The sequence below is a fragment of the Synchiropus splendidus genome, chromosome 1 (genome assembly GCF_027744825.2).
Source record: "Synchiropus splendidus isolate RoL2022-P1 chromosome 1, RoL_Sspl_1.0, whole genome shotgun sequence".
NCBI classification, from domain to species: Eukaryota; Metazoa; Chordata; class Actinopteri; order Syngnathiformes; family Callionymidae; genus Synchiropus; species Synchiropus splendidus.
In genome coordinates, this window is record NC_071334.1 from 28788165 (window position 1) to 29039391 (window position 251227).

Consider the following 251227-nt stretch of genomic DNA (forward strand, 5'->3'; position numbering starts at 1 on the left):
ATATACCTGCATGACAGCAATAAACAAACCCAGCAGGTTGAAGGAGTTTACATGTAATACACGGGAGATGCCAAACAAAAGTCAACAGCCTGTGGAGAGCCGCTGCCAGACAAAAGAGGGCCACGCGGATAAGGATTTTCAAAGTCACGAGCAATTATCGTCTGTCAGAAACACCACACATGAAGACAAGAAGTCCGTCGCTCATCATTATGTCTGTGGTGTGCTCCTATTATCTCATCGCCGCACCTGGGTCCTTCAGAGGTGGCAGGCAGCTGGGGTTACGCCACATCTCATGCATTCACCGCCTCCTGTTTCCAATGACTACAGAGCAGGGCTCATTCAACGGCCACAACCGTTCAGCTGACTGTAAATATTAACATCTTCAGCATTACAAAGAGCAGGGACAGCGTGTTGTGACCACAGAAACAACAACACATGCTCTTCAGAGAGGCCATTCACACATTTCCAGACGTATAAGTTGGGTGATCATGGTAAAAGAGAATATATCAGTTCCTCCTTCACAGGTTCTTGCAGCCCGTGTCTTGATAATAAAAGCAATCCTGAAGACCACAATGAACTCTTGATGTGTGATTGATCAGGAAATGGCGGCTTTCATATTGATCGCTGCTCTCCAGCAAGTACTTCATCACAATTGTAGTTTTTTTTCAAAGATTGCCCTGATGAGAAGCTATTCTCACAGCCAGTGGAGATCATGACAGCTGTACAGTAATGCACAGATACATAAGGAGCACTTGTGTAGAAGCGTGGAGACAAAAGGAGGCCAGATGCATGGAGATCAGTGACAGGGGGACATGTTGGACCAAGAATGTTGAAGAGGAAGGTGCCGAAAGATAAAGGGGAAGATGACCGACGTTATCCAGACACAAAGAGGTCAGATGCCATTAGGGAAGCTGATCGAGACAGGTTAAGATGGAGGAGGCTCACTTGGTGTAGCTCTCCTTTAAGGAAGATGAAGCATTTTTTTGTTCCTGGCTGAATGGATGTATTCCACCACAGCTCAGTCATGTAGCTGGGGCGTGGAAAAGATCACGTCCCATCCTGCTTCCTGCTGCAATTCAATTATATTGATTCATTTATCGCAAATAATGTGCATATGCGTATGCATATGTGCGATAAACAAGGTTTTCAACCTTTCGCAATGAGCCGGTGCTCCTTCCTGATTTGACGACGACATGGTACTGTACATGTCAGCCAGTCACATCAGTCATCAGTTTGACAAGAGCACAATACATTGCAATGGCAGCTATATTCAAGTTTTTATATCACCTTATTTAAACTAAAGCTCTTTTAATGCCTTGAAAATATTTGTATAAGAATTCCAATTTTATAACAATTTCAAGTCCATTAGTAGTGGAAACCCTGGCCACTATGTGGAGAAAAACCTCCCTGAACAAAAGCAAACAGATGCTTTTGTTTGCTTTTGTTCAGGGATTCCTCCATGTTTGTTGTTGTTGTTATCATCCTAGCTGCCACGTGTCTTGTGCATCAGTGTGATCAGTGGACCAGGAACTCCTGCACTTACAAAGGTTCCCTGTTGTCTGGAGAGCAAAGTGTTCAATTAAATTAAATTAAATCGATTAAATGCGATTAAATATTTACCCAAAAGCTAGCTAATAATTTCCCAGGAACTGTGTGGACGCACCATGTGCATATAGACTGTTGTGTCACTTGGCTTGTTCTATGCTCAGCTTTCTAAATCTGCCTTGTTTTCATTTTGGGATCCTTTTGACTTGACTTTTTTTGCCCTGTGCCTTTATGCAACATTTATGAAACTACTTTTGTTTCTCTTGTGTTCTTTTGTCCATAAGCTCCAACGGTGTGTGTGTTGGCCTGGTTGCTCCATATGGTCATTAATCTCTATTTCGACTATCGACAAACCCTACCTCAGTTAGTTGGGCACCTTTTTTAGCTGGACACTTGGCAGAAAAAGGAGAGAAGACCACTCCAGCAGCGAAAATGAAAACTGAGTGGCAAGACAGAAGATGGAAGACAGATGGATGAACCACATGCATAACCTCACATCAAAGCCAACAGGCTAAATCTGGATGTTTGGCACTGAGAATGATTTTGGTCCTATGATTTTATGATAGAAGATTTGCTACCTGTATACTAAATGCTACTAAATGCTAAACTTCAAGTTTCAATGCTTAACTATGCTAGTTGCTATGCACGGTTTTGCTTTGCCATATGCAACGCTGAATGCTAATGCTATGCCGACGTAAACGTAAATTCAATTGTTGTGTAGGTTTCCAACCTGATGTTGACTTCATGCTGACATTTACTTAGAATTGTCAGACAGGGTCAAAAGTGAAGGACCTTGTACAACAAGCGGAGGTCATGAGAGTTGTTGGGACAGTACGTTTAACAGCAACATGTTTTACCAGGTTTGCCAAATTTCATGCGGAAATGAATAATAGTGTTGTGTCTACAGCTTCTCAATGAACTGTGAGAAGAGTAGAGTATTGCATGTTCCTTACTAGTGACACCCATGATTGTTTCCAACTGTTTGCTGTTGGACAGCTTCAAATTTTATTTCATTCTCTGCCCACTCTCTCTCGAAATACTAAATATTCTCCTTCATTCACAAATCATCTGCTGCCAGAGAAAAGCATGGCTACGTCACAAAGCAAAACTGAAATGTCACAGAATTTTAATTTATGATGAACACTGTTTTTTTATCATCAACCTAAAGGCACAAAGTAAATCGAATCGAAGCATTTGAGATGAATATTCAGTTCAACAGAAGTTTTATTGATGATTGTGAGTTACAGGTTAAAGAAGTGTATATGAAAACCTATGTATGGTGAACCATTGTACACACTGAGCATGAAAGGTGTTGCTCAGAGCCTCCAACAAGGGACTGGATTCTGTTATGAAGACACAAGGAAGCATTCCACTCTCCAAAGACTAGAGTTCTTCATGGAAATGATCCTTATGGATTGACAGCACTTCTGCATTTCCAATCCTTTCTACAGGAGAGCAATTGCACAACAGAGCCAAGTCAAGAACTATTGCAGAAACACTCACTTATTTTTTCCATCAGAATGTTAATTGTTTGCTCTTGTGAATGAAAATGAAATGGATGAAAATGCTTGTTGTTAGAGCATGCCTGAGGTTAAAGATGCAATCCACTTCAGTCCTCAAATCATCTCTGTAATATTAACATAAACGCCTTGCACAGCAGCACCCGCCAAAGAAGGACATCTTGTACACAATGATGGCGGTTTTCTTCTTTCACTCCGCTATTCTGGCTTTTCAGAAAAAGGTTTGTGTGAACTTATTCAACATCACCTGGTCCTCCTTTGTCAAACGCTCCATTCACTCTGTGTGATGGAGGAGGAAAGTGTCAGCGGCAGTCAAAGGAAGGCACAACTAGTACTTGCCTTGACTTCATTCCTCTTGAATGGCCTTTGGATGGAAGCACATCAGCACGAGAAATGTCAAACTTCCGAACACGACTATTGCGTTGCCCTGCAGGGTCGCCGTTGCGAAGGGTATCTTTGATCATCGCCATCACCTGCTCCTTCTCTGTGGAGGACACAGAAAAGAAGGGAGGAAATGAAGTCAAACTGTTCTGTCTGCCACTGTTAAATGATGTGAACTGAACTTTAAGGCTTGTGACCTTGTGCTTCCTTTCCTTTTAATTCATACTGATTTTCATCTTATAACAGTCAGACAGAAATCATCATATCCAAATACTAACCCCGCTGAGTGACCTACATACCAGTCACCTTGTACTCTCTACTCTGAATGACACATATTACTGAGTGTCGAAAAGACGTTTCTGCCAAGCGTTTTTGCCAATTCGCCTAAAAAAAACACCTTTCCTGTTGTCCAGAGAAAATAAAAAGGTGGACAAACTTAGGCAGCACATTCATATCCATTTTTTTCTACCCTCGCAGGTTATCTTGATTCCAAGATCACTAACCAAAAAGTGACTTGCACATTATTGTACCTCTGGGGCCGGCGAGCAGGAGCCACTGCTGGACGGCTGAGAAAGAGTCAGTCTGCAGAATCTGACGCAGAAGCTCCAGCACCTGAAAGAAAAGCCAGGTAAACAACTCTGTCTGAGTCTGTTAAGCATTCATGAGCCACACTGCCTGGGGAAGGAGACTATATGGCCGGTATACAGAGACTCATATCACCGTGACTTCTGGATCCTGAAACTGCTGACGATATTCCACTGGCTGAGAGTGAGAGCGCCGCTGAGACACCCGAGTGGACGGAGGAATGATTCTTCCAGTTTGAGATGAATACTGGGTCTTCAGGCGGACTCCCTCTCCAGCAGGCTGGGTCTGGACCATTTTTCAAGCAGAAGTGGTTAATGCAGAAAAAAAAATCTCGATGCTTACTGTATGTAAATGAATAAATGAAGGTTATATGATGAGACAAGCCATCTCTTTGACTGGCAGACGTTTCCCCCGTCTGTCTTTTCTAGTGTCATAAGCTTGGTAAATAACTTCTCAATACAATGATTTAATTTGGTCAGAAAATCGGGAACAAGGTGGAACAACATTAAGGGATAGAAACCAAATTCCTTCATGTATGTTATGTGTAGGTGCATCCTCCACCTTCACATCCTCCTCTATCAGATCCACGAACCAATGGACTTCCTCTTCTGCTTACACGTGCTTACACGCCCTGCAGATACACTCTCATGGGCTCATGCTCTTAGCAGCACGGCACTTTTTAAATGAGGAATCCTCATGTAAGGTGCGTCGCCCCTTTGTTCATGAGAACAAAAAAAAGCATTCCGTTTTTTGCTTCCTTATCAACATGTCCAGCAGTGTCTCACCCGGGATCTTTGCATACCAGGAGATCATGTCAGCAAACCCTTGTCTCCAGACACTGAGTCCATTGATTTCCTCAGTTTAAGTGTAAGTAGATGAAAAGTCTTTTGACTGCACTATCTCTCACACAGTAACATGCACAATCAAAGCACATATATTTTTGGTCTTATTTGATGTGAAATAAGAAGAGGAATCATATACTGTACCTGGGTGTTGAGCTTCATATGTGCTACCTTTGCAGCAATTTCTTGAAGCTCACCTCTCCAGCCTGCAGAAAACAGAGCTGACAGAACAGCTGATCGAGAAAATAAAAGTTTATCTTGATTTAATTTGGTTTTTCACTTTGCAATATTACTGAACCTGATGTGTTTTGATGGCAGTGGTTAGCCGGTAAGCAGATCTCATTTGCTCTGCCGTGGTGCTGGCTTTTCAGCAGGGGGTGGGGAAATAAAGTCGAAGTGAGGTTCCAGTCGTCTCTCACCATGCAGACTGGCCTTCCATTTAAGCCTGCGACAGACCAGATTGGGGAGGTCAGCATCCATGCACTGGCTGAGCCTCTCTATTGGCTAGGTTAGAGGCCCGGATTACAAGTCTCACATCTGCCAAAGGGAGTGTAATTTTAATGAAAAGAGAACAGGCACATTTCAATTCAAGGGCGGTTTGGAAATGCCCATTTGGAGTCAAATGACTTCAATGGACAGCTATTCTTTTTCTCTATCGCCCATGTAGGGGATGGATGAGTTCTATTTCATTTTTAAAATTTCAAACAATGAGTCAGAGAAAAAGAAAAGTAAAGCTTGAGCACATTGATGAAGCACTTCATGTCCTGATGCCTGGGGCTCACTTTAATATGTAGGTCTGCACTATATAAAGAATAGATCTCTTTAAATTACAGATAACAGCATCAGATAATGCTAGGGTAACTGGTTCATCACGAGTCTGAAAACCCAAACATTTTCTATTCTCTGTTCTCGTTGTTCCAAACTGGTTTTGCAAACGAGGACTTTGTTCGAATTAAAGATTTAACACATTGCTGATATTTAGTTACTAACAATGTCAAAGTTTCACAGAGTATTTTGCATTAAAAAGGAAGAAGTGCCTTATTCAGCAACGCAAACTAGAAAGCAAAAACATTGTGGATAAAGCATTTGTTTTTAAAACAGAAAAGAATCAGAAGAGGACTGGCAGCAATGATATGATTTTACCTTGAATGTGCCTGACTCTATGAGGGTGAGGGTTGTGCCTGGAGAAGAACAAATAATGGCCGCCAAGCCGTGGAGTTCTGGGGTCAATACTGCACAACGCTGGTGAAATTAAACTTTGGATCTTTCTGCTGATGCTGCTCACTTCCGCCGTCCCACAAAAATTGGAAGTCGACCTCCGATCTGACATCTCTGTTTAAAGAAAAGTCGAACATATTCACTGAACTGCAGATGGGAACAGCAAACGAATACGTGCTGCAAGATCCTCCTGTACAAACAAATCATGTATAATAATACACAACACGAGCTTATAAACACCCACTGGTGAAAAAGCTTTACCCCTCTTGAAGCTGGAGCTGTTTTTGCTTCCCTCTTTGTCTTGTTGCTAAGAAACCAGATTCCGAAAAACACCATCTTGTTTACATATACAAGGCATGGTAACCATTGTTAAATGACAACCAATTGAAAAGTCACAGTGAGGGACGTGAATAAGAAATATTGAAAGCAGTGAAAGGGTTCAAAAGCACATTTCAGGAGGAGGGGAGACCAGAATCCCAAGAATGAAATTAATCAATTAATATTCAATAAATCCAGGTGAGGTAAGATTCCAATAAATCTTTATGGGACAATATGATTCAAGGCTATTTTCTGAATCTGAGACCTTAAAGCAATAATTCATTGCAAGATTAAGATTTTTCTTTTTATTGTTGTGATCAAGGAGAAGCTTAATAGGCTTTATTATTCATGTTTCATAAGCGCTAGGTTTGCTTCCAATTTTCCAGTCACTGCGAAAACTGTGGGTGCCTTAAGCTAGTTGACAGGATATGAAAATTCAACAATGCGACAATGTGTTTTTTGGAAAACAAGATATGTATTGAACACAAACTAACAGCAAATCATGTTCACATTAAAGTACAGGTGAACAAAGATACACTAAGTGTTTTGAAAGCATTTGACAAATGTAAACATAAATAATGTGTTCTCCTGCACTTTAATGTGAATATGCTTTGCTGTCTGTTTGACATAAAGCGTTGCAAAATGACATCGTCGCTGAATAGTGACATCTCCAAGATTGACACGCACACGCTACTTCTGAATGTTTTATTTACGTGTATGTATTTTATCCAAGACAGCTGTCTTTGCCTCATCAGTTGTCATCTGAAATGGCTGTTTACCGCGCCTCAAGAAAATTTCAGTAGCCCAGAAAATGATTTACAGACAGAAGCCTTTCTGGCACTGATGGCACAGCCCTCAGAGTACTATTCAGTCGGTTTGTACATTGAACAGGGTCACCAAGCAACTGAAGGCGTCTTCTTGACAACTAATTTTGTGTTTACAGACTGTAATTCGTACGAACCAAGGGCTGCTAAAAAACACAGTTTTAGTGCTCTCCATGGCCATAGATACTTGGACACATGGACACACAGTTCACAAGTGTCTTTCTGTTCACAAAGACGTTCATCTGTGGTGTTCAGGAGGCGGCTGTTGTTTTCTTGGATCTCAGGGCTCAGAAGGAGATCAGGAAACAGGTCTTTGGGGTTTGGCACCGCTTTACTTTCAATGTAACGGCAGAGGCGCCTGGTTGAACGAATCCCCAGTATGAGACCGACACCCTGGGCATCGGAAAGTGAATTTACTGTTCCAGCTGTGTTGTTCAGGTGCTGATGTCCAACCTTGCTCCATTAACTAAAGGCTCTTTTAAAAGCCAGTTCCATGATTGTGGCTCAATTTGTTATGCAACAAGATTGTTTTAAACCAAAACTCTTCTTCTAAAACCTATTTTTTCTCGACTTTTTCAATTATATCGTTCAGATTCCTAGTGTCATTCTATTTAACTAATGTTCCATTTCCACTCTCAGAAAAAAGAAAAAAAATATATAATAATAATATAATAAATATAATAATAACGCAGAGACAAATCTTGCAATTGTAATAAGTGCACTGCATAATACTTCGACTATAGCCATTGGCCGTGAACCAGGAGTCTCAGGACCTCAATGAGAGAAAAACCATGAACAATTCAATGCACTCTGAAGGTGCGCATCCCTTGTGGTGGAAGAAGGACGAATGGGCACGTTGCCCAGACACTCGAGGTTTGCCCCCCTCTGAAAACTTTTCGAGCCTACTTTCAGATTTGTGGGGGTCAGTCACACTCAGAAACATCCCAAATCGTACTCTGCCAGCTTCTCCCAACTTTCGCCATCGTGCTTGTCAGCGTTGTCGTCAACATCATTTTTATTTCAGTTAACAAAAATGTTTTACAATCCTAGTTTCCGCTTCATGTTTTCGTAACTGTGAAAACCTTGACAGTAGGTCTGGTTCGGGGTGGATGACCCCCTCCATGACCTCTCTCAGCTGGTTGGCAAAGTCTTTGCAGAGGGCTTTGTGGTTTGTGCAGAGAAGGGAGGCGTTAATACCCGCAACTTTTCCATTAGACATGTTTTCGAGTTCCCTGGTTAGGTGGCGCTCAAAGCGTTTGCAGGCTTCTGCAGAGATCTCAGTTCTTGATAAAACTTGACAGCTCTCTCCCGAATGAGGCAAAGTGTCCAGAGTCAGACTCTGGTCATGAACCGATTTTCATCTGTCCACTTTTTCTCTCCGGGCGAGAAGAAGGCAGTCAGCGCATCCATCTATGCAATGTCCTTAATGGAGTCCTGAACCTTAACTCCCCTGGTGTCCAGCAGCTTTTCTATTTCTAACCTATTACTTTTGATTTCCTGTAGTCTGAGATAAATGCTCTAGCTCCACGATCATGGTCCGGCCACTGTCTTGGACAGATAAAACCCCCCTTTCTATGGCTGAAAACAGTCCATAAATGCCTAGGAGCATCTCATAAACTTCGATCAGACACTGAAACTGAATTACATATACAATTTTCTGCTCTGCTCCACTCTAAATATGAAGGAGCTGTTGAAGTAGTGGCTGGTTTTGAGGCGCATTTTCGGGACAAAGCTGGGAATATCTTGGGAATTCTGGTTTCTAGGTTCTAAATTCCCAGCTGAGCTACACATTTTGGTGTTTGAACAGCTTCTAACTAATGAAAACTGTAGGAGGAGTAGGGATGCAACGTTTTATACGCTGAAGAACTCTTTCGCACAACCGTGTTGTCCAGGGGTGTTTTGCAAAAAAGATCTGTCCAGGGTGAAGAAAAATGTCATTAACTAAAAGCGGATTTATTCTGCTCTCTGCTCCTCTTGAAATTATGTTGGAATGGAATGGCTGCTGTATGTGCTGTAAAGTGGGACTGAAATTTATTCATAACTCCAAAACAGATGAATGTATTTGATTTTTGTGTTTTACTGTAGGTTCCCTTTATGTATTAATGAATGTTGGAAGGAGTTCCCCATTCATTTTGATTACTTCTCTGTCTCCGACTATAAACTATAGATCTATTGTGACCTGCGACTCTCTGCACTCTGGTCACCAGCGCAGGTCGTATGGCATAATACTATAGTGTCATGTTTATGTCAGCAAGCAGTTTTTAGGATGTATGAAGATGTTTTGCACATACATAAGTGAGAGTTCTTTGCACAGTCGCTCAACTTCTGGCACAGTGTTACATCTGTATCAAACAGGCAACCAATCACAGCCCCTAAGAGAGTTTGTTCCTGCTTGGACGCTACATTTGAGGAGTTAAAATGTCTTTCCACAGTATACTAAAAGTCATAAGCAACTTAAGTATGGCTATGTGACGTTCAGTGGTTGCTGCTGCTGCTGATCATTCAACATTTTTCACAATAAGTTGTGTGTTAGCGCGTGTGTGGTTGAACTTTTCGGTGCATTTGAAACAGTTTTCCCAGCTTCCTGGGTTGCCTTTTTGGCACAAATGTAACGCTGCCCCAGAAGTAGAGCAAGTGTAAGGAGAAAACCTGACGCAGTGCACACGTAGACGAGGTTGAGCGCTCGCAGATCATTGTTCAGGTGCACAAAAAGTGACGTTGAGACATGTTGAAAACACTCAAAACAATATGTTTACTGTTTTGAAGCTATGCCTATTTTGTAGAAGATGAAAATAAATGAAATAGTTGCCAGACATTTAATAGTCAGGTCCAGTAACCAGACATTGCTGTATGGTCTTTTCTGTTCAAATAGTTGGGGTGGTAATTTCATTTGATGCTTTTCAGAAAAAGCTATTGAGTGTTTTGGTTCACTTAAATCCGGTTTGAATGATGCGTTGATGAAAGTCATGCATTCACTGATGTCTTATTAAGTAACATGTTTATTGCAAGAATACTCTTGATCAGAGTGTTGTTGTTTACCTTTTGTTATATTTAGGTTCTCTGCACACAAAAATCTGGGCTTCCTCCAAGATTGTCTGTTGGTGCTTTGGCCGCACGGAGCACAAACTTGCAAACTAGTCTCAAAACACATGTAAAATTGTGCTAAAATCTAAATTGGGTTAGATTTCGTCTGTTTCCACTATCAGGTTGCTCACACAGCCTATAGAGTTTCCTGTGCTCATACACAGCACTACCGTTATTTGCTGCTCGAGCGTTACGATGCCATCTACAGGCCAGGCTTGTGTACCACATCGTTTTCCGCCATTTTCAGTTTTTGAGACTGTTGTGATTTGTTGTATCACTACGTTAACTTAGACCGGTTTTACTGTAAAATGTGGCTTGACTTTTTGATAATAATATTTTCATAAACATTGTGACATTTAGTGCTGTTAATTTATGTATTTAAATGAGTTTAATAGTGTGTTTTAGGTACAATTTTGAGGTTGGTTAACAGTAGAAAAAATATTATTAAAACAGTTCAAGTCAAAAATACCAGGTTAAGAAAACTAGAAATGTTGACCATTCTGTCCACAGGTTTGACACAGTTGGATGTGGCTGTATGACAATGGGAAGAGTCTCAACAACAATTTAAATCACTAAACCAACCAGCATTATGGTTGGTCCAGAGCACAGCGATGCATTCAGCGAAGCACTTTATTATTGTTGCTCAACATGTTTCGCTCTCTTCTGAGATCAGACTCTCCTCAGATGTGACTAATCATCCTGGCAGATCCTCCACACCCCAAACCTCATCTCTGCTGGAGACTATTGATCATAGCAGACATTCTGGAATAGTTTTGACTACGAGTTTTCAGCAAGAAGCAAACTTGAAACCATCTGTTTTTTGTTTGTTTTTTTTTTCATTGGAGATTTTGTATTAGATTCTGGGAAAACTCAAATGCATCATGAAGTATGTAGAATAGTCAAGGTTAGAAAAAATGTTTTCAGGATAGGAAGGAAAGTGGAAATTGAAAAGACCTCCAAACAGATTTAGTTTCCTGCAACTCTCCTCTAAATACAAATACATCTGTCGCAACACCATGCAGTACTGTTTTTAACTCCTCACTAGACAATAACAACCATGAACTTTCTGCCTCCTTTCTTCACCCCTGAACAACCAAGCTCATCTGTCCCAAGTCGTATCCGTGAGGAGGTTATCCTGCTTGCATGTGGAACATAGTCGCTCCATCTCTGGTATTCCTGGACCTCCAGTATCTATGCGTTGAGGCACAACTTGGCAATCATTTCATATGAGACTTTAAAGTTCAAATTAATGGTGGATTTCTAAGCGGGTTTATCCCGCCATCTCTAATGGAATTATAACCAAACACCTTTATGGCATTGGTGACAAGGAGCACTCTCCTTGGCTCCCAGTAGACACATGAGCACAGATGACTTCGGCAGATGAAGGAATAAACAGGGCGACTTAGTGCAAATGTTCTCTTCCACACAGACTGATGAGAGTATACAAAGACACATCTGAACTTCAGAAGCATAAGCCACTCATACAGACACACATGTTTCACATATTTCTTACTGAAAAAAAAAAGGCATTTTAAAATGCTTTTCAGTCTCATGTCAAAGCCCTTGTTATTGATTTGCCATGTCCACATACATGGAGAAACTGGGTCAGAAATTCAAAACTGTGGTCCGTTTTCAGCACGTTTACTTACATAGTACACAATTCTGAATGGGAAACTTCAATTTTTTTTGTGTTGATGTTTCTGCAACTTTACCAAAGTTGGCCTGATGGCAATATTCCAGACGCTATTGTGATGCAGAAACGTTTCTGTCTGACTTCGCTGACTGATGTGTGTGTGGAGAGGGAACGTGTGGGCCTCTTACGTGAACTGCTGCCCCTTTGACGTGACCTCGGGAAGCAGAAGAAGGAGATCAACATCAAGCCAAAGACGTTGTTTTGAACATCACTGTTGTCTCGATAAGGACCTGTGAACATTTGAATCCAGCAGTCGTGGTTTGGAAGACAACTTCAGGTGTGGGGAGAACCTGAAGTTTCAATGTCTCTTTGCGAGTCTGAGAGCGGATTAGCGGAGCGCTCTCGCACGCGAGCACGCACGCGGGCTGACTCAAAAGCGAGCGCAGCATCAGCATCATTCAGGGGAGCGCGGCGCCACATCCAGATGTTTCGTTGGGAAAAAGAGCCCGAGAACCGCTCCACTGGTGTCTCTGACTCCGGGATGGCTGCAGTTTCGGCCGCAGACTCGAGTCCGGGGTTCACTAAAATAACCCCCGAGATTCTGCAGGAGACGCTCCGACTGTTCAACCTGAGCCGCCAGGAGTTCATCAACATCTACAAGATCCAGCCGCTTGTCTACGTCCCCGAGCTGCCCTACAGCGCCAAGACCACTTTCGTCGTCATCTACGTGGTCATCTTCGTCCTGGCTCTGGCCGGCAACAGCCTGGTCGTCTACATCGTGGTGAAGAAGCGAGCCACCCAGACCCCCACGGATGTTTTCGTGTGTTCTCTGGCGGTCAGCGACTTGCTCATCACTTTCTTCTGCATCCCCTTCACTTTGCTGCAGAACATCTCGTCGGAGTGGGTCGGAGGTGAGTGACTTTTCCCATTAAAAAAAAAAAAGATTTTCAAAAAGGTTCAATGACATCGAGCGAGCAAACTTTAAAGTTAAATAAGAAGGACGAAACTGCAAGCGATTATCTATCTATCTATCTATCTATCTATCTATCTATCTATCTATCTATCTATCTATCTATCTATCTATCTATCTATCTATCTATCTATCTATCTATCTATCTATCTATATTGTGGTTGTGTCGGAGCTTCTCACTCAAGTGTGTCACAACACAAAAAAATCCCCCAAAACTACTTTCATGTATCTTACTTACTTCTGACACTTTCCTTTCTCAGTCTGCCGTTCCTGTTTGTTTCTGAGGCTCCTTGTGCGCTTACTGACAGACCACTAACTTGTGAGGCAAAATAAATCTGGAAGGCAGTAAAATAAGAAATAAAATTTTTCACACAATGACACAGTTGAGGTAAGAATACTGTCACACAAAATTCATGTTTGAGGGCTAGGTGCTGGATAGGATTTTTAAGAAGCACACAATTTAAAATGAATTACATTTGTTGATTTCCCCATGAAGAAATCGCTCAATGCTGCAGTCAGTTGTCTCAGAAACATCAATTCAGACAGATGAGGAGCCTCCGGGATCAACTAACAAAAATGTCTGACTCTTTCGATCAGCAATGCACATTATGTTGATCGCACCAAAGCTCCAGGCTTCGTGAAATATAGATCAAGCCAACTTAACGTCGAATTTGAAGAAAAAAAAAAAGATTTGTACAAGGTTTGTTAAATAAAAGATGTGTGTGAATGAGAGTTTATTACTGACGTCATTATTTTTTTGTTAGCATTACAATAGCATTAGGGGCCTCAATGGGTCCCTGACAGTTGGATCAAAGAACATTGAATTTGAATAGAATTTTGGGCAGCATTTAGCCCGCAGAGCTCACTTTGATCACCAGGTGTGGATTCACCTCTTTGGCAGTTTATTAAGATGTTGCTGCAATGGCAGCCTTGTCTTGTGTCACTTTTCTCCAGTGTACACAACAGGATGTTCGGTAGGTTCTGATGAAAAAATTGACCACGCTTTCGCGAGATGGAACTCTGATCTATTATCGTCAGTCAACTGAAATGGTGTGTCATGAAGCCTGAGCAGTCCATCGCTTATGTTAAGGTATTTTGTTCATCCATGTCACCAGTATCAACATAGCATCACATTTATTATTTATAAAAGCACAAGATGATGTCCATTCTTCTCCATCCAGCTACTCCCCTTATTGTTTACGTAGAGCGCAGCTGACCCACCTGCTTCAGGATGGTCACCCTCCTTCTCTTATACCTCTGGTTTGCTTTCCCGTCCGTGCACTTTGTACAGACGGCATGTCAAAACAAGCAAGTGGTATCAAGCTGTGTCCTTGGCGGAGGCGCAGATGTTCCCCCTGCACATTGCATTCAATGTGATGTAGTTGTACAGAAAAGGTGTGGAGTGCCCAGATAAGATGCTCAATGCCTGAATATGAGAATTGTGTCTTAACCTTTGATCTTAAATTTTGACTTACAAGGTTTTTATTAGCTGTGTGTTTCATAGCAATGACAGGTTCAACAAAAGCATGTGTGCCAATTAATGTTCATGAGCGTCAGCAGCCCTCGCCTGCTCACGCAGCTCCGTGTGGCTGTTAATCCTTTGCTCTATTTTTAGGGGTGTTTTTTTGCAAAATGGTCCCCTTCATCCAGACGACCGGGATTGTGACCGGAATCCTGACGATGACCTGCATCGCCATAGAAAGATACCAGGGCATCGTGTTCCCGCTAAGAACCAGAAGGCAGTATTCTTCAAGAAGAGCGTACAAGGTGCTAGGTAGCCATGCCTTTGTATCTCTCGATGAGAAGATTGTGGCTAGAAATAATGATTTTCATGAAGTATACAATGCAACTCTTTTTCACAGTCTCCGTGACAACTCATTGTCCCGCACACAAAACACTGGTGTGGTGATGCGATGCATTTGTTCTTGAGCTTTTCTCTTCTCAACACTGTTCCCAACAACCCCGTCCCTACATTGGACAACCTACCTTGCTCAATTCTGCCAAACACAGGTCATTTAATAACTTGCTGGAGACGTAGGAACGCCTACCTTTGTTTTTGCCCCTTTGAGAGTGTTTGAATGGCTTCACGGGATCTGGCAGTATTCTGTGCAGCTAAAGTGCATACTTGACCATTGGCTTGCAGTTATCTCCAGGTATTAAAAACCAACCAAATGATGCTATCAATAAGCTTTTGAAATCTCAGGTATTTGAGGAATTTTGACTAAATCAGTCGCTATATATATATATATATGGTATACAGCGCCTAACAAGGTCAGCGTTTCTTTTTTTTTATGGTTTCATGCAGCAGACTAGAATCTTCCTGAATGATGTAACTAAATCCATGATTTATTTTATGTGAATTGCTGCTCATTTTGTAGTTGCTTCAGGTTTTTACACCCATTTTTCTATAGTACGGAGCCGTGGAGGTAACACCCATGAGTTTTTTTTGGATGTAACATGCATGCATTTTTTTAAAATTCAAAATAAAAAAGATCTCATGATAATGTGTATCTCGTGATCACTGGATTTTGCGAATATGTCTCTCAGTCAGTTGTGAGAGGACAAGTGCCATGGACCGAGAGCGTTTGATCAGATTTTTTTTCTTTCAGGTATGACTTACACGGAGAGGCTGTGTAGCTTAGCTGTGTGTGGTATGATTAAGAATAGAAGGCACTTGATCAGAGTGCTGACAGCGCTGCGACTTTGCCGTCTGCAATATTCTTTTCACGTCTCCAGCAAAACGCCACCGGAGCCACTCAACCTCCATAACTGAGAAGGTGCTTGGCTAGTGAAGCAAAAGCACTCCAGATAACTTTTATCCCGAGATTCAAAAATAAATAAAGTCATGCCAAAAAATACACACATGTATGTCAATAGAGTTCACCCTGCATGTAAAATATTAAAGCAAGTGTCACCTGTATTTCATTTCATGACTTCACGCAGGATATGTTTGGATGGCCTCAGTCGTCGTCAGCTCGCCAATGCTGTTTGTGCAGCAGCTGCAGGTAAGCACCTCGCTACGCTCCAACATTTTCACTCACTTACAAGTCATTAAGGTTTTCAGAAAGTTGCGGCTCATCTGTACTGATGAAGGCGCAGAACCAAGCGTTTTCAAATATATTCAATCAAGTACCCAGGTGCAAATACAGTGAGTGAAAACTCCAGATCAGCACGGATGAAAGGCCAAGCCAACTCGCAACACGGACACAGGGCCCTTGCCTCCCTTTTCACGGGCAACGTCCACACATCTATGATCAGTCCGGGTCACTGAGGGACTGAAGTCGGACTCAGGTCTGACCCTACGCCCTCCGGCACCGGATGAAGTAGTATTTTATAAAATGTATGGATGTATGGAATGTAGTCAGTCTCTGAACATGACTTAAAATGTCGCAAATTTCACACAATGACAGTCACTGGGGGAAAAAAATAATCGATTCTCCATCAAATTTTCCGTGACAATATCTAATATTGATATTTCTGCCCAGAACCATTTTTCCCCACATTATGACGGCAGAAAGTTGGTGTGTATTATCCTTAAATAGTTGATGTTTTTTTCAGTCTACTTGTTTAGTGAGGTTTCCGTATGAGTCGTTCAGCGTAAATGATGCAGATGCCCTTTATAGCTGATTTTCCAGAGAGATATTTTGGTCCGTTATGTTTGGAGAAGGGTAAGGTTCCTTTTTATTTTTTCTACTTCATTTGCCAGTTGTAGTTCCACTTCATCGCTAAAGAAGGAGGTGTCATCTATAACTAGCAGTTGGATCAAGTACAGAAAAATCACACTTTTTTGTTTTATTGTCATAAAGGTCCATTCCGTGTTTTTGAAGCCAATTCCTTTTCACAAAGTATTTTTTTTTTAATCGATGTAGAAATCTGATGATTGTACAAAGAGATTTTAAGCTGCTTTCAAGATAAGAAGAAGCATTGACGCTGGTCGATAGAAGTTTGAGACACTGAGAAGATGATCAGAGTGATACTACAGCTCCTCCAGCTTATCACGTCGCCACCTGGACATTTCCCTGTCGAGGAGATCCGCATGTCTCCCACAGGGAGAAGCAAAGCCAGGACACGGTGGAACGAAATTTCTCACATTTTCATTTTCTGTCTAACATCCCTGGAATTACATTGACAATTTTGAATTTATTTTTTGAGGCAGTTTTGCTAGAAAGGTTGAATCGCACATCTTTGCTGCCGTGAAAGCAAGTTTCCAACTTGAGCTCCTGACCCAGTGTCAGGTGATCTAACCCGGTCCTGTTATTTCTTCAGGTGAAGTACGACTTTTTGTACGACCACAACCACGTGTGCTGCCTGGAGACTTGGCCCTCGGTCACCCACCGACAGGCCTACACCACCTTCATCATGGTGGTCCTTTTCCTGCTTCCCCTGGCTGCCATGCTGTTCCTCTACACGCGAATCGCCATTGAGCTGTGGATTCGAAAGAGAGTGGGCGACTCATCCGTCCTCAACACCATGAATCACCAGGAGATCAACAAGATATCCAAGTAAGTCTTGAAGTGAGCAGGCCAGCCATGAATTCAGTCGAAACCAGATTACTCTTCAGTATCGGTGGCTTCAGATTAGAGCTGGAGGGGGACAGAGGGCTTAAGGTGCTCAACGCTACAACCAGCAATACATGTTTGGGCCATATTGCCTTGTGGTTTGTATGTGTGTGCCCCTCAGGATCTGAGTCTGTTTTTGTGAAATCATACTTGTAGCAATGTACATTTCACCTTAGGATGTCCTGTGAGTTGGATCAGTAAAGGTTTATCTACCCATCATGGCAATCTAAAATGGAGTGTGTCGCTTCAATTTACTTCAGAGGGCAAGTGGAAGAGAGTGGAAGGGGGGCAGAAGCCATGCAACTTTGAACCACCGGGCACCTCATCTGACTCTCCCTGGGGGTAGAGAAGGGCTGATAAGGGGGTCCTCATTTTCTGCTTGAAAATGATGTGAGGCTTCATTGAAATGCTTGTTCGAATCCAAAGTCGCAAGAGCTGGTGGGAAGCCTCACCAGCCCAGGACTCCATTGGGAAATGCCTTGTCCTCCCCTGGAAAAATAGACTGACCATCCAGATCCTGCGATAGCTCAGCTCTGGCTTCTCTCTCATGTTTATAGAGTCGAAGGAAGCCTTTGGGCTCTGCTCTTTTCTTCACTTCACTGTCATTCTCACGCTCCCTCATTTGAGAAAAAGACTCAAGGATCAGCGGATTACGTTGGACCTGACAAGCCTAGTTGTGATGCCATCATAGGCCCCTTGACTGAGAAGGGTCGAGCTGTGGAACACAAGAACACACGAGGGGTTTTTCCTTGGGCACTTAGTTCTGCGAGTATGTTCTATGTAATTTCCCTTTAATGAGCGTTTGCCAGGGTAAACAAAGTGCTCATTGGATCAGAGATAAACTGGCACAATGTAATCTAGCCCTAACCCAAACCTAACCCTGGATGTTAGATGGATTTTGAAAGCCTGGATTAGGATCATACATTTTGAGAGGAACCGCAGCACAGTGGGAAAAAAATGGATTCTCCTTTAACTGAACGGTTATTTGTTTTTTTTATTTGTTTCCTTCTACAGGAAAAAGAAGCGTGCTGTGAAAATGATGATCACCATTGTTGTGCTTTTCACCATCTGCTGGGCACCGTTCCACACCGTGCACATGTTGTTTGAATACTGTAAGTTATGCTCACTCCTTCATACAGAGGTGAAGTGGCTCAGGCCATACTGAGATCTGAAATAGTATCCGCCTGCTCGATAGCGTTTTCCTGCTAGCTGGGGCTGGAGAACAGTGTGAAGTGAACCTGCCAAAAGAAAAATCTTTTAACCGTATCTCGATTTGTCCAGACGACCTGGAGAACAAATACGACGGCGTGACGTTCAACATGATCATTGCGGTGGTCCAGGCCATTGGCTTCTTCAACAGCTTCAACAATCCCATCGTCTATGCGTTCATGAACGAGAACTTCAAGAAGAGCTGCGTCTCAACTCTCGCCCTCTGCATCAGGAAGCCCGACCAGCAGGGCGGCGCTGTGGTGGCGCCCAAACTGAACGTGCAGTTCATCAAACCCCAATGCAGGGAGGCGTTTGTCGAGACAGACAAGCCGCTTGAGCCCAGACAACCGGAGCACGAAAGCCCTTTGAATTCTTTGGAGGGCCGCAGCTCTGCAGAGATCATTGGCGATCAAATCTCGACTATCCAGACGGAACTGGCTGCTAACAGCTCATCTCAGGTCAAGTGACTGGCATTCCAATTAAGGACTTGAAATAGCAGCACGGGGAGGGGATGGCCGCTCACGTGAATGCTCATGTATTTCACCTCAGCGGATGGTATAAAATAGAACCAAACTGAGCCGAGGACACAGATTTGTGAAATAAGTTTCCGCACCCAGGCAAAACGTCTTTTTCCATGGTCACCAGGCATCGTCATTCTTAATCTCCCGAGTGTTGTGTGGTTTATAAGATGTGTGTACATGTAAAAGTGTAAAAAGCGTCAAGTAGCCATTTGTGAAACAACTCTACTACCTCGTGTGATAAAGTTATTTCAGAATTTTCAATTCATATTTGCTCTCTGAATAGCTGCAGATCTGAGGGAAACAGAAAACACCAAATGACAAAGTGCTTTTCTGCCAAACTATGGGTGAACAACTCCATGCATGAGCAGCACCTTTATCAATGTCTTTTATGAGTTCTGGACTTGTATACTGCCGAACAGTGAAAACACATGAGCATGAATGATAAAGAAAAAGCACAATCACTTTCAAGCTTTTGCAACCGACCTTGAGGCAAAGAGCAGTTCAGTGTTCAGCCATATATTTTAAGAAAGCAACGCAGATGGATTATGCTCTTTTTGTGATCGCATTTTGTCAGTATCGAAAGCAGCAAAAACAACGCAGCTAGACTGTGATGTAAACAATGATGGGCACCGGTAAAATTGTTCGGGATCTGGAGGAATAAAGAAGACTTTGCCAGTGAACATTAAACAGCTACTTATAGCAGCTACATGTGCTTCTTTGACATTTGAGGCTCCATTCGAAAAGTTACAGAAAAGCGACGGAAACAATCAGTCATGAAGTTCTGTGTGGGTGAAGTTTTGTGTTTGTGTCTCTGGTTTTCTCCGGCGGTGTTTAACACTGGGCATCTCTTGATTCATGTTACCTGTGAATAGAACTGTAGCTTGGCCTTATTGATGGACAACGCAACTGTATGTCAGAATTTCTGAAAATACAGCATTTTAATGTAAGATGTATTTTATGATGTATTTATTTCATCAAGAGTCAGTTTTACTTTTTGATTCTTCATTTTTTGGGTCTGTGTTTGAGTGGCGGTAAATCTATTCTAGAGACATTTGACAAACCGTCCTGGTGTTCAGAATACTGAAGCAGGCTTTGGGAGATGTTGCAACTCATCTGAAACAGTTTACTTGCCTCTCCCTTTAAGACGGCCTCTTTCGTTCCACAACAAATGAATACTTTTGAAGAGGAGTTTTTCATTTCACAGGCTGCCGAATTACGTGCCGTGTCAATGTTTTTGATGTTAATGACTTCTCATCTGTTATGTAATATTTTGCCAAAATTTTGATTCATGTGACACTCAATGATTGATACACTGTTCAAAATGAGGCTGTTTGTGTCGGGGAGTAACTGGATTCAGTCGTACATGTTGCTTGTAATCTGCTGTTACTTTTGTCTCAGAGTCACAAAGAGCCGCCCTGCTGTTTTGCTTGATAATAAATATATTTTGCAAGGAATGAGTCTTAGGTGTGGGTGTGCAGTATGAGCTTGGACCATTCCAAGGAAGGGAGGACAAGTTTCCTCTCGCTGATAGTTCATGAAACTTAAATTCAATGGAGATTTTCTTCCATGAGTATGCCTTGCTTACCAGTTGAATGCCTCCAACATGGCAGCTCACGCTTTTGATGATAGGGCATGAAAGCCTGCTTTACTGCGTGTGAAAAAAATAGACCTTAAGTCCCTGTTAGGCATCATGAAAGAGACGTCTGAGCATGAATGGAATGTGAACAAGGTTTTAAGCCTTTATTTAATCTTCATTCGACTTAATATTAATTCAAGACGCCCCCAAGGACACTTGGAAAAATAACAATTTGACTACAATCTTCTGACACTTCTGGCAGCAGCTCCTTCGACGAGACAACAAATAAAGAAAATAATAAAATATCCTTTCATAGTAAATTCCACAATTCAAACAGAAATGATTCACTCTGATAATACAGTTGTAGCCTTGGCTGTGTTTTAAATAATTCACAGGGAACATCCAGCATGACAAGTACACTTTGGTTAGGAGCACTTTGAAGAGAGGAAATCTTTCTCTCCCTTGCGCTCCTGCTACGTAACCAGTGATGTGTGAAATTCAGCACTATCAAAGAGCAGCGGTCTTCTGATCGGAGAGGGATCCTTCTCTGCCTTGTGGAGGAGTTTAAACAGTCCAGTTCCCAGATTCATTGGAATTCCCATGATGATGCACTCGGACACTCCTGAGGCAGCAACACAAAAAAGCTTAGAAAAGTTTCAGATCAAACCGAGTCCAACGTTGATTTTACCGCAGACGGAGTCCTTTTGTCCAAAGTAGGCAGCATCGAAAAGGTGGTCTGCGGTTTTCTCAAAGGACGCCAACATGAGGACGCTCTCCTTCATTTTAGCTAAACCAAACCTGGTGATTCCGAGTATCTCGCCCTTGAAGAACAATCAGATATGAAACAATGCAAACAGCATATACGGTTGTGAGTTTAGGCGTCTGTCAAGCAGGCTGCCAATCAGAAGTCAGTCAGTAGGGCACACAAGCCAAACCGATGTGTGAAATAACAATGGTAATACCAGTAAAAGAAAAGTAATTCCATGGAGCAGGCATTTTTAGACATGTTTCAGATCCCATTACTGCAAAATGCTCATCTGCTGAACGGCTGTAATGTCTCAAATAGATTTACTGAATGGAGACGGATGTCATTGCCTCACTTTTCATTCAGACACGGCACCCGTCAAGAAATCCATCGCAGTAAGCGAGCAGTAGAGCAGCAGCTGACTGGGAAGAAAATTTCCCTCAGACTCTTCTAATCCGTCAAAAATGTTTGTATCTGAGCCCAACAGCAATATCACCCGGTGCAATGGGATTAGTCTATAGTTTTTTTGTTTTTAAAACAATTTCTATTTCCTGAAAGCCAATCAGATGTACACGTGACACATGGGAGCAGCGCCCACATGTCTGAGAAAGACAAAAAAAAAAAAAAATCATATTTCAAATGCCAATAATAACAACATTATATTTACACAGCACCTATCAGTTTGGGTGTTTAACAGTTCGGGTGCAATTGCTGAGGATCTCTTCAGATGGCTACTCCAAAGTCTAGAAGGAGAAGGACTTGTTACTCCTTATTTTGAGACTATTTAGGGACAAACAGCAGGAAGCCACTAGAGGATCTGAGGGTCATTGCTGTTTATAGCTCTGCTCATTTTCAGTTAGTCACTGCTAAATACACCGATTCTACTGGAAAGTGGGGTTGGGCGATATGGACAAAAAAAGTTACCACGATAAATGTCGTAATTTCGGCGATAACGATAATTATCACGATAAATCCATTTTCATTCGATTCCATGTGTTGTACACACTACAGTCTCTCTTGAAACTGTTTCATGATGAAAATTAGTTCCAGCATCATTATTTGTTTATGTCTAAGTATAATAGTTAACCATGCAAAATTCAATTTTTCATGTCTCTCGTAGAATCTGGTCGTTTTATTAAGGGGTTAAATTGAGCCGTCTGTCTGCCGTATCTCAATAAATGATCATTTAGTCATATATCGTATTCTCAAAATCATGACACAAAGTGTCAGTCCTTTCTCTTGTGTGATGAAAACCTTTTCACAATTCTCTCTCCTAAAATGGTTGTTTTTCTTTGACTTATTTAATGTTTCACTAATACTTTGACCGCTTTAGAACTTGTTGATGGTCCCTAACTGATGCAGAGTCGTCGTATTAGCACTGCCCGTGTGAGTGTATCCGCGGTCAGTCAATTGTGATCCGGGAGGCGGAAGAGGACGCCGCTGCCAATACCGGAGCGGATGTCCGTCCAATATCCAACTATATTCACCTGGCTGTTTAGCCGAGGCGCCAGCACAGCGGGAGACCTGCATGTGCTGATGTGAACCAAGGCAGACGACCGCATCAGATAACCTATGAAGACCACTCCATCTAATAAAATAGAGACTCAGAGTCGACCAGTGTCATTATCAAAGGTTCCCTCTATTCAAAATAAGTTTAAAACTACAGTGGAGCTGGATAGCGCGGTGCGGCGTTGCGGTCTTGTCATGTTCATGTGTGCATGTCCAATGTAGCGAGTGTGTCACACGTTTATTGAACTTATCGTGAGATGCAGGCGGTATATGGTGTACGCTAAATTATCGCCCATCCCTACTGGAAAGTCTGGTTTAAATCAATGAAATTTATGAAGAAAAGTTTATTAGGACAACAGATGATCAGTGTTCCTGCCTGCGCTGCAAGTGGTGGACATGATGAGAACCTTCACCCAGTTGTAGGTGTGCCTGACCTGATGTGGACTTTACCTTATAGGACATCAGATCAGCCAGAAGCATCACATGCCGCCTGTCGATGCTCATCCCGTGATTCACCATTGTGTACTGGATCTCGTTGATAATGGTCGACCTGGCGGCTTCAATACCCAACGTCTTCTCCACCTTGATATTTGAAGGCAAGCGAGATTTAAATCAATGACACAGACGAAAAATAATTAACACCTCATGTACCCAAGAAGACCATGACAGATTCTATGGATCGTGACAGTGCTGCCAGGTCAGTTCACGTGTGAGCTCTCGCTCAGCTTGGTGCCATGACTCATTAGATGGGGACGCAGCACACTGGAGGGATATACTGCCTCCCTAACCAGAGGTTTGGCAGGAACCCAGCATGAGCTTCACCACCTGAGGTAAGCTTCACATAACCAACAATCATCAGTATCAGCTGGACTTTCTCTTCCACTCTGCATGTTTGATTCTGCGGGAGCTGCTCATTTCCTCTGCTCAATTAATTCCACTTAATTGTCAACTTGAGATAGACAAAAAGACTTTTTTTTTAACCTTTTAAAGTCCACTTCTTACTTGCTCAACAGTACTTCAGATTCAGTCAAATTGAGGATTTTAAGCCCTGAATTATAGTGGAGTTGTAGAGTAATTCAAACAGACTGTGAGAATTATGTTGAAGGCAATTCACAGATCTAAACCAAAAAGACCCTGTTCAAAATAGGATCTCTTCACATCTGCTCCATTTGCAAGTCACTCACCTTGAACAAAAGACGTATGTTCGACACATAACGCATCATGGAAATGGACATGAACGTGACAGTATTTATTTATATTTTTCAAGGAAAGATCCCGAAAGAAACATAATGACTGCGGTCAAGTCGTGCATTTTGACCGGACCTGACAGAGGGCATTTGAGGGAGATTTACTTCTCATGATTGAAAACCATTCATTCAGTTCACCAATTCAGTGTTTCTCTCTCGTGTCTTTATTGGCTGCGTTGCATTCCGTTTTTAGGGTTTTTTTTAGCCCTCCGTATTGGGGGCAAAAAACCTGAAGAGTAACTAAGTATGCAATAATGTTGACGGATAAAAATGAGACTGAATACATTCTCACTGCTCCTCACAGAAGCGCGCACCGGAATTTTTTGGGGGAAAAGGAGTCAACGGTCAGAAGGATTCTTACTAAACACTTGTTTATCATTCCTTAGGTGTGATTTTGCTTTCGGTGACTAATCATAGTCTGCATTTCAAGTAAACCACAGCATTTTGGGTTGCATCTCTGTTTTTCTTCCTCTTTTTCAACCAAAGATGTCAGATGCAGACTGTAATTCCTGACTTGTCCCTTGCTCCAAAATGCTCCATTTCAGCCCCGATATATATGTATATAGATATTCATTCTGTTACCTAATAACTGCATTTTAAGTTTCTCCATTTTGCATCAACACACCTAAAAAACAGTACACAAGTGTGGCTTGGTAAATCAAAGAGAAGATAGAATAACGCATCTAAGTCAATATTTCAGCACATAATTGACAGGTTCAAGAAAGTGATGAAAAACAATATCAAAGCCATAACAAAAGAGCATTATTTCTTCATGCAAAATATCAGCTAAAATTAAGCAACTAACTTGCCAAACCATTTTTAGGGTAAAGATATGAGTGGCTATTGTGTTCACCGTACAACAACAACAGGAGGAGGATCAATACCGTACCTCGTATGTATTGTTGGACGTGGTGCGGCTTCCATTGACGCCGTGAGTTGCCATGACAGCTCTCATGTTGTCTCCCTCCACCAGCAGCTTGTACTTGTTCTTTCCACTCTGTTCATCAATGTGAATGACAGCTCGAGCAACTTCTGGGATTCCTTGGACGACCACCTACATGAATGACATGATATGGGAGGAGGTTTGTAATTAGCTACAACATGAATCAATTTATGGATCTCCTAGAAGATGAAACGCAAACACAGAGGCTGCTGATTTGTGTTTCATTCCAGTCAAAGAACGTTCGGAGAGAAAGTCTTTTGAAGGACCAGAATCCAATGAATTGGTAAGGATTTCTGGGAAGTGTGAAGCCTTGACTGTCATTTAAAACAAGGGAAATAAAAACCTCATCATGGATGTTTAAAGACATCAGATGGTATCATGTGACACGCCTAAGAATTGGTGCACTGAAACAGAAGGAGTGTGCTTCATCTGCTGTCAGATGTTTTCTGACTCATTGAAATGATAATATGGACTGAGGCCGGGCTGCCTTGGAAATATTGACATGGACTGGTTTCCAAGGAGGATTGGCTGCAATTTTAATGACACTTAGCTGCCAGTTCGGACTAAAGCTTCCTTCTGTGAGTGGGTGCGCTGGAACATCTCATTTGTAATTTTGCAGGTGATGTGATTCAACTTGCTTTGTTCGAGCCGTGATACCACACCATGATTGGATGACTTTGCATCCTCCTCAAGTGAAGTATGCACCTCTGGGTGAGAAGGTCCTTCACTACTCATTACTCATTACTCCTCAACATAAATCCAGCTGATGTGGTCCAGGAATCTTTCTAAGCTTTCAAAGCTTTCTAAGCACCTACCAGGTAGAACACAGCATGAACAGAACACGCAACTAAATGGAGAGAGGCTCTCGTGTCTTATTTTCAGCATATTTCCTGTAGCCTCATGCCTTCACAAACATATATGATGACCTGATCAGCAACTCTTTTTCACTTTTCTGTTTTTTTTTTCCCATTTAGGTAAATTGTGATTTTCACATGTGCATCATCATTGGTCTTTGCTTTCTGTTGATGTCATAAATGACACGACAGGGTTGACACAATAATAATAATAATAATAAACTGAATAATTACACACAAGATAAATAAAAAATCCCCTCAAACTACATCACTAATGTAGTTCTTCACATCACTGCTTTCACAAGAAACGAGATGAACAACAAATTCAGAATAATATTGTCCAACTCTGAATATTGGAATATCACCTTGGGAAGTTCCTCTTTTAGCGACTGCAGCACATAGTACATGGAGCTCTTGCTGTTCTCCCGAGGGGACACACACACCACTGCTTCACCGTGCACAGCAATGTCCCCCGGCTTCACTCTCAGTTTGGACATGCAAATGGAGTAGCGCACGGTTTCTGCGTTAACCTATAAAACAGACACACAGATGCAAAGCCGCCAAAGTTAGTATTCATACAAAGCCGGTGACAATTGAAATAATTTTAAAGTTATGATCAATGCTGCTGGAAAAAAAAAAAAAATACAGAAGCAAAGAAATGATTCAAGTGAATGCATTGAATCTCTGTTGAAATAAGTAACCAATCTGAATGAAAATGCTTCATGTAAACATATGTGCCAGAGTAAAACAATGTACCTTGATGTGAATGAAATTTTGCTCGAACAAAGAGGATTTCATCATAATTGCTATCGCTTTCCGTGTACACATGGGATCCGACCATCTCTCCGTGTTTGGACAGAGTCTTGTGACACTGAGCCACAGAATATGAAGAGTGAATTACTTCTGAACAAACACAATTCTCCCTCAGCAGTAAGTGCAACAGCAGAGAATCTATAACAGGCTACCAAAATGGCATGTTTCTAAGATTCATGAATCATAAATGTTAGAGTATTTTGTCATGAACAATATATAAATAGCAACAATGAGCGTTTTGCTAGTGAGGAGTTTGTTCTCTTCCCAGTGCTTCTTTTAGTTTCCTGGCGGGAAGGGGCTTCCAGCCATGTGTGTTTAAAAAACCCCCCACAAAGCTTCTATTATGTAAAATAATATAAACCTTGTCAATTCAGCTCACAAATGAGATAGATAAAAGACTACCTACCTCCAGGCGCAGAAGTCTGATTCTCTCCAGTGATAATTTCACAAGGATAAAGCAGTCATCCGGCAGAAAAACCTCTTCTATGTATTCAGAAATCTAAACACAAAAAAAAAGATGTTATGCACCGAGTTCTTGAGTGCTCTTGATGACTACCCTTCGATTTGAAGTTTCATTCAATGACAAGAAACTTCAGTGCAAACAGCAATACCTCGCCAAGTAGAGTTTTCTCAATCCTTCCTTTCACCAGTCTGGCAAAATCAGCATCATCTTCAATGTCCAGATGAGCAGTGATGATTGGCGTGCTATTTAACAAGAATTAAAAACAAATTGAAGCAAAACAGGCTTCAGTTGACGTATATTTTCCTGACAGAAAGCACAAAGTTGTCCGAATCAGGAGTCAAGGGTGTCCAGGGTGCAACCACATGACTGCTTTTTTTTTTTTTTTTTTTTTTACCGCTATAGCGATCACCCACATATTTTGAAATTTGAAACTAACATTCAAACATACTTATGTGTTCACATATTTAAGAAAAATAAAATTAAAAAGTATTGGCTGAATACTGAATAATACTGAAATATCATAAATAGTAATATCCGTCGTGGTTATGTGTGTGTAGTATTTTCTTAAAATGTTAATAGTAGAGAATATATTTTGATACATAGTAGAGAATATATTTACATAAGTGTTTGTTTTTTTTAACTTTTTTTTAATACTTCTGATTTTGCTTTTCAGATATTAAAAATAATTTTAAAAAACAACAACACCATTTCCCATTATATGAAGGCTGTAGATAGTTTGGTTGAATACTCATTGCAAACTGAAATTCTATTCACTTTAGGAGAGAGAATTTTGAAAAGATCTTTCATCACACTGCACTAGACAAAGGACTGATAATTAATATAATGATTTTGAGAATACAATATGAGTAAATGATCATATATTCACATTATCATTAATATTTATTCAATAGAATCTGGGAAATATGTCCAGACGGGTCTATAGTAAGAGAGTTTTAGTTAGTTTTTTCTTCACTAATACATTATAATATACATTTTGTCAAAGAAAGTTAATGTATAGTTGATTGAATGTTTTTTCAATAATAACAATAATAATAACAAGAATAAGAATAATAAGAAGAATGAGCAGAAGAAGAATTAAAAACAATTTCCCATGATATAACGGGATGATCATGTAAACAGAAGGCTCTAGATAGTTGAACACTCATTGCAAACTACAATTCAATTCTCACTCTACAACAATGTACAGAACCTAGAACCTATAACTGTATGCAGACTTTGGCTCACACATAGCATTGAAGCGTTGCCATGATGATGGTCGCAATCCACTTTTTCGTTCAACCTCATTTACATTTTACCCTTCAGCATTATTGTTCAATAATTTTCTGTGACCCCACGAAACAATGAATTGTCAGTGCCTTAATCCAAGGTAAAAGTGAACACAAAGATTCTTAAGAAATAAACACATTGGGTTTTTTTAATTTGTCCCATTACAAGTCATTTGCTCTATAATTCTCCAGAGATTTGTGGGGCTCTAAATTGATGAGAAAACAGACCTCACCTAATATTCTTTGAGGCGTTGATGATCTCCTTGATCCTGGGCACACCAAGAGTAATATTCATAGAGGCCACACCGGCAAAGTGGAAGGTTTTCAGAGTCATCTGGGTTCCAGGCTCACCGATACTCTGTGCACAAAGAGCACCAACAGCAGATCCAGGCTCCATCTGAGCTCTGAGCCGACAAAAGACAAAATGTCAAAAGTCGTAAGATTAGATGAGTCCACAGGCCTTATTCAACAAATAATAATTAAAGTAATTATACATCTTTCTCAAACTTAATTCTCTGGTGTAGGAATAAATAATATTGCTCTTACCTCATGTACTTGTCTTGGCAGGTTTCCAGAAACTTCTCCAGCTGAGTCGGGGTGATACGGTCAAGCTGGTACAGAACTTTAGGCTGTGTTCCAGAAACAAAATTCAAATTACTCCCACGACCACTTCTTAAGTATGGATAAATGCAAGAACACATCCCACTCCATCATGAAGCACTTTAAATACTAACTGTGCATGAACCAGGACGGAACAGTGAACAGATCTCTCTACCATTTTTGTTTTGAGTAGATCTAATGGGTGTTTACCTCACTTGTTCCGTTGTCGTTGATGCCATACTTGTCTCTTGTTTTTTTTATTCTCTCTGAGACACTCTTGATAAACTTTCTTATTTCCTGCAATTGGAGAAAGAAAAAAAGTCAATATTAAAAATGTCTTTTGGCATGCATTCCACACAACAAAGGCATGCACGTTAAATGACACAAATCAAACAAAGATATGCATCTGTGAAATTGCGGTTCATCCGTGGTGATACTGCCAAGTACATTATTGTTCCATAATTATACTCGGGATCAATGAAGTGAAGTTGTGCTTTGAGAAGAAGTCCTTTTTAAGGCACAGACTGGATGGATATTTTATTTAAAAAATAAATAGTAATCACTTGAGTCATTAAAGAGGGATGGCAGAGGCCCAAGGCACACAAACAGGACAACATGGGATAATTCTGACAAGCAAAGCAACCCATCATAACCCCCACAAACTCCACCAGGCTACGGGCTGGTTTGAAGTTTTCAGCAATCATACACAACATGTTTAATTTTCATCATTAAAACAAGACGATAATTGTGATGGTAGCATCACTGATACTTCGACTTTGACAGGAGACACCTGTTAGCTTGTGTTTTATGCTGTTTGTTGATAGGTGGTTATGCAGAAATATCTACTTTGTTGTTTGTGCAAGCTCACACAATATAACAGCACCCAGCATGCTAAGACACTGTACCTCCATGTATTTCTCTGAGCCTGTGTCTGTTAACTCCTGTGCCAAAAAGGGGGTGCAAGTTTATGTCGGACACAACATGCAGTGGCACACTTGCTCTAAATATCCTCCTAAAATCTAACTGACAAAAATGTATGACATTCATCAAATCATCCAGGTCCAACATTTTGAGAAATAAAGTCGGATCATTTCCTCCAAGTATCAGCTGTGATTAATGATGGACGACACTCCTCTATCTACATTTGTGACATTCTCCTCACGAGAATTAACCCTTCAGACATTGTTTTTATAAACAAAGGTTTTGCCATGCGACACTTCAATTTTGATTTTTAGCTGAACAGTGCTCCAAAATGTCTTGAGCCATGATGCACAAATCATCAACTGGACTTTAGATAAAATAATTTTATCTGACACACGTCATAAACATGGTATAGAAAAAGATCTGAGTTTTCTTCTTCATGAGAAAATGATGACCAAAAATTTAACGCAAGATTACTGTTCAGGTACAAAAGAAAACATTTTTTGTGTAAGTTTTACCATAAATGCAGGGCTTACCCCATGTATTTGGAGTCCTAAGAATTTGTAAAACGCATAGTAGTAAAACGTTCTGAAATGTAATCTGAGTGAAGAACAAAGTGATGTAAGATGATAAACAGACAATGCATTGAACACAACAGAAATCAATGAGTCACCTGGTCCTGGCTGGTTGAACACAATGACAAACTAACTTAATCTACCCAACACATACGTGGGTATTGAAAGATTACTGCATTATCCACTTCAGCTTCACCACATAAAACCACAACGTCCTCAGAAACGTCATGAGTCAGTCCCTTCCTACATGCAAGGTTTCTCCAGACAACAGCAGCTGTGTAGACCTATACATTGTAATAGGCATCTGCAACATTTGTGTTGTTAAAATATGAAATACTTCAGTAGTTCATTTAGAGATAGTTTGCTACACACTGTAAGTACAGTAAAGCAAAGACAAATAGGGAGGAAGAGACAGGTGGTTATATCTTCGGGGGATTGGGCTTCCATCTGTGCACAGACAGAAATGGAAATGCAGGTTGCAATAGAGTACTGCAAATTTTTCATCATTTTGCATTTCAACTTATCCTGTGAAATTATTTTCTGTCTTCTGACTGAATAAAAAAATCATTAGCAGCATTTCCATCACATACCATTTGTTTTTCTTTTTGTCACTTTGTATTCCTAATACAATAGTAAAGAAACTGTCAACCTACCCGACACGGCTTGGCTAAACCTGAATCTGAATTGAAATTATATTTAATGGCACATCGCCCAATTCTTTGAAAATATTTTTCAGCTGTGACAGTTGGACAGCAAAAGGCTGCCGAACGCTGCCATTACCTCCAGGAAGCTGTCTCTGCAGCACAAGAAGTCTGCTCTTTTCATGATGGCATCTGCAGTGAGCACCAACTCATTTTGACTGAGCGCAGGTTCATCTGGGCATGCATGCACTGCCTGCAGGGAAGGAAAGAATCCAAATACATGACATAGAAAACATGCTGTAAAGAATTCATACATAGACTGAAGTGTGTGGTCACACTGTTGCTGCAAGTTAGTCGTACGGACTAAAGATGATGATCAAAATTATTCGAGTTTCACACCTTAACTGCACCAGGCAGACATATTGAATAAGTCAATGGCCCCGATTGTTTTATCCACCTTCAGAAGTTGCTCCTCATTTGGAAACCTGGCAACAAGGTGTATTTACAGTTGTGGCTTGATAAATGCATTTAGCATTGAGAGCTCAAATTTGATATGAATACGACAGAAAAACCACATAATTCAAAATCCACACACAGCTGAACAAGATACCTGAATGCCACCGACGTGCCTTTTATATACCATATAGCGCTGTCTTAATAAAGCTTATTGGTGTCATAGAGGTGAGGGGCTCCAGCTGTGAGAGTCAAGCTGGCTCTAACTACGACATGGCGGTGGCAATGGTAAACAGACAAATAAAAAAGGGTTGCTTGAAATTGGGAGAACTTAAAAGTGGTTTGTGGTGGCACTCCATAGCTTCATTTGGTTGTAATGGATGGACCTATCGTGCACGACTTACATCTGCTCAGGTATTGGTGGCGGCGCCCTCTTCCACGTCCCTAGTTAGGGTTTACTCATCGCGGATCAGTAGTTTAGTTTTCAAAAAATGTCGCATAAATAGTCGTGAACATATTTTTTGACATTTTTTTTACGTTTCAGACTTTGCGCTTCAAATAATAATAAGACAGAAATTTCCTGATATATAATACGATGATCATGTAAACAAAAGGCTCTGGATAGTTTGGATGAACACTCATTGCAAACTGCAATTCTATTCTTGCTGTCCAACACTGTAATGCAGACTTTGGATCACATGTAGCACTGAAGCGTCGCCATGATGATAATCGGAACCGGTGCTTAATACTAAAGAGGAAATGTAAAACATGGGTCGGAAAGTCACCATCAAAATCATTTCTTTCAGCTTTTGTCAAACCGCTTCTGTTCGGTCACCAACCGACTGGGCAGCGAGCCGGTGCTGTCATCACTGAAGTGGAGGATTGTGCTGCTAGATTTTTCTCAGCGCTTTGAGAATGGTGGAGTGGGTTGCCAGAATTTCGTCAGCTGTCTCGCATTTCCCGAGTTCATTTTACCTCTTTTTATTCTATTATTTTATTCTATTCTATTAATTTTTGATTACATTGCACTGAAGATTAGAAGCAAAAATCATCTTGCAGGCTGCGTGCTGTTTGATCCGTCACACGCCATTATGTTCCCTTTTTTCCCCACTATTCGGCCAAATATATTTGGCCACCAAATGTTCGGTGCATCCCTAAACAGCAGGTTAGTCAACTCACCCGAATGTTGTCCAGGACTCTCTTAAACTCAAGTGGCTCATCCTTTCCTTCCATCACAGCTGGATCTAGGCCATCGCCCCCGTAAATAAACTGGATAATGTCCCCGGTGGAGCTTCGGACTGTGAGGTCATACTGGGAGCATAAATCCTCCAGCGACTTCACCAGACGCCTCTGATTGGACATAAACAGGAAGGAAAATTAAGTTCCAATCTCAAAATACATGTGCACAACCGAAACGCATTTGCCTTTAAATTGATGATCATCCACATCTTTAACTCTGTGGCAGAGCATTAATCACGTCCTACCTGCATGTAGCCAGTCTCTGCTGTTTTGACGGCGGTGTCGACCAGACCCTCACGTCCGGCCATTGTGTGGAAGAAAAACTCTGTGGGTGTCAGTCCAGAGTAGAAGCTGTCTGCCACAAAACCTTTGGCCGCTGGCAACTGAAGGTAATTTTGTAGGATCAGTTATATATATATATATACATATACACACACACACAAGAAAAAAATGACACCCAAGGTTATATGTTAATGATGCCTCGTAGAAGACGGTGCTTACTGTAAGTGAAAGGTAATGACAGCATTGAAAGTCATGAATTACACATTTCTTACTGAAGGCAGCGATGATCTATAGTGTGTGCTTTGGTAAAAAAAAAAATCTAAAAAGGATTCAAATAAGAAAAACTCATCAAGGCCATTTCCTTACTTTAGAATGCTTCTCAAAGTGCGGAAGGGAACGGTTCTCAAAACCATCAGGTACTCGAGATCCACTTATGGCCTGCTGTCCCACACAGGCAATCATTTGAGAGATATTAATGAAGGATCCTAAGTATAGAGGAGGACACAAAAGCTTTATACATGCAAAGGTTAATTAAAGAATCCATCCTGGCGGAGCACAATAAACAATGATGGCTACCATTATTAATTCCATGGGCTGAATGGGGACGCAATAACAAAGGAAGCTGGGTTTGGATGGAAATGACATGATCAGCTATTTCCATCCAAACCTCATGTGCCATTTAACCCCGGACAATTCAGCAATCAAGTAACCAAGATAATTAATCACAAACAATATTTTAGTGCAGAGCGCAAACGTATGTAGACATGACATTAATATAGACACAAATATATTTTTAAACATTTGACTGACCTTTTGATATAACAGACTAATCACAAAACATTGAACTCTGTGAGTCAAATGCTGAACATCAAAAATACATATCCTTCCCACGGGAGATTCATTCTGCATTGAAATACAGCATTTGTATTGACAACAGAACACTCATTGACCACACATTGTTGGCAAGATTAAATAACAACCAACCAAAAAAACTAAAGTGCAAAATCTACATATCTTTCCTCTATAGGGACCTCGTACGTTACCTTTGGAGCCACACAGAGCCATGATGAGAGGACTGTTGCTTTTGTCAAGCTCCCTCAGGCAAGCGCTGCCAGCTCGGTCTCTGATGACTGACAGCTCCCTAAGGATTAGAGCCTGGTGACACAACACAAGGGATGCAACGGTTTTTCTCACACTGCCTCCAACTTGTAAAACAAAACCAAACCAGATGAACACAAAAATGAACAACATTTCCACAGAGAACATTATGAGTTAACTTGATAAGACACTGATAAAAAAAGAACACTCAACAGCAAAAAATAAATCAATGGGCCAAAAAAGTGAAGTACCATCATTCAAAAGGAGTGTGGCAGAAAGAAAATCTTGAACATGATCGCCAATCACTTTACTCAGCACTTAAACACAAGGGTACGTTTAATAGCAGAAGTAGGAGAATTTCCATTCACACAATGCAGTGCAAAAGCAGTGTAATCAAAAGAAAGCCTTAACCACATTAACAGTTTAGCCCATTCTCTTGACAATAATGAGGTATACATTTATGCCACTTCACATTTCCACAAATATCTGCAGACCAATTATGAATATAATACTTCCGATTTTTCATTCAATCAATAGACAAGAGTTGGCCTTCAAATAAAACCGAGTGGTGACACGTGTGGCTGGACAAGTGTTTGTGATTTTCAGAGCGATGACATATCTTGTACGGTGGTCTGATGTCAGTGAGAAATCTGTAACACTACTCAACAGCGCTGTAAGCATCAAAGCAAAAAATAAATATGTATACTGTTACAACAAATACAAATAGTTCCCACACCCATTATGATTCCATAAACCGATATAGTTACAACTAGACTATACTAATACGTACTACTTCACATAAACCCAGACCCCCTCAACCCAGCATACGACCACAGCATTCTTACCTCGAGTGTCTCCTCTGCTGAACAACCTGGCTGTTGCTGAAGTTTTCCCGTCTGGAGGGCTTCAATGTACTCGTCACACTTCCTGTAGCCGTCATCCAGCAGGTCATGTTTGGCTTTTAACAGACCCTGGCCAGGTGTTACATCCCCAATGCCGATGGAAAAACCCCTGTTCGCTATTTAAAAAAACAAAAAAAAAAAACAAGAAGAAGCAAAAGACGCACGTCAAGCGCACATCTAAGCAAGAAAAATAGCTGCTTATCGCTACTAATATTAAGGATTTGAAATGTGCATCTTGTAGATAAGTGGCTTCATGGAAAATATTTCTTTTGATAAAGACAAATTTCCGTCTTTCCGATGTTAATTTAATGTCATTTTAGTCAATAATTAACTTTAAGAAAGACAAAATGTAACAATGCAATTATTACAGTCAAGTATATCTACCTGGTTCATTTGCTATAATCGTAACAGTCTCTTTGACCACTCATCAACATAGCTATGTTAAAACGTTGTCCAAAATGGTTTCATTATTGTGAGGAAAACTGCAAAAAAACAGCGACAAGCATACAAGGGAACAGTCATCGACAAATTTACAACTGATAATCAACAAATTTGTAGTGAAGTATTTTCTGTTTAAATTGAAACTCTACTAAAAAGCTACAAGTAGAAATGATAAGGATACCACACTCATAAAAATATTTTTTGCACTCATGGAAAGAAAACCAACTAAAATGACACCTACACAGGTACACTGGCGCCAATCTTGCTAGGCGTGACATGGCGTTGGCAGCTTCCAGCTGTCCCCAGTCTCTCAGCAGGATGTAGAAGATGTTGTTTTTGGAACCCGATCCCAAAGTGCTCTTATCCATGCTGCCACACATCAGCTCACTGTTGTGGATCACCACGACTGAGGAGGTGACGACAAATGTCAGTATAACTGCTGTAATAGAATCAAGCCCGAGGTGAATAAAAATGCCAACGGACTCCCAGGGACAAGGAAGATAATGTCAGGTGTGATTGAGGGGCTTCCTAGGGGGTTGTTGCTGGGACAGAAATTTAAAGGCACTTTTTTTAGCTCAGCAGGAGAAAACGCCAGAGAAGATCAACAGTTTTGGCAATGCAGAACAGTAAACCTACAACATGGATCTAGCACAGTTTTCAGTGGCCAAAGAATAAACCATTTGTGCGGCTCGAATATGAATGTTCTCAATAGAGGTTGCCCTGTTATCGCAGCAGACTAATACATTGCTTTTAATGTATTACAAAACAGATGCCAAGGACATAAGGGGGCCTCAAAAGGTTGATGTGAGCGTTTTGAGGGACAAAAATGTCAGATTTCCAGCAAACAATTTGTAAAGGGGACCACATACAGATGCGTCCTGGATCTGAACTTTGATGTCAGAATGTGAGCGTCTCTTCTGTGAAGCTGAGAATATTGTGATTGTCCCACATACTAAAACACCGATAAACTCCTTGAGGATGAATAAACGGAACCCTTTGGTGTCCACGACTAAAATGAGGACAAAGATATGAATTGACAATAACTCAGCAATAAAAACACATAATAGCACGTATCACCACGTGTCTGTTATGAGTCTGTTATATTTTTAATTAACCACAGGTTCATTTTAGCTGCTTTATCATCTTAAATGGTTCAGTGATAGTCATTAGTGATCAGTTGTAACCGCAAGTGAGTCACGTGCACAGTTCATTCCCCATGTTTGTAGTTCTTTGTAGTTATAAGCATTTTGAGTAAAGCAGCCATTCCGCCAACTTTAAATTTTATTTTAATAATTTAGATTTTGAGGTGAAGCTACTCTATTAATGTGTGATTTTTTTTTTAGATCAGGTGATACATTTTGTATCAGGTTCTCTAAATGCATGGTTTCCTGCTGTTTGGTGGAAAAATTACAATTACACTGGGTTCCCTGATGGCTCATGTCGGCCATACACACAATATTTTCCCACAACTGTATTCAAGTCACCTGATAAATGTCATCATAAAAATGATGGGTTGATATGATTATGATTATTTTTGTTAAAGCAAATGGGTGGATTCATAATTCACAATTCAGGTTTATTCTTGTCCATTGAAGTAGAAGGCCAAACACAATGAATCCATATTTACTTTGAGGTGAAGAAATTCGATTTTTCAACAGTTCTCGCTCTATTCTATACAGAATGAAGAAGGGCACAGTATGTTGCAAATACATCAAATGTCCAGCTTTAAAAAAAAAGGTCAGAGTGAAATCAATCTATTCTATTCACAGCTTGAATCCATTCTCCTCAGAAATGTTTCAAAGCACTTACATGAGTCATTGTGACAGAGGTCCTCTCCCTTTCCACAGTACTGTTTACCCTTGGTCCTCAGGTTGGCTTTGACAGGACATTGTTTGCTGGGCTTCAGTATCAGACTGAAGATCTGTTTACCTGTCCAAAGAGCCATGGGCTGAAAAGATGAGAAGGCAAACATTAGAAGGCAACCTGTCGAAACACTCATGAGAGAGCACTACCGTCATATACCTTCATTATGGCTGGTCGAGGGAGAGAGATTTTGACCTTTTCATCTTTGCCAACGAGAATTGAAGCAACTATCTGGCAGGTTTTGGACCTGTCAAAGAATGTGTCCTTCAAGGTCAGGAGGTAGCCCGCTAAAGGGAAGAATTCATCAACATTAAAATGAGCGATCAGTGATTCCAGCAACTTCTGGCTCCTCCAAGCATAAATGTTTAAAACACATCAAATACATTACGTGCACCTTGACACATTAGCGTCACATTGCACAAACATATGTGACATAAAGCAATAGACAATGAGCGACAAATGTACTGCATTATTTATACCAGTCATGGACAGGCACATTAGACACAAACATCCACGGTAAACCTAGATCTGTTCTGAACTTAGCAGAATTCCACCATAACTAATATGCTCGAGTGGTTAGGAGACAGGATGATGTACACATTTTTCACGTTTCTACTAATGTCTATCTCAGCCAATCACCCGTGACTATTACGCCCTCCCATAGAAGCTAGTTTTACAATAGTTCGGCACATCAAAACAACACTTCACTTACCAGTCAGGAAATCCTGAATAGCAGCTATCAGTGGTTCGCCATTTCGTGGAGTTACAAGATTTGCTTTGGTCTGAAAAATGACAGAACAACGTCAGGGGTCAATTAATAACAATCCCTATTGTGAGTAAATGCTCCAGCACACACCCCCATCAAAACCAAGGCTTCTGCTTTGGCTTCTTCGGTCTGAGGAAGGTGGAGATTCATTTCGTCGCCATCAAAGTCTGCGTTGTATGGGGTGCACACACATTCGTTGAACCGAAAGGTCCTGTGAGGTTTCACTCTGGCCTGGAAATGTTTTGAGAATCACATGTACTGAGACACATTGGAAATGTACTACTCCTAAAAACTGAAGTCACTTGCTGCTGGTTAGAGGAGAAACAAACGCACTTTGAAACTGTCTCTAGCTTTTGTAGATGAAAACGGCCAAACAAAAATAGAAACACGTTTACATCTAAACCACCTTTATTTTTTGCATTGAAGCACAACTTGGGAACTATAACTTAACAGCAGCGGGGCGGCCTGTTGGACGCTTAGCTTCCTTTAAAGGGAAATTAAATAACGCAGATTTGACAAGTATTGAACAAGCTGACAGCGCCCTCTGGTGCTCAAATGTTCTAGCACGTCTTATTCAGAATTGCATCTCAGAAAAAGTGGCACATGGTCGATAGTACACAGCAGAAACAAATATTAAACAACCATTTTGAGTATTCAATTTATTACCATAAAGCCAAAAATAAAGTCTATACAAATCTTGACAACCAGCAGAAAAAGTCTTCACATTTTATGTTATGTTTAGAAACTTATATTGTAAGAAAATACTACAATGCTTTATTTTTAAACTAGTGAAATGACTTATACGGGCCAAACTAGTCACGTGAGCATTCATAATTTTGTACGAACAAAAAAAAAATCTTGATTCAAATACTCATCTCTTTAACTATGAACTCAACTTACAACATGAGCCATGATGCTGAGTTTGTGCAGGGATGGCTGCCTGTTAAACAAGACGATATCGCCGTCGATCAGGTGTCGCTCCACCACGTCACCAAACCTCAACTCCTGAGCGATCTTCTCACGGTTTCCATATTTCAGAAATCTGACACAAGAAATTAGGATTTTGTAATGAGAATGCACAAACATAGTAAGCAAGGTCGTAAGCCCTCAGACTCACCTTTTCATTTGATTTTGACGATTCTGGATGAAGTTGGCTCCAGGGTGAACATCAGGACCGTTACGGACGAGTTTCCTCATCAGCTCAATATTGGCTTTGTTGACCTACACATTGTTCCGAAAAATACCTTGTTACAAATAAAACAAAACAGTATTCTTCTTACAGTGTAACCTACCCTCTCTGGATAGGTCAGGATTTTAGCAACATGAACGGGAACTGCCACCTCGTCAATCCTCAGATTTGGATCAGGAGAAATGACTGTTCGACCAGAGAAGTCCACTCTTTTACCAGAGAGATTCCCTCTGAATCGACCTGACAACAGGGGAATAAGGTAAAACACAGTGCAGCAGCTATGCTTGATGGAATCAAAGCTTGATGAATGAATCCAATATGAAAAAAAGGGAACTGCTTCCAATTTAGAATCAGTCGTGACCTATATGGAATTATTAAGACATGTAAATTTTAGTTTTGACGTTTTGACCCACATCACATCCATCAACAACAGATTTTTTTGACTCAATTTCCTTGAGATATATTTAATCTGCACTTTTACAAATGCAGACTCATTAATATTTGGCTATTTAAGTCCCTGTTGCATCTTTTTACACTTCTATTTTCTTTTAATTCAGTGCATGTATTCAGTGGTTTTTGACAATAAGAATCAATGGACTACATGCAAGCATACCTTGCTTTCCCTTCAGCCTCTGCACAAAGCCTCTGGTCCACTTCTTGGGGGCCATGTTAAGAGGGATTCCAGAAAGCTCACTGTTGATATACAGCGCACACTGAAGCTGCAGGAAGTCCCAGTCCTCCATGATCATCTGAGTCTTTGCACCAGTCATCCGGTGCTGAAAGATGAAGGATGAAATTGTGTCAGTTAAATGTAAACAATAACTGACTTAATTCAATCTCAATGACATTGAGGTGTTTCCAGCTGGAAAAAAGGTTTTGGGGGGGATTAAAAAGCAAGCACTGACCTTTTTTATGACGTCATTCAGGAATATTATCTCTGTCAGCTTCATGGTGAGGTCATCCTCATTGGTGCCCGATTTCAGGTCGCTGACCACAGATGGCCGAATACACAGAGGAGGCACCAACAGGCGAGTCAGGATGAGATCTGCCGGTTTACCAGCTTCTGGGTTCATCAGCAAGAGCGGAATGTCTTCTTGAGGAATTCTCTTGAAAAGGTTCAGCACAACTAGAGGGTTCAGGTTTTCCTGGAGATTAAATAAAATAGTCTCAATACCCATTTCGATTTTTGATTGAGTGGATATTAAATCGCAGTCTTGGCCAAAAGTTTTCCCATTTTCCATGTTTTTCATATTTCACCAAGAATGCTCTTAGACAAAAACACCCAGATCATTTCATACGTGAGCCACATGAAAAACAGTGAAGTACACAGCAGCATTGGAGTTTCAAGAGCTTTAAGACTTTTGGGAACTATGAGGTTCCTTTGCCAAATGAATGGGATGGTTTACCAACTATCACAATTTCTCTTAGGCTACTTTATACTTCTCATTTGCAAAATATAGTGTCTACCTAAATAGAAATTGTTGTGACTTTAAATACTTCATGGCTCCCCTTTTGCATTAAAATATGAGCTTCAAACAGTACACTGATAAACAAACATGTCTAACCTAACATCTGAATTTTAGCCACATGGAATACTGCACAGGATCAATTTGTATGTTTCAATGATTGTATTGTAATCAGCTAAAAATTAAAACATTATTATCATAACTTTTTAAAAGGCATTAAGCTGTTCATGAGAATGGAAAAAACATTGGCAAAAACGAATTGTAAGTACATGGTCTAAAACTTTAGTGAAAGAACATTAAAGAACAAAAATAATAAGAAGAAGAACATTATCAAGTTCACCTGCGCGCGTGACAGGAGAGGCTCCACCAATTTATTGTGCTCAACTGCGATATCAAAGGACTGCAGGAACTCCGACACAAAAGAATCCACAACCTTCTTGTTTGTTTTGTATTTCTCGTGAATGATCTTCAGCAGCCCACATTTTTTAACTGATCCTGAAAATAAAATAAAATCAGTGTTGATGAAAACATAGCAAAAAAACGAAAACTGGCAAAATTAACAACATCTTTTGCTTTTACCATTGAAAGCCGAACAATTCAGACAGATGGTTCTCTTGCGGCATTTATCAGAAATCTTCTTCTTCAACCCCCGTTTTTGAAGATAAGGCAGGTTTGGACGCTTCAGAATATCCATGAACTGTAGTTTGTCTTCTTTTGAAAGCATTATGCTTGAACATGTCTTGCAAATCATCTGAGGAAATGATCCAAAAGCATTTGTGTAACATAACTACTCGGCCATATGATTCAAAAATCTTTTGAAATCCAAAATTCGGAGTTGATCTTATGTATTTACCTGTAATATTCCTATGGTGGCTTTGAAATATCCGACATGAAAGCAGGGAAGCTCCAGATCCAAGTATCCATAATGTCCCAAACAATCAGCCAGATTCTTTCCACAGGTCAGGCATGGTCTGTCTTTCTCACTGGTTCCCTGCAAGACAAGAAGTTCATGAGTTTAAAAGATGTACCGACTACATAATACAACATACTACTCAATAGCATACCATGCGGTGGTCCAGGACACCATAGGGAAGCGGTGTACGTTTTGTATCTTGACTGTACAGATTTTTGCTGACCACTTGGATGTGAGCTTGCTGGCGCATCTGCTCAGCTGATTTCATCCCGAAACAGATGTGGCTACTACAAATGAAGAAATAACACATACGTAAAATGTAATGCACTTTCACTTTGTTCGCTGACAAAAACGGTCTGTTTTTTTTTTTTTACGACCAGTATAAGACGTAGTAATGTTGTTTCTGTCAACACAAATCATAAACTTAAGAGACTTCGCAAAGAGTGTTTCATAATGTTTACACCTGTATGTGGGTATAAGTGGTTTCTGTCAATTGCTATTGATTGAGTTAAAGTTGTCACCTGTCCACAATACGCAGCTTGTTTATTTCTATGGATGAACTGCATTCATTTTGCTACATAAGGTAATGACTCAGGTTAGTCAAGTGTTATTTTGTCTTATCTTTGACGCCATTAAACGACTGAGCTGTCAGCAGTGCACGGCATTTCAATCTGTCAATAGCAGTAGCCAACCGGCGAGCTAACCATAGCTAGCACACATTGCACCATGGTGTGATCATACTTACATTTTTTTAGCCACATCTGTTTCTCTGAACTGTTCCTTCACCATTTTTGCGGGCGATATTTATGCTTAAACATTCGCCACAACTAAACTATGACTGTGTCAACAATATATTGGCATTATTTTAACTTCGTTAAGTAGCTCCCATGTTGTAGCTTTGCTAGCACGACTCGTGTTGATAGGGAACACGTTTGTTGACGTTCAAAGACCGTCGGAAATTCTTCTCTGTGGCTCCTCCTATATGAATGTAACTCTTTACGCCCCGTAGAAAAGAAGAAAAAAAAAAAGGATTCCAGTACGGAATATTCGGTACTGTACTCGACACAATAGGTCGGTAATTTAAATATATAATTTAAATATATAATATATAATACATTATTAATGAAAAAAATGTGAAGTGTGTGTGTTTCCCAATGTTTAAAAAGGGAAATTGAATCGTAGCTGCCACTACATGTGAAAAAAAATTGAAACAAACAATTCATTACAATGAAGGCTTTATTAAAATAAGGTCTTGGAAGAGCAATACACCTGACAAAAATGTTGAATGCTCACACGACTAAGTTGAGTAATGATGCACACATTTTAACGTGGAGTTCAGCATAAAGCAAATCACACACTAATTTCAAACATGTTAGTAACATTAACATGTAGGCACGAAGAATTAAAAGAAAAAAAATAAATATGCACAAATCCTTAAATCAACATGAAAAACGCAATTGGTAGCACAAACAAATGCAGACTATGAGGCATCATACAAGTGCAATAGGTTACAGTACAGCCTTCCAACAAGATTTCTGAAGGCTCGGTTTTGGCATTTAATCTATAGTCAGCACACATGAACATAACTGAATACAAAATCTTAATCTCCGTTATATCAGGTCAAACAGCAACAAAATCTTCAGCTAGGTAACTTCAACATACATACTGCACTTGGATTTTCCATTTTCGATCAGAGAAATGGATTGTAGTGAAATCTCTGGCAGAGGTACTTGAGCGATCAGAAACATAGTAACATAACTTTAAACAAGTTTAAAAATATCCATACTCAACATTAGCAGTGTTCTTGAGGATTCATAAATCTTAGGAAGGAATATTAATGTTTTGGATTCAGTTAAAGGAGGGATGAAAATCAAGCCAACTGATTAAGAAGTGGCATGTAAAATCTTTAAAACCTTGAAACTTCTTCTGTATCTCCTTTCTGGGATCCCCGATTAAAGCACTTCAAACGAGGAATGAACATTTTTGCCAATTTTTCTTTGAGGCTCCTGAAAAATAAAGATGCGCACAGTAATCATGAAATCAAAAGTATCTCATCTAGAACTGTTGGTAACAATGTTGGCAACCTACAGGAGTATTATAAGTGCAATGACAAGTATATTAGCACCGTCATTCTGGAGACACACTGTGCTAGAAGGCCAGCAACACTGCAGCAAAGACGCAAATGGTGTTATAATCCATTTATTTGAATAGTGTTAAGATAATTTGCTGTTTGCTGCTTTTCAGACCATTTTCTTAGTGTGAAGCGTTGATGTTCAGTGCACTTGTGAGGCTCTTGTTAGAGGCATATTGCTTTTTATTTGAGAAACAGTCCTTGCCTAAAGTTTAAAGGCAGTGACGTGCGAGAGAAGAAAGCTGTTGATTATGTTTTTGTGTTGTGTTATAAAATGCCCTGTCGTGTGAACATGATAGTTTTCAGTCACATAAGAAGCCTTCAAACTCTTTAAGTGAAATTAAAAAATAAAGTTATTAAATGTGATCAGAAAGCACTTTGTTTTGTTAAAAACTGTATACACACTAAATTACTGCATTGCTACCTATTGACCTACTGAGTCTGCATGTTGATGTCATATCTAGCAAAGACAAAAAAAATGTTGCACTGTAAAATCAAGGAAACTGCAGATGCTGGTTGTGACTGCATCAAAGACGTGCCATTTTGGACCATGAAGCAGGTCAGGACACTGGAGGTGTAGAAAAGAGGACAGTGCAACTGGTCTAGAAAGTCAGTGGGGTGAGTGTCATCCTTTTAAAATGTATTCCAGCCCACAAACTGCTGAGGAAATATTAGTCCACATTTGCAAGTCAGAAGTGTTATTTATATTTCAAATTGGACACATCAACAGGGTCATAGCTCTTCAGGTATCTCAAATGAGGTTAGAGAACATGATGTTATTGACAGATCAGTCATTAAACAGGTTAAATAAAAGCAAGCTTTGAATTCTGGTAAGATAAATACTAGTTGCCAGGAGGTAACTACAGTTCTATGAGTACATGTGAAGTCCTCTAACAACTTTGCCATTGGTTTATCCCTCATAAGGCATCGCCTTTGCCCTGACAGATTCTTTATATGCTCTCCACCCAATTGGGGGAAGAGGTGGGCCCCTTAACAAGCCCTCCGCTACTGTGCATCATCAATTTTGAAACTATAATATAACAGGTGCCTAAATCTCATTGCAATTGCCTTTGTATAAAGGAGCTTCATTGATTTTCAAGTTAATGTTTGTTTCAGTTAAAACATTAGAGCTTTGTAGACACTAAATAATCCTTCTTGAAAATGTGGTTGGCTGGGGGCAATGTGTCCTATAAATAATGTAGATAAGACTGCAGCAAATAATGCCTATTTAAATTTGGTTTTCATTAAGGTGAGGTGTGTACTGTCAAACATATTTTTGGATCTATCGGTGCACTAGAGTAGACAACAAAATGGAACTGGAAACACATTAAAGTTGGCATTGAGGAATGGGATTCCATGTATTTCTGAGACCTGCATAATTGAATCATATTATATTACAGCACAGATAGCAAGGTGGAAGGAGCCCATTCACAAAGAATGAGGCAATAAGTGCCTTATTACCTCTCTTTGTTTGTTACTTCTGAAGACACTTCCATCGTTGAAACTGATTCTAGTTTTGTCTGTCTACACCCTTCCTATTGTTTCTAGTGATTATAACCACACTGTTATCTGAAGCGAATATATCGTCTTACACTGATTGCAACAGTGACTAGTGTTTGCTGGATTTCCCAGACTTCCCAGATTTGCCTGATTTAGCTGCTTTGGTTGCTTTGATGTCCATCTTGGTCTTCTGGATACGTGAGAAGATTTCTTTGAACAACGCCTTGTACTCTGGCGTGTTCTGTCCAAGCCGCTTGTCCACAGCTTCTACCTGCTTGCTGATGCTCTCAATGGCCTCTGGAGTGGAGGGTGACTGGGTCGGGCTAGGGGGAGGTGCAGGGGTGGGGCCTATAGCACAGTCTTTCATCGACGGGTCTCTGGAGACAGGTCGAGAAGTCTGGACCTCGGCGTGGCACAGGCTCTCCTCATGGCGCCGACATTTTCCCAACAATTCTTCGTATTTCTCTAGTAAAGCATGGTACTGCTCGTCCACCTCACGAAGGATGGACATGCCTCTTTTTCTGACACTATTGGCATGGAGAGCATAGCTACCCCTCCTGCGGCCAGCGGCATCCCGGGCAATTATGGCATTGAGTGCTGTGTCACTACAGCTCTTTCTCACAGGGTTTGAATCGGGAAGGGACTCTCCTCCCACACCTGCGCCACCTTCAGTCTGCTCTCTAACACCTCCACCTGTCTCAGTGACGTCCACCTCTAGGAAAGTGTCAGTCTCTGGAGTGTTGTTAAGCACAGTCTGGGTCAGAGCAACACCATCGTCCTCACTGCCCAGGAGGAAAGTTCGGGTACGGCGTAGCTGCTGAAGTTCTTGTAGTTCCACCTCCAACTCCCTCACCCTTGCCTGGCAGCTTTCAGCATCCTGAGCGAACAAAACAACACATAGAAGGAAGATCAAACTTTAGTGAGTCCAAATATGAAACCTGAGACACATTTGACTTAAAATTGACTGGCGTGAATTACAGTATACCTGTACTCGCGTCTGTAGCCGTGAGAACTCAGCGACTAGCATGTTGCACTCTTTCTCTACACATTCCCTCCGTCCACGTTCAGTCCTGATAGCAGCCCGCAGAGCGGACACTGCCTCCCTCAGGTGCCGATTCTCTTCTTCGAACGGTTGACGTTTGGCCTCTGTTGAGAAGCTCTCAGCTCGGCCAACCACAAACTCATCCTCGTAACTGATAAACACACAGGCTTAGATTAATAAACATTCAAAAGACTAGTAACAATTAGCTCAGTGTAGACCTTGGTGCGGTACAAAGTTCTCTCAAACAAGGAAAAGAGTGAATGGTCTTGCGGCGTTCCCGTTTTTCCCTCTTGACTCTGAGCTGTTCCAGAGAGCGAAGCTGCTCCACTTGTCCGGACAGAGACTCCACCTGGTTCTGCAGTGTGTCAATGGTTCCAGTTAACCTGCAGCACAGGGAATAGATACTATAAGGATCCAATAAAATGCTATAAAATATAACTTTCTGACCTTTCTATCTTCTGCTGTGAGGCTTTACTGTCCACCACCAGTGTGCGGTTGGTGTGTTCCAACTCTCTTGCCGTACCATCCAGTTGCTCGTAGACTTTAGCATGCTGCTCATTCATGTCGCGCAGGACCTCCAGCTGCTTTGACATGTACTGAGGATTAACACAGTCAAAGAAAGAGCCATTTAAGTACAATAAACAATATATACTACACAATTGTTGTAAATCATATCTGGTCAGCTGTCTTTCTTTTTGTCATTCATTCACACATGCATGAATAAAGTCATCTCAACTCATACATCTTAATCTGTATTTACCCAGCTGAGCCTTCCTTCCACTTACCTATCTAAGTTTAAATCCACATACTTTTACAATGCGGCATCCCTTAACTATAAGCAATCCGATGAGCGTAGATTCCTCTGAAATCTATTGTGTCCACTCAGCTTTAAAATATATCCACCCATACTCTAATTCATCTCACTCTTTCATTCAGCCACCTACTTACATAATACTTTGTCCATATTGTGTTCATCTGTTTTTTAGAGCTGGGATTTCAATCTGCTCACTTAAAAAATAATTAATAATAATGCAGATATAGTATGTATATATAGCATAACTTTGTTTCGCAGGGAACATTTTTCAGTTCACTAATTCCAGCTGCACCTCATTATACAATGTGATCATGCAATAAAAACAACCACGTTGAAGGAGAGTCCATGATGGACAGACAATTGAAGTTACAGTTATAGACGCTACTTTTTTCTTACGGTCTGAACCCTGCAGCTTATACAACGAAATGGCTAATAAATAGATTTTTACAGGCTACACAGAGTCATACTGCCAAAATATTGAGCTTTGTCACATCAAACCGATGAAATCACAGGCTTTTTATTGACCTTAAAGCGCTCAAAATGTGCTGTTTTCGCCTGCGTGTCTGCACCTCTGCCAACAGAGCCGATATCCGAGAGGACCAGAGATGAGAAGCAGCAGTTGAGATCGGCTGTGGTGTCGGAACTTCGCTTTAAGTTCATGCATTCATGATTTAAGATCAGAATGTTGCAGAGTTTGTTTCACGAGTCAGTCTCCATGCTGGACCCCGTTTTCAAAACTAGTTTAGAAGTGATCCTCATTTTTAAGCCTGGTGCACCACTGACCTTTCTACGGCGTAGACAGCACCACTGCACCTCTGGCTTACAGACCGGTGCGGCTCATGTATGAACAAGATCTTTTTTCTTTCTTAAATTAAGCGGGTGCGGCTAATATTCAGGTGCACTCTATAGTCCGTATTTTACAGTATTTGAGGAAAGAAGCACAAAAATGTTGCTCTGTGTACTGCATGCAGCAGAAAGTTCACAGTCATTCTCATATCAAATATTAAATTGTGATGAATTGATAAAAAAAACGAATTAATTAGATGTGACTTAATCTAACATCAATGTATATAACTATTCTATTGTTTCCTGTGTTCAAATATCAACTCATGAATCACACAGCTCTACCACTGATCGATCCTAAGTATCCCCCTTGCTCTTTACATCCAACTGTTTGTGTTATGCCATAGATGCATGTGAATTGAATAGCAGACCCCCACCTCAATTTCCTGCACTTGCTCTTCATTAGTGATGTACATCTGCTGCAGCGAGTCCTCTAGCTCCTTGTTCCTCTCCAGCAGTGTCTTTCCCAACTCTGCAGCCAGGTGGAGGTCTAAAAAAAGAGGTAGGAATTTAATGAAGTTGTTCTTGCAAAAAGAGCTGCAACAAATGACAAAGGATGGGAGAGACAGAGAGGAATTGTAGGTTTAAAAAAAGGAAATCATTTGTACTAAGGAGAAACTGGACACATTTTTATTACCAACTGCTAAAATTGATGGAGTAGAAGTCTATTTCAGGAGTAGAATGATCTCATTAGCTGAAGAAGAGAGAGTCATCCTGAACATCCGGCGACACATGACAAGGTGCCAGCGAATTCTTTAAAAACCACAGCTCCATTCTCAATTTGGCAGTTGGAGTATTCTATCGATTCTGCTTTCTTCATTCTTTTTTGATAAAATGCGTACAAGCCAACACAATTAATATGATTACATCTCAGATCTGTGCCCATCAACATCTTCTCCATCTTCTCCTTTCTCTCTTTCATTAGACTAATTGGAGAGCTATACCTGATGTTGCCTGGAGCTCCATCTGGGCTGATTTACACACTCCATGTACACACTCACTTTTCTGTTTACTTACCCGTTGATAGCAGTTTCTAAAGAATCTCTTTCACAATAAAAAAACAAAAAAACAAAACACAGACATTTTTCCATGACTAATATTACATAAGCAGATACCATTAAGTCAGCAACATGTCAGTAAATTTATGTTCATATATCATAAACATTGAAGATAGTTTTTTTTTTGTTCAAATGTAAACTATTTGATGACATAACTTATTCGTGTTACCCACAAACTTTTTCCTAATATTTTTAGCAAACAACCGCAGTGCTCAGTATGAACACTTCAGCTAATGTAGTTCAAATGCTAATTTAGCCTACTGTAGCCATCAGAGATTGTTCTTCATAAAGTAGAACATATAGGGGGAAAGAATATAAAATCAGCCGCTGAAAGACATAAAATAAAAACTATATTCAATCTTGAAGTATTTTTAAAGAGAGTATGAAAGCATAAGTGTATATGTTTAGAACTTAAAGAGCACATTCATCATATCATTTGTGATATAATATTCTTAATACAGGAGCAAAATATCTCAACAGTCCAAATGTCATATGTAATAGCAGTGTGATTAGCGGCACATAGTGCACTGCGACTGAATATTAACTTTATTTATGATGACATTTGAGAGACCACATTTCTTATTGTGACATTCTAACGCCAGGTGACAGTTTTCCATTATTTAGAGAATCGGGTTCTGTGTTCACTTGTAAAAATCTATCCAATCAAAATAAGAAATGCTATGTGCAAATAACAAATAAAGTTTTTTTTTTAATTGTCCAGTGTTGCTTAGACATCAACAACAGAGGAGGCCAGTGATGTTATAGTAGATGGGAGGAAGAGAGCTAATCAATACAGCTCCTTCCACACTAAACAACTTAAGAAGTCAATCCTTCCCACACACAGGCCTCGCCTCCTTCAGCCTGAAAACTGAGCCATACTGTTTGAAAGCATTGAGACAGGCATGTCAAAAGTAATCACATCTGGGATGAGGAATCGATTTTCTGTGTGCTTCCAATGACAGTGTCCATCCAGCTTCAGAAAAAACACAATTCCAGAAGCACTTTGCATGAACACATGCATACTTGACATTTTTTAGTGGTGACGGTTTCATCCACAAGCCCAACTACTCACTTGAGAGCTCATGGAATTTCTGGAAAACCAAGTATCCTTCTTTCCAATACCGAAGCAAAATGTACCAGGACTGAAGCAGAATACTACCCAGTGAATATTTTTTAAAAACTAAAAATTTCACCAAAAATACATGTATATTATAATACACTGTAGACTACATGAATATATATGAAACGTTCGCAACTGAAACAACTGCACAATTTAAAAAGGAAGTCCTGAAATGTATTGCATCTTGACAGTTTGAAATTTTAATCATCGTGTTGAGCACTGTCTCTTCAGCCGAGACTTGTAATATATCTAGAACTGTCACTCATGGTCATAGTTCGAAGAACACAAAGCTCTGGCATAACTATCATGTACAAGGGCACACGCACACACACACACACTTAGACACACACACACCTGCCATTTTGTCTTCCCATCACCAGGACCACTGATGTGCGATATTTGGCTTCATGCAAAAGGATGGGAAAACACCAGTGTGCCAGGATGTTAACATATGTGTGGGTGAGGTGCTGTGTATGCGTATCCACTCCATTAAAACCACTGCATCAGCAGCAGCTCAGCTCCAGCAATGTATCATTAGAATTGTTTGGCAAGCGATGGGCAGAGGAGGCGAGACAGGAAATGAGAGAGTGCTGCAGAGGACAACCAGGAGATTTCATATTTGATGAGTCACTTTTAGAGTTTTGATCCAGTGAAGTACATCTGAATCAGCATATATTAGGACAAGCAGAAAGCGTGCATGACATTTGATGACACCTTTATCCCATGGTTTATGAATAACTAGCTGATTTTGAAGCATATGAATGAATAGTTTAGCATGCTGACTAGAGACAGCTCTGTGAGCAGGGATCTAAACCAGAGAGGGGTCTTGATGCAAAACTATTCGTGATGGATGATGCATTTGTATCTAACCAAGAAGAGCCAGCTACAGAGTCCTGTCTTGCAGTAACTGCAAACTTAAATGTCACCTCTAGGTGCCAGTGTAATTTACATGAGTGCTGTCAAAGCACTAGATGAATCTTTGGGTTGTTGCGTTTTATTCTTTATCCGTTCTCTGATAACTCGTTGCACGGTGCTCAATGATATCTTTGGAGCATGTAAAGGCCTTGTTTGGCATGGTTTCAGAGCATTGTTGTGAGGGCATCATTTTACTCGATTAATATTTCCGTTAGCACATTAAATTTCTATATAAGAGCTGTGGCCGTTGCTGAGGCACCGGCCGGTGTTCTGGGAGGATGCTGCGTTGGGTGATGATGGTGTCTGGGTTCCTTACCCTGCTCGAGGTCCTGCTGGTCGTACCATGGCTCTTCCTCTTCGGTAACGAATTCGTCCATCCTCCCTGAGCTGAGCATGGGGCAACCCCGCTTTCAAGAGCCGTCAAACAGCAGCACAGTGTCAACAATGGAGCTCCAGGCCGGGCAGCTCCTTCAAGACAGCGAGCCGGAGCTGCGCCCACTGTTGTGGAGCTACGCGTTTCCTGTTTGCTTCCTCTCTCCTCTCAGCTCTCCCCCTCTTCGTCCCCCACCGTCCAGCACCGAGCCATCCCCAACACCCCGAGCCGCACCGATACGTGGCAGCGGTGTTGCAGCAGCAGCAGCAGCAGCAGCGGTCACTCGCTGATCAGCTGGCGGTGCCTTCACGGCCCGCTCGTAAACGCCATAATTACCCTGCTTTGTTTAATGAAGAAGAGGTGACGTCACCCACCAAGCACGCTCTCAGGCGATAGGCGTGTTTCAAAGCAGCCTTTGCATTGTCAGCCGTTAATTCCTAATGAATAAAGCCGGCACACTTTATTTCTAACGAGCATTTCACTGTTACAATGCTGCCATACCGATGCTTCCATTTGTTCAGCTCAAAGTAATTGTTTTTCTTCATAGGCCTTGGAGAGGAAAACGGTCAAATAATACAACGGCTGGCCTATCAGCATTGAATATATACTGCACTTTAAGCTTCTTTTTTAGCTGAAAATATAGATATCCTGCAGATACCACGTCCAGACAATATGTCATATTTAATCACGTTTTAGTCACTTTTGTTTTATGTGTGAGATGGTACAAACAACGCGATCATGAATTTATTTCTCTTAAATACACGTTGATGAATGCTCAAATATCGGTCACGATCGTGTCGTTCTCTTACATAAAACGATTCACAGCTACTTTCCATGCACACACACACAAAAAAAAAAATACGGTAATTTTAGGAACGCATTGTACAACTGAAGACAACTATGGGGTAAATATAATAATGTGGTCGTTTACGTCTGCTGCCCCCATGTGTTAAACATCTGTCATCACATCAACAAAGCTACATCACGTGTTTGTGAAGCGTATTATTTGGTGAGAAGTACAGGCTTGAATAAATATATTTGAACAGATTAACAGTTTTCTATATTTCGTAAGACTCTCTTTGAACGCTGCAATTAATCTTTAATTATCATTTAAAACAAGTCAAAACAGGGTTTTTTTTGCAACAGGGAGTAAGTTTCATTCGTTAGAAAGCTTGAATAATGTTTGAATAATCCTCATATTAAATGTCATAAAACTCATGTGAAGCCGTCTTTTGTAAAATGCTGGTGTCCTTTTTAACCAGGCGCAATTTTCTATTTCAACTTTAGAAACTCTAGTCTGGAACAACGCATGCATATTGAAGTGCTAAATGCTCCCGGCTGCAAATCTCTGTAACCCAATAAATGGAGGACATGATAATTCATTTCTGAAATTAGAATGGCAGAATTAGGTCATATAGGAATGAAAGGAAGTAAAAGAAGGTAAAATAACACTATTAGAGAAAGGTTAGTGTTATTGCTTTTTAAAATAGTATTTGCTTGTCCTTTTATTTGAGTGATTCTATGTTTGTCGATCCTTCTTTTCAACTTTTCAACACCAGAGAAAAACTCAGTTACTCAGTTAAGCAGATATTATTTTCAATCATCTTACTTCAGCTCTTCATGCAGAGATTGCTGGCTGGCGGATCACAGAGTCATTGTTCGATCTGTGAAATCACTGTTAGATTGAAAACAACCATTGCTTTCTGGATGGCTCACACAGGACTTCGAATTGATGCTTCATGCAGTAACTGGCATCAGATTTAATGCTTTAAACCATTTCCCCTGGTGACTGATTTTAAATGCTTTTTCCAATACCTTGTGATGCGCCACTGACCATGAAGTAAGTCTTTTAACAAAACTCTTAATGTAGCAAAATCTTTTTTAATGTCAGAACGAAACAGGTTCTCATTGTTCTCATTTATTGACGCCTTTCCCGTGGCATTGTTTTCTTCACCTATGATGACGGCGAGTCTCACAGGGGGAGATAAGGACAACTGTAGGAAAATGCAGCAGTGGAAAACAAAGCGCATGCTTCGGCGAAATGTGGGAGTCGGCAGTTGGCAGGACACCAGATGGATGCACACACCACAGACTGCTCCTTTTTGAAGGAGCTCCGTCTCCACGGTGACTGAAGACAAAAAAGGAGGCCCTGCCACAGCTGGTCTGTGGAAGCAGGGAAGGGGGGTGGATAAGGAGAAAACAGTGAATGTTCAAATGTACAGACATGGACTGGAGCGAGGGGGAGACGCTGTGAGAGAGCCTGTTTGGAAAGTCATGTAGGTTTGGAAAAGGGGGAGGGTGAAAGAAGAGGAGGGCAGAGCAAGGAGGTACACAAACTCCCTGAAAACTGGTGTTTGCTGAAGGAAAGAAGTAGTTGTTTGGGGACTGTTGTCAGCTCACAACATTGATTCTACACAAGGATTATTAATTATATTAAGACAAGCTTGGACTTCTCTTACAAGAGAACACAACATAAAAGGTGAGGGGGTGTGGAAACTGGCAGAAGAAGTCTGTGAAACATCGGGGGGGGATTTTATGTGAATCTGGACGCCATCAGGCAGAAGTCAGAACCGCTACTTTGCTGCAGTAAGTAACACTGTTTGTTTTCTTTTTAAGTCAAAGTCAGCTAAAACAGAGAACTGTTTGAAAGTAATCTGAAAAGCATCGGCGACTTCAGCGACTGAGTCACAGAAAGCTTGATAATCCAATGATAAGTGTTTTACAATTTATGCCAATTTGTCAGTCATTCTGAGACTGAAAAGTTTGCAGATCAAGGGCTACAAGAGGAAAGAGACGGAATACATTTCAATGCGTGTTTTGTTAAACTCAAAGCTAGCCATGAGGAACAAATTTAAATTCTTCAAATCGTTCCACAATTAACTATTTACATGCTTCTCGCCCACAACAGTTCTAGAAGTTGCATTTGAAGTTCATTTGTCCAAAGTGTGCTTTTATTCCTTTGACTTGCTTGGGTGTCTACATGACTGCCTTATTATAACGCCTCTCGACCAATCTGCTGTTTAACTGTGTAGTGTGAGCATTGAATGTCTGTGCAGTTGAGAGTCATCACCTCGCCCAGAGACTCCTGCTGATGACAGGCCAGTGTAGAAATACCAGGCCAGAAATAGCCTTCCCTGGCTTTATTATGGGTTAGTAGGCCAGTGTGTGGATTCACATACCCAGAGTGGCTTGAAAACACACATGAAGATAGTTCATTAGAATAATTTGTCAGTGCACTCCAGGAGTTTGCTTAGGAGGGATCTGCAATAATTGCATGGTTGGAGTCTTAAATTGCACGGCTGACTTCAGGGTGGGGCTGAAGATAAATATAACTTCCCCATGTTGCAACTGAACCTTTTTTTGCCTCTAAAATGTGTTTCACAGTGTAACGTCGTCTGACGTGGGAACATACAACAGATCTGCTGGCAGCATGGATGAGGAGGTGATGGATATTCTTCAGAAGGTGTGGACCAAATTGCAGGGTCTCCCTCAAGCAAATCCACTGGAACTTGGAGCTTTCTTTGTCCTCTTGCTCTTTGTCTGTAAGTTGAAGAATCTTCTGTTGGTAAGATATCCGAATCATGGCTAATGAATAACTCATTTTGCAACTCTCCTAAATCTAACTTAAAGGAAGATTTTATCAGCACAATAATGTTTACAATGTTATGTTTGTAGCATGTTTTTGAACCTCTTATTCTCAAGAATGTTCTTGACAATATCTATTGGGCTGTTGTAGTAAACAAATGTCTTCAAATGTCTAAACACATCTTCCTTTAAGTCACGTTTAGACAGATACAAAATGTGTGATTAATTTGCCATTAATCATGAGTTAACTCAGCTTTAATTGAGATTAAAATTTTAATCTAGTAACAGCCATAAAAAGCTAAAATACTGCACCCTGTGATGGATCACAGTGTACTAATGTGAGACATGAAAGCACCTCTAAGGGCAACGTTATCATTTATGTCTAATGTTGTCAAGGAAACAATAAGAATATCAGACATCATCAGTCGTTGGCGGAAATGCCCGCTTGCGCCACATTTGTGTAACCACGAAAATCATTTACTGACAGGGCACATGCTCAGGGAGTCGTGCGAATGTTTAAAAGCAGAAAAATATTTCCCATGAAATAATTTTGTCATTAGTTTTTGATTCAGAAAAATAAATTTAAAATAAATAAAAAAACATTTATCTAAAACTACATTCTGTCTGTCCATGAATCTGTGGTGAGCATATGTTTCTATTATCTCAATTCTAATGTTTTTATTTCTGTTCAAACTCCACGATCATTTGAAGACTTTTTTTATCTGTCTTTATTTGGTTTATCAGTTCACACTAGATAAAAAGAGGACATGATGACATGAAAGCGACCTACTAACACAAACGTGGGTACTTGCTGTGTTTTAAGAAAACCAAAAAATTCAGACAAAATATTCCAGCCTTTAGTATCAGAAGTTCAAAGAAAATGAGATGTAATTTTAAAAAATGTGAAAATGCTGACTTTTGAGTTGAAATACAGAAGCAGAAACATAATACAAAGCTGAAGCAAACTTGAAAAGATGGAGCATATTCTATTTAAAATAATTCAGACAAACACAAAGCTCCTTTGTCTTCAGTAATAACCCATTGGAATCTGCAGATGAACTCAGTCACAATCAGACAAAAGCTGCAAACTGCATGAAATGTAACCAAGGACCACTAATAAAATCTGGATTGGACTTTGAACATATCTGGTGTGGGCAACAGAAATTAAAGGAGTAAGTTAGTAAGTTATTGTGACTTCTAAAATCAGAATGAAGCACAGAGAATGATGTATGATATTTAAAACAATATTTCAGTCAATGCAAACTTTATTGTCAATCCGAAACAATTGTATTTACTGTTTACTGTGTCTACATGTTAATATACTGTACATCTTCTCTCATTTTTCTCTGTTTAGGTACATTCCTCTTTATGGTCGTGCTCTCTTGTGTCCACTGCTGCTGCTGCCGAAAGCAGAAGTACCAAGTCTCTAATCTGTCTACTGCCTGAGGACCATGGCACGGAAATCTCCACTGTCTCCCTCAGAACGTCGCATGGCTGGTCGTCGAAAACTGGGCCTTTCAAAGAGACTCATTGTTGATACTCACTAACGGGAGAAAGGCTGCTGTCAAACATATTCCCAGAACTGGAATTTCATTATGAAGTGGGGACCAGAACAACCAGAATTAAAATGTGTCTACATCCCTCTCATTATAAATCATTACAGACGAAAACAATGAAACTCTGTTCTCCTGGAGAACAAACAACTTCATGTTGGTTGAGTAGTCATGGGTGATATCACAGCTGTTGTCTTTGCTTTTTTTTAAGGAAATATGAAGGGAAAAACAGCATGAAGTATGAAGTATCATTTGTAGAACTTTTACTTTTCAAGATATTAGCTTATTTTAACTTGCTGAGCATCGACTATTTTTGTACCTTTTTCATCTCAAAATATGATAATTACTGAACGTTGAAGTATTTTTGCACCTTGTTAATAAGATGGAACATTTTTCAAGAACTTGTATTGTTGATATAAAAATTATAAAAATATCTGTATTCTTCTTTTCTTCTTTTTAATGTCTCTCAGTAGAGTGATGTATGAACACTCTTCCTTGGAAAGAGCATAGAACCATACACACATTTTATCAGCTTTATCTTTTGCCTGCAGCTGTCATTATTTTGGGTAAATATTAACCAGAGCTGCTGTGTACTTTGCCCATCCCCCAACAACCCAGTCGTCTCATATCACAAGCTACAGTTGGTTTCTGAAGTGCGATTTCAGACTTGAAATGAATGGATCAGCCCACGTGAGGACCAAAGTGGTTGCTTTTCTCATTTGTCAGAACCCAGGCTACACAGCTGCACTGTTTAAAAGCACCGAGCTGCGGGAGGATTTACCAGCTGGCCATGGCTATTGAGAGGTGAGTTTCTGACAAAAGCTTCGGCAGTCAGCGATTTTCTGTTGCACTCGGTCATATTTTTTTTTAACAATAGATGTCCCAAACATGTCAATCTCTTGAATGTGCGGTGGGGTTGGTTTGGAACTTTATTGAATTGGTTTATGTATCAATTTGCTTTAAAAGGCACTTTCATTTTATCTTAAAGTATGTGCATCAAACTTTACAAGAGAACTTTGATAAATATATCTTTCAAATTCGTTTTGCCAATTCTTTTAAATTGAAATGTACTACTTTTAACGATTAATATTGATTACTTTTATAATAACCAAAATGAAGGAAAAAATAGAATATATGTGAAATGCACATAAATTAACCCGATATTATTGACTTTTTTTCTGTTCATGTGAGCATTTTGTGAAGGATATACTTTGATCTTACTGTCTGGTGTTTTTCAAACCCCAATGAAATAAATGCCACTTGAGTGTTCATGTACAGTATTGTGTTAGTCTTCATTTTTATAATCTAAAAGTTTATTCTCAACTATATGTACAAGCTTTTTTTTTTTTTTTAATGTGACACTTACAGAGCAGCCTTGGTGTCATTGTCCATCTATGTTCAGTTTATCAGAGCAGCGTGAGCCTGGTGGGACCCCAGAAGACTGGATGGAATGGTTTCTGCATCGCCTGCATCAGGAGCCGTGGGCCCTTGGTGGAGTGGTGGTCATCGGAGCTTTTGTGTTGGGAACTTTGTCTCTGGTGGTCTTCGCTCTATTGTACGGCTGCTGCTGCAGTCCTAAGGAAAGAAGACGAGAGATGAAGCAAAGGATGACCAAGGCTGGTGTTATTTAGATTCTCAAACTTGTCACTTGAGTACATGCTTATGTATATATATATGAAGAAATTGTTTTTTTTTGTTGTGCTAAATGTGACAATCACTTGTTGCTATGAATTATAATAGTTCTAAAACTGCAATACTTTCTCTTTTTCATTTCTGCCTTCACTCATTTGTCATTTTGAGCCAGAAATCATTGCATTGTTGCCAATTGTTACCATTTGTTACCAATGGTTATTGTTGTCGGTAATGTCTTGTAAAAGATATAAAAGGCATTATTTACTGTAAAATGAATTAAATGTCTATTTCTAAAATGGCTACAGAATCAACATACATTCCATCAATAAAGATTCTTACATAAATATGAAACAACAACGACAACACAGGAGAATAACAAGTGAAAAGCGAATAGTTTTCTTCAAAATAAAATGTGAAAGAACAACTACATCTCCCAGAGGCGCGAGTTTTACCTCGGAACTTCTCAATGACGCCATTTCCTCCGCGACGCGTGTTTGTAGTTGCGACACAACGAAGATGGCGGGCAGCAAAAAGAGTGCCCTGCTTTCGTCTTTAGCCGACTATGGAAACGATTCGGAACCCGATTCCGACTCGGAACCGGAGGAGACAGGTAATCTGTACCGTAAATATTGCCGGAAATATTTTAATATTTACGCCAAATGAACAAAATGAATAATTCCCCCCGGTGCTTTCACTAAAACTTGCAGTTTCTGCTAAAGTTAGCATGTAGCTACTTGTATCCAGGTTGATAAATGAAGGTCGTCAATTCCAGCGAAGTTAGTTATATCTGTATTTCGTCACGAATAAGGTTAAAGTATATCTTGTAAATGATAACATTAACATTCATGAGCACGTGCAATATATATTTATTTACATATCAACTATGTTTTCATGTGTCAATGTAGTGGTGGACACAATATGCTGTGTAGGAGTGCATGCAATGCGTTTTGACTCATGATCATTAAAGAATTTAAATGATGTCCCAAAAGCGTTTACATTTTCTGAATAGTCATTTTGTATTGCAAGATCAGGGATGAAAAGCCCTATTTTATTGTCAATTCCGAAAGTAGAGACAGAAAGTTATCGTAACGTAAAATGTTGGTTTAAAATATTTCATTTATATTATATATTCACTGTATACACTGTGTATTCACATATAATCGTACTGACTAGCTTTTCTGGATATGCTTTTTCACCAGAAGGTCAAGTTGGCGGTCTTGTCCACGACTATGGCGAGGAAGAGCTTAACAGAACGGCAGAGGTTGAAGACAAGGTCTCTGAAGACAGCATTGAGAGCAACTCGGTCAGTATATATATATTTTTTTTAAATCAGCAGAGAAGTTTATTTTATTTTTATTGGAGTTGTGCTTAGTTGTTTATTTCAATAAGAAAGTGCTGCTGGTATGTGGTATTGACTCAGATTTTTTTTTTACTGCAGCAACATCCTGGTCATTTTTACATATTTTGATCAACCATAGAACCATCACCATTGCTCAGGTCCTTGTATGTATAACACACCAGTAGTACCCAAAGGGTTTTTTTTTGAAGGTGGAGCAAGTAGGCCTAATGGGCAACATTTTAGAAACTGGTTAAACAAAAGCACCTTCAGCACCTTTTCTCGGCACTCCTATCTGGTTCCCAGCCTGGATTCCTCACCCTTCAGCCCAGCAGTTTTAACCCCCTGCATTTTTTGTTTTCATAGGAGATGGACGAGACTGACGAGGGCAGGGACGAAGATGAAGTTGAGGTATTTGGAAGCATCCACCCAATGCTCTGGGATGGAAGTGGAAGCAATCTTGATAACCATTGATAATGTATCAAACTATTTAAAACGTCCAAGTTAAAAAGTTGGTTGGAATTTGTCTGGCGCTATGAGAACCGTGTTCACTAGATGGTGCTGTTGATCTTTGTACTCCCAAGATCAGTTAGTCCGGGGGAGAGAATCAGTGAATCAACGTTGCTCTATTATTACTCAAGATTAAGACCCTAATATTGATGGTCAATGTTCTATTCATTTTTGTGAGCTTGATAAAAAGCTAGAAATGTGCTCATGCTTTACTATACGAGTATCACACACGAGGCAGCTGGACCCTGGTTGATCTGCACAGCTCTACTACAACAGAGATACCCTTTCAACAATTTGCTCTGGGATCTTATTTTCATTTTTTGATATGACAAGGCCCATTTACACTATGTGTTTACACACCAATCTTGTAACTCTTGAAGTCAGCTGCAGTTTCTGGCTGTAAAATGTACCTGTTTGGCAGATGGTGATAGTTATAGTGGATTGTTGTGAATAGGCACAGGTTGATTCATGCAGTTTCACTGGGTTGTTTCATTAGGACTAGGATTTAAATTTAAACAATATTTTAGCAAATAAAATATATTACCAAATTTGTATCCATTGTATTATCCAGCCCAATACACATCATTGGGGTATCTTCGGTGACCCATAATGTTTTCATGTTCAAATTTTATGGAGAAATAATGACTAGGTGTGAGATTTGATGAAAAACACTGAAACATGGGTGATTTGTTTTAAGATTTACTTCAAAGAATTCTGAGCAATATCAGAAATGTCAATTTCTTTTACAAGTGGAAGTCTCTGATGAAAATTTCATTTGCTTCCTTTGTGTTTTGGTTTACTAAAATGTCATCGCTAGTATTTGTGACATACACCTCAAACTGACAAATATTTTCCTGAAAACTTCACTTTTCTTAAACCGGTTTTCAATTGTCTCTGAACTATGCTCCTTCACTTCTATGTGGTCTGGCTGAAACACATGCCAACAAGATGGCAAGGTGCTGTGGCCTCAAGCCACATTTCAGTTTGCTTTTCATGGGTTTCTAATTCTAAGTCTTCAAATCTGCCTTCCTGGACAATTCTTTTCTTCTGGTTGTGCGGTTGCTTGGTGACGAAGTGATGCCTGTGAATAACAACATTGTCCTTTTGTGCTAATCGTGTGTTTATGCCCACCATGCTGGCACACAAAGCTGCATATTTTCTACACTGCCAGGACAAAGAATTAACTGAAATCTGCTCAGTGGCACGATTGGTCTACTTTTTTTGAGTTGACCAATTTGGTGTATGTCAACTGGACTTGATTTTTAGAGTTTGGAAACTGTTGGGATCAGGGCCAGCTTGTTCTCACATGGAGTTTATTTGCCAAAACCATGCTTTGTCTCTACCTCCACGTTGTTTCTTGTCATCAGTGGAGAACTAAATTCCCCATGTTTCTCCTTTCCCCGTCCCTCTCTACTCTTCTCTTTTTCAGATCCCTGAAGCAGAAACAAAGGATCCAAATGAACTTGTTGGTGAGTAGTAGTAGTAGTAGTAGTAGTAGTAGTAGCACCATCATTTCTCTGAGTCTAACTTTTCATGCATGTCTTTTAAATTATATGTTGAAATAATTTCTCGAATGCACTGATGCGACTTTTATCGCCCCGATACGTGGGTTTTGGGTATCTACCGAAACCAGTGTGAAAGTATGTAAATGTAATGTATGAAAACACTGGTCATGCTTTGGTTAAAAGGCTAAAATGACCTAATAGGAATTATACATTTGATATACATTTTATTTAAACAAAGTGTTAACCAAATTGCCAGTTGGCTTCCCAGATCGTCCTTTTTTCACCAATACCCGATCCTGCTTTAAGAGACTGCATCGCATTGTATCTGTACATTAATTAAAATTACATTTTAATAGTTAATAAAGCTGCAGCCAGACTGTACAACTTCATGCTCAATTCAGATTTTTTTGCCAGGTCATTCACGTTTCCTATAAAACTTGTATGTGTCTCAAGTGTGAACTCTTAGCGCCCCAAAAGTGTCCCGATTACATAGCGACGTAGCAAGTGTGCTCAGTGTTATCAGTAAATAAACACTGCCAGTGATGAACCGTATCTGGCAATTTTTCATGCACAACACATTTGTTTTGAAGGCGAAGAAACTTGACGCCGCAGACAGCCAAGTGAAAGGGATTGTATGCGTGGTAGATGGGTCAGACAGTCCAAATAAACTTTATTTGTACCATTCAGAGAGTGCACTGCACATCCAGTAGAGAATCTGTATTAAACAGTCTGATCCCACAGTGCTGGTGATTAAAAAAGTCCCCTCGTCGCGCTTCAAGCTGCATGATAATACGCCGTTTCGAAGAAGAACGCAAGTTTAGGAGCATTCTGGCTAAACTGGATAAAATCACAAAGCCTTCATAGCTTTGATATTCATTACTTCTGAGATACCGGTGTTTTTTTCATGTTTAATCATTAAAAGGAAGTTTCAATCAATAATGAAAAGATTCATCACAAGGCACCAAGCAACACACCCTTTGCCGTAGCAGCACGCTCTTTGCTCATTAACACTGTTTAGCTGTTGGGGTTCTAAAAGCCTGTGCTTGTCCAGTGAGTCATAAGGGATTGCTTCAAGGTGCAAATGTCTATCAAGGGGAACAGGAAATGAGTGTTGCAGGGAGTGGTATACATCATCTATGTTTTCACATTTGGTGCATGTGATTCCCAATGTCCTTGATGTTTGCTGAAATTACGAAATGCCACACCTTGGCCAGTACCTCGGCCAATTTAAGGTTGGACCGTTGAAACAGCGGCAGATGGCGTGTAGAGAGATCGTTCTAACTGGCAGGTGTGTTTTGATTGGTGACCTGTGGCCATTTGTGTTCTGGAGGAAGTGGAACTTTTTTTATTAATCTATAGTTGCTTTTATTGAAATGTCTTCCTGGGGCACAATCACGTTTATTAATTGTATTTCTTATTGGGTGTTTCATTGGCCAAGTTCTTATTTCTTAACTGTTATGTATTTTTGCTTACTTTTACAAAAGTAGTTTTTGTACAGTTAACACTCCATGCCACTACTGTAGCCAGCAGAGTGAAGCTGATGATGATCATGGCCATGAGTGTTTTGTTGTGTCTCGGTGATTCAGTTCCATATATTTGCTGCGGCTTTTCTCTTTCCTCAATGTCACCAAGCATTTGCTAAATGGCCACTTATGGCCACTTCAAGACGTCTCCCTGTTTGGCCCATAAAGTTAGCTACTTTGTCAGAGGCTCTCAGTATGGACTGCTATCAGACTGTTCAAAGGGAGGAAGTTGTCACACGTATCCTAATATACTTTGCTTCTTTGCAGCTTCCAAACAAATACTTGTCTTATGCACATGCATGACTGTGCAAGCTCACGTGTACAGTAATATGTTTTACACTTGGAAACAATGACTCTTGATTGGATTAGCAGACTTAAAACCTGAAATCCATGCTCAATGTGTAATTGTCTGCGACAGTGAGACATGCTGCAAAAATCGCATTGTGCATGCCTCATCAGGTTTTTATCACCTTGTTTTGGTGATGATGAGGTGGTTAAACCTTCTGCATGCTTTGGCACATGAGACCTCATGCACCACCGAGCAACAGAGAAGGCTTATATTCATGCTCGATGTGTGCGGTGGACCAGAACCATAGTAACTATACTGCACAGGGGGAGGCACTTCCATGGAGGAGGAGGAGATAAGCATGTTTAGGGAATCTGCTTGCTGTCTGTTGATAATTATGCGAGATCAAAACTTTTAATATGCAGATTAGTGACATCAATGGCAGGGTATTAATCAAGAGTTGGTGGTTTTGTTAACATATGTTATTAATTATGAGACTTACTAGTCCAGATGTTGGTGATTACAGTCCGACAGTCCGGTCATGAATGTGCTTGTATTGTTCTCATACTTCTGTTATGAACTTAAGGTATCAAAGCAAATATACTATATAGGATAGCTGTGGTGTTTCCTTTTCTGTTTGCTCATCTTCTATGCTGTCTATTCAACATTTATGCGCAGACGTGATAAAATGTAGTCCAAATGTATCAGTTTCACCATTTATGCAGCCATGCAGGCCATAACCCGTTGGTAACACCCTTGATATTAAAACAAAAGAAATTCCAATTGTCATCCAGCTGACGTGCGCTGAATGATTGCGCTGCTTGAAGACGATCAGGTCGATTCATGCTGTTACTCGTTTTGAAGTGAGCAGGACGTCTTGTGCGCACTCAGCACTGCCAGCACTTAGTCAGAGAGTGATCAACTGTGCTGCATGACGGTAAAGACTGTCTGATAGGAATAAAGAGTGACATTCAAGAATGTCTGGCCCCAAGACAAGGAAAAAAGAGGGATAAAGCTGAGCAAAAACCAAGGGATGAGCAAAAAAAAGGAGACCTAAGGTGCATCCCTTCTTCTGACAAGTCCGAACAACAGCCACTCCTTAACTTGGAGGAATATTTGACATGTAATATTCTCTTTAAAATCCATGTCCTGTGCTTAGTCTGTAAATGTTTTGTTACTGCTACTGTTATTTAGAAGCTTCTGGTGCACTGCACTTTGCTTTGTGACATATTTTTTTACATAGATTTTGTTTATGCATGTCAATTGGCTCATAATATCAGGGCAGAGGTGATGCCAATATAATTATACACCAGAGTTGCTGCTGAAGTGTATCATTTGCTCTCCAATTAAGACATAGTGACAGTCTAACCTTGTGAGTCTGAGACACAAAAACTACCCCTTGTTGTCCAACTTTGACTCACAGTAGCCCCTTTCTTGTGTACTTCTTAAGTTTTTTTTCTCTCCTTTTAGAGAAACTTTTCTGCTGTTTGTGTAGCAGGTATCCTTGTTGGCTCGTGGTCAGCGTGTGCCGGCACGTTGCAGCCTTGAGCATCGAGGGAAAGTGATAACATGTCAAAGGCTCATGTTTTTTTTTCTACCTCTTCAGCTCTCTTCTCAGAGAAAGTGCGGAACATGTCTCCAGATCAGATCAAAATCCCTCCTGAGCCGCCTGGGCGCTGCTCCACCCAGCTACAGGTAAAGATGCCCCATTTATGTTACAACACAAACCAACTCCTCTATTAAATAACTCCATTCTTAAAAAGAGTCAGTGCGATAGAACATGGGGGCTTTTCTGAGATTATTATGGTCTTTTGCTTGAGAATTTTCCGCAGCGTGAGTGGCTCATTCAAGATCAGAGTATCGGTTACCACTAGCACTTCTTTGTTCCTCTGCCAGACAGTCTTCACTTACTCTTTGGCAGACGGAAGGTGTCATGTGAAGACCTTTTTTTTTTTCAAATGTAAGTCTGGTATTTAAATGCTGAAAGCTATGGATGCCATACAAACCTGTATATCCAATGTGATTCCTTAACCTGCATGAAAGTCCTTATCACTTGTGCAGTACTCACCTTCCTTATAATTAGGTTTCATGTATTTTATCACCATGAAAGTGAAAACAAAACCATACTGTGAAGGAAGATAGTTTTCAAAATATATTCGACACAGAGGCTCTTTACTGTAGTGAGTTTGTTTGACTACAATTGACCAATGTTTGGTCTATTTGAGATGTGTAACTCAGTCTCGGCCTTCTCTGTTGGCTTAACATAAGAAGAAATCATAGTTATTATTAGGATGAAATACATACAAGTATTCTTTATATTGCATATGCTCTTCATGCCATGTTATGCCTGTTACAGTGATGTTTTCTGGTCAGAGTTTTTATCCAATCCCAATCTTAGTAGTAGTCATAAACATATGATTGTAGCTTGGCTACTCTGTGTTAGCTGTTAGTTACTTTGACGTATTCACCAAATGATGAGCCTGATTGCAGGGAAAGGCTTTTTCTGCTCTGGGCTGGTTATGATGTGTCTGGGCTTATGTGTACTTCACATGTGAGAAGGTTAATAAGTGTCATTAAAACATAAAGTGGGAAGGGACGACAAAATCATCGACAGATTTGTGATGATCTGTCTACACACTGGGTAAAAAGCTTCCCCCAGGTCAGGAATATATTCAGGTGGCTTCATGAATCCTGAGGCCCGCCCTTGTAATGAAGGCAACAATGTGTTATTTCAGTTTCGCACCAGCCACTCTACCTTCCTGCCCTCAACCCAAGTGACTTCTGTTCTGCTTAAGCGGAGGCAGGTCTGGACACTGTGCTGATGAGTCAACACCTCAGCACTTTATGACTCTCTTACATTTTAGCTAATGACTCACCCGGACTAGAACTGCCTCGAAGTCCTTGCCGCTTGGATTTAGTAGCTGAACGCCCCATTAGTAAATCCACTTTCTCCCCTGGACCAGCTCCTCTCTGTGAACTCCTTCCAGCTGTTTTCACCAAACATCTTTCATAACAGAGCATATCACATGTCAACCTTCTTTTCACTGCTTTGGCTCTTGGTAGTAATTTTGGTACTTTGGTACTAAATTATTCATGCTAATGAAAAAGTAATTTATTTCCCTCCTATTTCATTTTTTAAAATGAAATAGGAGGGAAAGAACTAACCAACATAGTCACATCTTATAAAAAACTTCTCACCACATTTTGCTCAATTAAAAGGTCACGTTTCTAAACAACTTACAATACTATTCAATTGTTTTACCATTCATGTACTTTCTTGCCCTTTTTTTTCTTTACAACATGACAAACAGACGTGTTGATGTGTTCGTCGACCTGCACGTCATATGCCGACTAATCCTTAAGATAATGGGTTGCTAGGCGTCCGTTTTTCTTTTTTTTTTTTCAAAAGCAAAGGTCAACTCCTAATTACTAGGGATGGTTATCATTATCAGCCAGGATCAGTATATGACCGGGATGAAATGAAATGATCAGTATCAGATCTCTTTCAAGAACCAATGTGAGCCCAAATATCCAAGTTGCATTGACCTATTGAGTACAAATTCACCTCAGACGTAGAACAGAAGAGTTAAGTACAATCAAAAACACATTGTTGAATCACTGGAATGTTTCTGGATACAGCAAAGTCTGCTTCGGATGGAGAGCAAATATGCGTGTCTTTGTCCCAGTGTGACCCGAGGAACACCTGTAAACGTGGGTCCTGCTGTAATAACCATGTATCAAATATGGCAGCACCCTATTTTTACCGCTGTCTCACTCTTGTTCATTCTCCTCCCCATCACCGGCTGTAGTTTAGACCACTGTGGTTAACAAGTATTTGAAAACTTGACATTTATAGGATTCTGCTGATGCTGCGATTCCCTGTGGATTCTGAGTCCATCTGATTGACCTTTTTTCCAACAGGAGAAGATACACAAGCTGTATGAGCGGAAGCTCCATGGAGACTTTGACACAAACAGCCATATCCAGAAAAAGAAAGAATTTAGGAACCCAAGGTATGGTGCCAGTTGTTTTACAGGACTCCAGTTTGTTCGACTTGTATCTCATGTGTTTGATCTCCTGGTTTATTCCAGTATTTACGAGAAGCTGATTCAGTTCTGCAGCATCGATGAACTTGGAACTAATTACCCAAAAGACATGTTTGACCCTCACGGCTGGTCAGAGGACTCATACTATGAGGGACTTGGTGAGAGACTTGAAGAATTTTTATGTTATGTTATATATGAAATGCCAGTGAAGCCCTCAAACATCTTCTTGTATTTTTGCTTGTCCAATATACATGCAACCAGCTCACCATCTCTATTTGCCCTTAGAAAATATCTCTCAGGTGTCATAAGTTAGGTACTTATGGGCAGAGATTGTCATACTGATGTCAGAATGAATATGGTGTTGTGTTTTTTTTTTCATTAAATGTGATAGCTGCGTGGTGTGTTTGCAGCCAAAGCTCAGAAGGTGGAGATGGACAAGCTGGAGAAAGCCAAGAAGGAGCGCACCAAGGTAGGGACAAGAGAGAAAACTGCAAAGTTATTTGTGTGTTTGCATAAGAGACAGGTCTCCACCAGCTGACTGCATGTCTGCTTTACAGCCTTTTCCACTCACAAGTCATTTTTGCCAAGTCTTGCCTTCATAACTTGTTCCAGAACCGTTTCATAGCTGAACACATGCCAACACGTCTCTTCACAAAAAATGCTGAACTGCAGGCAAAAAAGGAACGCTTGTCCGTCCAGTGGTATTTGCGAGCTCGGCCGCTCCTTGGTGTGAGCATTTACTGAGTGCGACATCATTCCGGAAAGCTTTTTTTGTTGAATAGTGGACTTGATCAAACATGTTAAACCATCTCCAGTTGATTATGTGCTCTGCAGTCCAAAACTGAAATTCTTTAAGTCAATAAAGAAACCTCATCCATAGTACAGTATTTGATTCCAATTGACCGGTCTCATACATCTGGGTGTATGAGATGTATGACTGGTCTCGTACACTCCATAACCCATACATTAAATATGACAATGCTGTCTGAGCAATAGTTCAATGTCAAGTGTGTTCCTCTAGCTCTATTGTCTGTTTTGTTCTACTCCACGTGATTTTGATGCCTTTATAGAGTTTTTCTTATCGTCTCGGGGGGGAGGTTTTTATGTCGAAACTTTTGCAGAGGTGATCGCATGCCACATCATCTGAATTTTGAACATTTCATACCACCTGCTCATTTAAGTGAGTCACACTGTGCATCTGTTAATGTGAATGTAAGAAATCTAAACGCCAAAAACTGGAGTGCAGGACTTTTTTTTTCTCGTCCCTCCTTTTAAGAATTGTGATGTACATCGTTGTTTCTGGTCAATGTAATATTTTTGTTTGCCATGTTGCTCTTGTTTTATTGTGCACATCTTTGACAATAACATGGCTCATCTCACTGTGTGAAGCAGAGGGGAATCTGTTACAAATGAAAAATGTTATTAGAAAAGTGAAGGACAAGAGGAAAACTAAAACCCATGAACCTGTTGGATGGAGTCCTTCAACGATGCTAATATATTACATAGAATAAGTAAGAAGAAAGTTAAGTGTTTTAGTATTTTCGATATGAACCGTCATGCTTCAACTCTAAGGCAAGAAACATTAGGTAACATTTTTGCAGTTTAAATGTTAAGGACTGCTTCCTAAAAATGATTTCTTTATTTTCTAGATTGAGTTTGTCACGGGCACCAAAAAAGGCACCATCGCCTCAAGCACAGCAGCCTCCAACACCAACAACACCACCACCACATCTACAGGTATAAAAATGACACACAGCTGCCCTCACGCTCAGTGAAGTTCCTAAACCTCTCATTTTGACTGTCCCTCAGACGCCCAAAAGAGAAAGAGCAAGTGGGATTCCGCCATCCCAGTCACGCTGGCACAGCCCACCCTCATCACCACCTCGGGCTCCTTACCTGCTGTCGTCTCTGTGACGACCACAGCCAGCGGCACCAAGACCACAGTCATCTCAGCAGTGGGAACCATTGTCAAGAAAGCGAAGCAGTGAATCATGGACACGCTGCAGCATGACACTCGCCCTCTGACATTAAAGAAGAAGCTGGACGTAATGATGGAAATGCAAAGCATAGTCATGTTGGAAACACCTGTAAAGTCGCAGTGAAATAATTTATTTCTCTAAAATGTTCAGTTTTTACTCTTTGTTATCCACAATTGACCAACTTTGTTCTTTTATACCTGTACATATGTATTACTGAATAAATAGATCCGAGTTTGCCTTTTTATTGCGTCTCTTTGCGGTTCATGAGTGATATAAGCTTTTTCTTGTGGCCGTCCGAACCCCCTTTTCACAGGGCGCTTGGCTAACCCGGAATGAGTTTAACCAGAGAGTATTGCCCCCAGCTTTTGTGAGAATGGCGAACAAACACTCATTTTCTGACCAATGTTCAGAGGGTGTTAGCATCTGCCTGCCATTCAAAATGGCACTGCTGGATTTTGACGTTGGTCGCTTAATAGGCTCTTTCAGATACATGACTGGGGTGTCCCGATAGCACAGCAATGCCATTGGCTTCTGTAATTCTTACAAATTATTCCTCTTCTTGAAGGGTCGAAAGTGCTTGGCTGCTTCAGTCTCACTCTTTTCTTCCTTGATTGAGTCCACATGCTCTCCAGGTGAACTTTTCTCTTCTCCACACTCATCTTCACAGCTGACTTCTATTGCTATCAGGTCTGTGCACTTCAGACGAGTCAGCTGGGCAACATTTCACATGGTGAGCAGAGAAAATTCCTTAGGCTTGTCCGAGAACAACCAGTACACTAAGTGGAGAAAATGATGAGATGGATGATGAGTCCAGGATGGAGATTTCATTGTTCAAGTCAACATTGTTGTTGTCTATTTCGTAATGACATTTAATTCCCTGTGTTGTGTTGCCAGACTTTGTGGAGAGACCAAGCGGCAGACCCACGTCCTAAGAGTCCAAAAATTTCAGATTTAGATTTTTCCTTTTTTTTCTTTTTTTAAAAGAGGGATAATGCCTCACTTCAAGCCTTGACCTCTTCAATTATGAGCCGACTTGAATTCTTCACCATTGACTCCCACTCTCATCCCCACAACACAAACCTTGTCCTGTTTGAGATGTTGCCGGCTGCAGATTGATAGGAGGAGGGAGTCTGAATGAAACCACTGATCCAGAATGTGCAGTTTTTGTCATGTAGATTGAGAACGGGGGCTGTCGACTCGACTGTAAGTGGAAAGTGGAGTTCATGTTTTACTATCGAGCAGTGGAATACTTCAGAAGATGGTTGTTAGTTGCTGGTGATTCCATCGGCAGCTTTCTCTCACAGTAAGTTCAACCCATCATTTATGCGTATAACAGTATGACTAGTTATTGCTAAAACACTGGATTCTTTGTTCCACCCTGGGAAGTTGCTGAGAGAGTTGCAACAATGACATGTTTTCTGACACTGGTTTAGCTTCGTGCACAGTTTTCTTGAAAATTTAAAGCTGAATGTGGTTGCTAGGAGCCGCGGCTGCTTATGTCTCTTAGTCAGATTGTCCTTTGTGGTGTGTACAGTAGGAGCTTTCACGACTTATTCTGGGCCAGATTTTGGGCCTCTGACCTTTCACATTTGTCTGTCTGTTGCGGCCAGAATCTTAGTGAGCATACGTCCTTCTACACTTAAATGTGCGGACAAATGAAATACATAATAATAATAATGTGCTTGCAAGCTGCTAAGCAAACAAGATAACGTCTACTGTTTGCAATATTTATTCCTCAAGGTTCAAGGCAAGTGTTGAGAAATCACATTTGGGAAAATGTACTTCACTTAAATGAAGGAACCACAGGACTAAATGTCCTAAGATCAGGGAAGATATATTACCTTACATGGCCTCCTTATACGCATGTGTATGTGCAGCATATGAGCCAGTAAAGTAATCTACATCAAGTACTGAGGAGCATTTTCTTCAGTCTGACCATGAGACAGAGAGTTTTTTTCTAAATAACACCAATTATATTCACTGATTATTAGTTCTAAATAAGTAAGTCATTCGTCTATTAAGAGTAAATATGTGTTGTCAGTCTGATATGTTACTATTTATATCCAGGTAGAGAGGTGGTTGAGCAGGAGCATGAAACAACATGCTCCTGCTCAACACAAAACAAAGTCTTTCCCAATGAAGTTTTGCTTTTTGTTCTATCTTATCAAGTTGTTTTCAAACCAATAAAAATACTTCTACAATTGAAAAGTCATGTTGTAATCTCAGTCAGCCTAATGCCTCATAGTATCCATATGTTCCGCAATGGAACCATCGAGTCCTGTTCCAAATTTTGACAGTCTCCTAACATGAGATGACATGCATTCGGTCACATTCTTTCTATACACTATAGATCTATGCTGATGGGTCGACTCGTCCGACGGTCGCTGCAGCGCTGCCCATGACACGCGGTGCTCCTCTTCCCACACACTCACAGCGAAGATGTCAGTCAAATAAGCGACTTCCTGATGTTTTTAACCCTGATGCGCCTCTAACTTCTCCACGCATCTTTACAACAGAATAATGGAGTGTTCCTTGTCAGCCCCGCAACGCCCCAAACTTTCAGCACCACAGAGAGAACGGAGCTAATGTCTTACTTTGAAACTTTGACACTCGTAGACCATCAAAGTTCGTGGTTTAAAAGCTAAATGCAGAGCCAAATGAATGCGTTCCAAAGTGTGAAGAGATAAAAAAAATAAATGAATACCGTTGTTATTAAGCTGAGGCAATGATTGTTTAAGATTTGTCTGAAAATTTCCAAAAGTTATTTGAAATAAACCAATAAGTCATGATATATTTTTGTCACATTGCCCGTCCCTTCTCAGACGTTATTCAACAAATACTTTTTGAAGCAATTTGTTACATTAGTTCCGATGTTTCACAAATTAGAAATGATTTTCTGCAGGACCTTTACCTAGAGATTTTTCCGATGAATTAAGTGTGGTATGGCTTTAAGGGGTTGAAATACACTGCCATATATGATCCTGTCAATATAAAATGCGATAGTTTTTGGGGAATATAGTTGTAGCAGTTTTTAGTTTGGGACCAACCTTTGTCCACTGTAGCTTTTCTGTTGACACAGTGACCTTATTTTCTCAGATCAGCGGATTCACGCCTCTACAATCTGTTCCACTGAAGCCTCTTTTTTATACAGAGAACGCCACATACTGTACCCTGAGAAGCCTCATCAGCTACTCACTACTTTATACCTCCTGCAGTAATGGTCTCGCTCATGGTATCAAAGCCTCTTACACAATGGCAGCTAAGGATGGCTGCTGCTACCTAAAACCCTGACTGGCAGTGCACCATCTGTGCATCCATCCAACCATCACTCATAGGTATGGAAGCAGGGCAAAAAGGCTACAAAGTTCTTTCGGAGGAATACTTCACCCTCCATTGAATTCCAAGCCCGGATGATGTAATGTACCTCCAGAAGCGCTTGAATTCAGCTCCCAACTGAAATGAGACAGCTTTTCTTTATGGCATCAATGGTCAAAGCACAACTTAAATCCTTAAAAAAAGAGAAAAAAGGGAAAAAAAATCTTCATTACTTTTGAGGACAGAGTCAGGAATCCAACATACATCACTATGTTAGCATGCTTTACAAAGTCCACTAAAACCTGTACTGCTTGAGCTCCACCTGGCATTTTCAACTGTGCTTCTCTATGTTATTGCCCTTTCTTCTGATGAAGACATTTAATCTGTTAATTATTGTCTTCACGCTGGGACCAATTTGTCTCCCCTGTAATCTCCTTACAGTCCCACACGAGGATAAAGCATTGGGGGTCAAAGCCATGTGGGACTCTGTGGCATGTTTGATAATCAAATGTACCTGCCGGTATGTGACATGGTTGTGTAAACACAAGACTCACAAAGCGTTTCCCATAGCCTGAAGCTAGTGTTCTGCTGCGCCATGCCACTCCCAAGAGCTTGGGTGGAGGCCACAGAAGGAGGGGCCACGCTCCTCAGTCTCAAGCCCACACAGGTGAACCCAAGCTGGGGTGGAATGCAGCAGGGAGGGGGTCCCGGCACGGCAAGGTGTGGAACTTTTTGACTTCTAACAGGGTGGGGAAGGGCATGTACAGGAAGGGAGTTAACCCTCTCTCACCTGTAGGTGTGTGCAAATGTGTGTGTCGAGGAGGGACCAAGTCGCGGCACACACACATGTATTCACTCAGTAGCTCTGAGTGCTACTGACTGCACACACACACACACACACACACACTTAAAACAGACACGCACGCACTCTGAGAGTCAATATTTGACCAGACTGGACTGTACAAGGCGGAAGACTGGACTGTGTTTTTGGAGAAAATCTGGAGAATACAAACTTGCAAGGTGGTTTAAAGTTCCCAAGCTAATTCACACTAAGGAGAGGGGATTTGTTGTTGTTTTTTTCTGTTGTTTTTTCCTTCATTTCTGGACCTTTGGACTGGGATTGGTGTACAACCGCAAGAGGTTCGTTTGATCTTTAATCTTATTGTTATCAGTCAACCACGCTGTTCTCACTCTGAAGTGCACACATGTGATTTACCTCCAGGATCACTGTAAAGAAAGTGGAAGGGCTTGTGTAACGCTGAATCACAACATGCGGTTTGTTGCCTGCGAGGTTTGAGGATAGACTGGAGGTGGAATTGAAGAGTCTTTGCTGTTAATTTCAGGTTTTGTTTGGTGCTTTCCTTCATGAAAAAATACATGAAAGTTTTTCGCTGGAATTTGGATTAGACTTGTTATTATCCCCACTGAAATAACCCTGTGTGGTTATTCTGCTCCAAAGTGGAACAGTTACTGCTGAGCTTGTCACTCACCTGCCGCTGAAGCCCCTAGCGACTCGGCGATGATGTCAGGGTGGGGGCAAAAACACACCCAGCAGTGGTATGCTCGCCTGGCGGACATGTTTTCACGCAAAAAAACATGAGTCATTTTGCCTTGTTTCACAACGCTGTTATTTGTCTGCTAGCTACCTGTATGGTTTTCTTTTGCAGGTTTCCCAAAACAAAAAACAATCAGATGTGTTTTCTCATATAACCCCCACTCCGCCCCCTGCTGAACCCACCCCGCCGTGTGATTTATGCTCCTCTTTATGACATGACCTCACACACCTGAAGTCAGATCAGGTTCACAGTCTGGCGCTAAAGTACCTTTCCCATGTGTTTTTCTCTTACTTTGAACAGTTCTCGGCTCGTGGTGAAATTCCTTTGTGGTGCTGAAAACATTTAGGATCGCAAATTTCTTCTTGACCACGATGACACATCGAGCCCACTGAGCCATTTCATTCCACATAAATGCCCTTTGTGTCCTCTCCACCACTTTTTGTCCAACACTTGTGTTCAAATATGAATGGAGCCCTTCTTTTCATGATTCCATTCTTTCTCTCCCTTGTGTTTTTCATTCCCTCCCTTATTGTCCCTCATCGTTGTTAAATATGTCCTATTACTTATACGTGCACACTATGTCGATCTAAAGTGAAATTACAGTAAAGGCTTTTATTCAGTTATTTCTCCTCTATCAGCATAGAGGAGAACATTTATACTTAAGCATAGCTATCTCTGTGAGGTCCAATTTTGTGGGGTCCGTAGCCAGACCCCACAAAGCTAAGCCTCAATTTTAAAGATGAGGGCTTCAAAATAACTAGGCCATTATAATCAGGTTTCAGACTCCTAGTTAAGGTGAGCCATTTGTTTTGGAAGGTTGGGTTTAGGATGTGAGGCTGGGGAAAGGGTTATGGCAATGAGCGGACTCCACAAAGATGGTGCGACAAACCTGACTGTGCTTTTGTATCCCATAAATGTATCCAATAGATTACTACGGATGGTGTAATAAAAGTCTGTGGACAAAAACAAAAAGCTAAAGAAGGAATATCAACATTAGTGCAGCAAATAAAACCTAAGGCAGAGGGAGGTGGAAAAGGTCACAAGAATAGGGTCAATTTAGGTTAAAACAGTCCTGTCAAAGGAGAAAGTACAAGTACTGGAATGTAATAACATTGAGTACAACAACAGCCTTTAGCATGTTAGTGCTTCCACTGGTGGCTTTGCTGGCAACACAGCTACTGTATGACAAGATAGCACTTAAAGTAATACTTATATAGTACTTGCATTCATGCACTTTTCATAGCACAAGATTCTAACCCTAATCCATATATTACAGAAACGAATTAGTCATATTCTCACCATCTTGTTATTTGTCTTGTGGATCCTTTTTCTAAACACTAAAACGTCTCTCAAAGTGCAGAAGGCAAAGACACATTTTTGATAAATCCTGCACTGATGTACCATACAGACTCTTGATAAAGATAATTGCCTAAATTAAAAAAAAAGTTGCTATGTTACGTTTACAATGGTTTAAATAGACAAAAGCTTGAATTGCTTTTGTTGGATTTCAACTTTTTTTATTCTTTCTATTCTGTCCACTTTTAATCCTTACAATGACAAGTTTTTAAAGTTAGATTTAACCTTTTGCTCAGTCCCTCATTTCAAACTACAAAAGAATCTGTTGGAAGGCTGAATCATGAAGCCAGTCTGTTTTAGTGTTGCATTTGGGTTCAAGGACACGTCAGTAGTGTATGTGGCTCAAGAGACCAAGATTAGCTCAGGCAGTTCATGAAGCAACTGTGCCATCAAAAGTTCCATCAGATGATTTGAACCCTGGGTGAAACAGAAAAACAGACTCAGAGTTCATTTGAGGATTGAGACATTGTTGTTGTTGTTGGGGCTTGTTCTGTGTTTCTTTTGGTCTTGACAAGTAGAAATGACAGGCAGTTCGAGTTTCAACTCAGCTTTACATATTTTGTTATGTTTACGGGACAGGAAAGCAATGGAGAGATGGACGTTACGCCTCTCGCTGGGGCTTCTGGCCGTCCTCCTGACCTGCTGTTATGTTGAAGGTAACTGCACTCAATGTGACTTTCACATACATTTGTCTTCACCTACATATTTCACTGCAACTGTACTTGGATACCATTTAAATGAGTACAAAGCCAGACTGGCAAACATGCACTTGGCAAACCCAAGTCTTCTTTTGTTTCATATCTATAAAGATATTACAGTAAAATAAAACAGTTGAGGAAGTATGGAAGTCTTGGGATGACTCTTCCTGTCCTTAACCATTATGTCTTCCGTTATAGCTAACTACTGCTACGCTGCCAGAGATAAGAGCTGCTCTGAATGTCTGCAGGCCGGCAAAGATTGCGCCTATTGCCCTGATGTGGTAAGATGATTGATGATGATTTCTACATAAGTATTTTTCGTTTTTTTTATTTGCTAAATAGTGTGAGGGGGAAAAACATCAGAATCTGAGACGAGCCTGCTTTACTGAGTGTTGTGTGTGCAGGTGCTGCTTGGAAGGACTTTCAACATGATAATACAACTTCACTATGTATTTCTCAGAACTTCAATAGCCATCGATGTGACCTGTACAACAACCTTCGGGCTCATGGCTGCGGTGCTTTGTCCATTCTTACGGCCAAAAGTGTCACTAAATATGGAAGAGTACGTTTTCATTTCACACCATTACGTCTGTCATTTTTAGCCTGTAGTTTGACCTATGCCTTTCTTCTACTCATGCGCAGAGGAATAGGATCGATGAGACAAAGGCTTATTCCCAGGTGTATCCGCAGCAGATGACCATGTCTTTACTGCCAGGGGAGGAGAAGATCGTGGAGATGGAGGTGTTTTCTCCCATCAAAGGGCCACTGGATCTCTACATTCTCATGGACTTCTCCAACTCTATGAAAGACGATTTGGACAACTTGAAGAAAATGGGAGAACGACTCGGTGGGTACTTTTGGAAAGTGGAGCGGTAGTGAGTGAGGCACTGACCTTTGTCAAAAAGGATAGATGAAGGAAAATGTGAAGGCTTTGATGACACGTTTCGACAACTGATCCATGACAAACTCAACCTTGAGAATAAACATAGTAGATAACAAAAACATTACCTAGATGTAACTCCAGTTCTATGAGTACATGTGCAGCCCTCTAACTTGACTTAGCTATTGGTTTATTAATAAACATGTGTGAAGGAAGAAAGAAAATGTGTTATTATGTTTATGGTGATGCTTTTGACTACCTGCAATGCTCCTTCGTCTACTCTGGGTGTTTGGTTGGTGTTCGTAACTCCTGGAGTCCAACAGGAAGAGTCTCTGAAAGTGACAGTGATGGTTGTCTTTGCTAAACATTTCAGCCAAGTGGGTGGGACAGCTATCCGACGACTACACCATTGGCTTTGGGAAGTTTGTGGACAAAGTGATTGAGCCGCAGACGGACATGAGAGAGATCAAGTAAGAGAGGTTTTCAAGTCATTTCGCCACACACCTTTAGAGAAAATATTCCTGTAAATGTATATACTTTTTGCAGGCTTGAGCGACCATGGGCAGACAGCGACCCTCCATTTTCCTTTGAAAACGTCATCAAGCTGACTAAAGACGACAAGTTCTTTGTCAGTGAGCTGCAAAAGGAAAGAATCTCTGGCAACCTGGACGCCCCCGAGGGAGGCTTCGATGCCATATTGCAGGTTGCGGTCTGCGGGGTCAGTAAGAAAATCCTTTTTTATCATCAAAGTGTGGGAGGTTCTGTGGAGTATTTCACTATTTTTGAATGTTAACATTGATGTCAAATGTTCAGAATATAATAATAATATGAGGTTTAGGTGCAGGGGACCTACTTGCAGTGCATGTACGCTGATGGAAGTGTTTCACTAATGTGATCCAAGCATAAAGGTCTTTTGTCGAATATCCATCTGAAGAAATGTAAACACTTGTCACACAGGACATTATTGGCTGGCGTCCAGAGAGCACACATCTACTCGTCTTCTCCACTGAGTCATCGTTCCACTATGAAGCAGACGGTGCCAATATTCTGTCTGGCATCCTGCCGCGCAATGACGAGAAATGCCACCTCAAGGATGGCAGATACACCCGTGACACAGTGCAAGATTACCCTTCAATACCCACCCTGGTGCGGGTCCTTGGCAAGAACAACATCATCCCTATATTTGCTGTGACCAACCACTCCTTGACCTATTATCAGGTGAATGAACTTCAATCCATGTGTCGCCAACGTCATTTCTCTAACACAGCATCTCCTGATTTAGGAACTCAAAAAGTTCTTTCCCATCGCTGAGGTTGGTGTGCTGCAAGAAGATTCCGCTAATATCCTGGAAGTTATGCGGGACGCCTATAAAGTAACTACTTGGCGGTCGTAAAATTCATTTCAGTTGATGCACTAGTGATATACGTTTCAAAATTTCCACCCTTCATTTGCTTCCCAGAACATCCGCTCCAAGATGAGCATTCGTTCTGAGGATCGACCCAAAGCTATTGAGACTCAGTTCTTGTCTACCAGTAACAAGGTTGCTGAATATGGAGAATTCAACTCTACGCCAGGGGTAAAGGTAAGTTCCATCGTACTCATCCCTGGAGCCAATGGATCAGCCTGCCTTGTCTCAGAAGTGTCATGTTCCTTGCAAGCCACATGACCCTCACCTACCTGGATTTGGTCCACTAAACATCTCTCCCTATGAATACTGTGGTTTTCCAGAGCAAGTTCAAGATGCTCGTCCGAAGTCCTCGGGAAATCAAAGATTTGCCCGTTTGTGAACTGGATCCAGATGAAAAAAAGGGGAATATAAGCGTTAAGCCATCAACCTTTACTACTGGTCTGATTGTCAACGCCTCCATTCTATGTCCAACTTGTGACTGTGAGAAGGTAAAAACGCCGAGCAATCCATTACATTCAGCTTGAGCTTACCTTTAACTCACCCTTCTTTGCAGCGGTTTCCTGAAATATTTAGGGGTTTATCCCAACTTTGATGATGTGGCCTCACCAATAACCACGAATGATCTATTATTTATTGTCTTTGAGCTTCCCTTTACATTAGGGTACATATATTGCTACAAATAAACATGCATTTGCCACGGATTGGCCTGCAATTCATCATTATGAAGTACCAATTAGAGCAGGGGTGGCCAACCAGTCAGAGGCTAATGGCCACATTGTGTTGCTGCAAAGAGACAAGGCTCACCTGAACAGCTAGACACGTGCAGCAGTATAGTGGTTAAAGCACATCCCCATGTGTCACAAGGTTGTCAATTCATTTTACCGTGATGCTCTTTGAAATATCAAGCGGCGTTTATTTCATTTATATATTTTTACGTGACTCATGCCACCAATAACGTCACCCGGTCTGTATGTGTGAGCGACGATGCAGACGGGAGCGTCTCATGTCGTCTCATGTCGTCTCTTCGCTCCACGGAATTCAACAGACTTCATGGAGATCAATGATGAATAATATGCAAAACACATGCCATGCGTTTAGTTTAGGTGATGACAAAGTGAAACGCGCACTAAGCCATGTTAAATCGTGGATCTGATGATGATCATTGCCACTGAATGGGGGGGGGCTCAGTGCACATGCAGCGAGGCGCATTGGTTACGTTTCAAATTTAAATGTGATTCAAAATCGTAACCAATATCTTGAAATTTCACTGGAATAGCTCTTACTTTTCCAACTAATGTTCGCGGCTCGTGTGAAACTGCTTACCTAGACCCTATATTTTGTCCAGGAATGGTCAGCAAAAGTTCACACTAAACTACACCTTAATTACTCATTATTATTGTGTAATTACCTTATTCATAGCAAACACATGTTCCCCAATCTAATCCTTACTTAGCTTACTTTTAATATCCCCTTGCTGTCTAGAGCAAGTGGATATTAAAGTGGATGAACTGTTAGTTACTATCCCAATATAGTCATGCTGATGAAGCCGCTCATAGGTACTTCAACAATTAAAAACTGCCTAAAATGCTGCTATTACATGAATAAGTGATTCAGTCATGGTTTATTTGTATGTGGTACCAATAATGTAACCACTGACGTTATCTGTGTCATTTATACAATGAAAAAAAAAAGATGTGTTCAAGAAAAAAAAAAGAAAATATATCTACAATTTTTCAGAGTCCTATCGTGAACTCACCCAGATGTCACAGGAATGGAAACCTTGTGTGTGGGAAATGTAAATGCAAACAAGGCTGGTAGGTGCACGGTGATTGTCACTCCTATTATCGCATCATATCATATGAACTTTGCAGACTTGTCTTCGAGGATTGGCTTGGAACCTTTCTTCTCTTTCAGGTTAGGCACATTCTGTAACTGCTCAGCGGCAAATGCTGGCCAGGACAACAGCCAGTGCATCGCGCCGGGCATGACAGAGGTTTGTTCAGGCCGTGGAGACTGCCTCGCCTGTGGTAGCTGTGTGTGCCACAATCCAGATCAGTTTGAAGGACTCTACTGCCAGTACGACAAGACTCAGTGCCAGAGATTTGGAGGGTTTCTCTGCAATGGTACGGCTAAACCACCCTGGTCTTGGATAATAGAATAATGAAAAACAGAGCCGGTTATACACCCTTAAAATTTGGTATATATCAAGTAAATGCCAAAAATGATGATAAAAAAATCTTGTTTTTTGTTTCCCAGGAAGGTGTGGCTGCAATCAGCAGGCACAAACAAATACAAATGATTATTTATTTCCTTTTTTTTTTTGTTTATTGTGGATTAAAATGAACAGACCAATGTTCCAAGTTGGGTTAGTCAGCATTCTTGCTGACGTGAAAAATTCTGATGCTCAGATGTTCAACATTTTACATGCTTGGATTTCAGAGTGAAAAAATGTAATGTTTTTGTCTTAATTTTGTGATCGAGAGGTCTTGTTGCTTTGTTTCATGTTCCTCCAGACCGCGGCTCTTGCGTGATGGGGGCCTGTTCATGCGTCGAAGGTTGGGAGGGCAAAGCCTGTGAGTGCCCAAAGAGCAATGCAACCTGTCTCGACAACAATGGAGTGAGTTCAAGCTTGTTGTTTGGAACATGGTTATTGGTTTGAAACATGTTATTCATGCTTACTCCCAACTCAGGGCGTTTGCAACGGGCGAGGCAAATGTGTGTGCGGCCGCTGTGAGTGTCTAGGATCGACCACTTTCGATGTAACCTCCACATGTGAGCCAAATTTTCAGGTCTGTGTGTGAACCACAACGAAAGCACTGCATTCCTATTACAGTGTATGTATTTACTTTGCCTCATTTATACTCCATGTATGCGTCCAGGCCCAGTCCGGTGTGTGTGAGGCTACTCGAGTTTGTGTCGAGTGTCAGGCCTGGAAGACAGGAAGCTGGAAAGAAAAGGCAGACTGTGACAAGTGTCGTTTCAAGATTGTCATGGTGGATAAACTCAAAGATGGTAAAGTTGCAGAGGACGCTGAGATTTGTTGGATTATGCAGTGCTGTGTTGCAACCAACCTCACCGCCCTCTTTATGTTGCCAGAAAAAACGGTGCTTCAGGCATGCAGTTTCCGAGATCTAGAGGACGACTGCACGTACAACTACACAGTCGAAAATCCCAAAGATCCAAATAAAAATGAGCTTGTAGTTGAAGTCTTGGAGAAGAAAGGTATGCTCTTGCTTCTGTCTTCCTTTATATTTTTGCTTAGCATTTACTGTGGCAAGTTTCATTTTGATGTGTCTCTTCTTTAGAGTGTCCACCTGCCAGTCTGCTGTGGCTCCTGCCTCTCCTCTTGTTCCTCTTGTTATTGCTGGCACTATTGCTCTTATGCTGCTGGAAATACTGTGCCTGCTGTAAGACGTGCTGCCAGGTATTACAAGTAATATTCACCATTTACATTTGTCTTATGCCTAAAATGGATGTATAACATTTCGTCTTGTCATATCAAAGAGTTGCTTGGCCCTTCTACCCTGTTGTCAGAGAGGTAGGATATTCCTAACCCCTAAATGACTCTAACCTGTCGGGACATTTCATGAATCGACTCTCTCTATGAACAGGTCGCATGGTTGGCTTTAAGGAAGACGAGTATCTTCTTCGCCAATCATTGCTCACATCAGACCATCTCGACACCCCAATGGTACGAACTGGCCCCCCGAAGGGAACTGATGTGGTCCGCTGGAAGGTGACCGATAACGTACACCGAGCACCCAACCACCCTGAAAATCAGATAAAGCCCAACCCCAAAGAAATCAGTGAGTAGCACTCGGTTGGCTGTGTTATTCAGGAAAACAGTCGCACAAATCTGACTTTTGCTGACTGTTTTAGTTCCATTTCCCATCTCCCTCCGGCTGAATAAGTTTTTCTCCGAGAACCTTGGTCGTCCTGAGTCCAGAGATGCAGAGCAGTTGCGCAAGGAAGTAACTGACAATGTGAGGTTTTTCTTTTCCTTGTTCCCATGAAAACTTCTAAATCTGTTGCTAATTACTACATTATAACTGCAGCTGAATGAGGTGTACAGGCAGATTCCTGGTGCTCAGAAGGTTCAGAAGCCCACTTTCAGGTAATTTGCGGTTTTAAAAAAAATGACATAAATATTGGACATATTGTGTGAATCCAAATAAAATGTGTCCATTTTTGGTGGTCCCTCAGGATGCAAAGAAATGCTGGAAAAAGGTAAACAGTTGCAGTGAGTTGCAGGATCTGGATCTGTGGCTAATGTCTATGCCTTCTATGAAACAGACAGGACTACGCCATCATGGACACTGTCTTGTCAGCCCCACGCAGCAGCTTTCCGGATATTGTTAAACTGACAGAAAAGAATGTTCAGTCTGGGAACCTCCATGACCTTAAAGTGTTGCCTGGATACTACACAGTGGCCACTGACCGAGGTGTGTGTGTAGATCTTCATGGAGCCCATGCATATATATCACCATCTAAAAGATTGTTTTCGGATATAATCGGCTCCATCTCCTTACCTGGTTTTGAAAAGACAATGGGGTTTCATTTTTTAGCCATAAGCGGTTCTGTTGATGTGATGAGAATCTGTCGGTGAACAAATCGAGTAAAGCAAAACAAGGAAAATTACAGTAAAATGCTTGTATTTAATCCTTTCTTTCACACTTAAGTCTGCTTTTCATCTCGCCATCACTTTACTCTTAAAACAAGGAAAAGCATCTGTTAACAATAGTACCCTTTCAGGACCTACTCAGGCTTGTGTCATGGCTGGGTTTGTGTGAGAGACTGTCACAGAACGGTGGATGCATACAGCAGTGCAAATGATGACAGTACAAAAACGCCTCATATTGACATGAGAGACACTTGCACCGCAGAACAGAAGCTAACAATAATCACCTGCATGGTTTAGAGAGGTAGATTGTTGTGTTATTTGTATTGTAAAGGAAACGCAGTCCCAGTTGAAACCATCTGCTTCTTCTTCTGACAGAGGCGGCGGGAGCTGTGGAGTTCCAGGAAGGGGTGGAGTCAGTGGATGTCCATGTCCCGCTCTTTGTTAAGGATGAAGATGATGACAAAAAGCAGCTGCTGGTGGAAGCTGTGGATGTGCCTTTGGGCATCGCCACCATTGGGAAGAAATTTGTGAATATTACCATCATCAAAGAGCATGGTGAAACATTACATGAGAGTCATATCATGCGTTGTCTTTTATTGAAGCTAGCTAAAACTGTACTTTATTTGTTTCCTGCCCCAGCCACCAGTGTGTTCACCTTCCTCCAGCCAGCCTACACTTACAGCCGACAGGATGGAGTGGCCAACATCCCGATCAGCAGGGAGATTATCGAGGACGGGCGCTCACAGGTTACGTACCGCAGCAGAGATCTAACTGCCAAGGACAAAAAGGTATGCAACAGAAGAAGGGCCGCAGACATGCGTACTGAATCACAAGCTGCTTTTTTTTTATTATTCAAATTAAATCAAGGACTACATGATGGTGGAGGGAGACTTGTCATATGCACCTGGTGAGACCCAGAAGATCGTTCCAGTCCGCCTGTTGGAGTTGAATGAAAAAGATGGCCTCCTTGAACACGAACAAGTCAAACAGTTTGTCATGGACCTCAGCAACCCACGGCAGGGAGCCAAACTGGGACGTTACCCGAGAACAACAGTTACCATTGCAGATCAGCCAGGTTCGATCACAAGCATTTTGATGTTGTCATTTTCAAGTCATTTTATTCATTATAATTTGTTCTACAGAGCCGAGTGTTGTGATGTTCAAGAAGGGCACTCACAACTTCAGCACATCAGACCCGTCGCTCAAAATCCCTGTGGTCCGTACTCGCAACCTTGACAGCCCTGCTACCATCAAATGGCGTACCAAGAAGTCCCCACGCTTCGACCACAATGGACTGCTGAAGTTTAACCCTGGAGAGAATGAAAAGAATATTGTCATTGAGCCCAAACCCAGTACAAGCCCAGCGCAACCCGAGACCTTCCAGGTTGAGCTGTTCGACCCAAGTAGCAATGCATCCATCGGAGACCGCAAGACAACCGTAGTCAATATTACGGATGGAGGTACATTGAGCGGTGGTATAATAAGGCGGTTATAATGACTCATTCTAAAATCTGCGATCGCACCCAACAGGTCTGAGTTCTCCATTATTGGGTCAGATTCCATTGATGGGCTCCAAAAGCCCCAAGTCCCCTGGTGGCTTTCTGATGCCTCCCGGAAACCCCAAGGCTAAAGCAACTGGACCAAGAAGCATCCGACTCAACTGGGACCTACCACCTGGTAATCCCTTGGGTTACAAGGTAAGTCTAATCTGCAAATGATTTCAGGTTTCAGTTTGTGACAAAATTCTTCTTCGTTTTAGGTTAAATATTGGATCTATGGCGACCCGGAGAAAGACGCGGAAGTCATCGATGTGAAGACCCCCCAGGCGGACCTGACCAATCTCTATCCCTACTGTGACTATGAGATGAAAGTGTGCGCCTACAATCTGACTGGAGATGGAAACTATACCGAAATGATTCCATGTCAAACTCAGGAGGATGGTAATTACAAGATTTGTCTCTCACTAAAAACAATTCCGCATTCATGGCAACTCTGATCACGCTTTCCTCAGTTCCGGGTGAACCCGGCAGACTGGCGTTTAACGTCATCAGCCCGACCGTCACCCAGATCAGCTGGGCCGAGCCGGCTGAGACCAACGGCAACATCACAGCCTATGAAGTGGTCTACACTCCCATTGATGATGAGATGAGTAAGAGCCTGAGGACAGTACTAGACAGTCTACATACTTACTGCATCACCGATGTCATGGTAACGTCTTACAGAACCAGTGGGCGCGGCCAAGCGGGTGAAGATTGACAATCCCAAGAAACGAATGCTGTTAATTGAGAATCTCCAAAATGCTCAAACCTACCAGTACCAAGTCCGTGCGAAGAACAGCGTTGGCTGGGGCCCCTTCAGAGATGCCACCATCAATTTGGCTTCACAGCCTGCCAGACCCCTGTCCAGTAAGTGCCAAACATGCCTAGTATCCCCTTGACTTGGAGTCCATTTTCCTGTTGTTTATGTTGATGTCTACGTTCAGTTCCCATCATCCCTGATATCCCAATCGTGGATGCTGATGCCGGCGATGAGTACGACAGCTATTTGATGTACAGCAACGAGGTCCTGAAGTCGCCTGGAGGGTCAAAGACACCGAGCGTCTCTGGTGATGGTGGGTGACCAGAGCAAAAATACAAAGTTTGTTGTCAGATTATGGGTATTCAATCATATATGTGAAGAGCTCAGGTGGAGAGGTGCTGTCATTTGAGTGGCTTTTTTTTCTCCATCTTTTACATCCGACAGGCATTCATTCCCCGAAAGGCCACGCCCTTAACCACTAGCCTCACAAATGAAATACATTAGGTCGGACCTCAAGTAGCTCTTTGCTAACTTCTCTGTGCTCACTTGAACTAAATGCCTTTGTCATTCACACAGCAGTAGTTCTGACATTCCAGTTCTTGAATCATTGTTTGATTCTGTGAAATCGAGAACAGACCACTGACAGTTGTCGCTGCCGCCTGCTTGTCTTTACCCCTTATGATCTCATATAAAAGTCTGGAATCATGTCAAGTTGGTTGGATCCAACTTGGATCTCCGTCAAGTTTCGTGGAAAAAGCGAGTGGACATCATCCCGCGCAGTCGGCTCAGCACAGACACAGAGGCGAGCTCAGACGATCCCAGCTTCTCTCAAACGCTGCCAGGTGAAGACCACTGCACCAGACCAGCCGACAGTCAGATGACCTGCAATGTCTCTCTTTCACCGTTCACAACTGTATTGCTCAATTTGGCAGCCACCTTGCTTTATTGATCTCATCTTTCATCGCCTGACCCGCGAGGACTCCCGCCTACTGTTTGACCAAAATATTGGCATCTCCTTTCCCGTGTTCAATTTTGAAGTTGAGGCAAATGCTGGCCATTAACCACTCACTTTACAACTTTTGCAGGTCTTGAAGGTGAAGCCTAAACTAACCCCCAAATTGCAAAGTTGTGTATCTCCATTTCAAACATAGGAGGGGAATATGCTTGCATACAGAGGATGTGTTTTAGAATGAGGCGTGTTTGACTCCTAAGATTTCTTGGAAATGTTATTTCATTCCATGCTTCTACATTAATTGCATATGTTAAATTGAAATGCGTATTTGCATGTGCATGTTCTTTGTGTTGCTGAGCAGATTCCATGATGAATGGAAGGTGGGAACAGAACTTCCTTTTCCCAGGAACTCCTGGAATGCGTAACTTGTCAACCTCATCGTCTCCAATGTCCACCTTGAGTTCAAACTTCAGAGGAGCAGGTGGTTCATTTATTTCTGAAACAAACACCAGCTACATTTCCAGTCCAGGTATAATACACACGCCCATATTGTCATAAAGTGACATGTCTTTTTTTTCATGGTTCACCATTCTTAAATGACGTTTCTGCACCAGGAAACCCTCCCAAACCCAACTTGCTTGGCAGTGGACGTCAAACAACAGACGTCATCATGAGGAAACGCTCCGAGAGAGGTTACACAGATGAGAACATCCGAGATTCCATTGTCATGGGAGATGACCCGAGCAAGTTCCCGGATCTGAGTGAGTAAAGAACCAGGTCAATGGTCCATGAATCGGTCTCGAAAATATATATTTGGAAATCTCAATGACTAAAAGAGAACTGAAGCGCCTCGGCAGCTACATTGAGCAAGCGCATGAGGCCGATGGCTTGGAGCAGGGATGGGCTGTCGGCTGCACTGGAGCTACGCTGACTCTCGCTCTTTCACCTTTTTTTTAAAATCTGATTTAACTTCGCCTTCTGTCCACTCCACCCACTTACTTTATTTCTTCTATTTCCTTCTCTGCATCCTCCTCTCCTCTTTGCTCAACGCATCGTCAGGTGGTTATGGCTACATGGGGACGCAGAGCAGCTCGCAAAGCCAGTTCAGCTACAGCCTGAGTCAGGGGTCCAGGGCCAGGACCCACTCTTCTGACGTCAATGAAGCTCTTTATAATCTGGACAGGGTACTCAATGGTAAGTGTGTGAAACACAGGAGAAAGAAATTCAACGTCATAAATAACTTATTAATATATGTGGAATTTACTAGCTGACAAAACTCCTGAGAGTAATGTAACTGTGTCAACTTTCTGGATTTACAAACAGCCACCGTAGAAATGACCCCATCATCCAGTACAATACTGCAATGCTGGTTGCTTGATATAAATATGTTTAAAAAATCAGGAATAGAATAGAATCTGAGATTGTCCGGTGGAAACATTATGAATTGCAGTGAAGCTCGTCACATATTTGAGCACACAACTGCTTTGTTTTCTAACACGTATATTTCTTGGCACCTTCTGTTTAGATGCCAGACTCTCCCCTGGGGTCCCTGACACTCCCAGCAGACTGGTGTTTTCTGCTCTGGGTCCCACTGCCCTGAAGGTCAGCTGGCAGGAGCCCCACTGCGAGAAGGACATCCTGGGCTACTGTGTGCTCTACCAGCTGCTCAATGGAGGTGGGAGAACTCTGACATGACAAGAACACAGATAACTTTTGCATCACCTTGCTTATTTGGAAAGAACTTTGAAGTCAGTAAACTTCTTTTTTTTGTCTACAATTCCTAGGTGAGGTGAAGCGCATAAACGTGACAAACCCAGCAGAGAACTCCGTCATCATCCAAGACCTCCTCCCCAACCACTCCTACATTTTTAAGGTGAAGGCCCAAAGCCAGGAGGGCTGGGGTCCAGAGAGAGAGGGTGTCATTACTATTGAGTCAGCCGTTGACCCCAAGAGCCCGCTCAGTCCCATGCCAGGTCTGTCCTAAGGTCTTTTTCTGTCCTCACAAGACTTATTTCTCCATTTTTTAATTTATTCCCGCTTGCTTTCTGACAGGATCCCCGTTTACTCTGAGTACTCCGAGTGCTCCGGGTCCTCTGGTCTTCACCGCTCTGAGCCCAGACTCTCTACAGCTGAGCTGGGAGAAACCACGCAAACCAAATGGAGACATTCTCGGTTACGTGGTGACCTGTGAGCAGCTGTATGGAGGAGGTTAGTATCTGTTCTTGTATACACTACTCTCAGGACAGGACACCTGTCTGTGCTTTTATATATATATATATATATATATATATATATATAGTTTCACATAACCTCACATGACATTAGCCTATGTTGTGAGCTGATAAAAACTGATTTAAAAAATAAAAAACTGTCCAGTATTAACGCGTCCTCTTCTGTTCCCCCAGCTGATGTTCGCTCCTTCCAGGTCAGCGGGGATGGAAGTGAAACCAGTCTGACTGTTCCAGACCTGATCGAGAATGTCCCGTACAAGTTTAAAGTTCAGGCACGAACCACACAAGGTTTTGGTCCAGAGAGGGAGGGCATCATCACCATCGAGTCTCAGGATGGAGGTAAGACAGGTCCGCTCTTGTCACGGACAACGTCTGAACGCATTAGGATAGATTAGTATGTATTAGATCGTAGATTCGGCAATCTAATCTAAGTGTTGACTCTTGTCCACCTCAGGCACCATGTCCCAGTACAACCAGTCCATGACCCGGAGAGAGGTGTTCCAGCTTCCCACTGAAGTGAGCACGCGGACCAACGTCACCCACACCAGCACCACAATGGGGGACCCCTTTTTCTCAGGTGCGTTCATCTTTAGAGCTGAAAAACTTCCTCCCTCTTTAGGAAATATAACTGCAGCATTCATTTAGGAGCTGACCTTACACTCTCATTCTCCAGACGGCATGATGATGACCACGCAGCTCACGGAGACTGGCGGCATGGTGACCCGTCAGATCACCAAGGAGGTGGTCCAGAGGAGCGTGATGGGAGGGACCACTGTCACAAAGAAGATGTTCTATGACTCTTAGAGGTTCCAAATCATAATGTATGATTCGAGTGGACTCAGTCATGGTGATGCGTGTATAATTTTGGGACCAAAAACCTTAAGAATCAGAGCTCGGAAATCAAGAACAAGAAGTCATCTGTTACAAATCGAGGTCATTGTTAGCAGTGTGGCGCGTTTTGTTTTCAAATCCTTCATTTTTGTACGGAAAAATCAAATTCCGCCATTGTGTGTTTAATAACGTCATTATTTTATTATCGCCATCTCTTTTATAACACATTTCAAAAGCATCTGTTTCATCTGCATCAGTTTCATCCAAATGACGCTTGGTAATTTGGGGGATTTCTTTTGTTAATATTTGTATCATAAGTGTTCAGTTCAGCACATAAACAACAAACATACACATGTCTGATGACTAAGGAGAACATGGTTTTGCTCTTTATGCCTCAAATCAGTCAAATACGGTTTAAACACTCCAAAAAGCAGACAAATATTAAGAGTTGTATTTTTGCATAAACATATATAAAGACATAAAGATTGTATTTGCTTAGCAGTGAGAAAAATGTTTTGTACTTTGACATACTGTCTTAAATTGCATGTGGGGGTCTTGACTTTAACCACTACATCAGGATATCTCACAACATTTTAACAGATATCAACTGTTTCTACTGTTTTTGTCAGCGATATAGCTCTCAATAAAGGTTTGAAATGTGATGTGTTGGTATGTTGACATTCCACTGTGCTCCAGATAGCGACGCCTTCTGAAAACCAATTTTTGTGAGTTGGCTGAGTTACTTTAGTGTTTGACATGATGAGACTGTCTCTTGCTTCTCTCATTAAATTACATAAAACTCATGGAATGTTATCACATGTCCTTGTGGGCGTGTGCTCATTTGGAAGAAACCAATGAGAGCTGCCTCAGGTCACATGCTTGCCTGACATTTCACCAGGTGGGCTCAGTCACTGTAAAAATAGCTACGAACATCTTGAAATAATTTAACATTTTTGAAATAATACGTTTTTTTTTCTCGATTCGTTTGCATCGAGAAGAACCATGAAAGCTGAATCTTAGGTTTCTCCTGAATCTAACCAAACAATATACAGTATAATGCAGGTCTTTATTTCTTGTCTGACAGGGGAACTTCTTGTATTCCCCTCAGCAAAGATGTGATCTGCGATATCTATAGCTATAGATTCAATAACCATCCAGTTTTAGATGGAGGAAAAGACTGTAAAGATAGTAAACATCTCTGCTGTAGTTGACTCATTTGAGCTGTCATTGTCATCTAAAAACACAACCACTGTACATGCAGGAGGAAGCGCAATGCTGTCCAGTGGCTGCATGCTTCCGGAGCAAAGCACATTCATAGGAGCAAACGATGAAATTCCACATAGAACGGACCAAAGCGACCGGTCATATTATGTTGGATTTCGGATTACATAGCTTTTTCATGCAACGCAAAGCTCGGTGGAAATATAGTAAATGCTGCCCCCTAGCTGCCAGGCGATACACGTGCATACGTTGAAAAATGTCTTGAGGTGGGAATTGAACTGACTTATGGTTTTAGAGACCCCTTCAAGGCTTGGTGTCTTGCCCAGTCAAGCAAGGGTACATTGCAGCTTCATGGTAGGTAAAATGGCCATTGTAAACCCTAACTTCTTTCAAATGAACTCATGAGTATGTTTGAAGCTGGACCAAAGCCATGAGCTGGATGAAGACGATAACTGTCTCTTTGGTGGAGGAAGTTAAGCTCCTAAAAAGTGTAAGTGCAAGCCTAGTGCTGAGGTCTTGATGAGGTGTTCAGGTCCACAGACAGACTCCATGGCAGAGGCACGGTGCTCTGGCGTCAGCAGGCCGGATCACCAGGTCACTTAGGATCTCCACAGTCCCAAACACCGGGAAGACGTCTTCCGAGAACTTTTCGTTGTACGTGTAGAGGTGCGACCGTTTGTCTACGTCGTAGAAAGACAGCTGGCCTTGCTCATAGTCCAGATAGACCCCGACCTTCCTTGGCAGAGCCTGAGGCAGAGGCGTGGCTGGCACTGTCAAGGCCTTCAAATCCACGCCTCTCTCGAGACGCAGCGTCAGGTAGCCAGAGTCAGTGTTGAGAGAGCGGAAGCCCTGCCTCACAGCTGAGGCCTTGGCCAGTCCCAAACGCCAATCGCGACCCCCAACCTCCACTTCCCAGTAGTGCCTCCCGGAGGAGAAGGACTCCTGGGCCACCGCACACCTCCAGCCGCTGAAGCGCTGCTGCCAACAATGGACCTCTTGAGGCTCCAGACCGCACCGCATTTGTTTCTCATCGCTAGAGATCAGCAGGTCTGGGTTTGCAGAGTCAGAGTCCAGCTTGACGTCGTCTGTCAAGTTACAGTAGAATTTAAAAACCTGAACAACATATTCATGTGGATGAAGACAAAGGAGAGACGCTTCATACCTGCTGCATCACAGATCCAATTCCAAACTGAAATCAAAGCAGACCGTTGTGTTACACTTGACAGTTTAAGATGGTTGCCTCGAATGATATCTGTTTTTCTTACTTCCCACTCTCTGTCCCTGTAATGAGCAATTCTATTGATAATTCACTTGATGAAATGCTCCTGCAGGCTCATATTAAGCTCTTTCAAAACACTAATTTATAATAATGTAATTATTTATCTTTGGGTATCTGTGTTTTTATTATCCTAATTTTGTTTTTACTCCTTCTGTGTACTTTATGAACCCGATTTCCTCTTGTTTCTTTTATTTTCTTCACATCTAGTGTGCGCCACTATCATTTTTTTTATTCCATTATTTAAACAGGTTGTAGTGGTTCCATGTCTTTACATACTTTTTTTCCATTATTTATTTTTTTAAATTTTCTATCTCTCATATTTATGAATTTTTGGTAGTAACAACAATCATCACTACATAATGTTGTGATGTAATTTATTCAAAGTCCCAACTTACAACATACGTTTTTGCCATTGATTATAAAATAAACATATTTCCTGTTCTAATAATGTTTTTGTGAAAACATTTCTTTCATTTGTTCTCATAGTAAATTGATAAAATGATGCGGTCATTGCTTACCAAAATGAGGGATGTACCGGACAGCATCTGAAAGACAAAAAAACCTTTAGCGGCTCAGATCAGAGTTCACTCATTCAAGCAAAAATGACATAGTTCACTCAGGTCACCCACCGATCTTCTGGCTCCTCTGCTTCAACACCAGCCACTGCTTGGTCACATCCTCCTGCACACAAATAGAAGAGTGAAGACCATAAAATACCGCAAAGACAAGGCAGGTCAAGGTGAGCCTGAGAAGACAGGCTTTTCGGGTCAGCATCTAGCTGTACTGGTAGTCGCAAAACACCAGTAGGTCTAGTTGTAAAAGAGGTAAAAGCACAAACAGTATAAAAACACAAACAGTAGCATTAGTTGAGGAAGTAGCAGAGTTTGCAGTAGGATAAACCTAGAAGAATTTGTCAATCGTTTCACCTGGTATTGGTATAGGCAGTTTCTGAAGTGGTAGCACCAAGAGGTGAGTGGAATAGAAAATGTGACACAAGCTATACATTGAATACATATATATGATAGCAGCAGCTGAAGTTTAGTTTTGTTATATTGTGTAGCCAACTGACAGACAGTTGTAGTCATTTTGGCAGGAGATTGTGTGATGTCAAAGTATCAGAAGTCATTGGAAAAGTAGAGTAGTAGAAAGACGTGGTGTGGCGTCGGTGGAGTGGCGCTGACTGAATGAGTATGTATGAGTGTTAGAGTTTGTGTATTAACAACATCATGGGGTGGAAGTAGTAAGAGTAAAGGCATTTAAAAATGGAAGAATTGGTGATGATAATAGAAGGGAGGCAGAGGTTGGAGTCTGGAATTAGAAGAGCTAGAACAAGATGGTGTGTCGAGTGCAGTAAAGCCGCACCTGGACAGGACTTTGTGCGTTCAGCACGGCCAGCATGATGAGCTCCACCGCTGGGAGCAAGTTTGGCAGGCGGCCTCTCTTCCACTGGAACTCCAAATCATCCAGCATCATCAGCACAGGCTCCCCAGGCCACACTGTCGGCTGGGAGACGGCCACAAAAGCTTTATGAGCGACTGATCTCTTGCAGTGCAGGTATGAACATGAGGGCGGTCAAGGGCAAGGTTTATCTTAATCATCTTTATCAGACGGACTGAGAGAACTGGGTCAGACTCTGTAATCGCTGATTTGCCAGCTCATAGCTGGAGGAAAGTGTGGGTGCCAATCATCTGCTCATGTTGAAGCACCTGCGGTCCGCGTTTAATCTCCCGTGTCCAGTCCATGATGAGTCTTTTGTATGGAGCCATGTCGCCCTCACCGCCCGCCTCTAGGATACAGAGAAGGTGACCCTTCCAGTCCTTCTTCTCTGCCCTCTCACACTGCCGCTCAATCATGTGGACTTTTGTCTGTGGGAGAAATATTGAGTCAGTAGGGCAAATGTATTTCAGAAACATGTATTTAGATCAGTGTTTCTCAACCCATTTTAAGCCCCGGCACACTTCTGTTTATCTGTTTATAGAAGAAATCCCCAAAAAATCTCAAGGTACGCCACCAGAGGAACCTCAGCCAGCGCTGCTTGGTCGAATGTCCTGTAAAAATCCCTTTTCATTTGTGAAAGATTGTAGCTAGTGACAGAAATAAATTGTATACAAGGATTATTTGTTTTAAGTGTCTCAAAAAGGGCTGTATAATATAGGAAAAAAAATCTCGTCACATTTTGGAGTGCATTTATTTGTTTCTGCATGTAGTTTTCTAGCCAACTTTTAAACCACAAAGGAACCTTTGATAGTCTATGAGGGTCAATACAGTTTTGAAGTGGGATGTCACATTAGCCGTTAGCTCTGTGGTGCAGACAGTCTTTGGCATTGCGGAACCGACAAGGAACAATCCATAAGTCTGTCGTGAAGGTGTGTGGCCAAGTTAGAGGCGCATTAGGGCTTAAAAACAACATGCGTTTGACATGCTGAGGTGGGTGTGTGGGAAGAAGGAGCACCATGTGCACTGCTGCGAGTGATGGATGAATCAACCCTTCAGTATAGATCTATAGTGTATAGAAGAATTTGACAGAATCCATGTAGTCCCCTCATGTTGGTTGATCGTCAACCCCTTTTAATTGTTCATGACTTAATGTGATCATATTGGCCACCTCTATTACACCTACAAATGAGGTGAAACTGGATCATATGGTTCGGTTGAAAAACGCTGATCTAGATAACTTACCTGAAGTTTCTTCTCCAAAATGTCTGACCAAGCAACAATAAACTCCCGGCACACATTGGCTGGCCAAATGTCCTTATTAGTCCAGATGTGGCTGAGGATGTCTGACCTCTGGGAACAGGAGCAGAAGGAGCACAGTAAGGTCCCAGTTTGGCCAGTACTTGGTCCCACACCCAATTTCACATGGGTGTTTCGTAGTATTTAGCATGGTATGGGGCTAGAACAGGGACAGCATACATTGGCATTGAAAAAAAAAATATTGGCTGAAAAAAAGAATATAGGCATTGAAATGAAGAATATTAGCTGAAAAACAGAGTATAGGCATTGAAAAAAAAATATTGAAAAAATAAATGTTGATATTTGTATTTTTAATTTTGCTGACACAGCGCAAACCCTTGCCCTCCACGCTAAAAGACGAACATTGGCATTGAATAAAAAAATATTGCCTGAAAAAAAAATATAGGCATTGAAAAAAATATTGGCTGAAAAAGAATGAAAAATGCATTTTAACTGTCTTCCTTCACCGAAGCCATCACCCCTTCTCACAACAATCAGTGCAGCCATGTGCACATGATTATACATACACCCAGTTCATTCCTTCATGCAAGACTGTGTATAAAATGGCTTCAGTTTTTCTTCAGGATGCGTTTGAAGCTCCTGACAACAGTCCCAGTATAGAAAGTAAAGTTTGTACCTTTGAATACTGACACATGAACCGACATGTAGTGCCTTAGTAGATACGTTTTGTGTCTTAGTAACAACCCACAACCATTGTGAGAAGTTATTGCTTGCTGTTACACCCCTAGTATGAGGACCAAATATGCTGAGAGAAGAAGTGGAAAACATACTCCAGGCTCATTGGAGCTGGACCTATATTTTAAGTGAACCTTTAAGTTGATCTGACATACATCTAACATACTATGAGCTATCAAATCACTTTATTTCTCAGACAGCGAGGAAAAACATGACAGGCTCACAGTAAAAGACCCCATACAGTAAAGGACTGCCTGTAATAAATACTGCAATATCAATGCTAACCTGGCAAATTCTGTTGAGTTCTCTTGCCAATTCCATTATAAATATCTGACTTTCTTCCAGTCGCTCCTTCTTTTCCAGCCTCACTCGCTTGCGTGACTCCTGCCGCAGAGAAGATAGGGGCCCGTGATTAAAACAGGTGCATGTTCTAAGACATTGACTGACTGGCTGCTTACCTTGAGTCGAATCTTGAGCTTTTTGGCTGGCTCGATCAGGAAGTGTAAGCAGTCCTTCATCATGACAGCAACTCGGGAGCGAGGCTAACGCCCTGTGGCACGATAAAAGCAAGATTTAGCACTTTGGCACTGTCCAGCTGCAGACCAAGGTGGACTGCTGCTGAGTGAGCTTTCATCAGGGGCGGACCGCATCATTGCATCAGGGGGCGGGGCATATGACCAAGCCTGTGCAAACCCAAGGAAGCTCACTATTATCATTTTCAGTGGGCTTGGTTTTGACACGGTGGGGACACAGCTTCATCAGTCACCTAGCAGTAGTACAGTGATGTACGGCATGTGACTAGATAAAATAGTCATAGAGTTTGATGGTACTGTGGTTGCCTGAGCGAAAAGGGTTTTACTTCCAAAATGGAATGTAGAATCTGAACAAATAAAAATAACTTGAATAGTCATCACTTTGGCATTTGGCATCTTTTATTCAATGTCTCTTGAGCCTGTACAGTTATCTGCACTTGATGTTACCTGCACTTTGACTCATAAAGAAGTGTCTTCTGTTCCGTTTTTTTTTAATTATTATTATTATCTTTGACATCCTTTATATTGTAATTATAGAGCACACACAGTCATGTTTTTATGTTTTGTGGGGACATTTCATTATCATAATGCCTTCCCCAGCCTCTCAATTCATAAAATACCCAAATCAATCATTTCTCTTCTCTACCGTGTGTAGTACTGCCTATAGTTTGAACCACAATGTAAACATTAGCACTTTTAGTAATATTTTCAAAGTTTATCTACTTATTACAGCACTGGTTCTCTGAGAATCTTGTCTATATTCTAGCAAAATTAATATTGTGGCTCAAATATCCCTAGCCAAGTTGAACTGCGAATCCAATGCATTGCCACTGCACAAGATGATGGAGAGACAGCAGAGCTTATCATATGATGGTCGATACACCTGGGGACATGTTGGCGATCCACTTTGTAAAGTAGAATATAATAAAGTTACTTTAGAGAACAAAGCCAATTATGTCATATTTATTCTTTTAAACCCATCTGCCTGAGTTTTGACAAAACATAGTTATGTCAAGTTACTATGAGCCTTGGCTTAGAGCACTTTATATATGTAGCACCCACACGCAACGTAGGAGAAAAGTCATTGCACTGATGCTCTGTAGCATTGCAGTACACAACCTAACTAATGTTTTTGGCACGTCCCTCTCGACCCTCCTGGGTCCTGGGTCGACTCCCCTCCCAAAGTTCTGCGACAGGCCTTCATTCCAAACACACACATCAGTAGCTGTAAGTGAGAAAGAAATGATCCACAAGCTCCTAATGAAGAACCCAGGGAGCTCAGTAGAAGGTGAGGTAGCGAGAAAAATAGAAACTCCCTCCTACACAAAACACAAATGGTGAAAAGCACAGCAAAAAAAGGTGCATGTGGGCTGATTTGAAGTGAACACACTGTCATATTCTTTTTTTCAAGGAGATCTGAGGCAGCAGAGTGACTTGAAAATGCCGCAAAGTGTACAGAGGATGGCTGGACTAGGCTGCTGTTGATTCAGCACTTGCATGCCAGTTTGATGCACTCAGGGAATTTGCTCTTATAGACCTCTTGGCCAGCTAAGACACAACATCGACTTACAGAAGCATTAAACTGGCAGTTTAAGGAACAATTTATGATTAATAGGAAATGGACTATCGGTGCAGGTAACTGGATAACACAGTGTTTACGCTGAAGTTGTTATTGATTGGCTGGTACACGTGTTGGCACTAAAGAGGACACGCTGCGCTGCACCAGGGAAGAGATAATACTCCACTAAAAATAGAAAACTTCTAAAGCCATACTACCTACCTATACAGTTAACAAACTTCATCCAGCATGTGGAAATGCCTCTCTATACACACTCAGCTGTTTTTTTTTTACTGCTTGGACACCTTGCTGTTATGTGTTTGTGAAGAGCAAAGAAAGATTAGTGGAAATCCAGGATTACCACTGGGGTCATTGCAACACAACCACAGGTAGTGACTTTCTATATCGGGACAAAGCCTGCAGACCAGCTTCTAGTTTGCCTGCCAACAATGATGCTCATTCATGGTTACAAATTCCAAACCACAGAGAAAGACACCCATCCGCAGAATTCCATGCAATGATGTATGAAGCGCCTTCTATTGTTGGGTGCTTGTCCCCTGCAGTGGTCAGTACCCATCAAATGAGCGTCATGAAAGGAAAAGGGCAAACACGATGCAGTCATTCGTGTTTGGAGTCAGCACTTGTGTTTTGACATGGTTACAGAACTTTTTCAGCAACAATAACAATAACAATCGAACAGTTTGAGCTGCAGAATCAGTGCAATATTCATTGTCTTTGGTGGCTCCACATTAATATGTATCCCTGGCAAGACAAGGCGGTTATTCGTGATAGTGTGGATGATTTGCATGAATGCGGTTTCCGCAGATTTAATATCGAGTTATTTCTGGAATATCCCCGTTATTATACTGCAGTGTAATAGAATATTTCAGCCGAAACTAGTTGCTGGCACTTCTGCACGCACGCACAAAAACAATTGGATACTGAGGAGAAGACAATAACTTGTATAGAAAACAGACCTGTTTGCAGAGAAATGCTTGGTTCTTCTCAGTCCTGCTTTAATTGCGGGCCATGGTTCACTTGCTGCAGCGCGGCGGACGGTGAAAGACGCAACTGAGAGTGCGACTCTCTGCATAGCTGCGGTTCACGGCTACAACCGCCAGAGGCCGCCAGCAAATCATTCACCAAGACAAACGCCATCATATTCGGCCTTGCTGGAAATGCACAGATCTGGTAACGTTAATGTAAATCAATTTTACCAGCATACAGTTAATGCGACTGGAAAATACCTGTTATTTGTCAACGTCGATAACATCCGGGTTGGTGCCGGAGAGATCAAACGTTGAGGCGTCCAATCAGAGTTCAGGATCTTGATAAGAAGCCACGCCCCCGTCTGTAAGCGAGTTGGCCACACCGCGCAGGCGCGTGTTATTGATAAATTTCACAAGCAAAGGTGGAACTTCTAATATTGGGACTGTATATAAGTATATATGTTGGGTGGTTTCGAGATTTGTGCGAACCCAGTCTCACGCACGGCGCGTCTCCGCCAGCTGTTGTGAGGGAGTTCTCGGCTGGAAGGGGAGGGCGCCGCGGCATGTCGGACAGGTTCCACGGAGGTCTGGGCTGATATCGTCAGGAGAGCTGCGCCATGGCGCCTAAAGACCCGCTGCTCGGCACCCTGAAGGGTAAGTGACCTCCACTGACCAACTGCTCAGGATTGACAACAGCCTGTGGTGTTGACGTGATCAGTGTGCGTGATGAACCTGAAGTCGGATGACGTCACGGTGACTGACCGAAACCCTCATCTGGGGTCCTGCTGCGAGCTGCTGGAGCTGGTCCTCAGGAAGGGGCTTCAGCGTGAGTGACACGCGCCCGCACGCCCGCGGGAATTATGTCATTGCAATAACCCAGATGTGTGTGACGCCCTCTTCCAGAGCCAGTGCTCAGCCTGGTTCACAGAGACTACTGGCATTGTTTCGAACAGCTTCCCATCCAAGATCCCTGTGGCAGGTAATGGAGACCGGATTAGCATATCACAATAAGGTTGGCAAATATTTGTGGAGCTTCAAACCTTCACCAGAACTGTCTGGGACTTCTTGTGCAAAATGCTTTGCCCAAAAATATTAAAATAAAACAGTGGCAATTACTATTTTCTCCATTGAATAATTGGAATAACTTATTGCTACTAAAGAATAAGAGTTGTAAAATGTCACTAAGTCGATGTGTTTGTGTGTGTGTGTAGACTCAGTACGGTGTCGTTGGTGGTGGAACAAGCACGAGTTTGCCGGAAGCTCCTCTCAGCTCAGGGTCGAGGGCGTTACCTACTGCGGTTGGCCCTCAGCCGGAAGACCCTTCCTCAGTTCGTCACACACCTGCTGCACACTCCCAGAGTGGTGGAGGTGCGCTCACTGTTTCTTAAAATGTGTGAAGCATGTGAAGTAACAACTGTTTCTGTTGTGCAGTGGTACTCTCCAACCTTGTCAATCCTCCGAAATGAAGAATTTTTAGGTGAGAATGGTCCAGGATAGGATTATAAGGACCTAGTGTAATTTGACATGCTGTGCTCCTTCCAGAACCTTTCATGTCACTGCTGCTGGTCCTGTCAAACATGGAGTTCAAGCTGGACATGGAGGTATACTTGTTGCTTCCAAAAAATATAATATAATATAATATAATATAATATAATATAATATAATATAATATAATATAATATAATATAATATAATATAATATAATATAATATAATATAATATAATATAATATAATACAACATAACATAATTATCTGTTATTAATAGTTAATTACATGTAGAATTATTTTTTTGCTCAATGTTAATTCACATTTATAGGTCAATTAAAATAAAATGCTGTTCTGTCAAGTTAGATGTGCACAGAAACAGATTCATCATTAAATCTCTTTATGACCACCTGTCCATTGTAAGTCTGTTTAGTACATGAGTGTAGATATAAAGAAATATTGGATTAGGTGGCCTGTATTATTTTAAGGTTTGTACACGTTCTCCAGAGAACAAAGCAGAAATAAAATTGTGCAGAATATGATTGACATAAGACAACAACAGAAATAATTGGATTCTTTTCTCATTTTTTTAAGAAAACTGGCATCAGTGGGATTTGATATCTGTATGTAGTTTGATATTGCTAATTGATAATATTCACGTATAATAAGTTGCACGACGAATCTCATGATATACTGCAACAAATAAAAATTAAAAAAAAGCTCAGTTCTCTGTTTGCCAACTCTAGATTTTGTCTTGACCTCCTACGTAATTGAATAAACATTTGGCAGGTGGTCAAAATGTTATGACTAATCAGAATACCATCAATAATGTAATGATTTTCTTTTCGTGACTACTGTGTAAACAGAATTAATTTCACATGAAAGTGTCACCATGCATTCTTAATAAAGATGAATTATTAACATAGATTATGACAAAAATCATTTGAAACTTTTGATGAGCCCCACTTTTTGGAGAAAGTAGAACATTGAACACACAACATTTCTCTGTGCAGAACTGCAGCTTCCTGGATGAAAGCTGGCTGTTACCAGTAAGATTGACATGCTTACTTGCTATAAATGATGAATTACCTTTTCCAAAGCATGCTGTCTAATGAAGTCATATTCATTCAACTATAGGTTTGTGAAATATATGAAGTAGTTCCATGTCGCGAGGTGGGGTTAGTCCTGAGGTGGGTTTACCGTCTTCCACTCTAATGTGGTGTTCATGAGTGATGATGTTGTTCAGATGTGCAGCCTGCATGTGACTTTCAATTCAACAGATACCTGAGTGGGCGTGTCTTTATCCTGGAGCTCACACCTGGATGCCAGGCTCATGTTGACAAGATTGCCTGCCCCGGAGATATAATAGATGAGATCAATGGCACATCACTGAGAAACTCAAAGAATGGTCAGGTAAACTGTGTGTTGTGTGAGTGAGTTATGGAACACTACTGCCGCCTGCTGTACCGTTGTGTTCATTCGAATTTGACTATGCCTCAAATGATAGGTGAAACAAACATAGGACATAATATTGGGTTGAAAAAAAAAATCACAATATGATGATTTTCTCGTTCTAATAAGTATTTAAAATGCATGATGTTTTTCCTAGGTAAAGACCTTTAAACATCAGACAGATAGATAGTTACTTACAAAGAAAACTTACATTTAATGTAAGTTTCATTGACATGTCTTACTGCATATGCAGAACAGGAAACTATCGAAAATGTTATTAGATAAACTGCATAATAAACTGCAGTAGGAGCACTGTAGTGACATAGTGGTCACATCGAGATTCAACTGCTTCATCCGTTCCATGAATCGACTTGATACAAATTACTTTTTTAGCGCCAATGAAATGCACCTCACTCATAGCAGAGCCTGGGAAATAACATGGGTTTGATGTTTGGTCAGGCAGGTGTCATACTATCTCGACTGAAGGGCTGCCCTCTGACCATCCGTGTCCTGCGATGGCGAGCCCATGATGGGACAGTGTACCGCCCCCTTCTCAAACTCCTGAGAGCTTTGAGGACGGAGAATCCCTCCCTGCAGCTCTGTCCGCCCTCCTCCCTGCAGCCAGCACCCAAAGTGCCGTCTCCTTCACCTTCACAGTGTTTCAAAGAGGGGCGGTGAGTCTGGTGTTGGTAAATATTTCACATTATCTCTGTCAGTTTGCTGCTAACACTCTAACCTTTCTAGGATTGTCTACATTGTGCAGTTCCTTGGCAAGGCCAACATTGGGATGGTACTTCACTCGTTTCCACTGTTTATTTTTACAAGGACACGGTGACACGTGCTTATGATTCGTTTCAGTTTGGTGGCAAAGAGGTGCTACAGCATGCTGTTCCACAAGTGTTGCAGAAAAACCAGCCGAGCAAGGTAACAGCAACACTCGTCTGCCTGAAGGACTTTTTAATACAAGCTGATTCTGTTGACATTTTCCATCAAAACAGGAAGTGCTGCTAGACCTGAAGGAAACTCACCTGACTTGTACAGACAGCAGCAGTAAGCAGGTGAGTTTGATCGCGACCTAATGAAATTCACTGCAGCTGAATTTTGTACTTGTTATGACAATAATTGTGACCTGTTGGCAAAATACTTAGTTTTCTGCCCACGGTAAATTGTGTAGATGGTGAAATGAATTCATCTGTGTGAAATACACCCTGGCTCTATGTGTTTTGCAGGTTCTTTTTGAGCACCACTATCCCGAAATATCCTGTGTGGGGAGGTACAGCCAACCAGACTACACAGTTTTTGCATTTTGTGTTGCGTAAGTATCTTTGGTTTATTACAAGGAAACTTCTATATCAAATACATACAGGTTATCAGGCGATGTATATATATACACATATATATATATATATAGTCTGTGGCTAAGTGAGAAGCATGTTCACAAGCCTCAGACAGTGGTGTGATTTAGTCACTGCATATCAATTGCTAACTCAGATGTAAAAAAAAAAAAAGCCAGGACTAAAATAAAAAATTTGTGTACTACTACCCCAATCCTCATGTACCAAATTAAGAACAAAATTAACAGACGATTTAGATGGAATATATACTGTTGCGTGTCAGTTTTTAATATGGTTACAACACAAGCAGCCGTCACTCCGAGGCACATGTGATGCGTCTGCCTCTGCAGCCTGATCGCTATTGGCCAGGCTGATGTAGTTCAAGGCTTACCATTGGCTTGTTTCCCAGTGACTCCCCAGAAACCCCTCAGTCAACGGGCTTCTGCTGTGTGGCATTCAAAGCCAGCAACATCAAGGAGTGCGAAGACCTCGTCTGCCGCATTGGTATGATTTTTTTGCTGAAGAATTAAACGGCAATCACCAATATCTGCCTTTTGTTCCGTTCACAGCGACCGGTTTCAAGCATACAGAGTGGTTCGTCTGATTGTGAATAAAATGTTAGAATTTGACATGTGATGATTCATTGAAAACACACGACAGCTGCTCTCTACTCATAAAGGCCTTTAATAGAAAGACATGTGACAACAGTTTTCATAAATATTCATTGTAGCTGCCAAGATTTGTTGCAAAAACACCAAGCACAGTCCAGAAAAATTTGGTCTGTACTTTTATCCAGATGAGAAACTGTAGAACTCCTCGGTGTTGAGAGGCGTTAAGCAAAAACATGCTGGCATTTTGTGGAAATGGTGATCAAAATTGATGTCATCAATCGCCCTGTTTTAAAACTTCAAGAGACCCCACTACCAAACACATTATGTAGTACGACCCATTATGGAATTCTACTACACTACTCGGGCTTGTGGAATGGTCGATGTATTGTTTATCTAAAATACAATACAAAAAATAAAAAATACCCAGGAAACAAAAATGTCCACAAAAATGGTTATGTACGATAAATAGGATCGTGTGTCGTCGGCTCGATGCTTAGGCCCTCTCGCCTCTTATCCTGCGAGCCAGCTGGATGTCCTTGGGCATGATGGTGACGCGTTTGGCGTGGATGGCGCACAGGTTGGTGTCCTCAAACAGACCCACCAGGTAAGCCTCGCTGGCCTCCTGTTGATACAATTCTTCATTAGAAATCACATCAAAATAGTGGCCAACACCAACACAATAAGATTGCGCAACTTGCCTGAAGAGCACCAATGGCAGCACTCTGGAAACGCAGGTCAGTCTTGAAGTCCTGGGCAATCTCCCTGACCAGGCGCTGGAAGGGCAGCTTTCGGATCAGCAACTCTGTGGACTTCTGGTAGCGACGGATCTCTCTCAGAGCCACAGTTCCTGGCCTGGGGGGTAAACAATAAATATATGAATACATAAAATCGCAGGCCTTGAGACACCAAGAGTGTGGACAAACCTGTAACGATGAGGCTTCTTCACTCCGCCAGTGGACGGCGCGCTCTTCCTGGCTGCCTTGGTAGCAAGCTGCTTTCTTGGCGCCTTTCCTCCAGTGGATTTACGGGCGGTCTGCTTGGTACGAGCCATTTCGATTCAACTACAAGAGGAGAAGCAAATTCAAGGGATGTTATAAATGACGACGCTTGCGTCAGACAGAGCACGCAGAGAGTGAGCTACACGTTAGCCTAGCTCAAAATATAGAGCGCCCCTCCCCCATGATGTAGGCGGGCGGAGCGCTCAAGCTAAAATGACGGAAAAAAGGGCACTAAACACGCCAGTAAACAATAACATGAAAGATACACTCAAGCACAAATGTGCTCTGCGCATTTACAACGGCGAACGCCAAACGGAGCCATTCGTTAGCGAGCCATACGACTGAACCAGACACGGCTTGTCTAGTTCGCCATTTTCTAGTTTCACCCCCAACCGACATTGCTAATAATCAACTCAAGCGCCATTACGACTAACAACACTCACGTAGTTACAGGTGACACGTATTTGGCGACTCAACAGTCGGCGATTTTCAGATATCAGTTACCGTACCGTATCGCGCTACTCGGTGGGATAAATGAGCTTCACGAAAAAAGGAAACCCGTTCAGCTGGATGACTCCTATTGTTCTATTTTTAGCCAGCATGGCGGCAATCGACGGTTGTGAAACACCAAAGTCACAGACGTTCTATAAACTGACGTATCAAAGTAAGGGGGCTACGTGACGTGCCGTCATACAAAGACAAAATAAACCGATTTTACCTTTAATGCGTTGAGTCCGGCAGATGACGTAGTCGGCAAGGCGCTCCGCGTCAACAGAAACTATGAATGTCGAGGAAGGGGTTGAGGCTTAGTATTTATACAATATATGACGTCACGTTAGTGTAAACCTTCCTCGCTGATTGGTCCAATCGAGAAATGTCGCGACCACTAAGGAGCGGCGATCTGTCTTCGTCAACCTGTGTGTTTGAGTTTATTTATCGAGATCAAAGTCAAAATAGTAATTTTGAGACAAGAGATTGTTGTTTTATTTTGAACATATTCAATCAAAAACAGTTATGGACATTAATATTATAAGTATGGCCTTCAAGTGTACAAAGGTGTGTTAAAATGCTAAAATTATGCGAGACTAATATCTCGAAATGGGAGTTTTGAAAATGGCTGAACCGTGGAAATATTCCGACATAATGCGTGATCGCGTTTCATATGGTGCATATGCATATAATATACATTTGGGTATTCCGTTTCCTCACATTGGTTTTTTGTTGTGATAGCAAGTTATATTTCCTACGATTACGATGTCACTTGAACGCCACTTACGTTACTACATCCGCTTTTCTTGCGCAAGCTCACATCGTCGTAGAATGCGGATTTTGAAGCTAACAACGATAGCTAGCCTCTAAGCTAAAAACAAGGTTCTCGTTGCTGCCCTCCAAACGGGTAAAATGTCCAAAACACACACCCAGCCCCCTTTATGTTCGCCAGCGATGGCTACCGGGGGTCAGTCTTCGTCCTCTTCGTCTTCTTCCGCGGGGGGCTCGACATCTCCCGCAACCGTGTTGAACGTACAACCCGAGAAACCTCAACATTACACGTACGTAGCTAACTAACTGGATAACTGTACGTAAACTCGTGCGTGTTTTTTTCTTTCTTTGCCTCGTAAATGTACCTCTGCATGTTGCTCTAAGCTGTACGTATGGTCTTATGCAACCTAAACAAACATGGTCTGTTATGATTTGGTGACAAATCCCACCAGATCCAGAATAAGGGGCCCTTATCAACTGAGTAATATTTGTTTGATATGTATTACCATTATCACAGGGGATCAGTCAGATAAAAAAAAGAACATTTGGAAATAACGGGGCAGTGGAATATTAGAAATAAAACAAGCCTTTTACAGTTGTTATTTCAGTGTTGTTACCCAATGTACCTGAAGTCCTGCATGTATTTTGTTCTTTCAAAACTGACAGATATGTTGCACGAGATTGGACAGTTTGGAACGTATAATATTTTTCCCTGTGCTTTTGTGAACAGATATCTGAAGGAGTTCCGAACGGAGCAGTGTCCTCTGTTCGTCCAGCATAAATGTACGCAGCATCGGCCCTTCTCATGTTTCCATTGGCACTTTTTGAACCAACGTCGCCGGAGACCTATACGCAGAAGAGACGGGACTTTTAACTATAGCCCTGATGTTTACTGTACCAAATATGATGAGGGATCAGGAACATGTCCAGATGGAGATGAGTGAGTATTGTGCAGTTTATTGTTGAAAAAATATAACAAGGCACAGCATATTTCCCAGTATAACATAAATGTTAAAAACAACAAAACAAAAAAACAACAACACACATTGTGTTTGCATTTTTGTCACTCCATGACCTCACAGACGGTTCAGACTTGACTGAGTACTGCCACCCAAAGAAATTGAAATGTCAAAATGCTACTCCAAGTCAGGCGTCATTGTTACGTTAAGTGTAGCAGATTATTTATTTTGAAATGCTAAACCCCTGGTTATTTTTCTATTTTCTGGAAAGGCACAAAATGCTAATGTGCATCCGTTAGAAGATCATGTCCATTTAAAAGTGAAAACACCTTTATGTTTAAGGGCACTTTTGGAGGAGACATCCTGGTGAATAGTAGTTGATTGCACTGTGATCATTTGCACCTGAATAATCCACTTCTCCTGAAGCGTCTTGCCCCTCTTGAGTCACACATTGTCTTTTCATGTTGATAGTGACAGCTATTTGCATCATTTTGAATGGAAATCAGTTTGATGGACCTGTGTACAAGAAACTTACTTTATTGCCTTTGTGTTTTATGCATTACCTACGACATTTGTTCTTGAATTAGGTATAAACATTATTGGAAAATATTTGCATTATTATAGAACTGAAATACATATTACTGAATAAGTTTACTCGTTTCCACATTATACATCCTGTTTGGAAATTTAGTATTCACTTTTGTCTGAAAATTTGTCTCTGTTGGTGGACATGAGTAAAATATGTCTATCTATTATAGATGCTCATTTTTACATCGGACAGCTGGGGATACTGAGCGAAGATACCACCTCCGCTACTACAAGACTGGCTCATGTATCCATGAAACAGATGCTAAAGGCCACTGCAGCAAAAATGGCTCACATTGTGCCTTTGCACATGGATCACATGACCTGCGCACCCCGGTTTATGATATCAGGTACAGTGTTGGACTCTGCTTTTTTTAGCCATATGGGTGTCAAAATGTTTTCATTAATGAGGTGTTCACTTGATGTTTGTTACAGGGAAGTACAGGTGATGGAGACTCAAGGTGGCACGGGATCGACAGAAGGAAGTTCAGGAGACGGACAGTCTGGTCAGGCAGCAAGTACTGCCCTCATAGAGAAGATTCTAAGTGAAGAACCCCGCTGGCAAGGTGAGTTGCAATGTATTTAAATAAAAAAAAACATTTTTTTCTTGCGTCATGTGAATAATGTCCCACTTTCCTTAAACTTAAAGTCCACCTTATATATACACTGCCAAGCAACAACAGATGTTTAAGCCCCTCAACAAAGTATCCCAGGTTCAGATCCAGTATTGGGAGTTTTATAGTTTCCACAGTGAGTCGCAGTGAATCAATTTAGTCAGTCAAAAGTGAGTAACAGTCAGGTTGTCTATTATCCTATTCAGGGAACCCTCAAACCTGGATGAGTAGTTGACTGCAGCAATGATTTCATTTTGAGAAATGAAAATGTTTTAAATAACAAGCTATGTTTCTGATGAAGTATACTTAAGCACTGTAGCTGTAGATTAGTTACATCCGTCTCCAAATGTCTGTTAGCTGAACTTATTCTTCACCATTGACGCAAGTGCCATGTTTTTCTGTCTCTTTCTCTGTCTCTCTTAGAAAACAACTATGTGCTATCACACTACAAGACGGAGCTGTGCAAGAAGCCTCCTCGTCTGTGCCGGCAAGGTTACGCCTGCCCGTATTATCATAATAGTAAAGACAGACGGCGCAGCCCACACAAACACAAATACAGGTACACTGGGGCGCTGTTGTGGATCACCGCTGGTTATAGGTGTATTTGACAAACTTCCTTTCTCAGAGCATTGCCGTGTCCAGCGGTGAAACAGAGTGAAGAGTGGGGAGATCCCAGTAAATGTGAGGTCGCTGAGGGATGCCAGTATTGTCACACCAGAACAGAACAGCAGTTTCACCCAGAGGTTTGTCTGCTCAACTGACCAATCTTTCTTTCTCAATGAACAACAATCGATAAGCGCTACCTTTCACATTTTTTTCCCAGATCTATAAGTCGACAAAGTGCAATGACATGCAGCAGAGTGGCAGCTGCCCCAGAGGGCCTTTCTGTGCATTTGCTCACGTAGAGAGTAAGTGAAAATAACCAACAAACTAGTCTCTACACTAATAAATGTTTTAAATAAATAAATACTAAGTTAAAAGGAGCTTTTTTTGTCACATAATTAAATGAAGTCTGGGTGGTAAAAGAGGTAAAAGATTGCTTTGAAAGATATTTGAAATCTCTAACTCATTTCTGAAATATTAAACATCCTTTCATAGAATCCCTTGTTGCAGAGGAGCCATCGTTCTTAACCCCCAGCTCCCCTCCACCGTCTCGACCTCCAGACCCTCTCACTTCACATGAGGTCTCCTCCAGTCCCTCTGGGCACAGTATGGGTCAGATCGCAGACCCCTTCTCTCCATCAATGCCTGGATCCCATGTAGCAGAACAGGGACTTTTGGGCAGTGTTCTAACTCTGAGTGAGGACATGAGGAGAGGAATGGAGCCTCTATCGCCTTGGGCAGGAGAAGGGGGGTACGGCAGAGCACCAGGGTTTGAGCGGGAAGATCAGGTAAAATGTTTTTAAAAAATCAGAGTTTTTGTAACATGTGTAATGTTTTTCAAATGTATTATATATAAGGGTAATACTGTGTTTTTCTGTTTCAGGCCAAGCAGAGGAGTTTTGCACTTGAGCAGCGCAATCGGGAAATGGCCTCAGTACAAAGCAAACAGGTTCATATGTCTAACTTTTTTTTCCTGATATATATTGTTGCTTGTTGTTCAACTCAACTTTCACTTTCAAATGTCTCTTGAAAAACCGTTCTGTGTTTTAATTAAATTATTATTCAAAAACAAGTTTTATTAGCCGCTACTGTTTTGCCTTTATTTTTACTGATCTGTTTCTGTGTTGTTGGGGTTAGGGTTATTATCTATAATCACCAAATGTGTTCGGATGTTCTGCATGTGTGGTTTATGAAGTCTTTAAGCTCTCATTGATGATGCGGAAGAAGACGGACTTGAATGTGATTTCCTTTCTCCAGGACTTGTTGGTGTTTCTACCAGTTGGCAGCCCTTTGAGTCTCTCCTCCAGCGTCCCCTCCAGTTTAGCCGCTACCCCACCCAGCCCTGCGCCACTCGGACCACTGGGCACTAGCATTTCTTCGGGCATGAATGCCAATGCATTGCCCTTCTACCCCACCAGTGAGACCGTGGAGTCAGTAGTTGGTGAGTGGATTTCCATTTTTTTGTAATCTTACCATGACCCAACCTTCCCTGCTGACTGTTCTGCCTTTGACAGAGTCGGCCCTGGATGATCTCGACCTGAATGATTTTGGTGTGTCCGCCTTGGAGAGAAGTTTAGAAAGTAGCTCTGCTCTACCCAGTGTGGGTTTGATGTTGGGTAAGTAAAGGAACCTCACAGCTATTTACGTCATGAAGAAATGGTGTCTCATCTGTATGTCTTCTGTCACAGGCGGCAGTCAGCTCCAGAGCTCTGCACCAGTCAATATCCCAGGATCCTTCAGCGGCACTGCCCCTTTTAGTTCACCGTCACCTTCCCCTCCTGTCAGAGCCCACGCATCTCCATTCTTTTCCTCTCACCTGTCTCAGCCTGGCCAATCAGAGAGCTCCTTCCTGGGGCCCTCCCACAGCTCTTTAGGTTGGTCCAACACCATCCGATAAGTGTCGTATTCTTTGCCATATTTACCCTTCATTTTTATTTGAAAGGACTTAATGGGATGAGCTCAAACATCTGGGAGCATTTCCCATCAGGGCAGGGGTCACCAGGCACCCCCCCAACCTTGCTGGCGTCGGGACCCTGTGCAGAGACCAGTAGGCTCAAACAGGAGTTGGAGGAAGCTCATAGGGCCCTGAAGCAGTGGGGGCACAGCTGGAGACACACAGCTCAGGTAGGTAGGTAGTGGGGCCAGAAGCATCCACATTAGCTTCCCAGATGTTTTGTTTGTGGTTCGTATTCTTTAAGCGTCCAGTGTATTCCTCTAAAATCAGACTTGAATTCATGAATATTTGCTTTTACACTATATTTAAAAATGAGTGCATGAGTAACTGGAAACTGCCCCCAAAAGTTTGATTTGAAATAATATGAAATTTCTACGCTCCATCCTTCAGTCGTGGGCGACACTGAAAGCAGACGCAGAGGAGTCCAGAGCGCACACAGCACGACTAGCCTTGGAAGCAGAGCGAGCTCGGCATGCCGAGGAAGAGGCGCAGCGGCAAGCTTCTCTCCTGCAGGAGGCGCTAGATAGTATAAGAAGTGGCGAAAACCCCCATTTAGCTCTTCATCAACTGCAGCTCCTGCATCGATTACCCTTGGAGTCTGTGCTCAGTCTACAGGCGCAGCTCTGCAGCTGCCTACAGGCTGTGGAGCAGGTGAGGAGAAGCCTAAGATGTTTAAAACATTTGCTGAGGCATGTGCAAAAGAAGAGACAATATCCAAGAGCAGTATTTTGGTGTTGTAGCTCACGGAATGGAGGGATCATGTGATAAAAGTAAATGTTCAAGTTGTCATCTTGTCTGTTCGCAGGTTGTCTACAGGAAACAGAGACAGTGTTGTGTGACGTGTGGCGAGTCGGGCTCTCTGTCTTTGCCCTGTGGTCATGGACTCCAGTGTGACAGCTGCTCCACCTCCAGAGAATGTCCACTCTGCTCCAAACAGACGCGGGAGCAGCAGCTCTCCTGACAGCTCAGCTGATTCCACAGAAACCAGCACTGACCTCTGTCACCACCATGGCAGGGGTCCATCAACGTTAGCACTGATCTGGTTTTTCTATTTCACCTCCATGGTTACTTCGAATTGAGGCGCTCTTTTTATGGTGATCTTCGCACTCTTCTCTTGACCAGCAGCACTGTTTTTCAGCCCTGTCTTGATTTGTCAACAGAAAACCAGCTCTTCTTACTCTAACCTTTGACTCATATTCTTACAAACCAGCTCAAAATCACTTAGTGCTGTTTGTTGGTCATGGCATTTTCAGTATAAGAGATATAGAGATGCCACCTCACGTTTCAATGTCGAGGTCAATGCAGATAGTCCTGATCCATTGTAGTAGTCTTGATACAGTGTAGAACAGTCTAATGTAATCTTTCTTACCGTACAGATGCTAACTGTATATGCGACAATAGCCTCTATATACGTACTTAGGATGGATGATATGCATAAGGTGGGCTGCTAGCTTCAGTGAGCCACACTCACAATGAGTTTCTGATCAGATCGGTTTGCGCTGTACCAGTCCACACATGTGCAGGCCTCTTTAGCAACTTCACTTGGCAGCTTGGATCATTGATTTTGGGGTGCTAACCGCTAAAATTAGGTATCTAATGGTGTCATATTTTTAGATCGTAACTTTAATCTCAAAATATTGAGACAAGGAAGTCGAAACAAGACGTGCAAAATAACGAAATGACAACGGATGGAAGCACATTTCTGTTTGCTATATACATGTGTTTATCACCCGTTTAACCGAGTTCTGTGTTCATAAACATCTGTTTCTACGCTTTTTACACAAATATTGAGTCAGACTTTTCATCTACAATCTCAATTTCATCAATGGGACAAATTCAATAAAGTGTTTTTGCATCCTTTTCCATAAATGATGAGGATTTGGGGGAGTTCTTGTTTGTTCTGTTACTAAGTATCATTAGGTTGGAGTTATTAGAAATGTATGGATTATTCTTTTGAAATTAAATATGATAGACAAATATCACAAAGAACAAGCTTTGCGCACGTGTGTGGACGGTCACCCGCTGGTTGGACGTTTCTAGGCTAATAATCCAAATAATTTAGCAGATTTTTATGATGATGACACTGCAGCCAGTTCATCATGTATGACACATTCAAGGGCATATTTCAATTCATTCAGGCGAGGTACAGGTGGCTCTTATGTAGGTTATATTTAAGGAAAATTAGTAATATTTGTATGAATTTTCAACAGATGGCCTCTGTTAAAACACTCAGGTTTGATTCTTCAACTGGATGAGGTAAATGCATGAAGGCACAATCGAAGTAAACTGTCGACATATGTAGTCTTTCAAATTCTTTTTTTTGTACCTCTTCTTTTCATGTTAACTGAAATATACACTTTTTAATACTGTCCATTGTGTAATGGTGGAGTGTGTGTGTTTATGCATTCACGTATAATTACATTCAATTACAGAAAAATACACAGTTGAATTACGCAAGTTCATTCTTAGTCTTTTTCAATCACTGTGATGATTTCTGAACTGTCCACACACACGCTCACACACACTTGTTTATCATCTTTGTTTTGTTATCAATGTGCTTCTTTCTCCTTTTTTTGGTACAGATCATTAAAACAAATTGTATATTTTTGGAAAAAGTGTGTCGACCCTGGTGCTTGTACTACGACTGAGGCAGCTCCAGAGACTGTTTCTCTCGTTGTCGTCGCAGCTTCACGAAGGCCTGTATGTCCCGCTCACTTTTTCTGGACTCCAGCAGTCTGAGGATGTTGTCTTCTAAGAACGGGCAGAAAAAATAGACATTTTCTGTTTGAATTATTTTATAAAACTGGTACATTTTCATCAGAGAAAGTAGATTCTTTAACCCAGATGATACTTGTGCGCTACTAAAAATGTACCGTTAGGTCTTGGATGCATTAGAGGCAGTCGTATCTGAGCGGGCGTGGCATCAGGACGTGAAGAAAGGTCATCACTTTCTTCTCTTGAACCAGGAACTCCAGGAATTGCTTTCAGCGCGAGGAAGGCTTCTCCTTCAAAGTCATCAGTGATCAGCATGTCATAGTCCAATACAGTCACCACCAGGCAAGCCCCTGGAGCCTGGCATTGCTCGAGAGACACCATGCTGTGGAGGCAACACGTTAGTGTTCGACGCAGTAGGTGAACAAGCATGAAGAATAGACTTACAAGTCAAAGCACTCATCAAAAAGAGGGTTCAAATCGCAGCTTTTGGTTTGCGTGCTGCGGGTTTCCACCAGAGGGAAAATGTGCTTTGGCTCCAAACATAGCTGCACGTACGGGTCGCTCAGTCCTGAAGGAAATATTAACGTTAATGGTCTTGAGGGAAAATGGGATTCTAAATCTGTGTGTGTCACCGTTTGAGTCCATCGGCAGAAGGTTGACTGCGTTCAACACCTCGACTCTGAGTCGTCCCTCTGATCTCCTGTAGGAGGTCAGAAGGGTGACAGCTCCGTATTTCTCCCCGCTGTACACTTTCTGCGAAGAGCGAGGGTGAACACAAGTCTACGGTTTAATATTTTGGAAGTCTACAGTTAAACATCACTGGCCTTTGGAGCATCTGTGTCATCTCACCTGCTCCCATTGCTTCCTTTCAAAAAACTTTTCAACAAGTTCTTGGCTGCTCAGCGAGTGTTGAGTCAGAAGAACTTTAAGAGCCTGGAAAGATGGACTGAATTGTTAAATGGGCTCAGCTGTCATTACGATTAAATAACTTCATTTCCCCATCAGTTTTTAAGTATTGCAATATAGGCATGAAAAGTATCCATTTTCAACAGATCTCTGAGCCAATATTCAAGTTAAATATTTTTCTTTATTTATCAACAAGATTATGACATTTGCTTTGGTGCTCACATGAGTGCTAAACATATATTTTACCCACACACAACTGAGCCTAAAAACAAGCCTATTGTCTCCAAATTCTCTTGGCTCAAACAGACTTGTATTTTGGATGTGACTGGATTCATATTTAAATTTAGCCTCTTCCAGTAGGACTGGAGTTGACTTTGCTGGAAATTAAGACAATGCTAAATTATGACAATTCAGCCACTGGACAGAACCTGAATTGAACATAAAAAATAAATAAATAAAATAATAATAATAAAATAATTTATACATCGTCAATAATGTTGAAGTAAAATATTTTTTTACCCTTTGTTATAAGACATTTGTTTCTACTTCATTTAATGTGAATGATTTCAATATAACTGACTTTATATTCTCTGCATCATCAATTTATTTTTCCACTTTAACTCAATGGATGGCGCCCCATTTATATTGAAGCCCAAAGTCACTGGATTCTCTCAGCTCACCTTGTAGTCGTCTGAATGAAGTGTCTTCAGTGGAAGTCCATTTCCTTCACCATGGAAACACTGTTCCAGACACTGAAATATCATGCCGGCAAGTAAGTTAAATGTAACACACTTGAAGATTTGTGTGATCATATGACATTGAGGACTTAATTTGTACACACACACACACTGGTGTCTCTATCCTTATGAGGACCTCTCAATGACATAATGCTTTCCCCAGCCTCTCACCTTTAACGTAACCGTCCAAAACAGATGGTTAACCTTAACCAGGACTCTCAACCAAACATTAACCCAATTATAATGACCCCCTTATTTTGACGTTCTCACCCTGAAAACGCGATGAGAACCGGCCAAAATATCCTCACCAAGCAAAGTGGTATTTGACAGTGTCCTGTCAAAGACTGGTCCACACAAGATACATGTCCACACAAACACACACATGTGGCCCACCTGCAGTGTGTAGTAGAGTCTCTGGCTGACCACCATGAAGGCCTCCTGCTGAGCATGCTCTGCTGCCACTTGCTGAAGGATCTTGACCGAGTTATTCCACAGTGGGGTCAGGAGGCTGAGCAGCGAAGGAGTATGTCATCGACATAAGAATATCACATGAGTTTGGGCTTTCTCACCTATTGAAGTTCTCTTGAACCAAGTTTTCATTCATATCTTTCAGCTCTTTCAGCAAGTAGTCCATGAGAGGGGCAGCTGCCTAAAATATAATGGGTGGAAAAAAGTCAGGATATATTATATTATGATAAATTATATATTTATAATACATATATATATATATATTTATCTTGGTTGTGACTTACATCCTCCGACGACTTGGAGGGAAATCTTTGTCTGGTCGGCATGGCCCGGACAAAACTCTCAATGTCTATGTTCAACTTCCAAAGCAGAAACGGTTAACATGTTGCAGGCGCAGCTGTGCAGCCTAACTCCCACTCACCTTCTTCCCCAGGGTGTCCAGAACAGAGCGGATCTCTCTGCTCAGTACGTTTTGGGTTTGCTGCAGCTGGGATGGCAGCGTATGCTGGAATTGGGTTTCGCCTATCACCTGATGTGTCCTCTCTCGAAGCCCGGCCCAGTTCAGCTGCGTAGGCAGGCGCGTCAAGACTGACCTCAGATGCTCCAAATCATTGACCACCACGCACAGCTGTCCAGTTACATTAGGCATCACATGAATAGTCTTTCGTGTGTTGCCGATGTTCAGATGCTGTCTTATGATTACCATCTTGATCGCCCTTCCGTGGTCTGTGTTCTCCGTGAGGACTCGAACCCTCGCCTTCAGATTTTGAGAATAGGTCACAAGGATCTTGCACACGTCCTAAAATCCCATGCAAGTGTGGAGTCATTCACAGCAGGAAGAGTGAGGGCGACATCCAAAGAAAGCAAGCGTTACCTCTGTAATTTTAACCATGAGCATAAAAGCCTCTTCTGGGTCGGGCCAGGCCAGCTGCTCCCACAGCTGGCATATCGGCTGGATGCAGGCAACTAGGTCGACTGCAGAGGAGCTGTGCTTGACCGGCACTGAGCCAGACTCCAGCGGCTGCAGCTGAGGGGGCAGGAGACAGAAGGAAGACAGAAAACGTCTATGTTGAGAAACAACACATCTGTGAGGGAGTCTGGCATGTACCTGGTCCACCTGCACGGCCCTCTCCACCCTGTCCTGGGTGGTGCTGAAAGCCTGTTTCAGCCAGTAGGGAAGCGCCTCCCTGAAGCCCTCGTGGTAGTTTGTCAACTCGAGCAGTCCACTGGAACAACAGATATCCACGTTAAAGCTCCTGCCATTTCATATTACTGTCCAGTGAGGGGCAGTGTGCCTGTAAAAACTACAACTTCGGGATTGGACTGAACAACAGTGAGATCAACAAGTGCACAAACCATGATGCACATGTAAAATGTATTTTGAAACTGGACTTGAAGTCCTCAGAACCCTCTCAAAGGCAGCACAAAAATGTTGTAGCCATCTGCTTCGGACTGTATGTAATTTGTCCCTGAATGTAGAAGTTGCTATATTTTTTCAATTCGAGTGTGGTATCTATCTCATTCCAATATTGGTCACATATGTGTAGGTGAACTACACAAATACTGTGGAATAGGCGACAAAATTAACATTACAATAGTAGAAAAGCACGCACAGAGCACACCAATAATTCACTTATTTGCCTCCACGCTGTGATTTTAAAATAATTGTTTTTATTTAACTAAATATTGTCATATGTATAATTCACCAATATATGTTCATGTTAAATATTCAAAGTGCAATAATCTGAAAACGAGTGGAGTGGATGGCAGTGGCACTTCTGGAAGACACACATGACTAACATGAAGGAGACGGTGCTGCGCATTAAGAATGAATGAAAAACCTTTGACATGATGGTAAATCTGCATTTTGTCTCCACCCCATTAAGATTATTTATTATTACATGTTTTTTTTTCTTTTCTTTTGTGGGCCTATTAAAAAACCAATGGGAAAAACTATATAATGAATCCATATGGACCTACACCACACAAATCAAATTGCAACCATCCAAACCCAGTTTGAGTTATTTTGTTCACCAACAAATGCTAAAGCAAACATACAGAAGCCTATTTTCCATGAATGGTGGTGCTTTTGTGATGAGATCACCGATGGAATTTTTTTGCGCCATTATATTTCCAATATACCGCACGTCCAGTGCAAGTTCAATGGCACTAGCAGGATGACAAGGGCCATCTACGGGGAAGTCTGACCGTCTCTGCAGGAAAGCCTTGTCATTGTGGATGGCTTGCAGGCTCAGGTACACTGGGAAGAGGCTGTTGGCTAGCGTCTGCTCCATCTGACCCTCCATCAAGGATAAAGTCTGCATGACTTCTTTGGCAAGCTTTACACAAGAGATGAGAAGTAGTGAGACGAGAAAGCAGAAGGAAATAAGAAGACCATGATGTAAACTTACCAGAGAGTCGAAGCTCTTATAGACCACAGTGAACACATCCACCTGCACAACACTGTTGACCGAAAGGTACTGTTAAATGCATTGTGAATTCCTCCACAGACCCTCAAGCCTACCTGGAAAAGATCCGGTTCCAGACGTCCTTGTTGCTCTTCACATCTTCCTGGACCTCCCCAATCAACCTGGACACAGCCACGACTGTCTCTGACAGGTCCTGTGGGTGAACACAGCACAAAATTCAACACAAGAGTCGAAAGATGAAATCAAAAGCTTGTGAAAATGGAGTTTACTTTTGTCATTGGTTGATGCAAACCCTTCTTGACAGTGAACCACTCATGCGTTCCAGTCTAGTGGGCAAAACGCATCACCATTAATATGCTGTACATCACGAAACATCGCTTCAAGGATTACCTTTATAGCGTCGCAGACTTCATCGTGCAGGTCGAAGCCAGCTGGATTCAATTTCTGAAAAGCCCGGGTCTTGCATATCTGGGACAGAATCCTTGAAAGCACACATGTATTGGCTGACCATTTCAGTTTCAAGCTGTTATCTGTGTGAAGGTTCCGTACCTGAGAAGTGTGTGCAATTTTGGTGTAGAGCTGGGAGTCGGGTGGAAGATGTCTCTGTACTTTGACACAAGATGGAGGCCATACTGCAGAAACCCATGAAGAGAGTCGCCGAGTTCCTGTTTCTGTTGACAAGCACTTTTTATTAATGCAAATATGCAACATTTCCTCTTTTGAAATTAGGTCAAATTATAAAAGAAATATGAGATTTGGCATCTTGAAAACAGAGAATTGCACCATCTCATTGTCATATCATCAGCCATTTTTGGTGAAAACAACATGACGTGAATATTGACAAAAAATGTAAAACATTCTGTCCAAATGTTTTACAAGAAACCAGTACATATATAAATCTGTTCAATAAGGTAATGATATTTGACACAAAGTGATAAAGACTGATAGTGACACAACAGTAATAATATTTTTTTACTACTATATCACTTGGGCCCTTCTTATTTCTGTGAAGGAGTGAGACATCTTATGGTTATGTTGATGGCAAATGTACTTGAAGCTAATGAAGCTGAAATAAATAATAATTTTTTAAAAATTGGCGTAAAACCAGCAAAGGGCTGAGGTGACAGAAAGCAGGATCATGGAGGAAGCCCTGTTATGGCAAAGGTGAACCAAGCAGTATGGGTGAGATTAAGACACTCCGCCACAAAACATTGCAACAAGCGAGAAACACAGTTGGTGAGTAATGACTGGGAGGTCCGCACTGTAAAGTGCATGTTACTGAAGGGAGAAGAAAACTTGCCTTTAGTTATTCGCATATGTGACTGGGTTACTGGGGTTCACCTTAAACACCATATCCAAAAGAACTTTGGCAAAAATGTTGAATGTTTCAATTCACACAAACACTTCTAATGTGTCCCCTATGTATAAATGTTTGTCGAACCTGTTGATATGGCAACTCCTGCTGGTGCCAGTGGTATTCAATGCTGGTCAGCTGCTGGAGCAGCACAGACGACTCCATCTCCAAACTCTGGTACAGTTTACTATAAACTACCCACTTCCTGTCAGGGAAAAAAAACAAACAAGAAACGGCAATTGAGAAGTAACATACACACTTGCAGTCATACAGGCCATCACCAGTTATTTTTCACACCCATATTCACTATAACTTCTTTATAATATTCATATTTACCCACACAACAGTTCGATTGCATGTGACCTGTAGTGGTGAGCTAGAATTTCCTGTTAAGTAAAATGGCGTGATTAGTGACACCAGATATGTGTTTTATCTGAGGAGTGGCGTCGCAATTATTCACACCGAAAATAACCCCAGACTTTTGCAAATTCTGGAATTAAACCATTGATTTTGGATTGGATTTACATTAAACTTTTTTTAAATGGTTAAAGCTTGAAAAATGTTAATGTAATGTGCACTCTTGGTTACCTTTACTGCGTATTGATGGCATAATAAAAACCGTATTGTAGAGTGCTAATAAAATAGACACCATCACAGGAAACAAGGTTAATAAAAGGTGTCAGTTATGGATTAAACTGCCATATTGAACTGGTAAATAAGTTACTTTGATCGACGAATGACTGACCAAGCCAAAATGAACATTATCAGCATCAAGTCTTCAAATTTCACTCACGCCAGATCTTGAAGAAAAGATGAGAGGTCATTCTGCGTGGCATAAAACTCCAGCAGAGTCTGCGCTTCGCCACATAACTCGCCTTTCCATGGCGCGGAACTCTGGAAGCCATCAGGGGTCAGAGGGAGGAAAAAGATTTCTCTGTCAAGTTTTGTTTTACCTGCTGCTTGGAGATGTAGAACTGGATGAACTGCTGCAGAATCCCACAGTAGTTGATGTAAGCACTTCGACCTGCGCTTAGATTTTCATCCCTCTGTCGGTCACATTGGAAGAAAATAACAAGCTCATCTTCGTTTTTTAGGTTTGATATTGTAAACTGAAATGTTTTTGTAACAGATGATATAAATATATCATATATATCATCATCACTTTTATGGACAGAATTTCTAGGCGTAGCCAGGGGTCGGAGGGGATCCGGTTCGGGCACCACAGAATTTCATCTCTGCTATTTGCGGACGATGTTGTTCTGCTGGCCTCATCGGACCGGGACCTTCAGCATGCGCTGGGTCGGTTTGCAGCCGAGTGTGAAGCTCCCGGGATGAGGATCAGCAACTCCAAGTCTGAGGCCATGGTTCTCGACCGGAACACGGTGGTTTGCTCTCTCCAGGTTGGTGGAGAGTTCTTGACTCAAGTGGCGGAGTTGAAGTGTCTCGGGGTCTTGTTCTCGAGTGAGGGAAAAAGGGAGCGTGAGATTGATAGACGGGTTGGTGCAGCGGCAGCAGTGATGCAGTCGCTGTATCGGAGCGTCGTGGTGAAGAGAGAGCTGAGTCACAAGACGAAGCTCTCGATTTACCGATCGATCTACGTTCCCACCCTCACCTATGGTCACGAGCTTTGGGTAGTGACCGAAAGGATGAGGTCGCGGATACAAGCGGCTGAGATGAGTTTCCTCCGCAGGGTGGCTGGGCGCACCCTTAGAGATAGGGTGAGGAGTTCGGTCATCCGGGAGGAGCTCGGGGTGGAGCCGCTGCTCCTCCACATCGAGAGGAACCAGCTGAGGTGGCTCGGGCATCTGATCCGGATGCCCCCTGGACGCCTCCCTGGGGAGGTGTTCCGGGCATGTCCTACCGGGAGGAGACCCCGGGGAAGACCCAGGACTCGCTGGAGAGATTATGTCTCCGGTCTGGCCTGGGAACGCCTCGGGATCCCCCGGGAGGAGCTGGAGGAGGTTTGTGCGGACCGGGAAGTTTGGGCTTCCCTGCTCCGAATGCTGCCTCCGCGACCCGACCCCGGATAAGCGGCAGAAGAAGGTGAAGGTGAAGGTGATATATATCATATAAATTTGATCCTGAAATCATAGCCAGAGCTAACACATTAGCTGTGCTCACGCACTTGGGTTCCATCTGTCTGGGATCCTGACATATTTTTACTTCAACTCCCAATTCAACAGTTAAACCGATTTTAATACTCTCTGTTTAACACTCATATAATTGAATTTCACTTTCAGATGATTCAAGTAAGAAAGTTGCTCCGTGACTCTTACCGCTTTATGGACAAATTTTATATTTAGATGACACTTTCCTCGGTCTGGATAAGTCTCTGTGCGGGGCTCCAGAGTGTACCACTTGTCCTCTGTGCAGTGCAGACTCTAGGAAAATGGAGTACAGTCTGAGCATGATCTATGAATAAGAAATGTATTTGTTTATTGAGTAAAAACCTCCAGTTTTAGGACAATGCTTCCCAAGAAATCATCAGTGCCTTTTTCCTTTTTCGCTTCTTTGATCATCCTGAAAAATAAATTCTTCATCAAATCTTTTTTTTTTTTTTTTTGGTTAAGCATTTATGTTGAAGTGATGAGAACACACCTTCTTAAGCTATTTAAGTTAGTTTTGATCTCCTCCAGTTTCTTCGTGATTGAAACGTCTTCATCTTTGTCCCTTAAAATTGGTTTGAAATCATTTTGAAATGGAAATAAGAGCTCAGTGAAAGAAATATTTTCCTCACCACATCTCCAGATGGAAGCTGGTGTGTGCGGTGTGTTGGAATTCTCTGCACACACAGACATGCAACAATGCTCTCATGAAAGAGTCATCGCAGACTGTGGAGAAGAAAACAACTCACAGTATGAAGGTTTGGTTCCAGATGGGATTAAGAGTCTGATTCTTTACGTCCGTCTGGTATATTTTATCATCTGACACAGAATCCTTCACCACTGACTTCAGGGGTTTGGCTGCGGACTGTCTTGTTTTGCTTGAGTCGTCGTCCTCCAGGATGGTGAGCAGGCAGTAGGGGTCACTGAAACCTGTGGAATGGCATCTGATGTAAGGTAGTGCTCCTTAAAAATATGAAAGAGTAACTGAATATCCTGCAGAAACAGAGGATTTCAATTTAAGGATATAATTATATTACAGATGTATTATATCTAGCATCCTAACGCACAACCACTGGACTGTCTGGACCTCAGAAATATGAATTTCAAGGGGTATTTTAAGTAGCATTAATATCAATTGATTTGTCGGTCAAACTTGAATATGACGTTCTTTCTCTTTAATTTGTTACTTGACTCACCACTGACATCTTTTCCCAGAATTCCTTCTGCTTCTTTGACAGTGGCCATCAGGCAGTATGCAGGTGGCTTCAATAAGCAGATCATTGACACAACATATATGACACACATGAAACACAGATGAAACGCCGCTTGCAAATATAACAATCACTAACAATGGTACTTTCTTTAGTTCTCAAAGCAGGTCTGACACTTCACAGCTCAAAGTGATGACATCTCCTGCATGTTCTGTTCTCATTCAGTAGATTAAATCAGTAAATCCATTCACCAAGAGTCACTCGAACGTGGAAACTCTCCGCAGGTACTTTTGCTCTTGACCTACAGGTTTTTGGCTCGAAGATCAGTCTTTCCTTCTCACCATGATGGTGCACTTCGCCGAAACACTTTCTTATTCATCTCAATCTAACTTTATTCTCACTTAAAATGAGTGAAAATAAACAATAATTTCCTCTCAAATCCATATGATGACTGGCTGGACATAGCTCAAGCCATGTCAATAGTCTGTTGCCTCTGAAGCGGAAGAAAGTGGTGAGAACCAGCTTTAGATGGTGTTAAGTTCTTTTTCTCACCTTTGTTTTTTGAACTTTTTCCATCAGAATATCATGTTCTGACTCTGTCATTGTGAAGGCCTGAACGAGGAAGCAGAATCATCATGAAAAAGTCAGACGTGTTATTTTGAGGGAAACATTTAGTTCAGTACCTCCTTTATGTACTGGTGCAGTTGCGCATCTGTGAAAGTCTCGGTATATGAGGCTTGACCTATCTTGTGTGCAATAGTGTACAGCAGTTCCTTATACATGGGCTTCAGCTGAAAACAAAATATGGTTACTTCCTAAAAAGACATTTTTAAAATGGAGTGAAATGATTTTAAAGGCAAATGACCTCCATTTCTTTGTGTCTCTGAGCTTTCTCTTTGTCCTCGTGATCGTGGAAATCCTACACAGAAGAAAAAAAAAAGGTTGACAGTTGTTTTGCGCAACTGGTCATTTGAGACAAAGCAGTCGAGCAACGCACCTTTCGGTCTCGCATTTTCCTCGTCGTTCCCATTTTGCGGACATGACCTGGTGAAAACTACAAATAAAAAGATAACAATTTGTGCACGTCACATGTAATAAAATTCTGATCGACAAACTGTTGTGACTACCTGTCTGACCCTCAATGAGGCATGTTCCTGAAAATTACAAGAAAATTGTCAAAGAAAAAAACGGACTTGAATAACTTTTCATTCAAACAAACAATATTTCACAATTTAAATACGAAATAAGGATTTGTAAACCGAAAATATATCTAATTGCGCTGGTGTTTTCTTGGTTTGATTTATAATTTATTAAAAATAATCATTCAATTATCAATTAGTATTAAATGTCATTATTTGTCCTCAGCTCAAATGTTCTTTTTGAAAAAATAGCAGTAGTACACAAAATAACTCATCTTGTAAATGAGCCAATTGATCACTCTTTTTAAAATGTATGCTTTTATCATGATATATTTTTTTAATTTTCTTCAAATAGAATGCAGGAACGTAAGCAGCTATGACTTGACCAAAATGATATAGCTGTGACTTCCTATTATCTTGAAGATGATGAGGCAGATACAGCGGGACACATGAGTCACAGAAACAGCTCATGACAAATAGAAGCACATTTTCCAGTGAGTTTTGATCACCAGACCCTTTTTTCCCCCTTTTTTTCTGTAGTCACAGTTGCCACATACAAATGACTCCTCCTGATAATATGTAGGAACAAATTTATCCTTTTAAATGCAACAATTTACAGAACTCATTTGTTGAAACAATATAATTACATTCCAATAGACATGGAAGTTGATCCAAAAAATAAATAAATAAACTATAGCATAATAAATAGGGGAAAATAAATGTGTAAAATGTTTCTTTTTCATGTCATCCACCAACATCTAAGAACAATTCGAACACACATGAGGACAAGCACCAACATGGTAAAGGATGATTCCAGTCAAGTTTTGCACAACAGCCTTTCTTAAACAACTGAAGCGCATGAATTTTCTCAGGAGACAGAGACAGACCATCATAAAAAGGACCAATAGTGATACAGTCATGGCATGAATGAATCAATACTCCACAAAACAAGGCCAAAGGGTAGCGTCCAGTGTAAAGGGTCCCACCTGCTCCGGTGTTTTAAGCTGATTTTCGCCACTGCTCCTGCTGTTTCCTTGTCCTGACATGTTTCTGAAGTGACTTTAAACCCTTCAGCCGGCAGTTGGACTGCACGCTGCCGTGCACGCATGTGTTTTTGAGCTATAGGGAAGCTGGGTCTTGATGAGCTATCGCACAGCAGCCGGAAACCATTACTTCCTGTAAAAGGTGGCAACATCGAGTCTGTCTATATTTTGATGACAGTATTGCTCCTTAACTAAAATGAAATGTTGCTTACCCATTATATGTTGTGTTTGTATTCATTTCCCCCCATTTAAAATGATGTTTAATCACAAAGAGCTGCTGTAAAGCAGTACTTGATCATGGAGATACTGTGTACTCTTAACAGTACAAAACGCTTATTTACCTCCTGTTGAAACATTGGTGACAAAAACCACAAGGAAAAGCCATGTCAGCTTCGGACTAAAAGTAAAATGCTTTTTGTTGTTTAAAAAAGAAAAAGGAAAAACAAACTTTTTTTTTTTTAGGCATGACACCTATGATGAAGATAAAATAATTAAGTAAGGTAAGTATGTTGTACTGAGGTTTCATACTACCAAAAAATATCATTATAATTACAAGGCATTGTAAAAGAAGCTTTCTCGTAGAAAATTATCCTGATGACACATTGTATATGTCTGGCTCATTTTAGCACCAGTTGTAGGTGCACAAAGTTAGCTCTTCTCCCTAAAAATAAATGTAACAACAACAATCAGATGTTACAGGCAAAATTAATGTTGACAAAAGGGATATATATATATATAAAGTGACCGTTACTTGAGTTTTTCATTTTTGTTTGGGACGGAAGCAAGAAATATTTGGTGACATAACAGCGTGCACATTCATCTCTCATCTCTCACAACCTGACCACTTGATATTTCCAGTGTCATTCTTAGAAACGCAGGCTGTTACTGTAAATACACTGTGGCTTCTCCTAAAACAAATCACCTCACTCACTGAAACTTAGAAGTCCATCACGTTGGACGGTTGGAATTAACAACACTTTCTTGCCCATACAAAATAAGCTGACTCTTTTTCAGGGCGGTCCCAGCTCTGTTCAACACCTTAAAGTCTCGAAAATGATATTGTTAGGTTGGATTTACAATTGTACTTGTTTCATTTGTGAAGTATTTCTCATTCTCCGTCGTTGGGCCACATCCTGTCAGCCTCCTCCAACTTCACCAGATGTCTTCATCCTGCAATCCCAACTCACTCCTATCCTCCTCCACATTCATACTTTTTCTCTTTTTCTTTTCCAACATTCGACGGACAATAGGTTCCGCGTCTCTCCTCTCCAAGTCCGAGCATCTTCAATCTGCCCTCCGAACTTGTTTGTTGTGCCGTGACGTCACTGTGACGTTTCCCTCGTAAGGCGGAAGCGCAGGTGCAGCTCCGAAGCTAACAGTGCGAACATCACAACAAGCGTAGTTACGTGATTGTCCGAGAGACTTTCATATCGTCTTTTTCGGGCAACATTTGGTCAGGCTGGACCCAACATGACTCTGAACCAGAACCATTCGGAGTCGGGCGGAGTTATCGTCAACAACAGCGAAAGGTAACGGTAGCTTAGATAACGGGGCAGCTCGCCTACTGTTATTCCTCAGTAAACGATGACGCTTGAAACACACAACATTGTTGAGATATAATGGAACTTGTATACGTCGTTGGCGTGTCGTGATGTTTAATGCCTCTTAGAATGGATGAAGACGGTGGAATTGCAGTGGGCAAGGGTGTTAGTGTTGGTGTGTAAAATCGCCTACAATTTTTTGATCCTAACCTTAAACTTGAATGCATTCTGTTCGTCACGCACGACACATGACTGTGTTTCAGTCTTCACATACAGCATGCATATCTGCATATAGACGGATCTTCCAGAGTCTTCCAGTCACAAAAAGCTGTGTCATAACATGGTCCAATGTGAGCCTAATCCTGTTACCGGTGATGGAAACAAGCAGCTGTCTTTGAGAGCAGCAATGACTGTACTGTAAATGAGTGTAGAGGGAATTGTGTGTTTACATTTAAATATAACTTTGGATTAAGGTTACTACAGAACACTTGCTCCTGTCTGAAGAGTGGCCTCATCTCTTAGTCCCATTTTCCCCACCTGGTCGACTTAAACCATTTATTCACCTGCTAAGTCTTTTCTGTATCGCCCATCCCAATTTAATATATATTTTTCTTTTTTAATTGGTGTTAAAATAATAATCATCACAGCGCTTATTACATTCCCATTATGCAGTTTTGTAGCATGTATTTCTAGTATAACTGTTCAGTCATTTTTCACATCAGTTTCCATCAAAGCGCTGTTGTCTTTCTCCAGTGTGCTCATGAACTATGACCATGTGGAGCTGGTCTTCAGTGATGCTGACGGTCTCCCTGAGGCTTTCAGAAAGAGCAAGAAAGGAAGCGTTTACCTGACTCCATACAGGGTAAAAGTACAGTACCTCATTCTGTTTTTATGGTGAAAATCTCTCAATTGTGGCATTTTATGCCGTTTAGGTGATCTTCGTGGCCAAAGGTCGTGATGCGCTGCGCTCTTTTATGATGCCTTTCTACCTACTGAAGGGTTGTGAAGTGAAGCAACCAGTCCTGGGGGCCAATTATATCAAAGGCACCATCAACGCAGAGCCAGGAGGTCAGTGATTTCAAGCCTAAATGCGACAGTTTGTTTCAATTTCAACCCACTTCATATCGCTCATTCTCTCATCTTTATTTAGCTTTTTAGTTTTAAAAATAGAAATGGATTTAATAAGCAGATCACGTGAAGGACAGAGTAAAAGACCATCCCAAGGATCATTTTCTTTAGATGGATGACACTCGGTTACAGCTTGTTTTGTTGCTGTCTTCTCATATTTGTTTGCAGAAATAAGTGCTGCATTTGCCTCTTCACTGTAGCACATGAACAACCTAGAGCTGAGATGGGTCATAAAACAGAAATGAACACCTGAACACCACAGCAGCAGCTGGATGAGGGTGCACACTATGACTAAATTAAAATGGTTTGGAAACTATTCTGTGTAATAACTATCATATTTGGTCATGAGAGATTGATTTTAGATTACTATTTATATTAAGTATTTAAGATACTTAGATAAAGTGTGTGTTGGTTTAATTCTGAAGTTCTATACAGTGAGGAAAATGCAGTTATTGAAAAGGTAACAGCAGTGTTTATTCAGATGCTTCAGATTCAAACTCATTCTTTCCTCCAGGTGGCTGGGAGGGCAGTTCCAATTTCAAGCTGATCTTCACTGCAGGAGGGGCCATTGAGTTCGGCCAGCACATGCTGCAGGTTGCTTCTCAGAGTAAGATTACATTTTCATGTCTTTATATCAGCTTTTATAGCGTGGAAAGCTCCACTTGATGATGACTTATTTTTGGCAGATTGTCATTACCATTGCTTCGGGTTCTTCCAAGAATGTTTTCATTTGACTTATTATTCATTTCTTTAAGAGTGAGAGAGCAGTAGCACCCCTACTACAGACACACATGACGTAAAAAGGTCGTCTTTCGAATGAATTCCTCTTTCACAAACAGTGTCCAAAGGTCAGCCAGTGACAGCCGGCTTTGGAGGCTGTCCCTACATGGCCAACGGGGCCTATGCCTACCCTCCTCCTCCCTCCAATGGCATGTACCCTGGTGGACCACCACCTGGTTACTCCTATGCCAACCCTCCCCCAGCAGGTATCCTCTCTAGAATAATGGATACTATCATGTTATACATTTTTTTTAACTTGACATGACATGATCTTTTTGCGAAATAGATGGCTTCTACCCGCCACCCATGTTTGACGCCTCAGCTGCCTACATGCCTCCACCTCCCTATTCCGCTCCTCTTGGCCAGCAGCCCCCACATGACCCAGACCTCCCCTCTTCAGCTGCAGGTGTGTATTGAAACAAATCCATCCATTCATACACTCTTAAATAACTAATGTACAGTATTGTAGTGTGATGGAACTTGAGTTTACTGTTTTCAATCCTACTCATGTAATTAAATTATTTTTTTATTATTTATTTGAAGATTTCAGTTTGTATACGACTGGTTTTGTAATATTTACATTTGTGCTTGTGATTGTTAAAAAAAGAGAGATTATCCATTCTCAGTAACAAAGCTGTTTCATCTAATGTTCAGTGTCGTTTCTTGAAGTGAGTATATGGACTGCCTTGATGATTAACCACATTTATGTATGTCACCACGCTTTGGTATCAATACCAGTTGGTTACACACACCATCGATTGTATCTGTTTTCAGCCACTGACGTCTCTGAGTGGAAGAAGTTACTGAGACGTGAACTAACTCTCTCTTTACAGCGGAGGCCAAAGCTGCAGAGGCAGCTGCTAGTGCAACTGCTGCCACGTTACCACCTACGCACGTGTATCTGCCGGAGGTGAGAATCGTAGTTTCATCCCACATTTGAAGAGTTCTTTTCTTTTATACCCCTTTTTTATTCCCAATTTAATTTTGTTTCATTTTTTCAATTAACATTTATTTACCATTTTTCCATCCCTGTAACAGTGCCATTCAACTATATTTATAGTGTTCCGTCTGAGCCAACTTGATGCTAAATGGGATTTAAACTCCATCTGCAATTGAATGAATTCATGAGAAACTGTCTTTATTTCAGTAAAAGTCTTTCCAGTTTCAACCTCCATTGAGCCATTGTTTGTAAATATAGAATGCCATTATATGAAGAATGGTGTGTTGACTTGTCTTCCACCTGCAGGACAAACCCCCTCCATATTCTCCGCCTGAGGACAAGAAGAACCAGTAAACTGGCAACTGTCGTCTTGTGGGCATCTTCTCTGATCTCCTCCTGCTAACCAGAGACCACTCATCTTTGTTGGTTTGGTTTGAATCCTTTTTCAAACCAACTTTATCCGGTATATTTATCATCATGATAGACTGTCTCAGCATCCATCGTCTTGCAAACATTAGTTTAACATTTGTAGCGACGTAGCTGAGCTAAACGTAGTGTATTATTTTTCTATCATTTGAGTGTACAGATTCTAATATATATTGGTAAATATATGAAGAAATACTTTAATATTTTGTCAACATGGCGAGAAAAGACAAAGCTTTTGTAACCATGTCTGCCTGAGATTAGAGCGTTGACTGCATGATCCTGGATTAGAGGCGGGAGCGAGAAGGATTAGCTTTTCTAACATGCAATTGCATAACACTTGTGATGTCACACAAGCAATGGTTTATGACAGTGTGGTCAGGGGCCTGCAGAATGGACCACCTAACTGTGGTACTGTGTGCTACCAAGTGAATTCAGCTAGTGATTTTTCAAACGTGGACCAAGTCAGTTACCAAACTAAAACAAGTTTATGCACCATTTAACATGTTGACTTTGTTTTGACACAACTATCTTTTGTGTGTCTTTCAATGACACTGGTTTTCATGTCTTTACTTTTTATTGTTGAAGGTGTTCCTGAGTTCATTGTCACTTTTAGCTTTTTGGAATTAGCCTGGATGTCCTCTGTGTCCTCACTGTCATGCCTCAGATTTTAGAGGGCTCGCTGTCTACCGTTACGGGAAGTGGACCCCAAACCTCCTATTCCTTCACTAATCTGTAATCTGTCTTTGCACTGTCAGAATGCTGCAGCATCCATTTCCTCTGTGTGCAGAATAATCTGGAAAACCGACAGCACGAACTCAACTAATGCATGTGTGGGTTTCATTAAACGCTGATAGTGAACTCGTGTCTATTTCTTGTGTCCGTGAAGAAAAACAGCTGACTTGTCAGAAGGTGATTTAATGTCACTCACTGTCATCCAGTCAGGATCGTAGGAATCCACATTTCCCAGACAAATGCATCACAACACACGCAAAAGTGCATCTTCATATTCCAAACAATACATCAGAAAACATTGACACAACGACATGATAAATACATAAATAATAAATAAAAGATTCCATTCTCACTTCTTGGACATGATCTCAGCAAATGTGTGCATCAATGTAATGACAATTCAATAATAGTAACAGCTTGTCTTAAATTTTCATCTTGTACTTTTGACCGTCTTTATTTGGATCCCATTATTTTTTTATATATCATGTGCCTGCTGCTTCTTCACTTTTATATTCCATTTTTAAATAACTGTTAAATGATTTCTCCTAAGTCTGTGTTTTATCCCAAATATTTAGCCACCGTGTAGTAAAGTAAATATCTTTTTCCACACACTGCACCTATGAATAGTCTGATCCATTACTGTACGAATGAATATATTAATTTCTTCAGATGCTGCTAAGAGGGTATATGCCTTTGGTATAACAAATTTTGATGTTTACATTATTTTATAAATAATGGCTTTTTTTTTTACGAGATTAAAATTTCTACTGTGTACTTTTCCACAATTAATATTCAATAATACAATAATAATACTATTAATATACCCAAAGCATTCATCATCTGACATCTTGTATTTTGTTATTGTATTATGTATTTCATAAAATCTTTTTTTGGATTAACATTAAAAGGAGCATTAAAATCATTTTTATGTTTACTTTGAATTTTAAAAATGTCATTACTGTGATTTTCCCAAGGTGATGCTACTATAGACAATAGCTCTGTTGCAGCTTCAGTATCATTGAGAATTGGATACCCCAATTATCCAAGACGCCCAGCTCAAGTTTTGAGATTTATAATACAACAGATGTGGCTTGTTGCACTGATAAAGTGTTCTGCTCGAAAAGAAAGCGTGCTGACGTTAAAAACCGAGTTCATTTTAAGTTAGAAAAAGTTAAAAACCATGCGTGCACCGCCTCTCAGGAGTTGCAGAGGGTGATGCTGACTCCCTCTCCAATCCAGCAGGCAGGGAAGAGCTCCTGTGTGAAGGCACAGTGGAAAGCGTGGAGCCTTGTCTGACCGTCGCCATAGTAAGTCAGCGTCCCTTCCTCGTAGTCCAGCAGCATTCCGATGCGACTATGCAGCGTCTGACTGGTCAGTCTCTCCTCCCGGCCGTTGTGCCAGGCACTGAGCCGCCGGTCATTCAGCTGCAGACTCCACGAGAGCTCGTTCATTCCCACCATACACTTCTTGCCCTTTTCCTTGCGGGGGATGGTGTCATAGGTGACCTGACGGAAGTGAGCAGGAAGAACGTTACACAGTGACACTGCAGAAATGTCCTGAACTGAGTTTAAATTTGTGTCAAACTGGGACCGAGACACAAACAGTGGTTTACCCCAAGGTAGGCCCACGGCTTGGACACCTCCAGCTCCCAATAGTGCTGCCCCTGTCTGAAACCCTGGAAGCAGAGGACCTGCCAAGTGTAGTCAAACCTCGACTCATGGGACGGCACTGGTCGAGGCCCAGAGGTCAAGTGTTCTGCCCGTCTGTTCTCCTGGGACAGAAAGAGGTGCCCGTTGGCAGTGTGGGGGTCAAAGGTCAGAGAGCAGCGGTCTATAATGGGAAAAGACAGGTACATTAAGCAAGTTCATGATCATGATGATTTTAGAAGACTGATGATGATTAAGAGGTGAACTTTTCCTTTTTAATCGCAAATCATTCTTTGTACTTTGGCCATTTATCATCCCCCCTTCCTCAAACAGGTGACATAAACAAAAGAGAGAAATGCAATGAAATTCTGGCAGCGTAAGCGATGACTTACAGGAGTTGAGTCCTTCCTTCCCAGTCTGATAGGGAGTAGCTGGACTCGGAACCACAGCCAGGACGGGCCTCTTGTCCTGAGGTGATCCTTAGAGACCGGCAACATCATAAGACACAGACCTCTTAGTGACCAGGTGCGGTTCACACAGGCAGCGTTACCATCTTTGTCGTGATCCACAGCCGAGCTCACGGCCTTCTCCAGGTCCTCGGAAACCAGTTTGGAGACCCGACTCAGAACATCTGTGATGCCGTTGAGTCGGTCCTGAAGGTTCGGGCTCACGTCTGTGTAGACGGTCTTCAGGCAGGGGACCTCCACAAACATGGACTCCTGAATCAGATCACATAATCAATGAGATGGTCCTTTCATCAGAGGGCACAAAGCAGTGGCTAAAATGAAAAATGGCTATGTTTAGGCTATGGATGTGAATTATAGTATAGAGAGAAAGTAAGTGAATTGTAGTAAATATTACAAAAGCAAATTTAATGACTGAGATGAAAAAAAATGAAATGGGAAAGGGGGTAAATATAAATTTCATAAAATTACATAAAATACAAAGTCTACAAAATCGAAGGATAAAATGATAGTTTCCAGTAAAAAAAAAGTTTGACTGGAAGTTGACTTGTGAGGAAACGTGTTTGTATCCAGACCTTGATGAGCTCTGTGTCAGACAGCTCATGCAGAGCTTCAATCTGACTCTGACTTTGTCGCAGCTTCTGGATCCTTTCCTCCATTTCTGTGAGACGCTCCTCTGCCCCACTGACCACCGCCTCCTTCTGCTCCTCTAAGAAGAACTCTGTGGCCCTCTGCTTCTCCGCCAAGGCTTTGATCAGGCTGGAGAACTTGACGTTGACCCAGTTGGAGGTCTGTTGGAGGGTCACCTCGTTTAAATGGAAATGGGTGCATATTTTATTGATTTGTGAGTGGCAACAAAAAACATTTAAAAACAAGTGGTGGCGATGCTCAAGTCTATCGGGAAGCAATCGTATCAAAGGTTCTCCAAGAATAGTTTGAAAGCTCACCTTAGCATGGTCAATGTTTTCAGACAGTTCATGCATTCCTCTCTCTGTTTCCTCAATGAGCTTGCCCACCTCTTTGCTCTTCCTCTCCAGCAGCATCTGATGCACACAGCCACGCCAAGCAGCGTTAATATTTCCACGAGATGACATGAAATATTAATGTCAACAAACCTTCTGGTTTTCTCGCTCCTTCTCCAACAAAACCTTGTCGTGTTTGTCGCACTGTAAGATCGCACACTCGCAACACACCGGCATCTTGTCCACTTTGCAGTAATAGATCAGAGGTTTCTTGTGTTGGTCGCACAGCTGCATTGCTCTGGTGCCTTCACTTCCTCTTGTCAGTGTCTCTCTGCAGGTGGTGGTGTTCGCTGCCTCAGTCAGGACCGAGAGTAGTGACACGTTCTGCTTCAGAACGGGCCTGGTGAGAAAGTCGAAATTGCAGATTGGACACTGAGGTCCTATGTCGGACTTGCGCTTCACATCCCAGTGCATTGTGATGCACTTCTGACAGAAGGTGTGCCCGCAGGGGATGGTCACAGGAACTTGGAAACGCTCCATACATATAGAACAGTTCAGGTTGGAGTTGTCCATCGCAGAAGTATGAGCTTCTGTGGAATTAGTGAACACATTTCAAACAGCAAGATTATATCTATTGAACTTGATGAAACCTAAAAAGAACTTCATAGATATATGTTGAGAACTAACAAAACAAATGTGCTTAAACAGCAAACCAGAAAAGACAAGGCGATATAAGAATCATTTAAAAAAATAAAACGGAAAATGTGGGACAAAAAGTAAACGCCATTAAACCACAATATATTTAATGGAAAGAGAAAACCATGGCGTACTGACAAATTTAACCTATTGATATTGACTGAAATTTCAGTATAGGAAAGTCTTTCAATCTTTGTAATGTGTAATGAGTGGTTTAAGAAACAACTAACTGAGCGTTACCAAAATGTCACATTGGCTAACATTAAAGGCGCGAATCGAAACTAAAACACAACATGTCATAGGCGAAAAAGACGACTGTCACATTGTCTAATATTAAAGACGTGAATCGAAACTAAAACACAACATGCCATAGGCGAAAAAGGGAATGTGTTGGATTGTCACATGAATGGACATTAAAACTAAAAGCAAAGACGAGCCATCGCGTTACATTCAATTCAGTTTCACACAACAACAAGAGCAGTTGTGTATGATCGCTCACAGTTGCTAGCAGTTGCTAGCCGGATGATCTCCGAGTAAACATACAAATACATGCTGAATGGATTGAACACATTGGTATATTTATAAACCAACACGCCTGGGTATTGGTCGTCTTTCTCTTTGTGGGTTAAATGAACGAAACATCAACACTCACCAGTCCAGCATTGATAATTATTATTGTGCACAGCATCCGACCTATCATCACCCCATGACGTCACATGATGCATTTAGAGACATCAGAAAATGCGCTTCCTTTGTCACCATGATTAAATAAACATGAATGAGTTTTCGTAGATGTATCTATATATGTGTTTGAATACATATAAATATTATGAGATTATTGAAAATATTGCTTTTTGAAAATATTTTTTTGCTTTTAGACGAAAAGTGATACTGACTTCCATTGGACAGTCGTGGACACCGTAGTATCGCGAGACTTGGACCAGCCAAGATGGTGCTGCGACCTGTCTCTGCCGCGCTCCTGCGGAATGGGACATGTTTAGGGGTCAATAATGTTCGTGCGCTCTTCACAACAGGTAATTTATAAGCTTGACGGGTATACTTTTGTGCGTGTGTTGTGATCTGGTATCTAAGTGGTTCAAAATCCGTCGACCATAAGAGTAACCACAGACTCCTTTCCGGAGCAACGCGACCCTCAAATCCAACTCCTGAGACATTTCAACGAAACACACTGATCATTGTCAATTACATTAATATTAATGTTTTTGAGTCAAACAAAAACCATACTCTTCATTAAGTTTCCCCTCATTATTGGAACTGCAATTGCTTCCAGTGTTTGAAACCCTGCAGTACTATTTGAAGGGTATGTTGTGTGGAGGTGTGAATGAGCTCTACATTTGTTTCACTTAAAGTACATCATATCTTTATTCACATGATGTATTTCCTTTTAGTATTCAAGAGGTTCAGAGTAAATTGACAAATTGTCATATTTCAAACTAATGTTTATTGCATTCCCTCCCCTCCATTTAGCGTTTCTCTCCCGCAGGACCCCTCCTTTGGGGCCCCTGCCAAATGAAGACGTTGACATATCGAATCTGCCGTCTCTGGAGAAATACCGCACCTACAATCGTTACATCACACATGCTGAGCGTGCCAATAATAAAGAGGTCTGGTGGAAGACTTACCGGGGCTATGTAGAACAAGCTGATCCTGAACATGGTGAGATGGGGATTCATTGAAGTACTTCTGAGATGGTGAGAATGTTTTCATTTTTTTAAATCATTGCTTGTATTCACAGGTGCTGAGCGAGTGGACGTCGGCCTGCCGTGCCATCAACCATCAAGAACCAAGGAAGTGAGGGAGAGAGGGAAGGTGATGAAGGCTAATAAGCAGGACGTTGATCTGGAGAGAGCTTGTCGTCTGCGCACATGTAGTTATCTTTTACATCACCTTCATAAACACGTTCAACATGCTGATAAACCGGGCTACATTTTTTTTTCACTGCAGTCAAAATTCCTCTGGATCGGGTTCAGGAGAGCTGGGAGAGCAGCTGTGGCCCGTATCATATAAAGAAGCTGGCGGACCACTACGGCGTCTTCAGAGATCTCTTCCCGCAGGCCTTTTTTCTACCCCAAATTCCACTGCAGATCCACTACAGTCAGGAGCCCAGCAGCCAGGTGCATTATGGGAACACTTTGACACCGACTGAGGTGAGTGCATTTGTCCTCATATTGACAATCATATACACTGCTAACAAGCATGGACTCGCAAGATATTTTCCAATGATAGTATTCATCTATATGCGTCGCTTCATATTGTGGATTGTTTGTCTATTACAGGCAGCGTTACCCCCGCTGGTCAGCTTTAAAGCAGAGGAGGGCTCTCTGTGGACTCTTCTGCTCACCTGTCCAGGTGAACACGACACCTGCAAGTTAATATGAAAAAATGTACAAGTTGAAAATGTGATGATACACGCAGTTGGTCAGTTTATTTATTCAACAAATAACTTGAATTGGAAGCGTGGTATTGTAAGTGTAAGTGCCACAAGATGTCACTGTTGCTTAATATTTGTCTGTCGCGTTTCAGACGAGCATCTCCAGAACAACGATTTGGAATACGTCCACTGGCTGGTGTAAGTCAGACCCAAAAATGGAATGTGTTTTCACTCTTGACACATTCTCACATAAGTGTCTGACTTGTTGTTTCAGAGGAAATATACCTGGTGGTGCAGTGTGCTCTGGAGAGGAGCTGTGCCACTACCTGCCACCCTTCCCTGCCAGGGGAACTGGCTTCCAACGGTACATCTACGTTCTCTTTAAGCAAGACAGAACCATCAACTACCAGGAAGAGACACGGACTTTGCCATGGTGAGTGAAAATGCCATTGCTTTTGACAAGATCTGTTGAGCTGTGAGTGACGGTCATTGTCTCCTCAGTCATTCTCTGATGGATCGCACTTTCAAGACAGCGGAGTTCTACAGGAAGCACCAGGATCACATGACCCCAGCTGGATTAGCCTTTTTCCAAAGCCAGTGGGATGAGTCTGTCACCAAGACTTTTCACGACACACTTGGTGAGTCTTGGCATGGTGATGCGGATTCATGAGTTCAGATGTAATGCCCTGTGTGTTATTCCCTTCAGACATGAGGGAGCCCGTCTTCGAGTTCATCCGTCCTCCAGTGTACCATCCTCCGCAGGTCAAGTTCCCTCACAAAAAGCCGCTACGCTACTTGGACCGCTACAGAGACGGAAAGGCCCACACTTATGGAATATACTGATGATTCACATGTGAAAAGATGGTCATGTATTTATGTCAAATTAAACTCTTTTTACAGTACAAGCCTCATTTTTTTAAAGAAGTTCAATCTGTCATAAGAACGTTGGTTTGATCTGATCTCCACTCATGCAGTCCCACCTGTTTCATCCAAGTTCAAATGTAATAGTTGTAAAACTAAATTTCATATTATCCACCCAAGTATTTTTTAGACTCAAGTACCCATCCATCCCTTGTTTCCACCTAAGGGTGGGGACGGGCAACAGCACAAGCCATGGGTTTTTCTTCCGAGATACCTCCTGCTCATCTTCAACAATACTGAGCTGCTCAGTGGACAATTTCAAGACTGGACTTTCCATTAACAATCCTGATTGTTTTTTCATCACGATGAAAAAAACAGCAGGGCAACTTCACCTGCTTTCTCTTGATGATTGAGCCCTATCACAAGGGTGGGATACTGTGAGAGTACTCCACAAGAGGAAAATGATTTCGCCTGCTTGTAGTGAGATGAGAGTTTGAAATGTAGATCAGCTCCACGTGTTAAGGTAAAGTTATACAGGTAACTGAGTGTTTTCAAGGAATACAGACAAACATGAGATCACATTTCATTTTTTTTCTGTCTTGGTGACAAAACCTTGGTCCCAAACACTGAAAGACACCACCTACTCTTTTAACTTCATATAGTCATATATTTATTCATTTTCAATTTCTAAACGTGAACAACTCAAACGTCACTGCTATTGAAAACATTCCATGATGCACCTGAATGCCCCATTACATGCCACAAAAGACACAGGTGTGAACTTCCAACCAGAGCCGTTCAATTACTATTGACCACCAGCACCTGCGAGGTATGACAAAGCTGCTGGAATAAAAACCCCCCGCTGAAGTTTCAGTCCACACTTTCTGCTCTGAAAGGAAAGATGGTGGCTGCTGGTGGATTGTTGCTGTGTGTCCTCCTCCACTACGGTGTGTAACATTGACTTCTCTTGCCAGGTTTGCACATGCCGTTCTGAGTGTTGAGTCTCCACAGGGGTTTGTGTGCCAGTCGGCCATGAGGAGACGCTGCAGAGGACCGTGCAAGGTAAAGGACTCATTTCCTATGAGATTGAAAGTTATCTTGAGATGCTAACTTGTGTCTGTGTTGTGAAGATGATTCTCCAAATGACATCTCCATAAAGAAGGCTATTGACCTCCTCCAGTCGATGGAGTCCATGTTTGAGCAGCAAGGTTGGTGATCACTAGCGTGTAATGTTTCCACTGATAATGAAGATCTCTCAGCCTTGTTTAGCTGCTACTCCCTCACTGAGTAATGGTTCAGAAAATCCCTTTTATTGCTGACTTTGAGGACATTTCTAGTTTTTCCACAGGTTTAAGTTTTAAGTTGCGTGTCAAACAGAAAATATCTTTCTAATATTTGAATTGGTAGTCAGTAAAGTGGATAATCCTCAGATGGGCACCAATTTGTTAACTTAGGAGTTAAGGATTTTTGCTTGACAAAAGCACATTTTGGCCATTAGTCACTAGAGATGAAGTTTGTATGAGCATCTTAATTTATTTCAGTAGCAAGACCATGTCAATTGTGACTGTTCATCAGCAAATTCAGTACTAATACCAACTTTCCCTCTCTTCCCCCTTTATTCTCAGTGCAACTGGAAACCAATGAAGTGGAACTCACGAAGATGCAACCCAAGGTCTCAAGTAAGCCAAAAGGACTGACAGTCAGTGACAACGCAACAGCAGAGCTCTCTAGCATCAACCATGACAACGCTTCTGAGGAAATGACCAACGACAACAGCACAGAGGCCCATTCTATGTCCCACGACAATGTCACAGAGGTAGTGGCCAACGACAACTCCACAGAGGTCCACAGTGGCATGGCCAACGACAACGCAACCGAGGTAGTGGCCAACGACAACTCCACAGAGGTCCACGGTGGCATGGCCAACGACAACGCAACAGAGGTAGTGGCCAACGACAACTCCACAGAGGTCCACTCCATTTCCCATGATGATGCCACAGAGGGAATGACTCATTCGAATACTACAGCTGTTCACTCTGGCATGACCAACGACAACGCAACGGAGGAAGTGGCCAATGACAACTGCACAGAGGTCCAGAGTGGCATGGCCAACGACAACGCAACAGAGGTCCACAGTGGCATGGCCAACGACAACGCAACAGAGGTAGTGGCCAACGACAACTCCACAGATGTCCACTCCATTTCCCATGATGATGCCGCCACAGAGGGAATGACTCATTCGAATACTACACATGTTCACTCTGGCATGACCAACGACAACGCAACAGAAGCAGTGGCCAATGACAACACCACAGAGGCCCACAGTGGCATGGCCAACGACAACGCAACCGAGGTAGTGGCCAACGACAACTCCACGGAGGTCCACAGTGGCATGGACAACGACAACGCAACCGAGGTAGTGGCCAACGACAACTCCACGGAGGTCCACAGTGGCATGGCCAACGACAACGCAACCGAGGTAGTGGCCAATGACAACGCCACAGAGGTCCACAGTGGCATGGCCAACGACAACGCAACCGAGGTAGTGGCCAACGACAACTCCACAGAGGTCCACTCCATTTCCCATGATGATGCCACAGAGGGAATGACTCATTCGAATACTACAGATGTTCACTCTGGCATGACCAACGACAACGCAACCGAGGTAGTGGCCAATGACAACTCCACAGAGGTCCACAGTGGCATGGCCAACGACAACGCAACGGAAGTAGTGGCCAACGACAACTCCACAGATGTCCACTCCATTTCCCATGATGATGCCGCCACAGAGGGAATGACTCATTCGAATACTACACATGTTCACTCTGGCATGACCAACGACAACGCAACCGAGGTAGTGGCCAATGACAACACCACAGAGGCCCACAGTGGCATGGCCAACGACAACGCAACCGAGGTAGTGGCCAACGACAACTCCACGGAGGTCCACAGTGGCATGGCCAACGACAACGCAACCGAGGTAGTGGCCAATGACAACACCACAATGGTCCACAGTGGCATGGACAACGACAACGCAACCGAGGTAGTGGCCAACGACAACTCCACAGAGGTCCACTCCATTTCCCATGATGATGCCACAGAGGGAATGACTCATTCGAATACTACAGATGTTCACTCTGGCATGACCAACGACAACGCAACAGAAGGAGTGGCCAATGACAACTCCACAGAGGTCCACAGTGGCATGGCCAACGACAACGCAACAGAAGTAGTGGCCAACGACAACTCCACAGAGGTCCACAGTGGCATGGCCAACGACAACGCAACCGAGGTAGTGGCCAACGACAACGCCACAATGGTCCACAGTGGCATGGCCAACGACAACGCAACCGAGGTAGTGGCCAACGACAATTCCACAGAGGTCCAGAGTGGCATGGCCAACGACAACGCAACCGAGGTAGTGGCCAACGACAACTCCACAGAGGTCCACTCCATTTCCCATGATGCCACAGAGGGAATGACTCATTCGAATACTACAGATGTTCACTCTGGCATGACCAACGACAACGTAACGGAGGAAGTGGCCAATGACAACTCCACAGAGGTCCACAGTGGCATGGACAACGACAACGCCACAGAGGTCCACAGTGGCATGGCCAACGACATCACAGAGGGAATGACTCATTCAAATACTACAGATGTCCACTCTGGTATGACCCACGACAACGCCACTGACGGTCCCTCGAGCATGACCAACAATATCGGCACCATGGTCCACTCTGGCATGACTGAACATGATGGGAGTGCTGGAACTGATCATTTCAAAGTGTTCATTTGAATAAATAGAATTTTAGAAAGAAACTTATCTTTTGTTCTCTTCTAACATTTGACGATACACAAAACCACATCTAATTTTATAATTCATCACTGCTTTTGCTGATGTTTGTACTGAGAAGAGATGCACAGCCACCTCTGAATGATCACTAGGACAGCGCATTTTACCGGGGGAAAATAATTCTTTCAAAACTATTTAAGCTTTATCACCAATGCATTTAAGAAAATTCATTTATACTGCAGTCAGAAATTTCCTGAATTACGCATTCACACAGCCTCTTTGCTATCACTTTCACTGTGAGCATTTCTTGTTGGAAGGGGCCTTCACAACTTCCAGGTGATCAGTCTGACCGCCGAGGGGAAAATGACAGGTTCTGGTCTGGATCGACTGCAGCCTCCTGCCAAAGGGAAGAGGGAGAAACAGACCATGACCAAGGTGAGAAGGTTCAGCTCTGACACACGTCTCTGGGTCCTGGAGACATGCAGGTCATGAAGAAGTGGCAGTCTTCTACCGAGATCTCCTTCTCAGAAGAATGCACGATGCGCTGCAGTCTGCTCTTGTCCCTGGAGGTGGTGCTACCAGACAGTGATAGGGGAGGCGAGGATGGACTCGGTGAGGGCTGTGTAGAACTCCACCGGCATCTTCTTCACAGCCCTGAGGAGACCCGATGTCAGTCAGGAAGTCCATAATCCACCTGCAAAATGAGTCAGGCACTTTGAGCTAACAAGAGTCAACAGAGGTGTTGGGGGTGAAATGGCTGCTGGAAACGACAGTAAAAGTTGTTCATGTCCTGTGCAAGAGCGAGGCTGTTCAGAGTGTGGGGGCACCTGGCCTGTAGTTTGTGACGACTTTGAGCCCTCTCCACACTGCAGCTGAGTCACTGGCTGAGAACTGCTGCGGTAGTAAAATCTCTATCTGTAGGAAAGGTAACAAACAATCCAAAAAATGACATTGTAGTCATCAGGAGGAAAATGCAACGTCCATGTGAATCATGGAGCTTGTTTAATTTTAACAGTTTAACATTGGTAAAAGTATTGGGTCAAAGGGTTAAATAAGACATATTGTGAAAAAGTCTATAACTTGTACCATATCTAGACTCTTATTTAAAAATCTTCCAATTGCTGTGGTTTTCACTGAGTTGCATTGAGAAGAATAAAGACAGTAATCTATTTAATTCAGGAAAACAAGCCTTTAACTCTTGGTATTAAATGTTGTGGAGAAGGAGCTAGCAGCGTCAGGGAGCGTCTCTCGGATGCTCTGGCTTTTGTGTTCAACGCAGGATAATGACAGACATGGGTCAGTTCTGTGCGTCTACTTGTGACAAGTCACTCGCAGGCAGCGCTGTGAGTGCATGTTGTACACGTACAATAGGTGTTAAGCTAACAATGTGAAGCACTCAACTAACTCAAATGAAGCACACGGACGCCTGATGTGATGTGATGCAAAGCAGAAACATCTCAGCCACGGCTTGGTCTAATAAGGAGGTGGGCGGGTTCAGAGCTGCGCTGGAGGCAGAGTCAAGCGCACCGTGGCACTATCATGACCTCTTGTTCACAGAGATTTCTGACAGGGAGAAATTCATCAGAAAAGTCAAATCTGCAAATTAGGCCCTCTAAAATTCCAGAGAAAAATGTTTGCTACAAGGAAAATCTTAAGTTTTGTTGTAGATGTTTGTATTGACAAAAGAGCTAACGCCTTGCACTGAAACATACTGAACTGAACACGACGCCTTAGAAATGTTTCATTGAAAACGATTTAAAATTGAAGTGTATCAGAGAAAATCTGTCATGAAGAATAATGTGTTATGTACTGTATATATCACGACACAAACTGTTTAATCACCAGTTCATTTTGGAATATTTCACACTTTATTGCAGTCAAACTTTTATGTTTTCCAAAGATTCATTTACAATAATAAAAAAAAAAAAGCTGAATCACCGCGATCATGTGTGAGCCACTTTCAGCATCTCTTCCACCGTCAGCAGTTTCTCTCTTGGTTTTTTGGCAGCTTCACCACGACTCACTTCCAGGCGGTCGATCTTCTCCCAGTCTGAGAAGCTCACTGGTTTTACACCTAAAGAAAAGATGCTACTTTTACCTCGTAACTAACACATAGTTTTGTCTCCTAACCAAGTATGGATCAGTGGTCATTAGTAAGTCACTTAGTTTGCTGTACCTCTTTCTTCAAGCAGTGCGCTGACTCTAGAAGCCCCTGGCTTGGCAGCAGACAGGTCCACGATTCCAGAATCCATATCCTCCATGACAGAGCGGGCTGTGTCAAAACTATTGTTCATGGTGGTGGCGATGACTCCCGTGGGTCCAGTCTTGAGCCAGCCGCTACAATACAGCCCTCAATAGACATTGATGTTTAAGTTTCATTTGAACGAAAGACAAGAATCACCATTGTTGGGCCATAACCTTATGCAGCATGACATATTTGTCGATATCTCAAGCTGCCTGCTGCAGTAGTATTAATCATTTCAACACTTTGAATCTACTCTGTGTTCTCTGTCTGGAACACCGCTTTAGTTTACCTGCAGTTTGATGAACACGGCCCATAATATTTGGTACAATGGCTTTGCTGGAGTCAAAAGGCACAGACGGGTCAATGGCAAGACTCCTGTAGCCGATGCTGCCGATGACCAGCCCGCACGAGATATCCTCTACTTCTCCAGTGAGGACTGCACGGGCAGAATCACCAGAACCCTGTTCACAATACAGGTGATGAGCAACACAGAGACTCTGAAGTAACCCAAACTCTTTCACCTCCAGCTTGTTGACTGCCAGCCGGATGCCAGTGGTTCTATTGCAGCCGGGGTCAGAGTGGATCTCCACAGGGCTTCTGAAGAATCTAAAACCCCAAACCCGCGACGCTTTGTTTCGCCTTTCCTGCTCCTTCTCACTCGGAGGCTCTAGAGCTGTTTTCACCATGAGCTCGGTCAGACGCTTCCTCGGCCTCGGGGCATCTGAGAACATGCACAACAAATCATGTGACACAGCTGTTTTTGTCAACATCTTGTTTAGACAGATGACGCAAAAATATTTTACACCACTAACATTGATTAAAAATAATATAAGGAAGACAGCTTAAACATAGTTAACCAAAGCAAATTTATCTCACAAATGCCAATTATTATTAATATTGAATATTGGATGTATAATATAGATTTAGACTTTATATAGACTTCAATATTTTCTCACTACATTTGACCATTATTTAGCTTGTGTCCCTTCTCTCAAGATGAAAGGGGAATTTCTGCAGACAAATTTTAACATCTGGAGATGAAACCTAAAGTAACAAGGGAACAGCAGCCAGCCGCACCAGGCTGCTGAATCATCCCTGTGTTTGCACTCTAGCAAGGACATGCGCGCTTCTGCATTCTGACCTTCACTTGAACCTTTTTCTTTCATTTCAGTTGACAAAATCATTCCATCGCAAGCAGTCTTATCTTTCCTGATCATTATGAAACGCAATGCCGCTTTCTTCCCAAAATGATCATCACTTTAGCTAAAATGGCTTTTTAAAAATATATCCTGGTGCTAATATTTTATTGGAATCTGGATTCATCGAGTTACTGTACATATCACACCACTTTGAGTCTTCGCTTCTCATGACAATATTCATACCTCAACCTTTTTAAGTTTTAACAAATAATTTTGCTAAATGTATTTCTATGATGAGAATGAAATATGAAGTGTTTGATCAATTTACTGTTTGAAAACGTTTTTAAATATGTATGTGCTCACTTTTGTTTGTTGTTTATTCAACCCAATATAAAACATTCATGTTTTTTATACCATAAAGGAAGGCAATGACAAGCAATACAAGTAGACATTGGGTTGCTGATGACTTATTATTCATTCATCTTCTACTCAACCAACCTCTGTACGTCTCTGGACTGTGGCTGGACAGGAGTGTCAGGACTAAACAGACAAACTCACAACACAGAAAGGACTGAGGTCATCCCAAGCTGGAAGCAAACCTGCAAGCTTCTTACGGTGCGCCCTCCGCTTACAACATTAAGCTATACCAGAGCACTAGAGGGAACACCAACATATAGTGAAGGTAAAAATAGTTAACGTTACCACGAAGGGCCTCAGACACGCCTTCAAAATCTGCTGGCAACATCTCAGGACGGGTGTCAGTAAGGTTAACCATCTCCCTGAGCTCCTGCCCACCAGAAACAGTGAGGAGAGTCACTCTATAAATATCAGTTTTAAAAAATATTTACTTTAATTCTCTATTCATATCAAGGGTAAAGAGTCGCACACCTTGATGGTACAAGCCACTTGCATTGGTCCTCTTCTTCCAACAATCAATACTCTGCGGACGCGGCTCTCTGTCAGTGCCAGCAAGGCCGGATGGGTGATGTCGGTCTTCTGCAGACAAACAGGAAAATTATCCCATTTATTAATTATTATCATTATGTGCTTGGTCGTCGTGCAGAATTAGATGCTAAATAAAACAGAAAAATAATCATATTTATGCTACTGTACCACACTTTAGGACACAATCTGTCTTCAAATATATAATACATTACGTCATTGCAGAGATGGAAATCTATACAGAAATATGAGCTAATAAAAATAAAAAGCACAAAGCTCCATAACTATTTTACCTCATTTTTTATTTACAGGGTGTCCAAAAAAATGCATACACCTTTTAGTAGCTGACTGACACCAGCTCACAGCTCGTCAGTTTGAAATGTGGCAGTGACAAAACAATAGAATGACGGTTGTAAATTCTTTTACTTGTTGAGAACTTAAAAAACTATATTAAACACCTAGTTTGCAATGATTTAAAGTGAATATATATTTTTGGGACACCCTTTATATTCATGCTTGGATGTCATTTAACATGTCGAGAGAACATTTTCTATTTCACTGAAAAAAAAGAAACTTTTATTTTACTATTATTTTACAGAAACTAATTTAAAAGACTATTGTTTACTATTTGGTTAGAGGCGTCTGTTTACCTTTAAAATGTCAATGGGGGAGAGCAGAATTCTGGCAACATCCAAGGCTACATTGCCTTGACCAAGGATAACGGCCGTCTCGCAGCTCAGGTCTGGACTCAGCTGGAAGGACACTGTACCAGTGAGAAAACACCATCTGATAACGCAGAAGCAGAAGCCAAAGTGGGACTCGACCTGACCTGCCGACAGCTGGGCAGTCCGTTGTACCAGGCCACAAAGTCCTTAGCAGAATAAACCCCGTCTAAGTCCTCCCCTGGTACTCCGATACTTCTGTTTCCCTCTGCGCCGTAACTCTACACAGCATACAAATGAGATGATGGGGACAATAACAGCGGACAGGCGGAAGGTGGTAGTCACCAGTACGACCGCATGGTATGCTCGCTGAAGCTCTTCTACGCTCACGTCCTTGCCAACGTCCACGTTGCCGTAGAAACTGCAGCGAGCATTTTTGGCCGTCTGCGTGAACGTGTTGATGACGTTCTGAGAAAGGAATCCAAGAATTACTACACTCATAAGAGTTACTTACTCAGTTACTCATTATTACTTTATTATTATTATTAATCAGTCACATCGGAATGATATTACCGACACACCTACATAAAGTCTCACTAAGAGTAGCTCAGCAGTAGCTTGTGGCTAAATACTGTACAAAGGCTAAATATGAAGTCAGAGATTATAAAATTGTACATAAACTTGTATTCCTTTTATTTGACTGGATTTTTAAAAAATGGCAAGAAGCAACATATACATCACTTATTTGTATCAAAAACCTAAAACATCTTCCCTATTTCTGAACTCATGATACTATGAGGAAACTTCATTAATTGTTGTTTACTGAGGAAACTTAGTTCAGGCTTGTTTACTGAGGACTCTGAGGCATTCTCACTGTCAACACCTGGAGTCAAACTACCAACTGAAAAGGGATGGAGGATGTAATGACACGTAGCCAATAGTAAATAATCTTAACTCCAAGCATCAAAGAAGGTTAGAAAACCTTGACTTCTGGATGATCAGGGGCAACCCCAAACCGGACCAGCCCGAATGGGACCGGCAGACGCTCGTAGATGTCCACTTCCACGTCCTGGCGAGCCTTACGGAACAAGAGCAACAAAAAAATAACAAAGTATTAATCAAATATTGTACAGGATTGTTTCAAATGTCCTAGGGGTCACCAACATCGTGCCCCCAAGAACCTGGTAGCCTGCAGAGACTACGGGAGTAGCCCTCATGGACATGTTCAAAAAACACATTTTCTTTGCCTGCTTTTTTAAATACAGATAATGCACCATTATTTCTTTCTTTTAAAAAAAATACTCAATGGAATTGACAGTATTTTATTTTTATACATTTGTGTTATATTTTCTTTGGATTCATGACAACAGGAAATTTCTTGAGCAGGTCACAGGTGTCAGTTTGAAATCCTGTCATAAATGAGCCACATGAGAAATGATCCACAAGAGGAGACTCACCTTGATCAAGTGTTGAGCTGTATAAAAACCAGCTGGACCACCTCCCACTATACACACCTTGGGCCCACAGGAGGAAAAGGCAGCCTTTCCATGCCCACCTGAAGAGCCTTAGGAGAAAACTGGATCAATACTTAAGACGGTTCTACAGCAGTATATTAGTGTAGTGTAGTGCATGACTGGTTGCTAGTTAAAACACTCAGAACACCTTCCTACATTTAAACAAAATGTGTGGGACATCAACATGAACAGATGGGGATGGTGTACCAAATAGATCATGAACAGGAAACGTTTCAATAAATATAGTTATATTAAATGTTGTGTAACAGCTCTGAAAATAATACAGGATGAGTGTATTTTTATTTGAATGAAAACGAATCGGAAGAGCTTCTCAACAATGTCGGTGATGAAAACTTAAACCAGGAAATGTCAGTTATATTGTTTAGAGCACATCCTTGGATCGGCACGAAACACCCCGAAACACTCGTCAAAGTATCCTTGCCTTATAATACAAATACTGGGCGATTTTAAGGGAGTATCGCTGAGGAAATCACGGAACCGTTTGAACGGTCTGAATTTTACATGAAGTTCGGAGCCCTTCGAGTCTGAGCTACATGCTAACTGGCGGCTTTGACTTACCATATCGACTCGACCTCCAACTTCTTCCCAAATTCCACAATTTGAACTCGGAAAACAGTGCCTTACGAGCGTTCATGTTTGGTTTAGAATCAGGCCAGCTGTTCTACATGTCGGTGTTCCTTCAGGCTTCTGGCAGATAGCAGCACCAGGAGCAAAAGTCAAGGAGAGTGATCTATCTTGACACGAATACTCTCTTTGGCGCCGGTCGCCTCGCGGTTAATTCAGGCTAAATATGTAAACAAACGCATCTCCCAAATCCTGTGTCACACTCTCTACCGTCCGGGCAAAACATGCAAACAGTGATTTGGAAAATTGAAATAATAATATGATAGATCTACGCTGTTAACCACGCTGACATAACACTTTTTTAATTGCCGATTTGAACGTGTTTGCCTTATATTTGTGGCCATTGTATTCCTACATATTTTCATACAGATCAATAGTGACGACAAACCTTCACCAACTTCAGTTCATCTCTGGCACTGCAGTGCGGCAAGTTAGACCCATCTTGAACTGGATGATGCCAAGACATTCCCAAGTTGGAATGTTCTCATTGAAAAAGACATTTAGTGGTGCATCTGTCAATGTAAACAGCTTTGCTCATGACTTATCATCCATGGTGGTTTCCTGAACTGAAGTCTGCCTCATGTTTGTACCTTGCTTCCTGAATGTAACAGGCTATTATCCGAACTGGGTTTTAGTCCAAATAATCTATTTCATCCAACAGCGATATAAAGACAACAGCCTGAATATTTCAAACGTTTTATTCCTATCAATTATTTTTCATTCAATTGATGACAGTTTTGCTTCCTTGTTTGGTCCTTCACGTGTTCACTCACGTTTCTATCTTTAGTTACTTTGTTATAATGAATTAATATAGAAGATGCTTGTAGAATCGTATGTTCTGATCATTTGGCTAAAAGCCAAATAAGATTCAAAAGCAGTATCATTCTTTGAAATGTCTGCGTCATAGGGAAGAGATTAAACCACAAACTCCAGCTCTCCAGAATCCATGTACTACATGTATGTTCTCACTGTGTTCAACATGATAAAACATACTTAAAATGAGTCGTCACAGTTTTCTTTCCAGATAGGGACTTACATGACATGGAGATGATACAAATATGTACCATTTAAAAAAATTGTAAAAAGAAAACACCAATTTCATCATCATCATCATCATCATCATCATGGATGGGAACAGCAGCTGTTGTTTTAGTGACGATCAATGATCAGACATCCCACTGTTGCATAGTTCCGTGGAAACACTGCCTCCGGTTTGGATTTCACGCTGTAATCAGTAACCTCACCTAGATTTGCAATTCATGAACCGACAGCATCAATACACAGCTGGTAAAGACAAACGTGTGAGTCATGTGTATTTCACTCATTCACTCAGCATTCTGTGGAAGAGTTCTTGTCCCTGGCGTCTCACCACTGCATGTGGGGCGGCTGGATTTGGTTTTGACTTTTATACCGAGTGTGCAGCAGAGTGCCGGCCTGTGTGGACTCCTGGCCCTGAAGCCAGTCTTGGTAGAGGGTGTGCAGGGCGGGGTTGACCTCGGGGAGGGAGACCGGAAGGCTGCAGTAGGCATCCTCCATCTGCTGGACCAAGGATTTGTCCACACGTCCCGTCGTCTCACTCTCTGCCTGACCTCGGCCACTCAAACAGCCTGGGTGAGGAAAAAAGTGAATATTTTAAACGACTAAAATGATCAGTCTCATAGTGCATGCATAGGGAGCCTAAATCTACGGCCCTTCTGGTCAGTCCATTGGAGCCTAAGATCGGAAAACAGGTTCACTTTGCCTTATGCCCTGGACCACATATACTGAACCTCAATTTCAATGTTAAATAATTTCGACTGAAGTTTATGTCGAGTTTCGACTATGTTTGTGTAATTTACAATTTATTTGCTTGTGTAAGTACAGAATTATTTGGACTACAAATCAAACAATGCATGTGTGACGTCAGAGCAGTATGCGACTGCTCCGGCTCTAAAAGGTGCTGAACTATCAAAGGTAGAAGAAACATTGTTTCATTACTTATCGTGACCCTGCTGGCTCTCACTCGACCGACTATCAAGCCTGCGAAGAGCATTGTAATTCACTACTACATGTCACATAAAACCAAAAGCAAAACTTTTGCTGCCCGTGGAAAAGCAGTGCTCTCACGGCATTAGAATGTGTTTCTTCAAATTCACAGGCATCCTATGTGAGATCTACATCAAAATTCAAGCTAGGTCAGAAAATAACTTTAATCTCTCCATTGACTCCCGTTTATATTTTTTGTCAACTTAGGTCCCGTGGAAGTAGATGGACTCTTGAATAGTAGTAATTGAAACTCTTGAAAAGTGGAAGGCGTTTTCATTGATCTGATTGTGTGCTTTGTTTTTTGTAACGTCAAGTGAAATTAGCTCCTTGGTGGTGGTGTGCGCTGTCTCCGTGTTATAATTCAGGTGAGTCCAAATAAATCCCTGTTACCTCCAGGGCAGGACAGAACTTCCACCAAATGGTACGGCACTCGTCCCTTTCTCATTCGATGCACTAGTGTCTGGATGTTCCGAAATCCGTAGACGGCTGCAAACTGCAGCAGCGTTTCCCCGTCCCGCTCCAGTGTCACTTCCTGGAAGTCCCGATTCCTAAAAAAAAACAAAACATAGAACTATTACAACAAAAACTCAGTTTGTGGAGGCCCTGCTATTTTCAGTAAATCTCACCTGAGGGTCTTATATGTGATCTCATGGACATCTAGACCAAACAGTTCTTTGGCTGCGTGCTTGAAAATGTGTTCTAGGAAGCCTTCTGAACCGCGGCCTTCGTGTCTCACTAGGACCCCGTCTGCTCCCTCTCCAAGCCTGAAGAGGCAAAATATGCATTAGATTTTAGTGGCAAACAAAGTCTTTCCGAGCTTCAGTGAATATACTTGCCCTCTTCATTTTTTCAAGACATTATGCACAATTTTTCCCTTGCAAACTGCTGCCTTTTCCCATAAACAATTATGAAAGAACAGTTATGAGAGCACACGTCACTGAAGATTGGGTTTTGATTTTGAGTTAAATAAATGACTACTCAGAATGTCACTCTTTCTAACGTTCCCACTGTATTTTAGGATGTTCTACTCACACTTGGTCCAATGGTAAAGAGTCCAGCTCCTCCACTGAAACCTTCCTCCGCTCCATGAGGTGGTAGATCTCCCCTATACGCCAACAGTGGAAGCAAAATGTAACTTTATACAGTCTAATAATCAAAATGACTATGTTGAAGTTATTATTATTCCGACAGAAATTCTCATAACAACTATGGCCATGACGGCCACCCATTATCTTCCAGTTACAGATTTTTATATAGCACATAGACAACATGAGCTGTAGAAAACTTAAATCAATAATTTGTCACTGATAATATGGTTCAAAAAAACTAACCAATATGTAATTTCCCATCTTTCTCTTAAGTCATTTCAATTCATGATAATGAATTAATAGTTTTGATCCATTTGAACAACTTATGGCGCGTTAGTGTGGTAAAAGTGTGTTTCACTCTTCTGCAATGCTTCTGACCAACAAACAATATGAGCTCCACTCTGGTGAAGGTGCAGTAGTTAGGAAGTATTAGATATGAAATAGAAATTGAACCTGAGGTGAGGACACAATCCACTTCTCGGCTTTCCAGTACGCTATTGTAAAACTCCTCTCTGACGGCCTCCAGCTTCTTATCAAAGCAAGGAGCCACCACTATGTGGTAGACCTTCTCTGGATTCAACTTCTGTTGGAAGAACAGAAAAAACAATGACCACTATGAACGTCTGGATTTATTAAAAACAGGAAACACAGTGTCACTTGTGTTTTATCTGTGAGTGGATCCTCACTATGTCAGTTTGGTCAACAATTTTTCCAAAATGTTGAGCGAATACTGTGGAGATGTGGTGAGTTTCACTTGGCTAGAAGGATGCATATATATCAAGAGTAATCAAGTATAATGCATGAAACAAAAATGTGCGACACACCTGTGTGAATTCAACACAGCAGCACTTCTCAAGCACAGAATGTTTTTAACTTCTCACCTGCTGTTTGGAGAAAAAGTCCTTGACCAGACAGCCCATGATCTGCTGAGGAGATCTTGCCGTGCAGATGTGAGGTGTGACCAGGCTGCCTAGGACGCGCTCCGAGTAGCGGATCCAGCCTGTGGACACACAAGCACAGGTTGATTTAAGATTAGGCCAATGCAAGCTGTGATCTCAGTGAGGTTCTTCTCTCGCTCCATTGTTCTTCACTGTTTAGTTCATGTGCTCTCTGCTTAGTCCCTCACTTAGACTCTGTCTCACCCATCTTAAGTCAGCTTCCTACCACTGTCACCTTTTCTTTTGTGATCCTCCCTCCACTATTCTGTATCTACAACTTTTCTCTATCAACACCCTTTTCTCTCTCTCACAATGTCTACCCACCTGAAGCTTGTTGCAAAGTTTTACATGGTTTTTTTTTCTACTTTCACCCGCTTTTAATGTAAAATGTGCCTGAAGTTTCGCAGTCACACAAATACTCACCATATTTAAAAAAATACAAATAAAATAAATAGTTTTTACTATATTTATAACTTGAGCGGACACGCCAGTTTCACCGTATATTCACAACATAGTGTGCAGACGCTATCAACCTTAAATGTTAAACATCTTTATACATATCAGAAAGGATGTGAAGTAATTGGTCAACAGTGGTGGGTGGTCAGTATAGGCAGCCACTGCTTGCCAAAGTGTGTTGGAGATATTTGCTGTTGGAAATAATATTCTGAACAATGTGTTGCTGTGCCCAGGACTGAGTAGGATTTACATATCACCGCCTTTATGTCATGATGCTGAATCTCAAGACATCAAGTGCGGCTGATTGACAGGTCGAGTCGCAGGAGTTGGAAATAAAATCAAAGGTGAAATGTTCATCACATTGACATATTTGTTGAAAAGGTGAGTAATGTGTAGAGAATCTGCCTATGAAAACACAGACTTTAGTTCCAGACAAACATTTTTTTGTTATTTTGACAAAACTTTTGTCTGACTTTGAATATGCTACATTTAATATGAATTTAATGCTGAAGATATTACTGTTCTGGGCACAGTATTGTATTATGAAACTCTCACAGTGAGTATTATGAAACTCTGTAAGAATGAATAAATACGTTTGTGTGGTGAAGTTACGCTTTTGAAATATGAAACTGGCTCAGCACCTCCTAGAATTTTTTTTCACCAGCTGCCATTGTTGGTCATCATCAAAAACTGTTATTCATACACAGTGTCTTACTGATTATCTCTAAATAAACAGATAGAATAAGCTAAACTCATCTCTCTGTCCAACCATACCTCAGAAGCAGGGAGTGGCTGAGAAGGAGCTTCCTATCTTTCCCCAGCAGCTCCACTATCTCACCCTCAAACGTCAACTCCTCAGTCAAATCATACTTGAAGTCAGCAGATCAAAGAACGAAACCAGGCGCTAACAAAGGAAATGATTAAGAAGTTGTGGAGGTGGAGGTTTGTACCTGGACAGGAAGAGGTGAACATGGGCAGAGCGTGAGCGTCATGGTGCCTCCTACGGTATCTCTGGATAAACTCTTTTTGACTCTCTAAGATGCTGAAACCAGCAGCCAGAGTGGTGTCGAACACAAACTGTACACCTGCAACACAAGAGTGACAACATACACAATGGAGTCAGCAACACCACTTTTATTAATTTGTTTTCTCCCCACATTTGGTCAAGATTATAAAAAAGAAAAAGGAAAAAAAGGTGTTATATTTCAGGTTTGGGGTTGTGATGACTTGTGTTGTGTTGACTTCCTATACATTAAGATATAAACTCACACTTCTTTGTCATCAATTTCGCATCACCATCATCCCTCCCTGTTTTAAAGTAAAATGCAGTTAACTACCATATTTGGTTGGTATAGTTATTAAGCATGATCACATTAGAGTGACATACAAGTACTATTTTTTTCCAAGTAAATTTGTATTCATGTCAAATACTGGACTGTTCTTTTATGTCATTCATAATGCACTGATCAATTACTCGCTCATTACAGCATCTAATACCTACAGTGTCGTGGGTTTTTACATAGTTGATGGTCTCAGGTATGTATGACAGGTAGGTAGGTGTTCCCTGATCTGAACCATGGTGGAGGACATCCGCTCTGCCTCAAATTGGCAACAGTTCTATTGTTTAAGGCCCGTGAACAGTGACACAAATTATGAAAATTTCAGAATAAAACGCGATGAGTTTTACTGTAAAAGAACAACAGGAACATTTTGTCATGGACTGGCAACCCTGGCACCAAAGCTGAGCGTGCTCGAGTTCAGAATCATAGCTTTCATTGTACCTTTAACACAAGCAACTCAACATTAGATCGACAGGTGTGCACTTCCTTCCATTATGGTACATCAACTATTACGTGTTGTTCCCATGACACAACCCCCACAATAAACGAGGGAACACACTATATGTATGTAAGCCACTAGGCAATACCGCGATCTTATATATTATATAATGTATCAGCATATGCACATTGACAAGCTAAAATTGAGATGTTATTGTAATATGTAATATGTAATTTAAAAAGGTTGTGAGGGTATTATTTCATACGCGTATCAGCAAGTACTTGAACGTCAGTATTCGGACCTTAGAACCATCAATAGTAAAGCATGTATTTAAATTAAATGACTTGCTCACCCAAGCTCTTCAGGAAGCCACATAATTTGCTGGCAGCTTCAGTAACGTCCACCCCAAACTTGACAGCAAAGAACGGCACCGACTGTGGACACACGGATGCCACCAGAACCTTGTGTTTCGTCACGTCACACTTCTGTCAAAACAAAACCAAAAGAAATACATGAGAATTAGGTACTACTTGGGATGGGCAATATCATATTCACGATATACCGCTCTCCACAATGAGAATTCTGCATATCACGATAAAACACACTTGCTGCATTGGACTTGCATACATGAATACAGCAACTCCAGCTCCACATTGCTTGACAGCCAACAGCAGCGTGTAAAAGTTGCGGAGAGTGTGGTGGACTTAGGTTCATGATCGTAGTTTTAAATGTATTTTTAATACAATTTATTAGATGGAGTGGTCTTCATAGGTTCTCTGACGCGGTCTCCGGTATTGGCGGTGGTGTCCTCTAGTGCTTCCCCGATTAGGGTTCACTGATCGCGGACACAATCTCACAGGCAGTGCTAATGCTACGACCCGGCATCAGTTAGGGACCATCAACAAATTCTAAAAAGGTCAAAGTATTAGTGAAATCTTCAATAAGGCAATGAAAAACAACCACTTTAGGAGGGAGAATTGTGACAGGGTATTTCATCACATAAGACCAAGGACTGACAGTTTGTATAATGATTTTAAGAATAGAATATGAAATTATCATTTATTCACATCATTCCTAATACTTCTTCAATAGCATCTAGGAAATGTGTCCAGATGGGTCCATAGTTAAAGTCAACTGTTAAGAAATCTGAGATACATTGGGGACAGCAGACAGACGGCTCAATTTAACCCCTAAGTAAAGCTGGCAGAGCAGTCTGTCAGACACAACTAGGTTGCACGACAGACGTGAAACATTGAATTTCTCATCTGTACACTTAGTTAACTATAATATTTAAACATAAGCAAATGATGATGTTGGAGACAAACTCCACTGATAATTGTTATCATAGTCAACAGTTTCAAGTTATTGCCAAAATAACAACATTTATCATTTTATATTTTTTTGTCGCCCATCCCTAGGTATTACTCAGCACAATCATAAACATCACATGTTCTTAGAACGTACTTTGTTGAGGGCCAACACTCGCTCCACTTCCTCAAGATTCTGTTGAGAAATCTTCAAGTTCTCCTCCTCCGACAAGCAGCCGTCGCACGACAGACAAGCACTGAGCAACAACTGTGTTCCTTCGCTTGCCTGAAGAAAAAGAATGAACAAGTCAGTGAACAAATGAAGATCTTGTCAATAAAACCACTGGTGAACACATAAAAAAAACCAAACAAAGATTACAAAAACCAAATTGAAGCTCATCATCAAATCATATTAAGTAATGCAATGAACCTTTTAACTCCAGCTCAACTAACCAAGTCAGGTGGAGTAGATGTAACAACACAAGCAACTTTCGTTTTGTGGCTGAGCAATGATTTACTCCTGAATTACCTGTCCATTAACTTTTTCCGCCTCCTCGTGTGAGTCTGTCCCATTATCATTTTGCTTCTTGTTACACTGGAATTCAAATGTAAAATAAACACAAGTTAGAGACTTAATTTGTCTATTTAAAAATGAGCAAGTCATTTACCTGTTTGGTGCAATTCTCACATTTTTCCTTCCGCTTCCCGACCACGACCTCAGACATTTTGTCTTTGCTGCTCATTCAGGTGGAGACAAAAACAGACATGACTTTCTTTCAGCGTGACGACTCTTTTGAGCAGGGTTGTTTTTGTCCAACCCCACCCTCCTCCTCTCTCACCGGCCGTCAACACCAACATGCTCATCTTAAAGCTCATAATGGTGAGAAAGAACATGCTTCCTGTCATTACAGCATTTTAATTTAATTGCACACACAAAGGCCCTGTTAATGATATAAATACAAGCAGTGTTGACAATTGCCTGGCGTAATACACAACGGATATCACAGACATAACATAGGAAAAATATGGGGCAGAGTAACTATGAGGGGAAATGTAAAAGACGCATCAAACAAAGGAATAATAAGATAAACTAAATATACTGTAATGCACACGTGTATACATTGTAACTACACGGTTCCATTCGCATGGATATAGTATAAATTCCCATTGTAATTGACAGCCAAATACAAATTTGCGTTGTAAAGACTGTGTTTTTCTGTCCAAATGCACCAGTTTGAACACACCTAAAAGGTTACTCACCTTTACAAGTTCACCCCTTTCGCAAACAAAGACATGGGATACATGCAGAGGACGAGCGGGGAACAGCTGATATGGCAGATAGTAACCAACCGGCGGTTGAAAGGACCACTTCTTTTGGGTTCTGGAGATGATTCTGCAGATCGTTCCCTCGTAACATCCACGGCTTCGCCAACTGAGGCGACAAAGTCCCCACCAGAGTCACGGTTTCTCAATTCGGAGTCAAATGTATCTGTGTACGTCCGACTCCATTGTGTATCCGATGTGCGCATGCGCTGGAAGGTCGGTGACCACCAGAATAAGCGCCGGCAGGTTGATCAGTCATTCAAACACCGCTTAAGTGATTTGACAAATCAGATACATGTTTTTGAAATACTCTCCAAAACATTTTGGGCCTTTCACATTCTTCAAAAAAAGTTCAGTTTGCAGATCGAGAAATTATCGTCTTTTGTTTTGAAAGTGCGCTTTAGCCAATCGGAGCAGTCGAGTACAGGAAGGAAGTGTCACCATCCAAAATTAATGTGAACAGAACTTCCTCATATTCCATCGCGTGTTTTCTCCAGCCAAATCCAGTTTTGTTTTGAATTGCTCGAAGAAAATCCAATACGGAATCTATAAGGTAGCGGTAAGTGTTCTTTTTGCGTTAAAAGCACAGCTTAATCGTTGATGGGCGTGTTGGGGATCATCAAACAGGCGACGCATCATCCTTTGTAAAAACTTAATTTTATTTGAAATAAAATAAATAATACCACAGAAATAACTGGTTCAACAAATAACGCCGTTTGCATGAAACGATGTTAGCGTTTTGTTTTGACTCATGTATTAAGTTAATTCATTTTTGTGTCTGTATTATCTCTCTAACCCTTAACAACTATTTTTGTTGTAGGTAATCTGAATTTATTATTATTACTTTTTTCCAGTTATTTTTATGTATTCAATTTGCTGGGGTAATTTTTAATATATTTTGAATTAAGAGTCTGACTGTGGATTTCCTCCCACATTGTGTTGTGAAATGTCAATTTGTGGAACAACTATAAATGTAGATATTAAAGTTAAAACAATTGGATTGATTGACAATAAAGCTTCTTTTCAGATGGGTTACATGACCGTAGAGGAGCACAGCTCTTCAATATTGCACTTGAAAAGATCGCCTGGTGTACGTTCCTGGTCTCTTCTTGTCGGTTAGTGTAATTCTCTGATTTCGTGCATGCATTCACTGGTTCCTTTGTGACTACTAAAGTGACAGACATCAATGTGATTATTTCAATTTGCCTCCGTTTATTTCCAGGCGTTGTATCTGTCGGGTTGGCAGCTGCCTACTACAGCTCAGGTAACAAAAATGTGTTGTAAATCAATAGGATTTTCATCATTACAACATCACAATATCACTTTTTTTTCCACAACACAGACAGTTTGTTGTGGAAGCTTTTCTACGTGACAGGCTGTCTGTTTGTGGCGATGCAGAACATGGAAGAATGGGAAGAGGCAGTGTTTGACAAAACCAAAAACATGATTGAACTGAAGACATTCAGTCTCTACACTCTAGTTCTGACATTGTGGAAAAAAGGGCAGGAAAAAGGTCTGTAGTGCTGGAGTATGTGTGCTGCTTGTGTTTGGATTTACCTAACCAATCTCTTTCTTTATTTACTCTCACACAGTGGTGTTGGACCTGAGACATCTGCGGGACATTTGTGTGCAGGAGGAAAAGGTGCGATATTTGGGGAAAGGCTACTTGCTGATGCTGCGGTTGGCTACGGGGTTTTCCTACCCCCTTACTCAGAGTGCCACACTAGGAGGAAGAAGGTATTATTGGTTTTGCCATTACATTGCATAATTAGAGAAACTGACTGAAGACCATTTACACTTGTCAAAAACAAACACCTGCAGCTAGTACAGACATGACAATGGTTGGTACTGCTTTAGTGCCTGGTTTCCTACTTATGACTGTGAAACAGTATCTCATTAAACACCAATTCATGCACTGAATCCAATGTGTTGTATGTTTTCTGAGCATTACTGCAAACCATAATGCATTTTTTGGTGTCAGTGACGTGGAGGCTGTGGCTACGTTGCTGAAGCGGTTTTTGGGATTGGAGGGGCAGCGGAGTCACTTCCAAGAAGAGGAAGACGAGTTTGGAGCAGAAGAAGCCGAACCTTTGGACGACAGCAGTGACTCAGAAGAGGAAGCACGTCTCTGATCGGTCAAGTTTGGCAGTAGCTCAGGAATATCAAACGGGCATTGCACGGGTTTGATTCAAATGAAGACACCATTACTAGTCTTCTGTTTGAACGTAAAGACATTTATCTATCTTAGTCTTTTGATTTGTACCATGCATGTGAGACTCTTTGCAAAAAAAAATGGAAATGTTCCTCATGTGCCTTCTTTGCATCTTTTGTGTCTATATATATATGTCAGGATACCTGGTCATGGGCATGGTCTTGCAGCGTGAATGTTCTTTGTTTAATTAAAATGACTATAAACCTGCATGTTTGAAATTTGAAGATTTCTCTGAAGGCACGGTTTGAAAAACAGAATCGAAATATATATTTTTTATTTTTGTAGATTATGGGCATTATGATAGACTCAGGATATGGACACTTGATTTCCTTTTTTGTCACTTGAGACACAGCACTCCCACACGGCTCTTTCATGAATATGCAAACTAGTTTGTCAAGTACTTGCCTCCTTTGCCTAACTCCAATATAAAGCAATGATTATTTTCCTCCTCACTGTCATGGAAATGCAGCCCCATGTAAACACTGCTTAGTTCAGTTTCCTCCAAATTACACTGCCTTCTTCCTGAGCTCTCGACTGCATCAAGTGTCGTTCCAATGAGCTTCCAGGGACCATCCTTTTAATATTCAGCTCGGACATTTACAGTGGCTGGCATGTGCAAACTGTACTCAAGTCTAAAGTAAGTGGCATGCTCAGTATTTCACCGGAGACATGTTAAACTATTTCATGTGATGCAATAAAATATTTTTTCTCGTGCAACTTTGAGCACTTCATATTTATTCAGTCCCAGGAAATCATAAAACACCATTGATTTCAGTTCCATTTTGTGTTTTAACATTTTGTTTACGCTGCTGACACGTCACTTCAAAAGCAATTCTTTTAAAGCCACACGTGAGTCGTCAATTAGGCCGTGTTCCACACTCTATGAAACCATGTCCTTGACACACACAGCAACATCATCCAAAATCCTCTTCAGCGGCGCCGTCACAGGTCGAACATGCTCCTCCAACCACTCCTGCGCTGTTGCCTCTGGATACAGGCGAACCATCTCTTCTCTGACTGCTTCAGCTTTCTCTTGCAATGTAGTCAAATACCTGAGAATTTAAGGTGCACATTATGGTACACAATGACAATAATATAAATGATAGAAAAGGAGACACTGTTTTCAATCCAGATCAAATCGAATCGAATAATTATTTAGTGTCGTCACTCTGACAAGGTAGTAATTCCCTCTGTCCAAATCAGAATATGAATGTGGCTTATTTATGCACAGCCCCAGGAACGTACATTGATGCCTGGTTGTGAATTTGCACGCCCATGAGAGGGTTAACCATCTTCTTCTCCCTGTGATGATGACTCAACCATCCTCTCACAAACCTGCAGAAAGCACACACAATCTTCATTTAGAACTGTTAGAATGAATATCTCTGTGATCGTGATCTACATGCTGTTCTCGAAAAAACGTATGTCCTCCGTGTCCAGCAATGTGTTCAGCTCCAGGATGGACTCAGCCAACTTCCTTCCAGGGAATGAGGGGCCAGCACTTGAAACACTAGCAAGAGATGAAGTCCCATTGAGATTATGCAACACATGAGTCACACTGAATGAGCACCATCACCTGCCCATGGCCTCCACCTCCACTGAGGGCACGCCCAGCAGTTTAGTCACCTGACCTTCAGCCTCTGCGCTCAGTTGGCCGTGAATTAGAGTTTGAAGACAAGCAGCTAGAGATGGAAGTGCCACTGGTATCAACTCGCACAGCACAGAGAGATGGTCATACCTTCCACAGAGAAAACAATATTTAGATCTGAATTTCAGCAAACTCAACAGATTTTTCTCTAAAGTACGTTTGGCAGATTTTGGCTAAAAAAAAGTTGCTTTGTCAATGAACAAATTTACATTATTTACCGTACTAGAAATGGAATGAAAAAAACATGGCAAGACAATTGCCATTACAGTGGAATTGGGCAACAATTGAAACAACAATGACTTGCGTTCCAACATTTAACATTTCACTTAACAGAAATGTCCATTGCGGTCAACGATCATATTAAGGTACTAAAAAAGGCTTAATGGATGCTCGATGTCAATGACATATGAAAGTTGGATGTAAGCAACACTGCGTAAACTTACAGGACGCGTCTCTGTAAAGCCTTGCTTGTAATAACAAAATGGGCGTGGAAAATATCAAGCACCTGTTGCTTTCCAAAACTAGAAGTAACACAGTAAGAGGTGGACCTTACCTCTGCCACCCAGTTATGGCGATGCCCTTTAGATTTATACCAGATGAAATCGACGTTGCCACTTTTAACCACTGCAAATGGTTCTCCACATGCCTCTGAGTCCTTGGCACATTTGTCACAACACTAGTTGAACCCTTAAAAGAGCTGGCAGCCCATAACTCTGACATACCAGCAGCGTGGTACTTTTCCAGCATAGACACTGGACATCACAGGGACAGAAATGAGATTTTATCAAGAGATCTGTGCACCAATAGAATGATGATCATACCTGTTTTTTCTACATCCAGATCAGGAGTGTAATCCCACAACATGGGCTGGACGAGCCCCACAAGTCCACTGGCTAGTGCAGAGACAGAGAATTGAATGCTTGTAAAATGCTGGAAAATGATCCTAATATTTTGTAGCTCACCTGTCAGCATCTCCTGACTCATCCCTCTCATCATATCATCCCACATCACAATGTTCAGATGAGGCCATGTCTCCTTGATGGCCTTTGCCACCTTGGTCACATGACTGAGGAAAAGCTGCTCTACTGAGAGACCTTGTGAAGCCAGCCACTGCTTGGACATCTCACCTTCACCTAACATGTAAACCTGACATGTAAACATAAAGCATATGAAAGCAATTTTCATGAACCTGTTTCAGTTTCTCTCAGAAAGTCAGGATTCCAATTGCTACCTCATCTGCTCCGATGTGCAGCGTGTTTAGCCCAGGATGCAGTGCCACCACCTGCCTCAACATCTCCATTACAAGCCTCAGACTTTCCTCTTTATGTGGATTAAGAGTTCCAACACAGTGAGGCATCTCTCTGAGCTCCGCAAGAGACTTGTGCTTCAGCACAAACTAGGACAAAAGGTTTGCAACTTTTACTGGACATCAACACGAAGCCACTGAAGATGTGCCTCACCTCCATGTGGCCAAATGTCTGCACCAGAGGAATGACCTCCATTCCTTTAGCAGCAGCAAACGCCTGCAGGGATAACACCTCATCTGGGCTGAAAATGTTGACGTTCGTCGTCGGAGTATCGGTGGGACAGGGAAAGAAGGCATATGAATGAATATTGATACAATATTTAATCTGATCCAGTTCAAATCATTAGCAATATAGGATTAGCACAAAATACAGTATCTTCAGTTTAAACCAATAAGGTGGTTTATTCAAATAATATTTGCTTTTAAATGCTCAAAACTGCGTAAGTGATTCCTAAATTTTGACCATCATCTTACTAAGAGTAAATAGCTATCCATCTGATGGATATGATGGGTTAATAAATGATACAGATATCGACTTAGTTGACCTTTATTTTACCAGGTAGGCCAGTTTTCGAAAGCTCTCGAACAAAGATCTTACTCAAAGACAAAGAAAGACATTAGCCAACGTGATAGCTCAACAAGCAACTACTGAATCACGGGACTGGATTAATGGTTTCACATTACTCTACCTGTAGACTGGCTGTGCTGTGCTTTGCAGCAGCTTCAAGTCCCCTTCATATGGGAACATGTCTTCATATTCCACCAGCAGACCATCAGCACCAAGAAGGGAGAAACATTCTATCAACTGAGGAAAGACATCCGCGGTCAACAAGATAATCATAAAATCCACACATTCCCTACGTTCTTACCTGGTGAAGGAACTCTACTCTTGGTGGTGCACCTTTCAAATCTAGATGAACTAGTTTTCTTCCTTGAGGCCAAGGTAATGATTCCATAGCGCAATGAAACGATGTGTAGGTTGATAAATCACCAGAGACTTTGTTAACGTTTACTACATTTTCCTCGTTTGTAACGCCTCTTCATCCAGAAACAGGCAATCGATTAGTTTAGACTGCAAGACAAAAGCAATGGATGGAGGATTAACAAGTAACAGGCATTACACGTCATCCAGAAAAAAACTATATATAAGCATGGTATTTATTAGTTAAAGTTTTACACGTTATACTCACTTCAATTCTAATCGAGGATCTGGTAGGATTTCCCCCCCTTCAGCAGCTACCTGTCGTGGTCCAATCAAAACGCTGCTTTCGTTCCGTGGCGCCCAACCAGAAGAGCCTGTACTCCTCAACCAGGAAGTAAACGGGTTTAGTTGTTATTGGCGGGGCGTGTATTTTTGCTAGCGAATGTGTCACCGCTGGATGTAAACGACCACGAATGCGAAGGGAGTACAGCACAGAATGGCTCCAACCAGGCAGAGAAATCCAAAAGCTACCGGCGCCGCTGAGATAGAGAAGAAAATTAAAAGGTGAGTTGCCTCTGGTCACTTCTTGAATTAAGTTTACTGTCAACGTTGCGACGTTTGACATCAACCCGCACGTGATCTTGTTTAAATATACGGCTGCATTTGAACGTAAATGAACCATTGTATTTATCTAATTGCATAAAAGGGGAACACACCATTTAACTTTAATGAATTCGGTCTTGTAGAAGTTCTCTGTGCTTTCCTAAATGCTCCAACTGGTACACGCTTCACTTTCAAGATCCTTATTTAAGTTACTTTTGTATTCAGTCTTTTTTTTTTATTTTTTTATTTTTTTTATTTATTTTTTTTTTTTAGACCTAAAAGATATACATTACTTTTTTTAAGGGTGAGCATATAGTAATCATGATTGTCTTTTGTCTGTGTCATTGTGCTTTTTTTTGTGACAAACTGATATATGCGATCCTCATCAGGGGTAATGCGTTACGTCAGGGAACAGCATGGAAGACCTCCAGAGTTCTTTGGACAGTCCTACTGGTTGTGCTATCGCTGTGTGGCACAGCTGCATGGATCTACATGAGCTCAGAGGACAGTGACATCACAGAAGTTCTTGTGAGTCATCGTGAGTTGGTCGCACCTGATCCCAGGCTCTTCAGCGTTCCTTGCTCCGAGGACTATGAGAACTACAAACGTTACCCATGTGAGTCTTTTTGACATACACTTTTCAACTATGGCATTGCTGTAGACATGAAATAAGGATTGTGCTATATAGCAAAAAACAAAAAAAATAGCTTGGCTTGTTGGCTTATTTTGGTGGACTCAGATCAATTCTGAACTGTAATGCACGCATTAACATGCACATAAAAGACCTCCATGAGTCACACCCCTTTAGAGAGACCTTAGTGCAACCTTAAAACAAGTGCAAGTGTGAGCATATATACTCGCACACATGCTTGCAAATGTACTAGCACACATGATATACTCTTAGACTTAGACAAGATTTCGCAGACCACGTTTGTTGTATGTATGACACAGTTGCAATTATGGATTATCTGAGTATAGAATTTAGCTGGAGACCATGTGTTGAAAAGTTTCAAACCTCCTTAATAATGTACCAAGAATAAAAATAACTCCTCCCTATTTGTAACCTTCACAGCATGCACCCCTCAGAAGTGTGGGCGTGCAGTCACTGACAGTGTGGTGACGAGGGAGGAAGCTCAGGTCCTGAGGAGGTGAATCTTGTCAGACTGAATGACTCATCGCTGTTGCTGTATATGTGTTTTAATTCTGTCTGTCTTTGACACAGACTGGCGGAGAGAGGCCTGGGGCTGGCTGGATCAGAGGGAGGAGTAAGTGTTACCTTTGTTAGTAAGAGCATTCATTTTCATGTAAATTAAAAAAAAAGTACAATATTATGAGAGGCTGCCCCTCAGACACTTTCCAATTCAGTTTCCTCTGAGAAAATTTGAGATGTTAATGATAAATTAAATGTGCTGCTCAAGAGAAAACTATAAGAATCCCTGAGTGCAACAGTCAGCTTCAGACAAGCATAATGGCTCCCCAAACAGCTTTTTGCAGCTGCAGACTTTGCCAGTGCCACATTTGGGGATTTCGAAAATCCCGCTTTCAACCTTACAAAGTGCTTTGAAAATGGACTCCCTTAGCACAAGTGCATTGGAAATCTCTGAAGACTTAGACTTATGAGCAAAACAAAGTTTCTCAACACCTTCATGCATGCATTCAATTGCATACATATGATTTACCTTGTGTCCTACAGTTGAATATTTGAGCACTCGGTATACTTGCCAGTCAATGAATGAGTAGATTTTTTGGAATGCTGATGATATACTTCAGGAGTACCCTGCTGGCTATTTTTGCCTCGGGTACCTTGGAGATTCGGCTGTCCAGTGCCTTTAATGTGTGTATGAATTGTGAATTGTGTTCTTGCAGTAGTCCTGTAATGCTGCTGAATCACTGCAGTATTTTTACTGTATTTGTTTCTTGCATGATAATACTTCTCTCTTTTTATGGTAAGAATCATTTTTAGAAATGATGGTTGTGTCTCTTGCCATTGAACCGCTTGCTTTATCATGTTTTCCCTCACGTGTACAGTTTTTGAGAACTCCCTGTCAGCCTACTGGCACAGCAGATTTGGAGATGGTCTCATGCATTTGTCTAAACGCCCCAGTTTTGTATTCTTAAAAGTCATTTACATATTGGAGACTCAAGGACCGATGCCATGTTGAACTTATTACTGCGGTCATGATCTTGCAATAAGCTTTGCAAATTCATCCACTAGAGGGCAGGCCTCTATCATTTTCTGGTGAACAGGCCACACAGCATGTCAGTTGCATCCATCCCAGGGCTGGGATACCACCTGCGCCAAGACTTCTTCTCTGTTTGGTCTTTAAAGAGCCCTTAAATGTCCCAGCAGAGTTTGATGGACAAAGGCAAAAATGGCGTTCTACACAACGCACCGGCACTTATTTTTATTTTTGTCCCGACAGGCGTCTATTCTGGACTTGCATTCAGGGGCGTTATCAATGGGGAAACAGTTTGTCAACATTTACAGGTGGGCCCTTTCACTGCATTCTGCCCTCTCGTCTCTTGATCTTGATCGTTTCATAAAATTACCACTGGAATTAATTAGAGCGCCTACCAAGGATTTCTACTGGGAAATTACCTGATTCTCAGTGATGCTAGCTTAATTGGTTTTCTTGAAAGGTGGATTGAAGAATGACTTATAACCATTTGCGTGGAAACTGTGCTGTTTCAAGTAGGGAATGATTGGAGGTTTTTTTTTTTACAATTAAAAAGATTTGGATGATGACTTATGGTTGTTACCTTGAGTTTTTTAACGTCTTTTCATATTTGTTTATTGTTATTTTTTCTGTTATCGAATTGATTGTTCAGATGAAATGTTGAAATTCTATTATTTACACATTTGCTGTTGTAGCAAACAATATGACTGAAGTGAAAACACCTTGTGCAGCCATGTTGAAAGGGAAAGTTAGAAAGTCATTATCAGAGCAACCGGCACGTACACCAATAGTCCTCTAGTGGTGGTATTTAACACCAGCCCTGCTTGAGGAAAGTTCCCATTTTGCTGGAGCACTTTTTTTCATCATTCTTAAATCCTTTAGAAAAATTGTTGTCCCTCATCAATTACGCCCAAAAGTATTTTGATATGTGACTGCCGAGGCATTTATTTGCGTTCACGTATGCTTACGGCCCCTCCCACTCTTCCTCATGCTGTACAGAGCGGCAGTCAAGCGACTCCGCTGACCTTCAGCATCGGACTGGTAAATAGCGTTTGTTCAATCCCCTACAGCTGTACTTAAGATTATTTATATTATTTAATTGTTCAATATAATATTTGGTAATTAAAAGCACACTATTAATTTGATATTTTGGATTACTTCACTGAAAAATGCATTCAATTGAAAAGGTACTTGTTGGAATGCGAACGTGCAACCTTGTGTTTCTTATTGAGCCATATTTTCACAATGGGTGCCTTTTTTTCTAGCTTGAACACCCGCCCCCCAAAATGTTTGTGCACATGCCAGGAGAGGAATAAGTGTAAAAACTAAAGGGGCTGACTCTGATGGAAACTTTCTGGGTTGAATTTGGGTTTAAGCTAATTTAACAATTGCCAGAATATACACTAAAATTGTCCCGGAAAGTCATCAATCATCTTGGTTTGGGTCCTTGTGAGCTGACATCTACAGGTTCAGTGACCCGTGTGACCCTCATTTATCACTGCCACCCAGCCTCCTTCTCATTGTTGCCCTTGAACACTGTCCCGTCTCGTTGATTCTAATCTAAGATCAGTGGTGATACTTGTACTCATCTCTCTACTAGGAGCCATCATCTTGTTTTAAAGACAGTCTGTGCCGTTTGGAGACACACATTGCTTTTATCCATGCTGTCTGATCATCCTGCTGTTCCTCTTTGTGTTCCTGCTGTATGTGTGCACAGGTATTTTGGGGATCAGATCAAGGATGTATTCACGCAAGAGGATTTTCAGCTTTACAAGTGAGTCAAAGAATGATATTTAGACCTGTTTCAGAATGTCACCTGCTTTTTGCATTTTCTCATTGTTTCCCAGATAATATAATCTTCTTTCTTTCCTAAATCTTCTTGCTTTTTCATAGTCTAACTTTTCCCTCGTGGATTATCTGATTGAACTCTTGGCTCTTTTCATAAAAAGACAAAATTAAAATCATCAGCGCGTCTCAAAATCAAAAAGTGTGAGAATATGAAACATTTTTAATGCAATATTGCTGTGTTTAACATTTTCCTATGTAGGAGTTTTCCTCTCTTTTTGTCGTTATTTGAAATGATAACTGATTTCTGTCTGATTTCAGGGAAGTACGCAAACGAATTCAAGCCACTATAGCTGAGACATTTGGTTTGGACCAGAATTTGATGTACCTTACCAAGCCCACATTCTTCTCCAGAATCAACAGCACCGCTGCCAAGACACAACACGACGAGTATTGGCACCCACACATAGATAAGGTAATGGGGTAAGTAGTTAAATGTTCAGGATATATGTTAAGATTAGGGTTCCCTAAAGGTTTTAACCCTTAAATTGCCACCATTGCGACAGGCAACATTGCAGCATTTAAACAAGCCTAGCTGTAAATATGAAACCTGATGTAGCTACTGCTTTACACAAGCAGAAGGTGGACGTGGACTTCAATCTGAGCAACATTTGTGGCCGTGTTTCTATCTAAGTTTGGAGTAAATTGAGTTTGAAAACCTGCCCCTGGTTCAGGAGAAGAGGGAGGCTGTAGTTATGTAGTAGGATCATAACCAGCACACTTGTGGCGCCATTTCTTTTATATCTATTTATATATCTATTATATCTAACATTTATTTAATTCATTTTGTCTTTCTTTTTTTTTAACTTTGCCCATTTTTAGTGTATCATTAAATTATCATTACTATATTTAATTTAATTTTTTTGTCTATGCTTTCCTTTATATATTTTTTCCGCTTCTACACTTTTTACACTTTTTACTTTCCATTTTATGTCCTCCATTTCACTTCAGTATTTAGTTGTTCTTTCCTTTAATTTTCCATTGAACTTAACCTTATAATTTGATATAATTTGAGTTTCATCGTGCCTCACCTACACATACTTATTTTTCGACCCAGAGAGCTCTTGGGTTAAATGCTATTGAAATGTAAATTGCGAAACTCATTTTCTCCCCACACTTTGATGCAATAATTTAAGATGCTTTGCTTTCTTGTGGTTTATTCACAAGCCAACTGAATTGTGAGTTGTGCGTCTTATCTATTATGAAGCATGATTTAAAGTAATGCAGACTGCTCAGAATTAATCATTTATTTTACGGACCTAAACAGAATTTAACTATTATTTTAATGTGTCTGCATTGTTCACCCTTTTCATTTTGTGTTCATTTTAAGTTAAAGGATTTTAAGTTAAAGGAAGTTTGTTCTTTTCAAGTGAAAGGAAGTTTGTTCTTCCACAAACTAATACATCTCTCAGATCAGCTTCTTTCAGGAGATCATATCTCCATGTCATCTCTTGTCACATGTTAATTTAGACACGTTTCTTGCTTTTGTTAAATATTTTGTGTGACTGAGAAAAGGTACAAGAGGGTTCTTTGTAATCAAACTGGCTTTGTGGTTAAAAGTGATTAATATTTGACGTTCAAATGTTTGTAGACATTCCTAAGATATTTATTTAGCCCATCATAATGTTTTATCAGTCAATTTGGGCTGCTAGTAACAACTATTTAGCTGGCGACTATTCTCTGACTATCTTACTGACTAGTCGACGAGTCGACCTATGACTTGTATTGGTTGATGAACAAGCAGCCGTTTGTATTGTACAGGCGTGGAACAAATTGTGCTTGTTGTGAAATGTTCATATAGTTTCAATATTCTGGGTTGCAATAATAAACTTGGTCCTCAGAAACAAGCATTCATTTACGTACGACTGAACCTCAACCCGTGATGACTCTTGTCAGAGGATTTGACAACTTGGAAACATCAATGATTGTTTCATTCGTAGCAGGGAAATGAAATAAAATAGTTTGTTTGATTCATTTGGCAGTGTTCACTTCTGTCATGTTACATTAAAATTTAAACGCCATCCCTGACTAACCTATAAGCTTTCTCCTCATTTGACTTTTTTGAATCTTTGGGTCTATTTATTACGCCGAAAAGCTCATTTTAATGCCAATGATCCCTGACACCACTGTGGTCGATTGTAAGTAATTGGAAGTTCTTCATGCGCCATTCATGGCAGCCAAGTCATAAATCTGGACCAGAAGTGATCAGTCTCATATCAAGTTGCAGTAATACATTAGTTTGTGTTTCTGAGGTGTGAATGTGTTTTTGGCGAGGTGATGTTTAACCTGAATTTTGTAGAAGATTTTTTTTATTACTAAGATGGAATAGTTTCTGATATGTGTATTCAGTGAAGGCTTTCCTTACTTTATTATTTAAAACTAAAACATGATTCACTCTATATGTGGCAACATAAAAGTCTTTGGAAACCTGGGCTGATCTTTGTAGTATATGTTTGACTTGCCATTGGCACCTCTGGGAAGGACAATATGTCTTGTTTAAAGAACATCCTGCAGTTCTCCCTCAGATTCACAGATCAAATTTTTTTTGTTTTTTGACAAATGGATGCTAGATTCTCGCCACCTCACTATTTAATGTGCCATCGCTGCGAGTCTGCATTGTGTAATTATGAGCTCACTGGAGTCTAGGCTTCCGCTATTAGTGGTTTCATAGCTGGCATGGTGAACATGGTCCACAGAAAAGTGAACACTGCCTTATATAATTCCACTGCAGCTCCAGGTGGCACCAAACTGGCAGCAAACTGAGGTGCAATGAAGAGCCAGCAACGTGGAGCACAGTGCAGCCACACGTGAACTAAACAGTAAAGTTTGTTCACAAATGTGTGACTGAAGTCATCAGCCACATGCTTTGTGAATGCTCTGTTTTGACTTTCTTTTTCCTGGTTATTGAATTCTTGGCAGGGTGCAGGGTAATTTATTTGTTTTCCTGATCCGCAACCTTATTGCAAAAAGGTAAAAATTCAGGCACTGCATTTGCTTTGTCTTTATGGAAAGAAAGTTTTTTCTTTTTTTATGAATTAAATGAATGCAAATGTTGACTTAGCCATACTCTTTGTCTCTTGCACAGTGTGCCCCCTGTCCTTCACCAAAGCATGGTACTTTCTCAGATGAATGTATCCCAAAACTAAATACCATTTTTAAAACTTGCAATCCTCTCCCACATGACCTTTCTGAGGTATTTGAAGTGGGTTGTTCAATGCAGTAATTAGGCTTGAGAGTCGGACCAAACAAACCTCCGTAAATTACGTTTTTGGAGGTGGTTTGAAAGACAATTTAATTTGAGGTTTACTGATACAGTTGCAATCCAATGATACACCCTCAAAAACAAGTCATTCAATGTCATTTCCACAGCCAAGTTTTACTATGTTGTGCTGCCACAAAGCAATGTAAAATGTAGCGCAGTTTCAGAGAGAGCTTGTGTTGAGATGTTTAGGTTTCTATTTACCAAAAATATATCGTGGAATAGAACATTTTTCACAATTCACCATGAAGTGCACAACACCAATTTCACCTGTATAATATAAAATGATCTTTGTAAACTGAGACGTGTGGGCTTGATGTCGAAGCTGTACATAATATTATAGCATTCTAAGCACGCCACAGCAATCCATCATACCTTGTTTATAAAATGTATGAGAGCATGCACTCTTTGTAGGAACATTCCATAGCCCTATCAGGTGCCATCACAGATCACAGATCATACTGCAATCTCTGAGATGATCTTTCTTCAATGTCTGAGGTAATAAATTACAGCACCAGATGTTTGAACAGAGCTCTCGACATGAATGCAATCTCTGGTCTGTGTAGATGGAGTGCATCTAAACGAATAAATGAACTTCAAAAATGAATTTGTTCCATCTGTTTTGTGGGATACTTAGATTTTGTTTAAGTTCTTCCTGTAAATGCCCGTTCATGATACAGATGTAACCCAGAACTACCAAGTGTTTAAAGAGCACATCACAGTATAAGCTGGTGATGTGGCGTGGAAAATTAAGAGTTGCCACTCCACAGTACCTAATCATCTTGGTAGACAAGTCTTCATTCATTGCCTTATTTTAGTGTTGCTTTATTTCCGGCCTTTTGTTAAATTTTCTTCTCCGTCTCTCAGGTGACCTATGGATCCTTTGACTACACTTCGCTCTTGTACTTGTCTGACTACGGCTCCGACTTCACAGGAGGGAGATTTATCTTCATGGACCAAAATGGCAACCGCACAGTGGAGCCACGGGCAGGTAATTCAGTGTTTTCGCAGACACGAAATCTGCCAAAGAGGAAAAAGAAATACAACTCTGTCCTCCCGTGGCTTTGTTAAGACTCTCAGTTAACCTGCCACCAGGCCAGATAGTATAAATTCTGACTGGGGCGAACTGATAGTTTTGTGTTTTGAAGCAGAGTAATCCTCATTGGTGCAGGTAGATTTAAGATTGTATTATCTATGGTGGGCTTGAAGTGATATTTGCTGAAAGTGGCAATAATGAGATCTCTGGCTGTGGTTTTCGGCGTCCAAATGTGCCGTTAAGTCAGTCTTATCTTTTGTGTGTCGAGGACCAACTACTGCGCGATGAAGATGGTGGCAATCAGGCTTAACATGATGAGCTGAAGGAATCTTGTGATTTGTCCCTTTGCCTCTGTTTTCTTATATAATTCTATATATTTTTTTAAATTATTTTATTTATACACACAGTGTGCCATACCTGGATGCGTAAACTCATTGTCAACGTAGAAGAACTCACATATTTAAAAAATGAAAAAGGGGTGTTTTCTAACAATAATCTTCGACCATTATGATAGGTTATTTAAAAACAGCTCTTCCACAACTTCTTCTGACAAAATCATTTTAAATGTAAAACAACTCCCTTATTTATTCAGTTTATTAGGCAGAAGAAAATAATAATTTCTTAGCTTTCGCTCCCGCTTCTTCGGATTTTTTTTAAACTGCAGTGGAAGGCAGCCAATGAAGAAGCGATGGGAACAGCTTGACTTTTACTGAATTGGTGACAGTAAGCACTGTTTGTTAATCATAAGAAGTAAATCTTTCTCCAATCTGCAGCCATTCCAGTAAGAATGTGCAATTTGAATTCCGAGACTTCAGTCATTATGATGTTTCTTTTTTTTCCTGAATGAAAAATACACCAAAAACTGTCACGTTCATGTCCACCTCCATGATGTGTTCTGTGTTATCCATTTGTTTTTACGTTTCCGCTTCATTTCAGTATTTTCGATTATGTGAGATTTCGTTGTTAAAAATATATTTTTTCTGTTCCAGAACTTGTATAAGATGTGGCAGTGCGTCACAGTCGTCTACATGTAGCTGAAACCTTGCTTCTGGTTCAAACGTTAGCATGCACATCAGGGTTCAGACCTCATTTTAGCCCACACATTCCCTGATTAATGGCATGTTTAAATATGGTTCGGCCTCCATCTCAGGTTATTGATCTAATTATGCCATGAAATCATTATCCCCCATACCTCTTCTGACTTGAGCTGTAGGCCCGTGTGGAAAACATCATACTCGGTTGTCAACTCATGTCTTTCTTCTTTGTGATAAAATGTGTCAGCCAACACTCTTGCTGCTTTGTCTCTCTTCACTTTGTCCCTCCGTTCCCCTTACTTGAAGCTCCAGGGCTGCATGTGACTGACTTGGTCCGGCCCCCAGTGAGCTCAGCATCAAATTAGAATTCACGTGTGTACTTCCAGTAGTTACAGTATTCATTTTCTGAGGATTACCGTCCTGTTTTACTAATTAAATTGCTCATAAAATCCTCATCCTTCTCGTTTTTCTGTCTCTCTTTGCCTTGTGCCTCCTCAGACTCGACTTTCTATCTGTTCTGTTCTGTTCTGTTCTGTGATGTGTCCTGCACCATTGGAAGCAGACTCTGATGAGTGGTGAGGGACTTGGATTGAGTGGCAGGTGATAATGGGGAGTGATGGTGGCGTGACCGTTTTACACTATTAATATGCAAAGTTTGCTGGAATGGATTCTGTTTACTTTGCCTCATGATGACTACATTTGCTTAGCATGATCAAAATATAATATGATCTTGGAATTATGACAGGAAAAGTCAGTGTGTCCGTCCAGCCAACTGCCACTGACATGACCCAGCCTTGCTCACACAGGAGCCCTGTACACTGAACATACATACTAGCATGAATTAATGTATTACACACACATTTATACCATATAATAGATGTTCATGCTGCTCACTGAAAAAGGATCTGGTACTCTCTGAGTGAAGTTTCTGATTTTCTCTGGCAGTCAAGAAATGAAATGGTCGCTTGCATTTCTATTTTGACCATAGTTATTTCATAATAATTACTAATACAGAATGAGAGAGTGAGAAAGCTGTCAGATGTGTTTCAGTAACAAGCACGGTTGTCTGTGCAGCTCCAAATGCTTCAGTGGTTATGTCCAGAGCCAGAATGGAGTTGGGGGTTTCCGCTCTAACAAAGTAAAAGGGTTGTAAACAAGGTAGCCTTTTTTGAAACTTTAACTTGATATAAATTTGAAAATGGAAAGATATCAGTGTTTCCTATTTTTTTTAAACATTGGTGGAAAAGAAAAGTGAATGTAATGGTCCAACACAGAAAAAAGGGCACATGTGGGGGAGTTTTATTGAATTGATGACAATAAAATAGCTTTTTTGCAGTCATGAGATGTAAATCTCTCTCCAGCATGAAGCCGTCCTCACTTTGTCCGTCTCTTCATAAGTCGGACTGGACATGGACTTAAGATCAGTGAGCAACAGACGCGTTCCTGTCAAACAGTTATTGTGTTTTTTTTTCTGGACTCAACTGAAACTCAACAAAAAGCACCATGAGTTTGTCCACCGTATGCTTGTTTCAATGTTTCTAATTCTTTTTAATGTTTGATCACTTGAGAGTTCATCTTTAAAAAAGATGGTGGCTCTCATTTAAGCCACAATGGTTGACATGTAGCGAACATTTTAGTTTTATGTGAAGCTACTCTATTTGTATCTATCTATTTGATTTGATTATGCCAGAATTGGACAAGAAAACTATCTTCATTCATTTTATTGCATTTCATTACCCTTAAGGAACCCGATTGTTTTTCTTCGGCATAGGAACTATTGCCAGCTCCAAATCAGGAAGGCGTATTCCTCTGTATGCAGTCCCTTTTAACTAAAACCAAAATCCCATTGGAGCCAATTTGAGAATATGAGACCTGTCAGTTGGTGCCACACTCAGTTGCTCTGATATCTGTTTGGACAGATGCATGAAGGAGGCAGATAAAAAGCCATTATCATATCTGTTAATATTCCCCTCCACAGCAAACCCACTCACCTCTGAGAGAATCTCTCACGTCGTCAGGCAGGGCTCTTGACTGACAGGTTTTGACTCGGTGAGAGTTGGATCGTTATATCTGGACCAGTGATTAGTTTGCAGAGGTAATCAAGGCTTTCCGACACGGCATCAGAGAATTGAAGATAATTGTGCCTCCAGGAATGCATCTGTGACCTGTCTATTAGACAGAGACAAGCAGAAAGTCTTGGCTGGAGAGTTGGTGAAGTGTGTGTGAGGGCAGCTGTGGCTCACTCTGAAGCAGATTGGTGGGTTCTACAGAGGAAGATTCCTAGAAAAAAGGACTTGCATGCTGAACTTGGATGTCAGTCTCATTATTTGTCATGAGTTTACGTTTCAGTTTGTAAGGGATGGCTGTCGGTGTTGCTTTGAAAAGGCTGCTGTACCTTTTGTATTTTTATTTGTAGTATTTGGGGTGAGAAATAAATGCTATACTTTTTTTTAGTTCATGCAATTTACATCTGTCTTCTAGGCTTTTCCTTTCGAGCTTTTTCAATACACTACACAACATGAATTAAATAATTTTGAATATTTATATTAGCAGTATTTACTTTTAGCACTTTTTTACTTTTATCATCCCATCCCATCATCATCTGGCTGTTATTTCACCTTTATTTACCTGATATTTTATAGCTTAGTTGTTTGTTGTTCAGTCTTATTTTTCACCTGAAAAAGACAAAAAAGAGCCACAGAGATGATGTAGATTACCCAAGTGCAAACAAAATCATTTAGTATATTTTTAATACAAGAGTATGTGGTTTTGCATCAGAACATGGACAGTATATATGCTGTAAATAGATAAACGGCTGGGTCAATCTAACCGGTCTTCAGACACACTTTATTCTTATCCATATCCAAGGTTTCCTGCAGATCCATTCGATGTGTGTTGTGTTGCTGTGTGACGAGAGGGTGGGGAGAACCTTGTTGTGTGTGCAAAGTGGCAGATTGTTGTCTTTCTGGCATTGACAACGTTCAAAGATTGTAGTCAGGCTCATAAAACAGCCAACGCCACTGCTTTGGTCGCTGTCTTCTCCTAACACTATACCCTTAAACCACTGAAAAATCTTTTCAGTCCGTCACACGCAGACATGACCTGTTGCTAATATTTGACAAGTCTTGGATCCCGATGTCAGAGTCATCCGTCGCCCCTCAGCCGTTGGAGCCCAAGTCAATCTAGTTCCATTTAGATACCTGGGGGATGTAGTACACATTCCACCCTATGGGTGTTATTATATGTTCCTGCAACAAAGAGCAACATTCTCAACAGCCGCATGTGTGTTTCAACCCTGATGCTGGTACTTTGCATAGGGGTCTAAACCCTAGTGTCGGGCCCTCCTACACTTGGCTGTGCTGGCGGGAACCCTGGGGCCACACCTGAAAATGTCTGCCCTGTTTCCATTGTTGCCACTGCCATTGTCGTACTGCAGTTTCACACGCTTTGTTTAGACCGATGTCACAGCTTCTGATGAGTCATAGTTTTCAGCATCATTTTACTCGCTGATTGTGGTGCGATCGTTGGCATCTACAAATTGACATGTGGTTACTATCACCAGAGGACATTTGACTTGATTTTTAGGGAGGAGAATGGTGGCCCCTTATCATTGAGGCAAGCCTGCAGATCAGGGTTTATCGACAGCAGAATGATGCATATTTTAATATTCCCTGGTAGCATTCAATGATGGAACATTAGTTCCTGCCATCAATGAGGATTATCATTTGTATTCAATGCTGGCAGTGATGGGTTGCCATCATTATCTCATTGGTTTTCCAATATATCTTCTGAATGACCCATTACTTCTTGTCCTCTGTCTGGTCCAAGCGACTGGATCTGGGCTCTTATCCATGTCGGCGAGAGAGTTTTCTTCCAGAAAGTCCAAGAAAATCAAGTTTTGACCCTGTACAAGGGAAAAAAGTTATTGAAGGATGATGAAATATGCGATGAAGCATCTATAGTGCAAATGCAGTGAAGCTAGCGTTTATCAATCCATCTCAGTTTCAGTTAGAGCTAACAATGGCTTTGACTTGGGATTTAATTGTGTTTATTGATCATTCTCTTTCACTGTTGTACCTTGGATTGATGTCATGTTAAACAGCATCTTGTTTTTTGCCTCAATCTCACTCTACACTGAACAGACTCCTATGTACACCAGGCCCAACTTTCACTCTTCTCCTCTGCCATATCAACCGTGGGTGGTCCTGATTTTCTTCAGGAACATTTGTACCGCCTTCTTATGATTGACATTCCGCCCTGTAAATAAACATTTGCACTGCAACAAAGTGGAACGACGGGAAGGAGGTCGCTGATATTTGACATTGATTTTTATACTTTTTTTTTTTTTGGTAAAGATTTTGGCAGGAGACCAGTGACAGCTGTACGGAGGCAGTCAAGAATAGATTTGAGGTTTATTCTACGCAAACACTGAATGACATGAGACGACAGCTTTCAACTGGAGTGACAGCCATGTCTTGACCCGCCAACGCTGCTTTCCGGATTCAAATGATTGTGCTGCTAAATAAGCAAAATAAATACTGTCGCAGGAAGAGGTTGAAAACCTGACATTCACATGGTAAAACACTGTACATGTAAGTAAGCTGGGACTCTCACTTGCTTGATGTGTCATAATCAAGGACTTTTTGGTTTATTTAAAGAGGGCACGGCACTGTATCTCAGACTATTCTGATTCAATGTTCGCAATGTTAAAATATTGTTTTGCTCGATGTGCGAGTTGCCACACCATGTGGTCGCTCCATTTTTGACTCATTACTTTTTGTTTTTACTTGCTTACTGTATACTTACTGTAAACTTAATAACACAGACAGACAGGAAAAGAAAAAATAAATGTTCAAAATTATGTTTAGCATCCTTCAGTCTTAAATATTTCCAAGTTTCTCTTGTCTCCATTGAAGTCTCGAAAGGGTCCATTTTCTCCATCTGTCTATGAAGACCTCTTCTTTCAGACAAAGTATACAGGTCATCCTTTCCTTGAATGTATATTGCCCATACAGTATTCAGCCAGTCCTAACTCACTGCAGTTTTAATTTTCATTCTGCATCGAAATCTCACAATGAGATGTGCCTCAAGCCTCCGCTTGATAGAACTACACTTCAGAGAGCGTTGGAGCCTTTGACTTCAGAAATGTCTGCATGCAACTGTGAGCAAGCTCCTCGCCAGTAACCGTGTACTAACCCTGCTTTAAATATGCTGCAGAGTGAAGCTGAGACTTGGTTCAATGCTTTTCTATGTAGAATAGAAATTCTTCATGATGATAGTTACTTAGAGTTGACTGTGTGGTCAAGACTCACATTTTGGAGTCCTAAGCAAAGTCAGCACGATTGACCGTTTCAAACTTTACACTATAATAGCTGCAAAAGTCAAAGTCTAAAACAAACGAAGAAAAATCTCTTGTAAAAACAATGGTGTTGGGTCCCTTTAATTGTGGCAAAAGAATAGTCAGTCTAAGAAAATCCAGTTCATGTGTTTTGTCTCATTGTTGGCTCCATTTTCGTTCAACCGTGCATACTAAATCAGTGTGACTGAACTCTCTCTTAGTGGCATTTTTAAAGAGTTGAGCCAGAACAGACTGTAGTTGCTTGACTCTAGTGAGATTTGAGGGAAACTATAAAAGTGATCAAGGGGAAATATTTCTGACAGCTTCAAGTATGTTTTAATATATCAACTATGATCCTGTAATTTTTAATTTTGTGCTTGTCAAAGGACAGTTTTCTTATTTCTTAATTGTTTGTTTTAATTTCCCACAGCAGTTTAACATTTACATTTAGTCTTTTATTAAATTATATGGTTTGAAAAGTTTCGCTTTTCTCCATCAGTATGAACACGGAGAACTTCTTGTCCCTTAAAATGTGTCTTGCACATGCTACTTTTGCCATTGTATTCACCGCTTAAAAGAAAACATCCACACGTTTGATAGATATTGAGACTCTTACGATATAATGAAAAAGTTCATCGTACACTTTTTCTTCAGCTTGTTTTTATTATGTAGTGTTATCTTTTCAGATTATTTTATTTCTGTGTTTTGGCGCAACACTTGAACTTGAGGCTTGTTTGGTGTTTCAAGGGTAGTTTGAGAAATCAAGAGAAGAAATGTCTTTTAGTAGTTGGTTATTTTGCTCAAAATCATGACTGATCATGATCATTCTCGTCATTTTGAATGAATGAATATTTATTCCAATCTCACAACACAAGTCTTTCATCATCAAACTGATCTGAAGGATTGAAAAGGTGCATTGATTTTATTTACTTCATGTCTTTAACACAACCTTTGGTCTGTATTGAAAGGTTCCTTCACATGTGTATTAACATGTGCAGCAATAACTTCAAGTTTGTGGTGCTAATGCTGTCTTATCACACGCGAGTGCTCTGCCACGTCGTTGCGTCAACTGTCGACTGCTGACTGGAAAGCTGGCACATGCAGAACAGTGACCATTCAATGGAGGCGCCGGATTATGTTCAAGGATTATATCATTGTTCAGTCATTCACGGCTGCATTGCTAATTGATCGACCCAAGTTTTCATCTCCGTTACAAAGCTCTTTTGTGCCTCCCTTTTCTGGTTATTATTGGGATTTGCTATGCTATTTCACTTGCATTATGTGCTAATTCCCCATGATGTTTTCTCACCCTACATTGTGGTGTATAGATACACACCTTCACAATTCTTTACAATCCCAGACAATTAAAACCATCACACGATGCTTTGAACATTTATTTACACTGAATTCAAATGATGACACCACTCTTGGAAAAGGCAACAAACCTGAGAAGTTCAAAAATGTAAACCATTCAATTATGGAACACGTATATCTTCTGTCCTTCAGCTCACTTTTTTTCTGTCTACAACTGTTGTTCCTGTATAACCAAGACTAGCTGGTGCTTTCTCTAATTTGCCAACTATAGAAATGACTCAGATTTTCTCTTTAAGAATGGAAAAATATACATGTTGATAAATAAAGTTCAGTGCATGTAGCTTAAGCAGATGTGATTATAAGCAGATAAGTGCCAATATAAACAGATTCTATTCATATGTTCAACGACAGTAGGACAATTTAGGTTCAATTCCTCTCCCTGCGATTGATGATGTGGAATTGAATAAGCCATGAACTCACACATAACACTGTGAACGTGAAAACTGCTGTGATGACCAGTTGCGACTTTTCTCAAGAGAAAGAGATGATGGACTTTGAGCAATGTGTGAGTTGATGCTGGAAACTACTACTAGTTGCTGATGGTAGTTTCATCCATTACAGTGGTTTATATGGATGGTAGATTTGTCACCACGCCGCTACATAATAATAGTTGTTCATCTTATTTAAATGTGCTGACTGTATCATTAAAACCGGCAGTTTTACCTCACATATTCACATATCTGAGTTTGATTCAACTTTACTTTTCATCACTCATTGTCATCTTTCTAGATCTGTCTGCAGATTGCAAAAATAGGTTTGATTTCTTGCTTCATAAGGAATATATAGAGCAGATCATAACATAGTTTTTGTGAGAAAGCTTTTGCCGTACTAAAAAACGTTTTTTTTCTACTTCATTTTTGACTGAAATGCACACTTGATTTTTTTGATTGAAACAAAGCAGTACACTTTGATTCTTTTCAATGATTCACACAGCTGAAAATATGCAAAATATCAACAACATTGTGGGTCTTTGCAAATGTTACATGAAACTGAAGCATTGTTTTCTTGTCACGCTACTCTTTGTATTTCTTTTTGTCTGAAAAGTGATGAACATTCAATTTAAAATTCCCATTTTGATGTCCCATTCAGGGCGGGTGTCTTTCTTCTCCTCTGGCTCGGAGAACCTTCACCGCGTGGAGAAGGTGACATGGGGGACAAGATACGCCATCACTGTGTCCTTCACGTGCGATCCGGCACACGCCATATCTGACCCATCGCTGCCCTGAAGCCATCTCAACGGTGACAGCGCCCGTGGCTGGCTTAGTCAAAGCCTGCAACACAGAGCAGAGAGAGAGGACATTGAAAGGCTTGACATCAGCTTCACTGCTTTCGTCCAGGAGAAACCTCTTATTTTTATCCACTTTGGTTTTTATTGGGGATTTTGGACAATTCAGGGTAAAAGTGCAGGTGGACTGAAGCTTCATCAGTTGTCCAATGGTGGGTTTAGTTTCTTTGCTATCTGAAGAGCAGCAATTTCAAGAAAGGGAATCGATGGAACGTGTTGTCGTCACGCCAACATATGAGCCAGAAGTCTTCTGCCCACCCTCGAGGGGTTGATCTTTTATTGAGGTTTTGTTGTACTGGTGTGAAGAGCATTTTCAATTAAACGGATTAAGGCTGAAGTGTTTTCTTGTAGCTCCTTTTGATGACCTCTCGTCACGTAATAGTTTCCTTTTCTGTCTTTTTCTACCTGCGAGGACTCCAGAAGATCCGCTTCATTGACCACAACATCTGCTTCTAAATTCATAGTCTTCCACTCGGCTCAACAACAAGTCTTCTCTCGAGAGGCTTTGTTTGAGAGAGTTTCTGGAGCGCCAAACAAATTTAATCTCCAGTATTACTGTTAGTGATCCAGTCATATGTGACAGGGTTCTATGAGATGAGACCGTGTGCTAAGATGAGAGTTTGTTTGCATTTTTCATGCATTTTTAAGTCGGGTGCACCGCTGACCCTTCTACGGTGCAGACAGCACCACTGCTTATAGACCGGTTCAACTTATGTATGAACAAGATCTATTTTCCTTCTTAAATATAGTTGGTGCGGCTAATATTCTGGTGCACTCTATACTCTGGAATTTACGGTATATTGAACAGAAGTCATGATTAAATATCAGGAAAGCACATTAGGAAAGTCGATAGTGTTGTTATCCTTTTGCACACATCTCTCTCCAGTCTGTCAGTGATTCTCATTTCAGTGATCCAGTCCCAGTTTCCCCTCAATATTTGTAAGGAATTACATGAATAGACCTATTTATAGTCAATGCATTCATGCAACAGAAACTCCCATCTAGATGGACATGTATGTGAACATATTCGGAAAAAAGTCAGTACTAAATATGTCTGGTTGTGCTGTTTTTTTTTTTTTTTTTTTGCAGAGTAACTTTGCTATTGTTTGTAGGTTGGCCTCTCATGTATGTTGACAAACAAGCTATTGCCAGAATGCACATGCAGCCATTCTCGTATCATCATTTTTTCAAACTCTGAACAAGTGTATCCCTCTGAGAAAAGAAAGTGGAATATAACTCTTATACCTTGACATTGTGTTCACCCTGTGGTTTGTGTACCAACAAACCACAGACTGCCAACACAGTCTGGGTAGCTTGGTTACGTATCATAGTGTTTGACATCTTTAGATGCCCTTCAATGGTTTTGTGTGGACTGATGCAGCTGTAAGGAACCATAAGTGTGAGCATTCATCCAACAAAAAAAACAAGACATAACTCATATTCAGTATTGACTTCCTGGTGACAAAAGTGAATCAAAAAGATGCTTTCAGTGACGTAGAACAACTGCATTGCTGATTCTATTCACACCATGGTGGCTGGTTGCAATCAGCGCTAGAGGAAGAACCTCATCTTGTTGCCTTGATGTCAGAGGTGTGCATGTAAACTTATCATTATCACACGCAACGCAGGTGTTGGAATCTGTTCCGAGCACAGCAACAACATGAAGAGACTAGTGCTCAACTAACGCTTTATGTTGGTCAGATCGATGTCATATTACATTATTACCCGATGTTACATCTATTTAAAAGTGTATGTGCAAGAGCTCATAGGAACCTGAATCACTGTGGCGTCGGAGCTACTCCCTGCTCCCCTCTCCGTAAACACAGGGTCCTTAACACCACTGCTTCTGTTACTCTGTATTTTGATTTTGCCAAAGCAGAGCAGTTTCCAGGGATATGTTTTATAGCTTCATGCTAAACATCCATTTCATTTTTGTTTTTTCACATTTTTTTTCTTTTTTTTCTTCTTTATGTCCCAAAATTATTAAAGGGCCATATTCATTTTTTGAGCCCAAACTTATTACCATGTGATAGCTTTGTAATTGCTGAAATAACTTGTGCTTTTATACCTGTTATTTACCTCAGACTGACTGATGCAAGCCCACATCTGGACGGCAGAGCCATTCCCTGGCAGGGGATTAAAATCCTGCACCTGTGGGGTCAAACCATGTAGGAGAATCTGCACAGTTCAAATTCCTAAACACTTTCTACTGCTGCCTCATACTCAGTGGGAGTGAAACACTTAGCTGTCCAGACAGCTACGCCATCCTCTGCCAAACATTGTTGTGGTCAATACCTTTCGCAAGTTGGATTGTACCACACAGGACAGCTTTTGTTATCTGCTCTCAACCCTGAAGAAGCTTGTTTTTTCCTGGACCACTTTTGTTTTTAAGTAATGAAAACATTTGGCATTGTGCTTGAAAAACTCTTTTAAAAGAGTTTTGAAACAGAATAATAATTTTTAGTTTGTAATTAAAGCGTGAAAAGCTCAACTATCTGTATTACACACGTAACTGATTTATAGAAAAACTTTTTTTTAACATTTACAATTGACATGATTTTCACTCTGTGTAGGACGCTAGTCCAATAATCAATGATTTGGCTACATGGCAAACACTTCAGTGTCAGCTAGCTTTGCTAGCATGGCAAAACTATTTTAGAATAAGTATCAGTTATATATATAATATTGTTAAGTTATTTTGTGATGAATATCCCGATATTTAAGTCACATTTGTGGGAATAAACGTCTTGTAATTGGCAGTACAAGTGGCTAATCGTGTATCTATTGAAGTCGTTTCAGTGTCTGATTCTTTGTGTTCTTTGTTTTTGTGAGTGTTTTATGAACACCAGGAAACGACTATTTGCTTACAGCAGGGTACAGGAGTCGCCACGGGTGAATAAACCTTCATTTCCGTCCGACAAGTAAAGTACGGGAAATTCCAGAGTGTCCACTTTTGTCATGAGTACGGGCTCGAACGCACCCAATATCAGGAATTAACATGTAGACTTTAACATCAATTTTAGACTTTATTAGCAACTTTTAAACTTTAAGTGCATCTTGGCCTTTGTCGATACTACATTGTGGAACTGCTGACCCCCGAGGAACCAGACAGGACTCTCGGATCCTCAGGTGGATCTCAGCTAGTTGTCCCTAAGAGTCGACTTAACTCTAGTGGTGACCGAACCTTTTCTGTCAGGCCTTCTCCACACTGGAACAGTCTGCCAGAGGAGATCCCAAACACCATGTGCACCGCCACCTTTAAATCCCTGCTAAAAACTCACTTTTATAGACTTGTATTTACCGAACATTTCCTTAGTTCTCGCTCAATGAAGGCCTTGCTGTCTTCCTTTGTGGTCGTGTTTTCCTTTTCCCGTTAAAATTATAAATATAAATAATATAAATACGTATCATAAGTATCATAAAATCATACACGCTAATGTTGTTTTATGATACTTATCATGTTATAACACGGTGTTAGAATGTTCTTTTCATTCACATCACCTTTGTTTTGTAATAGTCCAGCGATCCTAAAATTGTTTTGCGGGTTTTCTGTAAAATTAGTTTTGTTTAACTTCCTTGAGCTTTGAACAACACTCTTTTCAACTGAAATAATTGTGATTCAGATATAGAGGAGAGAATTGAAAGCGATATAGGCACTTTTAAAAGTTAAAAACAAATGTGACTAAGTTATTATCATTCTTAGCAGGTACATTTAAGGCTGACATTTTATGATCACAGTTGTCTGCCCTTCACACTGACTCCTGGCTTGCCTAATCAAAGAGGGCTTTTACTGTCGTTCTGGCCCGAGTGTCTTCATATTCTGCACCAAAGACAGTGAGATTGATGGTGATATTTTGCGTTTGTTCCCCCCTGTGCCCCGAAAACAAAGTCAGACAGCCCGAAAAAGCCCAAGCGCCAAATTTATCGTAATTATGAATGGAGTTTGAAGGATACCTGAGTCGATGACATTTCAGACTTACGCTCCAGGTGGGAATTTGCACAGTTTTCTGTGCGAGCGTGCACATCAAATGTCACAAACTCATGAATGAATTCATAGCAGGGCGTTCTTTGCTGAGGCAAGCTGTCAGTGAGGATGTGAAATATGGCCTTTTGTCACATATTTCCTCTCCCTACCACACGTCGTCTGGCAACCCTGCGCAGTGTTTCATCCCCGGATGTTGTGGATGTGTCATGTTTGTGTAGGACCTCGAGTGTAACGTGTAGTTACAGAGACGTTCTTGATAACCTCATATTAACGTGTCCAGAAGTTAAACAGTGTTTTTTTTTTTTTTTTACTAACTACAGTATTTTGTATGCTTCTGTCTTTGTGAATCATAGTTTTCAAATACAAATATCAATAACAACGGAGCCACCGCCCAAAGTGATCCAACGCTTGACTTTCCACCTCTGTTCCAGCTGTTCTTTCAACCCCTGGTACTTCCCAACCTTTTCGTGTCCCTCCTTCCTCATGCTGGTGCCGGCTCTTATCGCCACATCTATCACCACTGCCGTCTGCTCTTTGTCAACCACTACAACGTCCAGTTGGTTGTTTGTTTGGAAACTGAAGTCACACATTATCTAAGCCTTGTTGGTCTCAGTCACCAGAGTGTCCCATTGGGATTTGAGTACTTCTTGTTCGTACTGGTTACAGATGTATCCCAGGCACTTGGTGGTGTCTCTCCATGTTTGCTGATCTTGCGAGCATCGCTGAGCAGTTCATCTTTAGGGGCCATCTTCCTGATGTCCTCTGGGATTTTCAATGCTGCATCCTGGACTGTGTCTCTGATGCTCTCTAGTCATCTGCCTCCCTCTTTCAGCTTAGTGTACGGTCTCTGAGTGCTGTACTTGGGGTGGAACCCTCCACGGATGGTGAGGAGCTTTCTTGTCTTGATACCTGTGGCTTCTGTCTCCTCCCTCGACCAGCTGATGATCTCAGCAGGGTATCTGATGACTGGCAATGAGCACATGTTGGTGGCTTGGATCTTGCTCTTAACATTCAGCAGACCTCTCGGGACTCAGGACTACTCTCTGGTGGTATTTTGCTGTAGTTGACTTCCTTCTGACTTCCATTAGCCAGTGGGTTCCCAAGGTATCTATAGCTCTCCTAGGTGTCTCCTATCCTGCTTCCTGGTAGTTGGACCCCTAGTATTCTCTTATTATGTTGGGTGGAAAATCTGAATCAGGCTCCCATGAATACATTATAAACAGGTCATTATATTAAAACCCTAAAGTAGAAAATGGCCCTCTGCCTAAACACTGAGAGCAAGAGATGTGAACTACAGTATATAAGAGATAACAGTGAAATAATATTACAAACCACATAGTGATAACTGAATTTTCCAAAACTGGCCATTCTTACTCTGGAATACAAAATAAATGCAAGTTTGAAATTCGGAATTATCTCATGGGCCAGCTAACAAATGTACGGGCCTGATTTGGCCTGCAGACCGTGAGTTTGATGTGCCTTGATCAGCCCCAGTTAATGAACATCACACCTCAGAGATCTTCACCACTGGCACCATTTTATGGTGAATATGAAATATGCAGTAGAATTGGTGCCTCAGTTAGGTGCAGGGTTGACAAGAAGATAACTCTCATCTGCCACCACCGTGGGAAGTTATTATGTGAAGCTAATGCAGGGAAGAATAATAGCTTCCTGCAGATCACCAATGGAGCCTGTTTGTCAGAGCTTATTTTGCATTTAAATTTGATGCTATTTGTCAGACCAACCGCGAATGAAGTTGCACTGAATTATGAGCTCTGATGTCCAACCCCGTGGACTGGGTTAGTTCATCACTCTGTGACTACAATGCCTCCATTTGACACTGGAATTCGAGGCAAGGGAGTTTATCATGGTGTTCTACGAGCGTCTCATCTGTAAGACGTATTATTTTGTTCATAAATAAAACAATAAAACGCTTCGTCTTAGTTTGGATACGGTCTGTTTGTTTATCGCAGCAAATGAATTCCAGTTCAGTCCCACCAGACTGGAGAACATCAGGGAGGCCCCTGAGAACAATGCAGTACTTCTTGAAAACAACAGACTAAGCTGCACAAAATGACATAAATATCTAGCCGAACTGTGAACTCTCTTACATCATTTTTCATGATTTCATACTCATTATTATTTTATTACAGACTGTTGAAACACAGCTTATAAATGCATGAACATTACATCAATACATTATATCTGTCCCGATGTAATGTGTGTATGTTTTTGTTTCATTCCCTTCTGAAATCCAGATCACCATCTTCGCCCTCATAAATAAAACAACACTTAAAACACTTAATCTTAGTTTGGATGGCGTCTTTTTTTAATCATAATAAAAGGTGTCAGATTAACTTCATAATATATTGATAAAGGGTTATATAATGACTAACTTGTACTGTTAAATCCATTTGAATCCTGCATGCTCGAAATAGAAATACCCAAGTTAGGGTGCTGAATTGGTTTATTCTATTTCTGTGACTGACATTTCCATGAAGTTTCAATAAAAATTACCCAAAAGCATCTGTATTTTTTGCTTGTTGAAAAACACAAAACCAATATTCAGACTGGCTTTAAAAAAAAACAGTTGATCAAGGCTGTTTTAAATATATTAAAAAATATCCTTTTTTCCATATTTGTTGAACTAAGGTTACAGTGCATTGTACAGCAACACGAAAGACAATGTTTCTCTCTGATGCCCAAATATGAAAAAAGTCTTTCTTCAAGCTACTGTCTACTTCTCTTCATGGACTTGCTGTGATTCATTGTTTACATTTGTTTAGCTGTAACGCTGGAACACAGTGTAAGGCAATCCAGCGGGGGCAAACACGGAACTAACGCTGCATCAGTATTATTGAAGCTGTTGCAACAAAAGAAGGGATTCTTTCATGACTCTCAGAAAAGATTTGAAGTTGAAACCTCTTTGCATGATAAACAATGAAAGTAGCTTCTAACAAAACATCTTACCGAGAGTCTTTATCTTTTCAGTCTGACTGACTGAGGAATGAAGATGACACATTGTTTGTTTGCCTGCCACAGTGATAGTGTTCCGCAACTTTCATTTGTAGTCTTTCACCAGGACTGACTTCTTGATGATGTCCCTGAATGCGTCCCTAACCAATAAAGGCCCATTTGTGCTCAACGTTGGGTTCAGATCCAGATACGGACGGTGCCTTTTGTCTGTGCTTTGTGTTCGTTCCCTCCATATTTCTGCATGTTTCCATGAAGCTTACGGATATGGACCAAACAGAGCAGTACGACTGGAAACCGCAGGGGCAGTGTTGCTGTTACTACGTGATATGTAGCGCTAATGTGACACAAAGAAGACACAAAAGGAGTGGAAATTCTCTGTCCTCCAGTCGCAGAATACCAGCGCCTCACCAACCACCGCCTCCTACAACACTGCTTCCATTTTGTTTTTTTGTGAAAGAGGTACATATATCAATACTTCTGCAGTCGTACTGTTTGTTTTGGAGTTTGTCGTTGTCAACTTTTGGCGCTGGTTTATTCAACCCTCTTCTTAAACAAGCAAAGCAAGTTAAGTGAATGGAATAATCCCAAAAGAAAAGAATTTAACTGAGCGTTTTCCAAAGTTTTACACGTGCATGACCTCACAGCATACCTCTGTTGGAGTTTCAACACACCTGAAATGGCAATTCGATTCTGTATCTATAAAATACAGATTCACACCAATATACTGGTACCTGAGCTTCATATTTATTTCTCTTCAGCATCTGTTATCAACACTCTTCTTTTGAAGGGCGCGATGGAGAATCACTTCCTCCACTGAGTGGTGAAGCAGTGTCGGTGTTCAGTGGCTCAGTGGCGTGTTGGGCGGTCATGAGTAGAATATCATTACAGACATTCTCTGACTGGAGAGGCAACTACCTGGCCAGGTACAGGGTGACCAAACCTATGTACTGTATGTATCATGTTTTTTTTCTTAGTCAGTGTTAGTTTTAACAATTGTTTATTTCCTCCTTTATTTTTGGTGAGGCTAGTCTTGTCCTTGTCTGCACCAGGTTTTGACAAGTCATTGTCTTGTCAAGTTAAGTTCAGTCTTATCTCAACAAATCATTGTCAAGTCTCAACGTCTAGTCTCCGATCCTGCTCCGTCTCTTGCTTTCGGATCCAAAACCAGGACAGAGCCTATGATAGTGAAGCCCACAGGCCCATGCAAGGCTGGGGTATCTCCTCCCTGAGTTCATGCTAGAGCAGACTACACCTTGCTCACCATCCACCAGGGTAAAAAGGTTCTGACCTGGGTTCTCAAGTGAACGTTGGGGTGGGGAGATTAGCATTGTGTTGTTATTTGAGCCTAGCAAAGGCCCACATCCACTCGCTGCTTCTTTCACCTGCCTCAGACACCAGTGTTATTTTTTTCATGTTCTTCACAGATGGGATAAAAAAAAAAAAAGAAAGTTTCTGGGGCGTTACAAGATGCTCTCTCCTCAGTTTCTCCTCTATCTACAGCTAATCTTTGAGACAAGCATTCTTGTTCTTGACAAAACACTATCCTTGTGAGGACCGTGTGACTATGGCTGGAGCCCACGCGGTTAAGCCTCAATTTGAGGATGAAGACATCTAACATAACTGGGTCATTATAATGGTTCAGAGTCATGGTGAAGGTTAGCCATTTGTTTTGGATGGTTAGGATCAGGGTGAGAGGCTGGGGGAAGCATTGTGACAATGAGAAACCTCACAATTTCCCCACAAGGATAGAAATACAAACCAGTGTGCTATGTACGTGCGACTTGGTGCCGACCGTCTGTCAATGTCTGACGGACTAATATTCCTCTGAATAAATAAATTGTCATGTTGGAAGTTCTTCTCGAGCACTGATGTCTGATGCAGGAGAGAGAAAAGCAAGGCTCCAATGTCGCTCCTTATGTAGTATTGGCGTCATTAAATGATGTTTAGACAACACAAAATGCAACTCCTTATTACAGCGTGATTCGAGTGTTCAAATCAGACGATTCTCCTTTCAGTGACGTTTTCAAGCTGTATGTGTGTATCACAAGCGCACAGCCTTCTGCCACTGACGTCACAACATGGCAGGTTGTTTTCCAGCAGCAGTCTTTTCAAACTCAGATTTTGCAGTGAAAACAAGTCTATTTCACGTATAACTGCACTGATGCATTCATTTCATCATATTGCATTGTTATATATACAAGAAGTCCATATCAATGTCAGCAGGTAAAATAGTGTTTGTAGTATGTTTGAAGGACTTTTGAAGTGAATCAACCCACTATAAACTACCTACATTCAATTGAAATATCAACCCATCCATACTGATTATTGATTTTATTATACTTTTTTTTTTTTAATGCTGCATTTTGATCATTATGTGTATATCTAACACAGGACCACGCGTGGCTTGAGATATCATAACTCTGAAGGAACAACATCAATCAAAACCAAAAAAATTAAAATTAAAATTAAATTAAAATACATTCACAATTTTAATTTTGTGCAACCAATGGATCTGCGATTATGTTGAACACGTAGTCCAAAACAATGCATTTACAGCAGCCTTTAGCTGTTTCCATACCATTTGATCGCAAAGTTAACTTGTGACTCACCCAGTTTGGTTTCACGAAATCTCCCCCTGGTGTTGACGTGGTCACCTCAGCGTCCCCATGACCAGCGTCTCAGAGGTCAACTCGAACTGGTTGCTGGAGGATGCAGACTTCCCCCAGGAGTAGAGACTGGGAGGCCGCTGCTTGAACGAGGACGTGTATCTGTAGAAGCTCCGGTGGCGGTTCTTCAGGTACTCCCTGTAGTTCTTGGTGAGAAGTGTGTAGAGGAAAGGGTTAATGCAGCTGTTGCTGTAGGTGAGACTGGCCACCAGGTAGTTGATGCAGGTGTGAGTCTGCGATGCCAGGCTCAGGGGTTTGGGGTGGTACAGGGGCAGCAGCTGCCAAATCCAGAAGGGCAGGAAACATGCCCAGAACACGAGGACGATGGTGAAAATCATGATCAGAACTTTTTGTTTGGGCGATTTTCTGCCGCTGATGACGGAGCTGTGTTGGGATTCTAAGTAAGTCCGGGCCAGCTTCACATACAGGTACCCGATGATGAGTCCAGGTGCCATGATGCTGGTGCCAAACAGGACCGTGACGTAGACTTTATAAGCCAGGGGCGCCCATGTGGGGGCGCACATCCTCTTCACACCCCCACCTGGAGCTTTCTGTGTAGTCTGCGCCACCATGACCATCATGGGGACGGTGAGGAAGAGGGACAGCAGCCAGACCCCCCACGCCAGACCTTTGCGGTAACTCTTGGACCTGCGCGCCGTGTCCAGCGGCTTGGTGACGGCCAGGTAGCGCTCCGCGCACATGACGGTGAGAGTGAAGATGCTGGCGTGCATGGTGAGCAGGTCCAGGCTCAGCAGGATGCGACAGCCCACGTCCCCGAAGTACCAGTCCTTGAGAAAGTAGGTAGCGACCACGAAGGGGATCGTGGAGAGGTAGAGCAGGTCCGCCAGCGCCAGGTTGATGATGGAGATGTACATGGAGGTCGCGAGGCGGATGGAGTGGCACATCACCACCAGCGTGTACACATTCCCGGACACTCCGATGACGTAGACCACGGACAGCAGCGTCCCGAATGTGGAAGTGATGACAAGTTCTTGATCTACAGCCCCGGACCCGCCGGGACTCGAGTTGGAGTTGACAGACTTGTTATTCATCACGCACCGAGCCCGCGCCTCTGGAGAAGTTTGGAAAGATGCGCGCCGCTGCAGGTTCCGTCTCTCTTTCCCTCCTCGGCGCTCTTCTGCTCCCTGCTCCTCCTGACGTCACCGACACGTCCACGCAGATAGTTTCTTCCCTCGATCCGCGTTTTAAAACGATTCAGCGAGTGAGATGAAGTTTATGAATGAAGCTTGCGCTTCAAGAACGTCGTCGCGCGTAAAGTGAAACGGATGACGTAAACACATGAAGCAGCATCACTGTAAACCAGTACCAAAAACACACACACAAAAAAACATTTTATTTTCGCAGGTATAACTGACGACAAAGCGACAAGTCTATTTCATCATCGATCTACTCGCTTATTCATCCGCCACCAAATGAGAAATTATCCCAGAGAGGAACAGTGTTTCTCACAGAGATCAATTTGGCGAACGTGTGATTCGTCATCACTTTATTTCTTAATTTATTTCAAGTCCAGGAGGCTGAAGCGATGACCAGCAGATAATTGATCGTTCACCCTCCAGTGGGCGGTGAAAGAAGAAGCTCTGACTCCGCACCCGATTCCTATTAACGCGCCCCCTGCTGCGATCTCCATTCAGCACTTTCCCATTGATCCCTGCGATGTTGTCTAACTGTCACTGCTGTAGTGGCGACAGTGGAGATCTGCACGCTGCAGTAATGTAAATACGTGTAGTGACCGTGTGTGTGACCGCGAGTGAGAGAAAAAGGGAGCATCATCACAGGAACTTGTCTGTGTTTTGTGCATTTGTACTCTTGCTTTCTAACCATTCACTGTGATGAGTTAGAAAACCATCTGAGCAAACCCACGCATCTGTGGTCCTCATTAAAGAAAGAAAAGAAGTTCATTCACACAAATGGATAAAATCATTTCTCAGACACACAGCTTTGCCACATTCAAAAGGACCATTTCCGTGCAAGCTACATAATGTTTCCCTTTCAAAAAAAAAAAAAAACTGGGGCCATTGCCGTTCCAAAAAGAACGAAAAGCAACCTGCCATTAAGCATGAAAACCTACTGTTCTGCTGAGACCAGAACATTGCTGTGAGTCCTCCCACGCCTTGCTGCCTTTGTGTCTTCAAAATAACCTTGAACAACGTGGACATGGTGACTCTCACTGAACTGCATGGCTTATGTGACAGCTGTCATGGTAGTGATGTAAGATGTCACTGGCAATGGCATGAAACATGAAATGAATACATACCGCAACTCTTGTTGATCTGTTGTTGATCCCTATATATATAAATACATATATCAATCTCTCTCTCTCTCTCTCTCTCTCTCTATATATATATATATATATATGTGTGTGTGTGTGTGTGTGTGTGTGTGTGTGTGTGTGTAGATGTTCAGTTCCAACGTGAGACAGTGCAGTTACTGAAAATTTATTCATGACTGTAATTTATATTTTGTCGTTTTTTTTTGTCAAAACTTGTGAGAGATTTTTGCCTTACTCACATTTTCTTTCTCTGGGAACCCTCTCAATGCACCAATTCCCGGTGCACCACAATGTGGTGTCCTAACCAAAACATCCACAATGCAGGACAGTAGGGAGTGGGCTGATTCAATGAAAATTGAAGCTTAGACAACCTCAGGATCGAAGCCAAACACGCGATTTCTACATCTTTATGCAGTACTGAGTTTGCTGATCAGTGGGACACGCCCACCCTGGTGTTTACTGTGCATCCAGGTTCAACTATGGTTTGATCGTTCAGCTGTCAAATATTAAAATGCATTGAAACATCTGTCTTATCACTGCATTTACTGTTTTACTAAGCATTGTTGTAGACCAGAGATGACCAATAGGTCACTCATCATAAAGTTTCTTGTGGGTTTGAAGTGAATTAGAAACCTCCCGATACTATTGGAAAAGAAATCAGGGATCACGGTACGAAATACGGATGAAATACATGCGTATATTCAATAATAATTATAATTATTGCCAAACAAAGAGGAAGTCAAGGCTCACAGTCAAGCAGACTAAACTGAGATACACGGCAAAATGGACATCAATACATAAATCTGGGATGCATTTTAATTTAAGACCTATAATCCAGGACTTACTGAGAATGACCTAGGAGGTCCTTTTGGTTTGTCAGGCTATAGGGATACGGATTGTGATCAGTGTCCTTCTCAAACAGCCCCCAGTACTGTTCTCTAGGAGCTGAGGCTGCAGGCGCTGCCAGATATGCTTGTGCCAGTGGTGCATGTGTGGAGTAAATCAAAGGCACCAGGCAAGACAGTTGCAAAGAGCCAGAGCTCCTGAACGAAAACCAGGTGTTAAATACAAAGTTCTTCAAAAACTGTGGTAGGAGAGACTAAGGGAAACTGTGAAGAAAATGAAACAGCGGATCAGAGGATTGTGAGTCATATTAATAATGCAAAAAGCTAAAAGACAAACAAAGAAAACCCCATTAAAAAAATAAATAAATAAATAAACGGTTTGGCAAATTTCATTAATCAGAATATGAGTGTTAGGACCACATAAAGAAGAAGAAAAAAAGGTTAGGAAATTCATCTTGTAATACATTTGTTTTGACAAAATGAATCTTGTAAAAACATTGGTCTTATATGATAAACTAAAGCCTTATGGCATTGCATGTGGATGGAAGCACAGTACACCAACAATGACCCTTAAGTAATTGCAAAGTACTTTATAAACACTGTGACATACAACAGTGGCTGTCCACAGCAGGTGAGAGCTGACCCTGGAACGGAAAATGGACATGTTGACTGTACATTGCCTTGGCTGGTGGGCTCAGACTCTGACGTGATGTCAGTGGTGCCAGGCAGACCATCTTAATCGCACTATGATTTTGAATCTATTACATGACTAAACAAGTTTATTACAAGATTAATGTTGTAACAAAACAAATTTACTACAAAATAACTCTTTTAACTTTCAAGATTAACCTTGTACTAAATTCTTTTTTTTTCTTCATCTGGCCCAAGTACTCCCTTCAATCAGTGTAAAAATATGCAGAAAAAACCCCCCAAAGTGTGCCCAAATCTAATTTTTTTTATTTAGCAAAAAGTTGCTTGTGTAGATCACATGGAAGAAAAGACACAAAGAAACTGACATCCAATGTTTGATGTTTGCTTGAAAAGCCTTTAATGGCTCACAACATTTGCTATTCGGGATGGTGGCTCATCACCTTAATCCACTGTAGGTTTGTGTCAACATAAAAACGTTGCTTAAGCAAAGTCTATTTGAAAATGGTGGGTGGATCACAATGGCATGACCGCAGTAGCTACCAAGCCAGGAAAGTGCAGGCACTTCCTTTTATGGTATCAACATTACCTGATAGCACTTGAACAAAACACAAATGATTCTCCAAATAGAAGTTTTAGGTGCCAAACATCACAATGAACCTTCAGCTCAATCTCAAACCGACTCAACTGTACGTTCCTAAAATAATGAGCAGTGTTTTCTGGCACACTATCTTGAAAATTATGTTAATTTCAGCTGTAAAGTCAATAATATATGCAGAGACAAGTGAATGCATTCATTACTGTTCATCAGTTGTGAGGTCCATTGGCTGGACTGTGATGTGTCTTATAAGGGAAACAGCAGTGCGACCCACATCACAATTATTTTAGCAGAATTTGTTCTGTGGATTTATTTAATTGTGTACGATAAATTCTGTCACTGCTAGAATATGACTGTGTATGCACATGGGGGTATTCCACGGACAATGTATGGCTACAGGAGGGGTCGACACCGACATAAATGTATTCACACTCCCTGAAATAGATAATACTTTCACACAAACACTTGCTGAGGGATGTATTTTTATTGACGATTGGATTAGATGCATTCCAACACTGTGTGCCACAAATATGATGCAAAGTGTCACAGTCTCAGGCAGATAAATACGATTTGTTTTCCCCTCACACGGTTCATTATGAAGGATCGGAACATAAAAGCTCACAAATCACAGTCTTTGGATTGAAGTGAGGGAAAAAAGGACGCAGCGTTTTGTGTGAACAGAATGGAAAGAGACAATAAAGAGGCGAGGAAATGATGAGACCACAGAGACCCGGCCAAGTGATGGATTCCAGCGCAAAGGAAGAGTATAAACAATGGGACATGACCAATGTGGAGTTTCTATGGGATTGCAGATTCAGCAGAGTGAATGCCAAGACTCTATTAAGTGCCTGAAACCGCCACCGTTTCTTAAAGTGTTGCTGTCACCCGTGTGACTTGCGATTAACCCCTGTTATTCGCTCCATGATTCTTTGAAAGTTGAATTAGTCTCATTACCAAGTGGGAATCTCAGAGGTAAGCGGAATGACAAACTGCTGGCTGCTTCATTGCGAACATGAACACAAACAACATCTGCTGTGTGACTTTGGAAACACCAAATGGTGCTCGGTACTGAATGAGATCTGTGCTGCCAGAGTGGTCAGACTCTACATGAGAAGGATATGTTTCTGCTTCAGCGGCCTCTGTGCTTAAACGTGATCTGAAAGAGTAGAAGTTTATATGCTGACGTCTATGTCAGGAACTCACAGAGGTCCAGCACTACTTTGCTTTTTCACGGTTTTACTATCAAATCCATGTCTCTCTTACTCAACAGCGATGTGAAGGTGCTTCGGTCGCCTCCACTCAGATGACTTGATCATTAGAATGAGTGCACATCCAACATTAATGTTGGGTCAAATATCTCTTAATAGCTTGATGTCCTCACAGGGCACTGTGAGCGCGACACAGCCTCCATTACAGCATGCCACATGAATTTTAGCAGAGTTTATAACAGATTCTGTCCTGGATGCCCATTAGATTTATTAACTTGTTCCCGGAATTACTTTAATGTTTCCCAGAGAATAATGTCCAGACAACTGTGAAAAGTTCCAATCGATTTTTCAAGTGCAGGTCACAGACTTGGAGATGAGGTTGAGCTCCAAAATGGCTTTTTTTTATGTCTGCTGTAAAATAGTTTTCAGTGCTCACCAAACTAGTCCTCTGTTATGAATAGCTGTCAGAAACGCAAGCCACAAGAAGCCATTGAAGATCATGCCGTTCTGAATGGTTGAGTTCACACCCCATAAAACAAATAATGCAGTTGAAGAGTGAGAGTCAGCAACCTCTGTGAGCAAACAGTCGGCCAAACCTGTGCTATTGTGAGACATTTGGAATCTAAAATAATCTGACCATTTGAATGAGTATCTTGGAGAGCCATTGCTCTCTGAAGACTTTTCAGTTGACCGGCTCACTGCAGAACTCGAAGACATTTTGGAAATACAATCTAATTGAAAATGAATGTAGTGGGGAGTTTGATCCCTATTTTCTTGTTAAAGTTAACAATCTAATTTTGTACCATAGTCTCTCATACTTGAGCAACACTGCAACCCGCAGCTCCAAGTGGACTGCAGTGCTTTTATGTAAAATAATAACCTGCAATGGACAGAAGAATCCTTACAAAGGAAATACATTTCATCAAGAAAATAAAAATAATATCACAACATCACCGCTGAAAAACCTGCTTTGGCCACAGGGGTGAGTCATGGGTTCTACTCCTGGTTTTCTTTAAAAACACAGAGGTCTTTACACTTTTCAGACAAACACTTTACAACACGATATCTTCAAGTTCTTGCATGATACATGTCTATATTTACTTGGAAAAACAAATGTAAGCATTTCAATAACATTTTCAGGAAATTATGAACATCAACGAGAGCTTAAAAGCAGATAAAATATCTGATTATAATACGTTATAAATGTTATATTATGTTAATGTTCGGCAATAAAGTTGGGTAAAAACCACAATATGTGTGTATGTGTACAACTGCGCCAGTGCTTACTGGTCTTAGTCAATGTTTACCTCGATGAAATGGAGTGTTGTGCCTGCTTGAAAGACGCCTCTGCTGCACCCACAGCCTTGGTAAATTTCAATGCTTCAGGGAAAAGTATTTCTCAGATGTTGATGGTCATATTGACTGAATAATCAATAGCTTCCCGCTCACAGTGACAGCACGCTGGTTCAAATGTCCCTTGTCCCCGCTGAGTTCAATATTCTTTACTTTGGTGTCATTCTGCTCGATCACAATCCGGCTCAACTCATTCCTCTGCTTCTGCTGCACAGTGTTTGTTTTGTTTTTTTGTTGTTGAAAGAACCGGGAGCTGAACTGTGTTATTTTTTGTATTCACCTTTGCCCTTGACAAAAGATAAAAAAACAAGTTCACCAGCCTAACCTGTTAGAAGGTTAGGTTGAAATAAATATATAACTTCAACCGCCTGAATCCTGATTTTCCCACTTCAGAGGGCGACTGAAAGTTGAAACTATGATGTAAAGTTGAGAGAAGGGTTTGTTATTCCTATCAGAGCGAACAACCGAAGCATCTCCTCCCACTGCCTTCTTAGAGGACCATCTTTCATACTCAGTGTGGGAACAGTGAGAGAGCCTCTAGCAGGAGGAGCAGCGGATTAACGTTGAACTGAAATAGAAATATAATCGTTCCACTTCGGGCTTTCTGTCCAAGATATTAATACATTTGGAAAAAAGAAAGTACCGGGAAGTTCTTTCAAAATGCTGCACAACTATTCATATTTCTTTATCATTTATATTGAGACCGAGAGAGAAGCTAATAAGATGTCTGACTCAGAGCAGGTCAGAGAGTTGCTTTATCTTGTGCTTCGCAAACCTCATTTATAATTTGTATGGAAAGAGTTCAGTGCTGCCCAGTTCCAGACATGGATTTGAAGAAATCAGTCGTAGGAGTTCCATTAGTCCATTGTCACCTCAAAAAAGAATCATGGACCAAAACGGCCGCTTCACAGCTTCAGCTGTGCTTATTTGCCAAATGACTTCAAAACAGTACCGAGGTGAACACACACCACAGACACCCTCTAAAGGGCACACATGAAACAATGCACTGACATGGACACAGTCTGGATTTGGAGCCACAACAAGCCTTTCCTTGTTCTTATTCAGCCCTGAGGTCAGAGGAGGTTTGTCATCTGGCAACTTCTATCAGAGGTCACCACAGCGAGTCACCCTCCTCCAGGTGGAACGTCATCTTCCTTTGCCTCTGTCCACTAGTCTGAAACTATCTTGTGGCAAATGGAGTACAGCTGGTGTGTGTTGTCATGTTTTTTGTTGATCTTTGAACACTTTTTAAAATAACTATATCTCTATTATAGTATATAGTATAGCTATAGTAACTATATATCTATCTGTAACTATTGAAATATTCCCATTATGAAATGCATAGCATACCAAAATATTAAAAAAAATAAAACACTTCATTTACATCATGTTTGTGTTTTTCATTCTTGCTATAGTTTGACTTATCTTGCAAATAACATTTTTTTTTGTCCTCTGGATCATATAAATGAATAATTGATTATTTATTTACTGATTGATTCTGCCACGTTTACTAATGTTTATTTCCTATTTGTGGGTCTCATTTTAAAAGCATCAATAGTATGGTCTTGAAGAGATAAATGAATTATTAATCGATGCAAATAACACCGATTATTCATGTAACACCATTTTCTGTAGAGTAATTCCAGGAGCACCACATGATACAATGTCATGTTGTCAAGACAAACCATGATGAGGGAGACTGAATTGGAAAATGTCATAAAAAAGAAATACAATCTAAACTTAAAATGGACAGAATATAGTCATACTCCTGTCAAATATTAAAATGTGATCAATCCTGATTAATTCATTGTAAACCTTGGATTATTTTTTTTTACATTGAGCCCCACATCTCCTGTCTGCTCTTTTTTTTCTGTCCTGTTTTGTTCCTTTTGTTTCATTCCTTCAGTGGTCGTGGCGGGTCGCACTCTGCAGTGATCCACGGTCGACTCCTAATGAATAGTTGCACGACTGAATGCCAAAGCCACGTACAGCAGTTTTTTTTCCCCTCTGTATTTTTGTTTCTTGTATGATAGTGTTTTTTTTCCACCTGTTGATTGTGTGTAAGAGTCTAGCCAGCATGCACACATTTTTTTTTCCAGAGCAGCTCCCGTACATTTTGTGTTCGGGATCATTTGCCTGCTGTAGTTTGAACTTTAAAGACTTCATTCCCTCCATCCTGGATCATTGCAGAATTTGTTTGGGATATGTGTTATGTCACTGAATTTAGTTATTTATTTTTAAGGCTTAGGTGTCTCTGCTTCCGCTCCTGGTTCCCTCCTTCCGTGCGGCCGTGACAGTTTATCTTCTAAATGAGACATGTATGTGTTTGAAACCCCTCAGACTATTCTTACTCCCGACTAAAGTGCTCTCTTCGTGGGGTATCAGCGTGCCCTCTCACTTACAGGTGCACCTGTGGCAACACGACAGCAGACATCAATCTCCTACATGACACTGACTCGTGACTGTCATTCTAAAAGGTGACTTGTTATTCAGTTAAGAAATTAAGCAAAATAGTCTTTTTCTTTTTTTCCCCTCCATTAAGCACCGGATAAAATGCATTTTCACATGGTAATGATGTTCCCATCTGAGACGTGTCACTCTGTTCTGGCACACTTTGTTATGGCTCATTTAAAATTGTGAGTCCTTTTTAAGATTTTAATTAAAACATGAATGGCATGTTTTAATGACCACACTGTCCTCTCATGTGTATTACTATCAGGAATCATGATGTTCTACGGAAGGGAAACTAAAATAGAGTTTAGTTCACTGATGGTTAGGGTTATTTTTTTGTCTGATGCATATTAAATGTTTCGAAGACACGTTTAAATTTGACCTGAGACACCACAAATGCATTGGCAGGAGCCGGTTTGAGTCACGTGCCTGATGCCCGAATTCATACTTACATCTGCACAGAACACAACAAAAATCAAAGAGAAGCAGAATATCGACAGTTTAACTGAGAACTGCTTTCTTCTCTGTTCAGTGACTGCTTCCATTTTGCAAGTCAAGGCAAACAGAAGCAGGTTTAGGACTGCGTTGCCGGGTGGCAACTGCTGAAGGTCAGAGTGAAGTTGATGCGCTGAGATGAATCATTTTGGACATGCAGAGCAATAAGGTTGTGCATGTGGTACCTGATTTCAGGAAAGTATGATATTAAAAAGCATTCACAAGAACCTTCTATAGAGAGTTGAAGATCCCATGGGTTTAGTTGCATGCATCACCAACACTTTCCACCTTAAAAAGTGGCAGCGCTGACTCCTCGGCTTAGTGAGAGAGCCATCAAACCTTGTTTGTTTAAAAGGGCATATCCAGGTCGAAGGATAAATTGAGGTGGTTTAAAGCCTGTTGGAAAAAGGGGCCATCAAAGCATGACCTCTGGCCTCTCAGTGATAATGTGCCACCCTGCTGGAATACAGAATATATATTCATCAAAAAAGCCGTTGAAGCGTGGAGGAGAAAGTTTTGTTTAATTTACACCTCAAAGTTAAATATTTACCGCACTGTTTAACTGTTATGAAACCAGCAGTTTCTGCAGCAACACTCACCTTTATTTTTATCATTGATTGAAAAAAAATCACTCATGTAATGGGACACATTGAAGTTAGGAGAGTTGGATTTTATAGCTTACTTGCCCTTGAAGTCATCTTTACTGTCATGGCTTCTGTCCTCCCCTCCACAGCTTTTACAGCATTGAACCAGTTATATCACATCTAATCTTTGGGTAGAAGCCAATGCAATGTTTGAAAATATAATAATGAACACATCAATATAATATTTTCATGTAGGGAAATATTTTGTAAACATGACGGATTAAAAATGACAGTGGTTGGTGTATATTTTTGAGACATGAGTTTTCATGTGAGAATAAGGGCAAAATAATGACAAACCAACTGTAAATTTAAGAGCTCAATGTATTTGACAAGAGTTCTGACTGAACCAAATGTATTCTGTCAGGTTGTCCTCTGCTGCTTACTGATATAGCTTGCATTAATTTAAAAACCAAATAAAAAAGTCTTTGCTATGGAAATCTATAGGAACTTTCTTTCTGCTTTGAGGCTTTTCTTTCCTCCTCAGATACCAAAAAACAGCAAGAAATAAAATAAATATATTACAAAAAAATGACCTCCCTAAAACAAACAAACAAACATAACAGTTGGCAATAACATAAAGAGAAAAAAGCACCGTCCAGAAGATCATTTCCACCCAATTTTCACCCATTGACATTACCTTTCATTTCAGTCTCATTTGTGAATAGTTATTGTTCTACAATGAGATCAATAGTTGCTGCATGCCTGGGATAGAGTTTCACTGAAGTGGTTGAATTGCTGTCAGAACTTAAAAATATGAAAATAGATTCTGAAAATAAATAAATTGAAAAACAGTTCTTTATTCAGCCTCTTGTTTGTGGCCTCTAGGCATCAGGTTGGCTGCTACTGTTAACTGTTCCAAAGGATGTCAGGAACATATTTTGGGTGTTGCAATGCTGTTTCTCAATTCTGCATTCATTTCATGTTTTAAACTAAGCCAGAGCCAGTCACTTTATGAACTTGGGATAAACCACACAGCACAGAGCTGGCACTGTCACATTTGTTTGAGCCATATGCTGTTGAGATTCCAGTCATGTGTTGTCTTAAAGCAGACGCTTGTGATGGCAGATTCTCTTTTATAATGAAACAGAAAGAGAATGAAAGCTCACTTCAGTGAAATATTGATTCTTTCAAGGTACATGTTCACATGTCAAGATGTACAATGTAGCTTGCATTTGACAATCCATGTATTATGGCTGCACTTTTCACCCAAGATGTATTCTATATTGAAAAAAATAAAACCTGATGTAATTCAGTAGTTCAGGTACGAGACCTGAAGTAAAAAACAATTGTCAACATTGATAGTTTTTCGTACCCTTCAAATCAAATTCTACAGTGTTAGAGGAGATTAAAATTAACATTCATTTACATATGTTTGTGTCTCAATAGATTTATATATTTATGTAACAAACGAAAAGGTCATGAATTGAATCTGTCTGGCAGCGTTTCAGTCGATTGATGGCCAAAGAATCTCACAGAAAAAGGGGAAATCACAATTTTCCATACATGCATCCATACATCCATTTAAACAACAAAATATTGCTTATTTTACATCAATTTGACAATAAATCACAATGGTGGCTATATTCAAGTTTTTACATCACCTTATTTAAACTAAAGCTCTTTTAATGTCTTGAAAATATTTGGATAAGAATTTTAAGTGCATTCAGAGTAGTGGAAACCCTGGCCATTGTGTAGTGAAAAACATCCCTGAACCAAAGCAGACAGATGCTTTTGTTTGCTTTGGTTCAGGGATTCCTCCATGTTTGTTGTTGTTGTTATCATCCGAGCTGCGACGTGTCTTGTGCACACGTGTGATGTAGTGTGATGCAACTAGTGGTAGGACTCTAAGTCCTACCACTAGTTGATATATAAAGTACACAATAGTCATAAAGAATAACCGTCTGTAGATAAACAACCAACAAATCATTGTTACCTTTCTCTGCTGTTACTGTAACAGGCAGCTACAGTATAGATTCCGGCGGATACCCATGATGATTGTTGCATTTATTGGTTGGTAAGTGTCAATGTAACTGAAGAGCGAGGGGGTCATTGTGTCTGGTACTTTAATGAGAGTTTACGGTGCAAAGTCTAAGTCAATGAGTGTTTAGCCTGGTTACTGCTTGCTTGCAGAATATTTTTAAGTCATGTTCATACATGTTCAACACAGAATAATTTCAGGAGCATCGCCTTCTTCAGCTGGACAAATCCCTCACACTGCACTTTGTCCATTCCTCACTCATGAAGAGCTTGGCACAGGGGCAGGCAAACCGGTCCTCAAAGATTTTTGTTCCAACCGATCATGCACAGGCAGTTTAAGCAATGAGGTTTCAGATGAAATAAGCAACACCAGACAGTCAACAAAGACAGTGTTCACTTGATGGGCCCTTTGTGGAACAGCACTTAGATATGAAATCCCGGATTCCTTTGATAAAATGCCGCAGTTCTCCTTGATCTGTCACAGGGTTAATCCCAATTCTCCTGCCAGGTTCTAGTTGAGCCTTAGTTTGGAAGAAAGCAGTTGGAGCGTGTCTCCATTGATTCCCCTGACCATCTTCACTGACCTCTGTGTCAGGCAGCACCGTGCATAAAACACTTGACACAGACTTGGCAGCTAGCAGGAATCAAATAAAGACAGTCGGACAGTTTGTCGGGCGTGATGATGCCTCTCATTAGGAAGAGTGGGAGGTGACAGATTTGCACTATCGACTCTTGTTGGAACCGCACATCTGGAATTAGCAGGAGGATCAAGACGTAGCTAAGTGAAAGCGGCCACAGCAGGCTCAATAAGGTCCCCTTAGAGATGAAAGATTGACAGACCTGTAGCGCGTGCAGTGGGGTAGTGGCTGAAATGTTCTGTCAAGTCGCTGGCTTCTCATGTCGTATTCACCTTCATCTCTCATTCAGCCAGTCCAGTAAATTCATCGCCAAATATTCAGCACTTACAAAAGCATATGCTGATGAGCTCCCTGGACACTTCAATTTAAAGTTTGACAACTGCCCAGAAAGCAATTAAGAAGTGAAGGCTTTTCACTCCTCACGCTGGATAACAAAATCTAGTGGAGAAATTCGAAGGCACACGGGTAAAATTGACGAGAAAAATAAAGCAACATGTAAACAGGGTTGCAGTCACCGGGCTGCAATTATAACAGAAGAGGGTTCTGGAGAAACTGCGAGAGAAAGAGGAGATTTTTGTGGCTTTTCTGGCTGAATATTAGTTTTGTTAAGGTTGCTGAAAAACATCCCAATTATCAATAATGATCACCGAAATACAGGCACAACATCATCTTTTGCTTCGAATGACTGATGAAACACTTTTTCAAGGTAAAAAAATAATAATGATAACAAAAAACAGACACTTTTAGACTGTGTACACTGCAATAATGGCATTCATGATTGTTCTCGCCAAAAATGATAAGTGATGATGTAGCTTTTTAAGTCATCAATTGTTTTATTAATTTGCAAGGAAACTTGAAAATGGCCCAAATCCTTTGTACCTGCACACAACCTCTTTTGACTGTCTGGATTCTTCATTTCTATCTACTGCTCAACCAAACTTTAAATTTTCCCCAAGTTGTTTTGATGATCTATAGAGTTGTCAGTAAACCATTGTGTGTTTTTAAGGAATCTATCCTCTCAGGTGTGGGCGACATCGAAGCAAATATTTTTTTTAAAATAGTCATAGAAAGTAACCAGAGATGACAATATACATAACAATGTCAAACTTATACTTGCAAAGGGAACTCTAGAAACATCTATCAATCATCAGGTCTGAAATCAGCACTGCATGTTTCAGAATGACTGAAAGGGGAAAACTTCACCATTAACTGAATAGGTGACAAAAAAAAACACTGTGCTTTTTAGTTACGGGAGATAAATCTGTCTCTAGTCTGCAGCTGACTTGAGTTCCGCCAGCAATTGAATTCAGTGTCCTTTTCTTCATTCTTCTGTTAATAAAATGGCGAAAACCATGATGTTCATCTCCACCTCCATGATGCATTATGCGCCACCTGTCTGTTCAGATGTTTCCACTTGGTTTAAATACGTTGATCACATAAGAGTTCATCTTTAAAAAGACATATTTTTTCTGATGGCCTGGCATGGAGCGGGAAACCTGTAGAACAATAAAGACAGAGGCACAGCTTTTTTTCATTTTTTTTCTTTTATTTTTTGTCCCTGTCTATCTTTCTAACATCATGTTTCAGCAGCGTGGAATATCTTCTTTTCTCAGAAATTCTCAGAATAACAGTCTCTATTGTCGGAAGAATCAAAACGGACAGGGAGTTATCGTCTCCTGTAATTGATGTGCAAATGTGCTATTCCCTTGATTGAATTTCTTTGAAAATAAGCACTGCTATTGCACGTCATTGGGGACGGCTTTTGAACAGGCATTACCTGCTGTACCACTCTCTCACAGTGGAAATTGGGGTCTCGAACTTTTCTCTCCTTCTAATTTCCTCCTCTTTGCTCTTACCCGCTGAGACTTGTGTGCCAGACCCAACTGCACTGAATCTGGAATAACATTTATAAATGTGCGAATTAGCATGACTCCTGAACCAAAGAGAGTTATATTGTTGGACATGAAGCTCAAGCTTCATCTAGGGGCACGTTTAAAACCTGCTCTTGCTGAATTGCAATTATTTTCTCACGCATCTCAGCCCGTCCAGCTGCTTCAGAACTGCTGATACAGAGATGTATGTGCCTGGTGCTGGGAAACGTCAAATGGAAAATATGTTTTTTTTTTTCATTTAAAATAGCAACAATTGGAATTATTTAACAAATGACTCACTGTCTCATGGGTTTGTTTTCATATTATAATGTGATATGGCAGTAGGAAATACGACGATGTACTGTATAAGACAATGCAGCACAATTTCATATTTACAACACTGAGCACGTTTGCCCTCCATGGCATGTCCTGATGCCGTAGGCAGTGTCATGTCAAAGAAAGAAGAAGGTTATGGTTAGAGTTAACACATGGGGTGGTTGCTCCTTTCCCCTAGATATGATCATGCACTTTTGATATGAAAGCTCTCAATCCTCACCCAGGCAAATATTTTGCTCCAATGAAACACCGATGCGTCAGTTATTTTTCAGTGTGAGCTTTGTCCAAAATGCAGCATATTTTATATTAATTTATGGTTGTTCAAAACACTAATTCTTACATACATAAATTGAACATTTTTTGACAACATAAATTCAGAGTAATATGAAAGTGTGTAAGAGTGACGAGGTACGTTTTACTGTTAAATTATATGCACTGAGATGTTTTGAATGTGAAACTAGCTCATCGCCCCCAAGTTTTTTTCCTTCCACCTGCCACCACTAATGTCATCAACCCCTTCCACAGGGGAGCTCAAAGAAGACCAAAGCTCTCTGGGAGCTGAGGAGATTTTAAAATGGGGTTTACAGCCTTGATACCCATCAAGGCCACATGCTTGCATGAATAATGACAGTAAGGACAGACAAATTTGACCACAAACAACAAAGGAGATCAGCAGAAAATGTGCCTTCAGGTGTGACCCAGTCCTCACCTGAACCTGGTAAAAATGGTGTTGCATAAGGCAAGAGAAGGATTCCCTCCACATGTCCCATACCACAGAATCTGGAGCAGATGAGGACTAACTCAAGCAGAAATCCACTTATTTTCCAACCTCTCACTCCACTTTTTTCTTGCAAGTGTTAGCAGTTTTGTCTGCAAGAGTGTTATTAGCGTTTCATATTTGCATTCAAAGGTTTACTGTCCATTATTGATGCATTTTCTGGTCATATTGAGGACGTGACTGGAAACCGTATGCTGCTCCTGCTCATCTCTCTGTACATTTCCTCATCAAACATTAATGTCCTCTGTCCTTGAATCTCTATCTTGCTTATCTCATGTCAGATCTTTTTCCCCACTGACAAGCATATTTCTACACCTTGTCCTCACAGTGACCTTCACTCTCACTCCTTGCCCATCAGTCACCTCGGGTGAAGTGTGATAGGTGGTGTGCACGGTTCCTACAAGGCCACAGTTCCGCTCATGAAGTTTTGGTTTTCATCATCATCACTCCTGAATATGAGCATGAAGAATGGGTACCAGCAAATCACTGAAGAAGAGCTATATACAAGCAACTGTGTCTGTGAGGCTGTTCGAAGCCTTTTGTTGGATTTTGCATCTCACAATGAGAGTGGAGGTGACTGAGTTTCATCAGGTATAATCTGATGAATTCAGCGCTGTCATATGTACAGTATGTCTTCATTCTTGTCGTGGACACCTCTTCAGCGTCGTTGCATCTGTCTTCAAAAACAAATGTAAACCATGGAGCTTTCGGAGCATGGTTTGCAGGAAGGTTGCTCACCCTTAGAACCCCAAAACTAGTGACGTGCGGATCGATCCTGAAACATCAATACCTCTGATACCGGATATTGATTCTCTAAAATCGATTCTCAAACCAAAATACTTTCTATACTTAAGTAATTTGATGTAATGTATATCCTTAACAGGAACACAATGAAAAGTAACTAAACTATTGAGATCCTGTCTGGACACGCGGTAAGTGGGAACTACTTTTCTTCCGCCTGTTACGTATAAGCGCAGCCGAATTAGCGCTCGTGAATGGCCGACCGTAAGCGGAGCCATGTGTGGAGCTACTTCAGTGCCACTAAGAATCTGTCGAACAACAGTAAGATGTTGTGGCAACACAAGAAACATGGTGAAACTCTTAAGGTTAAACCACGCAGTTCTGTATTATGCATCGATGAGGTGGAGGGAGGAGGAGTTTTCAGCGTCGGCCTCAGGTGCAGCTGACAGACGTCTCTGGCGGAGTCATTCCATGCAGCAGGCACGCAACATCCAGGTAAAGTAAATTAATAAATAATATAAATACTTAATAATAAATAATAATAATAAAGTAATAGTATGTGTATCACTGAAATAATGACTGAAATAATCTCACCCATCCTAACTTTAGCCAAGACAAATTCATGTATGAATTCCTAGGTAGTTCCCCATTTAAAGTAGATCTTTTAAATTATACAGTACAATGACAACAAAACACCCTTGGTGTAAAATGTACTAGAAAAAATGAATAAAACATATGTTTAGCTACCAAATATTGTATTATTATTTTCAATCAAACTTATACTGTTAATTTAACTGTTAGATTAATATATACAACTTGAATTAATCATTTATATGAATTTAAATATAATTATTATTCGTTTAAATATTTTACTAGCAGTTTCAGTTTGTAGTTGCCAGTATAATACTTGTTTGTGCCCCGTTTTTGTAGATAGTTGAATCTAAAAAGATTAAGTATTCAGTGCTGAGTAGTCCCATCATTTGTTTTTCAGTGACATATTTCAATGCTTTATTTTTTAAATAAAACACAATAAACAATTTACTCATCCTTGTTTTCTTAAGGAAGTTATGATTAGGTGTAGTCACATACATATAGGCATTGGTATCCTTATCAGTATCGGCAATATCCACTTGAATATTACTCAGTATTCGATCGGAAAGGAAATCAGTGGAATCGAACACCACTACCCAAAACACACGTCTTCATCTCAGTTAAATAGTTGATCAATGAAGTAAGAAAGTTTTTATTTATTTACACTTTTAGTTACAATACCGCACTCCATCAATCCCATGATGCTTTGGGGGTAGCTTGAACAATCTATTTTGACTATGGAAAATGAGATCTGTAGGCAGAAGAAGAATCAGCAAAGCACAGAGCTTTGTGTAAGCACCATTTTAAAAGTACATTTTGAAGCAATGGATTGAGTCTTTTACTTAAAATCTCAGTGGTGGTTCTGTAAACACCCACAAAATGAGTTCCTGACCCAACATTTGTTTGCTCTCACTGAATTATCCCAGAAATGTGGGCAGGTTGTGAAATAGATCTTAGATGTAGGAAATGATGAAATTGAACCAAGTGAAATCTTTCTTGTCAGGGTTTGCCAAACCTTGGAAAACGTTATCCAAATATAACAAGATAAACCCCGAGTACTTTGTGTTCGCTCCAGACTTGACATGACACATACCAAAAATATCAACCACCTGGAGGGTGATTTCTGGCTGGTTAACCTATGCTCCGTTCAGGACGTGGTCAAACCGATCATTTATCAATGCACTCATCATAGCTCTGCTTCAGCTCAATATACTACCAATCCAGCATTTGAATGAATGAATGCGGTCATCCACTCATCCTTCTCTGACCATCAAGGAGGTTTTAAATTGATAAAGGTTTGTAAACCCATTATGGTTTTAATAAGACTCACCGTCCACAGCATTTCTAGAATCCTGCTGTTTGCTTCCCGGTCTTTTCACATTTCCATTAGGAAACTGGAATAGATGGGACGACATTCCTTTTTTTTTTTTTTTTTTTGACCTGCTTTTGACAGCTGAACTACATTATGTGCTTTCATCAATTCCAACATTTTTTCCGCATTGTCTTCCAAGAAAAAAAACAAAAAATACTTTAAATACTTTGTGGGTGACGCCGCAAGCTGGGGTGAAGGTGTTCTGAGAACAAATACTGTATTTAGTGAAGAATGGAAAATGAAAGAAGTGAACTTGTCTTTCAGGAGAACCCTTCCGTGTATTACTCCACCATGTCTGACATGCAGTATAAATCAAGATCATGCTGTGACGGCAGGTTCCTTTCATTTACTTTCTTGAACTTTAATTGCATTCTGACCTGACTGTGTCTGCTCTATTTTTTTGTCAATGCCTCTTATCGACCTCCTGTGTCAGTATGAGATGAGAGCTACACCAATGCCGCACAACACTATAACGGAACCGCAGTAACCGGTGTATTACGTCGATGATGTACTCAACCTCGTACTCGACCCTAGTGTTTGTCTCCGGCTTTACCAAACCCGAAATAGTCCATAGCCCATATACGTATCGCTTTCATCTGCCCAACTAAAAATGGGTAGCCATGCTAAAAACAAATTCTCAAGGAAAATGTGTTTGCCTGAAAGATCATGTCGTTCAAGAACGAAAGTCCAAGAACAATAAACAAATGGGTCACTTCATCAGTTATGTTTACTAAAGGAGGTAATAAGGGACGGAATTAACAGTTTGCATGTAGCACAACATGTTGAAATGTGTCAGCTAATAAAAAACAAAAGAAACAACGTGCAACTTTTTTACAGTGATCTACTTCCAAACCAGTGATCAGTCACTGCCTCAAGTCACTGTGTATTGTGATTTTTCTCATTTTCCACTCATTAAAAATCTGCATTTGCTTCCTTCTATTGATTCTGATTCACATTGAGAATGAAGACAACTCACGTGACAAGCAGCTAGTGACACAAACGTAAACAACAATGGAGGGAGGACAGAGAAGTCTGCATATTTCAAGCTGGAATTACAGTCACTATTTTGAGTTTGTGCCCACTAGAGGTGACAATACTGCCTCTAGCAGGTCTGCTGGCGTGCACCAACAAGACCAATTATAGGCAACATAAAAGGCAGCCTTGCTCTGTTTGTGTTGAGAATGAGGCTAAAACAATATGTGCTGTATGTTTAAATAATTGAAAAACAATTTTGATTTTTGACCCCTGTTTGTTTTTGGTCCTGCTTGGAGCAGAATGAAATGGTAAAGATGACAGATCTGCGATCCTCTTGTAAGCAAATAAAAAACAATGCAATATGTGTCATGTAACCATCTTAACTTTGTTTGGGAAGTTGACACAAACACTGACTCCTGAATGTCGCTCTGGGGCTCTTCTTTCTGATGAAGAAAGTGCTGCAGAGTGTGTTGCCGACTTGTGTTGCAGAGGGCTCCAGGAGGCCAGAACAACATTGCACACTAAGTGTGAGAGCTGTGTGGTTGTGCCTTGTGGTGGACGGGAATTGCTTCATCCAGCGGCAAAAATAATTTATGGCATCTGTTTAAAATTTTCTTCTTCATTTTTAACCCTTAAATACTGAAAATACTTTTGTTGTTGGATCCCTTAGAGTTGAGGTTTGTTACGCACTCTATGCAGCCTGACTTCAAAGTGTGACTTATATTCAAAAACACTGCCACTGTTGACATTACTGTTAAAATGTGTTGGCAAAAAAAGCGTTGGCAAAACATGTTTTCATTTTTATGCTGAGGTGACAAGGGGCGTTGTTGGCAACTTCTGCATGTCACTATAAGTATCTTGTAATCTTTCTTATTAAGGGAGTACTCAGTAATCAGATTACTCATTGAAGGAGTGTTGTACCATGGCACTGCTTTGGCTATGGTATGAAGTCGCTATTCTCGGCTTTTACTCGCATATCAGTGTTTTATGGGAGGAGAAAATGCTAATACATATATTTACCTTGCTTAAGCTGAATAAGTCTGTCAGCTCAAAATTCCAATGTTGAACGTGTTGGTGGCAACACCAACTAAACTTGAATTTTAGATGAAAGAACATTCTGGTGAGACTGCATTCCATTGTACCACTGTTTCTCACAGGTTTGATTTAACATCACATCATGGTCCTCATGAAACAATATGGTTTGAGGCATCATGAGACATGGAAATGTGATTAAAGATGAGCCAACAGAAATGTAACTCATAGCTCTAAAGCATCAATAGAGAGATGTCCTTCATCTGTAACACTCTGTAGTCAGATGTTGGCATCAATAAGGCGCTCTCTCTGGAGCTGCTCTCCGTTATCATGTATTCCGTCTCTGCTTCCTTACAATGCTGCGTGTCCTCATCATGAGTGTCCGTCACCTCTGGCCGCACGGTCAGCTCCTCTCCTGGCTAGAACGGTCACTTAGAGGGATCATTAAATGCTCATCAGCTGGTGACATTGATCTAGTGTGTCATTTGTGTTTACACCGTCTGCCCTGTCGATTGGCTGCAAGTATTCTTGTTGAGACAGTCGTTGATTTGCTGGCCATATTTTTGGGAAAGTGAGCGTTTTAACGCCACCGCTCAAGTCATTTGATTTTATTAAACAGATGGCCCCCAGAGATGGAGCACTTAGTGAGTGTCTCAGACAATGGAAACTGACAGAGAGGGGGGAACTAGAGGACAAACCCCTGCATGGGATGTACAATCGACAGACAGCTGGAGCGCCTGACATGAACAAATCCTACCAATGGCTAGAGAGGGCTGGACTGAAGGCACTCATCATGGCGGCACAGGAACAGGCCTTGAGCGCCAGAGCAATAGAGGCTCAGATCTACCACACCAGGCAAGATCAAGAGGTGCAGGCTGTGCAAAGAGGGTCCTGAAACAGTCCAGCACCTCATAGCAGGGTGTAAGATGCTGGCAGGAAAAGCATACATGGAACGCCATAACCAAGTAGCAGGTATAGTGTACAGAAACATCTGTGCAGAACACAAACTGGAGACCCCAAGGTCAAGATGAGAAACACCTCCCAAGGTGATGGAGAATGGCCGAGCCAAGAACCTGTGGGACTTCCAGATACAGAGCAATAAGATGGTCATGGCCAACCAAGCAGACAGTGTGATCATAGATAAGCAGCAGAGGAAAGCCGTTGTGATGGATGTAGCCATCCCGAGCGATGGGAACATCAGGAAAAAGGCGCACGAGAAACTAGAGAAATACCAGGGGATCAAAGAAGAGCTAGAGAAATCCTGGAGGATGAAGGCAACAGTAGTGCCTGTGGTGATTGGAGCACTCGGGGCAGTGACCCCCACACCGGAGAAGTGGCTCCAACAGATCCATGGAGAAACATCAGACCTCTCACTCCAGAAGAGTGCAGTCTTAGGGACAGCTAAGATACTACGCAGGACCCTCAAGTTCCCAGGCCTCTGGTCGAGGACCCGAGCTGAAGAGGAGTAACAACGACCCACCCCACCTGGGAGAGGGGGGTGGGTGAGGGAAGAGTTTTTTTGTATATATGGGGGGATGTACTTGACTGAAGGCCTAGGTGTAAAATGCACGGCCCGCCACTGGGTATTAGGTTTGCTGGTGTACTAAACCACCCTGATAGAAATACACATGACAAGTTTGTTTGTCTTGATCCTTCAGCTGGAAAAAAGCTGCAAAACACTGTCAGGCATCATCGCGGCATTCAAAAATATGAATCCTGATCTAGTTGCTACATTACACAAGCAAATGCCAGACACCTGTGACTTCAATCTGATTTCTTTTCATCAAAGCTTTGGAGTAAGCAAAGTTTGAAAACCGCCTGTGGCAGCGGAGATAAGGGTGGTTGAAGCCCTGGAGAAATTGCTTCGCCGAGGCTCGCCTTCTTGTAATTTCAGCAAAATTGCTACCCATCTGTCTTTCTCTCTCAGTCTTTCTTTGCCTGCATCATCACAACGTACGGTTTCAGTTGTGATGTTTCCTTCAACCTGAAAATGCACTTTTGGGCCGTTTTTGGCCAACAATTTTCTGTGTGGAATTATCGGTGCATCTCTAGTTATTATATAGTCTGTAGACAAGACAAATTCTATTCAAATTTTCATAGCTCACGCAAGCACTAACCCTGCTGACTCACAAAGCAGTATGCAAGAGATGTAGCATGTCTAGCAGCATGAGGAATATATTTGGATTAGATTTGACAACCTTTATAGACCGATTAAAATAAGTATGTTCAAATTCGCTGTTGACACTATTACTAAATAAAAATATAGAAATAAATAAAAGCAAAACAAACAAAATCAAAACCAAAACCCCACAGAGCCCCCCACAGAAAAAACCAAACAAACAAAAAAAAACACTGGCTTCTTCTGTGCGCTCAGACCTGGAAATAAGCCTGGCTGAATTTGTATAAGAAAAACAAATGTCACTGACAATGAATTGAAAATACAGGCAGAAAACTTTATAAATCTCAAGGGAAATTGTGTTCGTAACATGCTCTATACACAACATATCACGATAAAATGAAAAAGAAATAATATTATAAAGTGCAAAAAGCGCTTAGAAACAATGTGCAAGAAAATGCAGGTTCAAGCACAGAGTGAACAGAAAAATGTGCCAAAGAATCATTCATTTTCAGGGACGAATTGTACAGTTTTATTGCCACAGTCTTTGAGATGGGTAGTCTCAATATTGTTGGTATATAGTTGGTAAGGTAGAAGAACATGAGACACCCAAAAGAGGCAGCTCAAGCCTATTGGCTCATTGCCAAGTCAGATGCTCTACCCCAGGTACATCCACCAGTATCCATCTGCATCCACAAGTTGCCTGTTTGACATACAGGACAAGTGAGAAGAGTTTTTCTTCCCTCGACATCAAATGTGGTGAATGTCTGCTGATAGACAATTGCAAAAATGAATTGGTAGACCAGCTGCATGGTTCTGCTGACAACCCGCAGTGACCCAGAGATGTCACTGGACCCAATTCTAGCGTAACAAAAATTAGGTTAGGGCGAGGATGACCTGCATATATGGCAGGGGAGACATTCTGAACAATGCCTTAACTTCAGATTCATTAATAATGAGCATGAAAGAAAAGTTTTTCGTCATTGCAAGAGAGTCACCTGCACCTAGCCGTCTGCTTGTGTTTGATGAATGAGTCTCCTGTTTACCCAGACAACCTTCCTATTCCCAGATGACCCCCATTATGTATTTTTTGTCTTGCGTATAAGGCCGCATGAAGCCTACATAAAACACACAGACAGAAGAGTGGTCTGTTCTTCAAGGCGGTTTTCTCACTATTGCTATTTGAGCAGCCTTAAGTTTGCTCAGAAATCTTTGTAAATTGGCCATAGTCTCTTAAAAGGAACGCTGGAGGAACAAACAAACTGAAAGTGTTTTCTATCTGACACCAGACAGCCTGTTAGCAGTACAATCCCTCTGTTTCATTCAAGTGGAATGCAGACTGCAGGTCTGTTCAACATCAGTGTCTTCACCTAAAACAGATTTTTTAAAGTACAACAATGATCCATCACTGAAGCAGGTCAACAACATTGAAAAAAACCTTTATTCTTGAGAGATACTGATGCATTGATGTGAATGTAGAGACAGAAAAATGGAAAAAGCATTCAGACAGACTGACTGCTCTGGCAGGAGTCACTAATTTCATATTCACTTATTACCCATCACAGGTTGTGGTTTCATTGGGGAGTTCAAATAACCTCCCAGCCTTCATTTTCAATTTGCCGTCAATTTTCCAGAAAAGTCCATCGGCAGAAGAAAAGACTAATAATCTTTAGTGGCATTGAGCATCTTTAGTTTAGGAACACAAAATCTCATATTATATAGTCAATATTGGGAATGTTTTTCCAAATATTTTTCAAGGAGCAGCGTGTTTTTTTTTTAAATTAACCATAAAAAATGAACTTTAGTCCCATATTGACCGGGCCTCCTGTCCATGCACTACTTTCCTTTCATCTGTATTTCTCCATGTTTCCATAAAGCTTACAGGTACAGGCCTAACGGTACCAACGTACCACCGGAAATTGTGAGGGAAGTGTTGCTGATATATAGCTCTTACAAGACTTGAAGAAGTCATAACAATAGCGGAAATTCTCCGTCCTCCTGTCACGATATAGTTAAGGCCGGCCACTTCCTCCGCTTTCCTCTTTTTCGTAGATTATCCACACTTCTTCCTCAGTGACCATGTTTGTTTTGAAGTTTGTTGTTTTCATAATCAAGTATTGACTTTGGGCTGCTCCCCCCGGTGGATATTTTGGTGAACAGCAATAACAACTGAGGACAAATGGAGGTCAGTGCTACTCTTGTTTTCTCGTCTGATTTCAACGATTGGTTAAAAATGGTCACAATTTTGTACATTCTCAGGTTTCATATGTATTGTCTATGAGCTGGAGCTGTGTGCATCTATGTCAGGCTGCCGGTTCTCAGACCTCCTGAGACGTGATGGATGTCGAGGGACACACTTTGCCCTCAGGAGTCTTCGTGCAGAACTGATAGCCCATCAGCAGTGGAATGAAGAAAAGAGGAAAAGAGGACGGAGACATCAGGGTCACAATTGAAGAACACTTTGGATAAAATGCTTCAAGTGTTACAAAGAAGCAAATGACAAGAATGCAGAGAGTGAAAAATTCCACTCTAATTTTGAGGACCCTGTATTATCAAAGCAAGAATTTACCATCACATGTAGCTGCAGTTTGGTTACAGAGAGAGAGAGAAACCCAGTGATATGGGTCACAGTGTTGTTCCTATTGTACTGTGGTGATCTCCAGGGCGGGTGGATAACACGATAATAGGATTAAAAAGTGGCGAATGTATGTGACACACTTTCAGTGCATCTAAGATGCCAAAATCTACTTTCAATATCAACTCTCTTGCTGACTTTAAACACTGTGCCTAGCTGTAAACATGTCATTTGCATAAAGCATCCATAGCGACAGTGTATTCTGTGTAGTCCCTCCCTTTGTATCAGTGCACCAGTCAGCACTTTTGGAAGTAAACGTTTTCATGTCTGATCACAGCTTTACTCAACCCAAAACATCCAAATAGAACACAGAAGATCGATTGCATGCTACACTGTATTTGCACTGTAGACTCAAAAAGTAGATTACCGATTTAAAGTTGATATTCTGCAGCTGGTGTACAGTGCAGATGGTTTAGGATTATTCATAGCAGGTGTTGGAGCAGATTGTGTGAGTGCAAAAGTCAGCACTTAGTCATCGAGGAAATTAACTCAGCTTCTCATGCAGAAAATAGCTTTTTGTTTCAGGGGTGTACATCCCATTATCGAAGCAAAGAAAATACAACAAACCTCAACCTTTCAGTAAAGGAACCAATAGACAACATGTTGCAGTGCTGATTACTGTGCAAACATTTTTGTTACCATTTGTACTTCAGCTTAATCCTACATTCACTCGACCCTAGGAAAGCCTTGGGAAGCTCGAAATTGCTACTACTCAAAAAGGGGAAACTTAATAACTATCTTCTTGTTTTCCTACATTAAAATACAGCAGCTTGGTTTTTGAACGTCCCGAACTTCGAACAAATTGGAGTTCGAACAGAAATTTTGAGATTTTTTTGCTTCTGATTTCGAACGAAAATCCAGAACTCGAACGCGGCATCTGTATGCAGACGTGTCCCGTTAGTGTTAGTGTTTTTTCTTCATATTGAGGTGTAAAACCTTTCCTGTGTCCGCACTGGACCGTGGTAGAGTAACACAGGGGAGGTGCTCACTCTCCACAACTCCGAGGCTCGGACAGGGATGAGGCGAGTCTGGGACAGAGCGTTACTTGGTTTATGACTTTGTCACAGCCAAACTGCACAGAAGCGCACATTCAGAGCTGGACACGCACCGGGCACCTCTTCACTTCTGGAGAGACGTCACTCACTCGGCAACCCCTCCCACATGCAGCGGCCACACACATAGATGAACAGCGCACCTGCAGCAGACACTCTACATTCACTCCTACAAAAGCCTATTTTAAGGCTTGGAACGCACTATTTCTTTTTCCATTCATTGTAACAAATCGCTTCTCGAACGGCCTTCTGGAACGGATTGTGGTCGAGAACCGAGCTACCACTGTACATCATTTTTCTCTGATGGAGCTCAGCATTTCGCTTATATGAGCGTCTTACTTTCCTAACCTGACAGTTTCTTTCAACAATTCATTTGTTTCATCCTCTTCACTTCTTTGCTCAGACAAAGAAAAAAAAAATCTGATTTAGAACCAGTCGGGGGCGGACAACTTAGCTCTTCAAGTCTAAGATGAAACCTTCAACCAATTCCCCAAAGAGAAACTTCAAACGATTTCGAGAGTGAGAGGTGAACAGCCAAGTCTTTTGTGGATTATAGCATACGCCTACATCCTAACTAACGTGATACCTGTGGATGTGAAAATAAACAGGATCTGCCCTCACTCAACTCATCTAATCTACTCAATCTAAATGAAAGTTTAGGGCAGGGGATCAAATGATCCCTCTTCAGTTCTTAAAGGAGCACCCCAAAACTCCAGTCTTGCTGGTGTTAAGGAGCACACAAAAAGCATTCAATTTGAAGGTCCTAAAAATGAACCTGTGGTCTGAATGGATTGTGTTTGTCTTGTCTGCATTTATCACCACCTCCCACTCTGTGAATGACAGTGACACCGTAATGTTCCATCCCAATGAAAAGTTGAGGAAACATTAGAATTATTCAAACGACTTATGTAGACAACATAAGTCTATTGGAATAAATAAACAAAAGTATATCTGGAATGAAAAGAGTTAAAACTAGACAAAATAGTTGTGACTTTTAGTCGACTGAAACACGACTAACAGAAATAATATGTGAATGACTCTATATGACTAAGACTAAGAATTGACTTTGGCACAAGACAAAAACTAAGACTTAATTAAAAAATGAGCAACAAAATTAACACTGGTTCAAATATTAGACTGGAGTTGTTCAAAATGAAAAAATGGTCGCTCAAAACTTCCTTATAGGCGAACGATGAGACCTCAGTCACACCTACACTTGCAACTGAGGTTTACCAATGAGACCATTCAGAATCCACACAATGGATTTGAATAAGCTGCAAAATATGCAAGAAATTGGTTTTGGTTTTATCGTGGCACAACATTGTAAACACTGCCCATGGTTTTGTGTTGACACCATGTACCTTGAGTTTTTATTGTCAGCCGTGTTTATAACATGGATTATTGAAAGTAGCAGCAGCTCTCTATGCTCGAAACGAATGAACACAATTTGCAGACATGTGGGATGACGCCCGCTCATATTAATAATGGATTGGCTCTTTGGCCTCAACAAAGACTTGTCTAACAAGTATTACAGCCCCAGGTCACAAGTGATCAAAAGTGGAGGCCAAATGAGTCGACCAAGTCCCAGAGGAGAAATGCTTTGATTTCTCAGCCACATCCACTTCAAATGGTCCCCTCATATTGCCATAAAGAGCGGCATGTTTCGTAAACAGCACGTGGTTTGGCGTATTCATTTGTTCAAAGAAGGCAGCTGTGGTGAAAATGAGGGGTTTATTTTGTCAGAAACGGCCTCATGTCACATGGAATTCTTTCTTACGAGTGGGAGCCTTGTCCGTCTTCTTATCCCCAAATCCGTGAAAGATTTGATCCTTCTCTAACATGTGAGCACTAAGTCCACCACAAACATCCAGTCTGTCATCGGCTTAATCGTCTTTCGACAGATTACTCAATTGAATGAGTCTGTTTGATCAATAGTGTGAAAGAGCAAATAAGTTGTAATAAGGAAGAATGACATTGAGTGGGTTTAAGGTCTTCAGGAAATTGAAAAAAATGAGCTTGCTCAGTCTGGGAACAGCTTGGTGCTGGTGTGTGAGACATCATATTGAGAGGATTGAAAAAAAAAAAGCATAAAAAGCAGCACTGACACGTGAAAATGACTGGCTGGTGATATATCTATCAAACTCAACTAAATTAAAATTGTAGCTTGCCCAAAAAGATTTCAAGATAACCTGGTCTACCTTTGAGGCAGATGAGATAAACCTCAATGTAGATGTCGAACTGGTCTTCAGTGTACCGTGGCTCTCTTAAAACATTTTTGTTATGCTCCACCTACTCATTTTTCTAAATGTCTCAGTCTGCAAACTGGCTGGGGGAAGTTGTTTAGAAAAGCTTTTTCACTTTGTCATGAAATCTCACCAGAAATAAATAAACAGAACAAAACAACAGAATGCAGCTTCTTCCCCTACATCTGTCTGGCGACTGTCTTTTGAGGAGGAGCATTGTCACCTTTTTTAAAACAAAAATGTGAAGGCTCAAAACGTGACATTTGAAAACGAATCCTTCAAAAGTTTCAGACAAAAGAATTCTTTTTTTCATTCTTCTTCCAACTTTTATGTCTTCCACTGTGTGTTTTTGGGTCTATGAGTTAGCCTGCATTGTCAGGTGTTATTATGGTGGATTATTTTTTCTCAGACCAGTTTTCTCTCAAGGATGTTGACAAAACAAAACAAACAGTGACAAAAAAAGAAACATCCGTCAATGCATACTGAGTGCAATGAAAGTTTACTGTTGTGCAACCCGACAGGAGCGGGCAGGAGGTCAGGCTGTCCGGGATGGGGCGTGACAAGTTGGATCATGGATGACAGGTGGTCGCAGTTCTGCTGTCGCTTACCTCCTCCACTGAGTCTAGAGAGCCCAGGACTGAGTCATATAAGGTCCCCAGGAGCGTTCCCTGCACCCCTTAGGACCTCAGCCTCCTGAGCACGAGCAGCCGGCTCTGCCCCTTTTTTTAAAAGAGCATCTTGGCATGATATCACCCTCTCGATATCAACACACATGATGTTTACCGGTGCAGGTCAAGGGTGTTGCTGCCTGCAGAGGTCCACCATCAGCTCCTTGGTTTTACCTTCATTGATCTGGAGGTGGTTTCTCAGGCACCAGTCCACATTGTCCTCTGTCTGCTCACTGTTCTCTCTGTCGTTTATCCGCAGATGGCAGGACGGGGGTGTTGTGGGCAAAGTCAGCGTTGTCGAGGGTGAAGAGGAAAGGAGCCAGGATCAAGAGCGGCGTGTCCGACCCACCATGCCCTGTCCTCACATACATGTGGTCTATTGATCCGGGAACGGTGGTAACTGTGACAAAACTCATGAGCAGACTGACTATGGAGAGCTCGCTTTGTACAGCTTCTTTCTCAAAAGAGAGACACAGCCATATTCTAGGGATGAAATGTGATTAAAATATTATTATTTTTATATTGTTCTCAATTATGGAAACAGACCCTTATGTAACTGAGAAGCTAATGCTCTCGTGCTTTATGCTATGAATTATTCAAATAGTCCTTTTACTTTTCTCTCAATAGACTCAGTGAATGTTAATATTGTGGCCAGCAAAATTGGACATCTGGGAAAGCAATGAGGAAATCCTTACATCACTGAATTGTACGTCCATCTCCTCCCAGCTGCTCTTTGGGTTGCTGTCTGTGTCATTTCTGTAGAATACCAATGGAATTGTCAGCCTCCATATCACCCTCTCTTTGGTGCACGTTTCAGATGTTTCAGTCATTTCTTTTTATTTCGTCAGCTTGTGAAAGTCTGAGGGACTTTATTCATTTGAAATAAATTCTTTGCTCAATATGGACCGTAAAATGCATTTAAATAGTTGAATTACCTGCTGATTTTGTAACAGAAGAGATTTTTTGCTGGCAGGTAGATTGCGCCATCTGTCTCTTAAAGCCAGTTTAGTGGGTATTTTAGTTTGATCCTGCACCATTCTCACATCCGACATTTTAGACGCTTTATTGAATTGCTGCACAAAATAAATACTTAAACACCCTGTTAAGTTTGTGCACATGCTCAGTTCCCTTGGGTTGCTGGATCTTGATGAGTCTCACTTGCAGTGAGTGAACTGACACGTGACTGAATGAGTACACGGAACGTGCATTTCACAGGTGTTTATGTCATAAACATCAGCACCTCAATGACATTCAGTATTTGCCAATCTGGTTAAAGTTTGCAGCAAGTAGACAGGATTATCATGGCAGTGATGCCTTTGGTGTCAATGAGACTTTTCTTCAGTTCCATGTTGTTTTCATTTGCGAGTCTGCATAGTTCAGTTGTTCCTGCTCTTCTCAGCCTTACTTGTGGACATACAACCCAAACAGCAAGGCAGCGTAGTGCAAGTCCCGAGCAAAGTCATTGTGCCAGGGGTTGGCTGTTCAGTGACCTTGATGTGGACTGAGGTCTCTGTCTGTGTGGGAGGAAATGGATTTAACAGCATGGGTCTGTTTTTGTACCATGTTCCAGCCGGAAGCAGCGCAGTCTGCTTCTTACAACTCCTCATGGCTGAGGGCCTGAACAGAAAGAGGTTATGAACCAAACATGCACTGCCAAGTTGTCAGTCAGTTAATCTCAATTTTCAAAAAGCTGATAGGGGTGAGGTTTAACTTGAATGATGACCTGCACCCACACCGGCCCTTCTCTGGGACAGTTTGCCACCCCTGGTCTTCACTCAGTGAGGGAGAGATAGAACTGACAGCACCGTGCCGCGTTCAGGACACCTTGCAAACATGGAACAAATAGACTTCAGTGCTTCTTCAAAAAAGGTTGTTTCATTTATTCATAAAATAAAAGGCCAAGTACACCTTCCAAAATGAAGAGATCTGATGTGGACAAACTTGACAGCACAACTTTTACTGCTACTGCGGTATAAGGAGGAGGAGTAGGATGTGTATTGCCATCCCTGTATTGCCACCCACCTTCTTTGCCTTGCTGGTGTTCATTTAAGTCTCTTTATTCAGTCTAACACATTGATAAGATCTTAACTAAAGTTGTGTTACGTATTTCTGGTGATCATTGTTGATCACCGTGAACTCAGTTTAAATGAACAAATCAACAGACTGAACAGAATCTGTGACTAAAAAGAGTCAGGTGTAACTCAAACTGCATGTACCCAAGAGTGCTCTGTGCCGTACATCGACATCACGGCTGAGAAATCTCCACACGTAAACACAAAATGATTCTGATCTTGAAGACAGATTCCAATGATGCAGAGAACATAAACATTGCTGTCTCTTCGATCACTTGTCTCTGGCAGTGGAGAGCTCAGGTTCGCTGGGCTGAGAAGAGCTTGGACGCAAATAAACGAAAAAGAGACGTGGCTGATGGTCTAGCCATTAAAAATAGGCATTAAAAAAGAAAATCAAATGATTCAAATTTGTCCTGTTCCAATCAATGCTTGATGCCCAACCCTACAAGACACTTTCTTAATGGACAACGCCAGTTAAAGAGTGAGACTGCTGTATTTGTATGTTAAAAAGGGGAAACTTTTTCTTTCTCTAAAAATGATTCCGGTACAAACCGACTCATGCTCACTCCTATAGAGTAATATATTGACGTTGGGAGAGTGAACTTTTGCGTCCTATACTGATGCCGAAGGCTGCCTTGGCGTGGCATGTAGACGTGTTATCATTTAAATGGAGTAAAAAATGCCAGGGCAGCTCAGGGAGATGTTTGGAAGCTGAAGGTAAGAGGAAACTTTCCAGGACTGAAACATACAGCTATTTGAGGGGCTTTAGGGAGACAGAGGTGATAAACATACTGTAGAAAAAGCACCATCCCATGGCTCAACTAAGCCCAACCTTTATCTTTCTGTTACGTGGCACGTTGCCCACGGCATCAGGATATACTGCAGAAGGTGGGACATGTTGTGTCCTGAAGTCTGCCTTCGACGTCAGTATATATTACGCCATGGGAGTGAGAATTCCATACAGTATATCTGCTTTTAAACAGATGGACTCTAGTCCTTAGTGAGGCTAGCAGGTATATAATGTCTGGATTTCAAATGGTTATGCTTCTCTGCTTGTGGGGTAAAAAAAAAAAAAAAACTTCAATTTTCCAAATGACTTCTATGTAATTAAACCTTGCAATCCATATTGCATACATATCTCATCATTCTGCATTTCATTCAAGTTCACTGCAGGATTAGAGGGGTATTAGGAGCCAAAGATTGTGACAGTTGAAGACTCCTCTGAATCAAAAAATACCAATTAGCAGCAGTGACTTATATACGGCGCAGCCATCCTTGTTCCTTTTCATGTCATTAATCGAAAAAAGACTTGGGCACAATGGATATAATCAACCTTGTAACCTCGAACAGAAACTGCCACTTCAGCATTTAATGAGTGATCACGTAGTATGTTCTCATTAGGGCCTACACGCAGCAACGTCTACTCATTTTTCTGCCTCTGTCCAATGTGTATGTGTATAAGACATGTGTTTGCAATGAGTTTTAACCTCTTGCTGTGAGACAACTTTTGACTGTGTTGACGCAAGCGGCCACTCTGACTAGTGGAGTACATCACCAAATGGCTGTTAGTTACCATGCAGTGTCACTCCCATAAATAAATAGAATACAAACACACAAAACTACAAAAACTAGAAAACAAAACAGAGCGGAAATGCAGAGGAAGTCATGCGAGAACGTGCTGTCTTCTAATTCAAAACAGGTCAATACTCTGCGTGCTGACGAATCGAAGTCTCTATCTGTTTTTTTAAAGGATGTGCCATGTCCTCCAGGTAAAACATGAAAGGGATCATCCAGCTTCAACGTCGCTGACAGTGTAGGCTATTAGTGCCTATGGAATTGCTGTAGCCTGCACATCTGGAAAGGCAACATCAAAGCTGAAAGGTGTGCAAGTTGTAAAGCAGCAAACATTCGCACCTAGATGACATCTTTTCCAGAAAAGTGGTAAAATATTGTCAATCTGAATTATCATTTAGGGAGTTTCTGGATGCTTGCCTGGTCAGCACATGCCTAGAACCACCACAGCACAGGGGTGGTGAGTGGGGTGGACTGAACAGGGGTGGCCACGGTCACCATTGGCCACCTCTGCACTGGTCAAGCATATTCCACTTAGACACCCACATGTCTGAAAGGGTCACTAAGAACGTTTTCAATAAATTAAAGGCCATTCATTGTTCATTTTTTGTTGACAAAATGATAAAAAAACAAGAAAATCCTTGTCACAGCTGCGGTCTCTTGGCTTATAATGCACATTAGCATGATGCATTAACACACTGGTGAACATCCAAACTTTCTGGAGACGTGCTGCTGTCAATTTCAAATTTCCCTGCATTACCCTTGGTATTTGGTATTTTCTCTATCTTCAGTTCTAAAATATGGCTTTACTGTATTTGCAAATCATTTAATTGAATGTGTATTTACATTATACCAAGATTTTTTATTTATTGGCCTGTAACTTTACATTAATGATAAAGTGCAGCTTTTTGCCACTACTAGAGGGGTCTTCACTGCAGTGGTACTGCAGAGGAATTTATCTACACAAATCTTCTGGTAAGGCATCTCTTGCTGGCCGAGATACGAGGATGATGGACAAGGAGTGAAGTCAGCTGCCATTAAGTGTTGTGCATCACCGACCGAGAGGGAAACCACAACCTTCAATTTACATGTTTTCAGAGAAGGCTAAAAGATAATGCTCCTTCATTGCTCATGGATAGTGTGTGACAGGTGCGAGTACAAAGTTACAAACAAGCCGATGGGGAGTTTTCTCAGCTCACACCTTGTGGACCATTTTCAGCATAATTAGATCCGTGAGATGCCGCAGCTTCAGAACTTTGATCATTTCACACATGTAGGCACCCTCTGTGATGAAGTGCCAGCTTTTCTCTAATCTTGGCCTTTTGTCTGCCAGCTCAGTCACAATGAGGAAAAAAAAAAAGGCTTGTTTTCCAGGCTTGGATGAACATGCAGGACTGCTTAAGTACTGTCGCTGATGGCATGGACTCACAACATTCTTTTTATGAACTGTTCATTATTCACTTAACAGCAAATGACTCACATTTCCAACACACAATCCTAAAGCATGGTAATGAAATCTGCCTTTGGTCCTTGAAACTGCTAATTAATTTAGACATAAATGAGAATGCCTTTCCCTCCATATGTCCCTGACCGGCACCTGTCCAAGTTATTCTCCGCCTCCCACCACAGCCAACTGAAAATAGCAGAATGACCTATATGAAATCAGAATCAGAATCAGAAAAAAATCCCAAGGGAACTTGTGTTTGTAACATGCTCTGTACACAACATATCACAATAAATTAAAAAGAAATAATATTATAAAGTGCAAAAAAAAAGTGATACAAAAGATGTTGGAAAAACAACATGCAGTTCAAGAACAGAAAATGTGCCAAAAAACCCTTCATTGTATTTTTTTCACAGATGAATTGTGCAGTTTTTATTGTCACAGGAAGAAAGGACCTCCTGTGGCGCTTGGTCTTTGAGTTGGGCAGTCTCAGTCTATTGGTCCATGTACTTTTGTATTGGACCAGGAGCTCATGGAGGGGGTGGGTGATGTTGTCCAAGAGGCTCCTTAGTTTCAGGAGCATCCTTCTCTCCATAACCATCGACAAGGAGTCCAGTTTCACCCCCACCACATCACCAGCTCTGAGGATGAGTCTGTTATTGTCCGCCACCGTTAATCTGCTGCCCCAGCAAACCACAGCCAACAGACTTGCACTGGACACCACCGACTCATAAAACATCCTCAGCATTGTTCCGCAGACGTTGAAGGACCTGAGCCTCCTCAAAAAGTAGAGACGGCTCTGACCCTTTTTGTAAAGGGCCTCAGTGTTTCGAGCCCAGTCCACTTTATTGTCTTTGTGGACCCCAAGATATTTACAGTCCTCGACCATATCCAAATTGACCCCCCTGATAGAAACAGGGGTCACAGGAGACTTGGTCCTCCTTAGGTCCACCACCAGTTCTTTGGACTTAGCCACATTGAGCTGCAGATGGTTCAGCTCACACCAAGAAACAAAGTCCTCCACCACAGCCAGGTACTCAGTCTCCTCACCCTTGCTGATACAGAGTCATCAGAGAACTTCTGAAGGTGGCAAGTCTCTCACCGATAGTTGAAGTCCTTGGTGTAAATGGTGAAGAGGAATGGAGAGAGAACAGTTTCCTGTGGTGCCTGGACAAATACATACAAAGAATCTAAACAACCACTTTAGAACAAGTGAAATAGGGACATAAGTTCAACACGATTTATTTACTCCAAAAACAACAATGTAATTTGCATGACGATGAAAAACATTTCTACTTTCTCACAAGATGATGTAATTAAACTTGGGTCTCAAGTCACAGTGGACCAGTGACAAAACGCAATTTTTGAAATTTTCATTTCATGATAGAATAATTTGGTAGTACATACACTCAAACATATTAAAGACTGTGTAAAGCACAATAAACAAATTCTGGCCGTCAGTCGGGGGCATGCAGTGTGTTCCCAGAGGCTGCAATACCTGCAAATGCGCCGAGGCACTGACATTGTAAATTTGTTTTAAGAATTAGATCCTTTTTTTTGCTCACCGCAAAGGTTGGAAGGATCTGTTGTGACACTGTAGATAATCACCTTACTTTTAGTTTTTCAAATTGACAAGGAGATATCCTTAAATTCCTCTGGCAGCAATGGTCGAAGTACAGCAGTACCTCGGTTCTCGATCACCATCCGTTCCAGAAGGCTGTTCGAGAAGTGATTTGTTCGAAATCTGAATCGATATTTCCCATTACAATGAATGGAAAAAGAAATAATGCGTTCTGAGCTTTAAAATAGGCTTTTGTAGGAGTGAATGTAGAGTGTCTGCTGCAGGTGCGCTGTTCGTCTATGTGTGTGGCCGCTGCATGTGGGAGGGGTTGCCGAGTGAGTGACGTCTCTCCAGAAGTGAAGAGGTGCCCGGTGCGTGTCCAGCTCTGAATGTGCGCTTCTGTGCAGTTTGGCTGTGACAAAGTCATAAACCAAGTAACGCTCTGACTCGCCTCATCCCTGTCCCAGCTCCAGCCCACAACAGGACATCAAACCCTGGAGTGAGCGCTCCAGCCTCGGAGGTGTGGAGAGCGAGCACCTCCCCTGTGACACTCTACCACGGTCCAGTGCGGAGACAGGAAAGGTTTTACACCTCAATATGAAGAAAAAACAGTCAGTAAATGTAGCTAACTGGACACGTCTGCATACACAGGCTGCGTTATACACAATAACAAAGTGCGTCGTGGATCAGCTGCGCACGTCATGTTTTTTCTGGCTTTTTTCGGGGCGTTCAAGTTCTGGATTTTCGTTCAAACGTCTTGTTCGATTTCCGGGCGTTCAAAAACCGAGGTACCACTGTATATGAAATGATATACAATAGAATAAACTATAATTTAGTGCTGTAGTCAAAAATGAAATGTGCCATGCGTCAGAACCCATGGTGTTTCCAATGAAAGACTTGACGTTCACAGGAAATGCTCGTGCTATATGTCAACTGCGTCTGATTTAATAATTGGAGCTGCGGAGAAGGACATTTAAAATGTCCATGTTCATAATGTCAACCTTGTTAGTTGAATATTGCCACATGCATGCTTGTGTCCGCACTAGTGGCATTTATACGCCTTGCAGCAAGGACTCACACACACACACACACAAGAGGAATATCCTTTCATTTTTCCCAACACTGATCCATTTAGCGTTTCATGAAATAATTGCTCAGTGTCGGCGTGAACGAGGCTTCGAAGATCGAGTGATTGATAGTTGTGTTCATGTGTACTTCCTTGATTTGGCTGTAATGAGGCAATTAGAATTAGAGGCTGACCTGTCCATTCCTTCAGTGGTCAATAATGAGAGTGGAAGCACAGGAGGCTCACCACAAATCATGGTGCTTTTTTTCTACGCATCATTGTCAGCTCTGTGGTGTTTGCTTTCACCACCGTTCCCTAGTGCCATGAGGATTCAGATCCCTTTCCCAAGATTGTTTTGCTGTCAAGTGCTGTTTTAATGGTAAACCTTCCACCTTGGTGGAGAAATGTAGGCCACATTGTAACATCCTGCAATGTTCTCACCATGCTTGGTCCCTCACCGCCATCACAGCTTCGTCTGCCGCTCTTTGCTTTCCTGGTTTGCAACCCCATACTTTTACCATACACAACGGTTTTCCCTCTGTCTTTCAAATTATTCTTGAGGAAAGGTTTGCCTATTCAGTTTTGCAATACTGACTAAACACAAATGGGTCTATTCAGTCACAAAAAGACTGAAGCAAATTCTTCCTGCGCTTCCTGTTTCTAAGGAATCCCATCAAGCACTTACACATGAACAGAAAAATATCCACTTTGTCTGCTGGCTTTCCTCCAAGCAGTTGGTGTAATTGTCTCTATTGTCAATATCCGCGTTCAGTCCTTCTGTTCAACTCATTACATTTCATGAGATGATTCCAGCATGATCCCTGACTTAAACAACTATTATTGCACTATCACCGGTTTTCTTTTTTAGCTCTGCCAAAGAGGATGTATTTTGCACTTTTGTTTGCCTGTGTCTGTGTAACACTTGAAAATTCACGGACAGATTTGGATGAAATTTTCAGGAAATATGTCAAGGAACAACATTCACGTTTGGGAGTGATCCAGATCAGAAATTCAGGAATCCAGGAATTTTGGAAGGATTCTTCAACATTGGGAGATTGAGTTTAGGGTGAATTAGCTGAAAGCTGCATGCAGGAGGTTTGTGCTCTGCTGGTGCTTTTATACAGTAGTTTGCTACTGTGACTAGTGATTAAAATCCACTTGGTCTGATTACTATTCAATTATTCTCATTTTTAAAAATATTGTTTTGAAAATACTATTTTTTGAAGCAAACTACTGCAAACTATTATGATTATTTAATGTAATTGAATATCCGAACAATACATAACCCAGAACAAAAACAATTTAGACTAAAACTCAAGTGTTAAAACTCTAAAACAAAGCAAATAAAATAAAGTATATATAATACCATAACAAAAATCTCTTCTAAGCACTGTTACCGGTCAGCTTGGTGGCTAATGCTACTGGTGCAAATAAATATCAACACTATACCATTTCGTTAGGCCCTATGTTCAATCAGTATTGAGATAGTAAATCTCACTTGATCTGTTGTTTTTGATCGTTTCAAAATAATACAGCCAAAACACGTCCTCACGAAAAAGCAGCACCTGTGATGCAGCGTCCACTCGAGCTATATGTGCTGCTCGATGCCACCCCGCACAATTCATACAACATAACAGAGCTATTAGCCACTTCACTTCAACATCAAGTTGGGGCTCAAGTGCGTCAGATCTAAGGCTCCGTTGTGTGAACATTTTATGATATTCAAACCTGGAACCAAATTGAACTGTGCTTCAGATGTTTCTAATTCCTGTCAGATAGTCAAGTGTTGATCTGACACACACCTATAGAGTGTAGCTGTTCTCACTCTATTGACTGTTTAACCAGAGGACTGAAGAGCGTGCGGCGCCAACTGGCGTCACAGAGGTGAATTGTGCTGCTTGTAAAAAGCAATCAGACTTGACGGCAATTTCCTCTATTAGTCTGGCTATTCTCTGAATGAATATATTAATAATCACACAATGTATAGTCATACTTTTGTGACTGTCGGCATACTATTGTGAAAGTATTTTATTGCTAGGGACTTGGTAATACCCAGCCAAACCTAAGGCTACAAACAAACTCTTTTCTCAATTTGTCCAGTCTAAAGGATTAGTTAAATAACTGTACACAGTTGTGGTTTCAGACACTCTCTCTCTCTCTCTCTCTCTCTCTCTCTCTCTCTCTCTCTCTCTCTCTCTCTATATATATATATATATATATATATATATATATATATATATATATATATATATATATATATATATATATATATATATATATCAACACCTTTTGACAGGCGCTTTTGTCCCCGTCATTTAAAAAGCACAGGCGCAACATATTGACCTTGCATTGCGGTTGTGTTTTGTACCACTAAGGGAGTCAAACCCGGGCAGGGATCTGAGGGACCAATATAGGAATTCAGCAATTCACTCAAGATCGCTCCGAAGAGGTGAACCCTTGACTTGTCGGTCCAGAGATTGACTTTCACACCAAGTCGTCTTGTTTTGTTAGTGTGTGAGAATCAGTTATGAAACACAAGTCTTCCCTAGATTATATTTGGAACAGAAAATGTATTTTGCCCCTGAATGAAATGTTTGGAATGATTTGTTTCCCAGTGGGACACTCAATGAACAAGTGAGGAGGTTATTAATCATTTATTGTTACATCCACGAGTGGATTTGTGCAGAGAGACACCTTCCTAATGAATTTTGAAAAGTGTTTGTTTTCCCTGGAGGCAGTGAAGGATCCAATTATTCACGATGACACACTGTCCTTCAAGCCCCCCGGTGGAGGCCATACACTTCAGCTGTGATGGACCGGGGGGGCCTCGGGGAAATGTAAATAGCTGAGCCTTCTCCGTGTTCTGCACGATGCAGCCTGTCAAGTACGTACAAACTCTGTGTTCCGACGAATTTGCCTTCAAGTATAAGAGCTGAAGTCTATCACTCATCTCTTGTGTTTACATGTGGCCTCAAATGTCTGCTTGAAATTCACTTTGCAAGACACGTAATTCTCAGCTCGGGGCAGGAAAATGTGCCCGCAAATGATGCAGAATCTGTAACCAGGAATTGAGAGTCCGGAGGGATTCAATGGGATGGGTTCTGTCCCGAATAAAGGAATACTGCATGCTTGACTGTGATAATGTACAAGTTCCGCTCAGGGGCTTCACACGAATTGAAGGCTACATTTGCAAAAATCTGAGCCAGAAATATCCTTGTGTGACAGATATCTTGTCAGACTTATCGTATAATCTGTGGACTTATTGGAGTCAAGTAAGGCCTTTCCATAAGAATGTTTTCCGCCGTTTCTGTCACCTATCTTTCTCTGTATTTTCAGCATATAGAGCCACTTCTATAAATATACATGCAAATTTTGATCCCTATGGATTTAAACTGGAAAGGCCTGAAGTGGTAATGCAATAGCCTTGAATAGGATGCTTAAGTGAATTCATTATCAGCCGATGACTAGGAGCGAATGGCAGCCTGGTGTTACCTTTAGAGCAGTGGTCCCCAGTCCCTGGTTTAACATAATATTACAATATTCTCATGGTTGTGGTGACATCAGTGGCATGGATACTAATGCAATAATACTTGTACTCTACAAGTATTATTATATTTCCGATAAGCTAAATAGCCACATCTACACATATATCATGCCATCAACTACTGGTAGAGTTATGGAGGTAAAATATTGAAACAAAAATTGGCATGTGAGGTGACATCATTCTCAACAATAAACTCAGTGACCTGAAATAAAACTGAATGGTTCCCATGATGCTCTGAAGCCCTGTCAACCAATAACATTGACAATGATCTGTGCGGTTCCGCACACATCTGCCTACAAATATTCCCACCAAGTGTCTTGAATTGGATGTGAATTATTCCGAATATATTTATAAATGACCAAATATTGATTATTTGAATATATAATAGACGGAACTGTATGAGGCGAACGAAAGCAAACATGACTGACCACAAGCTCCATCTATCTTGACACTATTTCTGACACGCTACATCCCGACCTTGTGCAACATGCTATATTACCGGTTACTGTTTTAGCACGCTGTAATAATAAGCCGCAGAACAACGCTGGTCACACACAAACATTCCCCGCCTCCACCAGTCCGACTACACTCCTCCCAATGTTTATAACTCTCCGCCCTCGTGAGGCGATCCATAGCAAAAACAAACTGTCAGCACGTGCTGCCACCCCGGAAACTAGTCAGGAAACTGCATAATAAAAATTATCTTTATTTATTTATTTAGGGTTCATTTATTTGTTTATTTATTTGTTTAGACAAAGCAAAACAACAAAACCCTGCAATTGCTCAGAGAGTAAACTGTTCAAGCAAAGTAAGTAGGAAATCAAAACTGATGAAAAGTGTAAAAGTTCTAAAAGGTTGGTTGGATTTTCCAACCATTCTGTCATTCTGTGACAGATGCGGTCAAATGAGAATACAGTTTTCACTCGTTGCATCCATCGATTATTTCTATCTCTTTCAATCTTCAGCCTTGACATGAGCCTCATACTGTAGAAAAAAAATACAATACAGGAAACAACAAACAACTAAAACATAAATTCAGTAACTTTATGAAACATTTGCCCATCACTGAAAAGGGCTAATTTATGGTTTGTGAGTACTAAAGTGAACAGAAATCTATTTTCTCTTGTTAAGGAAAATACCAAAGTTCCAATACAATACAATGAATGTATGCATTGTATTGCCAAAGGGCAGACTGTACAGTACTTGCTATTCAGTGCACTCAAACAGGGATCCCAGTACAACCCCTCAATGCAATGCAGTAAAAATCAAAACCTTGTGCAACATTTCTGGAGCTGACTAGGTTGTGTTGTTGAGACACAATTCAAATAAATGTTGACACTTTCATAAACTGGCCTTATCTCCCTGTCACAACACCGGATAATAAAGTGGTCCCCTTTTGAAATGGCATGACCATTGTGAGAGCATTTCCACAATTTGCATATTAATGACTGAAAACGATGGCAGAAATGACCAGGTTGCTGGTTCATACTGTAGGCATCAATCAGTTTGACAGATCCACTTAGCCACACAATTCGTTGTTATATGGTTTGACCTAATTTCTTGATAAATGTATGGATTTCTCATGACCGTATGCATTCCCACTTCAGAGAAATGTTCATGTTTGTAGTTAAATACAGGCCATCTAGTAGTGGATAGACAGTAGCAATGTTTATGGGACATTGCTACCTTAGAGATAAAACTAAAATAACTATTATTCACAATATTCCTGCTCAGGCTGTGCTTCTGCGGGACATGGCATGCTGACATTAGCAAATTCCGTTCCCCACAAGAGTGTGAGATTAATCCTGTTTTTAGTTTATCTAGGGAAGTAAATGGCGATGGAAATGTACCTGGTGGACATGGTCTTGTTAGGGAATACAGATCAATGATCTGTTGCACTTACAGCCTCGCCTGAGGGCTGATCTAGCTCCAACTTTAATGAGGTGTATATCTGTGGCAGCCACATGGAGCCAGATGAAAGCAGGTGGAGTTCAACAGCAGAGTGTGAACATGGAACAGCAAGGGATGATCATTAGCCACCAGTATGTTTAAAAAACAAAAAACAAAAAACATACGCATAATCGGCTAATAGCATTAAAAATGGAATGAATTGCATGGCCTTTTTAATAATATTGCATGTCCACTATGTTTGCGGATGTGGACTATCTTTAAAAGACTGCAAGTAAATTACATGACACAGTCAATCCTGTACGATGAGACAGCTATTGCTGCCATCATCTCATATCCCCATTGCTATAAAGCCTTACACAGTAATATGTGGCCCATTACTGTCATGTTCGGTTTCTGTGTGCTCTTATTTTGTGACTTCCTGTTTTCGTGTGTGTTTTTTCCGTTTCCTGTTTTCTGTCCACCTTCACAGCATCACAGCTGGAACCCATCCACTGATCAATCTCCACTGATTTCAACACCTTGGTTCCAGTCTGTGTTGCCAGATGGTTACTTCGCGTCCACCGGTAAAGACCTTCCTCTCCTGACTTTGTTCTCTTGCATGCAGTGTTTCAACACAATCACACACTGTGCTGATACTGTGTCACTGAATACTCCTGACACCTGCTGGGCATTAAAAATCCCTGCATGTAACCTACTTGATAGACTGAATTGACAATGATTTGATGACCTGCTGTAAACAGTAATATCATTTAAGTCTTTGCATTAACCATTATTCCATATGTAAATAATGTGAAAAACCTTTTTTTTATTAAAAAAAAATCCAATGTTTTGAAATTTTCTTCTTAAATTTTATTTTCTAAAATTAAAGTGTACCTTGAAATGAATTTCAATGGAACAAGACAAGTCGAAAATCTGAGACAAACTGGGTGAAGATGGAAATAATACATTATACTCCGATAGTAGATCAAAATGGTCCCACACGACAGACAACTTGCGATTCCCTTGGAGCTGCTCCCTAGATCCACAAAGACATTCACAATGAACTGTGAGATTAGATTGTTTCAGCAGTTGCTGACAGACACGCTTCCTTATAGACAGCACGTATTTTTTTCGACACAGTCACGTGTTTGTCTTAAAGTGGTACACGCCCCGATGCGGGGACTGCTTTGTGTCACTTTGCATCGATGTTGCAGGACTTATCACTACTTGCGTGATCGATAGCGCTTTGATTGTGCATGTGTGTCTTTTCTGCCACCGTCTTAGTTTCTTCCTTGTTTTTACTATTAGCTATTAGCCTTTTATTATTAGCTGTGTGCTTTGTGTGAGTGTATCTGTCGCTCACCTTTTGTTTTCTCTTGTTGGCTTGCATCCCTGTGTATTTGGGCCTCGTGAGTTTATCCGAGTGCGTTTTTGTCGTCCCCGTTACTTAGGCTTGACTTTAATTCGCCTATTTTCTGTTACAGTTTTTTTCCCCATCCCAGGTGTGATTTCCTTGTTTCCTGTTTGTGCCCTGTTTTTCAGTATTGTCTGTGTATTAAACCTTGTTAAATTTAACCTCGTTGTTCGAGTTGTCTGTACACCAGCATCGATCTTAGCGTTTGTTCTTCTGAGTCACCATGACAATTCCATCATCTGAGCATTAATGACCAAATATCAAAGCTAATAGCGAGCATGGTAAGTTTCAGAAATTCAGTCAATGTCAGTGTTAACTCATGTTTTACATAGATAATTGAGAGATAATGTCTGTGTCTCAATGCACTATTTATTTCTCTGAATAAGGAGATACTTGCTGCTTCGCGCCTCACAGTGGGTCGGGGTGGGGGGCAGAACTTGTGCTGTATAGGTTAGGTGCAACCTGAGGGTGAGTTAGGCAGTGATGATAAGTGGAGTGTGGTGGGGAAAGGTTGTGAGCAGCCTGGAAGGTGCTAGAGAGGAGAAGAGCAGAATTGCTGGGAGACAGAATTAATGTGATGAATGTGCAGGATCATGATCGGAATGAGAACAGGTGTTTTGCGAAATGCAGAGGTCACGAATCTGCTTAGGTGCCAACAAGCAAAACCTCTCCAAATGATGATGATCGCGATAATGTGGGCTGCAGAGTTTACGGCCCAGTTCTAATTTGCCACTCAGTGCGGGATGTGACCAGGAAGTGAATAGAGCGGCAGTGGGACTATGGAATATGAAGATAGAGTGAGGTTGTTAATGTGAATGATGAATGAGGAAATATTATATAGGATAGTGCCACGACTTCGCGACTTGTCCTGAGCGAGCCCATTTAAATGGCAATGGGGAAACCGCATCATTTATTTAGTCCGACTCAGGTCAGAGTTGTAAATTGTTTACTGCTATACTGAGACAGGAATCACGCTAACTGCCTTGCACATCAGAAAAGCTTCAGTGTTTGACTTGAGCAGACTTAGTGCCATTGACTACCTCTTATCTTATCTGAACTTCTCATCTTTGAGCCATTGCATTTATTGACTTGTTTAAACACCACAAACATTGTCTTGCCATGATGGCACATGAGGCAGTTTTGTTTTTGTTCAGTCATTTTCTTGATAGTTGAAAACAGATCAGAGTTACAAGCACAGCGCATCCCTCATTCTGTCTAAACAGTGTACAAAGTGAGTATAGAATTTAAACAGATTTTTTATTTTAACGCAACGATGCTCTATTACTAAGTGAGCTTTGATCACTGGAGGAAAAAACCTAACCACCACACCATGATGCTCACAAGTGCCATGCTTGGTTGTCATAACTTGGTCAAGCACTGGCGCTACCTTGTGATGTGTAAGTGCATGGAAGCCAAGATCTGAGGTATTTGTCAAAGGCTTTTGAGGAAGATGAGCATGGTCATGTAAATAAAGGGCTTGTCTTGATACCGCTCCTTCTCTCTGGCGCATTGGTGATGTGTTGGTATCATTGCTTGCTGTTGAAACCTGTGGGTCGCAAACTTTCAGGCCACAAGGTTCCTGTATGGCAACAAAATGATGGCTGTAGAATACCAACGACACTGATGGTTGCCACTTATCCCTCGGTCTTTTAGGTTGCTTCACCCATTCCTTAGACGCTCTACATCTTTTGGGGAGAACAGGCCGACACAATCACTGATAAGATAAGAACATCCAGCTGCCTCCCAACAGTTCGGCATCTCTTCTGTGACACAGAAGCTGAAGAGCTTGTTTCCCCCGCACCTAATGAATGTGTCCACAGGAGCTTACGCTTGATGTCATCTAGGCATGTTTCCGACTCCCGCTTAGTGAAACACTGCGCTGAATTAGAATTCATGCTGAAATAGCTTTATGCATATTTAGCGCTCTAATTCAACAGAACCAGCTTCGTAGACAATAGAAGATCATTTCATACTGTGGATTTATGCACAGTTCCACAGCCTTGTTGGCGCTGATCATAAGACCGGTTGCCGTTTTTCCACAACAATACAATGAGTTATGGAGCTGTTTCCAGAGCTCTGCAGATTCAGTCATTCAGGGCTCTCCCTGTTTAACATTTATTGATTGTCTTTTACATTGTTAATAAACAGCATTACTGAGAGGACCCATCCATTCATCCAACATTTACCTGAAATATAATCTTTACCATTTAATAGGGTTAACAATGAATGACCACTCAATGTGAAGTGAACTATATGGCAACCAATGCATTCTGTGTTCCAAAGCAAGTGACATTCTTTCAAAGTGCTTCTGTATTATTTATTGCTTGCACGTCCTGCTGATTGGATTTTATGACCTGTTCTGAATGAATTAACCTCTGAGTCAGTACATTTTGGGAATTCTACAAACTTTTGCCAGTGACTTATTGATCAGGCGATGCTACTGAGTAAATTAACAATTATGTAAAAACAGAGGTCAGAATTATAGATGCAAAGGAATCGAGTGATTGACTTCTTGTAAATTGTAACAGAACCTATGCTGCTCTGCCAGCTCCTTGGTTTGGGTCCGACTTGGTCTCTGATCCTAGACTTACTGACCCCAACTCATCGCTGTAAATAAGAAAAAACAAAAGAAAACAAAATTACAGGTTTGGAAATGAAGGTATCTACTTTAGCCCGATTCATATGTGTTGTCTGTGTTGAAGAAACTGTTGTATGTGTTATTTTGTGTGATTATCTGCATTTACTGTACATAGTCCTGTCTCACTTAGAGACTTAGACTAGACTTTATTGATCCCTTTGGGATGACTCCCAAAATTTCCAGCAGCAATAGCGGCAAGAAAGGGCATGCAGTCAGGAAGAGCATCACACAGAGAATAAAAAATAAATAAATAAATAAAAATAAAAATAAAAATGTAACTAGATCAAAATAGGTTATTGCACCAGAGCTTGTGTAAATTTAAACAGGATAAAACTACATTAAACTTAGTAGATTTTCAGTTTACATGAGGAGGATAGGAATATAACCCCTGTGGTATCAATCTAATTCAAGGAAGGAATATTACTTAATCAAATCTGTGGCAGCCTTCAGCACAAACATGACCATTTTCTGACTCATCCATTCGGGCGGCTTTTCCTTTTCAAAAAGTTTTGAAGTGGCACCAAAAGCAATTAAACTGATGCAGCAACTAGCAACTTGTACCAGCAAAGAAAGTTCTGTAATGCAGGAGCTCTTAACCGTAACCTTCAGGGGCCCACCCCATCTGGAACAGAGATACCATTCAAATATTAGAACTGAATTGGTTATGTCAGTCTAGATTTAAGTTCTCTTAAATACCTTGATCAAATCTACATAGAGGTTTGCCAACCTAAAGCCTGTCAAATGACATGAAACCATGCACTAGTCGCAAAGATATTTGTCATTCAAAGCCAGCAACGAGACTCAAGTTGTGATAATCCAATGAAAAAAGTAAACTGATAAGAACCTTGTGATTTGAAAAATTTGAAAATTTGAGGCATGAATATAGGTGTTAACCATAAAGAATAAGAGCAAGTACAACTTGGGTCTGTAAAGTGACCTTTAAAGCAAACCTGGCCCTGGGCTTGTTTGAGCTTAACTTGATGTTATTGTTGTCATAGTTTCTTGTTGCTTCTGCAGCGTTAAATCAGAAGCAGACTTTTTGGGGAAAAAATCTTGTGGATACAAGGTGGAAGTCATGCCTGAGTTGGGTTAAAAGTTTTATCAAGTGGAACAAAGTAGCCTCTGTCTGCCCTGCAAACCTAGCAGTCATGGTAATGGCCATGACTCCCAAGTGACTTTTTTTTTTGGAGTGCTTAAAAGCATTCAACATTCACATAACCCTTTGACTGTCAGGTCCTCAGGTACTGCTGTAGCAGAAACAATCATCCATGACAATAAGATAGTTGGTGTCCATCAAATTCCGGACCCAAAAGCTGGACACCTGTGCAATAAGTGTAGGGAGTCTGAAGAAGAACTAGAACAAGCCACTCTGGCTACTTCTGACACGTTCTGGTAGGCCATGGCTTTAAAGTAAAAACAGAAATGGAAGCATGAGGACTATAGTGAGACAAGACGGTGAACCTCCAAGATCTTGTGATCTTGTTGGCTGGGTGGACCTCTGTCAGCATAGGGAAGAGCTGAGGGGGCTGTTGGTGACGGGCTGTGGGAGGGAGACATTGACAGTAGGCTGAACATTTAACAAGAACCTTCAGACGCCTGACAGTGGCGTCGATGACTCAGAGCTTCTCGCCTGGCGAGTAGGCAGGAGCCGGAACCTGATGTTTGTCAGCCAGGTAGCGGTAATGTGTGTGGTTTCACTCTCCTGAAAGGTAAAGAAGAGGGGCTGATTGAAGCAACCATGAAAGTCAGACATGCCCATGGGTCATGAGGCAATGGAGTTTGGTGCCTATTCAATTCCCAGGATCCATCCCAAGATGGAGGCTTCAGGAGGAACTCATACGCACCGCAGGGCAGATTTCAGGTCCAAATTTATTCTCCCTGACTGTCAGATAGTTGAGGTTTTTTGGGGTTTATTGCTTTTCATGCTTCTTTGATTTATATTTTTGCTCAGTTTAAATCACTGGCATAGCATATTGCCAATTTCAGCTAAACTTAACTTCAGAAATATAAACATTTTGAGTTTTATTTTCTGTGACTATGTGGCATTTGATTGTAAAAGAAAAAAATACATTTATGGGCCCCTTTAATTCAGCGCATTTTAAACTAATTTCAATATTTGACCATAGAATTCTCAAGTTTCTGTTCCCCGGGTGACGTGACTCGTGAATCGTGAAAAATGCACACAAGCTTAAACATTATGTGGAAATTCTCTTCGTTTTGTCCTTCTGTCCTGAAGGTTATTACGCTCTTATTTTCCGTCCTTCATTGTAATCTCCACACTTCACTACTGCTAAGACTAACTCTGTTTTATTAGGTGTGGAGTTGACAGAAATGTCGCTGTTGTTCCATCTGATAACAGCCTTGCTTTTCTGCTCAGAAAGGCTGTTGCTGAGATGAAAGGCTTACAACTTAAAAGTTTAGATTGAAGTTTGATTTCAAGGTCTGACATGAGGATTGGTGCATGGAATCACCCAGCTCTAGCTAATCTGTATGTTTAGTGATATGGAAATGAAAGGCAGCGCTCCTCAACATTGATCTGCCACAAGGCCCATAGTGACATCATGAATCTCCATGCACACCTTGTTTTTCCATACCCTGAAAGAAACAAGCTTCACTTTCATCGCCACAATATGACAGAGAGTAGGAGGTTTATTGACTTTCTTTATCAGTAACTGTGTCTCAGCTCTACATAATGTCATGTCTTTTTTTCTTATTCTGTTTTTTGTCCTTTTTTTCTGGCTCGTGCCCCTTCAGGAAGAACAACAACAAGCAGTTTAGCAGTTGACAGTAAAAGGAAAAGGGGAATTTTAGCAGCAGTCAATAAAAGTCTACAAAGCACAGACCACTTCCCTGCAAAATAATCATGTGAAACGGGGCTTATCATAAATGAGGGTTGACGCAAAGATTCTGAGGAGGCTGGTTCCAGCCTTAATCCAGAATGGTTTATTGGAACTGCAGTCATGTTTTTATGGCCAGAAAGCCTCTCGCAACAATCAATTTAAGGTATAAAATGTTGACATAAAATGTTGCAGAGTTCACCTAAGCTTGACTACAATCTGTGTTGTATTCACTAGAAAAAGACTAAAAGCATGTGAAATGTTAGTGTGCGACCTGTAAGACTTTTTGCAACTTTTTTCTCGCGGTCTGAATCCTGCATCTTATACAACGATGCGGCTAATATACGGCGTGATCGGTGGATGATACTAGCAGTGATCCTCGAGCATTTTCTGCTGCACAGACAGCAACAGTGCAGTAGATCTACTTCCCTTCTTAGATTTTGTGGCTGTGGCTAATATTCAGGTGCACGCGCTAATCCGGAATATACGGTACTATTAATGCTGCACTAGATAACTAGGGTTTTGAATCTGACTGATTTGCTTATTAATATGCAACAAATAAAAGTCTATTCAGCACATTGTTATTGCAGACTGGCCAACTGCTGGAAGTATTTAGTATGATAGCTTTTTAAATGAAGGGAATTTCTGATATTCATGAAATAATTGAATGAAAAAGCTCTTATTTAAGTGGCTAATCTCTGATTTAAATGTGTGAGTGGCACAGAGTGGTTGAAAGAAGAGTGTGGTCTTTGAAATACATTTGAAACCCTCAGAGGCTTCTTCAGTAGACGACAGGAAAAAAACACTGCACAACTCAAATCCATGCCTCACATTACATGACAGTGAGGGCAAAGCTCTCAGCTGCTGTCTCTGTTTATATACTACAATTGACCCTGTTGGCCAAAGGCTGGAAACAAAAACGTTGTTTTTGCCATTTCTAAATTACTGCAAGTCATTCATCAAACTTCCCTTTTTCATCCCTTTAGGTTGTGAAATGCATGGTGACACTGTGAAAGATGTTCATCACTAATGCTGAGTTGGCACTTTACTGAGAGCCTGCTTATTTCAGCCTTTTACATTTTCTTAGGGCGCAATTCATTTTTCCTCTTGAAGAGGTGCCTGTCGTTGTTTGTCAGCCCACGGTTCCTGCCTTGCTGCTGTCATTTTCTCACTTGACAGAGGATGTGTGTGGGTGGTGGTACTGTGCGACCAGACATCCTCTTATCACCAAAGTGACTACTCTCTTTCTTATCTGTTATCCTACATGGTGTTGGCCTTCTTGCACCTATGTTTGCAATTTTTCTTGCTTCATAAAGCTTTATATTTGGACTCTATAGTTCACGTTGGATAAAAGTCAGAAGAGGAAGACAACCAATTGGGTTCATGGATCATGACAGGTTAAGGTGGAATAGGCTGACCCGTTGCGGGAAATGCAGAAAGACAAAGAATTTTCCTTCTGTCTTAGGGTGGCCATTTTTTGGATGTTACGTTATTTGCCTTTTTCTAATTGTTCAACTTTAATTCCAATGTTTTGCTCTGTATTCGTTGCCATTGTTGAGTTCTACAGTTTTTTTTTTCTGCTCCTGTTTTGACATTGGACATCCTTCCAGTTTTGTTGAGGATCCATTGTGTCATTTTACACTTTGATCTCTGTTTCTGCTTGTGGAACATCACTGGTTAAACTTGGATGATTCAGTGCTGTTGTGCTTAAGGCCTCATAAATTAGAAGGAACATCAGGGCAGTGTGCAAAAACTTTTTCTAGACACACATAAAAATAGAAACCCATCCAACCCCACCCATCCTCACTCCCATGGCGTTATATATTGACTTTGGGTGAGTGGACTTTTGCGTTCTATACTGAAGACAAAGGCAGCCTTCAGTGGTGCATGTTGATGCAAACGTGGGCGTTTCAATGGATAAATATTTATTTTCCATCCCGTGTAGGGGGAGCATGAAGACATTGAACGCAGTGGGGGAGTTAAAAAAAAATGTTTTCCTTCCTGTGTAGCAATCCAGGGGGTGTGGAGGTGGGGGAGCACAGGGAGCAACCTTGAGGGTAGAGAGAGTGGAGAGACATTTCAGAAGCTCTCTTCAATGAATCATATTGGATTGATTTTGCCATTTATTACCCCCTGCGTGGTGCTCCTCCTTAGTGACTTCACAGTGTCTAAAACACATGGTTGTTTGAACGTTGTTACACCTAGATGGATAGGTGTTGTGCTGCCGTGGAAGGCAGAACATGTGCGTCATTCACTGCCTTTTTATCATCATAGGACACAAAAATATAATATATTGTGCCACGGGAATGAAGTTGTGTTTCGGCTGTCTCATTTTGAAACAATCAAAAACAACCGATAAAGTGTATAGGAGTATAAAGTCTTGGAAACTACGTGCAAGTGGTGCATTCATCTCCAGTATCAATGTGGCAGAAGGCCAGTTTTTTTAAAGGGAAATTTCCTGCAACAGAACATGATTATTTTTTTTAAAGAAAGCTGAAAATGAAATCCAAGATATATAAGAATATAATTTCCAAAATATAAATTCCAAAATCAGAATGTGTGGTGTGTGTTTCTAATGGTGACATGAGTGGTGACAGAGCTTTTTGGTAATAATTAAACACAGCTTTTCGTTTCAAGAAGCTGCTTCTTTTATCAGCAGATTGTTGTCTCGCTCCAGCTGTCGCGTCAAACGTTTGATTTAGGAAGGCGCTCACAAGTCACTTTCATTAACTTTCAGTCAGCCCTGACGGTAAATACTGATGGACTGGATTGATTTTTTTTTAAGGGTTTCCTCTTTCATCCTCAGTATAATGTCACTTTATCATTACTTTGAGACTGACATGTTGATGGTCACTGATAAGACAGCAGATAATGCCTAACGATTTTTCTCCGGATATCTTCCTATCCTGAGAAATTGACAGCGCTTTCAAATAAATATATTTGTCATTATCATTATTATTCCTTTTTTTCGTTTTCTTCGTTTGCTGTCTACTTATGGAAGTAGCTGAGGACCATAATCCACATTAAAATGCATCTATACCTGTATCTTCTTGAAGAATGCTTATTGTGTGACATAATTTACCATAGAAAATATAATAATAATAATAATAATAATAATAATAATAATAATAATAATAATAATAATAATAATAATAATAATAATAATAACTTTATTTTCAAAAGATACCACCATACAGTTTAGTTTAAGTTTTTTAATGCCAAATAGAAAAAGCAATTTTAATTTGAAATAAAAGTGCATAGGAATAATAACTCATCTGAACTGCATTTCCATTGCAGGTTCATTGTCTTCAATTTGTTCAATTTTCTGATAAAACTAAAAAGAAATATATTTTTTTCCGTTTCTCTATTTAATACGGAAAATCTCGATTTGCAATCACATGTGTAATTGACAATTTTAAATTCATCATTTGGATAAAAATACAGCCACAATTTAGCGTTGTCTGAACCATATGTATATATTAAAATGCACGAACATATTTAAGTGAAATAAATACATATAGTAAAAAGATCTTTTGCCAAACACTACACTGCTAAAATGAATATAAATTATTATAACAAGCAACAGAGAAAAGAGGAACTAAAATGCTTCCAAGACAAATTTGCAGTTAGGAAGACAATGAATTAATTTACAATACATACAATATACTGGACACATTTCATCTTCTTTTGTTGTGCTGCAGAAATGCACTTGCCCGAGAAAGCCATTTTATTTCCTTCCTTCATTCCATTCTCCATGCTGTCCTGCACCTTACCTTTGCTCTTTTTCACCTGTCCTAAATATATGTATGTTGGTCCAAATGGTGTGGACAGGATTATGACCCGGTGCTCATTCTTTCTTGGGCCAGCATCTCCTCTAAGCACAGCTTCATCACAAATTCAAGATCTAAAAGACAGTTTTCTGGACACATTTTAATGAGAGTGTCTAGACTGTTCTTCATGAATTTACAACGAAGGAAAAAAAAATCATCCTTCAGTAGGATCCTCCTAGAGGCTGTGTTCTAGCTCTTTCTTGGGTGACAGCTTGTCTGTGAAGCTTGAGTTATCTTGGGACAATGTTGCTCATCTTTAAACCAAAGACTTTAGCCTCCCTCTCTTAGTCGGTGCAGGTCTGTCTTCTTGTGCTCACATGGTGATGGTGACACTCTAATTCTCTGTTTTTCCAAAAGAAACCAAATCCCTCTGGTTTCTACACAGCTGTCCTCACACGAACTCAGACTCAACCTTGGGCTCCCTCACTCAGACTGCCAACCTTTGTGTTACCACAAACTATGTGAGAACATTTGGCTGTGCACGAAGACGTGGCTCAACCTCAGATCCCGGAGAACGGTTTTAACCTCACTTAGAGCCAGTCCACTTGTCTCCAAGTCCTATAGGGGTGCCAGGTGGAGTTAGTAAATCAATTTTGAAACACGCCCGGAATGAAGTCCAAAATCCCTTGCTGTGATGTCAAAAGCCAGGATTTTAACCAGCCACCTTGGCTAGTTTGGAAAGAAGACACAATTTTCTGATTGCGCTGAGAGGGGCTACATGGTTCTCAGTGTTCTGCATCTGCGCACTCAAGGAAAGCCACTCAGGATAGAAACATTAGCACACAAACACTTCAAATGCTATAATTATTATAATATTTGAGCACTTTAATGTGAATAAAACATATGAGAAGTTTATGATTCATGTTCAGAACATTGCCCAGTTTGTTTCATGAGTCAGTCTTGATGATCGATCCCATTTTCAAATCTAGTTTAGAAGTGAATCCTTGTCCATTTTTAAGCTGGGTGCACCACTGACCTGTCTACGGCGCAGACAGCACGACTGCACCCGCGGCTTATAGACTGGTGCGTCTTCTGTATGAACAAGATCTATTTTCCTTCTTTAATTTAGTGGGTGCAGCTAATATTCAGGTGCACTCTATAGTCTGTAATTTACGGTACATAAAATGAGAAAAGCCTCGGTGTGTCAGACATGGTTTTGAATCTCACAATTCTCTAATCAAAATGTTAAAATGTAGTTCAATAAATGTGAAAATCTACACCCATTAAAGTCCATAAAGGCTTGACAACTCTAACACCATGCCGTTAGAAACCAAGGCTTTCAATTGCCTTCATCTGGGAAGGAGAGAAGCAGATGCCCAAACCTCCAGACTTAATGTCCAAACACAGCCTGGGATTCAGAAATGCCGGTGGACTTAAGTCAACTGTGAGGCTCCTTAGTGACGAGTTGGCAGAGGCAGGGTGGAACACAGAGGCACCAAAGGCATACGTATCATATGAATGTAATTTTGTGAACTTGTTTAAAGATAAAATGTACACTGAGACGCCACTCACTTTGAGCTCCGTCATTTAAAGTCAGACTAAATTTCCCTCGGATCCACTCACTTGCTGTGGCCAAGACTACTGTAAAAACAACAGCTGTTCACAGCTACGTCAGAACATTCTGTGAGGTGAAACCGTGTCGCTCCTCTATGTCACTTTCAACCCCCCTCTTCAAAAGCTGCTGCTGTTCACTACACAATCAACACCATCCTAGGAAGAGACCCATTAGATGTGTTGCAATAATTATTCTCTGCAGACTGCTGAGTCACAGTAGTTCAGCGGTGGCCAAGGACGTTTTTAAGTGCCCTGCCCCAGTGTAGAACTTCCACTGAATCTGTGTGTCTCCATTCAGTGTTGGAAACTCTCCAACGCTTCTGTCTTAATTTCCTTATGAAGAAAATAAAAAAGAATTTTCAATGTAGAACATGCCAGCGTCTATCTTGTCTCCCTACAGACACTGAGGCCCATTGTGGTGATATGACATGACATGCTACAAAATATTCAACGTCATAGCAGATCCAAAACAGAAGTGTCTCCAATGCTGAACCAGGATGACATAAGAGTGAAAATAAAAAGCACGAGTGTTTCTTTGCTTCACTTTGTTTGACAGCTCGAATCCATGAAATGGCTACATAGACATTGATTCAATAAAAACAGAGCAAAATAATAGTTTAAACTAATTTCACAAAATCTGTGTTTGTGCTCATCCATTGCTTTTGTCCCCCTTTCACAAATCCACTGTGGGATCCTGGGAGAAAGTCCATGAACCATTTCCTGACTGCAGCTGAATTACAATTTAAGCCACGTCTGACTTTGTACTGAACTAGAGATGTGATATTAAGCACACGGTGACCTTATTTGACTCAGCAAGCAGATTGAGGCACACATTACCAGCTGCTTTAAAAGAAAGTGAAACCAATATGGTCATGTAAAATTGAGTGTAGTAGCATGTGGCATGTTGTTCATCTTTTTGCAAGAAGGTGAAGCTCTCCATTTCATCTCCATCACTCACAGTGATTGTCTCTTGATGGTCTTTAGCTAGTAAAAAGTAAACTTGATGATGCTGCTGGCTACTGTCGCAATACTCGTGATGGAAAATGAGCTCTCAGTTCCCAACCCGGTTCCACCCTGAGTCGCATAAAGCTTGAGATTGTCATTTGCCACCGATGACGCCACCCGGCTTCACGGCTGAGGTCTCTGGAATGAATGACTGACACAGATGGTGGCTGGATTGGTCATAATCTTTATGGTAACTGCTCATGAGATACCTGCAGTTAGGGAAGCACATTATCATTGCAAGGCATGTCACAGACCAGTAAAAATGTACTCCTGACAAACAGACTCATTCATGTACACATGACAGTGCATATGTTTATGGTATGAAAAATGAGGAAAGAGAAATTAAACGGATGTAAATTGCAATATATACCCTGCAAATAACAAAGTGGGTGCTGCTGGTTGTCCAAGTTTAGGTTCAGCATCATAATGTGGCCAAAGACTGAGGTCAGCTGACCATGGTTGACCATGTATGAATACACTGAATGACCATCTTTTCCCTAAATTATTGTTTTTTTTTAAACAATGGCAGAGGCCATTTCTGAGGTGACGACACTGGTATGAAAGACTGAAGTATGAGGCATCATTTTCACGCATGGACACCTCAGACTCCAGACTTAGCGCAGTTGTTGGTCTCTCATCATCTGTACAAGACCTTGGTGAACACAGATCTTGTACTGGAAACATGAATTGAGTTGAGTTGAAACAATGCGACAGCGGATGCATGCCACAATAAATTGCTATTTCTTTTGGGTGATCTTTTTTTGGTCCTGGCTGGGTGCCTCGAAACAATTCAGAGATAACCTAAAGGTACTACTTTCAATCAATACGGGCTTTGTGGTTGGGGGACTTGTGCTAAAACACAGTGGTCGGGATTCTGTAATATAGACAATGTATCTGGACCTCTTACTTCATTTTAGTTGGAATATATTATCTCTATATCAGTGTTTTTCAACCTGTGTGAGGCACACTGACTGGGACTGTCAGGTGAGAGACTGTCAGATGTGCTGTGGGAAATGATCCAGTTTATGATGAAATAAATAACAATTAGAACCTCTTGACAAGCTACCAACGTGAGGAGAATACATGGATTCGATCACAGTCTTTCTATACACTGTAGATGTATGCTGACGCTAGTCGTCCATCACTCGCAGTGCGCAGTGTTGCGTGAAATGCTTCTCTTCCAACACTCTAACAGCGGTCGATTGCAAAACTTCAACTTGTTTTTAAACCTGATGTAAAATGCGCAGCCTGCTACTGTTTTTTTCTTTTGTTCCAGCAAGTCTGTTGTCTGTTTTTTTGTGTGTGTGTGTGTTCACCAGGGGCACAAACCTAAAATCTAGCATCCGCATCTGTGTGTGAGGCGTGTTTAGTAATATCTCATGAACTGCTATCTCTGTGACTAGGCAACAAACGGACTGAATAGAAAACAGATTAAATTGAATAAATGGTTTATTTAGACTAAACGGTGGTCTTTCTTTAGCATCCCTGTTCCCTCTGTTCCTACAGTATATGCAGCTGGTTGAAAGATGAACAGTGAAGGCTGATGTAAGTACCAATAAAATTCGATATGGGTGTTAGTTGTCCCATTGCAAGGACACGTAAATATTCAGCCTGAAAGGATTACGGGCAATTTTAATGAGATTAGACTTTATTTACATTCCAAGCCAGCAGGTTCAATTACAAGCGAGCATCAGTCAAGGACAGGTAAACCCCTCATGACACCACAGCGTGGACACGCTCCACTTCATTTTCTCTTTCAATAGCTGGTGGAGCCTCGATATCAAAGAGCAGGAAGAGGGGTGTTGTGTGGAAGTGGGAAGAAATGCCAGAAAACAAAGTAGTCAAAGTCAAAGTCGTCATGGAACTGAGTGACAAATAACAAGATTTTTAAATAGTTACCGCACTTCATTTAACAGTCTTTAGTGCCAATGATCATCCACTTGTGTTTTAGCTTTTGCATAAAGTCCCAAATTCCTCGGAAACATTAATTCAGAGTAAATCATGTTTCATTCAAAGGATGAATAAATAACATTCAAGGAAAAAAAAATTTAATTTTTTAAAAACCAAACTGAAAAAATAACAGCACGTAATGAGAAATATGAATAAAATACAATGGAGGAAATTCAATGCAGGATTGTTTGGTGTGTAGCAGGTTGTGTTTTTATTACATATCGCCCACTTATGTTGGCCAGTAGGCTCCTACTGTGCGACCTAGTTGGTACAGCACACTGTGATCACACATGGAATGTACAGTTATTCATACTATAAACCCTATCAGTTACGTTGAATGGATGAAATTTCCCCTAATGAATGTGTGATCATATTGCTGTGCCGGTGAGAGATTTACATAGAAGATAATACTGTTGTTTCAGCTCCATGCATTTGCCTGAACTGCATTGATATATCGGGTTCTGCTGCATGCAGAGGGGCGCTTTCTCTGTGAAGACACTCGATTTTTAAAAACGTTTCAGTTTGAATTGATTGAAGGGTTCAGGATTTCACAGGTTCACAATCTGGTGCAACAGGACACGTCTTACAACACGACAGATGCGTGGCTTGATCTACTAAAACACCCTGACTGCGTATGTGTGAGAAAACAGAACAGGACAGGCATGTTCCTCCAAAGCGCCGATGTCAGGAACATTAACTGGTGAAAGTGGGATGAGATGTTGCGCCACAGGAGACAAAGGCATTGCCTGTAAATATCCTTGTGTATTGCAAGTTCCGTTGAGGGTCCAAATACCAGCATGACCTTAACATACTACACAAACTTAATGGGTTGACCTACTCATCCCCTTAAATAAGTGCTATAGTTGGGGCTTTAGAATTCATTTGGCAGTGAGCTAGCTGTGGATTCAATGGCCCATTGAACAGCCTGCTAGATCAACTCTGAGTAACAGTAGCAAACTACTGGTCCATATGAAAGGGTGATTTGTACTTAGTAGTTGACCGGATTCAGATTGGATGAGCAGCCACATTCAAGTGCCACAAATACATTGAAAAACATCTCCTCTTATTATAAATGTATCAGAATCAGAATCAGAATCAAATTTATTGCCATGGTCAGTGGGGAGACCACTAACTAGGAAAGTGCTTTGGAATAACATGCAGTCAAAAAGTAAATAAATAATAAAATAAAATAAAGTAAAATAAAAATAAATAAATAAATAAAATGAAATAACAAATTCTGCTGGCTAGATGAGTTCACAAAAAACAAACATCAACAGAAAGAGGTAATTCCGAGTTGTGATAGTCTCCTCCACAATTGAAGTACATATTCTAAACATATAAAAGTTGTCGACAACATCCATCCAGCTGACAGTAAAGAGCAGCGTGCTGCATTTTTGTTCACTATCACGCACCGGTTTATGTGCATCATTGTTTTTTAACTCATTTCTTCTGCTGAATTGTGCTGAAATTACAGGAATGTATTTCTTTCTGAGGTGTAACTTTTTCTCCAACCCATTACATTTTGAGACATACTAGATGTGATTGTCTCTCAGAGGTGTGACGTGGCCGAAATAACTAGAACAAGCACGCATAGATGTGTCTCAAAAATATGGCCAATAAATCAAACAAAACTGACTTGCTGCAAAGGTACATCTTCATTTCACATGACCAACATGACACTGAAGTTAGTTTGAAATGTACTGAGCTGGAAATGAGATGATTGAAAATACAAGACAGGGATGACATATTCCTTTTTATTTGACTTGAACATCATTTATTTAAGCCTTGAACCTTACTTTAAGTTTTTCATTAAAGAACCCTGAAAGTCGTTCAACATCTGCGTTTCCATCATGCATTGTTTTGTGTCATTTTTTAACATGCTTTATCTTCGTCTTTTATTGAGGAGGCAACGTCTTTCAGTCAAGTTCAGCCTTCTTTTGGCATTCAATGTCAGCCATTGCCACAACAAGTCAGCCTCCTCCCACTTAACCGATCTATTGAATCCTCCCCGGTCACACCTACACACCTACTATGCTCTTTACGATCTAACATTCTTCGTCGCACGTGGATGTGTACAAACGCATAAGTCAGGCCACTCTGACTTCATGATTTGTCCTTCATATATACTCATGTCTTATCTTGTTTCTCCCAATGAAGACCTGAGCATCACCTGTGCCTTTTCTAACTCTGCCTTTCTCCCCTTTTCTAGTGGTAATACCTCTGTCACATTGTCACCCACTGTTCCACCCTGCCTGCACTCTAGTCTTCACCTCTCATAGTCCCTGACCATGACTTTGAATGACTCGCCCTTATTTAGCAGCCCATCACTAAAAA

At 41.1% G+C, this 251227-nt stretch overlaps 20 protein-coding genes across 35 annotated transcripts; 9 read left to right on the forward strand and 11 right to left on the reverse strand.

Annotated features, from left to right (window-relative positions):
* Window positions 1-2767: 2767 nt before the first annotated feature.
* Window positions 2768-6346, reverse strand: tbata (thymus, brain and testes associated). Its single transcript, XM_053852248.1, has 9 exons — window positions 6336-6346; window positions 6017-6205; window positions 5172-5318; window positions 5018-5079; window positions 4167-4316; window positions 3977-4058; window positions 3405-3549; window positions 3313-3344; window positions 2768-2990 (listed from the first exon to the last, which is right to left on the reverse strand). Exons 2-9 carry the CDS (start codon window positions 6201-6203, stop codon window positions 2929-2931), a joined length of 867 nt encoding a protein of 288 aa, XP_053708223.1. The 5' UTR covers window positions 6204-6205; window positions 6336-6346; the 3' UTR covers window positions 2768-2928.
* A 6112-nt stretch (window positions 6347-12458) lies between these two features.
* qrfprb (pyroglutamylated RFamide peptide receptor b) lies at window positions 12459-20655 on the forward strand. The gene is made up of 6 exons (XM_053848794.1): window positions 12459-12861; window positions 14536-14694; window positions 15864-15925; window positions 17187-17422; window positions 18494-18591; window positions 18761-20655. The coding sequence occupies exons 1-6, from the start codon at window positions 12492-12494 to the stop codon at window positions 19153-19155; spliced, it is 1320 nt and encodes a 439-aa protein (XP_053704769.1). The 5' UTR covers window positions 12459-12491; the 3' UTR covers window positions 19156-20655.
* Window positions 20656-20935: 280 nt separating this feature from the next.
* Window positions 20936-42936, reverse strand: polr3a (polymerase (RNA) III (DNA directed) polypeptide A). The gene is made up of 31 exons (XM_053853103.1): window positions 42740-42936; window positions 42146-42281; window positions 41935-42072; window positions 41661-41832; window positions 41422-41576; window positions 40521-40760; window positions 40229-40391; window positions 39719-39855; window positions 39544-39647; window positions 39327-39468; window positions 38517-38657; window positions 38373-38442; window positions 37820-37947; window positions 37607-37745; window positions 36039-36203; window positions 35300-35472; window positions 34400-34511; window positions 33723-33841; window positions 33320-33457; window positions 33015-33185; window positions 31522-31635; window positions 29456-29542; window positions 29192-29274; window positions 28879-29049; window positions 27508-27601; window positions 27303-27395; window positions 26449-26613; window positions 25176-25340; window positions 23490-23621; window positions 21474-21606; window positions 20936-21407 (listed from the first exon to the last, which is right to left on the reverse strand). Exons 1-31 carry the CDS (start codon window positions 42781-42783, stop codon window positions 21259-21261), a joined length of 4173 nt encoding a protein of 1390 aa, XP_053709078.1. The 5' UTR covers window positions 42784-42936; the 3' UTR covers window positions 20936-21258.
* Window positions 42937-43222: 286 nt separating this feature from the next.
* On the reverse strand, window positions 43223-51975 carry LOC128764032 (cerebellar degeneration-related protein 2-like). The gene is made up of 6 exons (XM_053873411.1): window positions 51734-51975; window positions 48702-48814; window positions 47115-47263; window positions 46886-47050; window positions 46611-46818; window positions 43223-46502 (listed from the first exon to the last, which is right to left on the reverse strand). The coding sequence occupies exons 1-6, from the start codon at window positions 51810-51812 to the stop codon at window positions 45735-45737; spliced, it is 1482 nt and encodes a 493-aa protein (XP_053729386.1). The 5' UTR covers window positions 51813-51975; the 3' UTR covers window positions 43223-45734.
* Window positions 51976-59055: 7080 nt separating this feature from the next.
* Window positions 59056-69977, forward strand: sap30bp (SAP30 binding protein). The gene is made up of 10 exons (XM_053854404.1): window positions 59056-59170; window positions 59760-59863; window positions 60263-60307; window positions 61836-61875; window positions 65327-65415; window positions 67642-67733; window positions 67812-67924; window positions 68177-68235; window positions 69416-69503; window positions 69576-69977. The coding sequence occupies exons 1-10, from the start codon at window positions 59077-59079 to the stop codon at window positions 69752-69754; spliced, it is 903 nt and encodes a 300-aa protein (XP_053710379.1). The 5' UTR covers window positions 59056-59076; the 3' UTR covers window positions 69755-69977.
* A 948-nt stretch (window positions 69978-70925) lies between these two features.
* Window positions 70926-90547, forward strand: itgb4 (integrin, beta 4). Of its 4 annotated transcripts, none has more exons than XM_053850497.1 (42): window positions 70929-71048; window positions 76552-76628; window positions 76869-76951; window positions 77131-77232; window positions 77313-77517; window positions 77924-78020; window positions 78097-78268; window positions 78508-78768; window positions 78833-78922; window positions 79010-79132; window positions 79279-79446; window positions 80696-80772; window positions 80873-81081; window positions 81472-81575; window positions 81649-81747; window positions 81838-81970; window positions 82055-82180; window positions 82264-82382; window positions 82463-82496; window positions 82570-82764; window positions 82838-82941; window positions 83014-83072; window positions 83162-83185; window positions 83252-83400; window positions 83955-84134; window positions 84219-84367; window positions 84447-84654; window positions 84722-85039; window positions 85110-85276; window positions 85339-85519; window positions 85591-85728; window positions 85802-85984; window positions 86062-86190; window positions 87191-87358; window positions 87444-87590; window positions 87889-88023; window positions 88355-88504; window positions 88614-88802; window positions 88882-89037; window positions 89235-89399; window positions 89515-89637; window positions 89734-90547. In XM_053850497.1, the coding sequence occupies exons 1-42, from the start codon at window positions 70969-70971 to the stop codon at window positions 89862-89864; spliced, it is 5907 nt and encodes a 1968-aa protein (XP_053706472.1). In that variant the 5' UTR covers window positions 70929-70968; the 3' UTR covers window positions 89865-90547. The 4 variants fall into 4 exon arrangements, with proteins under 4 accessions (XP_053706500.1, XP_053706472.1, XP_053706491.1 ...); XM_053850508.1 differs by lacking the exon at window positions 70929-71048 and adding an exon at window positions 73885-74200; XM_053850516.1 differs by lacking the exon at window positions 87889-88023 and having other exon boundaries at window positions 70930-71048.
* Window positions 89937-99089, reverse strand: zgc:194990 (uncharacterized protein LOC568410 homolog). 2 transcript variants are annotated; one of them, XM_053850541.1, is made up of 10 exons: window positions 98889-99089; window positions 96279-96370; window positions 96106-96204; window positions 95071-95178; window positions 94098-94256; window positions 93754-93894; window positions 93021-93072; window positions 92910-92936; window positions 92275-92301; window positions 89939-92197 (listed from the first exon to the last, which is right to left on the reverse strand). In XM_053850541.1, exons 2-10 carry the CDS (start codon window positions 96339-96341, stop codon window positions 91641-91643), a joined length of 1233 nt encoding a protein of 410 aa, XP_053706516.1. In that variant the 5' UTR covers window positions 96342-96370; window positions 98889-99089; the 3' UTR covers window positions 89939-91640. The 2 variants fall into 2 exon arrangements, with proteins under 2 accessions (XP_053706523.1, XP_053706516.1); XM_053850548.1 differs by lacking the exon at window positions 98889-99089 and having other exon boundaries at window positions 89937-92197; window positions 96279-96362.
* Window positions 99090-99260: 171 nt separating this feature from the next.
* Window positions 99261-103912, forward strand: si:ch211-250n8.1 (uncharacterized). The gene is made up of 16 exons (XM_053854535.1): window positions 99261-99554; window positions 99619-99726; window positions 99804-99879; window positions 100112-100268; window positions 100332-100377; window positions 100443-100501; window positions 101400-101435; window positions 101524-101576; window positions 101667-101799; window positions 102298-102512; window positions 102583-102628; window positions 102697-102762; window positions 102837-102896; window positions 103068-103153; window positions 103582-103676; window positions 103742-103912. The coding sequence occupies exons 1-16, from the start codon at window positions 99518-99520 to the stop codon at window positions 103774-103776; spliced, it is 1308 nt and encodes a 435-aa protein (XP_053710510.1). The 5' UTR covers window positions 99261-99517; the 3' UTR covers window positions 103777-103912.
* On the reverse strand, window positions 103837-105645 carry LOC128752854 (histone H3.3A). Of its 2 annotated transcripts, none has more exons than XM_053854536.1 (4): window positions 105500-105645; window positions 104707-104844; window positions 104482-104635; window positions 103837-104405 (listed from the first exon to the last, which is right to left on the reverse strand). In XM_053854536.1, exons 2-4 carry the CDS (start codon window positions 104832-104834, stop codon window positions 104277-104279), a joined length of 411 nt encoding a protein of 136 aa, XP_053710511.1. In that variant the 5' UTR covers window positions 104835-104844; window positions 105500-105645; the 3' UTR covers window positions 103837-104276. The 2 variants fall into 2 exon arrangements, with proteins under 2 accessions (XP_053710511.1, XP_053710512.1); XM_053854537.1 differs by lacking the exon at window positions 105500-105645 and adding an exon at window positions 105291-105420.
* Window positions 105646-106071: 426 nt separating this feature from the next.
* Window positions 106072-113353, forward strand: unk (unk zinc finger). The gene is made up of 15 exons (XM_053869679.1): window positions 106072-106331; window positions 106772-106981; window positions 107759-107935; window positions 108021-108151; window positions 108623-108758; window positions 108825-108942; window positions 109023-109107; window positions 109298-109590; window positions 109686-109751; window positions 110060-110243; window positions 110317-110418; window positions 110491-110676; window positions 110745-110926; window positions 111147-111407; window positions 111562-113353. The coding sequence occupies exons 1-15, from the start codon at window positions 106183-106185 to the stop codon at window positions 111715-111717; spliced, it is 2436 nt and encodes an 811-aa protein (XP_053725654.1). The 5' UTR covers window positions 106072-106182; the 3' UTR covers window positions 111718-113353.
* unc13d (unc-13 homolog D (C. elegans)) lies at window positions 112834-126202 on the reverse strand. 5 transcript variants are annotated; one of them, XM_053869637.1, is made up of 36 exons: window positions 125941-126202; window positions 125076-125207; window positions 124807-124996; window positions 123809-123835; window positions 123679-123735; window positions 123547-123600; window positions 123365-123472; window positions 123234-123293; window positions 122667-122733; window positions 122220-122400; window positions 122103-122147; window positions 121964-122035; window positions 121816-121885; window positions 121642-121746; window positions 120319-120411; window positions 120159-120259; window positions 119453-119570; window positions 118561-118682; window positions 118402-118492; window positions 118281-118337; window positions 118107-118204; window positions 117994-118045; window positions 117791-117921; window positions 116691-116808; window positions 116457-116609; window positions 116286-116381; window positions 116004-116210; window positions 115867-115941; window positions 115684-115763; window positions 115508-115622; window positions 115058-115129; window positions 114321-114404; window positions 114104-114224; window positions 113916-114039; window positions 113630-113853; window positions 112834-113507 (listed from the first exon to the last, which is right to left on the reverse strand). In XM_053869637.1, exons 3-36 carry the CDS (start codon window positions 124864-124866, stop codon window positions 113395-113397), a joined length of 3351 nt encoding a protein of 1116 aa, XP_053725612.1. In that variant the 5' UTR covers window positions 124867-124996; window positions 125076-125207; window positions 125941-126202; the 3' UTR covers window positions 112834-113394. The 5 variants fall into 5 exon arrangements, with proteins under 5 accessions (XP_053725612.1, XP_053725620.1, XP_053725603.1 ...); XM_053869645.1 differs by lacking the exon at window positions 125076-125207; XM_053869628.1 differs by having other exon boundaries at window positions 124807-125207.
* wbp2 (WW domain binding protein 2) lies at window positions 126201-130885 on the forward strand. Its single transcript, XM_053869713.1, has 8 exons — window positions 126201-126392; window positions 127158-127266; window positions 127337-127472; window positions 128047-128139; window positions 128372-128518; window positions 128599-128718; window positions 129146-129222; window positions 129559-130885. The coding sequence occupies exons 1-8, from the start codon at window positions 126334-126336 to the stop codon at window positions 129604-129606; spliced, it is 789 nt and encodes a 262-aa protein (XP_053725688.1). The 5' UTR covers window positions 126201-126333; the 3' UTR covers window positions 129607-130885.
* Window positions 130586-134888, reverse strand: trim65 (tripartite motif containing 65). Of its 2 annotated transcripts, XM_053869700.1 has the most exons (8): window positions 134831-134888; window positions 133636-134072; window positions 133468-133563; window positions 133096-133326; window positions 132607-132775; window positions 132449-132535; window positions 132023-132240; window positions 130586-131915 (listed from the first exon to the last, which is right to left on the reverse strand). In XM_053869700.1, exons 2-8 carry the CDS (start codon window positions 134053-134055, stop codon window positions 131607-131609), a joined length of 1530 nt encoding a protein of 509 aa, XP_053725675.1. In that variant the 5' UTR covers window positions 134056-134072; window positions 134831-134888; the 3' UTR covers window positions 130586-131606. The 2 variants fall into 2 exon arrangements, with proteins under 2 accessions (XP_053725675.1, XP_053725666.1); XM_053869691.1 differs by lacking the exon at window positions 134831-134888 and having other exon boundaries at window positions 133096-133563; window positions 133636-134824.
* A 187-nt stretch (window positions 134889-135075) lies between these two features.
* Window positions 135076-137483, forward strand: mrpl38 (mitochondrial ribosomal protein L38). The gene is made up of 9 exons (XM_053846925.1): window positions 135076-135212; window positions 135667-135855; window positions 135935-136066; window positions 136144-136346; window positions 136476-136548; window positions 136723-136768; window positions 136845-137003; window positions 137072-137208; window positions 137277-137483. The coding sequence occupies exons 1-9, from the start codon at window positions 135128-135130 to the stop codon at window positions 137411-137413; spliced, it is 1161 nt and encodes a 386-aa protein (XP_053702900.1). The 5' UTR covers window positions 135076-135127; the 3' UTR covers window positions 137414-137483.
* A 4649-nt stretch (window positions 137484-142132) lies between these two features.
* fdxr (ferredoxin reductase) lies at window positions 142133-148574 on the reverse strand. 2 transcript variants are annotated; one of them, XM_053885128.1, is made up of 13 exons: window positions 148309-148574; window positions 147673-147779; window positions 147198-147293; window positions 146561-146683; window positions 146383-146496; window positions 146204-146305; window positions 145500-145607; window positions 145314-145398; window positions 143994-144193; window positions 143762-143933; window positions 143404-143577; window positions 143166-143301; window positions 142133-142142 (listed from the first exon to the last, which is right to left on the reverse strand). In XM_053885128.1, the coding sequence occupies exons 1-12, from the start codon at window positions 148382-148384 to the stop codon at window positions 143171-143173; spliced, it is 1488 nt and encodes a 495-aa protein (XP_053741103.1). In that variant the 5' UTR covers window positions 148385-148574; the 3' UTR covers window positions 142133-142142; window positions 143166-143170. The 2 variants fall into 2 exon arrangements, with proteins under 2 accessions (XP_053741103.1, XP_053741094.1); XM_053885119.1 differs by lacking the exon at window positions 142133-142142 and having other exon boundaries at window positions 143098-143301.
* A 499-nt stretch (window positions 148575-149073) lies between these two features.
* On the reverse strand, window positions 149074-157611 carry narf (nuclear prelamin A recognition factor). Of its 2 annotated transcripts, none has more exons than XM_053882790.1 (12): window positions 157318-157611; window positions 156636-156702; window positions 156497-156562; window positions 156125-156253; window positions 155013-155145; window positions 153832-153966; window positions 152369-152487; window positions 151941-152070; window positions 151432-151504; window positions 151026-151163; window positions 150790-150947; window positions 149074-149981 (listed from the first exon to the last, which is right to left on the reverse strand). In XM_053882790.1, exons 1-12 carry the CDS (start codon window positions 157494-157496, stop codon window positions 149740-149742), a joined length of 1569 nt encoding a protein of 522 aa, XP_053738765.1. In that variant the 5' UTR covers window positions 157497-157611; the 3' UTR covers window positions 149074-149739. The 2 variants fall into 2 exon arrangements, with proteins under 2 accessions (XP_053738765.1, XP_053738774.1); XM_053882799.1 differs by having other exon boundaries at window positions 157228-157465.
* Window positions 157612-157725: 114 nt separating this feature from the next.
* LOC128771280 (cytochrome b-245 chaperone 1 homolog) lies at window positions 157726-160210 on the forward strand. 2 transcript variants are annotated; one of them, XM_053886624.1, is made up of 6 exons: window positions 157726-157849; window positions 158318-158405; window positions 158513-158554; window positions 158633-158803; window positions 158883-159027; window positions 159272-160210. In XM_053886624.1, the coding sequence occupies exons 2-6, from the start codon at window positions 158318-158320 to the stop codon at window positions 159420-159422; spliced, it is 597 nt and encodes a 198-aa protein (XP_053742599.1). In that variant the 5' UTR covers window positions 157726-157849; the 3' UTR covers window positions 159423-160210. The 2 variants fall into 2 exon arrangements, with proteins under 2 accessions (XP_053742599.1, XP_053742607.1); XM_053886632.1 differs by having other exon boundaries at window positions 157745-157843.
* Window positions 158045-163811, reverse strand: hexdc (hexosaminidase (glycosyl hydrolase family 20, catalytic domain) containing). 2 transcript variants are annotated; one of them, XM_053886579.1, is made up of 12 exons: window positions 163647-163811; window positions 163326-163528; window positions 163146-163261; window positions 162611-162698; window positions 162382-162546; window positions 162113-162296; window positions 161972-162043; window positions 161704-161902; window positions 161079-161240; window positions 160905-161012; window positions 160748-160837; window positions 158045-160554 (listed from the first exon to the last, which is right to left on the reverse strand). In XM_053886579.1, exons 2-12 carry the CDS (start codon window positions 163410-163412, stop codon window positions 160383-160385), a joined length of 1443 nt encoding a protein of 480 aa, XP_053742554.1. In that variant the 5' UTR covers window positions 163413-163528; window positions 163647-163811; the 3' UTR covers window positions 158045-160382. The 2 variants fall into 2 exon arrangements, with proteins under 2 accessions (XP_053742554.1, XP_053742564.1); XM_053886589.1 differs by lacking the exon at window positions 163647-163811 and having other exon boundaries at window positions 163146-163206; window positions 163326-163474.
* uts2r2 (urotensin-2 receptor 2) lies at window positions 163773-182304 on the forward strand. Of its 2 annotated transcripts, none has more exons than XM_053886610.1 (9): window positions 163773-163942; window positions 164371-164597; window positions 165054-165129; window positions 165204-165246; window positions 166405-166469; window positions 167876-167932; window positions 168265-168418; window positions 172197-172253; window positions 181134-182304. In XM_053886610.1, the coding sequence occupies exons 1-9, from the start codon at window positions 163875-163877 to the stop codon at window positions 181188-181190; spliced, it is 804 nt and encodes a 267-aa protein (XP_053742585.1). In that variant the 5' UTR covers window positions 163773-163874; the 3' UTR covers window positions 181191-182304. The 2 variants fall into 2 exon arrangements, with proteins under 2 accessions (XP_053742585.1, XP_053742576.1); XM_053886601.1 differs by having other exon boundaries at window positions 172130-172253; window positions 181134-182301.
* An 8616-nt stretch (window positions 182305-190920) lies between these two features.
* On the reverse strand, window positions 190921-192008 carry LOC128748598 (urotensin-2 receptor). Its single transcript, XM_053847519.1, has one exon. The coding sequence runs from the start codon at window positions 192006-192008 to the stop codon at window positions 190941-190943; it is 1068 nt and encodes a 355-aa protein (XP_053703494.1). The 3' UTR covers window positions 190921-190940.
* Window positions 192009-251227: the final 59219 nt, after the last annotated feature.

Excerpts from the sequence above, each read along its gene's own strand:
- tbata (XM_053852248.1), bottom strand. The coding sequence starts at position 6,203 with ATGTCAGATCGGAGGTCGACTTCCAATTTTTGTGGGACGGCGGAAGTG. Across the intron at positions 5,319-6,016 it reads TAGAGTCAGGCACATTCAAG|GCTTAAATGGAAGGCCAGTC; the intron begins GTAAAATCATAT and ends GGTCTGTCGCAG. Across the intron at positions 4,059-4,166 it reads TTCAGGATCCAGAAGTCACG|GTGCTGGAGCTTCTGCGTCA; the intron begins GTGATATGAGTC and ends CTTTTCTTTCAG.
- qrfprb (XM_053848794.1), top strand. The coding sequence starts at position 12,492 with ATGGCTGCAGTTTCGGCCGCAGACTCGAGTCCGGGGTTCACTAAAATA. Across the intron at positions 12,862-14,535 it reads CTCGTCGGAGTGGGTCGGAG|GGGTGTTTTTTTGCAAAATG; the intron begins GTGAGTGACTTT and ends CTCTATTTTTAG. Across the intron at positions 18,592-18,760 it reads GCACATGTTGTTTGAATACT|ACGACCTGGAGAACAAATAC; the intron begins GTAAGTTATGCT and ends CGATTTGTCCAG.
- polr3a (XM_053853103.1), bottom strand. The coding sequence starts at position 42,783 with ATGGTGAAGGAACAGTTCAGAGAAACAGATGTGGCTAAAAAAAT. Across the intron at positions 40,392-40,520 it reads TGAATGACGTCATAAAAAAG|CACCGGATGACTGGTGCAAA; the intron begins GTCAGTGCTTGC and ends TTCATCTTTCAG. Across the intron at positions 38,443-38,516 it reads AAGCCTTGGTTTTGATGGGG|ACCAAAGCAAATCTTGTAAC; the intron begins GTGTGTGCTGGA and ends GTCATTTTTCAG.
- LOC128764032 (XM_053873411.1), bottom strand. The coding sequence starts at position 51,812 with ATGCTCAGCTCAGGGAGGATGGACGAATTCGTTACCGAAGAGGAAGAG. Across the intron at positions 48,815-51,733 it reads CCAGCAGGACCTCGAGCAGG|ACCTCCACCTGGCTGCAGAG; the intron begins GTAAGGAACCCA and ends CTCTTTTTTTAG. Across the intron at positions 46,819-46,885 it reads GAACTTTGTACCGCACCAAG|TTACGAGGATGAGTTTGTGG; the intron begins GTCTACACTGAG and ends TGTGTTTATCAG.
- sap30bp (XM_053854404.1), top strand. The coding sequence starts at position 59,077 with ATGGCGGGCAGCAAAAAGAGTGCCCTGCTTTCGTCTTTAGCCGACTAT. Across the intron at positions 67,734-67,811 it reads AAAGAATTTAGGAACCCAAG|TATTTACGAGAAGCTGATTC; the intron begins GTATGGTGCCAG and ends GGTTTATTCCAG. Across the intron at positions 68,236-69,415 it reads CCAAGAAGGAGCGCACCAAG|ATTGAGTTTGTCACGGGCAC; the intron begins GTAGGGACAAGA and ends TTTATTTTCTAG.
- itgb4 (XM_053850497.1), top strand. The coding sequence starts at position 70,969 with ATGTTTTACTATCGAGCAGTGGAATACTTCAGAAGATGGTTGTTAGTT. Across the intron at positions 77,518-77,923 it reads GAAAATGGGAGAACGACTCG|CCAAGTGGGTGGGACAGCTA; the intron begins GTGGGTACTTTT and ends TAAACATTTCAG. Across the intron at positions 89,400-89,514 it reads CATCGAGTCTCAGGATGGAG|GCACCATGTCCCAGTACAAC; the intron begins GTAAGACAGGTC and ends TGTCCACCTCAG.
- zgc:194990 (XM_053850548.1), bottom strand. The coding sequence starts at position 96,341 with ATGATGAAGGACTGCTTACACTTCCTGATCGAGCCAGCCAAAAAGCTC. Across the intron at positions 95,179-96,105 it reads AACTCAACAGAATTTGCCAG|AGGTCAGACATCCTCAGCCA; the intron begins GTTAGCATTGAT and ends TCCTGTTCCCAG. Across the intron at positions 92,302-92,909 it reads CCGGTACATCCCTCATTTTG|TTTGGAATTGGATCTGTGAT; the intron begins GTAAGCAATGAC and ends CTTTGATTTCAG.
- si:ch211-250n8.1 (XM_053854535.1), top strand. The coding sequence starts at position 99,518 with ATGGCGCCTAAAGACCCGCTGCTCGGCACCCTGAAGG. Across the intron at positions 100,502-101,399 it reads AGTTCAAGCTGGACATGGAG|AACTGCAGCTTCCTGGATGA; the intron begins GTATACTTGTTG and ends TTCTCTGTGCAG. Across the intron at positions 101,436-101,523 it reads ATGAAAGCTGGCTGTTACCA|GTTTGTGAAATATATGAAGT; the intron begins GTAAGATTGACA and ends ATTCAACTATAG.
- LOC128752854 (XM_053854536.1), bottom strand. The coding sequence starts at position 104,834 with ATGGCTCGTACCAAGCAGACCGCCCGTAAATCCACTGGAGGAAAGGCG. Across the intron at positions 104,636-104,706 it reads AAGAAGCCTCATCGTTACAG|GCCAGGAACTGTGGCTCTGA; the intron begins GTTTGTCCACAC and ends TTTACCCCCCAG. Across the intron at positions 104,406-104,481 it reads CTGCCATTGGTGCTCTTCAG|GAGGCCAGCGAGGCTTACCT; the intron begins GCAAGTTGCGCA and ends TTGTATCAACAG.
- unk (XM_053869679.1), top strand. The coding sequence starts at position 106,183 with ATGTCCAAAACACACACCCAGCCCCCTTTATGTTCGCCAGCGATGGCT. Across the intron at positions 108,943-109,022 it reads AACAGCAGTTTCACCCAGAG|ATCTATAAGTCGACAAAGTG; the intron begins GTTTGTCTGCTC and ends TTTTTTTCCCAG. Across the intron at positions 111,408-111,561 it reads GCCTACAGGCTGTGGAGCAG|GTTGTCTACAGGAAACAGAG; the intron begins GTGAGGAGAAGC and ends GTCTGTTCGCAG.
- unc13d (XM_053869645.1), bottom strand. The coding sequence starts at position 124,866 with ATGTCAGGACAAGGAAACAGCAGGAGCAGTGGCGAAAATCAGCTTAAA. Across the intron at positions 118,046-118,106 it reads TGGAACCGGATCTTTTCCAG|TGTTGTGCAGGTGGATGTGT; the intron begins GTAGGCTTGAGG and ends TTCGGTCAACAG. Across the intron at positions 113,854-113,915 it reads TTTGATGAGTGCTTTGACTT|CATGGTGTCTCTCGAGCAAT; the intron begins GTAAGTCTATTC and ends TTGCCTCCACAG.
- wbp2 (XM_053869713.1), top strand. The coding sequence starts at position 126,334 with ATGACTCTGAACCAGAACCATTCGGAGTCGGGCGGAGTTATCGTCAAC. Across the intron at positions 128,140-128,371 it reads GCTGCAGGTTGCTTCTCAGA|TGTCCAAAGGTCAGCCAGTG; the intron begins GTAAGATTACAT and ends TTTCACAAACAG. Across the intron at positions 128,519-128,598 it reads TGCCAACCCTCCCCCAGCAG|ATGGCTTCTACCCGCCACCC; the intron begins GTATCCTCTCTA and ends TTTGCGAAATAG.
- trim65 (XM_053869691.1), bottom strand. The coding sequence starts at position 134,055 with ATGGACAACTCCAACCTGAACTGTTCTATATGTATGGAGCGTTTCCAA. Across the intron at positions 132,776-133,095 it reads CTGACACAGAGCTCATCAAG|GAGTCCATGTTTGTGGAGGT; the intron begins GTCTGGATACAA and ends GATCTGATTCAG. Across the intron at positions 132,241-132,448 it reads GAAGGAAGGACTCAACTCCT|ACCGCTGCTCTCTGACCTTT; the intron begins GTAAGTCATCGC and ends TTCCCATTATAG.
- mrpl38 (XM_053846925.1), top strand. The coding sequence starts at position 135,128 with ATGGTGCTGCGACCTGTCTCTGCCGCGCTCCTGCGGAATGGGACATGT. Across the intron at positions 136,067-136,143 it reads AGCTTGTCGTCTGCGCACAT|TCAAAATTCCTCTGGATCGG; the intron begins GTAGTTATCTTT and ends TTTTCACTGCAG. Across the intron at positions 137,004-137,071 it reads GAGACACGGACTTTGCCATG|TCATTCTCTGATGGATCGCA; the intron begins GTGAGTGAAAAT and ends TTGTCTCCTCAG.
- fdxr (XM_053885128.1), bottom strand. The coding sequence starts at position 148,384 with ATGAACGCTCGTAAGGCACTGTTTTCCGAGTTCAAATTGTGGAATTTG. Across the intron at positions 146,497-146,560 it reads CATACCATGCGGTCGTACTG|AGTTACGGCGCAGAGGGAAA; the intron begins GTGACTACCACC and ends TATGCTGTGTAG. Across the intron at positions 143,302-143,403 it reads CGCACTGCTTGAAGAAAGAG|GTGTAAAACCAGTGAGCTTC; the intron begins GTACAGCAAACT and ends TCTTTTCTTTAG.
- narf (XM_053882790.1), bottom strand. The coding sequence starts at position 157,496 with ATGCGCACATCGGATACACAATGGAGTCGGACGTACACAGATACATTT. Across the intron at positions 156,563-156,635 it reads GTGAGAATTGCACCAAACAG|TGTAACAAGAAGCAAAATGA; the intron begins GTAAATGACTTG and ends TTTGAATTCCAG. Across the intron at positions 153,967-155,012 it reads TGGCTTCCTGAAGAGCTTGG|GTGTACAGTTTGTGTTCGAC; the intron begins GTGAGCAAGTCA and ends CTTGTGTTGCAG.
- LOC128771280 (XM_053886624.1), top strand. The coding sequence starts at position 158,318 with ATGGGTTACATGACCGTAGAGGAGCACAGCTCTTCAATATTGCACTTG. Across the intron at positions 158,406-158,512 it reads TTCCTGGTCTCTTCTTGTCG|GCGTTGTATCTGTCGGGTTG; the intron begins GTTAGTGTAATT and ends GTTTATTTCCAG. Across the intron at positions 159,028-159,271 it reads GCCACACTAGGAGGAAGAAG|TGACGTGGAGGCTGTGGCTA; the intron begins GTATTATTGGTT and ends TTTTGGTGTCAG.
- hexdc (XM_053886579.1), bottom strand. The coding sequence starts at position 163,412 with ATGGAATCATTACCTTGGCCTCAAGGAAGAAAACTAGTTCATCTAGAT. Across the intron at positions 163,262-163,325 it reads GAGTAGAGTTCCTTCACCAG|TTGATAGAATGTTTCTCCCT; the intron begins GTAAGAACGTAG and ends GTCTTTCCTCAG. Across the intron at positions 162,547-162,610 it reads AGACATTTGGCCACATGGAG|TTTGTGCTGAAGCACAAGTC; the intron begins GTGAGGCACATC and ends CTTTTGTCCTAG.
- uts2r2 (XM_053886601.1), top strand. The coding sequence starts at position 163,875 with ATGGCTCCAACCAGGCAGAGAAATCCAAAAGCTACCGGCGCCGCTGAG. Across the intron at positions 165,130-165,203 it reads GAAGCTCAGGTCCTGAGGAG|ACTGGCGGAGAGAGGCCTGG; the intron begins GTGAATCTTGTC and ends TCTTTGACACAG. Across the intron at positions 166,470-167,875 it reads CAGTTTGTCAACATTTACAG|GTATTTTGGGGATCAGATCA; the intron begins GTGGGCCCTTTC and ends ATGTGTGCACAG.
- LOC128748598 (XM_053847519.1), bottom strand. The coding sequence starts at position 192,008 with ATGAATAACAAGTCTGTCAACTCCAACTCGAGTCCCGGCGGGTCCGGG.